This window comes from Tenrec ecaudatus, chromosome 9 (genome assembly GCF_050624435.1).
Source record: "Tenrec ecaudatus isolate mTenEca1 chromosome 9, mTenEca1.hap1, whole genome shotgun sequence".
NCBI lineage: Eukaryota > Metazoa > Chordata > Mammalia > Afrosoricida > Tenrecidae > Tenrec > Tenrec ecaudatus.
In genome coordinates this window covers 72,642,700-72,865,148 of record NC_134538.1, presented here as the reverse complement: position 1 = coordinate 72,865,148, position 222,449 = coordinate 72,642,700, and the positions used below count along the sequence as shown (strand labels likewise).

Below are 222,449 nucleotides of genomic sequence, written 5' to 3'. Positions count from 1 at the left end.
CCATACATTCCCTGCCCCAATCATTCTCAAGGCATTTGCTCTCCACTTAAGCCCCTTGCATCAGGTCCTCTTTTTTTTCTCCTCCTCCCTCCCCCTTCCCCCCTCCCTCATATGCCCTTGGTAATTTATACATCGTTGTTTTGTCATATCTTGCCCTATCCGGAGTCTCCCTTCCCCCCTTCTCTGCTGTCCCTCTCCCAGGGAAGAGGTCACATGTGGATCCTTGTAATCAGTTCCCCCTTTCCAACCCACTCACCCTCCACTCTCCCAGCATCGTCCCTCACACCCTTGGTCCTGAAGGTATCATCCACCCTGGATTCCCTGTACCTCCAACCCTCATATGCACCAGTGTACAGCCTCTGTCCTATCCAGCCCTGCAAGGTAGAATTCGGATCATGGTAGTTGGGGGGAGGAAGCATCCAGGATCCGGGGGAAAGCTGTGTTCTTCATCGATACTACCTCACACCCTAATTAACCCATCTCCTCTCCTAAACCCCTCTATGAGGGGATCTCCATTGGTCGACACTTGGCAGACTGAGTATTTTTGAGTGACAGGTTGCTAAAACTTCCCTTGTCCAGAGCATAAGATCTAAGACAAAGAGTTTTGAGAAGGTGGTGGTTAGAAACGGGGGATTCTGTAGTATGCACATTCTTGACCAGATCACAAAGGGAGAAAAAAAAATGATAGAATTGGTTCCTAAGAAGCACACCAGCCTGTGTGATCATGAGGTGTCAATGGGATTAGGCATCAGGCAACAAAGATCCAGAACAAAAACAAAAAAATCATATCATTGTAAATGAGAAGGAGGGTGGAGTGGAGACCCAAAGCCCATCTGTAGACAATTGGACATCCCCTCACAGAAGGGTCACAAGAAAGAGATGAGACAGAGTTCAGTACAGCATCGATGAAACATACAACTTTCCTCTAGTTCTTTAATGCTTCATTCCCCCACTATCATGATCCCTATTCTACCTTACAAATCCAGTTAGATTAGAGCTTGTATATTGGTACAGATAAGAGCTGGAAACACAGGAAATCCAGGACAGATAAACCACTCAGGACCAATAAAGAGAGGACCAGGACACTAAGGAGAAGGTGGGGGATAAAATGGGAACCGATCACAATGATCTACATATAATCCCCTCCCAGGGGGATGGACAACAGAAAAGGGGGTGAAGGGAGACCTCGGTCATTATAAGACATGAAAAAAATTTTTATAAATTATCAAGGGTTCATGAGGGAGGGAGAGGGTGGAAGAAGGAGAAATGAGCTGATACCAAGGGCTCAAATAGAAAATGTTTTAAAAATGATGATGGCAACATATGTACAAATGTGCTTGACACGATGGGTGGATGGATGGATTGTGATAAGAGCTGTAATACCCCCCAATAAAATTATTTTTTAAGATAGAATTGGTTCCTAAACAATAAGTCTTGAGGTTGTATAAAAGGCTATGCTGAGCCTTTAGCTTCAATTGAATGATTTTACTTCAGATAAGATGTCTCTTTTTTATTTTATATCCTACATCAACCTCCAAAAATTTATAACTCCATTTTATCAGCATTGCCATGAAGAACAACTAAAATGATTACCCATTGACCTAAAGACAAACTTCCAATCTGACTATTGGAGTTTCCATTTCTGGGAATCACATAGATGATTCTTCAAAAGATATCATGTCAATAAGGCAAAGTGGTCCTTACTAAATTATGTAGACCGTTGTTTGACTGGAAGGTGACTGTAGAAACCAGTATCGTAATGACTCAAGGTTCAAAATCTCAGAAATCTCAATGCCAGAAAACTTGTAATGATTTTTCAGGTAGTTGAGGGTCAGCAGAAATGAGAGAGAGCCTCAATAGGAAGACTTGGACAATGGATACTACAGTGAGCTCCAACATACTCAGGATTATGAAGATGGTGTAGGAGCTGGAGGTTTTGGTCTTTAACATAGTTCAGAGCCGACTTGACAACAACTAGCAAGTTCAGAAGGATACTGGTCCCTGCTGCCTCGCAGCTAAGACAACTCCATCCCCAACCCTGCCCCAGCCACTCAGAGAGAAAGGTGTCAGGTGTGCTCATTTAAAAGAAAGACCTTGAAAGAGTCAAAGAGGGTTCAGTTCTAAAGAAAGAAGCTCTAATTCTGAAAAGGGTACAGGTAGGAATAAGGAGACCTAGTCTGAGACCCCTTGAATCGTACACTTAAGGAGACCACTTTCTTCACCGTCTCTCTGAGACCATCTAACATGATCTGTTTCTAACAGATCCTGTTGAGCACGATAGGGAAGAAAGGCTGTGAGGGCAGGAAAAGACTTAACATGCTGCACAGGCTGAGTTCTGGAGCTTCAGCAGTGGACACACATTGGGACACAGGAGGCCAGACTACTGGTGAGGGGGCAGAGCCAAAGATTCCCTCAACCACACAAGATTGGCCCTCACCCAGCTCCTGGCCAGGAACTGGGTTCCCAATTCCAGGAACTAGAGAATTCGAAGGCTAAGTTCAGGTCATGAACCACAGGATGGAGTCAACAAGATGGTCCACTATTATGACACCCAGAAGGGACCAGGATGCTGGAAGGGAGCCTAAAGCCATGGAGTGCTAATGAGTCACAGTCTTCACGGGATGGATTGAGGATGGTGATGTTTAGACAGGTTCGTAGGCCTGGAAGCCCCTGTATTCGGTTAAGAAGAAAAGGAGAGTGGGAGGGGCTGGGTTAAGAGTGGTGCATGGAAGAGGAGGACCTTGCGAGAGTTTGGCACACCTGGAATAGAAGTAGTAACCCTAGGTACAGGGCCCTGAGATTTAGAGAGAAAGCAGCTGCCAAGCCCAGGTATTGAGACAAGCATCTCTCTACTACTGGGGAGGGAGTTCAGGGCCAGGAGCTTAGCTGAGAGTAAACTGGATGGAGCCTAGTGGGAGTCCATAGAATATTTGTGGATCATAATCAGGGTATAGCCACAGACCCTAGGTCCAAAGAGAGCAGAGGAAGAAGGGTCATTAGGCCAACGAGCAGGCAGCCCTCACTGCAGGATAAGTGACAAATAAGGGAGACAATTCAGCCTGCTGGAGTCCTGATTCTGAAATACCCAAGGGGAAGTCAGTAGGTAAAATCCCAGTCGCAGAGTGGGACATGCTGACATCCCACAGGGCATGTGTGAGACGAGGAAACCTGGCAGTCGACAGAGAGAAGTCTGCTCATTATCAACAGGTCCTGCCCCATGAAGCAGTTTGCCCAGCTTCCTAACACTGCCTTCCTAAACAAAAAATACCATAAAGTAAGTGGATTTAAAGAATAGAGAATTATTGTGTAGTAGGTGTGGGGACAAGACACCCAAATTCAAGGTGTAAGCAGGGCGATAGTCTTTCTCTGTTGATGCTAGAGAAAGCTTCTTCCGTGTCTCTTCCAGTTTCTGACCACCCCAGTCACTTCTTGGCATTCCTTTCCTTGTAAATGGGGCTCTGGTGGCATAGAGGTTATGAGCTGGGTTGCTAACCACAAGGTCAGCAGTTCAAAACCACCGGCCACTCCATGGGAGAAAGGCAAGGCTGTCTAATCTCATTACTCTTGGAAACTCACAGGGGCAGTTCTAGCCTGTCCTATAGGGTCACTGTGAGTTGGCATCAACTGATAGCAGAGAGTTTGTTTTTCTGGAGTAGATGGCCACGTTCTTCCCCCTGTGTAAGACTTTTTGATAAAACACCACTAAGAAGGGACTTGGGAAACAGATGAGACATCCTACTCCTATAAAGGTTTATAGTCTTAGAAACCCACACGGGCAATTCTGAGTTGGAATCAACTCTATGTCAGTGAGTTGAATTTGAGTGGAAGGGATTGGGGCTAAGATCGGTCCTTCTGCAGCATGAAGGCATTTGATTTAGCTGTTGACAAAAGAAAACTCTTACATCCCAAGCAAATTCACATTTGTTGTTACAAGGCATAAGGCTTCAGCATAAATTTTGAGAGGGACACCATTTAATCCATAATAGAACTGAAATAGATAAAATCATCAGAGACCCTCACAAAGAGAATATCCATGTAGCATTTGTTAGAAAGTGACAAACTCCACATGGAAGAACACACCAGCCTGTGTGATCGAGTGGTCCCAAAGGGATCAGTTACCAGGCATCAAAGAACAAAAAATCATATCATTGACTGCACACCTCCATGATAGGATCGCTGAAGACAAATGGGTGCACAAGCAAATGTGGTGAAGAAAGCTGATGGTGCCCGGCTATCAAAAGAGATAGTGTCTGGGGTCTTAAAGGCTTGAAGGTGAACAAGCGGCCATCTAGCTCAGAAGCAAAGCCCACATGGAAGAAGCACACCGGCCAGTGCGATCACGAGGTGCCCAAGGGACCAGATATAAGGCATCATGCAAAAAAAAAAAAGATATATGTGTGTATGTATGTGTATATATGTGTATATGTATATATGTATGTGTATATATATTATATTAAATGAAGGGGGAAGTGCAGAGTGGAGACCCAAGGCCCAAGTGTCGGCCAATGGAGATCCCCTCATAGAGGGGTTTAGGAGAGGAGATGGGTTAATTAGGGTGTGAGGTAGTATCGATGAAGAACACAGCTTTCCCCCGGATCCTGGATGCTTCCTCCCCCCAACTACCATGATCCGAATTCTACCTTGCAGGGCTGGATAGGACAGAGGCTGTACACTGGTACATATGAGGGTTGGAGGTACAGGGAATCCAGGGTGGATGATACCTTCAGGACCAAGGGTGTGAGGGACGATGCTGGGAGAGTGGAGGGTGAGTGGGTTGGAAAGGGGGAACTGATTACAAGGATCCACATGTGACCTCTTCCCTGGGAGAGGGACAGCAGAGAAGGGGGGAAGGGAGACTCCGGATAGGGCAAGATATGACAAAATAACGAGGTATAAATTACCAAGGGCATATGAGGGAGGGGGGAAGGGGAGGGAGGGGGGGGAAAAGAGGACCTGATGCAAGGGGCTTAAGTGGAGAGCAAATGCCTTGAGAATGATTGGGGCAGGGAATGTATGGATGTGCTTTATACAATTGATGTATGTATATGTATGGATTGTGGTAAGAGTTGTTTGAGTCCCTAATAAAATGTAAAAGAAGAAAAGAGAAAAAAATGATTAGGGCAAAGACTGTACAGATGTGCTTTATACAATTGATGTATGTATATGTATGAACTGTGAAAAGAATTGTATCAGCCCCAATAAATTGTTAAAATAAAAAAATAATAATAATAATTAAAAAAAACAAATGAAAAAAAAAAAGAAGAAAGTGACAAACTGATGTGGGGATTGTGACAGGTAAGCTCAGTGTCAAGTTGACTGGGTCAGGATGCTCAGTTTGGCAATGAGGATTCCTCCATAATGTTATCTAAAATAATATAATCAACAATGGGATTGGCTCTGAGAGACTGAGGTAGTTTATTGTGCCAACCTAGCCGATAAACACATATGGGTTTGTTGAAGGACGGAGGGATAAATGGCTCTGTGAGCCTCGCCTTTCTAGTTTCTTGGGTCTCTTGCTTTCTGATGGTTGGACCAGGGTGCAGCTGCCTTAGGCAGTTCCTTGCTTTAGCTGGCAAGGCTGATTTCCTGCAAGAGTCTGAGGAGAAGCCACATGGACCTACCCCGAGGCAACCCTGGGTACTGGAGCAGCTGTGTAGAGACCCCTGACAGTGCTGAGATGCTTACATGCTCACTGACTCGGCTTTCCTCCTGCAGTCTGCTCATTGTGCATGTTTTGTGAGATGGAGGAAGACTTTGTGGATTGGTGTCAGACATATGAGTTAATGTTGGGCTTGTGGGCTTGGGCAGCACTGGGTTGGGATGTTTTCTTGATGTGCACTTAATCTTTATATAAAACTCTCTCTTATACACGAGTTTCTGTGGATTTGTTTCTCTAAAGTACCCAGACTAACACAGAGGCCAAGAAGTGGTGGGGAGTTTAAGGTGGTATGCCACCTTTACTCAGGTCAGTCCTGATGGCGTTTCCTCCTGGGCATGATCTGCTGTGTGCATTGTAGGTGCCGTAGAGAGTTTCTTCACATATTTCTGGAGTGGGTCTTCCCTCTGGCTCATCAACCGCTGGCTCTTTGGACTTGAGATAATGGCCTGCCATATTGCCTGCCACTCCTGGGAGATGTCAGAATTTGTCATTGAACCTGCTACTAGACCTACTGACCTTGGATTCATTAACCTCTGCATCGACCAGCTATGGTATTCTTGCTTCTTCTTCCTGCTTCCTGATTAGTCTTCCTGCTTCCTCAGGCCCCCAACACGTGAGGAAACCCCCCTAGCTTAACCTCTGACCCATGGACTGAAACCAGATTGGATTTATGTACTTTTACAATTACATGAGCAAATTTCTTGATATGTTTTCTTCACATATTTTGATTCCATTTTTGCTTCTCTAAAAACGTCAGCTTAACTCGGGGTTAGAATATGATGATTTATAAAATAAGTCCACACATGCCTTCTTTTAGTACATAAAGGGCGACCCAAGCACTACTCTGTTTTAATACACTTTCTCTTCTTTCCCGGGAGCCCTGTAGGAGGCTTATTCCATGTGCTGCCCTCAACAAAGAGCCTGAGGAATGCACAGCTTACACCATGGTGCTTCAGGTAGTCCTGTGGTCACACCATCTCAAACTGCTCACGGTGTCCCCAAAACACCCAGTCTCCACAAATGGATCGCAGTCAGTTGGGCTATGTCAGAAAATCCTGGGGAAGTCTCAAAAAATACAGTTGGAAAACAGGAATTCTGATACAATGTGTGTGGGAGAGATCCTAGGGAGTCACAATTAGGTTTAAACACCCTAGGACAGTGGTTCTCAGCCTTCCCAATGCTGCGACCCTTTCGTACACTTCCTCATGTGGTGGTGACCCCCAACCATAACATTATTTTCATTGCTACTTTCTAACTGTCATTTTGCTACTGTTGTGAATCGGACAACCCCTGTGAAAAGGTCATTTGACACACACTCCCCCCCCCCCAATAAAACCACTGTCTTAGGTGATTATGAAGCACAATCAACTTGGAAAGCACCAATTTATGCAAAATTTTACAACTGTCCAGCCAATAAACATGATATTATCAAAAGGCCTATAATGACAATATTAAAAATAGCATACTTCCAATTTTGGAAATAATTTCTATACCTATCTTACGAGAGAGAGAGAGAGAGAGAGAGAGACTGTGATAGGGTGCCCTAAGTTGTACTCCCTAGGTGTACAACCACCTGAGTGCTAGCTAAAGGATTGGTGGTAATTGTCTTCTCTGAGACATACATTTTTTTAAGCTATTCAAACCACTATTTGGGTTTGAGGAATATGCAGGGATTTGGGGGTTTTGTTTTGTTTTTTTTTAAAAGCCTACTATACATCTATATCTATAGATAGATAGATAGATAGATAGATAGATAGATAGATAATCAGCCTATCTCAAGAAATGAAATCAACAACATCCTGTTAAAACACTCACCCCCCATCTTGAGTTGAATTTCCAGGAGCCCTGGTGGTGTAGTGGTTACGCATTGGGCTGCTAACTACGAGACCAATAGTTCAAATCCATCAGCCACTGCTCAGAAACTCACAGGGGCAGTTTGACAGTGTCCTGTAAGGTCACTGTGAGTCCACATCCACTCACTGACAGTGAGTTTGTGTTTGGTGTTCTTAGCACAGTGTCATATGGCTGCAGAATGGGCTTCTCGCCCTTCCCCCTTTTAAGAAACTGACCTTAGTCTTCCAAGTGTTTCTACAATGTAGATCTAAAGGGAGTGGTAGGGGGGAGGGAGTATTAGAACTGATTGTGATAATGTATATATAACTCTTTTAAAAGGCTATTTGACTATGGACGTGCATGATATATTACTATTCTATCAAGAAAACTACTAAAAATAAAAAGAAAAGAAACTTGACCAGTGGTTACCATGGGTGAAGAAGGAATAGTTTTTGCTTAGGGGGCATTGAGTTTATATCAATGGTGGTGGAATCATTTGGAAAAGGCTATCAATAAGGACTGTACAACATGACGAGTATGATCAGTGGCACTGAATTGTGCACGCTGAATTGGAAAATGTTTTCTTGTGTATATTTTTGGCATCATTATAGAAAATAAGTACATGAATAACAAGAGTACAAGGAAGAAGAAAGTGTTCTACATCTGATCATGGTGACAAATGAACAACTCTTCTTGATATGAGTGAATTATTGAATTGTATCATATGTGGATGAAGTACCAGTAAAACAGTTTTAAAAAGTAATAAAGGGGGTGAAATACGGCTCATAGGCACTAGGAAGGCTCTCTACCTGGTTACTTGGGAGACCAGATTAGAAGATTATGTGACCTGAGAGCAGAAGCCAACCTTCTTCTTGGTGTTTAACATTAGAGTAGTGGACTCACACAATATTTGTCCTTTCGTGAATGACTAACTTCACTAACTTCCAGGTTAGTCCATACCAGGAGGTATGTCATGGTTTCATCATTCTGTTTGAGTATTCCATAGACTGCCAAAGTATAACCCAATCTGACTTGGAAGAAGTATGAGTGCTCCTTACAGGCAAGGATGGGAAGACTTCATCTTACATCCTTTGGCATGTTGTCAGGAGACCAGTCCCTGGAGAAGGACACCATGCTTGGTAAATTGGAGGAGCAGCCAAACATAAAAAGGTGGGGGGGGGAGGGCCTTGAAGGAGATGAATTGACACAGTGGCTGCAATGATGGGCTCAAGCACAGGCACAAGTGTGCACAGGACTGGGTCCTGCTGTGTTATAGAGTGGCTATGGGTCAGAACCAACTCAATGGTACCGAACAAGAGCAGCAAGGATTCCATTGTGTGTAAGTCCAGAGATTCTTTATCCATTATTCTTCTGATGGACATGTGGCTCTTTCCAGATTCTTGCTATTGCGAACTGTCTTGTGATGAGCATGGGAAAGCGTGCATTTGAGTTCTGTCTCATTTCTTTGGGGCATGCATATTCCCAGCAAAGGTATAGCTGGGCCAATATGGTATGTCTATTCACAGGTGTTTTAGGTAGTGCCACAACACCTTCCATGATGATAGTGAACATTTACAAGACCATCAGCGGGGTATACAAGTTCCAATCTCTCTACACCCTCTCCGACATTTATTGTGTTCTCTCTCTCTCTCTCTCTCTCTCTCTCTCTCTCTCTCTCTCTCTCTCTCTCTCTCTCTCTCTCTCTCTCTCCCGCTCTCCTTTTTTTTAAACTGGGCTATCCTTGTGGGTATGAGGTAATATCGCATCATTGTTTTGATTTGCATCTCCCAGGTGACCAGCGATCATGAGCATTTCCTCATGGGTTTAGCCATTTGAGTGCCATCCTTTGATATGAATTGTCAATTAATTTCAGGGTCACATTTAAACATTACAGGAGTGCATCGGAAGGACATGATGCAAGATGATATCAAGGGCTTCCTGATCCACAAACAAGCTGATACCCACAGTGTCTTGGAAAGGGAGGTGTCCTAAGGTAGTCCACGGGGAAATCACTTAAGAGAGGAGGACTTGAACTAATATAAGACCATTTTAAATTGGTCTTTCATGGCTTGTCTACTTCTATTTATTCCTGTCTCGTTACACAAAATATTTGAGGTGGAACAGCCTGTCAGTTAATCAGTACATCTCATCCTTGTGACACCATTTGCTCCTAATCAACCTGTGTCACAAGCTAGGTGAGGACCCCATGCCACCCGATGTGCATCTCAACAAGATTCTTTTCTCTGTGAAGCTGTGCATCTCCAAGCAGGAGTCCGGCAATGGATGCTTCCCAACGAATGCCAGAAACCAGGCTGTGGACCCTTGAGGAGACCAGAAGGAGGGGCCATGGTTCCGGGGGGTGGATGTACTTGGGCCGGATCTAGAATAATGTTGGAAAGTTGCATAAGCAGAAGGGAGAGAGCCATTGATGGACAATAAATGAAAGGAACAATATGAGTCTAAGTCCCAATATAATATCGCCTTGGAGGATCTGCTGAGACTATGAGGATACAGGCTTGGAAAAGTTTGATTCTTTCTGAGACATAGATAAATAAAATCTATTAGGATATCTCTGTCCATTCCAATGCATTCATCATATGAATGATAATGAGGTAATGGGTATTTCCTGCTCAAAAAACCCCTCCTACAGGTATGGTAGAACCCTGTAACAGATGAAAGGGGAAGAATCCAAGAAGAACCAAATCTAAGCTGGAGACCATCTTGACGAACGGCTAAGTGTACACACATACGCTTCCCTGCGTTGTCAGCTAGCGGCTCTAAACGCAACAGTGCCCCAGTAACAAGAAACACGTCTAGTGCCCAGCTCTCAGCTTCTAATTCCACTTTCCAGCGAAAGCGCCAGGGCTCTTTGAAGAAATGCAGGGTGCTCGGACTGAGGGAGAAAATCCAGAGTGCTCCTGGAGCATTCTCAGGGTTATCAGGTAAAGAAGCCCCCAAGCCAAAAGAAGCCAGTTTACAATGATAGGTAAAGGTAAAAAAGTCCATGGCCAAAGCTGGGACCATCCGATCAATTAAATAAATAGCATAGTATTGGGTTACCACCCAAGGTATTGAATACTCATCCAAGGCCCCATACTCATATCAATAAGCATGAATGAGAGATCAATAAACAGGGAAGAATCGAATCAACTATTCTGTGCAAGATGATTACAGATCATTTCACCTCCAAGGAGATGGATCATAACACCTCATTCCTTAAACACTGGCTGTGTTTAGTGACTTTCTTCCAAATACCCTGGTACAAAAGTGAAAATAAAAGATTTCTAAAATGAGGAGCTGATGCCAAGGGCTCAAGTAGAAAGCAAATGTTTTGAGAATGATGATGGCAACAAATGTACAAATGTGCTTGACACACAATGGATGGATGTATGGATTGTGATAAGAGTTGTCCGAGCCCGCAATAAAATGATTAAATAAGTTAATTAGCTAAAAAAAAAAGATTAACTTCACCATGAAGGCAGGTGGTAAACACTGCCTCAGCCAGATTGTCAGAGTCAGCATCTACCGACAGTGGTAAGCCTGATTGGTCGTACCTAGCCCTGATAGGTTGTGAGAAGCTCGGCCTTTACCCCTGTTGTCTTGTCTCACTCTCCAAACTCTTAGTCCCCTTCTAGTCATTCAAAAGGTGTCAGACAAATCCCAATAAAAGAACGTTTTACAAAGAACACAGCCGGTGGTACTCCTCCAAGCTCTCAAGATCATCAAAGACAAGGCAATCTGAGGAATTGCCACATCTAAAAGGGGCTTAAACACATGATGACGGAATGCAGAGGAATGTGCTAGTGAGGTGCTACCCAGGAAAAAGAGTGAATAAGTTGAAAACTAAAGAAATGTTTTTGTTTTTTTTTAAAAGAAAGCCTACGAGGCAATTGAAAATACTATAGCTTAGATCAGGTGCACCTGTGTGCTTAAAGGGACAGCCTTGCTCTGCAGCACTTTAGAGCAGTCCATGAGGCAGATTTGTTCGTGCAGTGCATCGCTTGATCTCTTGACTGCTGCTTCTATGAGCATTGACCGTGGATCCAAACAAGAAGAAATCCTTCACAATGTTAGTCAATAGTAATGTATCAGAGGTGGTCCATTAATTGTGGCAAACGTACCAAACTAGTATTACGTTTATAATAGGAAAAACTGGATGCAGTTTATGGGGATGCTCTTTACTATCTTTGCAGGTTTTCCCAAAATTTGAAGCTGTTGCCAAACAAAAAGTTTCTAAAAGACACAAATGCTTAGGGTGATCATATGAGGCAGGGTTCTCTAGAGAAAGGGACCAGAACACTATGTATGTGTATATATATATATATATATATATATATATATATATATATATATATATATATATATATATATATATTAAAAATCAAATATATGTATACAAAGGGTTAAGTTCAACTCACTTCTGTGGAACAGTTAACTTACTGGTAGTCCTTCAACTCATGTGGGCTGCGGGGTCCAAGGTCAAGGAAGCAGACAGCAGAGTCCTCCCTGGGGCAGGACCAGCAGAGACTGCCCACAGACAACAAGCAGCGGGGTGGGTCACCGACAGTCAGTAGCTCAGGAGCTTAGTGAAGCAGGCCCGGATGAGATGTCCAACGCAAGCAAAGCAAGATGACCGAATCTACCAGCCACGAGCTCAGCGAGGTACGCACAAGCAGCATGGAGAAGCAGGTCCCAAGCGAAGCTCGGGCTCTAGCGACCAGATCCCCAGGCTGGCCTAGTCCACAGGTGGTATCGCTCACAGGTTGAGGCAGAGGACTTAGCTACGGTAGCAGTTCGAACGCTCCAGCACATACCAATCACCAGAGAGCAAGGGAGAGAGGGGTGAGCCTTGCAGAGCCATTTATCTCTTTGCCCTCCCATCAAATTGCAACCTGATTAATCCCACCTGTTCCTACTGGCCAGGTTGACACAATAAACCTAACTACCACAGTGATAGTTCTAGATGGCAACAAAGTCTCTTATACTGACTTTTGCTGGGTACACCGTACCTACTCAGTGCCCAGCCCAAGGTTTGACTTGAATATAGATACTGTCTCGGTGACGTGGTGAAGGAACTCTGGTGGTATAGTGGTTGTAGTGGTTACCCATTAAGCTGTTAGCCACAAGATCAGCAGTTCAAAACCACCAGCCACTCTATGGAAGAAAGAGGAGGCTGTCTACTCCCATAAAGAGTTACAGTCTCCGAAACCCACAGGGGCAGTTTTACCCTGTCCTGTAGGGTAGCCATGAGTCAGCAATAATTCAAGGGCAGTGAGTTTAGTTTTCTGGTTTTTACTACTGAGTCTAACCAGTGGCACTACACAGAAGAAATGCCTAGTGGTCTGCTTCCTGCTAGGTGACTTCAAATTGATAATAGCTTCATGCTCATTATGGCCTCGTGTGTCCTAGAACTGCCTCATAGGATTTTCTATGCTGCAACCTTTACAGGCGCATGTGTTCATGTCATTCTCCATGTGTGCTTATTTACTTATGTGTGTATATGCATACATACACATGTATATATAAATATAGATACTGTATATCGAGACACATAAAATATTGTGTTGCATATATACAGTGTATGTATACATATACATATATATGTGCATACACAGTTATCCCTTGGTATCCGCAGGTGGCATTGGTTCCAGGACCCTTAGCAGATACCAAAATTCATTCATTCAAGTCCTTATAAAAATGTTGCCTCCTTTATACTATAAATGATTTCTAAACTATTTCTAAAACCTAATGCAATGTAACTGTTTTTTAAATATCATTTTCTGTTCCCTTGTAGCCTATGAGAGATTCCTTTGATCAGCTCATAGCGTTTGAGGATCCTTTTTATAAAAATATATTCCATCAGTGTTTGGTTGGGCTGTCAGTGCATACAGAGGAGTCCATTCTCGCATTCACAATTGTTATCATCAATAAAGCCTCTGCACACTAGTGAATATTACCATTATTCAGGAATAAACACAGGACCGTGGATTCGGTTTCTGAGAGCCTCTAATCACGACACTTTGGCCAACCAATCAATACTTGCCTGGCGTTATGTGTGCTTTAGTGTCAATACATCTTCTGCAATATACATCACTGATTCAGTGACATTGAACACAGAGCCATCGTGTTGTCACTGATGCCTGAACAAAGCTTACCTAGTTTCTTGTTTCTCTATAAGGCACATCACACCACAGAAACAAGAGACAACAAACACTTCCACACTGCACTTCAGGGTCACCATAGACAGCAAAACTACCACCAGAACATGGAAAAGGCAGGAATCCAAACTAGAATTCCAAAAGGACGCTGTGTCTAAAACAGGAAGTGCCCAGGTCCAAAGAGATATGTTGCTAAGTGTGTCTTTGAGTCAGATGTGTAGGGAAGTCAGAAAATATGTGTATAGTTCTTTAAAAAGAAAACAACAACAACAATTCCGCACCATCGAGTCAAGGCTGACTCATAGCAACCACCTGTGGGTTTCCGTGACTGGAACTGTTTACAGGTGTCCAACGCCCAGGCTTTCTCCCTTGGAGCTGGTGATGGTTTCACACTGTCAACCATGTGTTTGCAACTCAACCTGTAACTGCCACACCACTGAGGCCCCTGCAAGGTTCTTAATTGGCATTATTTTAGTGCCTTCTCAGTGATTTAAAAGCTGTGTGTGCGGCAAGGGAAGGTGATTGTAATGAAAAATCCGTCGTGAGCAGATTTACTCATTTCCAAGTGAGGGCACACCTGCGTAACATTAGCGGCAAGTGTGGGATGTCCATAGTCACGAGAACGGAACTGTTTAAGGCAGTGCTGCTTCGTCCCACCTCAGCTGGGCACTTACACACCTACCAGTGCCAAATCCTCATGCCAGTGCACCCCATTGGGAAAGTATAATCAAAACCAAAAATTGCCTGTCAAACCCAGACCTGCTGTCCACAACAGTTGAAGAGAAAGAAATCCATTTAATTATGAAATAAGCACTAAACCAGACTGTGATGTGCATCACAGACAATCCACTAAAGAGATTGCAAAGATAGAAAAAAGAATTTTATCTTCTCATCCGGCCAAGCGGATGAAACTCATTTCAACATCATCTCGAGGTAAATGATAACTAGGCCTGAAATCAGTGAGCTGGGCAGCACAACAACCTTTGTCATGCACAACTCACCCCGCTAGCCACCAGGGAGCTGGGGTGGCTAATTGCCTTTCCCCGAAGAAAATAACTGTCTCATTTCCTTAGGGCCAGAACGGGGGCTGCAACTCCAAGTGCCAGCCGAATTCCACTTCCGGGCCTCCCGGAAAAATGGAAAACGGACGTTCTTCAAAGGGATAGCTCCTGGGTCCTGGGCTGTAAAATTGCCAAGAGGTTTACTGAACCTCTAAAAGCAAGATTTACTTGCATTTCAAAGAGGCAGGGAGGAAATTTAAAATTAAAAGACTTCTAAAGTGACCGGCTCTGAGGGAAACAAGGGGATCTCATGCCCACCCCCTTACCTTTTTCACCTTCAGAGAGACTTAAGCTCCTCTCCCTCTCTGTATGCTCCGTATCTCTGTGTATCTGTCCTTACTGTGCGTCCGAGAATGACCTCACAAGTACCGTGAATATTAATTTCTGCCTTATGAATCAATTTTAGCGAGGAGGTTAACTCACAGATCCAGTCTGTAGATCATTAGAATCAACCCTGTGTGTATCTATAGGGATACTTATTTCTACAGGTGTGCGCCATCGAAACCTCTGTGTCTACGTCTTGATGTATGTGGGCTGCAGTAATATATGGCTATAGGTGAAGATGCTAACGATGGTAGCTGAGAGCCAGAGTCTAGGCTTCAGGAAAGGAAGCAGTGGGGACATAAGCTCGCGCAGGGTCTCTCAAGGAAAGGAGGGAGCCAAAGGCCGGGGCTCTAGGTCATGGGCGGTGTGAGCTTATTCGCTAAGCTCACCAAATGCCAATGCGATTGTGTTTCCTGTGGAAACCTGATGGGGTTCGGTTCTGCAGGCTGACAGGGCACATTAGCAGTTCAGAAGAACGGCCACCAGGGAAGGGCTCCGGATGCTCCAAGGTCAAAGGATTGGAAGAAAGGACACTGAAGTCTCAAAGAGGCCGGAGGGCATTGGTAGATACCTGCTTTCCCCACATATTTCACGCCACCGCCCCGAGAGGGGATACAGAGGCTTTCTCTAGGCAAGGACCCCAAAGGGAATGCTCAAGGGACACAGTCGTCCTCCTTCGGAGTCGGTGCTGCCCGGGGGTAGAAGGATAGGTAGCTTTGTCCACATCTGAAGCGGTGGCCCAAATTGGCTCCCCTCAGTTCCTCACAGAGAACCTTAATACATTTTTGAGGAGATGACTCCTGAGAAGCGCTGCTCGCAGAATCAAAGTAACCAAGCAGCACAAGAGTGACTGGAGACATTCTGACCCTGATGTTGTCACTGGTAAATCTAAGGAGTCTTGAATCTCACAAGGTGGGGAGTGGAGCGCAAGCCGTTGAAACACCACTGGCTGTCAGTAACAAGGAGTTCCCCACTTTCTCTGCCACTCGCTCTCCAAGACTGCAATGTGTTTAAGATGAACACACGCCTCTTTAACCACACCAGGGGGTACCCAGAGCAAAGCCGGATTGTTTTTCATAGCTATTTATTTAAAGTTTTGGTTTTTTAAAAAATAAACAACCTTCTCACCTTCTAAGTACTCTCCACATGCTTAATCCATCTGTCAAATCTGCAATTCTATTCTTGCTTGCCTAGCAGAGCTTTCTCCCATTTGGGGTATTTTTTTTTGGTGGGGGGTTACCACCTCGTATAAACAGCATCATTTTTTTATTTAAACATTAATTTTATTTAATATATTTATAAAACTAAAATTATTCTTTTTTAAATTTTTTAAATAAATCTTTATTGGGGCTCATACAACTCATCACAATCCATACATACATCAATTGAGCAAAGCACCTTTATACATTCATTGCACTCGTCATTCTCAAAATTCGCCTTCCACTTGGGTTCCTGGAATCAGCTCGGTTTCCTTTTTTTTCCCTCCCCCTCCCTTCCTGCTCCCCCCTTCCCCCTGGTCCCTTAATAGTTTATAAATAATTATTTTATCTTATCTTACACTGCCCGGCGTCTCCCCTCACCAACCTTCCCATTGCCCATCTCCCAGAGAGGAGGTTACTCATAGATCTCCAAGATCGGTTCTCCCTTTCTATACCCCCTTCCCTCCCGGTGTCACCACTCCCACCACTGGTGTTGAGGGTTCATCCATCCTCGATTCCCTGTGTTTCCAGATCCCTACTGCACCGCTGTACATCCTCTGGTATAACCAGGTCCGCAAGGTAGAATTGGGGTGATGATAATTGGAAGGGGAGGAAGCGTGCAAGAACTAGAGGAAGGGTTTGAGTTTCGTTGTTGCTACACTGAACCCTGAGTGACTCATCTCCTCCCCACTACCCCTCTGCAAGGGATGTCCAGCTGTCTACAGATGGGCATTGGGTCCCCATCACGCACTCCCCCCTCATTCATGGTGGGTCCCCATCACGCACTCCCCCGCTCCCCTTTACCCCCCCCCACCTTTGTTGTTTGATACCTGGTCTCCTCTGCCCTTCACGATCACCCATGTTGGTGTGCTGCTTCTGTGTGGGCTTTGTTGCTTCTGGGCTAGATGGCCGCTTGTTTGCTTTCAAGCCTTCAAGTCCCCAGACGCTATATCTCTCAGTGCCGGGCACCATGAGCTCACCACACTTGCTTATGCACACCTTCGTCTTCAGCGTTTATGTGAGGAAGGTGATCACACAATGATTGTTTTTGTTCCTTGGTGTCTGCTACCTGGTCCATTCAACACCTTGTATTCGCTTAGGCTGTGTGCTTCGTCTCTGAGGGCTTTGTTGCTTCCGAGCTAGATGGCCACTTGTTTGCCTTCAAGCCTTTAAGACCCCAGATGCTATATCTTTTTGATAGCCGGGCACCATCAGCTTTCTTCACCACATTTGCTTACACACACGTCTGCCTTCAGTGATCATGTAGGGAAGGTGGGTATCATACAATGACTGTTTAGCTGGGCGAGGTGCTATTGTATTGAGGAAGTGTGCGTGAGGAGGCCCAGTGTCCATCTGCTACCCTACTACTGAACCTATAAATATATGCACATAAGTCTATTGCCCCCATAATCACAGATATATTTACATATGTACATATCTGTATTTAGGCTTCTCTGTATGCACTTTGCCTCCTACTCCTTTCCTCTATTTCCTTTCGCTTTCCTCCCGACCCATTACCATGTTCAGCCTTCATTCTGGTTTCAGTAATTCCTCTCAGTTACCTTTCCCTTGGTCACTCCCTACCAGTCCTCCCATCCCCTCCCTCCTCTGGTTTTGAACCACTCACTGTTCCCTTGTCCCTGTGTTGGGTGACACCTCCTCCCTTCCCCTACCTCCCACGCTCCCATGTCCCTCCAGGACCGCTGGTCCCGTTATTTTCTTCTCTCATTGTTTGTCCAGCCTATCTTGTCTAGGTGGACCTGCTGATATAGTAATATGTGCATACAAATGCAGATGACTTTGACAGCGCCCAAGTGGCACATATGAACATGGCTTCGACAGCAGCAACACCAACACGCTGATAAGCAGAAAAGCCACTAACATACAAAATTTACAAGGTTAAAAAAAATTTTTTTTTAAGACAAAACAAAAAGATAGCAAAAGACAATTGCTAGTAGTTCAAGGTCTGTTTGTTGGCCTTTAGGAGTGTTTTCCAGATGAAACTTATGTGGTGCCACGTCCTGGCCCCAAAGTCCATCCTTTATACTCCCTCAGGATCTCTTTGCTCTGCTTCCCCCGCTGCTCCATTGCATGCCCCCAGTGTTTTGCCTCAGTGTGGCGGGGTCAGCTCAGTCGCACATCCCCCCACTGTGTCTCAGGTGCTGTCCCCTGTAGGGCCATGGGTTGGTGCAGGATGTCGCATCTCTCAGTGTGGCCAGCTGTATGGTCCTCTCTGCACGATGGGCCCTTCAAGCTGGGCTATCGTTCTGTGGCTTGGTGGGCCCCGGTGTACTCCACTACGTCCTTTCTCCTTCCTTTGTTTCAGCTTCCTTCTGGATGTGGTGTGGTGGGTCAGTTCCTTTCCCACACCAGACTATTTTCATTTTCTGTGGTATTCCCTTCGAATGTGGGGGTCGGGCTAATTCTGGTTTCGGCCAATGTATGGTCCACCCTCTTTGTGTAGTCCTCCGTACTTTACATTGCCCTCCTTGTTTGGTGTGTCATGGTGGGGTCTGTCTGCATGTTCCAGTTCTGTGGGGACACAACCGATACTCTCTCCCGGGTGGGTTAGTACCCTGTTCGCCCCCCATACCATCCACTCGGATTCTCCCCCTCCCGGTTCTCCCTCCCCCTGCCCCACTTCTCCTTCTTTGTGCTGGGCTCTCATGTACCTCCCTAAGTGTGGCCTGCCTTCCCTCCAACTATCTATGCTTACCCCCGTTTATTGTGGGATGGATGTTTATTTTTCTATTTCTGTCATGCTGATTGTACTTACCTCAGGGGACTCATGTTGTACCTGTCCCTTTGGGTCTGGCTTACCTCGCTTAACATAATTCCTTCCAGCTCTTCCCATGAAATAATGTTTCGTGTGCTCATCCGTGCTTTTCAGTGCTGCATAGTACTCCATTGTGTGTATGTGCCAAAGTTTACTAATCCACTCGTCTCTCGATGGAAACTTAGGCTGTTTCCAAGTCTTTGCGATTGTGAATTGTGCCGCAATAAACATTGGAGCGCATATGACTGGTCGTGTTTTATTTGCTGCTTCAACCAGGTATATGCCCAGTAGAGGGATGGCTGGGTCATAAGGTAGATCAATTTCCATTTTCTTTCAGTATCTCCAGATTGCTTTCCACAGTGGCTGTACAAATCAACACGACCACCAGCAGTGGAGGAGGGTTCCTATTTCACCACAGCCTCTCCAACACGTGTTGCTCTCTGATTTGCTGATCTGGGCTAGCCTCAGGGGTGTTAGGTGGTATCTCATGGTTCTTTTGATTTGCATTTCTCTTATGGCTAGGGACTTTGAGCACTTTCTCATGTGCTTATTGGCCATATGGGTCTCCTCTCCAGTGAAAGTTCTTTTCAGTTCTTTTGCCCACTTCCTTAGGGGGTTAACTGTTTTCCTCTCTTTGTAGGTCACAATGGTAAACAGCATCTTAATATCATAGCATGTTAGTCCTATTTTTTAAGTCTTTGGGTAACACATATTGCAATCTTTTGGAATAACATGATACAAAGGCCAGGAGCCCTGGTGGCACGGCGGTTAAAGCACTCTGCTGCACACAGAAAAGTCCAAGTTTTGAACCCACCAGCCCCTCAGAGGAAGGATGTGGTCATCTGCTTCCGTAAAGATCAGGGCTTGGAAACCGGCGTGGGGCGGGGGAGTGGGGGGGACGCAATTCCACACCGTCCTTACGCGGTCACTATAAACTGGAATCAACTTGACAACAGCCAGTGTGGTTCGGTGTAGTAAGATTCCATTCATATAAACGGTAACAGCCAATCAGAGGGGTCCGTACCACTCAGGTGGAGGGGAGGAGTCATAGTAGTCACCAGGGGCGGGGCGGGGTGCAGGGGGAGTGACTGAGAGAGGAGACAAGGCCAAGGTCTTGGAATTTGGTCGTAATCTCTTTGTCTGAGTGCTAGTGACATCGGTGTTTTATAAAATTCTCTGAGCCTTTTATATTAAATAGCGCTCTCTCTCTCTCTCTCTCTCTCTCTCTCTCTCTCTCTCTCTCTCTCTCTCTCTCTCTCTGTGTGTGTGTGTGTGTGTGTGTGTGTGTGTGTGTGTGATACTTGAGAAAGCATTTTGAAATGAGAGTGTGGGAGGGGGACTAAAGTGGGGCAGACGGACTAGAGATGCATGTTTTCAGTGTGGGAGCTGTAGCATCGCTCGGCAGTTCGCTATTCTCTCCCTCCTTTGTGAATGTGTGGACATATTCCTGGAAGGCTTAAGTCTCGTTTATTCTTAAATGTTAATTTAAACAAAACCTCACAAGATGTAAAGCCCTCGTGGCTCACTCCACGTGCTGGACCACACAGCAACCAGGCACTTTCACAAAAGCTGTTTCTTGTGCACGTGGTGCAGTCACGTCAAACCGTTTAAAAGAAAAAGCACAGAGATTCTAATATATGCCTGCTTATTAGCACTATGGACGATTACTTTTAATTTTTACAACTGCACACCTACACTCGCATTATGGACATTATAATGCACGTAGTAAGGGAATTTTTAGAGGAAGAGATAGAATCTATAAATGGGTATTCCGATGTGTTCTTTCTGCCGGCCAATGAATATTCTTGGGGACAGGGACAAATCTAAGTCACCACAACCAAAACAACTACGTTCTACAAGGAGGATTATCTTCTATGAGCCAGACATGGGGTTTGCCCTGTGCATATAAATGTCCTCCGTTTGAAAGGCTAATGGTCTAATGAGGAAAAAACAAACAAAAGCCCGCACTGCCATCAAGTCCATTCCAATGCACGGGGACGCTGTAAGATAGCGCTTAACTGCCCCTTAGCATTTCCCAGGCGGAAAAGCTTCACCAAGCCACATAGCTGCATCTTTTCTGCACAGAGTGGCTGGTGGGTCTGGACCATAAATCTTGCCCTTATCAGCCAGCACTTCAGTCTGTGCCCATAGGGCTCCAATGTGGGGAAAGATACACACACACACACACACACGCACACAGATGGAACTTCAGGGTAATATGGCTGAGCTGCCAATGTGGTAATCGTCACAGGCCTCTTGGGACTTCTGAGAGTAAAGAGAGCCGGAGAGGAGTTCTGAAGCTGAACAAAGCAAGTCAGTGTGAGAAGACAAGGTCAGGGAATAACAGGGTGTGGTGGAAATTCCAAGTCATTAAGTACCACTGGAGCACGGAGAATAAACTAGGGTTAGTCTGTAGATACCTTCCTGGGCCGACCCCAGCAAGAAGTGGAGAGAGGCCAACTGGGCAGAGGTCTGTGGGAGTGGTGGCTCAGTAGTAGAGATCTCATCTTCCACGAGGAAGACCCCGGTTCAAATCCCAGCCAACGGTCCTCATACACAGTCACCCTCCTGTGTCCGTGGTGCTTTACTGTTGCTGTGAGGTGAACAAGTATCAGCCTTCCATGGACTAGGGGGAAAATTGCCTGGTGACCTATGTCCCAGGCACTGAAAACTCTGTGAATCACAGTGGTCGTGGGGATGGCACAGGACCAGGTAGTTTTTTGTTCCATTGTGTATCCCACGAGTAGGGGCCAATGAGATGTCAGCAAGCAATGACAGAAACAGCAGTGGACCCAGGCACAGGCAACAGACCTGACCAGAACCAGAGAAATAGGGTAGGGATGAAGGATCCAAGAAATACGAGAGAGTCAAAGGTGGCAAGACTTGAAGTTATATTACACGTTTTCCTGTTTTTCAGTATATGAAGCCCAGGATTGATGAACCTATAGCGATAGCAAAGTAGAATAAGGGTTTGGGGTGGGGGTAATGAAAGGGAGGTGATGTTAAGGAATCCGAGAAGAAAAATAATGCTTGGAAACGGTGGTAACAATTATACAATACTACTTGACGTGACTGAACTATGCAATGATAGTTCATGATACATGTATTAACTCCAAATTAATAATAAATTTATTACAAGGTGGCAAGATGTGCTGATCGGTTGAATGTGGGGGAACAAAAGACAGGGCTGATGGTGATTAGGCCACCAAGATGAGGAGTAGGAGCCAGTTCTGTAACTGGCCTGATGTGAGATGGTGAATTCTTGTCTGGCATGTTCATTTAGGGGGGCTTATGAGGGAGCCCTGGTGGTACAGTGGTCATGCATGGGCTGCTAACCGTAAGGTCAGTAGTTCGAAACTACCAGTGGATCCTCCGGAGAAAGATGGGGTTTTCTACTCCTGTAAAGAATGATAGTCTTGGAAACTCACGGGGAAAGTTCTACACTGTCCTAAAGGGTCACTGAGAGTCACACTTGACTTGATGACCGTGAGTTTGGTTTGGTTTATGGACACAAAAGGGCTCCTTAAACGTCTCATGAAAAGTGATCATTGTGAAAAGTGTGTGTGGATTTTGGATGTTCTTTACACCAAAATAAATTCGTGATAGCTTGTGATCACATCTGTGAACAGGATCCAGCTCAGGGCACTCAGAAAAATGAGGAGTTTGAACAGTGCCCCTTTCAGAGCGACGTCGAAGCAAGAGCGAACGTCTAACTTAGGGTGACGCTTGGGTAGACGCTGAATGCCACATGAAGAGCTTAGGGGACAATGCCCCCAAGGGGGCAGCAGTCTGCAAATGGATCACTCATGGGAAAAAGGGCTGCTAAGCCAGCGAGAGAACGCCCAGAGCACCCACCATCCACATCGATTTCTGAGGAACCCATTTCTGTCCATTCTCTAACTGACGAGAATCGACATTGTCACAGACCTCACAACGGATTCCCCTCACACAATGCTGACTGAAAATTAAACTTGACCCACTTTCTCCTGGACGGGTGGGTAAACTGTTGAGCCCAGAAGGCTGCAGACAAGAGCTGTGGAAATTTCCATTTCTGTGGAAATTTTCAACCAGTACGATCCAGGTCCTGAAGCACTTCTTCGAAGAACCGCTCCAGTAAATGAAGCAGGGCTTTAAGATCCTGAGGAACAGCACAATCAAAGGCAGGCTCAGGGCTGGAAGTGGTCCCCTCAACGTGAAAACAGATCAACAGAGCAAAGGTCCAGGCGGCAGGTTTTCTAGGAAGCTTGCTCCAGGCCTTTTGCTCCTTGACTTCCTGGAGGATCAAAGAGTGGTGGCCTCCCTTTGCTAGGAGAGCGTCTGGAGCAAGTGGGCCAGCGCTTGCTTCCGCAGAAAACACCTGGGAACACACAGTGCAAGACATGAAAAAAAATTATAAATTATCCAGGATTCATGAGGTAGGGAGGGGATGGGAGGGGTGAAATGAGGAGCTGATACCAAGGGCTCAAGCAGAAAGAAAATGCTTTGAAAATGATGATGGCAACATATGTACAAATGTGCTTGACACAATGATGGATACATGAATTGTGATAAGAGTTGTACGAGCCCCCAATAAAATTATTTTTTAAAAAACACCTGGGAAAACGTCAGCAGAGAATCTTCCTCAACCACGACAGTGCGCCTGCATCTTTCCACAGCCACCTTACAGTATTGATGACAGTCCTTCCTGTCTCTTTTTATTTCCTAAATTTAGAGCATGTACATTTAAAGGGCACCCATTTTTCTTCAGTTAATAGTATAAAAAAGACTACATTGACATGATTAAATTCTCAGGACCCTCCGTTCATTCGAGACGGGCTAAATGGCTGCAATTATTGCTTACAACGGTGTCTTGGTCTTGCTGGAGCTTATGTTGAGAAATAAAATTTTTTATTTTTTATCTTGTAAGTCCATATTGCCACAAACCTTTTAAAGTCTTCTTGTATAAAGATATTCAGTGGGCAGTTGGACACATAATCCTAAAGGTCAGCAGAGATACAATAAAGACTGATAAATATTTGGGAGTCCAAAATATGTCAAATGCTCCCTGACATCCAGTCTATCCTGACTCATGGAGACCCTGGAGGGCAGAGCAGAACTGCCCCTGTGAGTTCCCAAGTCTTGATGGGAGTAAAAGCCTCATCTTTCTCCTATGGAGCGGCTGGTGGTTTCGAATTGCTGACCTCGCTATTAGCAGCTCAACTCATAACCACCAGGCCAGAGGGGGCCATTAAAACGAGGGAGAGCAGGCAACGAGTGGAAAAATAAAGGGCCACAGGAGCAGGGCCTTGGCCATACCATGAATCTAGAGTTCTGTCCCCCCAAACCATAAGTCAATGCATTTCTGTTTGGATCTGCCAGCCAGGTTCCAGCCCCAGGAAAGGAATGGATTGTACTGCTGTAGGCACGTAGGAGAAGAAGCGTGAGTTAGCTTATTGTGCCAACCTGGCCGATAAACACATGTGGGGTTAATTAAAGGGCAGAAGGATAAATGACTCGGTGAGCCTCGCCTTTCTAGTTCTTGGGTCTCTGGCTTTCTGATGGTTGGACCAGGGTGCAGCTGCCTTAGCCAGTTCCTGCAAGACATCCCTGAGAAGACACATGGACCTACCCCGAGGCAACCCTGGGTGCTGGAGCAGCCATGTGGAGACCCCTGCTAGCCCTGAGATGCTTACATGCTCACTGACTCGGCCTTCCTTCTGCAGTTGGCATCATTTAATGTGTTTTGTGAGATGGAGGACTTTGTGGATTGGTGTTGGACATCTGGGTTAATGTTGGACTTGTGGGCTTGGGCAGCACTGGGTTGGGATGTTTTCTTGATGCACACTCACCCTTTATATAAAACTCTCTCTTATATGTTTGAGTTTCTGTGGATTCATTTCTCTAAAGTACCCAGACTAACACAAAGAGGATTAAAGCTTTTGTGGGTTATTGGTCTCCAATTGGGAAGACCTCCTGGTCTTCTGTACCAGGAGGAAGGGTTTAGAGGCAGATGAATTTGTACCAGCAGCTGAGGAGCTCATTCCATAAACCAGCGGTTCTCAACCTGTGGGTCCCGACCCCTTTGGGGGTCAAATGACCCTTTCACAGGGGTCGCCTGATTCATAACAGTAGCAAAATTACAGTGATGAAGTAGCAATGAAAATCATTTTATGGTTGGGGGGTCACCACACCATGAGGAACTGTATGAAAGGGTCTCAGCATTAGGAAGGTTGAGAACCACAGCCAACAAAGCAGCCTTCACTTTTCTTTCCTCCCTTGCCTTTCTGCTTTGGTCGGCAAGTGAGCGATGTATTAGGAAGGGCCAAAACCAAACCAAACTCACTGCGTTCGAGTTGATCTGACTCACAGTGTCCCTGGATCGCAGGGGTTCACGCATCGCACTGCCACCTGCCTGGTCATCCATTTGAAACCACCAGCTGCTGACGAAAGACCAGGCTTTCTCCTCGGGTTACAGAGTTACAGGCTGGGAAGCCCACGGTGGCAGCTCTACCCTGCGCCACGGGATCACTATGAGTTAAGAAAGACATAATTCAGCTCACTGCCTTGAGTCGATTCCAACTCATAACGACCCTGTCGGCCAGGGCCGAACTGTCCCTGCAGACCTCTGAGACTGACTCTCCACAGGAGTAGGAAGGCTGCTCTTTCCCCTGAAGAGCCGCCGGTGGTTTCAAACTGCTGGCCTTTGCTTAACACTCCAGGGTGTAACCCAGGGCCCAGAATCCATTTGCAGCATCGATGTGTGGATTATGCCTCTGGAGAATCCCCTCTGACCACTGACCAGGGATGTGATAGCGTGGCTAGCCGACCAAGTGCATTGGGAAGCGGATTGATGGTGACATAGTTAGAGTGACACCGTATCAGCTGTTCTCCCTTCTGACCCATTGTAAATTGGTTCTAGTCTTTATTATTTTCTGCTTTCTTTTTGATTGAGCACTTTCTCAGTTTTATTTTGTTATCGGTCTTTGGGGGTTATCTATTTTTCTTTATATGAAATAAAGGATTCATAAAGCTATACAGGCAATAAACGGATTTCTAGTTTTTAAGGTTGTAGCATGGGAAGTTGGGGAAAATGGAAAGCTAATATCAATAAGTACACAAGCCAAACTCACTGCCATCAAGTCAATGCTGGCTCATAGGGACCCCTGGGGGCTTCCAAGACTGTAACTGTTGATGGGAGTAGAAAGTCCAGTCTTTCTCCTGAGGAGCTGCTTGCTGGTGGTTCGAACTGCTGACCATGTGGATCGCAGCCCAACCCCTAACCAACAAACCACCAGGGCTCTGATAATACATACAAGTATGAAAAAAATTTAAAATTGAGAGTGGTGATGATTGCATCGCTTTTTAAAAATATGTGTAAACCATTGAATTTTATGATACGTGAATTATATGTTACTAAAACTTAAAATTAAATTTAAAAAAGATAGAGGTGGCAAATAATTTTACACCCCAACAAAACAAAAAACCTGACCCAACCCAACCCACTGGTGTGGAGTCATTTCAGACTGGTGGCAAACCCCTATAGGGTTTCAGAGACTATGAATCTTTATGGGAGCACACAGCCTCATCTGTCGTCGAGACAGTAGCTGGTGGGTTCTGAACAGCTGACCTTGTGGTTAGCAGCCCAATGCTTAACCCACAATGCCAACAGGGCCCCCTGTGCCCATCAAGGTTTAAAAGGTAAGGTTAGAGTCCAGTGAGCCCGTTGAAGTCCCAAGCCTTGCCTCTTCACTACCCCCTGACCTGCCTTGCCTTGTCCTGAGGAGGGTGCTGGGGAGCCTGCCCTCTTCTCAACTCATTGGATAAACAGAGAGACCTTAGCATGGGTCCTCACTCTTTTCAAACAGGGGGGCCAGTTCATTGTCCCTGAGACCTGTTGGAGGGCCAGGCTATAGTTTTTAAAAAAGAAAACTATGAACAAATTCCTATGCACACTGCACATATCTTATTTTGAAGCAAAAAAACAAAACGAGGTGAAAACACCCGTAGGGCCGGATGGATGTCCTCTGTGGGCCACATGTGGCCCGCGGGGCCGTAGTTTGAGGACACCTGCCTTGGAGGGTGAGGAGAATGGGCGGCTGACTGCAGGGTGACAGGAAAGCCACAGGAAGGCAGCACACTAGGACAGCATCCAGCAAGAACCCCCTAGCTCCCTCCTCCAAACTGCAACTGGCATCCCAGGCATTTGCAAATTGAAGGTGAAGCAGTTGGAGGCCTCTGGCCATCAGCAGCCCCCTGGCCTCCATTTTGAGTGTCCCATTACCTTAACAAAAGCAATTTCCAGGCTGCCTCCCCACAGAGCATTGGACAGGCTGCGCTCTTTGGCATTGCAATTCTGACTCTTTCATTTGAAGCATGTGCCCAGTACGGGTCTTCTTTCAAGTGAATCACATAAGCAGAGTATGTCTCTGGGCTTGCCTGGCACCCAGCGACGACACCCACAGCCCAGCCCCTGCTAAGCGAAGAGTCCAGCCGTCAAGCCAGGCGAGCACCTGGAATGGTAGCTCTGTTGCTAAGGTGACGATCCCTCCTTCCCAGGAATGTGGACACTAGAATCAGATTCTACTCCGAACTGAAAAGTGGGCATGTGAGACTCGCGCGGCGGTGGCACGGAAGAAAGCCCTGGTGAACTGCTTCCAGAATGATGACAGCCAAGAAACTCTGAGCAGGTCTGCTTCTAACGCCTGGGCTCTCCATGAGTTGGCAGCGACCGACAACAATGGGCTTGCCTGGGTGACATGAATGGTTTGCTCTTGGCTACTAACCCGAAGGTTGATCAGTGGTTTGAATGCATCGAGGAGAAGGTCAGAGCAATTACAGCCAGCCCCAGCAGGGCAGTTCCACTCTGTCCCTCACGGGCTTTCCATGGCTTGGAATCGACTGGCCAGCGATGGGTTTGGCTGTTTTGTGTTATGAACAGCAGGCAGGGGCAGGCATTATACCCCCTACAGACCCTGGAAAGCCATGGTCCCAGGCAATGGGAGCTCACACGGAACAAAAATCGTCTGGGGTCCAACTCCCCGCCTCTCTCCACTCCACCACCCAGTCGGCATTCCTGCTGGGAACCCCAATCCTTCTCTTGGCCCCAAACTCACTGCATGGGGTTGATACCAACTCATAGGAATCCTACAGGATGAGGTAGAATGGACCCTTTGAACCTCGGAGCCTGTACCTGTTCACAGGAGTAGAAACCCCTGTCTTTCTCATACACGGCAGCTCGTGGTTTCGACCGGAGGACCTTTCAGATCATAGTATAACTCATAATCACTACACCCTCCGGGCTCCTTTCTGGGCCCAGACCCCTCAAAGCCCAACAAGCCTCCTAAGGGTAAATGCAGCTCTCCAATAAGACTCTGTACACACACACACCTAAAACATAGTTGTCTATATGATCCGAAACAAAGAGGAAATGACTTTCCATCTGTCAGAGCACAGGGTCTTCGCCTGGCTACCTTGTGATGGTGGGCAGGGTGGCAGTACTCTGACACACAATCTCTCATGCACATCCTGCTTCCAGGGGCAATCACCCCTGAGAAAGGACTCTCTCCGCCCCCTGCTAGGGCTGGTCCACCCAGGACTCTCTCCTTCCTCTGTCTTTTTCACCTCTACCTAACTGCATGGGGAGTTTAGGTTGTTGTGCTAAATAGTCAGGGACTGTCCTCTAGTTCTTTAATGTTTCCTCTCCCCCCTATCCCTGCACCCCCAACTATCATGACTTCAATTCTATCTTACAAATCTGGCTAGACCAGAGTGTGTACACTGGTACAGATCAGAGCTGGCAACATAGGGAATCTAGGACAGGTTAAACCCCTCAGGACCAATGATGAGAACAGAGATTCCAGGAGGGTAAGGAGAAGGTGGGAGGAGAAAGGGGAACCAATCACAATGGTCTATATATAACCCCTTCTGGACAACAGAAAAGTGGTTGAAGGGAGACAGCGGTCAGTGTAAGACTAGGAGAAAAAATGATAAATTATCAAAGGGTTCATGAGGGAGGGCATGAGGAGGGGGGAAATGAAGAGCTGATATCAGGACTCAAGTAGAAGAAAATGTTTTGAAAATGATGATGGCAACATATGTACAAATGTGCTTGACACAATGATTGATGGATGGATTATAAGAGCTATAAGTGCTCCCAATGAAATGAATTACATATTAAAAATAAAAAACTCACTGTGACCATAGAGAACCTTCCCAGGTGAGGCCACTGGGTGCACTAACTCAGAGAGTTGCTCGATGCTCACCTAGCAGGAAAAAAAGCATACTACCAAAGTTTCCACCTACCGCAATTCCAGTTTTTGAGGAGAACTCCCTCATATCAAAGTTTATAGATGCAGTGTACCATTATCATGAAATACCTCCTCTTCAGGCTCACAAAACACATGCAATGTCGCCAAATGCAGAAAGATCACAGGCCAGTGGGTGGAAAGTCTTCTCGAGCCAGTGGCAGTGTAAGCATCTCAGCGCCAGCAGAGGTCTCCATGTGGCTCCTCCAGCTCCAGGGCTCTGACTTTATCGGCTTAGCTCCATGTGGCTTGTGAACAGGAAAGTCTTGCAGGGAGTGAGTATGTGTCCTGCCCCCAGCAAGCTGTTTATCTCCTTAGCACCTCCAAGTGAGGTCATCATGCTGCGACCTGATTGACAGGCTAGACTCCACCCCTTCACACGTTGACACTAGATTATGTAACTACTACACCAGCCTAACCCACTGATAATACTGACATGAGCTGCCTCCAGAAGCTGGAGGAGGCAAGGAAACAGATCCTCCCTTAGAGTCTCCAGAAGGAAGGTAGTGTTGCCGACACCCTTGATTCCAGACTGAGGGATTCTGGAACTCTTAAGATAACAAATGTGTTATTTTAAGTTAATTTAGAGTAAAATAGAGACCTCAAATCGCAAATATGATTTAAGGACACTTACTACATCTCACAGGAGTAGAACGCTTAATTTTTCTTCCCCAGAGATGGACTGGTGGTTTTGAACTGCTGACCTTGCAGTTAGCAACCCAATGCATAACCCATGACACTATCAGGGCTCCTCTGTATCAGAGTGAATTCAATGTTTATTGCTGTTGTTTTTGTTGTTATGTGCCATCTGTGGGGGACCAGCCATCCCACAACCGAATGGGTCCAAAGGGGCTGTTGTGTAATTGAGGGGTAAATTAAAGAGACAACAAACAAGATAAAGCATGCAAAGGTTCACCTCCTCAGTCATGACTTCAGGAGCCAGATCCGAGCAGAGAGAGAGAGAAATGTAATCTCACAAGTTTATATAATCTCGGACACGCAGGCCATGGTGCGCACATATGGAAGGGGTTGTATGTGTAGCAGGAGGGGGATGAGCTAGGGGTGTGTATGTGATAGGAAGGGGTTGGAATAGGGGCACACATGTGACAGTCTAACCTGGGTCAGCTGAGTTGGCTCTATCTTAGATGTCTTTGAGCTCTCCTCCAGGGGAACAATCTATGATCCTTATCAGAAGGGAGTGGGTCCTACTTGGGGTGGGATAGACAATAGGTCTGACTGCCTTAGATGGCCAACAACCTTCAGGCAGATAACCTTCAAGCAGTGGACCCTCAAGCACATAGTGAGATGTTAGCAAACAACACCTTAAATTTGGCATTATTATTAGGAGGTGGGGTGGACATTGAAGGGAATGACTTACTTAAGAGAATGTGAGTGGGATGCATCTCCCCACATGAACATGAAAGTTTCCTCCACGGGAGCCTTGGCCTCCCAGACTCCTGAGCGTGTGAATGTTGAGAGTTTGTCCGCATACACTCTCTTCCCAGTTCTGTTTCCCCACACCATTGAGTTCGTTCAGACCCATGGTGACTTTAAGCAAAACAGAAGGAAACACTGCATGGTCCTGAACCATCTCACAATTGTTCCTATACCTGAACCCATTTTTGAAGACATGGTGTCCATCCCTCTGCTTGAGGGCCTTCCTCGTTTTTGCTCTCCCTCTACGTTACCAAACATAATGTTCTCCAGGGACTGGGCTCTCCTGACAACTTGTCCAAAGTATGTAAATCAAAGTCTTGCCATCCTTGCGGACGGGCCACTGATCCAAAATCATGGATGGAGGCAGATCAGTGCATCACAGTTACAGATGGGACTACGGAAGTGGGGATGGAACTGTGATTGGGACACTATGTTGGAAAAGCTCACAAATTGGTTCAGGGCTTTCTAACTAAGGCAGTCAGGAAATGGCTTGGACCATGTCAGCCTACGATCTGTTTCCATGAAAGGCACACCCAGGCAAGTCTTTGAAGACCTATGCAGCGTCTCCCTGGAGGAGCTAGGGGAGCGAGGACAACCCATTTTCTAATGCGCTTTGCCTGAGGCCCAGGCGATTCCTATTGCTGATTAATGGTCAACAGGAATTCAGTGGAGGCCGCATTTATGTGCAGAAACATAAACAAATATTGGGTTTCAACCATGAACCCTAGCCTTCTGAAAACATGATGCTCAGAAATTTAAGCTTGAAAGACCATTATGTTTGTATAATTTGTTAAAGCGGCTATAAAAATGTAGTACACTCTAACCCTGGGTTTCTCAACTTCAGCAAGATAGAAATTTGGGACTCTATAATTCCTTGTTTGGGGTGACTGTGCTGGTAATTTTAGAAGTTTCAGCAGCTTTCCTTTCCTGGATCACAATGCCACTTGCCTTGTTACCAGGAAGCAACTCACGGTTTCAGCCTGCCTGGCGGATTGCAAGAATGAATTCAGACAAGGGCCAGCATTCACTCCAGACTCAGAAATGGTTTGAATGTAACGAGTGAGTTTATTGAGAAAGTATTTGGCATGGAATACCTCAGATGAGCTGGGGCCCTGTAAAACCACCAAACCAAAAAAGCCAAATTCATTGCCATTGAGTTCATATTAATTCACAGCAGCTCTGAGACTGGAAATCTTTATGGAAGAAGAAAGCCCTGTCTTGCTCCTGAGAAGCAGCTGGTGGTTTCGAACTGCTGACCTGCAGATTGCAGCCCAACATATAACTGTTAAGCCACCAGGGCTCTTCCTATAGAATGAAGACTAAGTTGTTATCCTGCCAATGGTGGATATCCTTCCACAATTGACTTTCGACAGCACACCTCCCCTTTCCAGGTACATGCACCCCTGCATCTCAGAGTTCATGCTGTGTCCTTCGGACCAGGCCCCCGAGCTGAAGATCAAGTCAGCCAATATGAGTGTAGTGTGAGCATCGTGCCTCCCCACCCACCACCGCCCTCTGTCCCTATTGCCTTCTCTTACATTGATAAGGAAATGGTTCTTACCTGCCTTCCATCTTTCCCTGCAGTGGGGAGGCACTAGGGAAGTCTGCCTCCATCCATTTCTGTTAGAATTCCTTTCTTTTTAAATGATTTTTTAAAATAGTTTTATTGAGAACTATTTTTAAAAAGGTTTATTTATAATCCAGGTAGCATACAATTGTATCGCTCCATCATATCTAGAAGTGTTGTACAATCATTACCATAATCAAGTTTAGAACATTTTCTTCCTTCTTTTAAAAATTATGATTTTTTTAAAAAATTATGATTATTTTTTAGAATTCCTTTGTCAACCTATGGCGTGTCTACCAGGGTTTGTCTGGCTAACAGCCCACATACCTATTTCCAAGTAGAAGCAGTTTAAAATGTGTCCTGACAGAGAACCACTGCTCTCACATCTCCAGTTATCGATGTTAATAAGTGCCGGCTCTCACACACACAGGATTCTGGTCACTAATCCCTTATAAGTGGATGCTTATGGACAGGGAAGTTGGCCCTTCGGTGCCTGCAAAGGCCCCCATAAAGGAAGTCGGAAAGAAATCAGGCAACTGCCAAACACCTATGCAGACCCCACCTTAGATACATCACACAGATGGGGCTAAATCAGCCAGGGGTCAACCAATACTGTGAACCATGCCTCCCCAGCCAGAGGTTTGAACGAGCCTGCCTGTGGGAAGGCCTCTCTCCTTTACCCTGCGCCTGGGCAGCGGCAGGTGGAGGGTGAGGGTGTCCCTCCCCTGCACAGGTGCACATGCGCCCGCTCCAGGAAAGCTCAGGGCCCACTGCCTCTGGGACCACATGCTCTTAGCCTCTAAGGGTCTTAGGCGTCTTGCCTCCCAGGATTTCCCCAAGTTCCGCACGTGTGTGTGTGTGTGTGTTTCCCACGTGGTTGCTCCTGCCCAGTTGTGAAGGCCAGCGCGGCGTCCACGCGGGGTGACAGGTTTCCCAGGAAGAGGGTGTCCCCTTCGAGAGGGTCACACATGAAACTGTGTTGTCCTTCACAGAAACGCACTGGGATCACGCAGCTTGCTTCCTCGGTGTGAATCCTTTCGGCATGGACAACCAGCCCACTCCAGAGACCTAACACCCTGGCCTAGACCTTGGGTGTCCCCTGCCAAGGAAAGTGCCTGGGGATGTGACATGGGAAGCTATTCTCCGTCCTTTATGCGTCCACGTGAGGGCTCAGCGCGTGGACTGGGGGGAGAGAAAAGAATGGGGTGCTGGGATTGAAGCGGGACCAGAATGACGGGCAGAGTCCTGCCTGCCCTCGGGGCTGGAGCAGGCCTGCTGTAAGACGTGGTCTCGGCCTTGAAGGACCCGCGCACTGTCCTCTAGAGAGAACTGAATACATTGAAACAACGAATCCAGTAGGAATGAGCAAGGTTACTAGCACACATTGGTCCTGCTCTCTAAATTTAGACTCTAAGGCCTGGCCGCAAGCTGGGAGAAAGTAAAACAAGGAGCCCCAGTAATTGAAATCAAGGCAGTCTCCCTTAAAACGCGCTGTGCTGCCTTTGAGAGGCGCATGCAAACTGCTTAACTAGGAGCTGGCATGTGCACCGGTGAAGTGACAAATAGCACGGCTGAAAATTCATCAGCAGCTCCAGAGCAGTGTGAGTACGTGAACTCCACGCATGCATTTTAAACTTCCACACCAATAGACCCAGCGGCGGGGGCGGGGTGGAGGGTGAATTCTTTTTAAAATCGTACTCTTGGCCGACAGTCTTCACACTTAGCAGGATGCACCCTTGAGTCCTGTCCAACCACCCGCAGGACACCCTGGTGAAGGTGCTTGTCCGTGCCTGCGAAGCGGACACCATCCTGTCCAGCTGCAGGCCGAGTGGGCTCAGCAGAGTGCCCGCAGCACAGCGCGTGCTTTGTAACTGCTCCCGCTAATATTTTGGAAAGTCGTATTATTAACCAGTTGCTGTGGCCTTGACCACCACGTACGGCTGCCCTACGTGTGCCCAAGGAGAGCTGTGCTCCACTGTCGAGTACGTAGGAGATCCCGAGCCGTACGTGTAATTGAAGGAGAACATTTATTAAGTCTCAAACAGGAAAAGACACCACAGCAACTGGCTGAGCGCGGCCGATCGCATCCACGGGTTTGCAGACTCACAGGCTTACGAAGGACACAGGAGGGCAGAGGAAACTGTCACAGGAGAATGACTGGCAGCAGATCAGGACCTCACAGTTACAAGTGGGACTACAGGAGTGAGAGAGGGACCACAGCTGGGACACATACATTGTTAGACAGAACATCAATGGTTGGTACAGGGCCTTCCAACCAAGGCAGCAAGGATGAGCCTCAGGACCATACAGCCCTGCACTCCGATTTCCCGAAGGGCCCACGGAGGCCAGGTTTCCAGGTGTGTGTCGCTGCTCCCTGTGCCAGCTAGGGGAGTGACAGCAATCCCCTTTCTTTTCTTCTTTTTTTAAAAAAAATAGTTTTATTAGGGACTCATACAACTCTTATCACAGGCCATACATACATCAATTGTATAAAGCACATTTGTACATTCATTGCCCTCATCATTCTCAAAACATCTGCTCTCCACTCAAGCCCCTGGTATCAGGTCCTCATTTTTCCCCCTCCCTCCCTGCTCCCCCTCCCCCCATGAACCCTTGATAACTTATAAATTATTATTTTGTCATATCTTGCCCTGTCCGACATCTCCCTTCACCCTCTTTTCTGTTGTCCATCCCCCAGGGAGGAGGTCACATGTGGACCCTTGTAATCGGTTCCCCCTTTCCAACCCACTCACCCTATACTTTCCCAGTATCGCCACTCACACCCCTGGTCTTGAAGGGATCATCTGTCCTGGATTCCCTGTGTTTCTGGTTCCTATCTGTACCAGTGTACATCCTCTGGTCTAGCCAGACTTGCAAGGTAGAATTGGGATCATGATAGTGGGGGGTGGGGGGTGGAAGCATTTAGGAACTAGAGGAAAGTTGTATTTTTCCAATTCATAGTGATCCTATGAGAGGGGCTCTTGATTTCGGACCGCTGACCTTGCAGTGAGCATCCCAACTTGTAACCCACTATGCCGTCGATCCCTAGGTCAATACGAAAGTTGTATTTTTCATCGTTGCTACATCAAACCCTGTCTGGTTCATCTCTTCCCTGAGACCCCTCTGCAAGGGGATCTCCAGTGGCCGACAAATGGGCTTTAGGTCTCCACTCCTCACTCCCCACCCCCCCATTCACTATGGCAAGAGTTTTTGTTCTGATGATGCCTGATACCTTATCCCTTCAACACCTCGTGATCCCACAGGCTGGTGTGCTTCTTCCACGTGGGCTTTGTTGCTTCTGAGTTAAATGGCCACTTGTTTACCTTCAAGCCTTTAAGACCCCAGACACTATATCTTTTGATAGCTGGGCACCATCAGCTTTCTTCACCACATTTGCTTATGTACCCATTTGTCTTCAGTGGTCGTATCATGAAGGTGAGCACACAATGATATGATTTTTTTTCCCTTTGATGCCTGATAACTGATCCCTTCAGCACCTTGTGATCACACAGGCTGGTGTGATTCTTCCATGTGGGCTTTGTTGCTTCTGAGCTAGATGGCTGCTTGTTTACCTTCAAGCCTTTAAGACTGCAGACGCTATATCTTTTGATAGCCAGGCACCATCAGCTTTCTTCACCACATTTGTTTGTTCACCTGCTTTGTCTTCAGTGGTCGTGTCGGGAGCGTGAGCATCATAGAATGCCAATTTAATAGAAGAAAGTATTCTTGCATTGAGGGAGTACTTGAGTGGAGGCCCAATGTCCTTCTGCTACCCTAATACTAAACCTATAAATATATGCACATAGATCTATTTCTCCATCCTCAAATATATATATTTGCATGTGTACATGCCTTTATTTAGACTTCTATAAATGCTCTTTGCCTCCTAGATTTTTCCTCTATTTCCTTTGACTTTCCTCTTGTCCCACTATCATGCTCAGTCTTCACTTGGGTTTCAGTAATTCCTCTTTGTTACATTACCCTTGGCCATACCCTACCAGGTCTCCTACACCCTCCTCACACTGATTTGGATCACTTGCTGTTCCCTTGTCCCTGGGTTTATTAACACCACTACCTTTCCCCCCACCTCGCCCTCTCCCATGTCCTCCCGGAACTCTCAGTACCATTGTTTTCTCCAGATTGTTCATCCAGCCTATCTTATTTAGACAGGCCTGCGGAGATAATAACATGCACAAAAACAAGACAGAGCAAAACCAAGCAACAATATACAACAAAACAACAACAAACCACTGACAAAGAACAAACCACAATAAGAAAGAAAATCTTGTAGTTAGTTCAAGAATCATTTGTTGACCTTTAGGAGTGTTTTCCAGTCCAGTCTGTTGGGGTACCATGCCCTGGCCCCAAAGTTCACCATCAGCATTCCCTGGGGACCTCGCTGCTCCATTCCCTTGCTGTTTAGTTGCACCCCTTTAGTGTATTGCCTCAGTGTGGCAGGATCAGATCAGGTGCAATTTCCACAATGTCTCTGGTGTTGTCCCCTGCAGAGCTATGGGTCAGTGAGGGGTGTCATGTCTCATAGTGGGGCTGGCCATGTGGTGCTCTCTGTGGACTGGCTGCTCTAATTGCGGTCATCGTCCTCAAGGACTGGTGGGCCAGGATGTGCTCCACTCTCTCCTCCTCCCGCTTCATCAGCACCAGTGTGCTCTAATCAGATATGTCCCTCTCCTGGAGCTGCAGATTCAATGCTGCCTTTTGAAATAAATTCTTCTGGGGGGAGAGGCAGGTGTCCATTTAGTAGTTGGGATTGGGCCTGCCCCCCAGACCTCTCCACTGGTTCTCTACTCCATGGTGGCATGTTGCATTCACATCTTGGAGCACTGGGTTGAAGTCTGGATTGAAGTCTGGTCCCTCTTTCCCTGTGGAGATAGAAACAATACCCTCCCCTTTGGTGGGTTAGTGCCCTGTGCCCCCGCACTCTAAGTGAGGCACACTAGCAAAAAAAACTCCATTTTGGTTAACTGCTAAGTGATGTGCCCGTTTCTCCCTCCCATCTCCGAAAGCTGACTAGTGGTTGACCTGCCACTCTCCCTCCCCTTATGGAAAAGTCTCTGCCAGTGACGAATTTTAGAATGTACTCTCATGTTTCCAGGTTCAGGATACTATAATTAGTTTCGACTATTTTTCAATACATCGTTTGTTTTGATTATCTTTCAGTATTGTTCCTTTGGATGTTGCAATCTGAATGGTGTAGTTCATCTTGTCACGATAAGCCAGGATGTTCTAATCAGTGTTCGTATTGTTTCTGTTGTGATCATCTTGTTATGGTTACCAGGATGTGCTAATCAATTTTGGTAATGTTTCTTTTATGATAACAAATGCACATTGTAATGCATGCTTGCTCTTCTTGAAGTTACCATTCACCCATTGATTTTGCTTTCTGCTTCTGTCCAGGCTTGCTTCAGTCCTAGACAGTTGATATATAAGCTTGGGGTCTTTAAAGATGGACTGAAACATCCACTCGGGCCTGAAATCAAAGAATCACTTTTAGATTCTTGCAATCCGGTTATAACTGAATAAAGACTCCTAAATTATCAAGACATGATAGTGGCTGTCATTAATGTAGCCCACAACGTAAGGGCAAAGCCAGTCACGCTGCTGGTTAAAGGCCAGAAGGAATTCAACGGAGGCTGAGCACATATGTAGACAAGTGCGTACACGGGCTTCTACAATGAAATGTAGCGTTCCAGAAACTCAGAGCTCAAAAATGTATGCTCTAATAGAGAGCTGTGGGGTTTTCGATGTCTGTTTTTAAAAGAATTCAATAGCCAGTTCTTTCTTCCAAGGTGCCTCTGGGTAGACTCAAACTACCAACTGTTCAATTAGCAGCTGTGGATTAACTGTCTGGACTCCATCACCCAAGGACTCCAATCTTATTATTACTTATAGTATTTAAACACTATAGTAAGCCTTCTAAACACCCTCACATCCGCTGGTGATTGGGGTTCGATTCCACAAAGACAGAGGCATGGCGTAGGGACAGTGAGCTGTGAGCTGCGGAGCACTGTGGAGACCTCCCTGACAAAATCCAAACTTCGTCAGCAATCTGGTTGTGTGCTATGACCTTGCCTGTCCACGTGAGGTAGCAGACGGAGAAGTCCCTGCACTTACTATGCAAGAGCTCTCATGGGCATTGTTGTTGTCAGGTGCCATCGAGTTGGCTCTGACCCATAGCAACCCCATGTACGGCAGCACGTGACACTGCCCTACTATAGGGCAGTGATGGAGGATTTCTCAATCTGGGGCAGAGCTGGGCATGATAGACTGCTGGGGGCTTGCTAAAGTAGTGTTATCCATGCACCTGTCACACGAGTCTGGCAACCCATCTCACTGTTTAAGAGAACCTGGACATCAAACATGTTGTAGGCCATTTCCCACTTTGTCATTCCCATGGTGCACAACAAATTCATGGGATTCACAGCACACTCACAAGACGTCTGCCGAGTGCTCTTGTAAGACTCGGATGGGCCTCAGAGGAAGAAATTGTTTCTGCCTTTTCTCTGTACAAATCTATATGTCGATAAAAAGGGAGTTACTACCACTCAATCATGCTGAGGTTTGTGCTTAAGGCCCAGGCTCTGGAAGGCCAGGAATCGGTCCTCCACCTCACCCTCATAGCCCACCCCTGGCCGAGCCCAAGAGAATCAAGCACCTCAGTGGCTCATACTTTTTGTCCCACCCACTGGTGTTTCTACCCACGCCATTCTCTCTCTGCATCCTTCTCGTTGCTTCTTAGCAAGTCCTCACCCCTCTGACCAGTCAGACCCGCCAGCATACCCCACTTACCAAGTCACTCGCCAAAGTACACTTGGGGTAAGATCGGGTCACGGCACTGCTCAGAACCACTCAAAGAGTCCCTGTGGCAGACAGGTCAAAATCTACGCTCTTCAGTGCAACACCCATGTGATACTTGGGTTTTCCGTCAACTTGGCTGGCCCAAGATTCTTAGTGGCTCAGCAGTTGGGACCTGAGAATCCCCCAGGAATTGACCTAAGGGTAATCAATTCCCTGATGGGCTCTGCTGACAAAGCAGACAAAGCAGTTGTAAGAGGATGAGGTCTCTGTCTCTGGTCACCGCCCTGCTACAACTGACGGGCCATTTCCTCAGGGTAGGGTACAGTGGGCGTAGCCTGCTCCTATTTAGGCACACTCTGGGGAAGGCTGGTCTCTTCTTGTTGGTCTGGATCCTGCATCTGTCTCACTGACCTCTGGTACTTTGGACTTGAGCCAATGGCCCCCATATTGCCTGCTGACCTTCAATTCATTCGCCTCTGCAGTCAGGAGCCTAGCTGGTTGCCGTTGGACTCAGCCACCTCTGCCTCCACCAGCATGTAAGCCTTCCTACATGCTGGATCATCTTCCTGTTTCCTGGTTTGTCAGCCCCAGCAGCTACACGAGTCAGGAAAACCTCCACCTTAGTATCCGATCCACTGGCTTGAACTGGATGAACTTACCCATTTCTATGACTGTTTGAGTCCCTGCTTTTGCTTCTCTAGAGAACCCCGTCTAACACTATTCATACCTGGGGAATGGGGAATATTTGTGTGCCTGTAGTCTTGAGGGGAAATAGAGGCCAAGAACATCAGGCAGAGGCTATATTGTGAAGAACCTTGAACGCCATGCTCAGGAGTTAGAGCTTAGCTCATCGGCCACAGGGAGCCAGGGGGAAGTTTGAAGACTCTTGACTGTGCTAGATCATGTAAACCTCAGTGTTCTAGTTGCTTCCTTCTTAGTACTTTGTAATTTTTTCATGGCCTTCTTTGCTTAATTATTTTCTGTCTCTCTCATTAAACAGCCAAGGACACGATGGGGCAGTTCCACTCTGTAACACATGGAGTCAACAGGGATCAAAATAACTGGACAACAGTGGGTGCAGGTGTTGGTTTTTAGTCGAACCCACCTCTCACCATTCCTGTTTATAGATGGGATTCTTCCTGGGGACATCAAGATAAAACCATAGATGGTCGAGAGGGTGTGAAACAGCAGGGTGCAGCAGCAATAACTGGACTTTAATGTTGTGCATCTTCTCAACAAAATACAATGCAGAGCACCCACTGCCACTACTTGTAAGAAAAAAGACCTTGAAGAGTGCATACCTGCCATAATTAATTGAAAAATCTGATCACTGCTGCTGGGTGCATAAATGCCAAGATTTGATATTCACCGTGGTTCATAAGTGCGAAAGATCAAGAGAATTAACAGCAGTCTTTATGCAAGTAGGCCTTCTTTTTAACTGAAATCAATCAGGTTCTTTAGCAGTGTGGACATGTGCTGAAATGTAATCAGTGGTCCCTTTGAGTAATGCAGTGTTTTTGATTTTCCAAATTTTCAGTAAGAAGCATGCTTGATTGAAAAAAGTAGACAGTCAAGCCCTAAGAAATGAATTCTAAGAAGGGAATCGATGGATTATGTGTTATCTGAAATTGTATCACTGATATTTCTCTAAACCTTTTAATACACTTTGGCCCCTAGAACCATACATGTTTAGCACAGGTAGAGATTTTACCAGATCGTTTGGTATAGGGCCCTCGGGTTTCCAAGGCAAATATTTTACTACCCTGTGTTCCTTCTTCACTGGGAGTCAGTCAGGGAGCACAGGGGAGGGAGGAGAGGCTACAAAACTAGACCCAAATGAAGCAATAAGCATAACAAAGAGGTCATTCTTCTGGAAACTGCCCTTGACCCTGATGTGGTCACATGACTCAAAGGCCAATTAGACAGGTTCTGCTGAAGGAAAGGCTTGTTCCCTTTATCTTGGTCCTTACTTCAAAGGAAGATGCTCGTTTGGCATCGTCATTCAAATCCTGAAGGACAGATGTGCCAACCCCCCGAACTTTGCAGAGAAGTTGAAAGCCAAGCAATGAGGCATTTTGCTGTAATTCTGAATTAATTTTCTATCACAGAGGAAGAAACTTGTACCAGCTAACTACCCAGGACAAATGCCATCTGTTGAGCCACCCATGAAGAGCGCTGAACAGTGCCCTTGATTCTTCCACCTCAGTGATCGTTCTCTGAATGGTGAGGCTGCAGAAATCGCCCCTTATATTTCACTTAAACTTCCATCTGTAACTTTAAGCGGAGAACTTCTGCTTCTACCTAAAATCGAGTTGCAGAGACAGGATTTATTTTCCTTTCTGAAATATCCAAAGAAAGAAAAAGCAAACAAACAAAACAGATAAACAGAAGGATTTTTAGTTAGTAACTATAACCATGCTTACTCCATTTATATTCCAAAACATTATCTAAATTACCAGAATGTATGAAGAAAAATGCAGCACTAGGATTAGAGAGAACGTCATTAGCAAGCTATAGTAAGATATAATGTTGTTTGATGAAAGTTAAGACGACTGAAGCACTTACTGATGAAGATCAAAAACTAAAGCCTTCAGCATGGATTGCACCACAACATAAAGCAAAAATCAGCACAATGGACCAATAGCAATCCATGATCAATAGAGAAAAACTGAAGATGTCAAGGATTTCTTTTTAGTTGTACCCACAAACACTGCCACTGAAAGCAACAGTCATGGAACCAAAGGATTTACTGCATCTTCAAAATCTGATGGGAGGACTACCAGGAGGCACATCCCACAAAGAACTGATTGACTTTCAACCATTTCTAGAGGTAGCATATGATCAAGAACTCATGGTTCTAAAGGAAGAAGTCCAAGCTGCACTGAAAGCATCAGCAAAAGACAAGGCTCCGGGAATTGACGGGATACCAACGGAAATATTTCAACAAGTTGATGGAGCATCGGAAGCACTCACTAATACATGGCAAAAAATTCAGAAGACAGCTACCTTCAAGAGGCTAGCCACCTGGAAGAGATTCATATATGCACCCATTCCAAAGAAAGGTGACTCACCTGAGTGTGGAACCTATCAAACAAGAGTATTAATATCACAGGCAAGTTCGTTTTTTCTGAGGTCATTCAGCAATAATTTCAGCAGGATAGTGACAGGGAACTTCCAGAAGTTTAAGCCAGATTCAGAGTAGGATGCAGCAAAAGGGCTATCCTTACTGATATCAACTGGATCTGAGCTGAAAGCAGAGGATACCCCAACAATGTTTTCTTGTGTTTTACTGATTATGCCAAAGCATTGGACTGTGTGCATCACCCCAGGAAGAACGGGAATTCCAGACCACTCTGTTGTGGCCATGTGGAGCATGAATTGAGAGGCAGTAATATGAATAGAACAAGGGAACACTTTGGGTTTAAAATCAGGAAAGGTATGTATTAGGCTAGTGTCTTTTCACCATACTTATTCCATCTGTATGCTGGGCAAATAATCTGAGAAGTTAGACTATGTGAAGAAGGGATCAGAAGAAGGCTTATTAAGAATGTAATATGCGGATGATAAACCTCGATGATAGTGCAGAGGGCTTGAAGCACTTACTGATAAAGATAAAAGACTACAGCGTCCCGTGTGGATTACACCTCAACATAAAGAAATTCTCACAACTAGATCCGTAGACAATGTCGTCATAAGTGGACGAAAGGTTGACGTTGTCAAGGATTTCATTTTGCTTCGATCCACGGACAATGTTCACGGGAGCAGCAGTCAAGAAATGAAGCGAGATACTGTATCGGGCAACTCTGGTGCTCAAGACCCCTTCGAAATGTTGAAGAGCAAGGATGTCACTCTGAGAACGAAGGTGCGCCGCGCCTGAACCGAGCAGTGACGGTATCTTTCACTTGCCTCAAGTGCATGTGAAAGTCGGGCACTAAGTAAGGACAACTGTCGAGGAATTGATGCATTTTAATTAAGGTACAGATGACGAATGGTGAAAGTATAATGAATTTCCAGAAGAACAAACAAATCTTTCTTGGAAATACAGCCAGAATTCTCCTTAGAATCAAGGGCGGCGAGACTATTCCTCATGTACTTTGGGTATGTCATCTGGTGAGTCTAGTCCCTAGAAAAGAGCACCAATCTTGCTAAATTGGAGGGTCAGAGAAAAAGAAGAAAACTTTCCACAAAGATTGACACCTGGCTGCCACCATGGGCTCAAACATAGCCACAACTGTGCAGGTGGCACAGGACCAGACAGTGTTTCATTTTGTTGCATACAGGATACCTATGAATCAGCAGTAGACAGCACCCAACCATAGTACCACCAACAAAACTCCAGGCCACGCCGAGCTGAGAAACTAATTATACGAGCCCAATAATTGCCCCAGATTACTGGGCCCAGGAAAAGTCAATGGTTCAGAGTCTGGGGAAAGCAAGACCTCCAGAGTTTTCTGAACACAGGACCAAAGAGAAGAGAATGTGAAATGTGAAGAGGGTCCTTCTTGAGCGGTTAGCAGAGTAGAGAACAGTGCACACAGGTGCTTAAGAAAACTACACAAAGTCAGAGGGATTACCAGACAACAGGGCTCCCATCGGGCTGTGAATCATGAAAAACACACGATTCACAGCATACTGGGTAAAGTACTCAGGAGTAGCTGAGAATATTGGAGAATAAATAACTCTAGATTGTATAGTGCTCAGATCTACCTAAAATAAAAAGATCATCGAAGCAAAATTCAAAAGGATCAAAACATTTTGAATTCCCTCACATAATACCGCAGAAGAGTAGTCACAGAAATGCAAAAATATTTTAAAAAATTAAATGCAAAAAATCATCAATGCTATCCCAAACCACTGCTATCAAGTCAATTCCGACTCACTGCAACCTGATAGGGCAGAGTAGAACTGCCTCTTTGGGGTCCGGAGGCTGTACATCTTTATAGAAGCAAGGAGCCTCATCTATCTCCCTGGGAGCGGCTGGTGGGTTTAAACTGCTGACCTCACAGCACACCAAGGCTCCTCGATAAATGCCAACCATCAAACAGGGTACAAATTCACGAAGTCCGGCATGCAACCAGAGACAATCTTCTGTGCAAAGAAGCAGGAATGCATGGCCTATAACGAGGAAATCAATAAATCAATAGAAACCTACCGAGAACTTACCCAGATGGAGGAATAAGCAGAGAGGGAGTGTACAGCACTTACTACAGCTGTGTTCCATATGTTCAAAAGTTAAACAGAGACATCAAGATACACAAAAGATCCAAATGGAACTTTAGGAATAAAAACTATCATGTCTAAGATGAAAAATATACTCAAGAGCAGACACAGCAGATTGGACATTCCGGGGGGCGGGGGAGATAGTGAAAATAGTGAACTTGAAGGCATACCAACAGAAACTGTGCAAAATGAAACTCGCCGAGAGAAGACTCGATCCCCCAAAGCAGAAGAGCCTAGCGTGCCGCTGAACAGTTATCATTTTAAGTAACCAGGTAAACATGTGAGAGCTTGTAATTGGAGACGCCAAAGGAAATTAGAAGGGAGCGTGAACAGAAAATATCATTTTAAAGAAATAATGTCCGAAAAATCTATAAATTTGGTGAGAACTATAAACCCACAAATAAGTTATAAGAGTTGGACATTGAACAAGAAGACAGAAGAGACTGGAAGTACTTACATCACAGTGCTGACAAGGAATACTGAGAGCGCCATGGACTGCCAAAAGAGCAAACACATCAGTCCTGGGAGAAGAACAGCACTTAGAAAGCTTTTCAGAGGTAAGGATTGCAGATGAGGCCAGGTTGACTAAAACAAATTCAGAGACACTCATATGTATAAGAAGGAGCTTTATATCAAAAAGCAATCGTCTATCAAGAAAACATCCCAGTCCAACTGAAGTCCATAAGTCTGATTTTAGCCTGTAAGTCCAATACTAGTCCATAAATCTCTCTTCAGACTCACACAGCCACATGCAATGATGCAGAATGCAGGAAGAACACAGGATGGTGGATCCAGGGCTGGCACAGGGCTCTGCCACATGGCTAGCTCAGGTCACAGTGTGGCTCCACCTGGCTTGTCAATAAGAAGGTGAAGCAGAGAGAGAGAGAGAGTGTGTGCGTGTGTGTGTGTGTGTGGCCCGCCTCCTGGAGAAAGAGAGGAAGTTCCCAGAATCCTCATGAGAAGGCCACACCCATGAGGAGGCGCCGTCAGCCTGATGGACAGGCTAGACTCCACCCCTGCACTTATGCATCAAGTTGGCATGAAATGATGGGACCGCCACAGACGGTGGGATTTTGTCGCATGCATTTGGATATGTTTTTAAGAGAACAGTCTCTGGAGACGCATATCGTGTTTGGTAATGTATCGGGATAGCAAAAAAGAGGAAGGCCCTCAAGTAGCCACGACAATGGGCTCAAACATAAGAACAATTATGAGGATGGTAAAAGACCAGCTGGTGTTTTGTCCCGTTGTACTTGGGTTGTCAGACTCGGAACCGACTTGAGAGCACCTAGCACCACCACCACCACCACCACCACCACCACCAGACAAAACAAACTCATTGAAACCCAAGTATAAGTAATATAAAGAAAGCTCCCTCAAAGTATATCATAATTACATTTCTTAAAGCCAATTAAATTGAGGGGAATCTTAATAGTAGCCAGGGAATAACAGTACATTACAAAGGAATAAGATCACCGTGAGAGCAGACTCCCTGGTAACAGTGGAAGCATTAAAGAACTGAAAAACAAAACAAAAACTGCCCCATGTAATTATATACCCAGCAAAAGTATCTTTCAAAACATGGGCAAAGGAAGCTATTCTCAAATATACAAAAGCTAAAAAATTCACACTACAAGAAATGCCAAAGGGAGTCCATCAGATAGAATGAAAATCATGTAGCAATCTAGAGCTACACAAAAGAACTAGTCACCGAAAATGGTGATGTCACGGGTACATATCCCAGATTCTTGTCTTAAATTTCAAGTTCTTTTTTCTTCCCTTGGTCTTGCATGGCCTCCACTTTTTCATTAAGTCCTTTATTGAGTTGGAGGTCAGTCAAACTATCTTTACTCATTTCTTCTTCCAATTTCACATCTGCATTCCCATTGGTATTTTTTTTCCCAGAAGCCTCACTTTCTATATCTTCAGTGTTTGTGCTGCTCTTCTTCCAACTCCCTCACTTCTGCTTGCTTAAACGGAGTCACTAAACGCCCTGATTTGGCACTGTTATTGCCAACAAAGCCAGTATTCATTTGCACAACCCCTGCCGCACTCTGGTTAGTCTTTGATTGCTTAGACTTGAACTTCACCCCTGCCCTGGATAGTGGCTGAGGGTACTCACGTATTTAACATGTTGAGAAGCTCATCACCAGGGTGTTCTGTTTAATGTCATTTACCCCAGCACTTGCCCAACGCATGTGAAAATCATTGAGCCTCCTTCCGGTCCCTCTCTTGACAGGAGAGACAGCAAAAGTCCCGAGAAGGAAAGCAATTGGTCTAAGGATGTTAGTGGTACAGCAAAGACTCATGTTTCCGTCTTCTCGAGGAAGTTACATCTTTCCTCAGCATTCACCCAGAAAACTCTCCTGGCCTTTTGGACCTAGAGCGTGAGCTCATTGTGGAAGTGCCTTCTGAGGAAATAGACATGTGTATTCTCAGCACAGGGTCATTCTGCGTAGTTGGCAGCCCCTTCTCTGTCATCACTTAGTCAGGTCTCTGTTCAGCTCAGAAAGCAGCCTGGAATGACAGACCCTCTCCACCCACGCAGGGCCCCCGCCCATTTCACTCAGTCACCCCCCCCCCCCGCCTTGATGCAGAGGCTGAATGAAGGGAGCAGATGTGAAGCCCAGACTATTTTGACAGGATTCACCCCTCAGCCCCCACCCCACTCCCTAAAAAAGCCTTTTTAATCTCCATGTGTTTGGTTGAATTATTCCTATTCTCAAGAAGCGCACGAAGAAGAGCAAGGCGTGATTGCTGGAGGGGCGGGCAGGCGCCTGGGAAGAGGGGCACAGAGGGAGGCCTCAGAGGTTTTCCATGTTAATAATGGTTAGTAATAAGATCCACCAAGTCCTGGTGTGCTCCTCTGTGCCTGGCTGAGATTAAGGAAAAGAGGCATTATTTAAGTCTGCCTGCAACTTACGCTTGCTGATCCGAGAATTCATCTTAAAAAGACTTCTATTCCTCTGGTTGGGAGGGAAAAACCTAATTGACACATTTGAATACGCCATGCCGCTCCCTGGGAATGGACAGCCTGGATGAGGCGACGCTTGGACACAGAGGGGATCAACCACTCTGCATACTGAAGCATGGGCAAGTTAGTAGCCAGCCAGCCAACGGTGGCGCTCCCAGTGGCTGGACGACTGTGGACAGGAAAGAATGGGAACAAGCTGGACAAGGGACAGGGCCCAGCAACATGGCCCTGGCCACGGTAGGAAGCTCAGCCAGAGAGAAACTGTCCACAGTAGAAATGGCCACTTGATGGCAATTCCATGATATGTCTCTCCTTTCTTCCCCAAAGGGAGAAATGTGCGGCAATCTCTTTCCATTAATATCGCAGCATTGGAAACCATCGCTTTAGGTCAGGAGTGACCCAATCACAATAGGTAGGGTGGAAGTGGAAGGTTGTCATTTGCTAGGAGTTTGTGCTCTAAGTGTTTGGGGGATGCTGGTGTGACCAAAAGACAAAAGACCAAGTAAGGTCAGAGTGGTCCATGGGACACAGTCCCTAGACCAATTAATCTTTATTCACCAAAACTAAACTTAATGCCATTCAGTCAATACTGACTCCTAGCAACCCTGAATGATCGGGTAGCATTGTCCCTGTCAATTCCAGAGACTGTAACTGTTCACAGGAATAGAAAAGCCATCTTTCTCCTGCAGAACTGCTAATGGTTTTGAACTGCCAACCTTGTGGACGGCAGCCCAATGCATAATCACTATGCCACCAGGGATCCTGTGTTTATATTTTATATTAAGTGGAATATTAAGCACTGAGAGCTGATAGTAACTTGGTTATAAGAATATAGTCTCATTTGACTCATACTTGGACTATGAAGAAAAGACTCTCATTCCTATTATGCAACATGGGAACAGGGATTTTCAAAGGTTATTGAGCCGCTTAAGACCACCTCGCCTTTACCAAATGGTACGGACTCTCGTCAGCGCCTATGTTCTTATTTAATCATTCTGCTTTCAAGAAGGCCTCCCTGAACTGAAACGGCAAGAATTTGCTGGTAAGCACTATATTTATTTAACAATGCTTGCCTCGTTCCTGGCATACTGCTTAAGGTCAGCAGTTCAAACCCACCAACTACTCCGAAAGAGAAAGGCGAAGCTGTTTGCTCCCATAAAGATTTATTCTCATAAACGGAATGGGAATAAACTCCATGGCAGTGGTGTGGTTTGGATGGTTAATTTGCAAGAAGAAAATGAAATAAGATCCTACACATCTTATTGTTGGGAATATTCCCCAGATAGATCAAAGCAGCGCATCAATTTGCTATAGCTCAAAGAGCTAGAACACGATATTCTACATGCGAGCCTGCTCTGGTTCAACTGAACATGTACTGAGAAGCTACTGTGTGCCAGGAGGAGGAAGCCAGGCCGACACCTGTGTGGCAAAGGCAGTGACTGAGGGAAGCACACGGGGGGGGGGGGGGGCTGTCCAACTGAGGACTTGGGAAAGTGGGAGTAGGGGGGGAGGGGAGTAAGAACTAGCATCTGAGAAGGTAGCACTTGGCACCCATTGAATGAGTGGGAGGTGGCCAGGCCCCAGGTTCTCATCAAAGGCCAAGGTTAAAGCAGGAAGCCATGGAAACCAGTGATGCTTCTCATTCATTTGGCCTTGGGCCAGGTCTCTGCTTGGACAGAGAGAGAAGCGCAGAATCCCTTCTCCTGTGGCCCCAGGCTGGTCCTTCTCAGCAGGAGTCTCTGGAACTGTTGACTGTTAACTACCAAGTTAAGAGTCCCCTGCCCTGGCCAGCTCTGGGCAGCCAGATTGTCTGGAACCATGCTGCCCACTATGATCATCACTGGCCACACAGGGCTACTGAAACTTAATGTTCAATTCCCCAGTCGCACAGCCACATTCTAAATGTCTGAGAGCAACATGTGGCTGGAAGCCACCCTATTGCCCTTACTGCCATTGAGCCAATGCTGACTCATAGCGACCCTCTGTAGGTTTCCAAGACTATAACTGTTTATGGGAGTAGGAAACCCAGTCTTCCTCCTGAGGAGCTGCTGGTGGTTTTGAACTGCCGACCATGCAGATCACAGACCAGTACATAACCAGTATGCCATCAGGGTTCCATTCCATATTGGGCACATAAGATATTTCCTTCATTGTAGATTTGATTGGATGTGTGGGACCAGCCCACAACCGAATGGGTCCTAAGGAGCAATTGTAATATATATATATGTGTGTGTATATACACACACACATATACACACACACACACACAGAGCGCAAATCTACTTAACAGTGAGCTTAAATAGTCTCAGGACACGCAGACCTCATCAATCACATGTGTAACACGGTGGCAGTATCTTACATCGAGGTCCCTGAGCTCATTGGAGAAATGGAATACTAGCATTGGCGGCAGGCAGAGGGGAATCGGCTGCTCTTTAGGCACGGGGAATACAAGGAACATGCCTGCTCCTGTAGATAAAGCCTCCAACCAGAGTAATCAGCCTTGTACTTGTAAGAGGGATCGTTAAGGGAGCACTATTATGGGAGGACATTGTGGGATGATTTTTAGACAGGAGAATGTGACTAGGACTCATCTCCAGCGCACAAATGTGAAGGCCTCCTTTCACATTTTTTTTTCATTTTATTTCATCCCAGGCTTTTTTTCTCCCAGCCTTCTTAATTATGAGCACAGAGTTTGTCTGCGTACTCTCTTCCCAGTCCTCAGTTTTCCACATGGACAGGGCCCTTCTAGGGTCTCTGCCTTCCAAGAATGACATTGAGCATTGTGTTAGAAATCAGAAGCATTAATTTCAAATACGCAGGAGGCCGAGCCATCTACCTATAAGGAATTCAGGAACTAGAATCCCAGAGCTCCCGGCTCCAAAGACCTACCCCTACCATACTCATTCATTCAAACTAACTTTCTAACGTTAACGCTTCCGAGGAATTTGCTCTGCTTTCTAGAATGCATCGTAATTCTCTTCCAGTGGTGGTCTTTGGATGGGCCCCAAACCAAAGAACAAACTCACTGCTATCAAGGTGATTCTGACCCACGGCAACCCTATGCAGGGTTTCCAAGTCCCTGTCTTTGGGAGAGCAAACAGCCTTTTCTGTTTGAGTGCTTGGGGCATTTGAACCAATGATGTTGTGCTTCACAGCTCAATGCCGAATGCACCGAACTCTCGGGGCTTCTTTTTTTCCTGAGCAACGGGAGTTACATTTCTGGATCCCAAACATCCAATGGCCCCTGTGGACACCACAGAGACCCAGCCTCCCAGCCCTCTTCTTTGGGCCAAGGAACAAGAGCCAGACAGTTACAGAAAGTGGTCCCTGCCCAGAAAGAAGGCAGTGGGCGACCTGCCAGTTCTTTCCCACCAACGGTACGATCCCAAGGCCACGAGAAAATAGCAGGCAATCAGAGGCCGGCCGGGTGGAAGGAGAAATCAATAATGGAGTCAGTCGTGTTTGCAAAAACAGTGAAAATACTTTGTGCACAGACCACGAGTGATAAAGCCCGTCATCCGGGAAATTGATTCCGGGCAGGGATCTTTGTTCCGTTAGATTCTTTAGGTTCCCACAGGGCGCACGTGGTGACGACCAAAGTGCTGTGTGTGTAGAGTGTACAGGGAACCTCAATCAGTATTTGCACAAATGCAAAATGACTGCCTAGTCATCTGCAACCGGGAGCGAATTCAGTATGTCGTAAAAAAGAACAGCAAGGGACATAAAGCATTTAGCTTGACACACCTGATGTGCTCGTGTGTTCAAGCGCACCCTGAGAAGGCGGGAACTGTTCTCTCACTGGGGTGGGCTGCAAGCCTCAGTCTGGGGGGTGCTGGCGGAGGATGTCCGTAACAGGTCAGCCAGTCCTCCCCACCCACCAAGGACACCACCAAGGACAACTAGCCCTCAGGACACTGACCACACAACTTTCTTTTCTTTTTAAATCATTTTATTAGGGGCTCATATAACTCTTATCACAGTCCATACTTACATCAATTGTAGAAAGTACATTTGTACATTCATTGCCCTCATCGTTCTCAAAACATTTGCCTCCACTTAAGCCCCTGGCATCAGGTGCTCATTTTTTCTCCTCCCTCCCCACTCCCCCCTCCCTCATGAACCCTTGGTAATTTATACATTGTGTCATATCTTGCCCTGTCTGACATCTCCCTTCACCCACTTTTCTGCTGTCCGTCCCCCAGGGAGGTCATATGTATATCCTTGTAGTTGGTTCCCTCTTTCCAACCCACCCTCCCTGCACCCTCCCAGTATCGCCACTCACACCACTGGCCCTGAATGGATCATCCGCCTGGATTCCATGTTTCCAGTTCTTATCTGTACCAGTGCACATCCTCTGGTCTAGCCAGACTTGCAAGGTAGAATTGGGATCATGATAGTGGGCGGGGGAGAAGCATTTAAGAACTAGAGGAAAGTTGTATGTTTCATCGTTGCGACATCGCACTCTGACTGGCTGGTCTCCCTGAGACCCTTCTGTAAGGGGATGTCCAGGACCACACAACTTTCAAGGAGCCCTGGTTGCCCCATGATTACAGCTGCTATCCAGTGGCTAACAGTTCAAACCCACCAGCCACTTGCTAGGAGAAAGATGCAGCAGTCTGATTCTGTAAAGATTTATAGCCTTAGAAATCTGACAGGGCATTTCCACGTTGTCCTGTTGGATCACTGAGTTGCAATTAACTTCATGGCAATGGAGTATAACCTTTCCAAAGACGCATGCAATTTATGAACGGCCACATGAAAGTAAAATGTATTTCCTAATAACCCTGTTTTGTCAGCTTCTGCAATTCTGGCCCCTAACGCAGGGTAAACCCACGTACAGAGAATGAAATGTGGCCCAGCCCTGGCCCATCTCCATGAGCAGTTGCAGACTGGCCCATCGTAATCCATGGGGTGTTGACTGGCCAATTATGAGAAGTAGCAGACTTTGACTCTCTTCCTACCCACAAAAGTCCACTGCCAGTGAGCGGATTCTGACTCAGAGAGCCTGTAGGGGACAATACAACTACCCCATTGCTCCCAAGGCTGCACATCTATATGGAAGCAAACCTCTTTTCCCCAAGCAGTGGGGGGTGGATGGGACCGGATGACCTTTCCGTTAGCTATTGCTTTAACCCACTGCACCACTACACTAGGACTCTGCTTTCTTCCTAGTTCATTTTATTTTGGAAGCTCCACTGAAGTTTGTTCAGCCTGAAACATGAAAGACACCAGTGAGATTTAGGTGGTGGTCACATCTGAGTGTAGCCCTCATTTTACCCAGGAGGGTCTGAGAACGTACTAGCATACAGCAAGGTATCAGAACCTGGATTCCAAGCGAATTTAGGAGACTCGAAAGCTCCTATTCTTTCTACCACACTGTAATGGACGGAATGCCTGGAACTTGGAGCCAGGCACCAAGCTTCGTATTTCAACTCTTGACTCAGTGCTCGGGTGAGCTAGAGCAAACCATTGCCCTTCCCAGATCCTCCGTTTCTTCACTTGTATAGGTTTCTATTTTAATCTTGTCTTCAGGATTTTCTAGTTGTTTCTGGTCTATGTAGTCATGGCTGGCCTTTTGAACCAAACATCTCTCTTCATTTACTGACCCCCTTCACATTAAATGGGGGTCCATCCCTGCCAAGAACCTATGGAAATATTACTTAAAATTAAAGTAGGAGAACTTAAGGATCCCCATTCCAATTCCTGCCACCTGTTGCGGCTTCTCATTTTTCAGGCACTGGATAGTTATTTACTCCTTTATCTTTTCAATGTTGCAGCGATGCTGGAGCACATTTATAAAGTATGGGTAAGTTGTAAATGAGTTTGATAAAATCTACACACCCATGACCTAATGACAAGCAAAAATAGAACCTCACCTTTGATGGCTCCTGTTTCCCTACCCAATTCAATCTGCAGAGAAACATTCATCTAATTAGATATTTATCATTTTCCTTCATATATATAAATGTATATGTGTGTGTATATATGTGTATAGGCTCATATTACATGTTTCTGAATGTTTAAGGTGAAATATTAACTGAAATGGGGGTGGTACGAGCCCAGCTACCACTACCAATCATTCTGAGCAGGGACTCAATCGATAGTTGCAGGCAGAAGGGGAGAGAAATGAGAAATGAGTTGTGGGGAGGAGAGGACCAGTCAGGGTGCAGGGTAACAACAATGAAACATAACTTTCCTCTGGTTCTTAAATGCTCACCCCCGCCCCCTATCATGATTCAATTCTACCTTACAAATCTGGCTAGACCAGAGGATGTACATAGGTACAGAGAGCAACTGGAAACGGAATCCAGGACAGATGACTCCTTCGGGACCAGTGGTGAGAGTGACGATGCCTGGAGGGTGGAGAGAACGTGGGGTAGAAAGGGGGAACTGATTACAAGAATCTACGTATAGCCTCCTCCCTGGGGGAGGGACAGCAGAGAAGAAGGTGGGGGGAGATATCGGACAGTGCAATATATGACAAAATAATTTATGAATTATGAAGGGTTCATGAGGTAGCGGGCAGTGGGGAGGGAGGGAAAAAATGAGCAGCCGATATTAAGGGCTCAAGTAGAAGGCAAGTGTTTTGAGGATGATGATGGCAACAAATGTACAAATGTGCTTGATACAATGGATGTATGTATGGATAGTGATAAGAATTGTATGAGCCCCCAATAAAATGATTAAAAAATTAAAAATATATATTCATCTTCACCTGAAAAATTTTTAGATTCAGCTTGTGGCATTCCTTAAGAATTTTAATATTCTTATTGGGATTTTGATTCAAACCCTAGATTAATTGGGCTAGAACTGATACTTCAAAATCTTATGTTGAAGCTGTTCCCTGTACTTGTTTGTATCTTTGTTCGTGAGTATACTAGACCTCTAACTCTCCTTTACTGACTCTTTTCTGTTTAGTGTGGGTGGCAGTGGCATAAAAATACATAACAAAAAACCCCTTAGTTCTCTTAAAAAATAGAAACAATCAGTATCTTGAATGTTTAGTTGAACAAGCTTACAAAACTATGTGTCTGAAAGGAAGTTGTGTGTGTAATGTTTCGCTAAATTATCAATTCAAGTTCTTTACTGGTGAGAAGACAGTTCTTAATTTTAATTTCTTCTTGGTTCGATTCTTTTAAACTACATTTTTTAGAAATCAGCCATTTCGTCTGGTGTGAAAATGTATTGACAAAGTTGTTTTCAATATTCTTACACTTACTTGGTACAGCTTTTGTAATTTGCCTTTCCTAATTTTATACGTTCTTCATTAAAAATTATTTAAAGTAACCTTGTGGCTTTATTGATTTCTCATTGCATATTTGGTTTCTATTTCATCATTAACTATTAATTATTCCCATCAAAGTTGGAGTGGCATCAATTTATCTGCTGTTCATGTTTACCTACTGTATGCACTTTAGGCTACTTTCATGACGCCCCTTGAGGTATCTGTGGAACATTATTCTATTTTTTCCATCAATTTTCATTAATTTTTGCTGCTTGACTTATTTAAAGTTTATTTTAATGATTTATGACTTAGGTGCTTTTTTTGTTTAAACTAAGAATTGGCCCTATCATTGCTTCATTCAACAAAGATTAAGCATCCATATAATCTATAAACACTCTTTTTAGTGTTACGTCATTGAACAAAATAGACCAAAATTCCTATCTTCATGGAGTTCGTGTTTTACTATAAATTCATGCTCGAAAATATAGACTATATTTGTTGTGATGTAAATGGGCAAGATCAACTGTACCACTTTATTAATAATTAAAGCCTTTATTAAACAGGTAGGCCTTGAGTAGGATAACACCTGGTAACCTCTCGATCGAGAAAAAAGAAATTCCAGGATTATCTTTCAAGAGCGTGGGCTGGCTCAAGGGGAGTGATTTTCTAGCTGTTACATTTTTATCAGGTTGGCAGGGTACAGGGTAGGGGAAACAGCACAGCTACGGTATTAATTCAAGGTCTTACAAGACAGCATACAGTTCCTGCTAATTAGCTGGGGAGGCAGAATTCAGAGACGTCAAGGTCTTGTCTGGAGAGCCGGAGAGGGAGGAGGTGAACAGGGGATAACTTCTACCAGGGGGTTAAAGGCTGTTGGAAACAAAATGGAGTTCTTCATGTGAAGCTAGATGACTACAGTTGGGTGCAGTGTTCTATAGATGGCCACTAAGATTGCTTTTTTTTTATTATTCAAATCACATAGAGCAGTGGTTCTCAACCTGTGGGTCGCGATCCCTTTGGCGGGGGGGGTCAAACGACTCTTTCACAGGGGTCGCCCACTCTTAACAGTAGCAAAATTACATTTATGAAAATAATTTTATGGTTGGGAGTCACAACATGAACTCTATTAAAGGGTCGTGGCATTCGGAAGGTTGAGAACTAATGCTATATAGCGTTGGTTTCTTATTTTTGTCTGATTATATCAACTTCAGAGAGAGGTGTTAAAATTTCCCACTGTGCTGGTAGGTAAATCTCTCCTGTTTCTAATTACCACCCTACAGAGCACACCCTTCGAAAAGGAATAAAACTCTGAGAATGAAGAAACATGATCCATTTCATAAAGTTTTAGTTTGGATCCAAGATTCCAATGTAGTAGCCTCTATGATGGCAATATTAATGGTATGATTGCTGTCACTGATGCTGTCTAGCCTTGCCATCTCATAGCGGCATCTCTCCCCATTCTGAGAAGCCCTTCCTCCCCGACTTGAGCGTAGAATTCGGGAGGGATTACCCATCCAAATCCCGGCCTCCTGGCCATTAGTATCCTGTTCTGTGGTCACTATACAATTTCACGTCAACTTGTAAGTCTAGCGATGGAGTTTAGCCTGTTAATTAGGTCAGACTGATGACTTATTTGGAGGTGGAACTGAGACATACAGCTCTCTGGAGGCTGGCCTCTCTCTTTGCCTTGACATGGCTGCTTGCTGGCCACCCTGAGAGCTGCCAGATCCCTACAATGTTTCCACCGCCATTGGATCCACAAGACTTTGCAACCGCCACCGGCCAGTGATCTCCCTGCATTCGGCATCATTGCCTGTGGCTGTGTGAGTCTGAGGGATTTACGGACTAAGATTGGATGTCTGGACTGGAGTTGGACTCGGCTGGGATGGTTTCTTGATACACAATTACTCTTTGAGATAAAGCTCCCTCTTATACATGTATGAGTGTCTCTGAATTTGTTTCGCTAGTTAACCCAACCTAATACATGTTCTCTGGGCCACACAATGCAAACCTGAGAACCCTCCCCTTTTCTAGTAAAGTTATATGGTCACTAGCCATGACTAAATGTATCTAGCCAGGATATGTGATAAAGTCAATTTGTGTTTAACTGTTAAGAGACCTTTTCCTTTCTGTGACATTACTCTCACTTGAGGATGCTGTTTTCCCATATTATTTCTTATGTAGCTAGACTACATACAGTTGCATTTCTTCTAAAAATGATTTTTAGGGTAATCTGAAATTCCCCTATTGTTCTATAGAGTATCTTTTATTTGAAAAATATGTACTATTCTCACATATCAGAAGCCGTGCTAGGCACAAGAGATTCATAGGTACAAGAATCAGATGTATGGTCCCCAAAGTCATGTTAATAAAAGTACACAACGCAGGAGCAAGTGTAATGAACAGTGGACGTCACTTCATTTAGCCTAGGGGTAGGCGGTCCAGGAATATTTCAAAGACGTGCCATTCAAACTGGACCTTAGAAGTCGATACTGACCAAGTAAAGCATATTCCAAGGACAAGAAACCAGAATAGGTTAAAAGGAAACTTTACTCTTGTCCACACAATATTCAATAATCCGTAATTTACATATCCCTTCCCTCTTTATTCCTCTTTGTTCCTCTAGCTGATGCATCCTTCAGTGATATTCTAATCAAGGTTCTACATTGATTCCTTGTTCTTTCTGCTCCATATAGGGACTACACAAAGCTGCTCTGCTTCTGGAATAGTAAGTTCTGAGGTGACCCGAAATACTCCCTCTTGTTCTCCAGAGAATCGCACTCCCACCCCTTTCAGGGCAGGTATCAGCAGCTGGACACAGAATTCATTTTTACAAGAATTAGAGGCCATAGGTTCTGGAATTAATAGTCAACTATTAACAGAAAGCAGCATGTACGAAAAGAAACATGTGGCCATTTCTACTTCGACTGGGTCGAGAGACTTAGAAAGGAAGGTAGAGCAGAGGACAGGTTCTAAAATGTTAGCCCAACGGGCTTAGGATCAACTAGGGCTTTTGGTTTGGATTCATTCTCAGGGAATACCCAAGATTGATTCAATCCCATACTCTATAGAGGGTGAGGAACAGGATCTAATAATTTTTGTGAAGGTTCTCCAGAGGTCCCACTGTGCTCACAGATTGAGAGGGCCTGCGTAGGGGGTCTTTGTTTGAAGTGCCAGATGCACTCCGATCTGAAAATGCTGGAGGAAGGTTCAAACTGCACCTCGGGGATGAAAGTTTCCCAATGCAAGAGGGAGGCCTCCTCTCTGAACTGCAGCCTGGGCCACAAGCAACGCCAGCAGCGAAGACCTGAAAGCCTGGGCATAAACCAGACCAGAGCCGTCCCAATGTAGCTGAGCTGAGAGTTGCCCTCAGGCATTCTTTGACCTCATGCCAAATCTATTTAGACATGTGGTAGCTACATAATCTGGTGTCAATTTGAGACTTGAATGAAGGAGTGGAGTTAGCCTGTCAATCTGGTTGCCGTTTGATGGCCTCATTTTCAGGTTGCTAGGGAGATGTGTAGCACGTTGGAAGCGAGGCACAGCCTCACTCCCTGGGAGACATGCTTGCTGACAAGACCCATGGAGCTACACTAGAGCCCTGGAGCTGAAGGAGCCACATGGAGACCTCAGCCAGCTATGAGATGCCTCCACTGCCACTGGATCCACAAGACTTTCCACCCACTGGCCTGTGATCTTCCTGCATTCGGTGTCATAGCATTTGTTTTCATGAGTCTGAAAAGGAATTTACAGATTGGTATTGGATAGATGGGCTAATATTGGATTTACGGATTTGATCTAGACTGAGGTGGGATGTTTTCTCAATATTCGATTGTTCTTTCTTATACATCTATGAGTGTCTATGAATTTGTTTCTCTAGTCTACCCAGACTAATACAAGACATGATCATTCATTTCTACTTTTTTGAGAAATAGAAAGGATAAAGCTTTTGAGGTAGGCGGTGTTAACTGGATGAGCTTACTTTTGCTAAAGTCAACTCTTTCATGGCATTACATGAAAATGCAATTTCTTTTGCATACATTAAAAAAAAACCCAGGTACTTAAAAATCAATGAACAGCTATTATGCTGTATTTAAATGAACAAGCCTGGGCTCACAGAACACTGGGTAGCATGACTATTTATGTGAAAGCCAATTCAACAACACTACGCTTAAAGTAATTAGAGTTTGGGGTTAGAAGTAATTGAACACAGAAAACATTGCTTTGAAAGCAGTGCCAATATCAATACTATCCTATTCTCTGTAAAAAAAAAGAGAGAGAGAAGAAAAGAGGAAAAAAATCTTGATTACACTGTAATGGCTCAAAATCTTAAGAGGAAAAAAGCCTTCAGCTATTAACTTTCCTTCTAAATTTGAAAAGCTTTCTCATGGGAAGAAATATAAAAGGAAAAATATTTCCAACGTCTTTCTCTACCTGAATTGGCCCGTTCAACCTCCAATGTAAAAATGCATTTGTGCTGACACAGAACAGTGAAATGAAGTAGCATTCAGGAATATAATGAAGTCTAAAGCAGTTCCTTCTTCTCCTGCAGCGGGAACAATTTTACTGATTTAAATTAGAATCTTCTACTTGGGGAAGGCAGAAGGGAAAGCAGAAGACAGAGAAGCGATCCCTGGCCTCATGCTGGTCTCTAGCTGCCCCCTGAGACAGAGCAGACTCGGGATTTCTGGGGCTAACATTAAAGTAATAAAGTAGAAAAGAAATTTTAGAAATCCAAACACATCACCGAATTTACCTATTTTCTTCTAGACAAAATAGTTTCGCTATAGGATGTTCCATTTCAAAGAACTCGGATTCATTCTCCAACTCTGAACAGAAAAGAAACAGGTCCAACCCAGATCCAGTTTATAGCTTCTGAATATCCAAGTAATCCAAACACAATCTGCACAAGTTGCACCAATGCACTGGTGGAAAATGGCCTCGGCCGTGTAGGCTGGTCCTTGCAGTTCAGTTGAATCAATGCTCCCCCCAGTGACAAAGGAACTGGGAAAATCAGTTCCTAATATAAAGGCCGGTTTAACCAGCATTCTGCCTGGTGGGTAAAGTGCTAGCCGACACAGGGTCTCAGCTTTTCCCGTGTTTTAACAGTATTCCCTAGTGTAGGCCCCACACCAATGGCATCAACATCACCTAAAGTACTGGTTCCGAAATGCAAATTCCCAGGTCCCATGCTAGCCCTACTGAATTGAATACCCTGGGCGTGAGTTTAGCAACCTGCCTCTGAACAAGGTACCCAGGTGATTCTACTGCACACTAAAATCGCAGTGATGTCAGAGAATTAAGGTGCCACGGTGCTGAAACACTAATTCCACACGTAGGAACCACGCTAAGCTCGCTTTTGTTCCCCAAACAGCCAAAATGGTGAGTTAATGTTTGTATTAAACAAACCCATGGAGTTGTAATTTAGGAAATATGACACTATAATTGTCTGTAGCTCTGCACCTGTCCCCCCGGATGTGGTTTCACTGCCTCTGTGTCCCTGAAGGTAATGAAGCAGCCCTGGTCGCACAGTGCCTAAAGCACCCTGCTGCCAAGCAACACGCACGTGCTCAAGCCCGCTTGTTCACGAGACGCGGCAGTCTGCGTCTGGAAAGACTTACAGCCTTGAAAACCGCCTGGACCACGTCTAGACTACCCCGCGGGGCTCTGTGACGTGGGTTTGCAGGCAACGGCAGAGGCAAGTACCCACGTGGTGCTCCAGCAGTCAACGGGGAACCAGGGGCCCTGAGAGCGGGAGGTCTACACTTGGCCTGCTCCACCAGCGGCCCTGCAGGAGGAAGTCAAGGTGTTCTGCTGCTGTAAAGCGTTCCGGTCTGGGAAGACTCACAGGGTCACTTCTCCCTGTCCTACAGGGCTGCCATGAGAAGGCATCAACTGGACGGCTCTGGGGTTTCTGGAGCTGAGGGGCAAACCCAAAACTACACCACCAGAGATGAGGGGCCGAAGCAGGTTCAAGGGGCCCACTGTCCCGTGGCTCCCAGGCCAGTTCTTCAGGACGGCAACCAGCCATAAACCAGTTCAAGCTGTTGAGCACAGATGATGTGAACACGTGTGCACACTCATAGTCAAGATGGGGATAAAGGGTAACAAGAAATTTAAAACAAAAACATTTTCCATCTATTTCCATGATCTTTTTTATTTAACATATTTATTTATTTAACATGTAAACAACTGGCATAAAATCCATAAAAATACAATCCTCCTATGCAGTGACGCTCACCCCGAGACATCCTTTCATCCCCCTTTCACATCACTGGCCTGCTTTAACACTACATCTCTCTATAGAGGCTAACCCTTTACAGAAATTCTGCCCCGAGTTTCTTTTTTAACCATCAGGGCAATAAGCTATTTCTATCACCTCCGTACCCATCCTCACATTCTTCACCTCAAAGCAAAAGTCTTATTAAATGCTAAAATTACATAAAACACCAAGGCTCAATACTGGTTTGTCATGTCTACAAAGCCAAATACGATCTCCTGTTGCCATAAAATATATTTATAGCCCACAGCGCCGGCTGCCTCCGGATCAGGTCCAGTTTACCCACAGGAGCCTCGGCGCTGAACAGAATTTCTGAAAATATCAGCAGAGCTTGCTGGTGGAGTTGCCCCAACAGTCTTACAGAAGAAACTCCTCAAAAACAAACAAAAAAATAAAACCCCCAGCCCCACGGCATCTACCTTTGCCGGCATATGAACCGTTGTAACAGGAACTTAATGTTTTTGCCCTGTATAGATTTTCCTCTGTTTCATATGTGAACTTAAGGAAGAGGAGATTATTTGGCGGTAGGAAGAATGGAGAATAACTTTAAAAGTATGATCAAAACAGGAAAATCCTAAATGCTGGGTGGACTCGATCAGCCTACACTGTGTGTGAGAAACCGTTCCCGATAAAAAGGCGAGCGCGCACAGCCTCCTCTCTCTGCCAGCGCTCTGCGGGCGCATGGTGGCCTGTCCTCCTCAGCCTCAAGGCCCTCGTGCCTTGCCGGCGGGTTGCTACGCTGCTGCTCTTGGAAGAAGGAGAGCCAGCATGTTTCTGCCTTTTTTCGGACAGGAGCGAGCAGTGCTTGAGACAGACATCGTGCTTGGTAAAGTAGAAGGTCAGCCAAACCAGGAAGACCGTCCTCGAGACGGGCGGACAGGCGGCTGCAGCAGAGGGCTCCCACACAGGACGGTGCAGGACCGGGTAGGGTTTGTGAACCTACAATAACAGACAGCTGCTCAACACACGTTCTCCTACTCCACAACCCCCTAGCTGCTTCCCATTTCCCAAACACTGGCAAGCGCCTAATCCAACAGCGGGCCAGCAAAAGAGGAAGGGTGACAGGGACTCTGGAGAGCAAAGGCGGCATCGCCTGACCGAGTCCAGGGAAAGAGACCTGGCTCTACCAACAGGGCTGCTCTCATGCGGGGCACACCCCTCCGACGGACTTGCTGCCGCTGCAGCTTCCTAATGTAAGCAAGCTAATGCGTCCCCCAGCAGGCTCATTCTAAGACTCCTAGGAGTGGGTACCAGAAACCAGTCCAGAGGACCCAGGGCTCAAGGACAATCCACAGTGAGGTTAATCTGCCTGTGGTTAATAGAGAGAACACTGTGTAATTACATGTGCAGTCAGCCACAGGCATGGCTGGGTTAGAACTGAAAATCTTAAAACCACCTCTCAGAACTATTAGGCTTTAACTACTTTGAACAATCTCACTTCAGACAAATAAGCTTCTAAGAAATAAAAATTCATATAAGGAACTCAAAGCTGTTTTTGACTCTTATTTTTTTTTCAAAATAAAGAAGCACAAACATAAACATTTCTCGTGCTCAAATGGTTTTCAATCGAAGGTATTTGGTTTTTGTCTCATTAAAGATGAGAATTTTATTTAAAAGATGCAAAAACTTAATTTATCATTATTCATTTACTTTTAGTTTGAGAGAAAAATTAGTCTTTTTTAATTGTATCTTAGTAGCAAAAGAAAAATGACCATGTCCTACACTGTAAATTATAGCTCTAGCAAATACACACTCAGTTTCTAAATGTGTTATATTGGCAGATGTCCACAATTGGTTTTCTGAAAATTACAATTAAAATTTTAAAAATGATTTCGAAGCGTTAAAATATAAAAATTCAAATAATGCTAAAAATGAGAAAGAACAGCTTACATTAAAAAAAAGTTTTTAACCAGAACTCAGTCCTTGCTAATTAACTAAATGAGCGACTAGCACTGATTTGAGGAAGACTGCAGGAGGAAGGCAGTGTTAGAGAAGACACACAAACTCGGCACAGCTACTAGTCAGAGGAATTGGTCCAAATGGCGAAACTGAACGCCTGGATTCAGCAATGGGAAGAATGCTTCAGTAACAAGGGCAAGAGAGAACAGGAAGAAAATCAAGATGGAAATAAACAGGTAATTCCACAGAGACCAGACCAATGGCTGTACCCCATCTACTGTGCAAGCCGACGACTGGCGGACATGACGGACAAGTTTACAGTAATCACTGAAACTTCCAGAAGACAATAGCAAGAGGCAGCAACAGCAGCAGAGAGGGGTGGTCAACAGTCCACGAAGTATCAAACAGAACCCACGTAGTTCAGAATGGACTGCATTCTCATACCATCCTTGGCAAATTTCTCTCACACGGCTAGCTTTGCTCAGTTAAGCACACATATTTAAGTTGTACAAGCACATACTCATTTGCATAGCAAATTTTAAGGGATGCATTGAAATAAAAACCAATTGATAAAGGTTTAAGTACTTTTAACAATCAGAATGGTATTCCAGTTCACCAAATAAAACGTTTTCTATTTGAAAACAGTTGCCTATAAAAGTTTTGTTTTTTTGAGAATTGAATTAAAAACAATGTATGACGTGTTAGCAAAACGTTAAAACCATTACTGATGGCGTTCTGTGTAGGCAGCAGTTCAGGCAGCAGTCATTCTTTTATAACTTCCAACACTTTGTAAACATTGTTCTGGAACACAGTGGTGAAGTGAGGCTTCGACTCCTTCACCAAGAGGTTACATAAGGGGGTTTTCCCAGCATTGGCAGGATCTTCCACATCCCAAATTTCCGGCATACTGCAGCCAGGCCTAGAAAAATCAATGTACAGATCACAAATCAACATACATTATATGACCCTATTTCTGATATAAATTCATTTGTCTTTTGTGGATGGAAACACAAAAATGCTATGATAATTCTATTTTGTAAAACGTCATAAACCCTCTGTGAAGAGAAAGGCCCGCCCTGTACCCTACAAGGTCACAGGCACTGGCGCCAGAGATCTGGGTGCAATCCTGCCTCTGGAGCTTTGCGACACTGGTGGTGACGAGCTCACTTCATTCAGTCTGTTTCCACACGTGTCAAATGTGGAGACCCACCACGGAGGTGTGCTGTAAGCTGTAAGAGATATGACATATCTACCACGGTGCCCAACACATATTAAGAGAACACACAGACTGTCATCATTGTAACTGGGAAGTATGTCTGGTTTACAGTGAAGTTGCATTAATTCTCTTCAAGAATGAATCAACTCAAAGAAAACCTAAGCTCACCATGTTGCTAAGTGCATAAGTCTTTTTTTGTGTGTGTGTGCATAAATCTTAAAAGCAATACTGGCACAAAGATGAAATTGGGATCATGGAACATCTGCCTAGTAAATCCTTCAAAGGTAGCATTTATTTTAAATCAAGTACAGTTTTGAATAGAACTCTGAAGAGTTCACATTTTATTTGCTTTTGGAAAAACTGAAAAACATACACATAAAATAGTGAGAATCAACAACTGCTGTTTTCTCATAGTTGCTTTACTTTTTTGTTAAATAAAGAGAAACATTTCCAACAAGTCTCTTTCCTCCATAGCCACAGTCCCATGTCTCCACCCTCCACCAACAGAAACAGACATGCTTTTTGAAAAATAACACATTCAACTTCAAAGTAATCGATCACTGTAAAGGACTCAAAATACATATCTACACTGAGTAAAAACAGTCACCCTTAGCTCCAATAGCTTCCCTTGTTGGTGATATCTGTAACCATGCATTTCCAGGGTAGACCTACTTTTCCCACCCTCAGACGGACATGCAAACGAACACGTGTATACAAAATGTTGTGTGTGTCTGAGTTGCCTCTCTAAAGCTGGGATTGTTCTGGGGTTCTATTTAACCACACATGTGGCTGGCTATCTCTTCTACCTCAGTGCATAAAGGCCTTCATGTCCTATTTAGTAGCTGGTGGCATTCCTAAAAGGACGCCGCCTCCTGGGGCAAAGCAGGTCCAGGGTTGGGAGGCCAGCTAAGCTTCGTGATTCCAATCACCAGGGACTCCATGGGACAAACAGCAGCATTCAATTACTCTTGTAAAAGCTTTCTTACACACAGATCTATGAACTTGTTTCCCTAGTCTACCCGCACTAGCACAGATGGGTACTTTGCATCATATTTGGTCATTAGAGAGCAACCTAGATATAAACAGCCCTGGGCCCACAGCCTTGCAGCAAGCCACCGTCCTGTCGTTTCTCACTGTGCCTCCCCAGCGCTGTCATAAAAAGGTTCTGCCGCCTGTGCCCACCCCAGAGAGTTTAAGGATCGTTTTTGTACACCCGCCCCAACATAAGATTCTACCCACATTGAATGCGAAAGACTATCGGACTGGACTCTTTTTTAAAAAATCATTTTATTGGAGGCTCATACAACTCTTTATCACAAGCCATACATTCATCCATTGTGTCAAGCACATTTGCACACACTCAGCCATCATTTTCAAAGCAGTCTCTTCCCACTTGAGCCCCTGATATCAGCTCCCCATTTCTTGCCCCTTACCCCCTCATGAGTCCTTGCTAGGTTATACATCATTATTTGCATATCTTCTATTGTCCTCCTTCACCCCTCACCTACTTTTCCATTGTTCAGTCCCCTGGGAGGAAGTTATAGGCTGATCCTTGTAATCGATTCCTCCTTTCTCCCTCCACCCTCCCCTGATCCTCCTGGTAACTCTACTCTCTTTGCTGGCCCTGAGGGGTTTATGTACCCCGGATTCCTGCATTTGGGGCTCTTGTCTGTAGCCAGGTGCATGTTCTGCTCCAATCCGATTTGTGAGGTAGAAGTGAGGTCATGAGAATGGGGGGAAGGAAGCACCAATGAACTAGAGGAAAGCTGTGTTTCATTGGTACTATTCTGCACCCTGACTGGCTCATCTCTTTCCTGTGATCCCTCTGTGAGGGGATGTCCAATTGTCTACAGATGGCCATTGGGTCTCCAACTCCATATCCCCCCTGCCCAATTCACATTGGGTATGATTTTGTTCTGGGTCTTAGATGCCTGACAGCTGAGACTGGACTCATTTTGTCACAAAGGGCAAAGTCTAATAACAACTCTGGCCCGTGGCTAAGGAGCGGGGAGGGAGAGTGAGACAGTGAGTAGTGGGATAGGATGCAGTTCCTACATGCGGTCACTTTTAGGCAAAGGAGGACAAATCGCTGCTCTATGCCCTTTCTCTGCTGAAAGGCAAACCAAAAACACCAACTCACTGCCACTGAGCTAATTCAGACTCAGAGCGGCCCCAGGCAAGGTCTTCCCAGGCTATAACTCTTCAATGGAGCCAAGAGCTTCAGTGTTCTTCCAAGCAGTAGTTGGTGAGTTTGAACACAACCTTGTGGGTAGCAACTCACGTTTACCTGACAGACCAGCATCTTCTACTAAGACCTTATCTGAGTTTACTATGGCGTCTCAGCCAGCTAGCTGCATCTTTAAACAGCTACAACGAAATGTGAATCATTTTCCTCTGTATTTGAATTTTATGTCAATGCTATTATTGGAACTAATGAAAGAAAGCAGAGAACTGAGACTAAACAGAGTTAATAAACAATCTGTCTCTAATCTGCATCCGCGTGCATTTAGTGCTTGCATTTGAACACAGGGAATCACATTTTCAAGGACTAATTAGACCACACAATGAAGGAAGGCACTAGTCAATGAGATCACAGAACAGTGCTTACCACTCTGCCCGGTACACATTAAGCACTAGATAAACATTAGTTCCCTTTCTCTTCTGTCACCTGACTTCCCCATTTGTCTCCTTGACAGTACAGGACGCACAGAAGTAGTTTGTTTCCAGGTTTAAGCAGAGGGGACCTGCCTAACAGTTCCCGAGATTCATCACTTTGTAGAAGTAGGTGGGAGAACAGAGAAAACAGATGGGAGAAAGCTGCTTTCTTATCGTCCTCTAGCTCAACTCCTGCTGGACAGAAACAGCAGTGGTAGGCAGGGCCAGGTGGCAGAAAGGAGCACACCGCCCACCCACTCAACGCTCCGGTTAAGTACCCAAGAGTCAGGTCGACATGGAGACCATCGAAAGCCAGCTGGCTGCTGACTGTTTACTCTGCACAATGGCATCGCCATCCATCCTGAATTTACATCCCCTCTTGTGTTATCCCTGTCAACAACTGCGATGAAGCCAGTTATCAAATACAAGGAGCTCTGCAAACAACACAGAAAACAAAGCAACCAAACCTTTGCAATTTTCAAATATCCAAAATATTATGTGGGATTGGGGTGTGGTGGCGAATGAACAGTCTTGAATTCATTGTTATCTTGGAGAGAAAAAAGATCATGGAACGTATTTGTTTTGGATCAGTAATCTACACGTGTCTTAACATACTGGAGCCCAAAGCAAGAAAATGAGAAAACCCCATAGCTGACAGGTAGATAGCATTTCTTATAAATCTTATGCACTATTAAAATATATGTGATTGAGTATGACTAAATCACAGATACATCAATCTACTAAAGTCTTCTGTTTGTTATCGCTGCCGCCATCACTGTTCAGTACTATGGACTCATAGCTACCCTTTGTGCAAAACAATGAAGCCCTGCCGGTCCCCCAGCACCCTCATGTTGCTATAAAGTGTGAGTCCATTGTGGCAGCCACTGTCTCTGTTGCTGGACAGTCTCCTCCTTTTCATTATTTCCTACCAACCATGATGCTCTTCTCTGAGGACCAATCTCTCCTGATAACATGTCGAAAGTAGACAAAGTCTCACCATTCTCACTTCTAAGGAGAATCCTGGAGGAGATTCTTCCAAGATATACTTGTCTATTCTTCTGGGAGTTCATAGTACTTTCAATACTCTTTTTCAACACCTTAATTCAGGGGCATCAATTCTTCCCAAGTCCTCGTTATTCACGGTCCAGCTTTCATATGCATGTGACTGAAAATACCATGGCTTTGGTCAGACACACACGAGTCGATGTGATCTTTGCTTTTAAAACAATTTGACAAAGGTCTTCTGCGGCAGTTCTGCTCCATCCAATACTTCACTTGGTTTCCTGACTGCTGATTTCATGGGAATGTGAAGTTACAGAATGAGAACTTTAAAGGTAATAGTATTCCATAAACCATCCATTATTTCTGATGAAACTGCTTCTACTCTTTACCAAGTGAATGCCTTGGCCCTTGAACAGGTGTTCATTGGACGAATGCCACAGCAGGTGAGGCAGGTAGATTTTATGACAACTTGAATTGGTATGAAAGTGTAAGGATGATATCCAACCTGTCAACCAGGTCACAGCCTGATGATGCTTACTTGAGGGGGATGAACTTCTAATAAGAGAAAAACTGGGAACTTCCCCCTCCCACTGCCAGCTTCCAGAGGCAGCCCTATGCGGGCCACCCAACCCTATGATTCCATCAACCTCGGATCCGAAGTACTATGTATCTACCAGCCTGGGGTCTTCTTGAAGAAGTATCTAGCTAGCATCAGACCCATGGGCCGGGCTGGGATGTTTTCTCAATACAAAGTTCCTTCTTATAAATAAATTATTGTCACTCAGCTTTTCTTTTTCTAGACAACTCAGCCTAACACAAGAGGCTACTGTCACCCAGCCACCCACATCTATTTCTAAATAGGCAACATTAGAATTCATATTTGTTCTTAAGATCTTATTGTTGCTTATAAGTTATAACCTGGCTTAATCAACTTCTTTGAGGAAGTAGCTTTATTTTAAAATATAACTGTGGCAGATGCATAATCTCCTGTCAACTTGAGTGAAGGGGTGGAGTCTAGCCTGTGAATCAGGTCAAAGCCAATCATGCCTCACCATGTGGGTATGGCCTTCTCCTGCGGATTTTAGGAACTTCGTCTTCCTCCCTGGAGGCAGGACAAACACTCTCTCTGCTTCACATTCTTTTTGATAAGCCACATGGAGTTACTCTGATGCAGCCAGAGCCCTGGAGCTGGAGGACCCATGTGGAGACCAGTGCCCGCATTGAGATGCCCTCACTGCCACTGGATCCACAAGACTGTCTATCCGCTAGCCTGTGATCTTCCTGTATTTATTGCATGTGCTGAGTGAGTCTAAAGAGAGATTTATGGACTAGTATTGGACATGTGGGCTAATATCGGACTTATGGACTTGATCTGGACTGGGCTGGGATGTTTTCTCAATATATAATTCTTCTTTTATATAAAATTCTTTCTTATACACAGATGAGTGGCAATGAATTTGTATTTCTCTAGTCTACCTGGACTAACACAATAACCAATACAATTTGCATCACAATTAAGTTAATTGTTTTCCAACTCAAATCATATGAAAGATAGCAAGGAAAAAAAGTTTCATTTCAAGTTGACCCGAGAGGGGTCACATGTACGCAAAGGGACATGGTGTAGATAGAAATCAGTGTGGACAGTAGAGACTGGCCTCTTCATTACAATGAGATAATTACCTTATCTTTTTTGAGACAGTGGAAGCCTTGTAAAATAAAACATATCTTCCTCCAGACAACACTTTAAAAAAATATACCAAGGCTAAATATGACTAATTTGGAAGATTATCATACCAATATAATCTCTTTACTGTAGCATATAACTCTATATAAAAGAAACATTTATAAATGAAGAGGACAAAACCCAATCTGAATATTGATCAACAATATTTTCTATTCATCTTTGAAAACATTTTACACATGCCAGTACTCCAAACTCTCCTGCTTCATGTTCTGTAAATGTAAAAGGCCGTGTTGAATACTCACTTGGATCTTCTTATGCACCACGACTCTTCTAAGATATAATAATTGACTTTTAACTTGATCAATTGCTGCTTGACCTCGTCAGCTGCTTTCCGACTATACATGGAATATACTATTTTCGTTCTGGCCCTTTAAGGAAAAATAGGGCGGAAGAGTGTTAAGATTAAAGAAAACAGAAAAAACTAGACACGACTAGAAAATAGACAGAAAAAGCAAGTCAAGATATAGGAAGATAAGTTCAAAAGCACCGCTACTGGAGGGATGTACTTGCAGGCACGGCATGGTTCATTCTACAGAAAACATGCTTAAACACGTCTTTGTACCCAGTGAGTGGCTGCAGACACGTTCTCTCACTGATGCATTTGTCTTAGCATACTCAGAGGTGCTTTTCAAAAAGAACGGTACAAACAAAACAAGAGCTTTTAAAGGTATCGCAGGGCCAGTGACAGTCCATGCAGAGAGATCAAAGAATGACAGAATTTAAGTAGGTTCTTGAAAAATGAAAAGCTGCATTGGTGAGGAAGCCTAGGTGAGCTCTGTCAATGAACTTCTCCATCATGACAACACACTTTTGAGGTCTTCTTTGAGGGCAGCCAAGGCTGTCACGTTAGAATTTCACTGGAAATCTTCCCCAGCCCCCTCCAACACTGCTCCTCCGGACTTCTTGTTGTTCCCAGACAGCATGTCAAGGGAGAATCAGGTGAGTCCCTCAAGGAAGCCAAGATGGCCATGTGGAGGTGGTGAGGATGGAAGGGTGCAGAGAGATTAACACCAGCTTTAAAAGAGTGTAAGCCCAGCGAGAGGCCTTGTAGAAAAACAATAGCTTCACATTTTGATATTTGTGTTTAATACAATTTTTAAATGATTTTGTAGCAATACTTGTACAATTATTTTACCAAAGGATTTGGTCTCGCTTCTGGTCTCCAGTGAGATAACCTCTAAACTTGTGGAATTTTCTTTTGTGTCTTTGTTCTCTGAACACCTGTCAGGTTAGGCTATGATCTGACTCCTGCATGAGGACTGGTCAGCCCAGAAAGATCCATCAGATGTCAGCCCAGCCTTAGGGAGTGAGGGGACAGGAGTCACATTCAATCTATCATGCCTAGGTAATGAAACTCTAATAAAAACAGTGGACTGATGCCCAGTAAGCTTTCTGGTTGGCAAAGGGCATCAATGCTTTAGAGAGGGTTTGGTCCCTTTGTGAGAAATGGAACCTCTGTATTGGAAACCCCTCCATCCAGGCCTCCCACCCCATCCCCATCATGTCCTATATAGCTCTTCATTTGTATCCTTTTTGTGAGAATTAAACCACAATTTTAAGTAGAGCATTTTCCTGAGTCCTGTGAATCTTCCTAGAAAACTATTGAACCCAAGGGGGCAATTGGCAGCCAACAGGTCTTAACTAAGAAGGGCCTGGGGACCCCCAAGCTTACGGCTGGCACCTGCAGTCTTGGGAAAAGTGAACTGTCTGGAGAGCAGCGTCCTTTAAGCTGTGAGGAAGAAGTCCAGGTGCAGTGGAGCCGGAGGATGTTTTGATTTAGAGCTCGAGCCGGCCTCGGAAGGCAGACGCACAACAGGGAGGCATCAGTGAGGTCGAAAGACAGAGAGAGATGCAGGACAAGGAATCTCAGGAACAGAGGGATGTTTTTAAATGCTTCCCAAACTAGTCTCCTTTGTTTGTAAGTTCTTCCCCTCGACCACAAGTAAGAGCAGACTAGCCTGGGTGAAGCGGGCTGAGCCGCTCGAGCCTAAGCACAGACGAGTCTGACTGCAGGGCCAGGGCTTTTGTCCCAACCATAATTAGCATTAAATGGCCCTTTTATTTCTAGATTTAAAAAACTAAACATTTTAACAAATTTGCTCCAGAAAATGAGTTTTCGAACATTGACATTTTATTTCTTAAATGAGAAAGCTAAATCTTATTTATTTATAAAATGTAGATCCTACAGTTCTATAAAAGAATGTTACTAGGATTCACCCAATTATTTGGCAAATGGATAATGAATAGCTTGAACTAACTTAGGAATTGCATGAAATTTAAATCAATTCCCTCTCATACTAGGAGGTGAGGCAGTAAGTCACAAAAAAATAGCAATTCTCAAGCTTGAGGAACAGAGACAAAGTCTTGGGGGGTGGGGGCCATCTAGGTCACCTGGTGTAAAAAAGTCACAAAGACAAAGTTCTACAGCCTCTTTGGGGAGTACCAATAGGGGTACTGAAAACTTGCTTTCTGTCGAGAGCAAAGAAGAGTGAAGGAAACCAAAGGTGCGAAGTCTAACGGACCGCACGAACCACAGACGGAAACCAGATGAGCCAGATGACTGGTCCAGCTACCACTGCCACCAATTGCTCTGACAAGTATCACAACAGCCAGTACCAGAGAGAAAAGCGTTGAACAAAAAACTCAAATCCCTATAAAACACCTGACTTACTGTTCTGATAGAGACTGGTGGAGCTCCTGAGACAAGGTCCTGTACCACCCTTCTTTGATGTTCATGGAAATTACCTTTCAGCCGCGCAGACGACAGGGAGGAAGGATGCCCAGAAGGAACACGCTCCTCATAACAACCAACCAGAAGAAAAACATTTGCCCCAAAGCAAGGTTAGGAAGGTGGGAAGGGGCTGGAAAATTGGACAAGTGGAAAGGGGGAACTCAATATAGAAATAGGAAGAATGCTGACATACTGGGGGGACTTAGACCCAAGTCTCTGAAAAAAATCTCCATATAAATTGCGGAATGGAAAACTAATTTGTAAACTTTCACCTCAAAACAATGAAATACCAAGAACAAACAAAAATATTCTCAAAATAAAACAGGGTATATATTTAAAATAAGGTAGAGATTTATAGCTGCTTGCTTAAAAAAATGCTATGAACACATTAAAAAACTGTGACAGTCATATCTAATAACAACTGACACAAATAGAAGCGGGCTTCAAAAAGTCTGTGAAAAGATGGAATTAAAGAGTAAGATGTCTTTCAACAGTTTTCGAAATTTAACATTCTCCTCCCAGCATTCTCAATCACACCTGTTATTTTGTGGGTCCGCTCACAGGCGATCTAATGAATGGAAATCGTGGACTCACCTCAATCCTGCATCCTCGTAATGCGGGTGATTCACCACAGGCCGGAGGGCGGAGAGTTTCACACTCGCCATCGTGGGCATGGCTCCAGCAAACACGGCATCTAGAAGACCAGACAGAAGTTCGCCGGGAAACAAACACGCTCAACTCAACTACTTCAGAGACAGCAGCTGGGGCCCAGAGCGGTGAAGGGCTCAAACGGTGCAAACCCACTGCTGTGAGTCCACAGGGCAGAAGACTGCCCTACAGCCCACCAGCCAGGGCATTTGACGGAGCAGATTGCCACACTGTTTCCCCAGGATCGCCGCTCGTTCCTCCCACTGCCCTCCAGGTTAACCGCTCAGCACTGGAACCACGCATGAACGCAGAGCAGAAAGAGAATTGCGTTAAGGGGTGATAGAGTGGCAGCGAGTTATTTTTCTTGGGAAATAAAATGTCCTTGTTGAGGGCTACTTTTCTTTCTTATACTTTTCTCACACACACACACACACACACACACACACCCCACCCCATTAGAAATCTGTCCTGATTCTAGGAAAGAAATACGAAGTTGACTAGAAAAGCTCTTTTAGCGTCATGAAATTCTGGAAGATGACCCACCAGTGAATCATTTGGTTGGTATTCTGATAAAGCAAGGAGGCTTTTTCTGTAAACAAGTGAGACACTGTATCCCATGGGTTCACTTCAAGAAGGAAAGAGAAGGAAACTAAAAACTCATCAGGAAAAGAGCGAAATAAAGATTATTGTAAACTGAATGTATGAATGGGGGTAAACTTTTTAAAACACTAGAACTTGTGTTGAAAGTATGGGTATATTTCCCCCAGAAACCCATTGAGTAAGACTGAGTCCCCGCTTTAGAAGCGCACTGCTTCAGAAGCTGAACGTAACCTGGGTTTCGGATGTTTTGATGGTCACACGAGGGGCCTTCAAAAAGTTCATGAAAAAATTGAAATGAAAAGTAATGGAATTTTTCCATGAGTTTTTGAAGCCCCCTCATACACTTGTGGGGAAAACATTAGTTTTAAAATCGAATAACTATATATACACACGTATGTCTCTATATATTTACCTGGTTTCGTACTGTACTTGATCCATTCTATAAGCTCTTCTTGTGGCAAGTTGCTGAACTCCCCAACGATGTTCCACTGGGTTTGCAGGTTGGCTGACCCTTGTACGGACATTGCTGCTAACACAGCAAAGGCGACAGCCCCAGGATGAACTTTGCCAAAGAGCCACCCAAACAGCTGAAACCAAATTAAGAATGCATCGGAGACTGCCGCCGCCGCCGCAGCATGCATCCAACAAGCTGTCAACCCTCTTCCCAGGGAAGAACCTGGTCTCTGCTACCCTCCCTGAGAAGAAATTAATTACCTTCAGATAATTATCCAGAAACAAGGTCCTTTTGACCCTGAGGACCAAAAGATGCCCATGGTCAGCCACAACGAGGCGAGCCAGATTTTAACAGGCTCTTTCTCCACCGGCTTGCTCCATCCTAGTCTCGGAAAAGGCTAGACCATCTCTATCACTTGAAGTGTCCAATGAATGCAAAATGAAAATGCAGAGCTTCTTGTTTATAAATCACTAAAGCATTTTAAAAATATAACAGGAGAGTGTTAAACCAAGTGTGGGACCCTTCTGAGTGTAGGCCTGGGGGGCCGGTGAGGCCACAAGTCCAGGAAGCCAGCCCTGGGTAACATTAGCTGTCAGCGGTCACACTGTGGGATGGAGTTTAAGATGAGGGGCTTCCAACCAGATTCTTTCCATGGCCCAGCCCGAAGACTCAGGAACACTGGCCCCGGCCCAGGCCATAGCTACATACTTACTGGGAATCCTGAGGCTGGCAAGCTGCTTCTACTCTCAAGTAGCCGTATTCAATGACAACGCAGTCCCCCTATTTCCCCCTGCCTGTTTTCTAGACACAGCTATAGAGCTAGAATTCAAACTCTTGGAAGACAAACTCCCTTTAGTTGTTTGTCTGTTTTCTATCCACCACTGCACTCCCATGTTTTCTATGCTGAAAACAAGTCCGACTGTTGCACTCTGGCTGTCTGCTGACGAGAAGGTGACTGTCGAGAATCATCCATCTGTGAGTGCAGGGCAAGGTGGTAGTTACCCAGGAAAAGACAAGCAGCAAACAAACACAGAAGGCTGTAACCAAATTTTTTAAAAGTCAGGAATATTGACGTAAATATACATTCAAATAAATTAAATACACTCTTAGTTCACAAAGCTTGATACTGAAAAAGGAACATTTCATTTGAAAGGATTTATAACTTGAAACTTGATCGTTGGAAGTTCTTTGCAATAAAAGTGTCAAACAAAATAACGATGTATAAATTACTAAGGGCACATGAGGGAGGGGGGAAGTGAGGGAGGGGAAAAAAAAGAGGACCTGATGCAAAGGGCTTAAGTGGAGAGCAAATGCTTTGAAAATGATTAGGGCAGGGAATGTATGGATGTGCTTTACATTGATGTATGTATATGTATGGATTGTGATAAGAGTTGTATGAGTCCCTAATAAAATGTAAAAAAAGAAAAGAGGGGGAGAAAAAGATGATTAGGGCAAAGACTGTACAGATGTGCTTTATACAATTGATGTATGTATATGTATGAACTATGATAAGAGTTGTATGAGCCCCTAATAAATTGTTAAAAATAAAAATGTCAAAACACAATAAAAAACCTTGCCTAGAATTAAGCCCAGCTTTCTGTTATCACCTCTAGCAAAGCAGCCAACCACTCAAGAACTCAGTTTGCACTGAGTTGATGGTAGGAGCATGCCAAACTCTCTTTCACCCTGTTCCCTTAGGTGAATCTAGATCAAAGCCAGGAAGATCTTATTTGCCTAAAGCAGCAGTTCTCAACCTGTGGGTCACCACCCCTTTGGGAGTTGAAGGACCCTTTCACAGGGTCACCCAATTCATAAAAGTTGCAAAATTACAGTTCTGAAGTAGCAACAAAAATAATTTTATGGTTGGGGGTCACCACAACATGAGGAACTATATTAAACAGTCACGGTATTAGGAAGGTTGAGCACCACTGGCCTAGAGGGATTCAGAAATCTTTTGCTAAGTCAGTATTATTTTACGGCCACTCAGTATTAAAGGCTGAAATAAAATCAACACCTGAGTCATAACGCTAAAGTAGCCAATGCCTTACCTGTCTCGAGCAGATCAAGGACGCCATAACACACATGTGAGGAGTCAGGAAGAGCTTCAGCCTCATAATTAAAATACCCAGCGCTGCATATGCAATCAGTTGCAGTGCATGATAAACCAGCTGAAAGACAGACAGACAGACACACACACGGAGAAAATCTTTTTTACACAATTTGTAAAGCTTAAGAAAATACTGTCAAACGCAAATATCAAGAAAAGGGCACTTCTCTCTTAGCAACAAAAATTACTATTACTCTAGTGGCTGACATTTCTAAAGCAACATTAAAAACATCACTATCAAGCCATTCTATTTTAACAGATGGCTAAAATTATAAAGTAAGCTAAGGTAAGCGTGTCTGTAATTCTGCTGTAGTTTACAAAACCCACAATTCTGAGTCTGCCTAGGAGCAAGGAAATGGCAAACAAGAAGTGATGCTGCTTCCAGACCCCGAGGCACCACCTTGAAACTGCCATGAAGATTCGGGTTGATGTAGTCGGAGCTGGGAGAAACTGGTCCCGTCTTCCAAGCACCAGGACACTGCGAGGGGCTGGGTGTGGGGAGCAGTTTCACAGCCCATAAAACCCTCCTCACACGTGGGTATGCAGGGTCCAGAAACAAGCTGCTGTGCTGTGGGGGAGACCAAAGCAGAGCAGATGCATTCCCACTGAGCTGCTCTGGCAAAGAATGGTCAGTGAATCCGCACAGGGTACCCTAAAATATTTTTTTTCTTTTTTGCAGAAATAGGTTGAAGATGATGAATAAACGATTATCAATAAACTTAGAAGCTAGAACTAAGCATGGCCCAAATATATTAACATTAAACTTAATAGAATTGCCTAGTGAAGTGTTTACCTCTCCATGATCAAACTGGTGTTTCCTGAAATGGAAACAAAAGAAAAACATACTATTGAATCATCTTTGAAAAATTTGTTTAGAACATTATTTAAGTCCATTTCGTTACATAGTACCTCAAGACACGTATATGTAAATCAAAATAACTACCAGCACAGGCCAAAATCGGTGTTATAATTATTTAAGACAGCTTATTTTCCCCCCAAAGATTGTGGGATATAAAAAGACTTTTCCCCAGCTTTGTCTCCCCCAAAGATATACCAAGCCTTGGAGCCTATTTGCCAGCACATGGTGGGAGGTCAGATGCTTAGAGATATTCTCCCTGGAGGCATTCAGCCATCAGACTACTGTCTGGTCCACGCTAAGTGGGGCTCACACCCTACTTTACGGATAAGGATAATAATTATTTCCATGGAAAGCCAGAGAAGTGGTGAAACCTGCTCAGTGACATCCAAAATTAGGCTACCATCCTGAATCTAGGATCCGCCCATCTTGTCACATATGTACTCCCAATCCCTCTCCTTCTTATTGCATACATACCCCTAGATTGTCCCCCTCCCATTACTGTATTACCTACTGTACAAGCCCTTCCTGTGATTTCTTTACCTATAATCAGGGGGCTTGCATGCCCCCAAAAGATATATAAGCCTTGGTTAGTAATAAATCTATCAATCCCTCTCTCTGTCTCTCTCTCCCATCCTCCTTACCCGCTCCCTCTCCCCTGCCATTCCCACTTTCCATATCCCCACATAGACCACCAAGAAGGACTGAGGTAAGCATGCTATCATGAAATGTGTCTGACTCCTTCATTAATGGCTAAGACTTTACTGTAATGTTTACATATTACTGCTGAGCAATTGCGCCTGCCGGGCCTGTTGTGATTTGTTAGGGGCTGCCCCCCTGACAAAAGATCAGTGTTGTATTACATCGTAAGGTTTTACCAACTTGGACATTTACGAAGCCAAGAGAAGACACAGCACCTATCGGCTACCTGACTGGTGAGATTCTAGTACAGCAGGGACTGGGGAGAAATCTCAAGAGCCTACAACTAATTCATGGCGTCATATCCAGGCTATCCATTCCCCGTGTGCCTCTGCTTTCCCAGAACTTTTGCGTGCAATAGAGACCATTTAGGACGGAAGTTCACATGTTAAGAGTTTTCAGCATGGACTCTATAATGTACCAACAGTCACAGCATTCCAATTTAGACTCCAGGAAGAAGTGACAGAGCCACTAAGTAGCACAGGCCGGGCACCGCTTCTCTCATCCAGGAATTTATAAACAATGTGCCATCTGATCCCTATCTTTCTCCTTCTACTGACAAGTCGTGGTATTCTGCTGGCCTCGTGTGCCTGACGAGTGCCGGACAATGAAAGCAGTAGACCGTTTGATTGTGGCGTTGGTGAAGAATAGGGGAAATCTCACATGCTGCCAGAAGAACAAACAAGCCTGTGCTGGAAGAAGTGCAGTCAGAAAGCTTCTTTGAAGTGTGGATGGCAAGACTTGGTGTCACATATTTTGGACATGGTATCGGGGAACACCAGTCCCTGGAAAAGGACATCCAGCTTGGTGCAGGATCCGTGAAAAAGAGAAAGACTCAGGACAAGAGGGACTGCCAGTGGCTGCAGCAATGCGGCCAAGCGCAACACGCGTGAGGACACCACAGGACCAGGACCACAGAACAAATTCTGTGGTATGTCATACATGCGGCCACTCGGAGCAGAAGCCTACTTAATGGCACGGAACCATAACACAAACATGACTTTGGTGCTTCTGTGAAATATGTAAATGTGTTGCTCCTCTTTTTAAAAAGCAGCTCTTATCCTATCTGAATGAACTGCAAGAAGCTCCTTAGTTTTCTATAATTATCTCTATAGCTGAGTTATTATTGTTGCTATAAAAAAGTCAACCTTTGACATACTGAGATGCACACTAAACACTCTACACTTTTCTACTTCCTTCCCAAGGTCTTCAAAAATATTTTTGCCTCATCTGAAGAGAAATTTTGGCAGTATATGCCAGAACCTTTTCTTTGTCCCTGGACCTCAACTCAAGTGCTGCTGGCATGAGCAAGGGCACAACCACAGAAAATTGTTTTCAATTAAAAATAAATACATTTCCAGAAAACGTGTGAGACATCATTCTTGGTCTGGCACAGATTACAATGTGAGAAAACATTCCATGACACAAAGCACAGACTCTCATCAATGTAACAAGAACCACCCGCCCCCAAATCCTGGGAAAGAAGTAAATGTCTTTCTTTTCAACCTCTAATGTGACACTCTTAGTAGTCCAGGGTTTTACCCCATGCCTGTGTATACAATATATAAATGCATACTTGTATAATACAAACACACACGTTTTCATGTTTTAAACAGTGGTATGATTACATACATGAAATGCTTTGTGATCTTTTAAAAATCCAATCACGCGTGCTGGGAATCTTTCCAAAAGATGGTCTAGCGTCTCACTCCCTATTGGGTCACTTACTAGTGTGTATTTTGCTTGTTTCCATCTTTCCGTGGACCAGCAATGCTACAGCGACCCCCTTCACGATACCCCAGCCTCGGCATTCCCGTGAGCATTCCTATCCAGTACATTTCCACTGGTGGGACTTCAGGCTGAAAGGGCAGAACTACTGTACGTTCTGCTAGGTCTCACAACACGCCAGCCCCACTCCAAGCACTGGAGAGATAGCATCTTCACAAACATGCTAAGGAAAAAGAGCTTTGTCCTCTTCGAGGCTTCCTCACCCCCACTATCACGACCCCAGTCCTGCTTTTTCAGTTCGGGCTAAGCTAGAGCATGTACACTGGTACAGATAAGAGCTCACGACACACAGAATCCAGGTGGATAAGCCCTCTGGAAGAGAAATGGGAGTAGCGATACCAAGACGGTAAGGGAAAGGTGGGGGAGGAGGGGAGGACGGGGGAACAGATTGCAATGATCAATGCAGAAAAAAGAGGAGCTGATACCAAGGGAGCAAATAGAAAGTAAATGCTTAGAAAATGATAGCAACGTATGTACAAATATACTTAATACAATTGCTGTATAGAATGTTATAAGAGCTGTAAGAGCCCCTAATAAAATTACTAAAACAAAAAATAAGTTTTGGCCTGATAGGAATTTCCCTATTGCCAAATCAATACCCTTTCCAGTACCTAGTCGTCACACGTCTGTCTTCACTGTTTCTTTACTACGTGTCTGGCCCTGGCTACAGTGTTGGAGGGAACAGAAATTGTCTGGTCCTTCCTTCAGGAGACACAGGCAACGCATCAGATATGCAAATGAGGAAAACTGCCGAGAGGGAAAGGTACTGGCTGAAAGGGCGGAGAACAGCAGGAAGCAGAGAGGAAGCCACTCTGAGATGGTGGGACCATGCTGCCTGAGGTGATCTGTGAGGCCAGGAGGATGCAACCATGGGTGCAGGGGACCACCCCAGCCTAGCCCCACAGCAAGGCGCAAGCTTCCCAGATTAAAGGGCAGAGGGAAAGGGTGAGCTTCTTGTCTGATAACAGATGGGTAGATTTTTATCTTACTAATTTGGAGATTTTTGTATCTCAGTGGCATTGAGTCCACTGACCTGTAGCCACAGTAGAGCTGCCTCTGTATGTTTCCAGGATTGCAAATCTTTAGGTAGAAAGCCTCATCTTGCTCCTTCAGAGCAGCTGGTGGCCCTGAACTAGTAACCTTGCAGTTAGCAGCCTACTATGTAACCCACTATACCAAACCAAACTCACTGCCATCTTATCAATACTGCCCTCTAGGGTAGGGTGGACTGGTCCCTTTGAGTTTCAGAGACTGTAAGTGTTTAAGGCAATAGAAAGTCCTGTCATTTTCCTGAGGAGCTGCTGGTGGTTTCGAACTGCCAATCTTGCAGAACCCAGCCCAACACATGCACAATCACTAAGCCACCAAGGCTCCTATGTCACACACTGCAAATCTTTCCCCTTTCTCCAATGTGAATTTGCATCACCCACTCCCCAAATACACTAACTAGACCTTTTACCAAGCAAAATGTCTGTCCGCTCAAGTTTATCAGTCTTTCCTTACATGGGGAGTATGTCATTCTGGTGGCACTGTTGAGTACATGTGGGACTGCTAACCTCAAGGCTGGCCACTCCAATACACCAGCGGCTGAGCAGGAGAAGAGTGAGACTATCTGTTCCAGTAAGACTTGTAGCCTCAGAGACCCGATAGTGATTGGGCCGCTATGAAAATCAACTCAATGGCAATTAGTTTGGTTTAGAAAACTTAAAATAAGATCATAAAAATATACTCGGGTTTGTTTTCATAATTATTAAATATTTGCTCTATCTGGAATTTATTTTGTAGAAAAAGGTCTGGATCCAGCTTTGTATTTCTTGCCCTTCTCTTAAAAAGGCAATCAGGGTCCTTCAACCAGTCAAAGAATAATGTATTGTCCCTGCTTAACTGAAACGATGCTGTGTCCTTCAAGTGTAGCTACCCAGAGGGTTACTCTCAGACTGTACTCGATGAGGCTGAGTAAGGGTACATTTTGCTCTGTAGAGATAGAGAATAATGAGAAAAGTAAAGGTGGGGAGTGATGACCAAAAATACCAACTTATTAAATTCGGAGTGCACAACAGGTAAATTCTTATATAATAAATAAAGACTAGAAACAGAAATATTTACCTTATATGGGCTTGTTGTTTAGCTAAGGCACCCCACATATCACTAATCATCTGCAAGTAGATTGTAAAGCATTTTAAAATAGCAGCTTTGAGAAACATAAAGTCTTAATTAATGAAAACAAGCTTTAAAACTTATCAAAAACATGAAAAGGAAATATGAGATAATTAAAAAAATACAATAACGTAACCTTGTATTTTATACAGTATTTGATCATATCTAAATACCCAATAACCCTACAAGGTAGGTTAAAAAAAATCTCTGCAAACAGGCTCAAGTGGATCCGGTGGTCTCCCTTACGATAAATAGCTACTAACTAAGAAGCATTGTTGGGTCCCCAAACCAGGTCTCCAGCTTCATACTCTCTCTTATTCAGCCTCCTGACGCCAGGCCAATCACACACACACACACACACACAAACTGGATAACCGGTTCAGAGCCCAACAATCACAGCTGTTAAGTATCTGAAACACAACACTCCCACTCCATCGTCCGATTCAGTCGGAACTGAGGGGTCTTCTAACCTGAAACGCCATCTACGGTGCAGGCCTTCTCTACAATACCTCTGATAGGCTTACAACATCTAGCCACCAATTAAATCTCTACAGCTTTCCCAGTTATCCCTTCCCAATTTTGGACGGTTTGGTTCAAAAGCCCTGTCTCTTAGGCTTTACCATATTTCTACTTAAGGAGTCAGAATAAGGGCAATCTTATTTTTAAGCAACAAGCAATACTTGAAGGCAATTATCTTCTTTCCATAGGAATATTTATTCTTTAAACAACAACACCAACAAAATCCACCTTCTTGAATCTGATCATCTGTCACCCATTAGACCAGTGGTTCTCAATCTGTGGGTCGTGACCCCTGTGGGAGTCAAAAGACCCTTTCACAGGGGTCACCCGATTCATAACAGTAGCAATGTTACAGTTACGAAGTAGCAACGAAAATAATTGTAGGTTGGGGAGTCACCACAACATGAGGAACTGTATTAGAGGGTGGCGGCATTAGGAAGGTTGAGCTTATTCGTCTGCATGTAGTCTAGATTGTCTAGTGTTTGAGTACCTACTAGGTACACACCCAGATAAAAGAAGCGAAAGTGCAAAGAAAATACAGGGTCCGGTGTTCCAAAAGAACTAATTGTGCTCAGCAGTATTAAAAGAGCTACGGGAACACAAAGCAAATACATACAATGCCCAACATGGTGGGTTAAGTGCCAACATTGGCGCATGCCCAACCATCTCCCCCTTTTCAGGAATTCAGTGTTGTTACTCAGGAGCTTGCACAGTAGAATCCTCTTGTTTCATGCACAAAATGTGAGGCTGCCAACTACCTTTCAGTTCTGCATCTAACAAAAAGGGGTGATAATCTCGGTCTACCCTGAAGGGCTCTGTTGAATAACCAGATGAAATAACAGGTGAAAGCGTTTTGTACAAAGTACAAAGCACAGTAGGAATACATAACATGAATGAAAATTATACTACTGAAAGTTGTTCAAACATAAAAACCATTAACTACAAATTAGAAAACTTAGATACTAACGTTTATTATTTGATCACAGAAAAATCGTGATCCACTACTTTAAAAAACAGAAAATTACAACTGATTTTTCTCATTAAAAGCTGGGGATTCTCTGGTTGATGTACACCTACACCTGACCTTAGAATTCCATTATCAAATGAAGTTGGGTATCTAAATTTTTGACTTTATCAATTTTCAGTACATCTTTAGCAATATATTTTCCCTTTTGTTAAATACTATCCAGGAGTTAGTTGGCACTGTATGACTCATTTAGAAAGGCATATTATTATTTTAAATAAATAGCAATAAAAACCTTTAATTTTTAATAAGAAATATTTATCTAAATGCATTATGAAATAGTATATAAAAGTTAAAAGCAAGTCAATAATGAATTACATAGGCAAAGCAGGCTGTATGTGAGATATCATGGTCTCTTTAATTGTATATATTTCAAAATAACATTACCATCAAACCCAGGTCATCCTTTTTCTTGTATATATTTTATACTAGCCAATAACAGAATACTTTAAGGGCTTGTAACTAGATTTAAAAATGAGAGTAAGAAAATAGTGTCTCATTAAATCCATGCAAGAGATTAACTTAGATTAATATTTAGCTGAGTATAAGTACATCCAATTATGGGGAAGCAAGAGCATGGCTTACCCCAAGGAAGAGCTCCTAAGTGAGAGACATACCTTTCTAACAATTGCAATAAACACTATAAGAACCACAGGAAGCAGGAATGTCTTCGTATACCTCAGTGGAGTCTGAAATTCAGAGATATATCGTTAGAGGAAAATATTATTCCAGATGAACTAAATTGCATTCAAAATAATGAGTCAAGTGAAATTTTTAAAAGTCCAAGTGTGGGAATAGGAGCATGTGTTCACCCAAGAGTTCATTCTATCCATTGTTTCCAACCACAGACGTTACGGTACTCCCCTGGGAACAAACTTCCCTACAACAGTGAGCTGAAAATATGGTGGGAAGAAAAATCTGACCCACCATGAACACAGCACACACACACACTCACACACAAAGAATTTACAAGGTAACAAGAGATATGTCTTTTCCCCAACATCTCCCTGCACAAAAATACTTATTTTGTCTAGCCAAATACTGTGTCTTTCTAAATACTTTTAAAGCTTAACCTAGTCTCAACCACATTAAAAATAATGGTACTTCTTAAGAAACCCAATGGGGCTCTGTAGCAAAAGTGTTTGGCTGACAACCCAAACTACTGGCACTTTGAAATTCTACAAAGTATGGTAATAAGATTTCCTGACTTTCCCATTCCCATTTCTAAGTTTGATATTGTTGGTGGGGTTGTGGAGTCCACGGCGGCTCAGAGCAGCGACATGGGTCTGCTCCAGTTTCCTTCACGGCAGTCTTTCCTGGAGCAGTCACGGGGCTTTCTCCAGCCGAGTCAACTGAGGGGCTTGAACCACCCCATCTTCCACCAGCAGCCCAAGACTTACTTATCAGTTCTTCCTTCCTACTATTCTTCCCTAAGCTCTGTGGTTGTTGTTTGGTTAAAACAACATGAAAGAAAGAAAACATCAAAATGGAAGTCGGAAGAGATTTGAAACGTGTTCTTGAACATAGAGTAGCTATAAAGCTAAGTGACAACGATGAGGAGTAAAGGAGTTGAATAGAAGATTCCAAAGGGTTCCTTGAGAAGACAAGTATTACAATGAGATGTGCGAAGACCTGGAGTTAGAGAGCCACACGGAGTCAATATGCTTAGCACAACTCAAGTTAAAAGAATTGAAGAAAAAATTCCAAGCTCAAGTTTCTGTACTGAAGGATTCTATTGGCAAATTTTTGAATGGCCCAGGAAGCATTAAAAGAAGATAGAAGGAATATAGTCACTGTACCAAAAAGAGGAGGCCAGCATCCAAGAACCAATGGCATTTAAGGAAGAACTCTAAGTTACACAGTGGCAAAAAACAAGGCTGTCAGTTTGTCATTCTATGGTGGCTTGTGTGTGGCTCCGATGCAGGAAGCTGGTCGTTGAGGTTCCAGACTGAGAGACCACAAAGACAGACCAGGCTGTTAACTTCTGAGGGATCAGCCACTGAAAACGTCATGGACAGCAGTGGAGCAGGGCCAGATCCAGAGCCAGAAGAGGAGCCCCTGAGGTTAGAAAAAACTCAAAATACAACGGGTGAAGAGTTGCCTTTGCAAAGTAGAGTCAACCACAGTGACATGGATGGAGTAGAGTCTTTGCTAATGGGGTCCAGCTCAAGATGAAAAGAACCAGTTGCAAGCATCTGTTAATAACTGTAATTTCTGAGTGTGAGAAGTGTGAAGTCCTCGAAAATGAACTGGGATGCACAGAGATTGATATCGTAAGCATTAGTGAGCTGAAATGAACTGGTGGTGGCCATGCTGAACCATGAGAATGATACACTGCAGCGCAATCGCACCAAACCCATTGTCGAGAAGACATGTGCTGTGCATGCTAAGCCAATAAGTGGGCTGTGTGACGAGCGGACTGGAGAAGGCTCCTGAGCAGCCTTCAGTCTGCACACAACATCACTGTTCTCAAAGTGAAGAGGGCTGAGTGCTTCCCCATTGCGACTACACCTCCACCTACAGAATCCAAAACCTTACGACTAGAATAAGCAACGCAACAGTGAAAGGGAAAAATACTGAAGCTGCCAGGGGTTTCACTTTACTGGGATGCACAATCTGTTCACGGGAGGAGCAGTCAAGAAATCAAAGTATCTATTAACATCGGGCAAATCTGCTGCGAAAGGCTTACTCATTAAAGTGTTAAAAAGCAAAGGTGTCCCCTAGTGGACTGGGGTGTGGGTACAATACCCACAAACGGTGGTGTTCTTAACCACTTCACGTGCATGCACGGGGTGGACAACGAACAAAGGAAGACAGCAAACGAACGGTCCATTTGCATCGTGGCACTGTTGAAGAATATCTAGAAGAAGAACGACTCCGTCTTGGAAGCAGTACAATCAGAATGAGAAGTAAAGATGGTGAGATTATGTCCTCACATACTGGGGACCTGTTGGAGGTCATGCTGGGGGAGGGTCAGATGGTCTGATACAGGACAACAAGGGGTTCAAACAGCAACGATTGGGGAGATGGCTCAGGGCTGGGCAGTGTTTCATTTTGCTGTGCACTGGCTGCTAAGAGGTGAAACAAACTCTGTTGTTGGGAGCCGTCAATTCGGTTTGACCTCTGGTGGCAAAGCAGCACTCCTGGTGGCGCTGCTGAGTAAACACTGGGTGCTGACTGGAAAGGGTGAGGCAAGCCCACCAGCCACTCCACGTGCCAAAGACCAGGCTCTCTTTCTCCTGGGAAGATGTCGGCCGTGGAAACCCTACACAGTGTCTCTGAGTCATAACTAGCACGGTGGCAGCGGGGCTGGTTCGGTGGCAGCGTAGAAGTGACCCATAGAACTTTCTAGGCTGTCATCTTTAGGCATCGGAGAGCCAGGACTTTCTCTCACGTCTGGTAGGGTCAAACCACCAGGCTTGCAGTCAACAGTTGTGTTACTAGGACACCTTACTCCAAACTGGATGAGTAATTTTGCTAAATAATTACATAAAACTGCATATTTCATGCAGTTAGAAATCCCATTAAAAGGAGGTTTTTACACTTTCATTTGACTATTTACTTTTATAAACACTTACATGGTATTCAACATTAAATATATAACCCTTTCTATTTTTATAAAATTTAAATTATGATAGACTCTAAGCAAAAAAAAAACCCAGCTTTGTATCAATGTAAACATATACTATTTTATCATCTATGCAATCAAACATTTTTCTAGTAACAAACATCAGTAAGTCTAAGAACATAAGACAGGTGGTGTGCCGTAGACTTCACTATGTCAAAATTGTGTGAAAGAAGTGAGTACAATTTTTTAAAGCTTATGTTCAGAAAACATTTTAAAATTCATTTTAGTATTGGTGTTTGATAAATAAGATGCGCATCAGACTTTGCCAGGGACATCTTAGGCCAGAAGACAACAGAGTAACACACTGAAGATACTCAAGGACAGAAACATGATACATTTCTATCTCACCAACATGACCTTGATTTATAAAAACCCTGGGTGAGGTATTATGAATGTGTGAAAATGTAGAAATTTCTTCCCTGGCCCCTTTCTGAGGAATCCACTGGAGAACAAGCTTCACACTCGTAGAAATGGCAGGGGGGCTTCAACTCAGAACTCTTAGCAGTGAGTGTTAACAACAGCAATCATTTCTTACTGTATGAATGAAATGTGAAGCACGGCTTAATGATGGGGCAGACATGACGAGCAGCGTGCGTGGCAATGTGCTGGCCATGAAGACACAACAGAACTTTTAAACATCTGGAAACAGGGCCAGAGTGTACAGGAAGCCCAATCATCTCAATCACTAATAAAAACACAGTTGCTGTTGAGTAGACAGGGACCTTCGTGTGGGACAGAGTAGAGCTATGTTCCATTGGGCTTTTGGCGGCTGATTGATTTTAGAAGCAGATTAAGAATCCTTTCCTTCAGAGCCTGGACTCCAACTTGCAACCCTTCAGTGAAGGTTCAATTGCAAGAGGCTCCCTCACTGATACAGTATCCTAATAAATGAGGAGGAGGAAGAAAGCAGGGAAGGGAATAGAAGTTACAAAGTAATTTCAGCATGACTCTCAGTAGAAAGATGAGTAGAAGAGGCAAGGGATATTTTATATATATACATAGAGAACCTTATATTCCTCATATAAACATGCAACAGAAGAAACACACCCACACATACCCATGCTGAGATGGCGGGAAAGAGTGAATGTGTCTATGGAGTACCATGGCCAATACAATACAATACCTATGAATGAATGTTTTAGAAATAATGTAATGGCATTAAGAAACCAGTGCAGAGAGGACAACATGGCTGGCCCCACTATGAGACATGATGCCCCTCAGTGACTAAGGGCGATACAGGGGACAGCACCGGAGACACAGTGTGGGAATTGCACCTGACCTGATCCCACCACACCGAGGCAAATCACTGGGGGACTGCAGCGGAACAGCAAGGGAATGGAGTGGCAAGGTCCCCAAGGAATGCTGAAAGTGGACTTTGGGGCCAGGGCGTGGTGCCCCAACAGACTGGACTGGAAAACGCTCCTAAGGGCCAGCAAACGATCCCTGAACTAACTACAAGCTTTTCTCTTGGGAACTGTTTTGTTCTGTTCCTTCTCAGTGGTTTGTTGTTGTTTTGTTGTCTGGTTGTATACTGTTGCTTTGTTTTCCTCTGTCTAGTTTTCGTGCATGTTAGTGTCTCCACAGGTCTGTCTGAATAGGACAGGCTGGATGAACTATCTGGAGGAAAAACCACGGGACTGACAGTTCCAGGGGGACTTGGGGTGGGGGGGTAAGGAAGTGGTGTTAACAAACACAGGGACAAGGGAACGACATGGGACCCCGAATGGTAGAGAGAGGGGAGTGGCAGGCCTGGTGGGGAATGATCAAGGGTAAGGTTGCGTAGAGAAGAGGTATACACTAGCCCAGGTGGCGACGAAGCACGGTAGTAGGACAGGAGGAAAGTCAAGGGAGATGGAGGAAAGAGCTAGGAGTCAAAGGGCATTTATGGAGGTTTAGACAAAGACATGTACATGCAAATATATATAGGAGGATGGGGAAATAGATCGATGTGTCTATATTTATAGGTTGAGTATTAAGGTGGCGGAAGGACCTTGGGCCTCCTCTACTCAAACACTCCCTCAATGCATGAATACTTTCTTTTATTAAATTGGAACTCTATGATGCTCACGCTCCCGACACAACTGCTGAAGCCAAAGTGGGTGAACAAGTAAATGTGGTGAAGAAAGCTGATGGTGCCCGGCTATCAAAAGAGATAGTGACTGGGGTCTTAAAGGCTTGAAGATAAACAAGCGGCCATCTAGCTCAGAAGCAAAAAAGCCCACATGGAAGAAGCACACCGGCCAGTGCGATCACGAGGTGCCAAAGGGACCAGGTATAAAGGCATCATGCAAAAAAAAAAAAGATATATGTGTGTATATGTATATATTTGTGTGTGTATATATGTATACATATGTGTGTATGTATGTGTGTGTATATATGTATATATATATATATATATATATATATATATATATACATATATACACACACCATATTGAATGAAGGGGGAAGTGCAGAGTGGAGACCCAAGGCCCAAGTGTCGGCCACTGGAGATCCCCTCACAGAGGGGATCAGGAGAGATGGGTCAATGAGGGTGCGAGGTAGTACCGATGAAGAACACAGCTTTCCCCCAGATCCTGGATGCTTCCTCCCCCCAACTACCATGATCCGAATTCTACCTTGCAGGGCTGTATAGGGCAGAGGTTGTACACTGGTACATATGAGGGCTGGAGGCACAGGGAATCCAGGGTGGACGATACCTTCAGGACCAAGGATGTGAGGGGCGATGCTGGGAGAGTGGAGGGCGAGTGGGTTGGAACGGGGGAACTGATTACAATGATCCACATGTGACCTCCTCCCTGGGAGATGGACGGCAGAGAAGGGGGGGAGGGAGACTCCAGATAGGGCAAGATATGACAAAATAACGATGTATAAATTACCAAGGGCACATGAGGGAGGGGGAGCGGGGAGGGAGGGAAAAAAAAAAAGAGGACCTGATGCAAAGGGCTTAAGTGGAGAGCAAATGCTTTGAGAATGATGGGGGCAGGGAATGGATGGATGTGCTTTATACAATTGATGTATGTGTATGTATGGATTGTGATAAGAGTTGTGTGAGTCTCGAATAAAATGTAAAAAAAAGAAAAGAGGAGGAAAAAAAAAGAAAATGATTAGGGCAAAGAATGTACAGATGTGCTTTATACAATTGATGTATGTATATGTATGGACTGTGATAAGAGCTGTATGAGCCCCTAATAAATTGTTTAAAAAAAAAAAAAAAAAGAAACCAGTGCTGCATGGGTAATACTAAAAATGCCAAATATTAAGTTTCGGTGGGTGTTTTTGTTTGTTTGTTTGTTTGTTTGAACCAAACTAGCTTACACAGTCTGGTAAAATACTCTTATGTTATATAAACTACCAAAGCACGTTGCTGTGCATCATCTCATTCTGTCTGGATGATGTCTGCAGCCCACTACTGGACCCCAGGCAACAACTGCACAAAGAATAAGCATCACATGGTTCAAGAGCATCAAGCAATATTCCAGACTTCTACCCACTAAACTACTCCCTAGTTTCCCTCTAAAATTCTGAGTACAGTTTCAAGAAGAAAAATGCTAGAATGAAAAAGTTATACTCTATCATATTTTTAAAATGATGAGATCACTCAATCGAGCAACAACAAAATGAGAGGCGATGTAAGAGCTGGAGAGGTTGGTGAAAATTAATGGTTGTGTTTGAAAAGATACAACTTCCTCTGTGTCTACTCATCCAAGAAGTGCTGGTAGCCTCAAAGCATGCTGCTAAGTTACCAAATGAGAAAATGCCATACATTTCAGAGAACTGTACTAATGCAAATAGGAACATTTCCCTTAAGCTGCCAGACTGTCCTTTTCCTTCAAAGCAAAATAAAGGACCAGAGGAAGGAGTCTGAAATCACTGCAGTACTCTTTGAACAATGAATAGGCCTCAAAACATAAGAGAACTAGAAATCACAGCTTACCTCCTTTTCCATAAAGTCAAACTCTGCTGCACAGGTGTACAATAAAGTATCAAAATCCTTGTAACTGAAGAATTTTGATGTTAACAAGTTGCCGATGTGCGCCTAGTAAGAAATTGAATGAGGTACCATTACAGTCAGTCATACATTGTAATAATGCATATGTAAATCTTAATGTGATCTAAAAATCGTTCACTCTAAATAGGGTCCATTGCTGGCATATGGAGCAGGTGTGCTTTTGTAAAGAACACAGTGCCTTCTAAGCGGCGCCCCTCCCCTCAGTGCCGACTCCCTACTCCACTGTTCCCCCTTTCTCTGCTGATAGGTGACGCCCCGCCGTGCTCATCAGCCTCCCAAAGGCTTCATTACTCTTGGGCTTTCCTGCTGACTGTACTACATCTGATGACACACACTGTAAAACACCTTTGCAGGAAAGGTTTGGTTTTGGTTTTAGCTAGAGGTTGTCTGCCAGGAGGAGCCTGGTGGCACAGTGGTTCAGAGTTGGGTTGCTAACCTCAAAGGTCAGCAGTTTGAAACCATCAGCTGTTCCATGGGAGAATGACAGGGCTTTCTATTCCCATTAAGAAAGACAGTCTAGGAAACACAGGGGCAGCTCTACGCTGTCCTATAGGGTTGCTATGAGTCAGCATTGGCTCGATGATGGCACTGAGTTTGGTTTTGTCTACCAGAGACACACTTCAGATTCAGTAACACACTGTAACTTGAAAGTAGAAGGATGGAAATATATATATCAAGCAGTAGCCATAAACAGAGATAGGTCTCTGTCTCTCTCTCTATACACACACCCACCCAACCCTTTCTATGTGTGTGTGTGCACGTGTGCTGTAGTTAGGTGCCATAAAGTTGGCACCACCCCATGGAGGCTCTTTGCACAACTGGAGGAAAACTGCCTGGTCTTGAGCCATCCTCACCATTGCTCCTAAGCCTGAGTCCATGCGCCCACTGTTGTGACCACTGTGTCAATCCATCCGGTTGAGGGCCTTCCTCTCTTTGGCTGCCCCTCCCTCCACTCCACCAGGCAAACCAGAGCTAGGAAACTTCATAGTGATAAAGAGTCCATTCATGGAGAGGTTAACAATGATAAATGTAGTAAAAAATACAATTAATACCAGGGTTCTGCAACACATGAAGTAAATACTGACAGAACCGAAAGAGATAATTCAACAACTAGAGTTTTATAGCGCTTATATTTCATGCTCTATAATTGACAAGACTATGGAAAATTCAGTAGGGGTAAAGAAGCCTTAAAAAACACATCAACCAATCTTATCTGACAACATGTTACATTGTAACACAGAACACACTTTCCCCCCTTCCAGCACACATGAAATACTAGGACGGTGTTTATAGTACGGAATGACTAACGCAATACATGTGACAAATGGAAGTGTGTTTTATAAACACAATGCAATTAAAGATTTAAAAAACACATCTGGAAAAAACACACAAATATTTGTGAACTGGGAAGCACACAACTACACATCAAAAAAACAAGCAAATGAATAAATGAAAACCAAAACTCACTGCCACAGAGTCGATGCCAACCCATAAAGACCCTAGAGGATGGGGAAGAACTGCCACTGTGAGTTGCTGAGACTGTAAGCCGTGTACGGGAGTAGAAAGCCCTGTCGTTCTCCGGAGGAGCACCTGTTGGTTTCAAACTGCTGACCTGGCAGTAAGCAGCCCAACTCGCAACCACTATGCCGCCAGGGCTCCTTACAACTAAATAACATGGGTCAAAAAAGAACTAGAATTAGAAAATATTTTGAAGAGTCCAAACTAAAAGTATAAATAAAATGGTTAAAATGAAGCCAGAGCTGAGGGGGGAATGTAAAAACCTAACAACGTAATGTTTCACCTGAAGAACTAGAAAAAGATGAGTCTACGATCTTTAAAGCAGTTTTCCAAGCGACCCGCCCCCCACCCCCCCAAGCCATCAGAATTCAATCTGCCAAATGGAACTATTTTAGCCATTAAAGAAGATTATTTAAAGGGGGCACCCAGGCAAAAAACCCAAAACACTCCCCAAATGTTCATTTTCACTCATAGTGACCCTACAGCGGGTTTCCAGAGCTGTACATCTCTAAGGCAGCAGAGAATCTCAGTCTTGGTCCCCTCGCTGCAGCTCGTGGATTTGAACAACTGATCGTGTGGTTAAGAGTCCAATGTTGGTAGGCAGGGTACATTCTGAGAAGGGGTCTAATTTCCCCAATGGAAACTCCTTTTTGGCCCTGGGTGGTCCTGTCGCTCTCTTCCTTTGACTAATGTGAAAATGAAGCGTTGATGAGTTAATGTCCTTGGCTCGTGTTACAGCGACAATCAAATCCCTTCTGATCTGGATGTTAACTGTTTCTACAGCACTTCAGATGGCCCTGGTATCACATGAGACTATCACAAGAATGACAGGGGTCACTTAAACCTAAGGGAAACTGTTACCTGGTTTGGTGAGGAAACAGGTTCCACAAACCTGGAAGTTGGGCTCCTTCACTTTCCTTCCTGCTGGCTCTCTACATCCTGGATGACCCAATTGCCTTTCAGCCCTGATCTTAACCGTGACTTCCAGAAGCCTCAGATGCCTCTCACGTGTATTCCGAGGGCACGTATTCTTATCAAAGCCCTCACTTAGAAGTGTTCCTATTTCCCACACGCATATTCCATTGCCAAGGGACACACAGCGTGTGCACATGGACGAATAAACAGAAACGTTGTAGAATTGTCACAATACTTTTAAAATCTCTACAGAGGTTGTAGACCACCTACATACTGGCCCAGTTGTTTTCTATCATATTTTAAGCAAATATTTCCCCTGTTCCTATGTAAGTGGTCCCACAGACAAATCATAAAAGTCTTACGACTTTTCAGGATCGTTTCAAAACCACAGCTTTAATCTATTGCAGCAGGATGAAAATTTCCATGAAAATGCAATGCAGAGAGAAAAACAAACAAACGTGGTTTGCTTTACTACTTTTCTCACGTTGATTGATGCACTGCTTTGTGTTTTTGTTTAATCTCTGACAGGCTCCTGATTTAGGATGTACTGACTGATTAAAATAAAATACGCAAAACTACTATTAATCGGAAGAATCTTTAAAGGTTACAAAGCAAAATTCTTTTTACTGTATTACCTCTCATAACTAACTACCAAAAAAGATCTCTGGATCAGCCTGGGATTCGACTGGATTAAGATTGAAGCCTTTTTGAACAAACCCCACGCACGCATTAAACAGAAAACTGGGGCGATAATGCGATTACAATAACATTCTCTAGTTTAAGATAAGGCTCCTAAATGGCATCATTGCCATTTTCAAAGCTGAATGATCAAGACACCAAAAACCAAATCCACTGTCATCAAGGAGATTCTGATTCATGGCTGCAATCCTTTACAGGACCAGATAGCCTCGCTTCTTCCTGAGGAGCAGCTGATGGGTTTGAAGCACCAACCTTCTGGTTAGCAGTCCAACACGTGACCAACAGCATCACCAGCCAGATAAAAATTATTGTACAGCCTTTAAAATTGGGGCTTAAATCTCTAGCATTTTCTTCCTTTTAATTTTTAAAAATTTTATAATATAGAGACGTCAATAGAAGGAATGCTATAAGAAATTAGTTTCAAAATACCTATAGTTCTATTCCCTTTATAGTATGTTAAATAGATAAAGGAAAAGGTACACAGACTTTATCCTGGAAGTCACTTTAAACAGTGGTACTTCAATGACTCCAGGAATTCATTCTCAGCCTGCTTAATTCCTTATCAGGCTTTGAAGTAGGAGAAAAATGTACTCACATCATCTGCAATGCCAAAGATTTTAGATGTTAAATATTTGAGAATGACAGTTCCAAATAACCAAAAACATCCTTGGATAATCTACGAAAGAAAAAGAGGCATAACAAAAATAACTTGGTATTTCCATTGTTTGAGCCATTCACAGACATAGCCTAGGAGGAAAAAAATATACGCTTTATCATACATAAAATAAAGATCTCTATAGTTAAGCAAAAGCACTAACAATGCATCTTAAAATTTTTTAAAATTTTGCTCCCAAACTAAGCATACATACATATAATCTAATTCTCATACTAATGTATTAGAAGATTTATACAGCAATTAGTTAAATTCCTCTTTTCCTAATAGTTTTTTTTAACCATACACTACTCCTCAGAAGAAACATGAATAATAAAATTAATAAAACTGGAAATTTTAAACTATCTATGGAATGTTAATCTTAACTTGTTTCATGAAAAGGACAATTTGACACATTAAAATTGAGCCTTACTCTAAGACTCTGAAATTCCCTGTAGTTCACAGGTCATTTTCTTAAGCATAGCCCATTAAGATCACTGGTATGTTTTAGAGAAGGAACACCTATGTGTTAAACAGATTGAGTCTTACCCATAAACTAAGCTCAGATAGATTCATTTTCAGCAGATGCGGTTTCACTGCCAGCACAGCCTGCATAAAGGACAGAACAGTTAACACCTGCAGACATAAATTCAAGAACCAATAAAAACTTGGAATGATAAGACTCTCAAGAATACAAACTTCACAATGTTGGTTTGCCATGCAGAATCAATGCTGACGTCTATGTTTCCTGACATAAGGAAATAGACCTACTAATCCAGAGCAGAAGAGGCCTGTGAGTGGTTTTTAAGAGTTGAAAATAGTATCACCATATAGAAATTTCTATGACTAATTTTAAGTATCTGATTTTTAGCTAAGAAATCGGCTGGATAGGTTTCAATTAGGCTTAAGATTTCCCTGAAGCTAATAATCCTGACCCCATTGGAAGAATAAAACCACCATTGGAAGAAGAGGCCTACCCATGGGATTTTGATGGATCAATCAGACTTCTCTCTGTCAAGTGCACAGCCTTGCAAAGAGTATTACTAACAAGAACCCAAGTCTCTTCTTATAAGAGTTGGCAAGATTATGGATGGAGATAACTCATAAATACTTGATCCCAAATAGAATATTTGCATAAGTTTCTGAACATCTGAGAACATAAAATAAGCTATAATTCAGGTTTCAACATAACCACAAATATACACAAATGTATACACATACAACTAAATTACAAATAAGTACGCTATCTTCTGTTAACTCTTGACATCATTTATTTTTATACATCATGGCACAGTGGGTTATGGGTTGGGCTGCTAACCACAAGGTCAGTCAGCAGTCCAAAACCACCAGCTGCTCCATGGAGGAAAGAGGAGGTTTTCTACTCTCAAGTGTTACAGTTTCAGTAAGTCCCAAGGGCAGTTCTACCCTCTCTTATAGAGTCTTTATGAGTTCAAAACCACTTGATGACAGTGTGTTTTTGCTTATACATAAAGATGTTCAATTCATAATGAACATACACCAGATTTTAAGTGCCTGACACACTACAGGTGATGGACTAAGCTGAAGAGAAATCTCCTAGAAAATATACATAGGAAAGACTTTATTCATATGCAGTATTCAAGTCAATGGATTTCCTCTACACAGGCAGTACCGGTGCCAAGGCCATCCCTCAGGTAACAGTAGTAGTACGTCCCATGCGCACATGTACAACACAGCAGTGGTTGTACTGCGATATTTCCCAGCTAAGAACGGAGTCTGTTGACTTCAAGAACTATATTTATTAATTCCAAAGCAAGTCAGGTAGTATTTTCTTAAACAGTTTTTCTTCATGGCTAATTCTTGTGACTGTATGTGAGCCACCTATCTGAAAAGTGTGGTGGCCCAGAGTAGAAAAAGGAGAGAGCCACCTTATAAAAGTTATACTCATAGGGAATATTAACTACAATTGTCAGAGGAATGTTCTTTAAGAGAAAACAACTATTTTTAACAGAACTTAATCAGCATATTCCCTTACTAAAAAAATGCAACAAAGTATTCTACCTTTCAAACTGATGCTTACTTTATAAAGGCTAGTGTAGCAGGGAGTCAGATGAACTTTCACCATTTGCCCATCCTATAAAACAGCTTCCCCATAATCTCACTCTGTTGTGGGGAGTGATTTAGCAAAACACTGAATTCATCACCTGATGTAACCACACAAGTATGGGGACAGGGTGGACAGACAGCTCCACGGGCCTCTGATCACAGCAAAGGGGCCACTGTGGGATGGCAAAGTGGATAGGAGTTGGAGAGTGGGGCAGGAATGAGATGGAAAAGGAGAGAATGGAGAGAGGATGTAGGCGTGTGTAAGCGAACGCTGGGGCCAAAACTGAGGGGACTGAAAGGTGACAGAAGAAAACAATAGGACAAAGATGAGGAATGGTGCTATGTTTTTGGGTCAGGGCCCCGGCCCCTCCTTTGTAAAGGAGCTATTTAAATACGCCATCACACATGGAAGTACTCAGGAAGACACTTGAGAGGGTGCCCACAGCACATCCCCCTGGACCAGGAATCCCAGACTAGCAAAGTGTTTAAGGAATACTTACCCAGATAATTACCAAAGAGGAGGCATAGTAAGACGTTAATAACATTGAGTTTCCAAACATCAAAACAAAACAAAGCGCGAGAGAAATCTGGAAAAAGGTCAAGAAATTAATAATTAATATGCATTAAAATGCAACAAAATTCACACTGATATTATGAAAACGTCCCATGCTCAATATAAAGAAAATTTCAATGGTACAAAAGGAACAAAATAATGAAAAGCGAGCTCACTTCCACCCAACACTGGAAACATCAACACGTTGGAGCGTCTCCCTGCGAGCCACGTGCACATGTTCTACTCTTAAGTATTTCTAAAAGCATCAACAGAAACAGCCACACATGTAACACTATTGACTTTCTTCTTAGTAACTTCTCAGAGAACCCATCTAGCTCCCACTAACCAATTACTGCCTAGTGCTAAACCGCTGAGTGGTTTCCAGTTTTGCTTTTGGACATGTTTTAGTTATGAGAAAGATAATATATACATCTAAGTATAGTCCAAACTGCCTCGGTGGTGCCAACAGTTAGTTAATAGTGGGGGTGTTACATGGAGGGTTGGAGGTTTGAGTTCCCCCATGGGAAAGAAAGCCTGGTGATCTACTCCTTAACACAAGTCACTGAAAACCCTGAGTGCAGCTACGGGCTGACGCACATCGTGTCACCACGATTCGAACTCCATTCACTTAGTTTCAGGTACATGTCATCACATTTATGACAGAAATTACAAGCAGTGGAATGAAAGGATGAAACGCTACCAACATTTTAAAATTTGAAAAACTAATGACAAATTAATTATTCTACAAAAAAACTGGACCAATTTACTCTCCCAACAAAAGGGTGTGAATATTCCTGTTGGCGCATATGATTATGTATTATTCTTTTAAGGAGTTGAAATTTAATAGGATAAAAGTGTTATCTCATTGTTTTACTTTTCCATTCTTTTAACAATAAGTGAGTTTTAGATTCTTTTTTTTTCTCCATTTTCTCACATTGCTATTTTGTGTAGTCTCCATTGCTCATTCCTGTGATTGGTAATTTTCTATTGGGTTTGTTATTATACAAGAGTAAGTAAAGTATTATCACAAAATCATAGAAACATTTATTACACAGAAATATCAAAATGTGAGGCTACACTTTCTAACCCTTTCCAAAAGAATGCTTCATTCTTGGACTTACACTAAGTCAAAGCCACAGTTTTCACATCTTCAGGGACTCAAATCATCTTCCTTTAAAACAGTCTTTAAGTTTTAGGAACAAAAAAAATCTGTAAGGGCAGCATCAAAGGGTGGCCAGAACAAGGCTCCTCTCTGAAACTCTTACCGGAAAGCCCGTGCCACTCTCAAAGAATGGAAAGGCGCGTTGTCATAATGGGAAAAAGACCCCTTGCAGCACCATTCCCGGCCGCTGCTCACCAGTGCACTTGGGTATTTCCTTAAAAGCTTTTCAAGTTCAGTCCCCATGACTGTCCTCCATGCTTTGAGAACAATCTACCAAGATGACCCCTTCGGAATCCCCACAGCAGGTGCCATAACCTTCGGAGCGCCCTCCCTGCCGTGAATTTAGCTAGCCCAGCAAATCTCCTCAGAGGCCATAGTTTGATTGGCTATTTTCCTGGAAGGCGCCCTAATGAGACTAAGAAAAAAATGCTATTCCTGAGAGAACTTGGCTGCAGCTATTCACTGATCAGTGCCATGTCCAAGCATGTTTTGTTTAGGATAAACCCATGAGGCTTAAACTGGAACCCTAATAGTAATACTTTCTGATTTGGCCTTATATCTACAAGTAACTGAACTTCTAGGGAACAGTCATTGCAATCTTACACAAGATTTGACACAAAACAGAAAAAGTAGGCATTCACTACAATTAATTCTAGACAGGCAGAATAAATTTGCTATCAAAACAATCCAAGTGTAAAGAAAGATAAACTGTTATCCCCAACCCCACTATATGAGTAGAATTATAAAAATCCTAATAAAATAGTAATAAACTGAATCCAGCAATGCATAAAAATTGTGTTTAGCCCAGAAAAGCAAATTCTCTTAATGTTGCAAAGGCAATGAGTGTAAATGACCACAGAGATAGACCAAAGGAGGAAAAGATCATCTAAACAGAAGCAGAAGTATGCGATTAAATTTTAACACTTATTCATTTAAAAAATACTCAAAGCATGACAAAGACATGTCAGTTTCAATAGTTGGTCAAATCTTAAATAATGTGAGCATCAAAGTTAATAATGAAAATAATGGATTACACCACACTGAATGAATTATAAGCTATGTATCCATACAGATGGATACACAGATAGTCAATATCAGATGAAAAATGGGATATTTATATAGACTCAAAGTAATTCCCCACAAAGTATTACAAATCATCAACAACAACAAAAAAGAAGAAGAAGAAAGAAAATAATCACTTCACAGTGAAGACACAAGGCAGGCACCACCTCAAATTAAGTGATCGAAGTTACATTATCAAAAAGTGGACAATTAAAAAAGTTACAGGCTGCCTGATACAATACAATGAGAAGCATGCACACAAAATCACAGATACCTCTACCAAAGATGGACAAGTGGAATCTCATCAAAAGAAAACATCAGACAGATCCAAGCTGGGAGGCATTCTACAAAATGGCCTGCAATCTTGAGCAGTATCATGGGGTTCAAAGTCAAGGGAAAACTGGGAAGTACTTCTAGATTAAAAAGACAAAGAATGACAGCAGCCCTCAAAAGGCTGGCCTCTGGGCTGGCTCCTCCGCTGTGCAGGGCATTCTGGAGACAATTACTGAAATGTGAACACTGGAGGGTAGTTTTGATCAATGTCAATGTTTTAATTCTGATGATGGTCTCAGTTACATTTGTAAAAAATATACTTTATTCAGGAGTGATGTATCAGGTCAGCAACTTATTCACAGATGCTTTCATGGGAAAAACAGCTCTTTGCAAATTGATTATAAATATGAAATTATGTGCAAACAAAAAAACTGCAGGCAGCCACCTAAGGTGCAAATCTTTCAGCAATGGTGCAAAGAGTGAATAAAATCAGAGAATAAAAAGAGAAGTCAATTCATGTAAAGTGCTAAAGGCCCTAAATCTCGTTACTAGACGCTGATGGCCCTTAGACATTCTTTAGACCTGCAACTGAATTCTCTTTTAGTGGCTCAGCTTTCAGACAGGTCTGTGGGAGATGTACCAGGGAGGTACCCCCTCCTTACAACAACCAACCAAACGAGATAAAAAACGGCAACAGCTGCCCTGGGATACAGCTCAGAAAGCAGGGAGGGACAGTCAAGAAGGCCCACAGCAGCGGCAAACACAGGGGAAAGCGGGAATAGAGATGTTGCTCGGTGGGGAATTCAATCAGTATCACAAAGCAAAGTGTGGTCTGCATTCTGCATGGACAATCAGTTTGCTTGGTGAACTTTAACATCCTTTTTCAGGATTCCTAGACAGCAAGTAGAGTAGGGGTGTAAGTACTGGGGGGAAAAACAGTGCCGAGTATGCAAACATGGAATTACTAATCAGAAAAAAACAAACAAACAGAATCTATAAAGTATTAGAACAAGAGTTTAGCAAGTTTGCTAGAAATTAGACCACTAGTCAAAAATCAACTATATTTCTATATAACACAACAACATGAAATTCATCAAAAATACCATTTGTGAAATCAAGGGAAAAAATGGAAATAAAATTAAACTGGAAAAAAAACCAAGTCAACACAACTTAAAAAACTGTAAAATTTTATTTCAAAATTAACCCTTTTATATTTTAGGAGACCATCATAGAGACTATCTTTGTGGATTCTTAGTAGGACTGAAATGGACGAAACAGGATGAGGATTATACGGTTTCCTACATCCCCATTAGTGCCTTTTCATTAAAAGAAAGTGAAAAGCCAGTCAACCTTGGGTATTTATAATACATAATTGACAAAACCATTTCTAAAATATGTAACACATTAAAAATCAGTTTAAACAAGACAGCAGAAAAATATGTAAAAATTGTGCATAAGCATGCCACAAAAAGAGGAGTCACAAGGGCCCATGGATATATCAAAAGATGCTCAGCTTTATTTAGAATTACCAAAATACAAAACCTAACTCACTGACATCTGGTTGATTCTGACTCACAGCAGCCCTGTATGACTTGGCCCTATGAGTTTCCAAGTGGTAAATCTTTATGGAAGTAAAAAGACTCATCTTTCCGCCTTATTGAGAAAAAGGGACATGCAAGTTAAAATCACAAGCTAGCACATCTGAGATGTAGTCATTCAATATGGTCCTTCTGGCCATAATCCCTTATGTGATGTTTTATATTCTGCACGCTCTGCCTATGGTGATCGTCCCATTTGGGAGGGTGTTTTCTGCTATGATAATGGGGGCAGAAGGAAGGTGAGAGAGATTATGTCTATAACTTAGTGGAGTGTGTGAACCAAGTCATTCCCTTTGTTTCCTTGGGGATATGGTCTGCTGAAGGGCCAAAGCCAGACCTCAACACCAGTCTTCTGTGTATAGGGACATATCAGACCCAGAGAGGGATCCCAGGACCCCTGGAAGAGCAACGTGCACGATCTCTGTGGTGGAAGCTGAGACGAGAGGCAGCAGAGACTCAGAGAAACAGTGCTAAGACTATGAGGTACTTTCTCCTCCTTTGAAGCGAGACTACAGGACTAGATAGAACGACAGGTGGGCTTCTTGGTCCACAGAGGTCAAGGCCAAGGGACTGCATGGCTGAAAGGCTCAGCATCAGAGATGAGGCTACAGGTTGAACAGAGGTGTTGCTGTGGACTGGATCCATACTTTTACTGATCCTGGCTTGTGGTAACCTGCTAACTCCCTTAATAAATTCCCTTAATTGTGAGTATTGTCTATGTAGTTCTGTGTAGCCACTGCAATGAATGATCAAGCCCAGCATAGAGGCAGAACACGGTAGAAAGAATAGTCAGTGTCAGAACAGGGCTAAGAAGGATGGAGGGGAAGGCCTGTCTGATCCCTGCCTTCTGGCAATAAGGGAGCTAGAGGAGGTCAGATGTGACCTCCCTCCCCCCACGGCATTTGCAGCAACGCCACACTCACCAGACAGAAACCAATTTTAAATGTTGTAGAATAATGTGAACTATTACACAGTGCTATTTGAAGTGGTCCAAACGTTTTAGAAAAACAATATGGTATTCAATTATGAAGTTGGACATGAACATTTTTCACCCAGCAATTCGACTACTAGATAAACACTCTTAAGAAACTCTTAATATATGTGCCTCAGGAGATAACTGTAACAATATACAACATCATTCATAACAGACAAAAGAGGAAATAACCTAAATGTCCTTCGATGAGAAATGTATAAATTGTGTTGCACTCACACAGTGGAAAATAGAAACACAGCGAGATTGCCTCAACCCCATCAACAAGCAAATCTCAGAAGCTTGGGTGAAAACAGAAGTCACACAAATAGGATGCCCTTCACAAAGCTTAAAGACAATACCAATATTTAATACTAAAATATGTATTACTTAGGAGTACATATCTAGTAAAGTTATAAATAAAAGCAAATTCGTTGTGATAAGAAATAATCAGGACAGTATTACTTCTCGAAATGAGAGAGGTGTGGTTGTGGAACACAGGATTTCAAAAGAATAAGGTTCTAGCTTGCAGCTGGAGGTTGGGCTCATGATATTCATTTTTCAACCTTGTTCATAGTTTTCCTATATATTGTAAATGTGCTTTTATATGTAACAATTATTATACAATGAGACAATGGTAATATTATAAAAATCATAGAAAAAAAAGCAAATACACAAATTGTAATACCCAGTGATGAGAAGGCAAACGTATTCAAGTAGCAGTTCTCAACCTGGGGGATGCAACTCCTTTGAGAGGTCACCGATTCTTGACAGTAGCAAAAATATAGTTGTGAAGTAGCAACGAAAATAATGTTATGGTTGGGGGGTCGTCACACATGAGGGTCACTTGGCATTAGGAAGGTTGAGACCCGCTGCATTAAAGGATGTTGATTTGGTTCATCAACATCAACCAAAGTGGTCCCAGCAATTGAAGGTTTTCTTTTCCAAGACAGCTGCTTAACAGCTTTTCCTCCTTTCAACTAACTCTGCTTCAAAGACCGGATCTGATCTCCTCGAATGCCTTTTGTCTGCTGACCTCTGAAGCCTTAGTGGCCCGTAGCCTTAGTGGATTTAGACTCTTTGATCTTGCATGACTCATTTTTGGCCCGCCCCCTGCTCTCGTGGTCTTCTAATCATCTAGCATACCATACACAGAACTTGCCCTTCCTATGTTTACTGTTCGTCATCCTTTGTCTTCCCTCCCCACTCCTCTAGAATATGAACTCTAGGATTTCTGTAGCTCTCCTCACTGATAAAAGCCCACTTCTCCAGAAAGCCAGAGCTCAGTGACAGAACTTTCCACTTCATTCTAATAAAAGGCTCCAGGATAATAAGCCATTCTATTTTCCCTCTCACTATCTCTTTTACTGATAATGTACATTCAATTCACAATTGCAAATTTAATAGGACCAAGATTAAAATTATCTGGGTGGCCTATTTAATATAGGGTCTGTTGACTATCTCCATTGGTGAATAATACTTGAGTTATAAAATCATGTTACAATCAGCTTCACCTATGTATCACATATTAATTATGAGTCTTATATCATAAAATAATAGTAAAGGGAGCTAATCTTGCTACCATCTTGCTAAATACCAGATACCATGTTAAGTGTCTTAAATACATTACCACATCTAAAACGAAAGAAGTAAAAGATCATTACCATGTGTATATAAATAATCTTCCGTAATTTGCATATATCAATGTATCCCACAACATATACTGCAAACAACGATGCAATCTGAAATTTAAAAAGAAATGAAGTTAAAAATGAAAATTACATATAAAACCAGTAAGCTAAACAATGAAGAAGATATTATCTTAAGGGTTGTGTCGAATTGATTTTTTATTATATAGACAGTGAGCAGCTTTCATTTCATTTGCCACTTTACTAGTGGAGATACTCTATCAACATAAAAAATATTAGTTGATTTTTCTCTCAATGACCTATGTGAACTTTTCTCCTTTGTGAGCTATCTAAAATAACAGTCAATTTAAACCACAATGCTGTGCCTGTCCAAAAACTCCAAACTTAATTATAAGGAGGGTATAATTAACTCCCAAATAATTATGTAATATCTATGTGACTTAAAATACATTAATTTCATCCTGTTAGGTACTCTTTGAAAGAAGATCCTACTCTCATTCATTAATACAGATGTTCAAACACTGATTAGTCAAATCCATCAAACCTCAAATGAGAAGAAGCATTTTCACTACAATATTTATTTTTTAACCTCAGGATTGAAAAAAATGTACTACATATTTAGCAAGAATTCTAATAATATTAGAGTAAGATAAATAAAGTGATAAAACTATAGCAATGTACTACTTTGGGTAAAATATAAAGCAATGTGCTAAACATTAGCTCTCTGTTCTTTTCAAAGAACAAAGAAATTCTAACTGAAGTCCACATCTCTCTTACAACACCATACTTTAAGCGAACTGTGAAAGAGTTGAATACTTCATACAAGTAAAGTTCATTCATCAAATTTTAACCCCAAGCAACATACAACAAACATTTCCATTACTAAGGAAAACAACAAGACTTTCCTTTATCCAGGATGACCCAGGGGAAGAGCACTGCATTGCCTAACAGTGACAGAAATTATGCAGCAATACAGAGGAAGTGTATGTACCCATGATTCAATTACCCCCCAAAGACCACAACTCATTGCCGTTGAGTGGATGCCGAATGAGCGTGACCTTATAAGACGGGGTAGAACTGCCCCTCTGAGTTTTTAAGACTAACTCTTCAATGGGAGTAAGACGCTCCTGCATTCTCCCAAGTAGCACCTGGTGGCTGTGAACCACAGACCTTGCAGATCAGATCGCAGCCCAATTCAAAACCACAAAGCCACCAGGGCTCTTCAAAGATAAGCCTAATACATCCTCCTCCTCCTTCCACCAAGCAGAAAAAACAAGCCCAATGTTTCTAGTTGATTTCAACTCATTGCAATCCCATCACCACTCCCCTCCCCCCAAAACCAAACAAAACCAAAATGGGCCATCCCCCTAACTGGAAGCACAGGAAACTCTCCCTTGTCACCCCAGGGGCTAAGTAATTCACAGCACACCAGCCAAGACAGCAAAATGTTAGGGAGAAGATAAGAGATACTTTTAATCAGAAACTGTAGTGTCATCAGCCAAAGGAAGACCAAGGAGTCTAAGTTAGGATCAAAGTTAGAGGTAATGAAATGGAGTCCATTTGTAAAATTAAAAAAACAGACAGTAATAAAAGCAGTTAACCTTACAGACATCTTGCTACTAGACACCATGTTAAGAAACTGCTATACATTACCACGTCTAACCCTAACCATAACCCAGTAAAATATTTCTTTTAGCTTCGCTGTGCCCGGAATGAAGGAGCCCTGATAGTGGAGGGGTTTCACATTGGACTGCAATCCCCAAGGTTGTCAGTTGAAAGACCCCAGCTGCTCCTCCTGAGAAAGACATGCGGTTTCTGCTCCCGGTCACAGTTACAGTCTAGGAAATTCAGTCACTTCTACCCTGTCCTCTGGGGTCGCTATGAGTCCGCATAGGCTAGATGAGATCATTGTCTTTTTGTCTTTGTTTTTTTTTGATGTCCTAAACAAAACATCTGAAGCTATGGGAAGGTATTTTGTACAGGTCAGGAAGCCAGACAACAGAGTTAGGACTCAATTTTAGATCTGAGTCCACAGCCCAAGAAAGTCATTTCAAATAATATTCTATAGCAGCGCAGATGGAGTTACATGGTGATGATCCACATAAAAAGGAAAGCAGTGAGCTAGAGGGGGTGGGGTGGGGTGAACACCTCCATTTACTCTCTTGCAATAAGCTATCTGCCTTATCATTAAACGGCTTCAAAAACTTCGTGGGAAAATTCCATGCTCTAATTCCATTTTCCACCAACTTTTTGAAGCTCCCTTGTACAGTCTTATTTGAAAAGTGTCAAAAACAGACATAGAAAAGAGAGAGAAAAAAATAGATTGGAGTTATATAAAAAACACAGCATTTAGCTTTCTACCCAGTTATCTAGTTTATTTAAGAGAAGCACTTACATTTTTAGTACTAGTTCTCTCTTAAGCACACTAACAAATTCTGAATATCAGAGATAAGCATTTTTACAAACTTGAATTCAATAAATGTGTTCTGCTAGTAAGTAAATATACTTATTAATAAATAAATCTTATACATTTCCTGCCTCTGAATGTTCCCTAAAAGTGTAAACACAAAACATTTTACAACTTAAGAGTCATACTGCCCCTCAGTTATATAATTTTATACAAATGAGTTCACATAACCAAATCACTTTTAAAAATACAGAATCAAATTACCTGAGTCAGAAGTACAAACTGAGCAAACTGCCAAGGAAGTATGAAAAATACATTGGAAACACAGAGAGCAATCAAGCTTGCTCTATAAAGTTTCGTAGCCCTTGAAAAGATAAAATAAATATTAGTACGCTTAACCACATAGTTTACGACGGCTGAATATTAGGATCTCAAAACATGATCTGATAACAACATAAGGTGCCCATAAAAAGAACCAATGGAGTAGAACATACACCCCTTGATACCCAGTTATGACGCTCCTCTATGACCGATGAATACCCATCATTACCACTACACCAACACAGCGCCTTCAGGGAGAAGGAAGCCAGTCAGGTCAGGAAATGCACTGGATTTATTTCAAACTCTATTTTGGCAAATTCATAATCTAACATTTCTGTATGTGGCACCCAAAGAATTCACATTTGTGGGTGAGCAAAGTATGTTTATAAAAATCATAAGAAATGGCAGATTATAAGTACTGAATATTGTAGCCCTGATGGGCTGCTAACCACAGGGTCGCCAGTTCAAACCCATCATCCAGATAGGCAAGCAATGCAAGCATTCAGAGTAAGGGCTGGGCAGTGAGGCCGACTCTGGAGGGTATGCGATTAAAGTTGGCTGTGGAAGAGGTAGGGTACAGAAGGGTAAGAGGGAAGCAAGGACAGCCTTTCTTTAGTGCATCTGCTTAGTCCTGACTTGTACCTCGGGCATTTTAAGGAAAGCGGGGTAATTTTATCTTCCATGCTAACTCCAGAGAATACTTTCCTCCTAAATCCAGGAGCCAAAGCAAATCCCCCTAATATTCCTGAAATCTTCACAGAGGTGGCATCAAGGATTCTGAATCTTCAAGTAATCTATTAAGGAGCCAAGTATTTTGAAACAGAAAATATATGACTGCATCCTAAATAATTGCTTCTGTTCCATAAGCAGTTGTTTCACGTGCACATTTGTGGGTACACATGTGTTTACTGGGTCACCATCACAAATTGACTTGTTGTAAGTCAGTGGGAAAGTTCGAAATCCACTGTCCAAAATAAAGCAGGTTTTATCCCGCTGTTAAACAGCCCTCGTAGCACACTGGATGTGAGCTGAACTGCTCACCAAAGTCAGCCGTCCAAACGCACCCACCACCTGCGGCTCCACAGGAGAAAAACGAGGCTCTCTGCTCCAGGAAAGATTCAGAGTCTTGAAACCCTCTAACAGTTCTCCCGTGGCCCACAATGGGAACACATTCCATAGCTGTGGGTCTTCTATTCCTTTTAAGACGTCTTGGAGGAGCAGTCACTTAAGGAATTGGGTTGCTAATCACAAGGTTGGCAGTTTAAACCCACTAGCCCCTCCACAGAAGACAGATGAGATTGCCTGCACCTAGAAAGATTTACAGTCTTGGAAACCCTTAGGGGCAGTTTTCTTTCATCTGACAGAGTTGCTATTAGTCAGAATGGACATGAAGGCAGTGATTTTGGGCTTTCTTGGTGTTTCAGTGTGGCAGTGGCAGGGGGTTCAGTCTTGGGTGGCAGTGGCACAAAAAGACTCAAGCAAGTGGAGATGGCAGAAGAAGGGACGCAGACTGACAGCTCCTCGAATAGTCACTGCGGACTGCCGGGAGAATTCGAAGGTTTTGCTACTAGAGGTATCCTTACTAATGAAATCCAGCAACAGGATCATCTAGTTAATTTTTTTTACTGCATTGAGAGATATATAGATATAGATATGTATATAGATATAAGCTCAGAAAGTTCTTGTGGAAGTCATGTCATGCGGAAAGAAAAGGTCACAGTTAGTCACCTGAGAATATGAGTCACAAGCAACATCTGCAGGACGAGGAATGGGTACGAGAAGCTTTCCCGGAGAGGCGGCGTCCACATCACACGGGTGCACTGAAACAGAGGCACAGCATACGGCACACTTGTTACATTCCTAAGTAAGACAGCGCCAGTAAAAGCTGCTCTGCATACATACAAATAGAAGCACTTTTCACACCTAATTCAGACAGTGTTGGGAAACAAGAAGCCACTGGATTTTTCATAAACACCAAAACTGAGAAAGAAAAAAGATTTAGAGTACAGGAAGCACATTGCTCAGGATAGTGTGGCATGTTGAAACAACCAACTGTCCACAAGAGAGTACCAAAACACTTCAACTGCAGGCAAGAAGCGCAGGGGAAGGCCCGGATCAGCAAGAACATGCTATGCCAAAATGCACAGCACTTCACTTGAATTGGTGGTCTAACTGTGCACTGCCTCTTTTTACACAGATTAAATACATTAAAAAAAAAAAAAAAAGCAACCATGGCCAATTCTTCAAAATTTGTTAGTCATCAGTATTACCATTTGTAATGATTTTCACATTTTTATTCATAATCCTACTAAAAAGAACAGTTCATTTTGCTTTTTACTTGTTCTTTACTCCAGGACATAAACAATTTTTTAAGTGGGTAAGGGAGAGGGCTGGATATCAAAGCTAACAAAAATATCTTAAAATATATAAGCATCCACTTTTTGCTTTATTCATCTTGAGCATAATAAAACATTAAACTATCTCAATTCTCAATTATGCTTCTAGAGAGAGATAAGGCCATCTTTCAATATAAGGAAACCACAGTGGAGTATAAACACGCTAATATCATTAGCACTAAGCTAGTCATGCTAGGAGAAATCAGAAACAAGTAAGGCTACTTTAAAAGACTGCTCAGAATTTACAAAGACGGCAGTGGAAATATAAGACTGCAAAAAGTTCATGGGGAAATTCCATTATCTTTTCACTCCACTTTGCCACCAACTGTTTTGAAGCGCCCTTGTAAGCCTTTATTTTAGCTCTGCACAATTTAGGTATTCCTGCTACTGCTATAGAAAGGTCTGCGTCAACTTACCTTTTTTTTAATTCTCCTAAAGTTAATGCCTTCTATAAACTTACATAGCTATCTACCTATAAATGCACTCTTGTGCATAAGAGAATTATGCAAAGATTGAACAAGGCTTTCAAAAACTCATGTTTGTTATGAGAATGCAATTTAAATAAAAATTGCTGTTTATTTGATCAACTAAAGAATTCTGTATGATTGATCGTAGATATAACCAACATTTATAAACCTATCAATCTCTGTAAAAAAACCAGTAAGAAAGTATTCAAACTATATAATGCACAAATTGAGAATAATCTTCATATTTCAAATGTGGCTGTTCACCAACATTACGTTATCCAAATTCAACTATGCTGTCATCTTTTAAAGATTCATTTCTCTTCTAGCTAAAGTCTCTCAAAATTCTTTAAAACTCATTTATAACCTCCACAAAGCAGGGATGAAAATGCACAACTTAAAGAATTAATAAAGAGCAAGGTCTTCTCGCTCTGAAATGTTATGAATCCAAATGTCTATGGAAGCAATTCTTATTGGTTTTTCATCACATAGTGTGTTTTACTAGATCTGGTACCCAAATAATTGTGGGTCCAGCGTAACCCATATAATTTGCTTGAATCATGCTTTAACCTTAACAAATACTTTTTCCTAAAATTGTAATTTTAAATAGAATATAATAATCTCCTAGTCCCCTACATAGGTTGCCAGTTTAAATGTTAATGCATTCTATGGCATTAATTTTAAATGTAAGAATGAAGGGAAAAAATACAGTTGACCCATGAAAAATGCCAATTATCCGTGCATTCAAATACTTGCATTGCATTTAGAGTTGATCCTGAACAACAAGAGTGGGTGGGCCCACTTATACACCATTCTTCCCCCGGTGCTGCCTCACGCAGTGCAAGACCAGGCTTGAAGCACCATGTGACACGAATCAACTCCATGTGAGCCGTTCCTAACACCACCACCTCAGTCTCTCTCCAGGAGAGACTACGTAAACACTTCTGTTCCGTAGGTAATTTTTAGCACATTTCATGGCAATGAATAATACTGCAGCATAACACTGCCCAGAAGTGATGTTGTTCTTAGCTGGCTGACTCACAGCGACCTTACACCCTGTGGAAAGGAATGCTGCCTTGCCTCTCTGAGCCCATCACGAAGGCACGGTCCTTCTCACCTTTCCCTCGGCTTCTCTGGCCCCTGCTGCACCAAGTGCGCTGCCCTCTTCTAGCAGTTCGTGTGTCCTGATGATGCGCTCACAGCAAATGAGCCGGACAACACTCTTTTGTTAAAGGGTTTTCACTGGCTAATTTTCGGGAGGAACAAGCCTTTCTTTTTTCCTAAGCTGTCTTAGTCTGGAGGTTCCACTGAAACGTGTCCACCACGGTGATCCTGCTGGGATCAGAAACACGGGTACCATAGCTTTGTGATGACAGCAACACACAAGCCAACACAGCGCAGCAAATGACAGATGGGAGTGGCTACCTGGAAGTTCTTGATAACAGGCTTAGTTTATTTTCAGCTTAGCAAAGAAATTCAAAATTCAAAAACTAAACAAGTTCAACAAAACCTTCAAACCAAACTCACTGCCTTTGAGTCAATACTGACTCATAGCAAGCCTGGGTTTCCGAGGCAATAACTCTTTAAGAGACTAGAGAAAGCCCCATCTTTCTCCTGAAGAACACCTGGTGGTTTCAAACCGTGGACCTTGTGGTTAGCTGTCCAACATGTAACCACTACGCCAGGAATTTCAACAAGTTTCATCTTCCAACCTCTACTTTCAAATAGTTTACTTATGACTTGGAGATTCAGCATAACAGATCCCACTTTCTCCATAACTTAGCAAGAACCAGGAGTATAATCCACTACCAAAATCAAACCCGCTGAGTCAACTCTGACCTACAGGGCAGAGCAGGTCTGCCCCATGTGGGTTCCAAGGCTACACTAATCTTTACTGAAGCAGGCTGCCATCTCTCTCCTGGAGAGCCACTGGAGGTTTGCCGGCTGAGCGCTTCACCACTCTGCAACCAGCTTGCTCTGATGAACAAATTGCAGTTAGGAACAAACTGATCACATCGGTGCTGTACTCCAAGACTGTTGACTGAAGTTGGTATTTCTGGGGTCAATCATAACATGTCGGTGTAACACTTCAGTTTAAAAGAAATTACTATAGCCCTGACTGCTGACCTGCAGAATAACTTAGCTATAACATTGCTGTAGACACCGCATTTCTCAGTGTTTCCCAAGATTTCTGCCACTGTGGGTTTGACTACTATTCGTTAGAGAATAGTTTAAGATCCTATTACCAGGGTAAAGAAACACTGGTGACACAGTGGCAGCTGCTAGCCTCTCAGGAGAAAGGTGGTAATGTTTCTAATAAAGACTATAGTCTTGGAAGCCCTGTGAGGCAGGTCTGCTCATGGCAGATTTCATCTTAACAGGGAACACATTGGCTGTGACTACACCCGATTACAAATGTTATCATCATGCCCTGTGTTGCAATCTGCCAACCATACACGCGCCAAACTACTGAGAAGCATGGTCTACCCAAGCTGACGTAAAGCCTGAACTATCGTAAGGAAAGATTAAAAAAAAAAATCAGGACATATAAAGGACTAACTATAAAAGAATGATAAATAACACTTCATCAAAATTAAGAATTTTTATCAATTAAAAAAAACACCCCCAAACCAAAGATAAAACCAAACAAAAATTCACTGCTAAATGAGTTTCCAACTCATAGCTACCCTATAGGACAGAACAGGAACTGTCCCTGTGGGTTTCTGAGACTATAAATCTTTGTGCTCACTACCACTAGGTCAATTCAGATTCAAAGTGACCCTGTAAGACAGGGCAGAACTGCCCCCCCCCCCCCCCGGGGGTTGCCGAGACAGTAAATCTCTATGGAAGTAGTCAGCCTCATCTTTCTCCCTGAGAGCGGTTCAAACTGCTGGCCGTGCCATTAGAAGCCCCACTTGTAACTCACTATGCCACCAAGACTCCTTGAAACCCTTACCCTACATATACACTTCAGAGACACATGCCCTGTCAAGAACTTGCATGCAGAATTGACAAGAAAGTTCAAATACCAACTAAAAAATGATACCAAAAAAACTCACTGCTATCGAGTCAATTCTGATTCCTGTGGACCCTATGTAAGGGTTACCAAGAATGGAAGTTTTAGGACACTACCAGACAGTTCCATCTTGAACATCATTACTCACTAGGAAAAGGCGTAATAGAACCATAAGGAAATAGAGAAAGATGTGAAACTACATTTCTAATAGCTGTAACAATGGATACAGGCACTTTAGGAAACCACTTAAACAATTAAACAAACATCTGTACACGCCACAACCGAGCAACTCCACATCTCAGGGTAAGTACCTAGGTCCAGCAAATGAAAAACTGCCCTAACCTGCACAATGGGCCAACACAATCAAGGTAGAAGAGGAAATTGAAAATGTCAATGAATTCATCCTAATTGGATCAAAAATCAATTTCCAAGGAAGCAGTAGCTCAGAAAACAAAATACATAGTTACACTGACACAGTGTGCTACAAAAATTTCAAAAAGCAATGATGTCACTTTGATAACAGGTGTGTCTCACCCAAGCCCGCCATGGTCTTTGAAATCACCTCATGCACCTGTGAGAGCTGGACAGTGAAAAAGAAAGGCAGGAGGAGAGGACTGATGCTTTAAAACTGTGGGGTTATCAAATAATAGTAAATACAGTGGACTGCCAAGAGAAAACACACATCTATCTCAGCAGAAATGCAAACAGAACGCTCCTTGGAAGGATAGCAAGGCTTCAGCTCACTTCCCGGGAACCCGTCCAATCCTAGAGAAGGACATCGTGTTTAGTCAAACAGAGGGTCAGCAAAAACAAGGGAAACCCTCAGTGAGTGGAACTGACTCAGTAACTACAAGAATCCACTGAAAGATATAACAATCATAGAGATGGCAAAGGCCTGGGGATTACTTCCTTCTGTTACACATAGAGTCACTAGAAGATGATGTTCTCCAACAAGCCAGAAGCTGCAAGCAACCTAAGTGACAATGAATGGTAGAATAAATAAATTGTAATATGTGCGCATGGTGGAATACTATTCTGCGGTGAAAAAGAAGAGTAATTCCAAACAACAACATGAATATGTTGAGAGAAAGAAGTGAGACCTGAATGATTCGATTATGAGATGCCCAAATCCTTGGAAAAGCAATCAGTATTGACAGATGTCTGATGGTGGTTATCTTCAATAGAGATTGGGAGAAGTAGAGAGTGTGGGAAGGCAGAAAGGGGCTTAAGGACTGAGAATGTTCTGTATCTTGATCTTTGATCATGATTACATGGATGTGCAGTAATGCAAAAATTTGTTAAATTGCACACTTAGTGTGTGCTCATCAATGTGATGTATAAACTATGTAATTTTTTTAAAAAGAGGCTACAGCAATCAAAATTTGCAGCAATTTGAACAGCGAGAATAACAACGGATTATAAAGCACCAATTTTTTTAAATCATTTTATTGGGGGCTCATACAACTCTTATCACAATCCATACATACATCAATTGTGTAAAGCACATTTGTACATTCCTTGCCCTCATCATTCTCAAAATATTTGCTCTCCACATAAGCCCTTGGCATCAGCTCATTTTCCCTCTCCCTCCCCGTCCCCCACTCCCTCATGAACCCTTGATAATGTATAAATTATCGTTATTTTGTCATATCTTATAATACCTGACGTCTCCCTTCACCCACTTTTCAGTTGTCCATACCCCACCAAGGATGAGATTATATGTAGATCCTTGTAATTGGTTCCCTTTCCATCCCACCCTCCTTCCACCCTCCTGGTATTGACACTCTCAGCGCTGATCTGGAAGGGATCATCTGTCCTGGATTTCCTGTGTTTCCAGTTCCTATCTGTACCAGTGTACATCCTCTGGTCTAGCCGGATTTGTAAGGTAGAATTGGGATCATGACAGTGGGGGTGGGGGGGAGGAATAATTTAAAAATTAGAGGGGAGTTATATGTTTCATTGTTGCTATATGGCACCCTGACTGGCTTGTCTCTTCCCCCACGGCCCTTCTGTAAAGGAGTGTCCTGTTACCTACAGAGAGACTTTGAGTCTCCACTCTGCACTCCCCCTCATTTACAATGATATGATTTTTTTATTCTTTGATGCCTGATAGCTGATCCCTTCGACACCTCGTGATCGCACAGGCTGGTGTGCTTCTTCCATTGGGCTTTGTTGCTTCTGAGCTAGATGGTCGCTTGTTTACCTTCAACCCATTAAGACCCCAGACGCTCTATCTTTTGATAGCCAGCCACCATCAGCTTTCTTCACATTTGCTTATGTGCACATTTGTCTTCAGCAATCATAGCAGGAAGATGGGCACACAATGATATGATTTTTTGTTCTTTGATGCCTCATACCTGATCCCTTCAATACCTTGTGGTCACACAGTTGGAAAAGCGCCAATTTTTTTTTAAAGAAATCTATGCATAAATAGCTAAGAATGTGAGAAGAGGGGATATCTTCATAATACAATAAAAAGGAGTATCTTTAAAACAGAGCAAGGTGACAGATCTCACCGTAACTGCATGATGAATGAACTGGCTTTACACGCTAAGAGAAGGACACAACGTCTTCTATGGAGTACTTTTAACAAAAAAGTGCATAATTTATTATGCACTGAATATATTAATGAGGAAATCATCAGGGAAATGCAGACTGTGGCAACTTCTACAAAATAGTAACCCCTGAAAGTGTCTAGAATGTGTCAGAAAAAAGAGGGAAGAAAAGGGCCTGGAGCTGTGCAGGATTAAAGGACACTGAGAGGAAGCGCAGGCGTGATAGTCAACACGTGCCTGGATCCGAACCACGAGCAGAAGGACGCCAGGGGAACAGCGGTGAACGTGCGGCTAGAGATGCATTAAGATGTTATTGTTTCATCAATTATTAGAGCTCAGTTTCCTGAGTATGGGAACACCACTGTGATCCCGTAGGAGGGCGGGCTTGCTTTCCACAATATCCGCTCAACCTTATAAAAGGAAGATGTCACCAGGTCTGCTTTCAAATGGTTAGAAAAATGTCTGCAGGTGAATATGCACAAGAGGCAGAAAATGAAAGTGGAAAATTATTAAAACTGGTAAATTCAGATGAACCTAGGACTATTCTATGTAGCTATAATCCTTCAACATACAGTTTTTATTTTTTAAGTATATGCATTTTTCATGTACAATGTTTTTGGTTCAAAACTGGCAGTGAAATTTGCTGTAGCTGGAATTAGCTGTAGCCTGACTGAAGATATAGAAGACCTGCTGGTTTCACCTTCATTATCTGGGACCAACTGCTTAATTTATAAACAGGCCTGCGTGGGCTGAGAGAGCTTTGGCTGGAGTCAGTAGAAAACGGACATACATATAGCCACATAGCTGGAATCTACAAAAGCAACACCACCAAAATAACCCTTTCTGCCCAGCCTCTCTCTCTCTCTCTCTCACGCACACACACGCACACACACACAGTGAGAGCACCTGGCAGAGCGAGGAGCAGTGAGGGAGAGACCTCACCGTTTCACACGGTGGACCAGGCAGTGGGTAAATCCAGAAAGGAGCTGAAACTAAAAAGCTGTAATTAACTCCTTCTGAACTCAAATACTGGAAAATCAAAGGAATCACATCTTGGGCTGAACAAATGGGAAATTGGTGACTGAGCCAAAGGTCAAAAAAGATCCCCTAAATGCTTTTGAAACCAGTGAGTGATACACTGGAACAAATTAAACTGCAGCCCTGGCCAGCTCAACTGCATTCACGATGGAGTCTAATGCTCTGTCCTTTATCCCAGGTGTCAGACAGAGGGAAGGGTGGACTTCTGTGGGAGAGAAAAACCAAGCAAATAAAATAATGATTATTGAGTTTAGTCTTCATCATTCTTTGGAAGGTGGGGTAGAAAGGGGAAACCGATCACAAGGATCTACATGTAACCCCCTCCCTGGGAGACGGACAACAGAAAAGTGGGTGAAGGGAGACGTCAGACAGTGTAAGACATGACAAAATAATAATAATTTATAAATTATCAAGAGTTCGCGAGGGAGGAGGGGATGGGAAGGGAGGGGGAAAAATGAGCAGCTGGTGCCAAGGGCTCAAGTAGAAGAAAACGTTTTGAGAATGATGATGCCAACAAATGTATAAAGGTGCTTGACACAATGGATGTATGGATGGATTGTGATCAGAGCTGTACGGCCCCCAATAAAATGATTTTTTAAAGGCTATGAAACATGAAAATTACTGGGAAAATACGACTCACAATCAAAAGCAAAGGGAGCCCTGGTTATGCAATGGTTAAGTGCCTGGCTGCTAACCTAATGTTAGTGGTTCAAACCCCCCAGCAGGGAGAACGACTTGGCAATCTGCTTCCATCAAGGCTGCAGCCAGGAAAACCTTCTAGGGCAGTTCTGCTCTGTCCTATGAGACTGCCTGATTCAGAATCAGCTCACCCAACAATCACTACCACCAAGACAAAAGAAATAATCAATACAATCAGATTTGTTGATAACCTAGAATTTGGAAAGGAGCTCTGGTGTCCTAGTGATGATACAGTGGGCTGTTAATTGCAAGGTCAGCAGTTTGAGACCCCAGCCCCTCCTCAGGAAAAAGACAGACAGGGTTCTCTACTCCCCTAAAGAGTTATAGTCCTGGAAACTCACAAAGACCCTGTCTTGTAGGGTCTCAAAGAGTTGGAATCAACTTAATAGCAGTGAGTCTGCTTTGTGGTTTTAGAAGTTGGGATTAGTAGACAAGGACTTCAAAATAATTATAATAATCACATTAAGAGCTTGCAGAGAAATATAAACAGAACGGGTAAATAGAAAATGGCATGCAGGTACATCACAACCAAACCAATAGAAACCAAATATAAAAAGAAAACCTTAAAACGCCACAGGAAAGATATGCTAAATTCACTTGGGAAACAGAAATCACAATGGTGGCTGCCTTATCATCAAACAATGGAAGCCAGAGGACAATAGAATGACATCTTTTAAAGGCTCAAAGATAAAACTATCAACCTAGAATTCTAATCTACCAAAAATAGACTGCAATAACTGAAGGCCAAGTAACAACAATTTCAGACAGACAAAAGAGAACTCAATGTCAGCATATCTTCAGCACAATGCTAGAGTTCTTAAGATTGAAGAGAAATCACACCAGGCAGGAAACTCGGATCTGTAGAGAGATGCGGAGAGCACCAGTGAAAGGCAACCTGAAATTCCCATTGTTATGGGTGACGGGAGTCCATCGGGCACTGGTGAGGAGATGGGGGTGGGAAGAAGGGGCACGAGGTATGCAAAGCACAGGATATGGGTTGTGCAAAGACCCTGAGGAAAATAAAGGAATGGTGCTTTCTGGGCAGAGCAAAGCAGACAGCCTGGAGAGTGATGTCTGGCACCAACGACCTAGTAGAAGTCAAATCAGAAAGGAAATGGTCGAGGCTAGTTTTCTACTGCCTCAGAGAGTAATTTCTTAGTCAGCCATCAGCCTACTTACGCCCACCTAAGTAAGTACGTTCTCTTTTCTATGGTTCTCAAAGCACTTTGAGTACCTTTGGGCCTTTCAGAGAGACTCTGGAGTTAATAGGGAGCCCTGGCAGCATAGTGGTTACACATTGCACAGCGATTCGCAGGCTCGGCAGTTTGAAACCGCCAGCAGCTCCTGGGGGAAAGAATGGGCTTTTCTACTCTCATAAAGTTACAGTCTCAGACACCCACAAAGGGGAACTAGAAGCTAGAATTGACTTGATGGCAGTGAGTTTGGCTTTTGGTTGGAGTTAATGTAAGTTCAATTTAAATTCACATATCAATGCGCATTCTATGTACACATGATTTCATAAACTAATGTAAAAATAGTTGTGTCACCCTTATGCTGATAAGCCTTTCATCTGCTCCAATTAAACTTTAGGAAGACCTTACAAGGACTGCAGGATCAGTGCTTTCCCCAGAGCTACGCTTAATATTAGTACAGTTATCTCTGTAACAGTCAGTACAACTGCAATTCCAATTCTAGTCACATTTACATAACTTTTTCTTAGAGAGATGATGTCTAAGCATCTTTAAATGCACCAAGTCATTGAACCAAAAGCCTGCCCCATCTAGTCCATTCCAACTCGCCAAGACCCTACTCAAGAGTTTCTGAGACTATAATTCTTTCCTGGAGCAAGCGACCTCACCTCTCACCAAGGAGTGGTGAGTGGGTTGGATCGCAGCCCTTGCAGTTGGCCATCCAAGGCTTGACCCCACAGTGCCATCAGGGCTTCAAGCAGTTGAACCAACCCAAACTCACTGCCATCCAGTCAACTCTCTCTCCTGGTGACCCTACAGGGAGAGAACTGCCCTTGGGTTTCGGAGGCTATTAACTCTGCAGGAACAGAAAGCCTCATTATTCTCTGAGGAGCAGATGGTGATATGGAACTGGTAACCTCAAGGCCAACATGTAACCCAGTGTGCGACCAGGGTTCCTGCAAGTAGCTGAAAGGGAACCTGTAAGTTCATCAATGTAGTATTGTTGTCAGGTGCCACCAACTCACAGTGACTCCACATACGACAGAATGAAGCACTGCCTGGTCTGCGCCATACCCACAACTGTTGGTAGGCCCGAGCCCACTGTTGCAGCCACTGTGTCAATCCAGCTTGTCAAGGGCCCTCTTCTCTTTCACTGCTCCTCCACTTTACCAAGCACCGCGCTCTTCCCCAGGGACTGGTCGCACCGCACAACAGGTGCAAAGTACAGGAAACAAAGTCTTGGCATCCCAGCCTCCAAGAGCATGCCTCCTCACGCTCCATGAGCAAGGCTGTGCCATCTGCACACCGCAGGTTGCAAGTAAGCTTTCCTCCTTCTTCATACAATGCAGTTTCTCTGACAGACAAGTGCTGGCATCAGCCTAAGATTATCCTGATGTTATCCTTTTCTCACGCAGCATTAACATCATTCCTTACAGTCTTTTTAAGCCTTAGCAAAGGCATTCCATTTATTTTTCAGGCGAAATCCTGGTGGCATAGTGGTTAAGCAAAAGGCTGACGTCGGAACCCCACCCCCATCCCCACCCCAGCAGCTCAGTGGGCGAACGACACAAACATTACAGCCTGGAAACCCTGAGAGGGAAGTTCTACTAGGTCACAGGAAGTCGCTGTGATTTGAAATCAACTCCAAGCCAACCAACACCACCACAGAGGGCATCGCAAAAGGCCTTTCTGGTCACAGAGAGCAATCTTTATACTGTCACATGGCTTCTTCACATTTCTCAATACTCCCCTTTTCCCTTCCTTAACCTCCACTGCTCCTTCCTTCCAGTATGCAGCCGCTATTTTCCACTCCAGAGGCCGGTCTCTCAGAATCTATGCTTCACAGTGTTGTAGGCTCACCCTGCGGCAACGTGCAGCATCCACAGTCACGAAAGCCAAGCAACTCTTCCCTGTGCTCAGAACTCAACCGCCTCCAGTGACTGGTGTCCTGCTGCAACCGTCTGTCAGACGCTCTAGTCCACCCGGCCGCTCCAGCTTCCAACGACTAAGGACATACTAGTGCAATACCAACTCGTAGCGCACTGAAACGTACTTTTAAAACTTCAACCTTGACTCTGCACCCCCATTTGGGTATGCCTACTCTTGAAGCTTTATAATGTGCATATTCAAAATATTGCATCTGCTTAATGCATAAAGACATGAAAGGATTAAGTCACTTTACACCAAGCAAGCTGACCTTATTTTCTTCTCCTTTCATACAAAATGTATCACCAAAGAAATCAAGACAGATAGATTGCAAGAAGTTCATATAAGACTATGAATAACTTAGTGGGAGGAGTTAATTAGCACCACTAAGATTTTAATCTGAACTAAGTCAATTAGCACATAGCAGTTGCTATGTGACATTGTTCCAGTCACTTTGACACATACAAACTCCTTCTGAGAGGGCTAGCCCTGTTATGACGATGTGCAAAGAGGAAACTAAACCTTGGACAGAAGAAATGGCTTGCTCACATCACAAAGGCCCTGACTGGCAGGGCTCAGCTGTGAACCAAGCTAGAGTAGCACCCAGCAGCCCTAGTGGTGAGGTGATTACAAGTTGGGCTGCTAGCCACAAGTTCAGAGTTCAAACCTCATGCTGATCCACAGGAGAAAGACAAGGCCTTCTACTCCTGTACAGTGTCACAGCACTGGAGACCCCCAGGGCACTTCTGCTCTGTCCTACACGGTGGCTATGACTAGACGGCAGTGAGAGTGGCACCCCAGAAAAAGACGGGGCTCTCCATTTCTAAAAAGAGTGACTCTCGGAAACCCACAGGGACAGCATCACTGTGAATTGGAATCAAATCGTGGCAGTGAGCATCATTTTGAGAGACTGGAATTTGCTAGTTTACTGACCTACATGGTGGCAATTCTAGCCCATCTGGCAATATTCTGGAAGAAGGGGCCTGTCAATGTGTTTGCATGAAGATTACAACCAAGAAACCCATATGGAGCAGGTCTACCATATTAACAGATGGGATAGCCAAGAGTTGGAATCACTTCAGTGGCAACACATTTTTTAAAAGTCTGCTGTCAAGAGTCTACGTTTTTTATAACATTGTTCTATACAAAAGGTCCTTAGAACCTTGAATACATATAACTATAATAAAATATAAAGGATATTTTAAAAGTATATAAAAATAGATACATTAAAATAGGAACATACTGGGTAGCTCCTACAATACAAGATTCTCTCCACACAAAGAAATTAACCATATCTACAGCTGGCTTATTTCTATTGCTCCTAAAATGTTAGGAGCAATAGTTCTAAATGGTTCTAAAATGACATACAGAATTGGCACCACACTGTACTTCTTCAAATCGCTAAGAGTTGCATCACAGAAAAGATTAAATGGCCATGAGCACTTACCTTAAAATAAATGCTAGTCTTCTGGACTTGAGTCAAAATAAGAACATCAAACATTTAAAAGGTACTATAAGGGATTAAATTTAAAGAAGAACTTTAGACCTCTACATGTAATATCTTCCCCAACTTTTACAAAGTATCTTTGGACTATCCAAACTAGAAACCTGCACTTGAACAAGGAAAATCTCCTAGACAGTTGGAAATTAGATTTTGACGACCTACCTCTCCATGATTGAAAAAGAAGCATAACACGGTAACCAGGCCTCCTAATCGGCTGCCACTGGAAGAGAGGGCAAGAAAATGTAATTCAAAAGAGAAACTCAGGTCAATACTAATAAAGCACTGAGACAGTATCACATGACAAGCCTCCAGTACTACAAAAGATATTAGCCACACTAGAATTTGACTGTTCTTATTGACAAAATTGCTTCTCCCCCCACCCTCCACCAAAGTATCCTTAGTCAAAATAAGCTTCATTTTTAAGAGTCATTTTCCATCTTCAAAGCGTATGGGCTCAGAGATACACACTAACACAGACTAAACGCATCTTGAATTATCATTTTACTTGTACATATATAGACTCATGTATAAGCCAAGTTTTTCAGCACATTTTTAATGCAGTTTTTGTGGTAAAAATTAGGTGCCTTGGCTGATATTCTGGTCGGTTTATACTCGAGGATATATGATCATTTGTTTTATCTTTTTTTTTTCTTCATTAAGTTTACGAATTTTCAAACTACTTCCCTTGGGACATAATGATAGACACTAGGCAAAGGATGGCGAGGAAGTGCAGAAAAGGGTCCTAAGTTGGTTCTAAGTTCTAATTCTATACTGTCACCTGCAAACGTGTATCAACAATCAACACTTGAAAAGTCTGAATTAGAGTCAGTATTCCTTAGCCTTATCTGCCTCTGGGTCACCTTGCAGGCATCTTTGCTAACGTATGGTAGAGAATCTTACCAGTCATCTCCATAGAGCTTAAGGACCTTCTGTTTTTAGTGTCACTAGTTAGCTCTTGGTACTAATTTTAGGACACTACTGAGAAAGAGAGGTTGAACGAGTGTAGGTCAACTATGTATCACAATACATGGATTATTCACTTACACAGAATAAATCCTTACGTGACTGGATGCTATTTTCACAGTAACTGACCATATCAGACACAGGTCTGCCAGAATAATATCTTAATAGAGTAAGGAGGGCACTGTAGTAGTATGTAAATAGGAAGTCTGCCTGCCTGCTGACAGTCCAGAATTCAGAACGCTTGGTATAGCTGTCTTCTGCTTCTTCATGCACTCTGTAGTTTCGGATGTAAGTACTCAGGTTACAGGTGATTTGAGGTACAGTTCACCTAGTGGTGGTTCCACATCGCATCCCGCTGGTATGGTCTCTGCAGCGTGCAGTGCGCCTTGAAGGTGTGGGGTTCAATGTCCCAGGGTTTTATGGCACCTGGTCTAGGTCCCCAGGGGTTTACAGAAACTCGGGTCAATGTGGCTTATTGGGATGATAGTACCTGGCACACTCCCCCTCTTAGGGTCCTTAAAAGTGTATCACTTTCCCTCCCACTAAGAAGTTGGTCCTCTATGTATATGTATGAACTGTGATAAGAGTTGTATGAGCCCCTAATAAATTGTTTTAAAAAATGATTAGGGCAAAGAATGTACAGATGTGCTTTACACAATTGATGTATGTATGGATTGTGTTAAGAGTTGTACGAGTCCTTAATAAAATGTTTATAAATAAATAAATAAAATATATTAAAAAAAAGAAAAAGAAGTTGGTCCTCCCCCCTTTTCCACCAACAGACATGGGCTGGTCTTCTCAGACATGTATGCTCCCTTTCCCCTCACCTGACTTGATTTCCCCATCACATCCATCCGTCACTCTACTAGGAATGTCTGCCAGTCTGCCTTTAGTATATTTTAATATGTGATGAACAAGTCTCCCTCCTCCAAATACTTTCACTTTCAACATTTTTAAAATAAATCACTTTCTTGGGGGCTCTTACGGCAGCTCTTATAACAATCCATACATCAATTATATCAAGCTCATTTGTGCATACGTTGTCATCATCAGTTTCAAAACATTTTCTTTCTACATGAGCCCTTGGTATCAGCTCCTCCCTTCCCCCCTCATGAACCCCTGATAATTTATAAAGTATTTTTATCTTCTTATTTTCAACCGTCCACTGTCTCCCTTCACCTATGTTTCTGTTGTTCATCCCCCTGGGGAGGAGGGGGAGGCTGTACATTGATCACAGTGATCAGTTCCCTCTTTCTCCCCCTTCTCCTCCCAACTTTCCCCTATCCTCGTGGATTCATGTGTCAAGAGCTCTTATCTGTACCAGTGTACATGCTCTGGTCTAGCTGGATTTGTAAGATAGAACTGGGGTCATGATGTGGGGGAGGGACCATAAAGAACTAGAGCAGTGGTTCCCAACCTTCCTAATGCCACAACCCTTTAATACAGTTCCTCATGTTGTGGTGACCCCCCCAACCATAAAATTATTTTCGTTGCTACTTCTTAACTGCAATTTTGCTACTGTTATGAATAGGGCGACCCTTGTGAAAGGGTCATTTGACCCCCTAAGAGGTCGTGACCCACAGGTTGAGAACAGCTGAACTAGAGGAATGTTCTGAGTTTCCTATGTGCTATACTGCCCTCTGGCTGGCTGGTCCCTTCCTTGAGACCCGTCTGTGAGGACATGTCCAATTGTCTACAGATGGGCTTTAGGTCCATTCCCCACCCCTCGTTCGCTTCAAAATGGTCTTTGTTTGGGGTCTTCTGATGCCTGACACCTGATCCCATCAACACCTTGTGATCACATAGGTTCAACATCTTTTAGATTAACCTTCACCAACTTATATTTATACACAAGAGCATCTTAACCAGCCATGCCCAGTTTGGGAGAGGAAGACGGCTCTGGTTACTTTTCATACACACAGAGCTTGAGAAGGACTGAAATCTGTATGATGCAAAGCCTACCTTTCTGGTTGCACTGTGTATCCGTCTCTTTATTTAGTTCTATATAAAAATTTTATGGACAAACAACATAGCAGTCACCTACCAAAAACATTAAGACTTCTAGAAATACATAGCAAATATCACAAAATCTGATCGTAGTGGAATACTTCAATACTTTCAGAATGTGACAGGTAACCTAAGTAAGAAATCACCAAGGATTTTAATGAGACAGTCAGCTAACCAAAAGGTTGCTGATGCAAGCCCACTCAGGCTCCTTGGAAAAAAGACTCCACATCTACTTCCCAAAGGTCACAGAGCTGGGGGTCCTAGGAAGTGCAGTTTTCTGAAACACAGGGCGCTGTCAGAGTCAAAACCACCGTGATAGCCGAGGAGCACTGGTGGGGGCGTAGGTTATGTGTTGGGCTGCTAACTGCCAGGTCAGCACTTTGACCCCACCAGCAATTCCACGGGAGAAAGATGTGACCGGCTTCTCCAGGAAAGGTTGAGTCTCAGAAACTCAAAGGGTTTCTACGGCAGCTATGAGGCGGAATCGTTTGGTTGTTGTTATATGTTTTGTGACACAGTGGGTTATACACTGGGCCCCTAACTGCAATGCCAGTCGCTCGAACCACCAGCTTTGGAGAAGGGTGAGGCTTTCTGCTGCTGCAAAGACTGACAGCCTGGGAAACTCAAAGGGGCAGTTCTACACTATCCTATAATCTCTCTGCCTCAAGGTTGGTGAACTGCTAATCACAAGGTTGGCCGTTAATACCCAGCAGCTACACTGCAGAAAAGATGAGATGGTGAAGATCTACTGCTCCTTATAGGAGATGGAAATCAACTCAATGGCAGTGGGCTTGTTTTTTTGTTCTTAAGAATGGAAAACAAGACTTACCCTATCCACTGACCATACTCCAAGTTACAACCACCATGCCCATCAGTAAATCGGAGTGTCCAACCCCTACCTGCACGCTTCACAGACTATCACACAGATCCTGTTCTATGCAGGCACACTACGTTAATCAGTACACTTGACACTGTTTCAGTATCTTTCCATTACAGTTCATCAAATGATGCACTTCAGCATTCCCTATGGTGTGAAAATAAAGTCTCATCTGCAATATTACTACCAAGTATAATATCAAAGCTCCTCTTTTGTAAATTTTACAACATTCAAAAATTGTTAACCATTTACCACATTTACTTATACATGCCATCCACCTTTTAATTCCTTAGATTTAAAATACAAGGGTAAAAATTTTAAAGATCTTACAATTATTCTCATCTTTGAAGTTTAATAATTTGGCAATTCTCTTCTTTCCTACCTTCTTTAAGTTATACAGATTCGACTGTCAAATTTTGTGATCTTCATTAATCACTGAGACGTTCATCTATATTTATAAGAGAATGATGACACGTGCAAAGTTGAACACATTAAGTAATGTCTACTTTCAGATGCTGACGGAGCTCTGCTGGCATAGTGGTTACACACTGGGCTGCTAACATTTTGATAGCCTCAACCACTCCATGAGAAAAAGATGAGGCTTACCACTCTTGTAAAGAGTTAGTCTCAGAACTCAAAGGGCAATCTACCCTGTTCTATAGGGTTGTTATGAGTTGGAATCAACTCAATGACATCGAGTTTAGGGTTTTGTTTGGGTTTTTGGGGGGGGAGTGGAGGGAGGTATTGCTATTAAAATCACTGGTTCCAACCCACCAGATATTCCAAGGGTGAAAGATAAGGTTTTCTGCTCCTATAGAGAGTTACAGTCTTAAAAAAAAAAAAAAAAAGATTTACAGTCTTGGAAAAAAAGATATACATTGTCTTATTTGATCACTATGATTTGGACACAGCTCAGTGGGAGTGGATTTAGGTTACGGTTTGATCGCAAAGGATGGAGCTTTGAGGACTGAGGTGCGCCTGATCCAAGTCATGGTATTTTCCATCGCCTCACACGCAAGTGAGAGCTGGATAATATGTAGAACGGATGCATTTGCTTTATGGTTTGGGGAAGAATACGGAAAGTACCAGGGACTGCCAGAAGGAAAAATAAATCTGTTGTTCCTTAAAACAAAGCTCCCCAGACCAGGATGGCAAGATCTCATGTCTCACTGATGTTAGACATGGTGTGTTCCTCCATCCTCTCCACCTACTAACATCGCTGTTGAAATGCACCGTCTCGGTTGGTTTTCTTATTATAGTGTAAATGCTTTAGAAAGAAAATGAGGATATGGAAATGCCTGAATGATCTCGTCCACTCAGCAGTTTGTGCACTTCCAGATTCATCTTTGTGTGTGCCATGTGGCCTGATAATGTGTTTGACCATGGCAAAGAGCAAAATAATATGAGACGTGGAAATGGATCAAAACCACATATACATTCACTTATTGGGGACCTGGTGTCAAACATACCACTCTTCCTATCTTTGTTGCCCTTGGCCACCAGCTAAGACATGGGTCCCACAAACCTTCAGTCCCTTGTACAGTGGCGTCTCTGCTCTGACCCAGCTGCTACATGGCTTGACTTGCCACTGTGTCCTTGGGAACCTTCCTCCATGGTAACCACTACCTCTCCTCTACCCTGGACCTTCCATTAAGCCCTGCTCCTGGAAGCTCATGTCTCTGTTTCCACCTCACAGCTGTCAACACTGAGCATTCCAGCTCGCTCCTCCTATTCACACCTGTTCTCCATACTCAAAGGCACTTCAAGTATCTTGACTCTGCTCTGCTGAGCACTGCGGGAGAAAATTACACCATTATGCAAGCCAGTGCTGCTATAAAATTAAAGAACCCAAACACAAAAATGCCCATCAGTCACAAAGTCCTGGAATTCAGCCTCTCAAACATCTTGGAAGCTGCCCGCCTGTCTGTGCATCCCCACACCCACAGTTCTAGCAGAGGCTGCCATCCTCTTCCACCCAGACAACTGGACCAGTCTTCACAGGACATGAATGCAATCAGGTCAAGCCAGCAAACAGCTATCGTTTGCATTGGTCTTAGGCTTCCATTGTTCTGAGGATCAAATCCAAACACTGAAGGAGCGTTCGTGCTGGTTATGTGCCGGGATGCTAATCACAAGGCAGGCAGCTGAAAGCCACCAGCCACTTTCGACTCCCACAAGAGGTGCAGTTTCCAGAAACCACAGAGACAGTTCTACAGTCCCGTAGGGTCACTAAGTCGGCTTTGACTCGAGGGCAGTGATGGTTGTGAAATACATCTCAACTTAGTGTAGCCCCAGACTCTTGTCTCACCACTCTCCTGCCAGGCCCACACTCTGTGCTCCAGCTATGTATCTTCTCCTCCGAGTTCCTCAACTTCAACGTGCACACCAACAGCAGTGTGGTGTGCAAAATTGTCGGGGGTGGGCTGGGGGTGGGAGAGCATTACTTGTGGCAGAGCTGGGACAATACTATAGGAGATATTATGAGAGAAGAGAGGAGTGGAAAAATGACAGAAATCAATACATGTGTAAATCCTAACCTCAATGCCAATGGTTTATAATCTCCTGGGAGAATGGATTGTCTTTGTTATGCTAATGAGTGAAGATTTGTATTGGGTGTATACTGAGTCACTATCTTTTATAAATTTAAGAGATTAGGCAAGAAAGCAGAGAAGATAGCTGGAGAAAAATGCCAACCCAGGTAAGGATCATCCAGGAATAGAATCCCATTAAAGACAAGGAACTTCCTCCAGGCCCGACAGAGAATGCCTAGAGCTAGATCCATGAATTCAAATTGTTACAGCCCTAAACATAATAAATAAATTGGTTTCTTTTTTTTTTTTAATTATACATATTTTTTATTGGGGCTGATACAATTCTTTTCACAGTTCATACATATACATACATCAATTGTATAAAGCACATCTGTACAGTCTTTGCCCTAATCATTTTTTTCTCTTTTCTTCTTTTACATTTTATTAGGGACTCAAACAACTTTTACCACAATCCATACATATACATACATCAATTGTATAAAGCACATCCATACATTCCCTGCCCCAATCATTCTCAAGGCATTTGCTCTCCACTTATGCCCCTTGCATCAGGTCCTCTTTTTTTTCCCCCCCTCCCTCACCCTTCCCCCTCCCTCATATGCCCTTGGTAATTTATACATCGTTATTTTGTCATATCTTGCCCTATCTGGAGTCTCCCTTCCCCCCTTCTCTGCTGTCCCTCTCCCAGGGAAGAGGTCACATGTGGATCCTTGTAATCAGTTCCCCCTTTCCAACCCACTCACCCTCCACTCTCCCAGCATCGTCCCTCACACCCTTGGTCCTGAAGGTATCATCCACCCTGGATTCCCTGTACCTCCAACCCTCATATGTACCAGTGTACAGCCTCTGTCCTATCCAGCCCTGCAAGGTAGAATTCGGATCATGGTAGTTGGGGGGAGGAAGCATCCAGGATCTGGGGGAAAGCTGTGTTCTTCATCGATACTACCTCACACCCTAATTAACCCATCTCCTCTCCTAAACCCCTCTATGAGGGGATCTCCATTGGCCGACACTTGGGCCTTGGGTCTCCACTCTGCACTTCCCCCTTCATTTAATATGATATATATATACATATATACACATACATATATACATATACACATATATACACATACATACACACACATATCTTTTTTTTTTTGCATGATGCCTTATACCTGGTCTAAATTGGTTTCTTAAAGCCATCTTTTTTTTTTTTTTAAGCCATCCTTTTGTGGTATTTCTGTGAGAGCAGCCCCAGGTAACTAAAGCCGTGACCAAGTAGATTTCGGAGGTAGGAAAGAGTTAAGCCAGGGAATCTCCCAGGGGTAAGGCATGAGCAACAAGCGTGAGAGAAGAAAGTGGAGATGTGAAAAGGGGCAACTGTTGGAGAGGCAGTGCTAATATACTCGACCAAGAATGCTCATCAGTTCATTCACACTGAAGAAAAATACTTACCTTTTAAATATTCATACACAACTGTTAGACCAAATGGGTCTGATGAGAGATGTGCAAGTGGGCCAAGTTAATAGAATATTCAAAAAATGATGTAGCTGGGAAAGTTTAGAGCTGGTGTAATCCACAGCCTATTTAAGCCATGCTTTTAGTCAAAAATCCATCATGTATAAACAGTAAATGCTTGACTTAAAAAAAAATAAAGAACAAGAAAGCACCACATAAAATAATGGAAGCAGAATCAGCAAAAGAAATTTGCCCTTTCCTTAAAATGGGTGGAGAAGTAGAGGTTAGTAAAGAACCGATCACCATGCCTGGGGGGATACTGCCATACTTGGCACGTAATTTGGGTTGGTTCACAGAGAAAGCAGGTTACATTCACAATAAAATATCCAGTTCATGGAGAGGAGGGCATTAAACAAAATGAAAAGGTAGCTTTGACATACAGATTCATCTTCCAGGCCTTGGGGGACAGATCTAAAAAGAATGTAGCTTTAACAAAAATGCTCTCTGGTATCAAAGAAGCCACTTTGAAACCCCAAAGACTAAAAAAAGAAGAAGAGTCAAAACCCAGGAAAACTCTATTGTCCTGTTTGACTGCTTGGTTCATTATGAGGAAGAGCAGCTATCCTCAGTCTGCCTCGCTGGGTCTGTGAAAGGATGGCCAGGCTGTTAACCCCAGAAGCTGAGAAGCAGCAGGACTGGCAATGCAGAGAGAAGCGGAGGATGTGGAAGGGAAGGGCCAGGGCAGAAGCGGAGCAGTGATCACTGGGATACTGAGCAACAGGCAGTGGGTCATGAGCAGGAATACAGAAAAGTTTTACATTTAGGAGGAAACTGTTCATCAGAGAAACCTCAGAGAAAGGGGGTGGGGACGAGGGGCAGGGAGTACTAACCCTTCACTCAGCGAGTATACTCACATCACGAGAGCAGAAGCTTGGGTGATGGTGAACTGTCCCCCATCCTGCATTGAACTAGTTTAGAACAGAATGTACCTCGACTCTCTCACCTATCTGCTGGATACTGAAATGACTAAGTGAGAGAACTACAAGATGGCAGGAGGCTAGATGTCCCCACCAAACGCTAGCTTACAATGTGATCAGTTCATAATAGAACCTGCTGATCAGTAAGTCTCACCCACCTTACAGTGGTGCAAGTAAAGGATTACCAGGTTTTGAGCAAGCTTTTGATGTAAAAAACAGAAACCAAGCCAAATCCAAACAGGATAATAGGGGTACACTGATGGACAGCCCAGTGGTTAAGCACTTAGCTGCTAACCAGAAATTCAGTGGTAGAAAGATGTAGAAGGATGTGGCAGTCTGCTTCTGTAAAGATTACAGTCTAAATAAACTTAAAAAGAGTTTTCATACCAAAAGACACAGACTTTGCTGGGGATCAGGGTGGACAGAGAAGGGAGGGAAGGGGAAGTAACAGGCTAAGCTCGAGGACAGACAGGAGTCAAGTGAAGTGAAAGCAAAAATGATGATCCAGTCTGTAACACTCCACCTCTTCACAATAAGGAGTTTAAGTAGTCTTGCCAGCCCTGTAGAGGCCAGCTACTCTGTCCCATAGTGTCCCTATGAGTCCGGAGCCACCTGCCAGCAGTGGTCAGACGCAGTACTGGAGGCAGAAGGAAACTACAAACTCAGAATTCTGTCAGAGGCTTGGAACTTAGTATAGACATTCAGGGAAACAAAATCTTAGGCCATTGTTAATCCTGGGAAGAATTCAAAGTTGTCAATAAACCACTATTTGTTCCCCTTCACTGAGCAGGGAGCGCTATCTAGAGAGCCACAAGAAACCAAATCCACTGAGGAGGAGACACACACATTTAGGGCAGACCACAGTCAAGAGCGCATCAGCAGGACACAAAGTTGTTCAGGAAACTGTGTGAGAATGTGCTTGTTCCAGATAAGATTACATAGGGTTTCTGATCCACCACTAGTAAAATAAAACTGCATAACTTTGGTTAGAAAACCACTGGAAGAAAAATGGCTAAGAAAAACAGACCGAAATAATCACAAATCCCCATGCCTACGGAGCTCTGGGACGAAGAGAAGGAGATGTGCAGGTCTATGAGCCGCAAGTACCCACGTGCTCCTTTCCTTACGAAGGTGTAAGGTGTCAGGGAAAAGCACACCTAACTGATGAGCAAGCCATTAAAATGGTTACACAATCACCTGCATGAAAGCTGAGGACGAGGAAAAGCCAGATCCTGTTAAGTAGTGCCATTCCAAAGTACAATTCATAGTATTTAGATACTACACATATAAAGGAAAGAAAGCACTCAGCAGCTCAAGAGAAAGGGCCAGGAAAACTGCTCCCATAAACACATCCACCCAGGAAACCCCTTAAGGCAATTCTACCCTCTGCTATAGGATTGCTGAGAGTTAAAATCAGGTCAATGGCACAGAGCACCCTAACAGCAGCAATAAAAACAACAAAACCTGCTAACCCCACAACCCTTATAAAATGAACTACACTTCAGAAGAGAATGGAAAATGTAGATCCTTCCTACTGCCATTTTTCTTAGCAATATTTTAGATGAAACTATTGAATATAAATGCTAAGCTTTGGAAATGAAATAAACAATTACATTTTTCATTATTCAAGGTCTTTAAATACACATTAACTAAAGCTGACGATAATTTAGTTACTATTGAAAAGAACACAACATTTCCATACAGCTAGACACAGCATGGTCGGGGGGAGGGGGGCTAGCACAAACTCTGAAGCCTTGTTTGGGTTCAGATCTCTACACTGAAAGGAACTAGCTGTGGGGTCTGGGGAAAGGTAGTTCACTCCTTGTTCCTCAGTGTCCTCGCTGAATAAAAGGGCTTCCCATAGGGCTCTCATGAGAACTAAATGCATTGATGATGTTAGACTAGAGCCTGGCACAGAAATGTCATGCCTCTATGTATTTAATATGCAAAAAGTCTAAGGCACAGTATGGAACCTGAGAGGGAAAGCTTGACAACTCATCTACTGAAAAGGTATTTGTGATATGGGCAAATGCCAAGAAAGCTCACAGTAACTGGCAGTGCGCTATTGTTAGCCAGTGTCAAGTTGGGTCCCAGTCCATCTGTGGCGACCCCCAAGCACAAAGACACAAAGGCTGCCCAGTTGTCCTGGGCCATCCACAGGATCGGGGCAGATCGGACCATCCAGTTCTCACGGTCTGGTTTTCAGAAGTGCCTTGCCAGGCTTGCCCTTCATGCCTGTCTTCCTCCGGAAGCTCTACTAACACCTGTTCAAAACACCCAGCTGAAAGGGCCTGCTTCCGACTTGTCCTGTGAGGGGGCAGGGACAACACAAACATGGAGGCAGATGAAAAAGAACCAAGCGGGGAGGAGAATCAGTGACTCACAGAGGATAACTGGCAGGAACACCAACAGAGGAATGAATGGGCCTTAAGAGCGCATCTTCCAATAGGACGTCTCTCTTTTTTAACCTTCTGTTGTAAATTGATTTTCCGTTAATAAGGATGTTTATGCTTGCAAGACAGGGCTAGTTTTGTCTTCCTTTCAATTCCAAACCCAGGCTATGTGGGAAGATTAAAATAACAGACATTTAATACTACAACACACATACATCTCTGTCAGAAATGGGAAACAACGAAATAGGAGGCAGGGAGGTGACAGATGACGCCAAAGGACAGGCCGCCTTCAATAACTACGTTATGCCGGCTGCCCTTGGGTAGACGCTGACCCATGGCAACTCCACACACGACAGTATCAAACTGTGCTGCACAGGCTTTCAAAGGGTGGCTTCTGGGGAAGTAGACCCCTCTAGGTGAACTCAACGCCCCGCCCACTCAGCTAGCAGTGCGTGTGCACCACCCAGAAACGCCCCTTCAACAGTAAAGACGTCCAAATTCTCAGCGTAGACTTCCACTGGCCCTAGCAACAGCTTCCTGCCCTTGGCTGCCGTGAGGCATCGGACCTGAGTACGACACTCTTCTATTTAAACTGGTTTGAAGTATTTGTGTGATGACCCCCTCAAGCCACCCTATTCAGAGATGCTATCATTGTTTGTGCACATGCTTTCCAATCAGGATGGTTTCTACTTTTCAGAAGACAGTTAAACAATCATCATCGGGCCACTGCACATGCTCATCAATAATGCACACTGACGTAACCAGAGACAACGCCAGATTCCAGGATAAATCTGAATTCAAACTAAATTGCACAGAAAGAAAGGTTTCGTACTTACTATCTGCTTCGTATTTGTCCCTGGGGTCCAATAAAAAAACGCTTTAAGCATTTATCAGTAAGAGACCTTCATTACCCAGGCATTTCTGAATTTCCCCCCCAATCAGGGAAATCCCTAACTGCCTGCTCATGACTCTCTTAGGTGCCCTCCTCAACAGAGAACAGAAACTACGGGTCGTAAGACACAGCTCTCCAGAAACTGTCTGTCTGTGCCTTAGGCACATCAGGGTATGTGATGAAATGCATAGCTGTAACTATGAATTAACAATACTGCTTTAAAAAGAACTGCCGGCAGGTATTTTCATGAAATACTACGACGCGGAGGAGAATTCCAGAGAAAGAGACACAGCTTGAGTAGGTGGTATTTGTGGGGGAAAAAAAAAGACAAAATAACAATCTAACTTCATCTCAAGTTGGAGCTTGGCTGCCTGAGCCCATTTCACCAGTTGGCTGGTTTCTCTTTTCCTTAAAAGTCCACTCTGACGAAAAGGCCTGGCTTACCTGGTGCATTAACTGGCGTGCCCACCTTGTTTTAAAACAAACAGCCTTCTAAACTGAGACGCACGTTTCATCGGCCTGCACTTAGACAAGGTTCTTTTCTCAATGCAACATCACTTAAAGAAAGACTCTAAACACCATTTCAGATACCCTCCTGCTTCACTTGTAATCCACATTTTAAGATGTCTGACACTTTATCCACGCTTATAAAATTAGAAGGGTGACTAATCCACCCCTCGAGGAAGAAAACATTAAAAACTAACCAGCAATTTGAGTCCTCTAAAAATATTGCATGTGAAGAACATTTAAAATTAAGAATAAGAAGGAAAAAAGTGATGTGAGAGAATTCTTTATTCAAAATAATAAAAGTCAGGAATACAATTAAACTAAAACACATGTACCCACAAGGAATAATAAAAAAATGAATAATAAATAAATAGTCAAGGTTGCCTGAGAATATAACAAAAACTTTAAGCTCATTTGGGGATGGGTGGTGTTGGAAAGAACCCTGGGTTTAGCGTGCCTTTAGAGGTCGTTAGAATAAAAAGAGAAGCCCTCGTGACACAATGGGTTTTAGTTTGGGCCGCTAACCAAAAGGTTGGCAGTTCAAATCCCCAGCAGCACTCTGCAGGAGCATGATGAGGCTGTCTAGTCCTACCAAGAGTCATAGTCTCAGAACTCAAGAGAGCAATCCTACTCTGTCCTATAGGATCACTATGAATAGAATCGGAATCAAAGGCACTGGGTTTGTGCAGTGCAGTGCAGTGCATTATTTACATGATATGGTGCTTCTAGCCACAGTCTTTGTTAACTCCTACCAAACCATTTTTCCTGATGGTCTGTGTAAGAGGAAGTGAGGGAGGATATTAGCAGGTGGGAGGATAGAGCAGACCCAGCTGTGAGATAGTTAAGAGGTTGCCAACACTGAGAAATCGGAACAAGGAGACTGCCATCCTGCTGGGTTTAAAATGAGCCATCTCAGAAACAGGAAGGAGGATCTCACTACCATCAATGGAGACAAGCCAGGAGGGGAGTGTGTCTTTTGGAGCCCAAGATACCTGTGCACTGAATCTGACCCAGGGGCAGAAGGCTGTGGCACCAGAGCCAGAGCGCTGGTCAGAGTGGAGTGGGGGCTTTCTGGCCAGTGGAGCAAGTAACGGTAAGCCCCTCTAGGGCAGTGGTTCTCAAACTTCCTAATGCTGCGACCCCCCCAACCATAAAATTATTTTTGTTGCTATTTCATAACTGTAATTTTGCTACTGTTATGAATCTCAGCAACCCCTGGGAAAGAACGGGTCGTTTGACCCCCAAAGGGGTCGTGACCCACAGGTTGAGAACCCCTGCTCTAGGGTCTTGGGAGAGCTAGGTTTCCTGACTCCTGGAGCTTATGGTTGAATGGAGGGCTCTCTGTGCCTTTCTCGGGAGAGTGAAAGGAGCTGTGTAACACTGGTTGAGCAGGACATAGCCCAGGGCATCATGTGGCTGGGGGACCAAGAGCCAGAGAGAAGACTTCTATGAACACGGTTGAGAAGAGGCTGCTCTTGCCAAATTAAATGTATCTTGAGCATTTTTATCCTAAATTGTAATCTGCTAAATGCCCTAACTAATCCCAAATGTGAGCACGTTCAGTGTGTTAGATCTATGTTGCTTCTGCCAGGACGTATTAAATGCGGCTGAGAAGATGAGCGCTGTGGGGACAACCACTGGTGTCAGAGTTGGCGAGAAGGCCGGGAGGTGGAGGTATGTGTGACTCCTAGGGTTTGGCCTTGGGCAGCGGATGATGGGTTCCCTTCCCTCCAGCCAGATGATATTTTTGTTTTCTTTTTAGTTGACCGGAGAAGCAGGGCTCACTAGATGGCTCCGTCTCAGGGAAGGGTGGGGCTTTGTGAGAAGGACGAATAGGCATAAGGAGTAAAACTCTTGATTCGTAGATAACTGCTTTGGTTGTTACTGGTTATAGCTAAATGGGATGTAAGAAATTATATGCGATTGTGGAGGAGAGAAAAGATCCTTCTGAACTGGCCTGGGACAAAAGCAAGGCTAGTTAAGCAATGGATGATTGATTGGGGCCTTGGCCTCCTGGATCAACCCTGCCAGGGGACCAAGACCACATGCATATAAATGGAGTCAGTCCAGGGGTTGAGAACAGACATTCAACTTGAGTGGTTTCTACAGTGCAAAATGTCATGGGCGCATGTTCATGTTCTGTGGGTTCTGGGTGGTGACTACAACAGCTGGTGTCAGAATTGGTTAAGGTTGGAGGCATGTCTGCCCTCTCTGCCTCACAGAAAACTGGCCTTGGACAGCTGATGCTGACATCACTAATTGGGTTTGGTTTTAAAGAGATCGTTCAAAGTAAAGGAACAGTCCAAAGGCACAGCAAAGGGGAAGTTAGAGAACTAAAAATGTGCCATTCTGAGTTTCTGAACAGTCCTGGTAGCACACGGATTAAGCACTCGGCTGCTAACCAAAAGGCTGGCAGCCTGAACCCACCCACAGCTCTCTGGGAGAAACAGCAATGTGCTCAAGTAAAGATTACAACTAGAAACCTCCACCAGCCCCCTTTCTGATGCCTATGGGGCAGTCTCACCTCCGTCACAAAGTCAAGAATTCACATTGGAATTGGGCTGCATCAAAAGGCACAAAGCACGGGGTAGTAAAGTGGGCAGAACTGGGACAAGCTGCATCCCTTGGAGTTTAGAGAATCAGAAACAGCTATGTGAAAAGACTTGAATACTCTGAGCAAAGCTGGTCCCTCATAATACTCTACAACAGGTGTCCTCAAGCTACGGCCGCGGGCCACATTTATCCAGCCGAGGACATTTATCTAGCCCGCTGGGTGTTTTTGCCCCACTTGTTTTTTTACTTCAAAATAAGATATGTGCCGTGTGCATAAGAATTTGTTTACATAGTTGTTTTTTTAAACTATAGTCCGGCCCTCCTACGGGTCTGAGAGACAGTGAACTTGCCCCCTGTTTAAAAAGTTTGAGGACCCCTGCTCTACACAGTAACTTACGATTGTTTTTAATCAGAGCACAGTAAAAAAATGGCATTTACCCTTCAACTTGGCACACATTCATGTATACAAATATATACAATAAACCAGAAGTTTCTCTACATAATGCCTGTCCTTATTAAGTGCAGTGCACTCTATTACCACCTTCTGATTTGCACCCTATTAAGAAAAACGCTGGACCCAAACAACTTGATTTTGAACCCCCTAATGCATCACATTTGAGAGTTCCCGTAGGTCATAGCTCAGCTCAACTCCTGACTCACCAGACACAGTTCTGATCTCACTCACTTGTTTCAGAATAGGGTTCAAATCAGCCTGGCATGAGTCTTTAATCATATCCACCTTAATGTGGATTTTTAACCTTAATGTTCCTCTGAATACCTCCTCAAAGCCTACATCCCAGTAAAACTGCTCTGCTGGTTGCCCCTTGTTTACAGTTTTACCGGGCTGTTGTTATGTTTCTGTCCAGTCGGTTCTTACTCAGAGTGACCCTGTGTGCAACAGAGGGAAACACGGCCTAGCCCTGCCCCATCCTCACAGTTGTTATGCTTGAGCCGCTTGCTGTAGCTAGCCACTGGGTCAATCCATCCCATTGAAGGTGGTCTTCTTTTTTGCCGACCCTCTACTAAGTGTGAAGTCCTTCTCCAGGGTCTAGGTGATCCAGATAGCACGTCCAAAGTATACCAAGCAAGGATCACCTTTTCCACCAATCAAACAATTCCATAATAGAACAATTTTCTTTAGCCTCTAGAAACCTAATCCCTTTTTTTGAAATCTAAGCACTCTGGTGCTGCTCTCTAGCACACACTGCCACCATTGCTCCGTCTCTCACACTGTCCAACTCTTAGAACCAAGCACAAAGCTTTACAAGGGAAATCACATTATGCGTTGACTGAGAATGTATCTTCCATGCGGCACAGTAAGAGTCATCTTACCCAAACCAGAACCTCACAGTCTCTTCGGCAGATATTCTTATCTTTTAGCCTCTGAAGAAATGGTTATATAGCAGCCGTAGAAGAAAACATTATAGAACAGTTTAATAGATTTTTTCAATTGAATTCTTTCCATTACAAAAGTGGACTAAATGTAGATAGAAAATTAGCAATAAAGCCATGTTTCCTATTTTAACTTCTCTTAAAACTCTATTCTCTCAAATCAGATAAAGCTATGCATAAACCAGGGAGGCAATACTCAGAAAAGGGAATCTATCCCACCAAGCTTCTCGATCTTTGATCACATCAGGAGTAACACTGGGTCCCTGGCTGCTTTCTCTCCAGTCACATTTCTTTCCTGAGGACCACAAGCCTTTGGTGAAGTGATTAGCACGTGTCTTGTTTCCAAGAGAAAACCTTGAAGTTCATCTTTTAATCACGAATTTTCATTTCAACCTCCTCCAATTAGATAGCTCTATGACAGTTCTTTTATTTTAACTAAGTCAAGAGAAAGACTATTAACATCAAAAAGCCTTAAATCTATACGCAAATATAATTTAGATCAACCTTTTGACAACCTCCTCAGCTGATAAACATTTATCACACACCTGCTCTGTAGTCAAACACTGAGCTAGGAACTCAACTGGACTTTGAGGCCCTAAATGAAAAATACTACACTTGCAAAGCACCGAAAACAATTAAGTAATAACAGAGGCAAACTCTTTATATGAAATGGAAAATTGAACACATATGCTCAGAATACTGTACCACAAAAAAAATCAGCAGTAAAGAAGAAAAGGTAAAATATCCCAAAAAGTATACAGTGTAAAAAACTCCAAGGAGGAGGATGAAAAAGAGACACAAACCATTAGTTAATTTGCTGGTCCTTTTGCTAATGTTGCTCAGCAGTGAGCTACATCAACCAGATATCAAGTATCTGTGTAGAATACACAGTCATTCCTCAGTACCTATGGGGGATTACTTTCTTGACCCCCGGGGGTACCAAAATCCATGGATGCTCAAGTCCCTTATCTACAATGGTATATTTGCATATAACCTAAGCACATCCTCCTGTAAATTTTAAATTATCTCTGGATTACTTATCATACCTAATGTAAATGCTATGCAAATAGCACTGTAAGCTCTCTTGCGCTCCCACTCTCAGCTTCTGCGGGACAGCTTTGACCATCTCATTGCTCTGTAGGTGCCATTTTTCACAGAAACAAAGGATGCACCTACACCAGGAGGGGGTGAACTAGAAGGGAGGGAAGCAAGCAATGCCCAGAGGAGGGGTGCTGGAGAGAGAAACTGCACCTAGAGCCTCAGAGCCTCTTCAGCACATATTCTACCTTTTGGCTTCTGAGGAAAAGGTTACATAGCAGCATTGCAGGAAACTATCGCTGAATACTGCAATAGATTTTTAAAAATCAAATTCTTTCAATTACAAAAGTCATTGACGGAAAAGGGGGCCTACAGTAGGGTCTGCCTACACATCTCTTTGTTCCCTGAGCTCAGTGCTGGGTAAATTCAAGTTTTACTTTTGGGAATTAAAAGAAAAAATTTCAACTCGCAGTTAGATGATTCCATGAATGCAAAACCCAGGGACACAGAGATCTGCTTGTCATTTTAACATTTGGAAAGCAAAAGCTATTAGCACTGCTTTATAATGGATGGACTGTTCCTTCATATTTTATGTAAACAGTACAGATTGCTTATGCTCAAATATCTATGATTCTTTAAAATTTATGAAGTCGCTTTACCATGCTCTATCTAAGCTTTTCAATTATTTTTAGGTCTGGTTGGCAATGCCAATGATGAAATTATTCAAGTAGGTAATAATTTTATACCTATAAGCAGCTAATTTTAGGAATGACTGCTATAAAACAAAACAACTATATCTATGATTATCTCACTACTTTTACTAGTGCCACCCGGTAACTGTAAACCCAGGCTAATGTCTTACCTTAAGTATGTGCCATATATGAAGAATAATGCCATCATTAGTCCATTTAAAATAAAAATTACAGCCACATAAAAGCAAGCAGGATCTCCTAATCCTTTAAAAATAAACAAAACATAAATTACCAACAATAAAGTCATTTGTGTCTAGCGATCTTTATTAAAATGTGTCTATTTTGAAAAAGAATTTGCAACGCTACTTGCAGAACATAGATAAGATACTTGCTTTGAAAACAAAGCTACAAGTTAAATGGCTCTAAGCCTAGGTCCTAAAAGGCCATGCAGTTTCCAGCTTGGTCACCGGCATAGGCACTCTTACAGACCTAAGCTGCTATGTGAGAAGCCTGAGTATCCTTAGGTACCATGTTATGAAAGTGCAAGTCACAGAAGAAGGTCACCTGTAGGGAAACCTTAAAGTCATCATGCCAGCTCAGAAGCCAGATGTGAGTGAAGAGATCCAAGTTCATTTCACTCGGCCCTGATACTCAAGCTTAAACAGCAGAGACCCTCGTCTCACTCAGGAAAGGAGAAGAGAGACTATTACATCGCTGCGTCCTATCTAAATTCCTGACTCGGGAAACCCATGGACATAAAATCACTACTGTCTGTATCATAATTGGGTTTTTATCTCACGAAGATGCCGCAATGGGTAACAGAGTAGGCGCGCAGAAAGGACCTTGCCTTCACAGCTTTCGATAGGACTGAGTCCTTCCCCTCGTGTGACCGTCCAGCAGATCTTGCTTTGCACACCCATCCAGTCCATTACTTTTGTATATATCCGGTACCAGCTGGCTAAGATTACCTAGTCAAAAAAGATAGTATAAAGACATGATGCTTAAACTTCTGTTACAAAAATATGTCTTAAATGTTTCCCTTCCTGAACCACAGACCTGACTGTCTGTAAATCCAGTAAAAGAACCCTCAAACTCCCCTACCCAGATTCTGGCCATTCTTGACTGGTCAGTCTCCAACTGGTCAGAAACAAGGACTATTAAGGTTTTTTTTAAAGCTATGGAATGCTTATGACGGGACATACAGTAAGATTTAAGCAGGTAAGTGTGTTTTGAATGAAACAAAACACAAACTCACAGCCCTCAAGTCCACGACAATCATAGCAACCCTGTGTGTTACGAAAGAGACTCCTCCACAGGGTCCTCCACTGGCTGTGATCTTTATGAAAGGAGATCATCAGGCCTTTCTTCCCCTGCCCCACAGGACGGATTAAAACTGCCAGCCTTTTGGAGTCTTCCTACTGTTCTTGTTACCAAAGAATTGCTGCTGACTCACCATGAACCTATGTGACAAAGCAGAACTGTCCCAAAGGGTTCCCCAGGGTATCATCTTTATGGGAACAAATTGCCAGGCCTTTAGGGGCTATTAAACCCAAAATACACAAATATCAAACTGATACAGGCTCGGTGACCCTCTGCAGTATATTTCCAGGGACTGTAAATGTTTATAGGAGCAGATAGCCTCAACTTTCTCAGACCTTGCTCTTAGTAATCTAACCCTTTTGGAGCTACTCAAAAGAACTTTCAATCTCACTGCTATCGAGTGGATTCTGATTCAGAGCAATTCTACAGAACAGAGACTAAGTGCCCTGTGGGTTTCTGAGAGCAGGACTGTTGACAGGAACAGAAAGCCTCCTGTCTTTGTCCCTTGGAGGGACTAGTGGTCTAGAACGGACCACCCAGAGACTATATCCTTTGAAGTGAATTCTCCCTCAAATACTTTCTAATCATAAAACAATTTCAATAAAAATCCCAAGTGTCTAGAATTTAGAAGAATAAAGAAAGGGCTAACAATTGAAGGGAATCCCTGACAAGAACTAAAATGTCTCTCTTATGTTCATCGGAACAATCTTATCCTAAGGGGACACAGGGATTGACAGGCAGATCAGCATCACTGTAGTGGAGGGGAAGGTGTGACACTCGGACCCCTCTTCAGGAGGAGACACTAATTCCAACCCCAGAATGCTTACTGTCTGACAGGTTTGGGCTGAGTCCCTCTCTGGAAAATGGTGTGACCACATTCATGGTTATATGTCATACGCCCTACCCAAGGTGGGTATCAAACAGGAGAACCTCCTCTATGAAGTCAAATTGACAGTCACTTCTAAGCTACCTTTACCAGGTGCCATGTCGATTCCAACCCCTGGCAGCCCCGTGTGTGAGGCCCTAGAAAACGCAGAGGAGTGAGTCGAATGGAGGGATGATAGGTAACATCTAATGCTGTCTTAGTGGGTCCACCTCCAATCCTCCTGCAACCAGCTTCAAGAAAGGGAACTCAATCAACTGATGTGTCCCAGGTAGGTATTTGGCAAATCCTATGTAAAAATCATCGGTGCTTCCCTATTATAATTCCTAAATGCTCACTAATTCTAGACAGTTTTCATCATTTCTCAAATCACAGCAATAGCTCCAGAGTCAAAATCTCTAAAATCAACGATTCTTCTCCCTTTCCTTTCCCATGAAAAGATATATATTTTCTTTTAAAAAGAGATAACAATAAAATCTGGCATCTTAAGTGATATCTCAGATTTAAAATAAATGTAATGGATTATATGTACATTTAAAAAAAAGTGAAAAGGTAACTTACTCACTTGAAAAAGCAACTCACCTCGGGATAAAGATTGAACCGTTTTAATGTGTTAATGACAAGGGGGTATTCAGTAAGCTTATCGTTCATAATCATCCAGACACCATTCAAAAACGAGGGCGCCTCCACAATAGTCTTGAAGTAGGAATAATACAGTCCCTGAAATAAGCATATAATATAGTTATAATAAAAAGTATAGCATCACTCCCTAGCTTACAAAATAAAACTTAAAATACACAGTTGTAGAAAAATAAAGCAATCATGTAAATAATAGCTATAATTAATTTCACAGGCTTCTGATCACTGACAAATTCTTAGGGTGTATAAAAAACCTACACATTTGAGTATAATCTTGTTTTAAATGAAACAAACTCAAAACTGCTTTAAAACACATTTTAGTCATTAAAATAAGGAAGCAAGTTTCATCTGGGAGAATCCTATAACCCATACGAACATAAGTATTTAGATGTGGCTAACTTCTGAACAGGATGTGTAAGTGTAAAATTAATATGGAATTTAAATTTGACATGGCAAAGGTACACTTCCTTACTTGAACTATCAGCCCAAACAGTACCATCAGTCATCTATGCTCCAGACGTACAGGCTAAAAAGAACCTACCGGCACGTTGGGGTATGTTGGGAAGGCTACATGATGATGAATTATATGTCGGTTCCATTGAGAAACCAATGAATTTTACAGTTCATTTTACCTCCTGTCATTTTAGCTACAGTTAAGAATCCTCTGGGATGGAGACTATAGGGGTCGGGAATGGGAAACAGTGGTGGTGGTCCTGTTTTGTGCGAAACATGTCACTTGTTATTTGACTTGCTACTGTGAAAAGGTAGCAGAAGACGAAAAACAAGTAAGTACTGGAAACCTTGGAGAGTATAATTGGCCATAATGGGGGTGGGGGTGGGGCATGAGGAGGACAGCCAAGGAAAACACACACTGGGCATGAGCTCCACCTTCTCCTAAATTTACCTACAGCTGCTCAGTAAGGGTCACACGGGGAGGTCTATGATTTGTCTACCCTGACGTGTATTAAAAGTGAAAAACAGTTCTCAAAGCACTATTTTAAAAGTAGATTCCCTATCTTGTTTTGCAGGTTTGACTTCAAAATTATATTTCACTTTATTATACAGCAGAGTTTTAAATGCTCGAATGTCTAAAGAAAGATTGAATAAAGAAATCTAACTATGTATCAACTTGGGAATTTATCCACATGAAGGTTTCAGTTAACTTGAAGATCAATGGCATTACTGTATAGGCCTAGGGGAATATGCCTTATAGTCCAAAAGAACTTCAGGAATTTCTGAGAGTGTTTTCAATAATCTTATTTATTTCTAATATACCTTGGGTACTAAAGTTCCTAGCAAATACTTAATTTGAAACCAAGATTTTCAGGCTAAGAGAAAAAGAGACAAAAATGTAATGTTAATTTTAATTATATATAATTCCTAAGCATTACATCAACGTATAAGCCAAATTTAAATTTTAAAGTATGACTATAAATTCATAATTTACATTCAATTTTTTAAAAAATTGTGTGTTCCATAAGTCTGTTCCCTAAAAAGTCTAGAAAACAATGGCCAATCCAGTAACAATGAGCATCTCTAACACCAACCTTCCAATCTCTAAATAACAGCTGCCCTGAAAGGAATCAACCTCCTAAGAAAACTAGCTGATCCCAAGTCTGGGAAGGACGTGCACAAGCCTTGGGGTGCCAGAAAGAAAGCATGGCATGGAATACCAGAGAGGCCACATCAAATGAATCAACTGGTAAAGATGAGAATGTCCACAAGACAAGTACAGTTCATGACGATACTCAAAGAGGAAATTGTCCATTTATCACCACTGGAAGAGGCTCCATTTCCCTGAAAACAGGTAAATTAAACAATCAAGCATCTCCCTGCCTCACTCAGTGAAGCGTGCCGCGGCGACACAAATGGGCATTGTGGGAAAGCTCTTCTTTACAGAAGAATGTTGGTTGATTTAAGGGATGGGAGGAGGAGAATGAAGACTAGGCGATCTATCTGATTGAGTGGCGATCCTAATGCTCTAGTCTGATGACCAGGCTGTAATGTGGGGAGTCAGCATTTGGACACTGAAAGCTACTGATCACATCTAAATAGCAATAAAAGAATGAGACAGCTAGTGCCCAGCATAAGCTCAAACCTGCAGCTTATCGTTAATTAATTTCCAAGACACATGGAACAGAGGCACACGCTGAACATCACAACAGGGGTGCAGTCAGCCCAGTGGAGACTGTGGTCACTGTGCCGGATAAATGGCCTCAATTCTTCAACAAATGCATGGCAAGGAAAACAAGGCAACTTTTAAAAAGCGGGAGGAAAAGGCACTTGTAGATTAAAAGAATTGAAATATACATCAATCAATGCAGTGTGCAAATGTTTTTTGGACGTCAGTTCAAGCATACCAAAAGTATTCTCCCCAAAAGTCAATCAATCATTTAAACACTGATTGTGATGTTAATGAGAAATTGCTAATTATTTTAAGTGGGGCAATGGTACTACGGTTGAGAGAGAGAGAGAGAGAGAGATAGCTATGTCTTTTCAGATTCACAGGAAGTATTTACAGATGAAATGTTGGGAGGTCTGAAGTTCCCTTTACTGTGCAGATGAAAGAAAAATGGCCACATGCTGTCAAGGATAAAATGTGGATATCTGTGATATTCGGGGGAGGGGAGGTATCTACTATTTTTACTTCGGAGTATCTAAAATTTTTCCGTTGAAAATGTTTAAAATTCCAAAGTACCACCAGAAAACTAACCATCTCAGTGCGAAAGGCCATCTCCCTTTCCAATGTTGAGAGGTGAGAAAAATGACGATCATTTTCAAAGAGGTGTGTTATGTGGCTCCTGCAGAAACAAAACAGTAAAGCAACAGTGTTGAAGTTACACTGTAATGTTACTAAAAGAAGTGTCAAAAGCAAAACTAAAATGATAATTTTGGAGGTCATTTTTAATAATATTCAAATACAATGGTATCCATCTTTGTTTTCTATTCACTCTTCTACTTTTCCTAAGATTTCTCTCTATAAGAAAGCACATTTAAATTAGATTTTAAAATTAAAATGAACTGGAATGATGATATTCTAAGTAAAGTATGTGCAATAAAATTGTATATGAAGCTGTAAATGTCAGAGCTACCATTTCAGAAATGTCTGATTAATGAAATTCATATTTCTCCCTATCCAGAAGATTAAAAAAATTAATCTTCTCAACATGAAGACTGTATTAATGTTAAATGAAGTACCACCTCAAAAATAGCCTCTTTAATAATGAATCTCTTTTTTATTAAAAAGTTATATATTATTCTGACCCTGACTTATCAATTAAATTATTCTTGCAGGCTATTGTTGTGTCACATGTAATACACACATGCATTCATCATTAGCATACTGAAATCATTCCTTTAAATACATAGGAAATAGTTTTAGTCGGTTATAAGCATCTGAATAAAAAGCAACCATGAGGAAAAATACTTACCAGTGCAACACTGCTGCAAAAGTCGCTGAAAGACAAAAGAAACTTCTATCACTCTTTTAGCATAAAGACATATTTTCACCTCATAGAAGAGCATTTCACAGGTAAACATGTCAAATCCTATGATGTATAAATGATGGACTCGTAGGGATTTGGGGGGAAGAACACTGACTTCAAAAGTAGCGCCAAGGCCATGTTTTAAAGCTAAGCTTCAAAATACTAATAGGCTGGATCACATGAGGATTAGGAACATATTCACAATTTTCATCCACTCACTCATTCAACAAAAAATATCAGGACCTATAGGAAATATCAAACGGAAACTACCTCAAGTGGAAGCAAGAGAGTGCAATGCAGGCTCAGTCCACAGAGGACGTGAAACGGAAACAGAGTGGCCCCAGGGAACATGGGTGGGGTGGAAAAAAGAGAACTTTTTTATTTTTACTACATGTGAAGTGTCTGAATCTTTACAATATCAATAAATTTAAAATGAAAGTAGTAAGGGTTGGGGGAGAAAGCAGTAAGAAAAGGGAAGAGCCAGATAAACAAGCGAACAAGAAAACCAGTCTCAGAGGAAAATCAACAGTTTGCTCTCAGACCAAGTACAGATATATTAAGATGAATCCATGAAATACCACTCAATCTTAAGATCCCAGTATCAATATCTAATCTGAAGGCCCACCAACTGTCCCTCCGTCTGCTGTACTGAAAGCTCGGTCACCAGGTTTCCAATGACAGCAGGACCAATCACCCAAAGTGAACAGGTTTCATCTGAGCTTCCAGACGCAGACAGACAATGAAGAAGGAATCAGCTGCCCGCCTGCGATGAACCAACCTCCGAAACACTTATGCACAACTTCCAAGTATTGTCACATACGGAAGACCTCATGAATAGAAGCAGGGCATTGTGAGAGACAGTGCCAGGAGGGACCCCCTCGGGTCTGAGGGCACACTCAAACGGTGACTTCAAAGGCGATGCCTTCTTGGAGAGGGGTCCTCCATGGTGATGGGAGGCTGGAAAAGCCCCTGAAAGTGGAGCCATCGGATCATCATTTGCTGATGGGGATGACCCAAGGATAGGAGAAACAGCTGCAAAAATCTGCTAATGAGCAAAACACTGAGTGAACCTAGGAAAACTGGAAGTGATCAAATGAAATATAAGGCATAAAGATCAATATACTGAGCACTAGTAAGCTAAAATGGACTGATACTCGCCATTTTGAATCAGAAAATCATGATTTACTATGCCAGGAATAACACAAACAAGTAAAATCGAACTGTATTCACTGCCAAAACAGACACTGTAAAATCCATCAGGAAATAAGTACAATGATGCCTGTGAGCCAAGCTATTCACCTTCAAGAAAATCCGATCAATATGACTATTATTAAAATTTATGCACCAACCACAAAAGCTAGTGATGAATAAATTGGAGAATTCTAATTACTTCAGTTTGAAATTGATCAAACACAATTAAGATCCATTGGTGGTAAGTATTGGTGATTGGAATGCAAATGTTAGAAACAAAGAGGGAGGAATAGTAGTTGAAAAATATGGACTTGGTCATGGAAATTAAACTGGAGATCACATGACAGAATTTTGCAAAACCAACCATATTCTCATAGCAAATACTTTTCTTCAACAACACAAAAGGCATCTCCAAATGGAATACACAGAAATCAAGTTGATTACGTCTGTGAAAAGAAATGATGGCACAGCTAAGCCCAGGGAAAGGGCTGACTATGGAACACACCATCAATTGCTCCTGTCTAAGTTCAGGGTAAAGCAAAAGAAAATTAAACCAAGTCCATGAAAGTCAAATAAGACTGAGTTCATCCCACCTGAATTTCGAGAACAACTCAAGAATTGATCAGACGTCTTGTATACTCATGACAGAAGACCTGATGAGCAGTCGAACACCAAGACTATCATTCATAAAGAAAGCAAAAGGTCATTTAAAAGACAGGAAAGAAAGAAAAGATCCAAACGATTGTCAGAACAGACTCTGAAACTTGTTCTTAATCACAGAGTAGCTAATGCAAATGGAAGAAAAGATAAAGTCAATGAGCTAAATAGAAAATTTCAAAGGGCAGCTAGAGAAGACGGTGGTAAATATTAGAGTGAAATGTGCAAAGATCTAGGATTAGAAAAATGCACTACAGAGGACAGCACTGCTGAAAACAGCTCAGGGAGAGGGGTGGGTCTGCTCAGAACACTCTGGAGCAACTAAGAATGAGAGGGGGTGGGGGGACCACATTCTGGCTCACCAAGCCCCTAGGATGATATTCCTACTCGAAAAAGACAATGCACAGCCCCACGAGACACCTTGCTTGTGGGAACTGTGCCCAGTCTGACCCCCCACACACCAGGGTAAAACACGAAGGGAGAGAAGCAAGGGGTGCAAAGCAATGAAGTCCCCAACGAATCCCAAAAATAGATTTTGAGAGCAGTTTGGGCACCTCATCAGACTCACTGGAAAACAGTCATAAAGGTCAACAGACAAGACCTGGAACTATTTACAGGGTATTATTTTTTTAATGCCTATCTATATAAGATAGGCAGGATAAACAATCCCAAGGAAATCCCAAGGAGAACACAATAGGACTGATGGTTGGGGGTGGGACAGGATGGGAGATGAGATGGAAGAGGGGAAGGTGGAGGAGCCAAGAAACCCAGGGACAAGGGAACAACAGTGATCTAAAATCAATGTCAGAAAGGGCGTAGAATGCCTGGTGGAGCTTGATCAAATGCACTGCAGCCAAGTACAATTACTGAAAGCCTAATGATGGTCAAACTGATAGTGGGACAAGAGGAAAGTAAAATAGGAAATAGAGAAAAGAACTAGGAGGTAAAGGACATTTATAGAGGTATAAATATAGGCAGGTACATATGTAAATATACTTATATATAATGATAGGGACATAGATTTATGTACAAATATTTATAGGTTAAGTATTAAGGTAGCAGACGGACAATGAGCCTCTACTCAAGTCCTCCCTCAATGCAAGAACACTTTGTTCTAATAACCTGGCATTCTGTGATGCTCACCTTCCCGACTGGATGACTGAGGACAAAATGGGTGCATAAGGAAATGTGGTGAAGGAAGCTGATGGTGCTGGGCCATTAAAAGATAAAGCGTCTGGGGTCTTAAAGGCTTGAAGATAAACAAGCGGCCATCTAGCTGGGAAGCAACAAAGCCCACATGGAAGAAGTACAGCAGTCTGTGTGATCCGGTATCAAGCATCAGAAGATCCAAAACAAACGATCATATTGATGTGAACGGGGGGTAGGGGGGCATAGTGGAGACCCAACACCCATCTGTAAACAATTGGACATCCCGTCACAGAAGGGTCACAAGGAAGGGACCAGCCAGTCAGAGGGCAGTGTAGCTCATGACCCCGGTTCTATATTACAAATCCTGCTAGACCAGAGTATGTACAGAAGACACACAGAATCCAGGACAGATAAACCCCTCAGGAACAATAATGGGAATAGCAATACCATGAGGGTAGGGGTAAGGTGGAGGGACAAAGTGGGAACCAATTGCAATGATCGAAGTAGTAGCACACCTTCCCCCCAGCCCAGGATGACAAACAACATAAACATGAGTGAAGGGAGACAGCATACAGTATGTCATGAAAATAATAATAATTTATAATTTATCAAGGGTTCATGAAGGTGGGAGGGTAGAAAAAATGAGGAACTGATACCAAGGGCTCAAGTAGAAAGAAAATGTTTTGCAAAGATTGATGGCAACATATATACAAATGTGCTTGACAGCATGGATGTATGGATTTCTAACAGCTGTAAGAGCCCCCAATAAAATTTTTAAAGAAGAAGAAAACCAAAAGGGAAGAACACTCTCAGCATGTCCTAAATTGAAAGAACTCAAGAAAACCTAAAGCCTCGAATTTCAACACTGAAAGAGTTGAAAGATTCACTGGGAAACTTTTGAACATTGCAAGCAGCACCAAAAGAAGATAGAAAGGCTACAGGCACGCTACAAAAAAGAACTAGTCAACGCCCCACCATTTTAGGAGGCAGCATATGAGCAATAATCAATGGTGCTGAAGGAGTAAAGGCAAGCTGCCCTTAAAGCAAGAGCCAAAATCAAAGCTCCAGGAGTGATGGACTGCCCGCTGAAATATTCCAACAAGCTCAGTGAAGCTCTGGAAGCAGTTACTTGTCTGTGCCTAGAAAATTGGAAGATTGCTACTTGGCCAATGTGTTAGTCTGGGCAGACTAGAGAAACAAATCCATGGACACATATATGTATATAAGAAAGAGATTTACATACAAGAGCAAATGATCATTGAGAAAACATCCCAGCCCAGTCCAGATCAAGTCCATAAATCTGATATTAGCCCATATGTCTGATACCAATCTATAGTCCTCTTCAGATTCACGAAAACGCCATGTACCGATGCCGAATGTAGAAAATCACAGGCCAGTGGGTAGAAAGTCTTTGGATCCAGTGTCATTGGAAACATCTCAGGGCTGGCAGGGAGTCTCTACATCAGGGTGGGTCCATGTGTCTTGTCAGCTGCTCTGTCTCCCAGGGTGTGAGCAGAGCATCTCTCTTACCTCCAAGGAGGAAATACCAGATTTCCCAGAATTCTCAGGAGGCCATGCCCACACAGAAGTCTCATTGGCTATGATCCAACTGACAGACTAGACTCCACCCCTTCACTTATAATCCTCTCAAATCGGCAATTATATAACTACCACAGCCAACTAGCTAGAAGAGTTCCATATTTGTACCCATTCCAAAGAAAAGTGATTCAACAGAATGCTCAAATTATACAACAATGTCACTGATAGCACATGCAAGTAAAGTTTTGCTGAAGATCATCCAAGAACAGTTGCAGCAGTACATTGACTAGGGAGCTGCCAGAGGTTCAGGACAGATTCAGAAGAGGACATGGAACAAAGGATATCATTGCTGATGTCAGATGGATCTTGGCTGAGAGCAGAAAATACCAGAAAGATGTTTACTTGTATTTTTATTGACCATGCAAAGGCATTTGACTGTGTGAATCACAACAAACTATGGATAGCCTTGAGAATGGGAATTCTAGAACACTTCATCGTGCTCCTGTGAAACTTGTACATGAATCAAGAGGCAATTGTGCAAACAGAACAAGGTCCTGGGAATAATGCATAGTTTAAGAGAAAATCATCAGATAAACTGCATTATATGCAGCAGAATGTGGCATCAGGATTGGAGGAAGACTTATTAACCTGTGATCTGAATATAACACAACATTGCTTGCTCAGAGTGATGAGGACCCATGCAGTGCTCGCTGATGAAAATCATGGATTGCAACCTTCAATATGCATTATTACTCTATTAAAGAAAACAGAAATCCTCACAACTGGACCAATAAAGCACACCATGATAAATGGAGGAAAGGTTGAAAGTGTCGAGGATTCCCTCTTGCTTGGATCCACAATCAATGCTGTTGGAAGGAGCAGTCAAGTATTCTTCAGAAGAAGAGCTGTATTGGGTACATCTGCTACACAAGACCTCTTTTGCGTATGGAAAAGTAAAGATGTTTCTTTGAGACCTAATGTGCACCTGGCCCGAGCCATGGTTGTCTCATATGTATGTAAAAGTTGGATACTGAATAAAGAAGCCCAAAGAAGAAATGGCACATTTGAACTGTGGTGCTGGAGAACTTAAAAGTACCACAGGCTGCTAAAGGGGCAAACTTTATCTTGGAAGAAGTACAGCCAGTGTCCCATAGAGGCAAGGATGGTGAGACTTTGGGCATGTTGTCAGGAGAGACCAGTCCCTGGAGAAGGACATCATGTGTGGTAACGAGGAGGGGCAGCGAACAAGAGGAAGGCCCTCAGGAGATGGGAGTGATACCGTGGCTGCAACAATGGTCTCAGACACAGGGACAATTGTGAGGATGAAGTAGCACCAGGCAGTGATTTGTTCTCTTGTGTAAAAGGTAAGCGGGGGTCAGAACTGACGAGACGGCACCTAACAAAAATCTGGAGGTCGACTTTAGATAAAATCGCTACTCGCCTTGGTGGTGCTGTCAAGTAAGCATTGAACTGCTAAGCCAAGGTTGGAGATTCGAGCCTACCTGCCTCTCTGCAGGCAAAAGAGGAGGCTAATTGCTCCCAGAAAGATTTACAATCTCGGAGACGCTACATGAGGATCCTTATGAGTCTTAGGATTGACTCAACGGTAGTGGGAACTACTCAGTTGAACTGTGAAATTCTTAGAAATGAAGCCAAATACTAGCTCAGATCCTGTTTCCTTATTCTTAAAGATAGTTTTATACATTGAAAATAGCTTTTGCCTAGCTCTTAATCGTTATAAAAGATAAAAGTCTGACATGTTCTTGGTCATTGAGACTACAAGGATTTAACTCTGTTTGAATGTTTATGTTTACATATGACACTTTAACTTTTAATTTTTTTCTTATTGAAAAATCTTATCATTCACTTCCTTGTTTTTGGTTTCTTTGCCTAAAAAGAAGTTCCACATCTACTTTTGGTTTCATTTTCTTAATAAATCATCCATCTCTCAGTAGAAATAAATGCCACCTTTATCAGACTAAATAACTGGAATACACATGCACAAAAACGGCACCCCAGAATTGTCAGATATACTATGGTAATACCTTTCAGAGGATAACTGGAATCTCATTTGGAATTTAAGAAGACGATACATGTTTACAACTAGAATATTCACATGCATAAAACTGATATATACCTTCAATTACATTACCCTAGAGAAAAATCTTATTATTCTGTGTAGCTTATATTTATCTAGTTTTTACCTGACACTTAACATTTTTCTGTTAATATACCTGAAATGTATTCCTGTTATACTTCCTAGAATGTGTTCAGGTATTTATTTTGGGGATGTATTTATTTTGTAATTTATTGGCTTTGGCCCACTTACTGAACTATTTTTCTAACAAGTTTTTAATTTATCATCTTTAATTAATTAGAAACATAATTTATCACTTTTTTCTGTTTTATAATTTTATTGCTAGCTTTTTTTCTCATTTGGCAATAACAATAAACTTCCACAGTAATAGTATAGAATTATGCTGCAAGGAGGCAAACGTGTCTTGTTCTGACTTTAACAACAATAAATTTCATATTATGCCATTAAGTTATAGTCCTGACCTTCACAATATTTGAGTGATAAATAGGATTTGTCAAGGTCGTCATCACTCTACTTCCAAAAATACCCTTCCATATTAGATCTAGTTCATGGTATGAGAATGGTAGCCTTTTATATATAGTCTCAAAGGCCAATTCATAGTCTGCCCAGTTTCTTTGTATTCCTTTGTTCTTTGCAATACAATAACAATACATAGCAGGCATAAACGGTTTGTAACTGTACTAGATCAATATGCCCTCAGTTATGCACAGTGACAGGCACTAATATTTCCTCAGTATATGGGTGGGAAATTGAGGCACAGAGGAGTGTAGTAACTTGTCAAAGGGCACACAGCTGATCAGTAGAGAAACTAAGGCAGGACACAGAAAGTCTCACCTGAAAGCTATTCATTAAACTCACCATGAGTGAAAATGAAGGAGACGAGACAAAGACCCAGGCAGCTTTGTCCTCAAACATTCTTACCTGCCTCTCTCTTATTTTAAAAAGATTTCCAAATGCTGTAATTCATCTGTTTTTAGGTGTATTGTGCTTCATCTTCTTAGCTACTACCAAGTTAGTCCTAGATTCAAAGTGATACCAGGTACAACAGAACAGAACACAGTCTGATCTGCAACTTCCCTAAGGATCAGGTGGGGTTCAGACCACCATGATCTATCTTCAGCAGGATGAGGACCATCTGGCCCATCTAAGGCCCACAAAATCATTGATATGTAGCACACCTCACCAAAGAGGGGCAGTTCCCGTCACCACAATACCAAACTCAAACTCACTGCCATCGAGCAGATGCCGACTCATGGGGACCTTGGAGGGCAGGGTAGAACTGCCCCAGTGAGTTTCCAAGACTCTTAACTCTTTATGAGAGTAGAAAGTCCCGCCCCCTTTCTCTCCTTACATTAGGAATGCGTTAATCAAATTTTTGACAAAATACAGGTTAATTTTTAAGATGATAATTTTGTATGGCCCACAAATGATGTTATAAATATCCTTAGCAGAAGAGATTCTCCAATGCTGATCTACAGAGTTTTCTCTGGATTGTTTTCATGAGCCCATCACCAGGGCTTTCTTCCTAGTCTGTCTATAAGCTGCACTAAACCTTCTTGAAGAACACGTAAGCCTCCACTGACAAGTGGTGGCTGTACATAAGGTGTAGAGACAGGGAACTGAACACAGATCTCCCACATGGAAGGCAGGAATTCTACCAATGCCATCATCGTTTATAGTGACTATTAATTTTATAGAGAATTTTAGAGCTATACTTTAATATAGTAAAAAACTAAAATAAATTTTATTTACATATGCCCTTTGAAATGAAAAGCCCATTAAAGCAAATACTGCCTTGTGAGCAATTAATTTAAGCACAGAAAATCATAAAATCACAAAAGCTCCTGAAAGCAGCTCTAGAGTTTTCTCCTATAGGAAAACATATTCTAAATGATTATTCCAATGATTACCAACCGGGTATATTCTTTTGATGGTTACTGCAGAATCGATCATTCATTTTTCCTTCACTTTAACACATAAGCCTCTTTTTGGCATTCTAAAGGATTGAAATAGATATACCCCTTTTATTTTTTCAAACCAAAATGTTATCAAGCAAAAATTTAAACCTATTCTATACGAAAAGTATGTTCAAGGAAAGAAGGTGTACTTTATAGTCTAATTCAGGAGTGTGGTCTTTACCTGAGAATTTTTAATGTTCTTCTAGTTAGCTGGGAGCACATAATTACCTGCACCTTGAGAGGAAATACATGTTCCGGAATATACTGCAATAGCTCTTAATAAAGAAGTTACACCAGATTTCACGCCACATATCAATTTCAGTCACACAAGGTTTTAGAGACCTTGTTACTGAAAAGTCTTCTCATTAAAGTTTTAATTAGTTCTACAAATTAGACTGTAACTCCCTGTAGGCAGGGACAGTGTTTTTCCAAACTTTCCCACACTGCTATACCAAGAGCCAAACCCACTGCCATCAAGCACATTCCGACTCTGAGCAACACCATATTGGGGTTCCAGCCTACAAATCGTTCCTGATGCAGGCAGCCTCCGACACTGTGGTGAGCAGCCCGAACCCGAGCCCACAGAGCCACTAGGCCACTCTACACAGTGTTTCGGAGACTGCAAATCTGTAGGGAGCAGTCTCCTCTTTCGCCAATAAAATAGTTGGTGGCTTGAACCTCCGACCCCGCAGTTAGTCCAGCCATGGCGCAGTACTTACTAGCACATACAGCCCAAACACAAATGTCTGCTGAATGAATGCGCACAACTTACAGTAATTATGGGGGAAATGAAATTATCCTAACTCGTGTCCACGTAACATGCTTATACTTTGATCATAATATAGGTAAACATTATACACATTTTTGTTTTCTTTTCTTTGTTCAAAAATAGAATTAGACACCATCATTCAAGTTCATGTTTGAGCTTGTCGCCCAGCAGTGAGCTCCCTTCCTGTCCCTCCAGCTCTGCATGTCCACGCAGAGGTCAGCACACCCCTCCACGAGGTCCCTGCGGGTTCCCTCCAAGTCCACCCCCATCACAGAAGTCTGGCCCTCAGCTAGCAGCAGCAATAAAGGGCCAGGGAAAACTAAACCCTGTGTCAACAGGAGATTCCAACTCACAGCAGCCCTACTGGACAGAAGAGCAGTCTCTCCGTTTCCAAGGTTGTACATTTTCACAGACCCAGACTACTCCATCTCCCTCCCACGGAGGGACTGGTGGGTTCTAACTGCCCAGGAACCAAGCCCTCAGTGCCACCAGGACTCTTGCAGAAAGGAGAAAGAAATGCTCCGCCACAGCTGCTCTGCTCAGCCTTCAAGGCTCTCTTGGCCCAACCTTCTAGCCCCCCATGCTCCCCCCACTCCTGGCTCCTTTCCTCTCCCTCAAATTGCAGATGGGTGCAGAGAAGCTGAGAATACCCCCCCCCCTTTGTAGACTACCTCCATCTAGAGAAGGGACAAGCAGGACCCTGGGCTCTGCATTTTAAGATTCCAGCTGAGTCCTCTGCCTTAGAGCTTGGGCCCCAAGGGCTTTGCTCCTTTCTTCCCTCAATCACCTGTGAGAGCAAGCAGGTCCCAGGAAGCCCTTGAGATGTATTCCTGCCTGAGAATAAATTCACCCACCCAGGTTCCATTCCCTTACACGTATATTTAATTTGTATTTGATTTTAAATTGAGGATGTACCTTCCCATGCCCTCTCATTTAATTTTCTCAGCATTTTTCAAATGAAGACACTTGTGCTCAAAGCAGGCATGTCACAAAGGCTGGTGAGTGGCAAGGCCGCAATGGGCCTAGGTATTCTAACTCCAACTCTGAGTTTCTTTCCATTGTCCAGAGCTGCCCCACAGCTGTGGGCATTTAATGACCTCATCTTACCATAGTATGTCATGAGAAGTGCATTCTAAGTGCAAACTGATTTGCAGAATTTAAAGAGAAAGCTTATTCATAAATTGAAGCTAGCCCATCTTTATAGCATCTACAAGAGCTGTAGCCTCTCTGAATCCTAAGTGCCAAAAATGACAAGGAGAGTTTGAAAGGCTCTTCTTATATCTAGCAGGATAAAGTTTTCAAATCAACGTCCGCAAGTTCTGTACTCAACCCCATCCCACCCCGACTCCCCCAAGTCCTAAGCCTTTCTGATTATCCCCAGGGGTCCAGTTGGAGTTTGTGTCTTTCTGGAAGGAAGCTGAGGTCATGAGTAAATGGTGACACCAACAAGGCCTCCGTGTGATGAGATCAGGGTGCTTTCTGAAGGCGTAGTTCTGAGAAGCTCGTCCCCTGGCCGGCACAGGCCCCCATGACCCCCTTCCGCTGCTCATACGGTGGAGTCCACACTGGCCTGAGGGCAACAACCCCCCACAACACCAAGTGCCTCAATGGCTCCATTCCTTTGCTCCTGCCTAAAAAAAAAGGGGGCGGGGGAAGGAACAGACACCCCCAAAAAAACCGTACCTTGTCCTTTGAAGTCAAGGGAATTCTACAGTGGCTTTTTCTGCCACTCCAGCTATGATACTTCTATTAGAGCAGTAAGGCTCTAATTATGCATACATCATTGCTTCCTGTGCTGGACAGCAAGAGCCTCGAGGCTGAGCTTGTGTTTAATCCATACCTATGCCCAGCACCGTGCATGGCACCTACCTGGCACACACTGTTCACTGGGTAGAATTACTAAACGACTACCGTCTCATACCGCCCCCCCCCCACCATCCAAGAACTACTGACACAATGTCAGATCTACATGTTAACAAGAACCCCCAGGGGCAATTTAGAAACACTTTCAGAAGCAAAGGATCTCAACACAGACTGCCCATCTGAAATCCCTGAGAGTTCCAGGCATTCCCAACAGCCTCCCTCCCACCCCGGGGAGTGTGTTCTTGGCTCCTGCACTGGAGTTTGTGCACTCACAGGGTGAGTCCAATGTCCAACCAGGGTTGGAAACACTGATGCAGGAAGAGAATGGTGATGGTGAGAAGGCACTGGTGGGCCTCCAGCTCAGGGATTCTAATTGAAAAGAACTCCCCTGGTGCTTGGGAATGTACATTTTTCATCATACCTAAGGAGATTAGAAAGCAAGAACCCTGGTAGCATAGTGGTGAACACACTGGGCTGCTAACTGAAAGATCTGCAGTTTGAAGCCATCAACAGCTCTAAGGAAGAACGCTGAGGCTTTCTACTTCCATAAAAACGCACAGGGGCCCTTCTACCCTGGCGTGTAGGCTCTGCGAGTAGGAATAGACTCAATGGCAGTCCGAGTTTTGAGAAGGAGACTAATAAAAACCAAACGAACTGGAAAACGCTGACCTTATGTAAACAAGGCCAGCAAGGAGGGACTATGAAAATAATTAAGGCATTGGAATGAAGCAACATGGACAACTGTCCTAAAGTGGGCTTTATTAGGAACAGGCAGAGATTAATGTAACAGGTCATCTTAAACCTGGTAGATGAAAACTTGATGGCTGAAAATGAAACGCGCTGCCATCCAGCCACTGAGCCCTGGTGCCTCAGTGGGTTTCACTTCTGGGTGCTAAACACAAGATAGGAGTTTGCAAGCCCAGGGGCCCCGAGGGAGACAGAGGAGACTTTCTATTCCCATAAACAGTCTCAGAAACCTGAAAGCAGGAGCAGTGTTAGCCTGGCCATCGGGTAACTGAGTGAAATCACCTGGCAGCAGAGTTTAGCGTGCAGTCCATGCTGACTCAGTGGCCTTCGAGAACAAAGTAGAACTGCTCCAGAGCTTGCGAGGCCATAGATCCTCACAGAAGCAGACTGCTGCACCTTTGCTTCCTCAGTGACTGGGAGCTGAGCTACTGGCCTTTCGATTAGCACCCAAATGCTTATCTGACTGTGCCACCAGGACAACGTTAGCCGAGAATAAGAATTTACAAAAGGGGAAAAAGAAACCTTAAAAGTGAGTTTTCACTTCCTCTGATAAGAAAGTCATTCTAAAGAGAAACATATTCTTGACATACCCTATAACTTAGAAGTCACTGAGCTTCACAGCAAAGCCCACATGGAAGAAGCACATCAACCTGTGCAATCACAAGGTGTCAAGGGATCAGGTATCAGGCATGATCAGAACAAAAATCTTACCATAGTGAATGAGCCAGGGAGTGCGGAGTAGAGACCCAAAGCCCATTTGTAGGCCAATGGACATGCCCTTACAGAAGGGTCTTGGGGAGGAGACGAGACAGTCAGGGTGCAACGTAGCAATGATCAAAAATACAACTTTCCTCTAGTTCCTAAATGCTTCCTCCCCCCGCCCTCCCACTGTCATGATCCGAATCCTACCTTGCAAGCCTGACTAGACCAAAGGAGGTACACTGGTACAGATGAAAACTGGAAACACAGGGAAGCCAGGGCAGATGATTCCCTCAGGACCAATGGAGTGAGTGGTGATACTAGGAGGGTATAGGAAGGGTGGGTTAGAAAGGGGGAACCGATTTCAAGGATCTACATGCGCTCTCCTCCCTGGGGGGCATACAACAGAAAAGTGGGGGAAGGGAGACGTGGGACAGTGCAAGGTATGACAAAATAATAATTTATAAATTATCAGGGGTTCATGAGGGAGGGGGGAGGGGAGAGGGAGGAAAAAAGTGAGGACCTGATGCCAGGGGCTTGGGTGGAGAGCAAATGTTTTGAGAATGATGAGGGCAACGAATGTACAAATATGCTTTCACAATTGATGTATGTATGTATTGTGATGGGAGGTGTATGAGTCCCTAACTAAAAAATAAATAAATAAATAGCGCTTCTCTGGGTTTCCACTTTCAGCAAGGGTAAGCTGAGGGGTTTCCACTTGGTTCTCTCCAGTCCTACTACTGAATGACCTGGAATAAACCAAACTAGCGGCTGTCCAACGGACTCTGGCCCTTGGCAAACCCAAGTCTTACAGCAAAACTGCATGCCACAGATTTGCAATAGCTGGCTTTGGGGGAATTAATCTTCCCCAGGCACCTCGGGATGGACCCCAACCTCCAGTCTTTCGGATAGCACCTTAATCTGCGCTGCCACCAAGGGCCTCAAGTCACCTTGAGCAGACACTGCTATTAACACTAAATCCCTCTGCTTTACTCTCTCCGTCCGGGTGTCTCCATGGCTATTCCGATCAGCTCCTTTCCACCTACAGGAAAAACCTAGTCATCTGCCTTCTTAAGAGTAAACAAACCCACTTCTGTAGCACCGATTCTGACACAAGGCAAGCCAATCGGGCAGGGCAGAACTACTCCCCAGGGTTTCCAAGGCTGTACAACTTTACAGAAACAGACTGCCTCATCCTTCTCCCACGCAGCGGTTCCTAAGTTTGAATCACAGACTTTGTGGTTAGAGGCTGAGTGCTGTAACCACTGCATCACCAAGGGGCTTCCCATTAAAACTACAGCCAAGAAAACTGTATGGAACAGTTCAATTTCTATCCCGTGGGGCTGCACTGAGTGGGAACCACCTCGACAGCACACAGCAACAATTAGGATAATGTCTAACACCTGTTTGTCATTTGCAGTTTACAAAGCACTTTCACATATGCATATAAATAATCTGGGGATCTCTCTGAGACAGGTATGGCTCTGATTTTCCCCCTTTTTATCATTTTATTGGGGGCTCGTACAGCTCTTATCACAATCCATACATACATCCATTGTGGCAAGCACATTTGTACATATGCTGCCATCATTTTCAAAACACTTTCTTTCTCCTTAAGCCTTTGGTATCAGCTGATAAGGTTCTAGATCACAAGACCAGACAAAGCAGAACCTGGAGACGACCCTGGGTTCCACAACTACATTCCCTGGTCCAGACTCCCAGACCCAGCCATGACAGTATTAGTGAGCACATTCAAGTAAAGGGATGTGCTGGAAAAATGCTTACAACCAAAAAAAAAAAAAGAGTAAAATAGCTAGTTTTAATGTAAATGTATGAAACCTGCAGGGCCCAGAAATTATACACCACCATTCCCAAACAGAATATAACTAGGCTTCTAAACCAAAAATATAGACAAAGTAAATTGTCACATTTTTTAAATATTCAAGAATATGCATAGTAAATATGCTATCAAATTTTTCTTAATCGTATACTTACTACAACCACCACCTAACATATGTGCTTTAAGCACCAAAAAATACTAACTTCCTTTTAAAAAAATTATCCTCACATAATATGAATCCAAATATTTTTGAAATGCAAGTCATCTATATAATTTTCATAATAATTCCTTTGGGGGAAACCCCACATTTTAAGTACATTTTAAAATATTTAGATAAAATATGCAATCAAATCATAAGTATTTTAACAATCAGTTTGAGCCTCATTCAGTGCTTCTGGGCAAGCACAGCAAAGCTACAAATCTCTAAAGTAAACTGAGTGGTGTAAGTAGAAGCTTATTTGTTCTGAGAAAAAGGAGGAAGCACCCACATACAACATTCACTCTAGCCCATCATATTAAGCAAGAGATTTTACCAACTCTCCAACGAATAAACCCTTCCAATCATAAGGTTACCAAATCAAACTCCTAGCAGCCTTACAGCACCAGGTAGAACTGCCCCTGTGAGTTTCCAAGACTACCTGTTAACAGGTGCAGAAAGTCCTGTCTTTCTCCAGAAGGGCAGCTGATGGTTTCAAGCTGTTGACCTGTGACTAGCCGCCCAACTCATGGCCACTACGCCATCAAGACAGAATTCTTAAGGTTACAGAGAGCCCCCAACCCCACCCCAAATTTCACAGCACCCTAGGATACCTCAGTATCTGGCTTATCTTCTAATTTATATGATTACGAAATCTGGGAACACTTTTACTCTATTACTCTATCTTCACCTCGTACCAAACCACCAACCAATACAATCAGCACCAACTCAGAATTGAATCGAATTTCAAAAAATAAGCATGCAGAAACAACATGGAAGCTGACAGAGCATACAAATAATATCTAGAAATCAGAGTGATTCCCCAAATGAGAAGTGAGCCAAGGAGCGCGATCACTAATGAGAGACCCTGGGTCTCAGGACCTAGGAATTCATCTGTTTTGAAAGCTGCCTTAGACTTAGATCTGAAATCGACAATTTGACCGATGTGATTAGCAAAGCCAGGAGACCGCGGATCCCCAACATCACCCAGCAGACTCACTAATGATGCTGGGCCACTCGGCTGGCCTACTTTAGCTTCCTCGGCTGTGAAATTCCAAGAGGTAACCTTTAACGTCCAGATTTTTATGCAACATCCAGAGATCAAAGATTATAAAAGAGTGAGAAATAAGGCACTACTACAGAAAAATCTCCAGGTCCTTGGAAACAGTAGCACTGTGTCAGTTACATAAGTATTTTATGATTAGTATTAAAACCTGGAGGAAAGGATCCTGTGGCTTGACAACTGCAGTTATGCATATTACAAAAAGCAGTGATTATGTTAGGAATTAAACAGGAAAACGCAGTGCCAAGCAGCAGCATGTCAGACAAATTTTAATTGGTATAAAAATAAGAATAAAGTCTCACTCTCCTCAATTATGACAATCTACCCAAATTAAAAATTTGTCAGGAAGAGCATGTTTTCAAAATTAATTTGTCAAATGATTTACAAGCCGTGTTTAAGTATCTTTGGTGCTACTGTACACTAGTAAATAAAATCACTCCCGTGCTTCCTCAGTATGTGTGAACTCAAGTCTGTGGTAGGATCTGGACAGCGGAATTGTGTTTAAAATTTGCCAGTGGTTCAGGGAACAGCAGGAGCCCCGGTGGCATGGGGCTATGAGATGGTCTGCTCACAAGAAGGCCAGCGGCACTTGGAGAGCACCAGTGGAAAAGTTCCCTGGGGAGAAAGATGAGGCTTTCTGCTCTCATAGTGTTACGGTCTTGGAAAGCACAGGAGAGGTTCGACCGTCCTGTGGGGTCACTAAGGGTTGGAATGGACTTGATGGGAGTGAGTGTGGTTTCCTTTTCGAGTGAATAGCTAAGATGGAGACCCCACGGTCCTGCCCCCGCTTCTCATTTTGCAGCTGCATACACCGAGGCTCAGAAACACTAATTGCTTTGCTCCGGCACGGGTCTTGTTTGCAAGAGTAGAATCAGAACATGGACCTTCTAAGGCTGCAATTTCCAACTGTGGTCATGACACTGGACGAGGAACTCAATTTTGTGGTTTATAAGCAGCATTTTAAAAGCAATACAGATCATCACAGCGCACTACATCGTGCAAGGATATCAGAAGCCCTGGTGGTGCAAGCAAGCTGCTAACAGCAAGCTTGACAGTGAGTTCTACCTCACGCAGTGGCTTCTCGGATGAGACCTGGTGTTCTGCTTCTGGAAAGATTCCAGCCAAGAAAACACTCCTAGTTCTTCTTTGTCCGATACTTCACTGTCATGTAGTCCACGCTGACTCATGGCGACCCAACAGGGCAGGGAGAACTGGCCCTTCTGAGTTTCCAAAACTGTAACTGTTTACAGAAGTAGAAAGCCCCATCTTTCTCCCAGGATGTGGCTGGTGGTTTTGATCTGCTGACTTTGTGGACTGCAGCCCAATGCATAACCTTTACGCCACCAGGGCTCCTCTACTCTGTCACATGGGCCTCGTTAAGGAGTTGACATCCACTTGATATCATCTTTACATGAAACTTCTTAGTGAGATATGTGCTGATCAGTCTCCATTGGCCTCTCCAGATACTTCCCCGTCCTACCCCCAGCCCTTCTCTGCCTTGTGCCAGGCCCCAGGAGGGAGGCTCTAGGGAATGCTTAAGCTGAGCCCCTTACCTCTGATCGGGCTCAGCTGGTGGCTCAGCCAGTGAGAAGCACCGGCCTGAGTATCCACAGATGATTGTGAGGAAGAAGTTTGGGGTTGCCCCTTGGCTGGGCCTGCCCCTACAGCACAGCTCGGGCTGGAGGCACCTCCTGAGAAAAAGCTCCCTGCCCTTCAGACTTACAGAGCTGGTAGCAGCTTCCCATGGTTGGCAGTCCCTGCATGTTTCACCTGCTCACACTTCAGAAAATCCTCTGCTTATTAAATCTGTTTCCTGCCAGAACACTGGCATGCATGACAGATAGACACACACACATGCAGATGTTTATTGTTGCTGTTGTTCAATTGTCATCGAGTCAGATCTTACTGGGTTGCATTTTCACAAGTGTGAGCAGGTTTAATGAAAATTGCATTGTTTACTGTAGATCACGGTTCAAAAAGTTTGAGCAACATTGCCCTAAGGTGCAGTCTCATTGCCATGGTTCTTACTACACCTCTGCCCCGGGCTGATCCAGGGGGCTTTCGGGTGGAAACATTTTTAACCCTCTTTTACAATTGTTACCATTAAGTTAATAGTAAATGATAACACACTCACTGCCATCATGTCCATTCAGACTCACAGTGACCCTATGGGACAGGGCACATCTGCCTCTGAGATTTTGAGACAGTACCTCTTTACAGCCCCATCTTTCCCTGGGGAGCGGCTGGTGATTTCGAACTGGTCATTTCTGCTCAATGCAGCATGAGCACAACTAAACCAATCAATGCGTAATCACTATGCCACCAGAGCTCCTCCAAGAGGTAACATTTGCTATCTTTGAACCTTAAAAAGCCCCAAATTAGGGAAACACATTAAAACAGATTCTTTAGCAATGTTTAATTCCACCCAACAGTAGAAAGAACCACCACTGCAGAGAATGCGTTCCGTGTCAAAGAAGTTGATCAAGAATTTGTCCCCCAATCCCCTAGTTGTTGTATAACTGAAAAATTGTGATGCTATCATGGTATTTCAAATTGGAAAGTATCTTCCTAAATATAAGTGAAGCCACTTGTATCCTAGCTTAATATTTAGCTGATGTGTTTTGTTTTTCCAAATCAGCTGTAAATTGTCTCTTGATGAACAAAAGACAAGGCAATGTCTTGCACTGTGGCAAACAGTTATTTTAAAACCATCTACTAAAAAAAAAAAAAAACCCGTTATTTTGTCAGTTCAACTTTCACTCACTTAAAGGAGGCCGGGAAAGAGTAAAACTCTCTCCGCCTCTCTTTGCTGGATCTGAGTGGCCTCTTGCTGTTTGGCAAGGAGGGGTTAGCGGACATGGCTGTCATAGGTCTATGATGGTACAAGGCCAGAGAAGGAACCAAGCACCCAAGACCTGGTCATTTTCCAGAACAATTTCTCATTCTGACTCATGGCCTCATGCGGTTGGTGAGCAAAGACACCAAATCTGTACATCGTGATCTGTGTCAGCCTGTGGTCCAGGTAAGGGTGATGGCTCCTTTACGGTGTCCACTTCCAAAGTCTGAAGGGGGAGACTCAAGCAAAGTGGCACACTGGTACATCAATATGAAGGATGGGTATTACTCTAAATGCAAATGCAAGCGCCCGGGTGGCGGCATAATAGTTACACATTGATTGGGCTGCTAACCTCAAGTCTAGCTTCACTCCTCTGGAGAAAGCTGAGGCTTTCTGCTCCCGTGAAGAGTTAAGTCTTAGAAACCCACAGGGGTGGGTCTACCTGGTCTTACAGGTTTCACTATGTGAGAATCAACTAGATGGCAGTGAGTCAGAGGAAAACACCATCACCAAATATAAAGAAAGCAGGCAAGGGGTGGCAGCCGGCAGTACTTCATCTGTCTCAAGATTACACTGTTGCAGCGGTATTCTGTACTATTACTACAAAGCACTCAACGTTTATAAATCATCACTCAAGAAAAATACAACTTCGGAGGTCTGTCACTAGATCTCACAACAGCATTATGTAATTTGCTTTGTACAGTAACGACTGTTGACTGCTTTTGACACAAAGCACCCACCCTTGTAGCACCCATTTCTTGTCATTTTTCTCCTCATCCCCACAGGGTAAGTGGGGCGGGGCACAGCTCACAGAAGAAACAACTTGGAACTTACAGCAAACTCAACCACTGGGAACAAGAGAAGCCTCTGTCTTATCCACTGTACCATGCTGCCTCCCCAAGGTGAACTTCTTGAACCTGCACATTGGCCGTGTTTTTCATGCTCACTCCACAAAGAGAGGACGGGCTGCAAATCCAAAATTTTTCACGGCCTGAATTCACATGAAAAAACATCTAGTAACATCATTAACCTGTCTGAGCCCATTAAAACAATGATGACTCTTGAGGGTCTTCAAGCCAGTGGCTGTGATCGTGATCGTGGTAGCCTATAGCGAGCGACCCTTTAACTCTTGGCCCGGGAGACTTTAGGTCACTAAAGAATTTGCAAAGATACTTTGGGATAAAACAACCAGTAATTAAGTAATTCAATAGCCAAGGGCTATTAATGGCATTAAATAGTGAAGGGACCTCCTGTCATTTTCCCGGCTTAGAAAAATTAGGTCTACTATCTCAATTGCCATAACTTGCTTTATCGGAATACACACAAAGTAACAAAGATACACAACGTGACTGCTGTAACACCCGCGCCGCCACCCCCCCCCACCCGCCCCCCAGCACTTCCTTACACACCATCCATTTTGTGCACCGCAGAGGGAGGGCGGGGTACCTGCTCTCCTCACTAAATGTTTCCAGGCCAGCAGGGAGGGTTTTAGGCTCTCTCGGGGTGCACAGAACACAACACAGCGTGTAAAAGTGACGTGCCGTGGAGAATCACAAAGTGCCACATGCGGTGCTTGCGAGCACGACAGAAAATGGGGGAAATGGGCTGAAATTTAATTATAAGTTTAGCAACTTTCTCGGACGGGGAACGGTGGCTTTGCTTCGAGCTCAAGTGAATTACTGCCACCCCAAAGCCAGCCGTCGCCCCGCTCGGGGGCCAAGATAACGGGAAGGCAGAGGACCGCACCAAGCAGCCGTGCCCAAGTCTCGCTCGCGCAGCCCTTGCCAGTTCGCAGCCAGGCCGGGCAGCTGTTGATCTCGGGGCCATTTTCCTTAAAGCCGAAAGAGCGGGTGAGAAGGATACCAAGAAGGTGGAGAACCGGGCCGGGAGAGGGAGGGAGGAATGTCCCAGGCGGAAAAAGTCCGAGAGGGCTGGTTGCAAACTGGCGGGGATCGGCCACCGGGGCTCCGCGCCCCGGAGGCGGGAGGGGAGGGGAGGGGTCCGCGCCCCAAAGTTCCGCGTCCCGGCGGCGGGTCGCCCGCGCGCCCGGAGCAGCTCACCGAGCAGGAGCGTGGTCCAGGTCCGGCCGCGCCCCGCGCGCCGCAGGCCCAGCGCCCCGCGCAGCCCGCTCGCCAGGCGCCCCCCGAGGCCGCCCCCGGCCGGCGGCGCGGCGGGCTCGGCGCGGGGCCCCTTCCTGCCCGCGGCGCCCTTGCGTCCGGGGGACGGGGACGCGCGCTCGGGGCCCGGCTCCCCGGCGCCGACGTCCGACGCCCCCCTCAGCGGCGACGGCGCGGCGCGGGGCGGCTGGGGCGCCTTGGGGGCCGCCTCCCGGTGCTTGTTCCGCGCCTGCAGGACCATCTTGGCATAGTCGCGCCCGCTCGCTGCGCGCGCCCGGACGGCGGCCAAGGAGCGGAAGACTGGAGGGGCGGCCCGGGCGCCGCTCACTCTCCGGCGGGCGGGCGGGCGGGCGGGCGGCCCCTCCCCGCGGGCCGGGAGGCGGGGAAAGCAGGAAGGCCGGGCGGCGGCTGCTTCCCTGGCTGTGCGGCCGGGAGGCGGCGCCGGACTCGCGCGCCCGCCGTTGCCGCCGCTCTGGTTGTCACGGCGACCGCAGAACGCCGGGGGGCGGGGGGGCGCCTCGGGGGCGGGGACTCTCTGCGAGCGGCTGCGGCCCCGCCCCCGCCGCCCCTCCGCGCCGGACGCGCGCTGGGAGCCAGCCGGCGCGCACGCGCACATCGCCGGCGCGGGAGGGCACTCGACCTCGTGGCAGGCTAACGGCTCGTGCTCCGCTGTGCGGGCCAGGCCGATAACGAAGAGCCGACGGACGGCCTTTCGGACCCAGGGACGCCGTCCTTCACGGCGCGTCTCTGCCCAAGGGAGAGTTTTCTCAGGGGGGGGGGCGCTTTTCAAAGTTTCAGACACAGTTCTGGCTGCGAGTTTGCACGGGAGGGAGGCAAGGGTGAGAGTCGGCCCGCGCGACCCGGCGCAGGCAGCGGCTGGCCTGTCCGCCGAGAGCCTCTGTGCCTGCGCTCCGAGCGCCTCGCCTGCTCCGCGCGCCCTGCGTGCAGGGAATGCAGCCGTGGTCTCCCGTGCAGTCCCCAGTGGGTGACCTCAGCTCAGGACGCGGCCGCCTGCAGGTCCCCGGGGCACTGATGCGAAGAACGGGCACAACTCCCCCTGAATATAGCTGCAAAGTCGCTCTAATGTGCAGCTGATAAGGGTCGGGGCACGAATGTGCGCCTGTCATTCAAACTGTACAGTGACGATCGGGACCGAAACCCCGGCTCAAGGTGAAAAAATAGAGCAGCCGAGAAGGAAGGATAATCAAGAATAGTCGGCTAGTTACATATTCTGTAACCTTGTCGCTTACTAGCAGAAAAACGTCCCTGGCTGGTAAAATACAAGATTAGAGTTGGAACGACTTTTATTTCACGTGGTAGCCGAGTGTGAACGTCAGTGAAGCCCCCTAGTCTTCACTCTGCACAAAGCCCCAGGCCCTTGGGAATGAAAACTAAGAGATGACTTGTGTCCTGTGTGTTTTTTCCAAGAAGTTGACTTCAAGTCCCATCTTTGTAAATGAAGCCACCGAGTTCTAATTATCAAGGTGTAATGCCAGGGCCCAGCCCTAGCATTTTCTTTACTAACACCAGCATTCCTATGGTGTTAGGCTTTTTTAAGGGATAGTAACCTCTTTTGTAAAGGGGGTGGGGGTGGGAGGTCCAGGTTAATTAATCCCTCATACTTTGTATATTTTGTAAATTGGATTTTTCAGATGTTGTCTTTATATGGAGCAGGGAACAACTATTTTTAGACGCTGGTTTTTAAGGAAATGATTGAAAGTGAGATCACAGAATGCCTGGATTCTGAAAGATGTGTCAGATGATTCTTACCCTCTGGGATTAGTGTTGAAATCACAAGGAGGCTTCCAAAAGATTCGTAGGAAGATCTTAATATCTTTTCATTCCATTTCTCAAGAATATTTGTATTAGGACACCTTGTATTAGGACACCAAATTCTCTTTAAAGGTAATGCAAATCATTTGTCAACTGATGTTTTGTAGTGGTTGAGATAAGTGAAGAAAAGACACATGGACTATCAAAGAGTCTCTAATGAGCTATGAGGAGCCCTGGTGGCAGTGGGTTGTTTTGAGCTGCTAACCAAAAGGTCCGCAGTGCGAACCTGTCAGCTGTTCTGCAGGGAAAGATGAAGCTATCTACTCCCAGAAAGATGTGCAGCCTTCGAACCTCACAGAGGCAGGCCTCCTGCCCCAGGGGGAACGGAGAGAGAGCTCTTGGATTGCTTACCCTGGCCTGAGAAGCTGCACCTCTCCACTTGGTACTGTGTCAGAGCCCCAGCAGAGCCAGCTGTTAGCAGCAGAGGCTTATTGAGAGATACAGACAGTCCGGACCCTGTATAAGTTTACAGAAATATATAAATTCACAGAGTGGAAAAGACTGCTCCACTTGACAATTTTTTTTAATTTCACACAGTGAAGTACAAACTGAAAGTTACAAAAATGAGAATTATTTTAAAAGATAGAGAATTCAAAGGCAGGATAGCTTCAAGTGGGATCATTGTTCGGTGGCGTTGAGCCCTGTTCTGAATCATGGCAACCTTATGTATGGCAGAAAGAACACAGCCTGGTCTGTGTTACCTTTACAAATGGTCTTACGTTTGAGCCCATTGTTGCAGCCCCTATGTCAATTCATCTTGTTGGGGATATTCCCTTTTTTTACTTCTCTACTTTATCAAGCATGATGTCCTTTTTCAGAACCTGGTCTCTCTTGATAACTTGTCCAACCAAAATAAAATAAAGTCTCACCCTCCCCACTTCTAAGGGGCATTCTGGCTGTACTTCTTCCAAGACATTTTTGTTTGTTCTTTGGCATTCCGTGGTACTTTCATTATTCTTTGCCAGCACTGTCAGGGTCAGCTAGAGGTCTGGATGACCTATCCCAAATCGCCTCACTTGATCCCTTCCACTGGTCATGTCCCAATAACTCATCGCAACACAGAGCAAGGTAAGGACTGGGGTGAGCCAATGGGGTCCTGCCACTTGACCCCTTTAAAGTCCAGCGTCATACTCTTAGACGACATTGGCTTCCTCGAATTCTGAGATGACCAGCTTTGGGCTTGATGCGTACTTTGCTTATTAAATCTTGGCTTCTACTGTCTTGTCTTGATGTCTGCCGAGGTGGCAATGCACTTGAGAATACAAGGATGAAAAGTCAGGCGACATCAACTTTGGACACATAAGAAACACCATAATTCAAATGCATGGATTCTCCTTCGGTCCTCCTCAGGCAATGTCCAACCTTCATATCACATGAGGCAATTGAAAGTACCATGGCCTAGGTCAGGCATAGCTTAGTCCTCAAAGTCATCCTTGCTTTTCAACACTTTAAAGCACTCTTGTGCAGCAGATTGGGACAGATAAAATCTGCGAGGGTAAATCAAACAGTCTGCACTAGGACCCATGCACTCACACTGCCATCGAGTCAACCTTGACTCACAGTGACCCCTAGTGGGTTTCTGAGAATGTAACTTCTCGGAAGTAGAAAGCCCCGTCTTTCTCCCATGGAATTGCTGGTGGTTTTGAAATGCTGACCACGGGGCCCAACTCTTAACCACTCCACCACCAGGGCACCATATACATGTACTAGTTTACTCCAAGCAAAACATGTTTAAATATGGTATGTCTCTGATAAGTGAATGGCTGTCCACAACGTCCTCGTCTTTAAAAAAAAAAAGTCAAGTCAAAACAGTGGCCCCAAAGGTATCTGCTGGGTCAGTTCAATTCAAGGCAAGCAAGGTCATGGCCAGCTTTCTGAGACTTTAAGAGATCATCTTGAGAGTTTCTTAGAGGACACCGATGATCATGGAGGCCTATTATGAAGAAGTTTTCAGAAGGTTGAAAAACACATCACTAAGAAAAAGGCGGGGGTAATTTGTACTAAGGACTCCATCACAATGTAGCTGCTCATGCTTCCAGGGCAGCCCTACCAGAATTTCATTGGGAAGCCTTACTCCATGCACCCTACAGCTCTGATCTTGCCCCTCAGACTCTGGTGCCCAAAACTCAACAGTTAAAAGGTGCACTGCTTGAATTTCTCCAGCATGTCGAAACATTTACTTTCTGGCACTGAATGATAGTAGCATTTGTTGAATTGGTGAATGTTATGTTGCGTATGTTGTTGCCAGAATTGGGGAAAAAAACCAACAAACATAACTAGCAATGAGGGGTGGGAGTAATGTTCTAATATTGATTGTGGTAAGGATTGTACAACTCTTCTTGATGTGATTGAACTACTGTATGATACGTGGATGAGGTGCCAATAAAACCTTACAAAAAAAACCAGTTCCTTTGACATGGAGTAATCAAAGAATGTATAATTCTTCTGGAAAGAATGGGAGAGAGGAAAACACCTAGGGATAGCAACGAATACTAACTTCACGTTTTTATATTTTTGTTCAGTAAAAATTCTGTGATTTTGTAGTAATGGTTTCTTATTTACTCTTGTGAGATGACATAATTGGTTTCATTGAGTACATGATCACAGGACAATGACAGCACAGGTTTGGGGGTAGGGGTGCAGGGTACCCGCACAAAAATTACCCTCAGCCATATTTGAGGAATCCATTATAAAGACTTGCCCATAATTCTGTGCATTGAGACCCTTCGTGCCTAAGCAATCATCTCGTTCACTTGTTTGTCCACAGAGGAAAGATCCTCTCCGAAGAGACAGTGTTATCTTGCACCTGCCAGCCCTCAGGGAAGAGGAGTATCTGGGATATAGGATGAGGCCAGCTGCGTCAAGGTCAGAGGGACTGCAATTAGAAAAGGCAGCTTTCCCTCTTGATCTTTCAAAGGCAGCTAATTGCTCCCAAACTGACCTCTTTCACCTTGTTTCTTTGTTAACATTTTTGGAGGAGCTGAGCCTCAGCCTCCCCCTGAGTAGATTTCATTTAGTTTGCTTGGGTTCTCAGTCTCAGAAAGCTCCTGATTGTTTTTTTGTGTTTTCAATAAAAAGCAAGTTGACCCTAAGAGTTATGCTTTTCACAAAAAAAACCTAGTATGTATTTTTTTAACTGTTTTGTTTCCTAGGTGTTTGAAGTGAGTTGAGGAGGAGGTGGGGGTGACCATACCCACGGGGTAGAACATGATCAGCAGTGACCCCTAGTTTCCACTCAATTGCAGAGAGCTGGGATTGTTTAGGGACAGGCAGAGAGGATTGCTGTTCACTTTCAATATACATTTACAAAAAGGAAAAGCGGAGCATTAAAAAGAATTGTTTTAAACCAAGCCCATCACTTCTTTCCATGTCTAAATATATTTTTAGAAGTGGACAGAATTATGAATTTCTGGTGCAGGACCTTATTATAAACATGTCAGAATAGCCTCCTCCAGACTTCTCTAATGGGTTGTTTTTTATGGTTTGTTTTGTTTTCCTTGCTTTTTTCTAATGTTGGGTGAAGAAAGTAGGTTGTATGTTTTTTAGATCCTCTCTTTCCTATAGAGCTCAAGTTCTTTATTTGGGGGTGGGGGAGGTGGCGAGTGGAAAGCAACAAGCATTCTAGACTCAGGCCCAGGCTTTAAAATAGAGTGCAGTCCCTGCTTCCACATTGCTCTCTCTAAGCTCTCATGCAGCACCATCTGCGTGAAGAAGACATTTGTTGAATGAATAAATGAGTGATTGGGTGAATGAATGAAAGACTGAATCCAAGGATCACTGCTAATACTCTCCCCATAATATTAGCCCATTAAGAAGCCTTGGTGGTATAGCAGTTCAATGCCCCGATGCTGTCATGGATTGAATTGTGTCCCTGCCTCCCACATTTATGGCCGCTTGTCTGGGCCAGGAGTTTTGGGTTTGATGCCTGCGTAATGATGGAACGTGGCAGTTATCAAATGATCGTCCATGATGAGATCACTCCTTCACTGCGCTTACACAACCAGGAAGAAGAGCCAGGAGCAAAACACATCCTTGGGGCCCTAGGCCTTGTGCTGAGAACTGAACTCAATCTGAGGGGAGAGTGATGCCAAGACACAGGATGAGTACCAGGCCTACAGATGTCAACAGGGGATAAGGACCAGTCTGCTTCCTTAAAGATTGCAAACACTGCTGTGTGTCTATACAGAAGTGGACAGCTTCATCTTCAGGGGGTTAGGGGACTGAAGGCCTGTGGCCCCAGAATCTTGAGGTCAATCAACACCCTGACAGCATTCCAGCCAAGCCCCTCCCCCTTTTGTTTCTGGCTTAAAGTTTCTAGAACATGTTAGATCAGGTGAGAATCTGATCTGTGAGTTTCCAAGACTATATCTCTTTGTGGGGGTAGAAAGGCCCTTATTTCCCCCGTGGAGTGGCTGGTAGTTTTGAACTGCTGACCTTGCCAATCACAGCCCAACTCATAACTGCTATCACCAGGGCTTCTTCCCCTTCAATATTACAGCGTTAGGAAGCCTATGGGGTAGATTTACTCTGTCCTGCAGGGTCCCGATGAATCAGAATCAGCTCAATGCCATTGGGGTTTTGGTAGTGTACATGGAAGTCAATTCTTTCCAGCCTACCTTTCCCCTGGATCCCAAATCTCTGGAAGACAAGGACTCAGTCCTATCACCTTCATTTTGACTCACAGAACCTCAGCCAGGTCCATGAACTGGCTAGCGGAATAGAGGGAGGATGTGGGAAGTTTGGGTGAGACGATTTAATAAACTTTTATCATGGGTTCTTATCAGACAGTTTAATAAACTTTTATCGTGGGTTCTTATCCATTCCACAAGTGCTGGCTCAGTTTTCTTAACTTGGCAGCCATGTAGGAAGTCCTAGAAAGGGATACTTGAAGGTTTTGGTTAAAAAATGATCATTTTGGATGCAGATTTAGTCCTTTCTCTGACTCAGCCCACTGACCTAGGTCAGTTTCTTTACTCCTAATACAGGCACAGTTACCTCAAAACTCAAAGCCAAACTCACTGCCATGGACTCAAAACTTTCTCAAAGGTTTAGAAAAATTGAGTAAGATACACAGCGTTTCGAGTTAGTACTGCAGTCACAGTAAGTGCTCAATAAATTTCAAAGCCATCACACACATACAAAGGATGGCAAGCCAACTGTCCTCCCAGAGGCTGGAGGCTGACATCCAGGCTGGCCCATGAGCAAGCGAAGATGCTGTGGAACAGAAGGCAGGGGAGCGAGGCCAGTCGGGTGATCTTGAGACAATTAAGACAGATGTTCATGCTCCTCATGCTTCCAGCTTACAAACGTTCTGCTCAATAGTTGAGCCCCTGATGGATCCCTGCTTCCTGTGTGTTTAACAAGTGAGGCCCATGTGGTGGGCCATGGTTCCTGTGAAGCACCATGGAGTCAGCTTCCACTCAGAGCGGCCCTGTGCACAAGAGAAGGAAACACTGCCTGGTCCTGCGCCATCCTCCCCATCGTTCTTACATTTGACTCATTGTTGCAACCGCTGTGTCAACCCACCTCACTGAGGGTCTTCCACTTTGCCGACCCTCTACCAAGCATGTGGTCCTTCTCCAAGGATTGGTCCCTCCTGATAACAAGTCCAAAGTACAAGCGACAACCTCTCGACACCCTTGTTTGCTGTCTACCTCCAGCACAGGTGTGTCCTTAAGATTGGATAAAATAGTAAGCAACTCTTGATGTTCACCCCAAAAAGGGAGATTCTTTCACACAGAGAGGGTGGTGGAACAGAAACTAGCTTGGTCATGGAAGGTTACATGTCAGGTTTCATTTTATCTTAACGTCTGGGAATGTGCTATATTCATATCTCTAGCTGTAGGCCACTGCCTGCCACATTATTGTGGTGGATGTCATAAGATTTTGACAAACTGGCATTTTAAAAAAATGTGTTGCACGTGAATGGTCTTATGAATTAATTGAGGGTTATAATGAATTTAGATTAAGCATTACAATCACTCATTATCTTTAATGTGCCTTTCTTTCTAGGAGTTCCACATGCATCAGGAATGTACTTCCTTGTGAGACACTTCTGAAATACTGGGCCAAAGCAGACGATCCTCCGGACAGGGCCTCAGAGGAGGAGCTACTCAGGCAGAACTCTTGATGTTGGCCCCGGGGGCGCACCCTCAATCCTTTGACCCCTAACATTATGCTTTGCGCATTGAAATAAAAATATTTTATTTAACTTTTTAAAATTACTAGTAAGGGACAAGGAGGAAGGAGATTACAAGAAGGAAATGAGCATTATTTACAGGAAAATAGAGAAGTGCAGAAAAAAACCCAATCACACTCGGGGATAGTCAGGTTTCCGGGCCGAGTAGGCACTGTTAGCAGGGCAATGAAAAGCTCAATCCGGTCCAGAGACAGCGGTTGGCGCCAGTTTCCTGGAGTCCCTGCATTGTCGTTGGAAAGGTCCATTTTCTCCCTCTGGAGCCCTGGTGGCATTAGTGGTTAGGTGTTGAGCCCCTAACTGCAAGTTTAGCAGTTCTAAACCACCAGCCGCTCCTCCAGAAAAAAGCAGACTTTCTACTCCCATAAGGAGTGAGACTTTGGGAAACTCACAAGGCCAGTTGTACTCTGTCCTATAGGGTCGATATGAATCAGCATCAACTCGATGGCCGAGTTTTGCTGGGTTTTTTCGCCCACCTGTTCTGAGACCCACCAGGTGAACAGCTAGAGACGAATTTGACTCTAACAAATATTTCCTTGGGCAGAGCTGCGCTCCGTTGGCTGTTCAATGGCTGGTTTTTCCAAAGTAGATTGCCAGTCCTTTCTTCTAAGGCACCTCTGGGTAGACTCAAGACTTCGGGGAGCAGCCAGAAGTCACCCAATCGTTGGTGACAGGAGAGGACCTTGCCTATGCCCCACTCACCACCTGGAAACCTAAACTGGGCCCAATAAAGCGTCTGTGTGTAAGAGTCAACTTCCCACCAAGCTCCAACATTAACTTGTCACTGCATTGTAAAGCATTCCTCTAGTCTCTAGTGAGAACAAATGTAAATTGCTACTTTATTGCTTTTCAGATTTTATCTTCTGTCTTTCTTGCTGCTGACCTTGTAATTTAAACTGTTCATGCTCCAATGACTGTGCCCGAGGCACTCGGAGAGACCATTATTAGCCCTCTTGCTAGTGCACCGCCAAGACCCACTCTGTTGTACAGGGCCCCGTCTCTTAAAATAATGTCGCTTGTGTTACTGAGGGTTCCCTGTGTCCTTAGGGCCGCAGTCTGTATGAGTGACATTAGAAATGCCATTGAATCAATTCCGACTCATAACAACCTAATAGGACAGGGCCAAACTGTCCCTTTGGGTTACACTGAATCTCTATGGGAGTAGAAAATCTTTCTTCCTTGGAGTAGTTGGTGGTTTTGAACTGCTAACCTTGTGGTTAATAGCCCAACATGTAACCAATCCACTATGCCATTAAGGCTCCTGTAGAGAAGAAAGAGATGTGGGAAATGGGCTGACACACTATCCTAGCTATGCCTGTCAGTCCAAAGAAGAATATGGGACCAATGCATATAGTAAAAGAAGAATAAGCGGATGAAACATGAAAAATACCCAGAGTTCTACCTGGATCGTGGCTTTCAGAGCCTTCCTATCCCCACCCCCACCCCACCCCCAACCAGTCCACATCTAAGTAGACTCCCCTGAAGGGTATTGAGCGCCCCATCGTACTGCAGGTGACCTCAGGACTGCTGGGAACCAATGAATTCCCTTCTAGCCTCCTGCCCAGGCCATGGCTCGCTTGCGTCCAGTAAGCTGCTGCTGACTCAGGAGGCTGTGCGTTCCTCTAATCTATGCACTGCACCCCCACCCCCAGTTCTGGGGGGAGGTTGGTCGATGCTCGGATACCACATGCTCAGTGCCTGTTAGTTGGCATACGTTCCTGGGTGCGTGACACAGTAATTCTTCTCAGCCTCGGCACTCCTTGGAACCACTAATCCTTGATACGTTCCTGATTCACTCTGCTCTTCCTGGCTTTGGCCAGAGGACCCTTATGTGGAGACAGGTTTAGTTCTCCTCAGTCCCCTCCTTCACAGAGCCCCTTTCTGCCTCCTGGAACACTCCCTTTTTTCTGTCTCTCCTTCACAGACTGCCCACCGCCCCCACATCCCATTTACTCCAGTTCTATCCCCAGTTCCTACCAATATGAGAAACGACTTCAGCATCTTTCTTAAACTGGCCTTCTCAGCTCTGTGACATCCTCCTCTCTGGGGACCTGCATCCCTCTTCGATGTCAGCTGTCCACTCTTACCTTACGGTGTCACCCTGGACTTGACATCACTCCGATCTGACTATGCATTTTAAAACTCAAAAATTCTGTCCCCAACCCGAGCCAGTCCTGGGGCTTTGGGGCTTGGCTCAAGGGGAGTCCCTCTGGGACATGGGGGCACAGTGAATGGTATGACTCTTTACTGGGAATGCCTACACAGTAGGGTATGCTGGGCCCCCCTAGGGTTTCCCGTATGGGCTCCAATAAATTCCTTCCCTTTTGCTTAAAAACAAACAAATTCAAAAATCCTGCTCTTTACTTTGACCCCCCCAATGGCCCCAGGTCTCTTGGTATACTACCTCAAGGAGTTGTCAGGTCTCTGGTCGCCTCAAATTCTCACCCAAATGCCAGAACCCATCACTGTCACCCTCTCTTGTCAAGATCCTCGATTGTTTGCCCTGTACTCATTGGACTACTAACTGCAGTGAGCAGTTGAGACCAACCATCATTCTGAGGGAGAAAGCCAGGGCTTTCCACTTAAAGGGTTACAGACTCAGAAATTCACAGGCACGGTTCTAACTTGTTCTATGGCCAAGGGCCCTATGGTAGGTATGAGGGGTCGGTGTCGACTTGACGGCAGTGAACTTGGTTTTGGTAGTCTATGGGTCTCCTTTGTTGAGCCACTTAGCGAGATGCCACTGTCTAGACACATCCCTGCTACTGAGAAGCAAAGCCCCAAATATTAGAAGGCGGGATTTTTCTGTGGATTTTTCATTTCCGAGCCCTGGTGATTAATTGTGGTGGTTACTGCTTGCTAGCGGCAAGGTTCGAATCCCCCAGTCACTCTGCAGGAGAACGATGAGGCTGGCTGCTCCCACAAAGATTTCCCATCCCCAAAACCCAACAGCCGTTCTGCTCCATCCTCACGGGGGGCTGTGAGTTGGAATCAACTGGATGGACAGTAAACAGTGTTCGTTTTTTTTTGTTTGTTTGTTTCTTAAATTTATCAGCAAGTGGACCCTCAAACTGCCTTGAAACACTGATACGGTCCTACCTTCCCTGGTCCACTTTCCCATTCTCCAGAGCAGGTAGGGCAGATGTGTACAAGCTCTCAAACCGGTCACTGTCCCACCTCCCATGCTCCTGGTAGAGAGCCTTTCCTCCTATTCCACAGGGAAGCTGGACACCCCCGGACCGGCCACCCAATGTGCATCCATAAACCCACCCAGGAGCCTTCCCCCATCATGAGGCGGGGCTTTCTGTCATTCAGTCAACTGCTTCTAGCAGGGTTGACCGTTCCAACCAGAGTGCTTCCCTTCACTCTCTGCCCTGTCTTCTCTTTCATGCTGTTGGCTGCCTCCCTACGGCCTTCAGCTTGACCAAGCGACTATCACCATCACCAAGCGACTAACCCCTTTCCCAAACTGACGTCGCCAGCTCGCCCCTCAACGCACAGACAGGACTTCACAGAAACCGCTATCTCCGCGTGCTTATTTCCTAGCCACTGTCTAGTCCAGTGAAAAGCTGTGGTGGCAGATTGGTTTGCTAATGCAAGGTCAGCAGTTCGAAACCAGCAGCCTCTCCAAGGAAGAAAGATGAAGCGTTCTGCTCCTAGGCAGTTCTACCCTCTTTCAGGGTTCCTGTGAGTCAGAGTTGACTGTATGGCAGTGAGTTTGTTTTGGTTTTTGTTTGTTTGCTTGTTTGTTTGAGGGGACAGGGAAAGATGATCAAATTCAGTAGGAATTCTGTGGTGTAGTGGGTTATGGTTGGGTTGCTAACTGCAAGGTCAGCAGTTCAAACTCACCAGATGCTCTGAGGGACAAAGATGAGGCTAGCTGCTCTTCTGAAGATGTACAGCCTCAGAAGTTCTATCTGGGTCACTATGAGTCAGAGTTGACTTGATGCAGTGGGTTTGGGATTATCTTATCTATGACTTGATGAAAGAATTGTGGGACAAAAAAAGTGTGCCTGACTTTTCATAATCTGTCCCAAAGGGCATATGAAAATGAGGCTCATATCTGTTCCCAAGTAGCTGATTTACTTGGTAAAGCAGACAAACGAGTAGGTGTGGCACTGACAGCATGTATCGCTCAAAACACCTTCCTTGGTCCCATGACAGCAAATCCCAGGGACTCCCACCCTTATTGGGGGATGACTGGGGTGGGAGTGCAATGATCTGGACGCTGCTTCAGGCCAGTGTTTTCCTTGGCATCTATCTCAGCACTCAGTTACTCCAGAGGGGAACGTCGCAGAGTTAAGTTGGAGCTCCACATCCTCCCTCCACGCAGATGCCTCAGCAAGCCAGCCCAGCGATGGGCCTAAAGGCCATGTCTTGCTTTGTGCGTCCAGTTTAGTCCAACTGGGGTCTCAGAGAGCACTGGCCAACTTTTATATCCAAAACTCATCTTAGCGCATGCAATTCACACACAAACTTGACTTATGTTCTCCTTCCCTCCTCTCCCAGCATGACATACAGACAACATAATTAAATATGTATGTGTGTGTATAACACATCCCCTTCAAAGCTTTCATCTTCAATCTTATTTCCTTAACACGTAGGAAAAAGAAATCTCCATGCCTTGAAGACAGAATCACATGGTCGGAGAGCCAGCCCTCGGTGGCAGCCCTGCAGAGCCAGAGCCAGGCGGCGGCCACCTCCCAGCCCACTCCAGCCAGAGTGAATATTCATTGACTGGAAGGTAGATGTGAGGAAGTTACAGTTCTACAAGTCATTGAGCTAAAGACTCATTTAAAAAAATTAGTTTGTCTTAATGTAATCTTAAAACACACACACACACACACACACACACACGCACACACCCCTCACCGCCATCCAGTCCATTCCAACGCCTAGCTGCTCTGTAAGACAGGGTGGAACTGCCTCTGTGGGTTTCTGAGGCGGTAAGCTTTCTGGGAGTAGAAAGCTTCATCTTTCTTGTGATTAGCAGTCCAGAGTGCAACCTGGTATTCTGCCCAGACTCCTAATGCATTCAGTGCTCTGAAATTCTCTTCTACAACTAATTTGAAGTAAGTGGGTGATTGAAGGGGGAGAAGCGGGGTGAAACAAGATGACCAGGGGTCTTTACAAGGACTGCTAAGGGAACGGAGAGGGGGAGGCGGGAGGCGAGCTGGAAGGGAACAAGTCCAGTAGGGAAACTTGCTTGAACTGAAAGGAAAGGAGGGAATGAGGGGAGGAGTCTTTCTTGCACTTAGGCCTTCTTGCTTCAAGGAAGCTTCTCAGAACCCCAAGACTGGCCACCTACTCAACCCCAGTTCTCCTCGTTGCTGCTTTTCCTTAATAGAGGACATGCTAGACACATGTCTAGTTTGTTTACTGAGATTCCAGGTACAGTTGTGTTTTAGACATGGCCTTACTACTTAAAAAAATAAAATCAACATGCCTGAGAAACTCACTTAAAATATAGAGTTTGGCCCCCTACCCCCCGAAGAGATTCTGATCAAGGGTCTGAAGGAAGGCCTTGGATGTGCTTCCTAAGCCCGGGCACTCTGGTGTAAGTGGTCCCTGAGGACACCTTGAGAAAGGCTGTCCTGGGTGGTGGCTCAAGGTTCATTTACCCCAAAGCAATCAGCCCGTATGTGTAAACCAGCAAGTTAGCATTCCATCTTTGGCTTCTGTTTTGCATCTTAAGAGACAAACAAATGTTTTCTTGAATTCTCCCATTACATATTTAATAATCTGTGCATTTGTGAAGGACAAATTCATGAAAAGCTAACAATTTTGTCTGTAGATACCTCTTCGCAAAGTGTATACTTCGTCTCTTTGCAGTCATGTTTGCGGGGCATAGCTATTGAATATCGCTAATAATTCTTCCTTAGCAGTCCAAGCTGGATCTTGGAAAGAGGGTTTGAAAATACTGCCAAGAATATGAGAAGTTAACAATAGGCCATGTACTATTTATAAAACTTTTTAAAGGGTTACATCGTATACCCTGGGGCTCAGTGGAGTTGGGAGAGTTCCGAGCTGGAAAGGCCTGTGGTGTCACCTGTTCCTTTCCTTGGAACTTGAAAGAGGGGGACTCCAGCTGCTTAGTGAATCCCACCCAGACTTCCGGATTTTACCCTGGGGAGGGGGGTCACCCTCACCACCATGCAGTCAGTGCCAATTCATAAGGCCCCTGTAGAACAGGGCAGAACTGCCCCTGTAGGTTTCTGAGACTGTCGCTCTTTACTGGAGTAGAAAGCCTCATCTTTCTCCCTGTTGAGCTCTGGAGCCATTTAAAATCTCCAGACGCTGCTAGTCACACACTAATGCCTTGACTGCGCTCCGAAGGCACATTGGCGGCACAGTGGTTAGGAGCTGGGCTGCCAAGGTCAGCAGTTCAAAAACCACCAGCCGCTCCGAGGGGGGAAGATGGGCCCTTCTACTCTTGTAAAGAGTCCCAGAAACTCACGGGGAGCAGTTGTCCCCTGTCCTGTAAGCTCACCGTGCATCAGCAGCACCTCGACAGCAGTGAGCTTGCTTTCAGAGACCTCGCTCCAAAGCAGAGAGGAAAGGGTGGGAACACATCAGTACCCCCGGTAGAAGGTGACCTGGTGGTTTGGCCACATGCACAGACTGAGCCCCACAGCTTTAGGGAGGGGAGAAAAGACTGGGCTGTGTAGGCCTTGGCGATGTCACAGAGTTGTTAAAGCAGACAGTCATTTTTCTTTCTACAGAGTCTGTACAATGTATTCAACTGTGGCGCCCGCCAAGAACATTGGCTATGACAGAAATTGCCAGAAGAATGAACGAATCAGCCTCAGGAAAAAAATACCATCAGCGTGTTCCTTGGAAGTGAGGATGTTGGGACTTTTTGAACATGTCATCGGGAAAGATCAGTTGCTGGGAAAGGATGTCTTGTTTGGGAAATTCGCGGGTCCGTGAAAGGAAGGAAAAATTCAGCCGGGTGGGCTGACACGGTGGGCACAGGAGTGGATGCCAGCGTGGCAGCAACAATGGGACTCATGCAGGCTGGGCGATGTCTCACTGCTACCCATGAGGGGAACGGGGATCAGAGCCGGCAAACAGCAGTAGCAGCAACCACATGCAGGGGCTTCAAAGAGTGCGTGGAAAAATGCAATGGAAAGATAATGGGATTTTCCCACACACTTTTTGAAGCTCCCTCACATAACATGATTTTAAAAACCCCAATGAAGTCCAAAGGAATGCAGGATGCACTTCTGGTTGCAAAACCAAAACCCAGAAGAGAGCCTCTGGGATCCCAAACAGACCTCTGCCCTGGCACCGGTCTCCATTTGAGTCCTTTTCTAGCCCCTCCATCGTCTAGATCAGGGCACAGATGCTGGTTTCAGGCATGGTGCACAGCTGGCCCCCAGATTTGCTTAGAAAATGTCTAGGGCTTCAACTTGGGACACCAAGAAAGCACTTTCCAGACAAGGCTCCTACAGCTGTGGCGGCTGGAGCAGGGACCCTCGAAGAGCCTGAAGTTGATGGTTGTCAGGAAGGAGACATGAATCAAGGTGCAAACACGTGGAACCAGTGAAGAGAGCCATGGAATCTTTGGGAGCAAAGCGCCTCCTTCCTGCCAAATCGCATTTTCTCCGGAGGAAGCCAAGCACAAGACGCGCAGCAGCCGTCCAAGGAAGAGGCCTGTGGAATTTTAAGTATCGCGAAAACAAAAGAAATCCAGTCTTGTGTGGCCTATCTATTTATGTACCGGCACAATTCAACGCGGCGATCATGCGGTTGTTCTTTGTGCCCAAAGACAGACTAAACTGATAAAATCCCCGGCAAAGGAAAGAAGCCACGCGGTAACAAATAATAAACGAGCACCTCCTACATTCTGGGGAGTTAGTTTTTCACATCGTCGGCTTATTTAACTGTCACAACAGCCTGTATCATACGTCCATAGCTCGATGACCACACATTTGCAAAGGAGGAAACACCTGCTAAGGAACGTGCTCAAGAGAGTGGTTAAACCAGGCCTAGGGACCCAGACAGGGTCCCTGTGACTGATCTTTGGCCCCCGCTGTCTCATGAAGTGGACAATGCATGAAAGATACCATGAATTGTGGTTCCCTTAAGAGCTAAAAATCACCGAGATGGGCCTTCGCCAGAGAAGCACACACGGTGTGAGCATGGCCTGTCTCCAGGATTCGCTCGAAACTCCCTTTAATGTCTGTGGAAGCCATTTGCAGGACTTTGGAGCTCTCTTCTTAGCGACAGTGACTCATCCCCCGGCGGACAGCCCATTGCAACACCCTCGTGGGTTGTGACACCGCTGGTGCTGGGAGCCACTGGCCGGAACAACGGGCCTCAGGGGAAAGATATTCATGCAGCTAGGTTGGGAAAGAAAGCTGGGAGGCACACAAAACTAGTTATCAACAGTATGTGTCAAGCCTCCCAGAGCTTTTCTGGAAAAGTGGGCAGAAATAGCATCTATCTAGCACAGAAGCCAACACATCCCAGTGAGCCATTGAACTGGCATAGATAAGCCCAGGGCATCCCACTGTCTGTCTGAGGTAGTTGTTTTATTGTGCTAACCTGGCCGATAAACACATGTGGGGTTAATTGAAGGGCAGAGGGATAAATGGTTCCGTGAGTCTCGCCTTTTGATTTATTGGGTCTCTTGCTTTCTGATGGTCGGACCGGACCGGGGTGCAGCTGCCTTAGCCAGTTGTCTGCTTCAGCTGGCAAGGCTCACTTCCTGCAAGACAACCCTGAGGAGAAGCCACATGGATCTACCCCGATGCAGCCCTGGGTGCTGGAGCACCCATGTGAAGACTTCTGCCAACATTGAGATGCTTACACGCTCACTGATATGGCATTCCTCCTGCAGCCGGCATCATTACGCCTATTTTGTGAGATGGAGGAGGATTTTGTGAATTGGTGTTGGACATATGAGTTAATGGGTTAATGCTGGACTTGTGGGCTTGGGCAGCACTGGGTTAGGATGTTTTCTTGGTGTGCACTTGACCTTTATATAAAACTCTCCCTTACACATGAGTTTCTGTGGATTTATTTCTCCAGAGAACCCTGTCTAATACACGGCCAGACTCGCAGGTATGGACAGATTATAGGGGGTCCTCAAACTTTTCAAACAGGGGGCCAATTCACTGTCCCTCAGACCCGTTGGAGGGCCAGACTATAGTTTAAAAAAAAACTATGAACAAATTCCTATGCACACTGCACATATCTTATTGTGAAGTAAAAAAACAAACAGGGCAAAAACACCCAGTGAGCTGGATAAATGTCCTCAGTAGCCGCATGTGGCCCGCGGGCCGCAGTTTGAGGATGCCTGGATTACACCATAAACAAGGAAAGACATGCCCAGAGCCTCAACAAAACAGGGGCACCAGTTGTCCAAGGAAAGACTTGACAATACCAAGCAGACAAGACCCAGGGAAAGTGAGAATTGCAGGGGAAAGGACCCGGCAGTGCACAGATGAAATGGGTACCAATTCCAGGGGGTGAAAACGTGCAGACCAGAAATAAAGCTCACACAAGGTCGCAAGGCTGTTTAAGCTCCGAGAACCCTACTACGTCATCGCCTTCGTTGCTGTCTGTCTTCTACGGCCTCCTGTGTAGCTGAAATACCATATCTACCTTGGGTCTCTGGGGAAAGAATATATTATTCCTTGCTGATACACAACAGGTAGGGGTGGGTGGTTGCATCTACATTCACACAGTATGCAACGGGATCCAATGTGCACAATAACTGAGGGGCGAGAACAGGTAAGGGTCTCTGATCCATGTTGAGAGAAACGCCTTGTCCATCCACTGTCTGCTGATCCTGCAAGGATGCTCTCTGCCCTGAGGCAAATGCAAGGGGATGCTCTTGCACATGTTCCAGTTCCAGGAAATGAGAACTCCAGGCGCAGAGTAGCATGGGACGATGAGGGAGCACAACTGTACCAGCCACTACAATCAATTTAGTCGATTTACTTTTTAATAGTACAGTATCTATGAGTAGTATTTATTTCCAGTTCAAAGCAAAATTTTGGTGAAGGTTGTGTGTCAATGTGTGGCAGTTACGTAACGATGTGATTGGGTGGTTCTAAAATGAAGGTGTCGCCCTCCATGATGTGATCTGGTAGGGTCCTCCTCCACTTTCACATAGCTCCAACGTCACACAATGACCTGGTGATCTGGTCTTTGGGGGCTCACAATACTGGGGCAAGAAGAGTGATTGGGGAGGATAAGGGGTCACCTCACTGCATTTGGAAACTTGAGCAACCACTGGAGGATGGGCCAGCAGCTCTCTAATGACATGACTCAGGATAGGTCTGGTTCTGTCTTACTCAAAGCAACCGACACGCACCTTCAGATTGAGCAGACCCTTGGTCTGTGTCATGCTCTGTGGTCACTTCCACCCACCCCAGGCTTTAGCAGTTGGGACGCGGCATCAAAGGATGGGAAATGTGTGTACAGGATTTGGTGTACCAAGAAGATAAACACGTCTGTTCTGCCAAGGGCCTGCCGCAAGCATCGGACAGCAAACTAATGACGTCATTCCCAACTGCTTTATGAGCCCTATTTTGTTTCAGTGTCTCAGACCTGAAAAACAAAGCTACATTTTAAAAATTCATTTCTACTTGCTAATTTTCCAATATAAATGTTTGTGTTAGCATCCAAACTGAAATGTAAATTACACTTGATAACTTTTACTTGCCTTATATTTTTATTTATTTGGCAACTCTTCAAATTGATTTGGTATGGTAGAACCACATTTGAAAAGGTGATAAGGGGAAACTGATTACAAGGATCTACATATAACCTCCTCCCTGGGGGACGGACAACAGAAAAGTGGGTGAAGGGAGAGGCTGGGCAGTGTAAGATAAGATAAAATAATAATTTATAAATTACCAAGGGTTCATGAGGGAGGAGCTAGTGGGGAGGGAGGGGGAAAATGAGGAGCTTACACCAAGGGCTCAAGCAAAAAGCAAATGTCTTGAGACTGACGAGGGCAACAAATGTACAAATGTGCTGGACACAATAGCTGTATGTATGAATTGTGATAAGAATTGTACAAGCCTCTGATAAAATGACTTTTTTAAAGGTGATATCATTTCAGACCTTAGTAAAATGAAACAGCAGCAGCTAAGTGGAGTGCCAAAGCAAAGCCTTGCGGAAGCTCAAAGGAAAAGGCTCTGCGAATCCTTGAAGACAACAACAAAGTGAACTTAAAAATAAAGGCAATGAGTCAGAAGAGCTTTCTTTCACTGAAGGCTCAAGTTTAGTGGGAGCAAATTGTCGTCTTAGTACAGCTAGTGCTGAAATTACCAATAGCAATACAAATATAACAGATTTTCTTCCAAAATTCATCTATCACTTGTAGTATAAAAACAATGGAATGATTTTAGCATCTGATATGATCACATACATCTGCAGACTCCATCAATAAAAGAAATTCCAATCCTGATATGTGAAATCATTTTTTTTAACTAAGGAAAATTACGTGGAATTTGAAAATGCGTGTTAAAATTTCTGGATGGTAAACAATAAGGTTCAGCCAACAAAGCTAATGCTAAAAGTGAAAAATATGTAAGGGTCAGACTACTGAATTCTCTGCCGGTTACCTCTGTATATTGTCTTGTTCACAAACTATTAAGTTTTAAATCATTTAATTCTTAGTTTGCTATAAATGAATTGGCATGCTAGAACATGATTGCCAAATATAAGAACAGTTCAATCCACAGAGACCGTGTGTTGTGACATTTCATCTGAAGACATGGTATTGTCCGAACTCATTGGCTGCAATGTCAGTTTTGAAAATGGTCTGACCACACCCTGTTGTCCATGTAATCATCATTGAATGTGTACTCTCTTTTCAAGGAAGGAGTGAAGGTTTGGGTTCCCACCCAGTGGACTTGGTAAACTTGCTCAGTTTGGTCCATTTTTATCAGGTCACATCTCAAAATCTGGACCCACAAGAAAGGACAATCCACCATACATTTCTAAAACAGTATGTGAAGAATTCATAAACTTTATAAGTGATCAGGTTTGATCAACTATTTTAAATGAAGTAAGTATAGCTTGATAATCCCTTTGGTCTTTGGCGTCTACTTCCAACCTTTCACATACAGATTAGCTAAATATTGTGTAAAGATAGGCATCTCCAACAGATGGAAAACCTCTCGAGTGGCTAGCCTGTTCACTAGCTTAACAAAATCATAGTAGTACAGAAATAACCAATCAAGTATTGCATTCTTTATGTGGCATTTGTAAGTTGAATTTTCTAAGTACAGAGGCTGGTTCTATGGCAATACTGCCAATGCCATCGAAAGGCAAGCAACAAGAAAAGTATCACATGATGAACATGCTGTTTTTGTACCGTGTGTTGGAGACCTTGGCTTACTTTTGTAGTACGGTAGATTGCTCTCCAGAAGTGGTTAATATTTGGGGTACTGTTTTAAGTACTCTACACAACTTTTCCTCCCCTATTCATGCTTTGGACTGCTAACCACAAGGTCTGACGTTCGAAACCAGCCACTCCAAGGGAGAAAGACAAGACTTTCTATTTCCATAAAGAATTACGGTCTTGGAAACCCACCAGGCCTCTTTGTCCCAGACTCTAGGGTTGTGAAGTCAGCAACAAGTCGATGCTTTCACTGATGGAAAGTTCTTGAGGTACAGTTAGGCAGTGAGTGAGCCTTAAAATGCCTTTCTAATATCTGTTGGGAAGCCCGTGCAGAGCAACAAGTACAGTCCTGGAATCATACACTCAGATTCTCGATGCCTTAGAAATGTCGCTGAAAGCCAGATATGAAGAAGAGATGCCCAAAGTGCCGGAAACCTCGCCAACGAAACACAAACACTAGAGCACATTTCGATGCTGGTTATGTGGGAAACGTACCGCAGCATTTTCATCAGAGGAGCCAAGCCCTCCCCCATGCGGGGGTCTATGTAAGGACAGGCACAGACCCCTGCCAGGCAATGACAGGGTATTGACAACATTTGAGAGACGACTTTGAAACCAACGAAACAAATACCAATCATCAGATAGCTTCCCATCACAAATGTGATGGAGAGAGTATGGAGTGCCAGATTGGAATTCTGCACATGCTCCATCATCAGGGACTCACTTGCATCTTGCATGAGAAGGACCGAGTGCAGGACGTTCTTCCATGTATAGTGAGTGGAACAGTGTGATGAAGAATGTCTGGGCGAGCCAGGAAATTCGTGCCAGCTTATACCGATGAGTTAAATATAAACTTTTATGGAGAAGTGTGACCATTTCCTTCTTACATAAGAACTACACTCACAGATTTAGGAAAGACGTATTTTATTCATGTATGCATGCATGATTTCATCATAGACAATAAAATACAACGTGTACTCCTGATGTTGAAAATGCATGTTCCTAACCTTAGTGATCTCACACTGCGCAGTAGAATGCTCACCCCGTGACTCCCTCAGTGACAGCAACAATGGTTCAAGAAAACCCTCATCCATTATCCTTATTATGTATGGAAGTAGCTCTTGTTGGGCAGCCTTACTGTTAAAAATCATTGATAAAATTATAAGAGCACAGAATAGAAAGAAATGTTAGTAATTATAACACATGAGTATTGAAAGATCGATCTACAGATAAAATATAGTAATTAGTTTCTGATTATTTCTGGTATTAAATTTTCTTTCATGACATTTTTTCATTTGTTCATGTGTAATTACAGCATTTGTTATGAAACAGGCATCAACATTGCAGCACGAGCTAGGCCAAGCAAACTGGGTAAAAGTCCACTTGGGGGGTGGGGTGAGCGTTCAACAGAATTGTACAACTTAGCCAGAAACAACTAAGCTGACTGCCTCATTTTCTTTGTTGTAAAAGATTGGAATATTCTTTGTAGAAAATGCAGGATGACCTCAAAGTATTAATGCCCTATATCCACTAAAATTGTTGTCAGCCAGTTTGCATGCTTCTCGACAATGGATGCATCATGCGTCACTTCAGGGCTGAAACCCTGACATTATGGCCCTGTCACCAAGTGGATTCTGCCTCTCAGTGGCTTTAACGACAGAGGAAGGCTGTTCCACTGGGTCTCCAAAGCTGTGAATCTTCATGAAAGCAGTCTGTCTCATCTTTTTCTTGTGGAGCGACTGGTGGGTTTCAATCGCTGGCTTTTCACTTTGCACCCCAATGCTTCACCCACTGCACCACCAGACCTTTCTCACAATTACCGTAGTCTTTTTATTAAAGTGACACCATGGATATGTAAGACATATGCATATGTGTATAACTCACACAGTTGGATGCTTAAGTAAGCAGAGGAGTGGGGCACTACAGGTTATCAGTGTTAAGGCCCTCATGTGTCCCTAATGTCACAACATTTATTGCAAAAGATTAAATCACTCCTCGATGAAAAGCTCTCCTTTGAAATGTGTGATAGGTAGGTTTATTAGGAACATGTGGGATTAATAAGGTCACAGTTTGATGGGAGAGCAAAGAGATAAATGGCTCAGCAAGCCTCTCCTGTCTCTCGCTTGCTCTCTGCTGATCAGACCAGTGTGCAGTTGCCGTGGTTAGTTCTGTCTTAACTTGTGAGCTACACTACTGGTGGGACACCAAACCCAAGGGCTGTATCACTAGAGCTTGAAGTTCCTTCGAGAACTGCTTTGCCACACTGCTGATGTGTACATAGCTTGATCTTGAGACTGTCAGATCCTGTCGTCCGGCTGACTGTTGGTGACCTGCCTTGCTGTTTGCTGCCTGTGGTCAGACTGCCTGCATTGCTCTATGGAAGGAAGCCTCAGCTGTCTGCTCCCTTGACCTTGGACCCAGCAACCCTCGTGAGTTGAAGGACTACCAGGATATTAGCTGTTCCCCAGAAGTGAGTCTAACTGAGCCCTCTGTACTGCTGTGTGGACTAATTAGCTGTTATATTCCTTTGTGCTGTATATACCTTCTATAGCATCTATTATCCCATATATACTCGAGTATAAGCCTACCCCAATAGCAGTCGAGGCACCTAACTTTACCACAAAACTGCATTAACAATGTGCTAAAAACTCAGCTTATATACGAGTATATAAATAAAACCCTAAGTGTCCTGGTTTTGTTTCTCCCGAGAACCCTGTCTAACACAGAAGGGTAAGGCAGCACTAGCAGGCTGGCAGGTAGGGGGTGGGAGTGAGTGTTTGCAGGGAACACATGCATGCTCACACTTGGGTACCCAGGAACCTGGAGCGTCCCAGGCGGTTGTGTGAGTATGGTCATGTGACTCAGTGCTATTGTGAGTGGATGAAGGATATCATTCCCACCATTCCTTCCAGGTTTTTTTTTAAATCTATGATCTTTCTATTAAAATGAGACAGGGATTGCCTTTTGATTCTCCCTGAGAAAGGATAATTCTGATTGGGAGATTTTTCCTTGCACATTTTCCTCCTGCTTGTAACCGTCTCCTAAGAATCCACCCCTAAACCTTTTTGTTTTTTCCTTTCGAGTGAATTTTAACATTAAATAATCAAACGAGTTGATTCTAACTCACAGCTACCCTATATGTAGAGTTTCTAAAACTAGAACTCGTTATAGGAAGAGACCTCATCCTGCTCCGAGGCTGTAGTTGCTGGGTTGGACCCACTGACCTAATTGTTAGCAACCCAGCACTTAACCCATAGTGCTACCAGGGCTGCTGCTGCTGCTGCTTCTTCTTGTGAACATTTTATTGGGAGCTCTTACAGATATTATTACAATTCATGGTTCCCATAGAGCAAGCATAATTGTACAATTGCTGTCATCATTTCCAATACATTTTCTTTTCTTCTTGAACTACTTGATATCAGCTCCCCTCTATCCCCTCTCACCCCACTCTACCACCCTCTGAACCCTCAGTATATGATCTATTGTTATTGCTTTTTTGCCTTAATGTACACCGTCCCATGAATCCATTCTCCTTAAGTTCTGATGTCCGTTCCCTGCGAGTGGGGTCGTTCAGCCATCATAGCATTCTGTTCCTCTTTCCCCTCCCCCGCCCCTCTTCCCGTATTCTCGGGAAGTCAATACTCCCCTTACTAAGTTTCTAGGGGATACTCTTACTTGAATTCCATGTATTGAAAGATCTTGGTTGTGTCCATGTACATATGCAGGACTGGCACGATTATTGAGGTAAAACCAGGGTCAAAATAATGGGAGGAGGAAAGTTTGAAGAACTCGAGGATCGTGGTGCGTCTCCTCGGTGCTATACTGCACCCTGGTTACACCATCCTTCCTGTGGCCCGTCTGGGAGGGACCATCCACTTGCCTCACAGGTGGGCTCTGGGTCTCCCCCTTGCCTGCGTTCCTTCACGGCAGCTCGATAGCTTGTCTTTGAACTTCTGATGCCTTTTCTCGTCGACACCTCTTCAAAGGGATTCTTATGAAGAAAAGCTTTTCAAGCTCTAGTGTGTCTCTGTTCCACAGACTCTAAAGCAATGGTTCTCAACCTGTGGGTCACGACCCCTTTGGGGGGTCGAACGACCCTTTCACAGGGGTAGCCAGTTCATAACAGTGGCAAAATGACAGTAATGAAGTAACAACAAAAATAATTTTATGATGGGGGGGGGTCACTACCACATGAGGAATGGTATGAAAGGGCCGCAGCCTTAGGAAGCTTGAGAACCACTGCTCTATAGCAAGCATCGTTTTCATTGGACCCGAATCTAAACCATATGTATACACCCCAGACCCACATCCTTAGACTCCCTGTTATTAAGATGCACTTGTTCTGCATTTGTTCTGAACAATTAGAATCCCACTTAAAATTCATTTGGTGACACTTAATTAAGGAAAAGAAATTACTTTGGACAACTGTATTTTGGGTTACTCATGTGCCTTTCGGTTGTATTTCCAACTGTCTAGATAGACCTGCAAACATCCTCAACTTCCTTTCACTGCCAGCGACTCGATTCCAACTCGCAGCGGCCCACGAGGACAAAGCAGAACTGCCCCTGGGTGGGGCGGGGGGGTGGTCAGGGGGGTTTCCAAGACTGTAACTCTTTCTGGGAGGGGAAAGCCTCATCTTTCTCTGGAGCAGAGGCTGATGATGGTTTCGAATGGCTGGCCCGAGTTCAGCCGCCCAATATGTAACTCACTGCACCACCAGGGCTCCTGCCAAGTCAACCTCGCTGCTGTAGCAGAAACAACACAAAGGGAACTTAACAAATACAGGTTTTAGTCTCATATTTCAGGAGGCCAGATGTGAAAATCCAGGGCCCCAGCTTTTGCTCCATGTTGGCTCTGGGAGAGTGTCTTCGATTCCTTTCAAAACTGGTGGGCACAGCATTCCTTGGAGATCCCCATGTGTCTTAGCTTCAACATCCCCTGGGTCTATGAGGGTCTCAGCACAAGGATCCCAGGACACCCTCTGCTCCTGGCTCTTCTTTCTGGGTGGGATGGAGTTCCCTCTTTTTCTGCTCTCTTCTTTTCCTTTGATCTAAGATAAAAGTAATCCAGTTCACACCCTAGAGAAATTCTCCATACACCGGATCAGGGCTGTGACTAAGGATGCTCCATCCCATCCTAGTCCAGGCTGATCACATCAGATTACATCAAGGAGGATGATCACTGTATTACATCACTGCCAAATTCCATCATGATGTAACGACCAGCCCACGGAGAATCATGGCCCAGCCAAGTTGACACATATTTGGGGTGGGGGGGATGGACAATTCTACCCATGACACCCCATAAAGCAAGGAAACATGTGCATAAATGAGTTGGAGCTGCCACTTTCTACAGCGCTTCTCTAGCTAAACAAGAAGCCTCCTCCCTCTTCCCCTTTGCCCTTTCCTTCCCCCTTTCTCCTCTTCCCCGCCTTCTTCCTGGATGGACAGACTCTGCAGTAGAGCTGTGTCACAAGACTTGACCTTTATCCCCTGTGAGGGGGGTTGGGCACAGGCAGGGTCAAAGACCTAATTAATCCAGGCATGCCAACTGGATGTGAGAGTCAGAATAGACTGCTTGTCATGTTGATGGCGAGATCTTAAGTCAGTCTGCAGAAAGAGCCCAAGGCAGCAGACACAGTGAGGAGAGAGTGTTGGATTGTGGAGAATTCTGGTGTCCCAACAGTGATTGTGTCAGCCCCTTTCGTGGGTCCAGCCACCTTCCAGTCTGTGGCACCTGCCTCAGGCACCTGTGTCTCTCTTTTCTGCTTAAGCTTACTCGTGGCAGTCTTTTAAAATATTCACAACCAAGATTTCTAACTAATACAGGAGTGCAGTGAATTGTCATAATTACAGCAATAGGAGTAGGGGTCAGGACCCATTTTGCCTCTTGCTCTCAGGCACTTCTACCTGTCTCATTCATTCAAACAGACTAAAAGCCACGACTGCATTTAATGGTACACAGGTAATTTATCTTTAATGTTCTTAAATCATTTCCATTTAAAACATTCGTGTGCAGCAACTACTTAGAAGACACTAAACTTGGCAGTGGGGACAGTAAGATGCCTAACAATGATGGGTGAGCTTCTGTCAATGAAAGAGGAATTCAGGAAAAGACAAGAGTTCTTATAGGATTTAAGACTTATTCAGAACCACTTAATTATTGTTCTTTATAGAAAAAATTATATTCTGACAACTCAAAATTTGAAACCAAAGCCACTGCCATGGAGCTGATTCTGATGCAAAGTGGTTCTACAGAAGGTTTCAGAGTCTGTCTTGATGGGAGCAAACAGCCTCATTTTTCTCTTGGGGAGCATCTGGTAGGTTCAAACCAACAACCTGGCGGTTTGCAGTCAAATTGTCTAGCCCTTGGTCCTATCAGAGCAGGTGATCTATTCATTGAAGAGAAGAACCGCCACGAGGAAACCACCTGTTCTTCAGCCAGTGATAGTTGATGCGAGGGCCAAGTGTGAGAATTATCGACACTGGGACGCTCTGTCTAACTGACGGTGTCTCATGTTTGGACCTCACTTTAGCGTCCTCTCCTGGGCTCATCTATGTTGCGGGTGGTGGCTGAGTCAGCTCCAGCACACGATAGCCCCATGCCTGGCGAGAAGAACCGCCCCATCAGGGCTTCAAGACTGGGACTTTTTCTTCTTTGCCTTACACACATTTAGAATTTAATTGATAGGTAATATTTTATGCTATAATAGATCCATGGCAAACTGTACTCTGATCAGGTTCTTAAATCAGCCTGCGATAAAAGACATTTACATTATTTCTGTGTTTTTCCCAACAGTTTTATTGGCATGTAGCTTACACATCATATAATTCAATAGTTCAGTCCTTCCGTCATAGTCCTTCCGTCATAAGCTCATTACCACATCAGTTAGAGCACCCACCCCACAGTTACATCACCTTTAAAATGAGTGATGCAGGCGGTTCTCAATTTGTGAGTTGTGACCCCTGTGGGGGTTGAATGACCCTTTCACAGGGGTCACCCAATTCATAACAGGAGCAAAATGACAGTTTATGAAGTAGCAGCGAAAATTATTTTATGGTTGGGGGTCACCACAGCAGGAGGAACTGGATTAAAGGGTGGCGGCATTAGGAAGGCTGAGAACCACTGGATTATGCAATCACACTCTGTTCTAGTGCTCCCTCCCCCTCCTTCATTACTTCCTCCAGAAATCACCCCCCATGACCCCCCACTGTATTCCCTCTATCCCCTTGTATCAGCGACTATCATTATGTACCCACTCTCCTGTGCTTCACAGCTGGGGGACCCAACAGAAATAATAAAATAAAACAAAGTCGCAGTAAGGTGATAAGGTTAAAATCATAATAGTACAAAGACCAAAATACAAATCATCCGTAAGAAGGCAAAGAACCCCCAACAACATTCAAAAAGCCATGGAAGAAATCTCTGTCCAGGCACCAGTAAGAGACCCTTGCACCCAGAACAAATTCAGGTCACGTCTAGAGTGGTCGTCCAATGCCACGACCTTTTAGAGACAGATTGCCAGGTTTGCCTCTGCATGCGTTTAAGCTATCAACCTTTCCATTAGCAGTATGGCCCTTACCCAGAGCCCCATAGATCTTTTCAGCGTGTCTCCTCCCAAAAAGCTCTCCCGGAAGATGTGCCTCTCTCCTGTTAACACAGGGACAAACTGACGCTCCAGAGAACAGCCGTCATTCACTAACACTTGCCCTGGGAAGAGGAGGAATCTACATTCCTTCCCTGGGACACAGGAAGGGCTTTGTGACTGCTTCTGTGCATGTACTGTGGAGGGAGGGGCCCCGGGGACTTGGGAAACTGGGTCACAGATGGCCATGCATGTCCGCCTGCCTATCTCATGGGACATATGCCTTTGGAGGCTGGGCCTTCATGAATGGTGTCCAGGCACCCTGCAGCTGCCCGGCAGGAGAGCCTGTTTGTTTAGACTACACTGTGATAGGTGCCCAAGGGCCAGTGCTCTAGGACCCAGCTGAGTAGGTCTTTCCCTGTGTGGATGAAGAAGTCTGTAAGATAACTGTCCCCGCGATCATCTGTAACTGTACGATGATTCTGAGCAAGAACTTCCTGGCTGACCCAGTCAATCCCCAAAGAGTGAGAGATCACAATTGCACAGGTTTTTTGTTGGTCTCTGTCACTGATCTTGGACACAAGCTCACAGCAGGGAAGTAATCCTGTAAGGTCACTCAGCAATCGGTGCAGCCCATTCGAGAAGTAGCAACCAGGTCAATGGTCTGGGGACCCGAGAAGGACAAGGGGCTGCTCACGTCGCCTGCCAGGCTGGGTCTCCTTCTCCCACCATCCTCTCTCTGCTGGGGGTGAGCAGGGTGGACGGGGCCCACCACTGTTGGTTTCCAGAAGGCATGGGTTCTGCTGCATGCTGGCTCTTCTTCTGCGCCAGGCTGTGTGCAGGTGGCTCCTGGCACTGAGAGGTGCCAAGCCTGCTGCCAGCCTTGGCTGTCCCCCGAGTCCCTGTCTGATGAGCTGGTGGACTCTGCTTGGAATGGAGCACAGGCAGTCTGTGAAAGATGGGTGGGTGCCACCGGGCCTGCCTGCAGTGTGTTGCTTGGCGCCGATGAAGTCTGCCCAGCCCCTAGTTGGAGCCTCAGGAAAAATCAGCATGTTCCAGGTGTCAGCTAATCTTTTAATCTAGCTTCTGTCCTAAGGTACACATTATAATTTTAAATTCTAAAGATTCATCTACTTCCTCCAAAGATTTTTTTATTTTTTTGAGGCATGCAATGGATAAAAATCTGTTTTTGTTTGTTCCTTAGTTGTGATGAATTCAGAGCTGCTGGGTAGCAGTAGTTCACCCAGCATCCTCCAGTTGTGTGGACAGGAGAGTGGGCCTGGTTGGGGGAGGATGTGTATGTGCAGGGGCGGGTGGGAGGGTGGGGGAAGGGTAGGCAGAATGTCATTTGCATAGACTATCATGTGAATTGGTGCCCCCTGGAGGACAGCATGAAGCAGTGGTCCTTCTCTATTCGAAAAATTAGTCATCTTAATTCCTGGAATATGTATGATGTATTTTCAACCAATGTTTCCAAGGATTCCTTTTAGTCAATAAACTTTTGGGAAAAGGAGAACCAGTTCATCTTGGCTTGTGATGGCATCAAAGACCAATTAAAAGAATCATTGTCAATTTTACATCTCTCTAGGCTTCCTTTAAGCCAGGCAAGCCTATGCTGTGCAGGAAAACAAGAGGGCGAGGGTGTGTGTGTGTGAACTGGTGAACCCGGGGTATTATGTTGTCATGGTTTAAAGAATACAGTTGTAGCACAGTAGGTGATGTACTGTCGTGGAGCATGCAGAGATACCTGGAGCAGATTCTTCTAAACCCAGTTTCACAGGTCGCCAACTCACTTTGATACAGTGTTTGCCAACGAAAGATTTTCATTTTTTCAAGTAAGTTTACAAAGAGTTGCATCTCCCCGGCTTCTGGTTAGTCCCAACTCATTTAAATTTATTAAAGTGCGCTAAGTCCCAGGGTGAAAGCAGAGCAAGATAACAATAAAAAGCTCATTTCGTACTGTGAATCCTGCATTCCCCAATTACAACTCACTCCCTAGGGACTGATTCCAAGTCACAGCGAGCCTATAGGATGCAGTAAAACTGCGCTTTTGTTTCCAAACCTTTAAATCTTCACAGAAGCAGACAGCTTCATCTTCCCTCAAGGAGTGACTGGTGGGCTTGAACCTCTGGCCTTGTAGTTGGCAACACAATGTATAACCCCTTATTGCTACCAGAGTTCCTTTAAAAATTCCCAACTATGGATCCTTTTTAAAAAAATAATAATTGTATTGAGGGCTCTTATAACAATCCATACATCAATTGTATCAAGCACATTTGTACATATGTTGCCATCATCATTTCCAAAACATTTTCTTTCTACTTGGTATCAGCTCCTCTCTCCCCCCTCCTCCCTCCCACTCTTGTGAACCCTTGATAATTTATAAATTATTTTTATATCTTACATAGTCCGCTGTCTCCCTTCACGCATTTTTCTGTTGTTCATCCCCCTGGGGGTAGGGTGGGTTATATGTCAATCATTGTGATTGGTTCCCCCTTTCTCCCTCCACCTTCCCTTTCCACTCCTGGTATCACTACCCTCATTATTGGTCCTGAGGGCTTTATCTGTCCTGGATTCCCTGTGGTTCCAGCTCTTATCTGTGCCCATTTACATGCTCTGGTCTAGTCAGATTGTAAGGCAGAGTTAAGGTAGGGATAGTGTGTGGGGGGAAGCATTAAAAAACTAGAGTGGAGAGCAAATGCTTTGAGAATGATTGGGGCGGGGAATGTATGGATGTGCTTTATACAATTGATGTATGTATATGTATGGATGGTGATAAGAGTTGTATGAGTCCCTAGTAAAATGTTAAAAAAAAAAAACCAAAAAAAACTAGAGGAATGTTGTGTGTTTTGTCGGTGCTATACTGCACCCTGACTGGCTCATCTCTTCCTTGTGACCTTTCTGTGAGGTGATATCCAATTGTCTACAGATGGGCTTTGGGTCTCTACTCCGCCCTCCCTCTCATTCACATCAATATGATTTTTTGTTCTAGGTCTTAGATGCCTGATACCTGATCCCATCAACGCCTCATGATCACACAGTCTGGTGTGCTTCTTCGATGTGGGCTTGGTTGCTTCTCAGCTAGATGGCGGATTGTATATCTTCAAGCCTTTAAGACCCCAGCCGCTAAATCTTTTGATAGCCAGGTACCATCAGCTGTCTTTTTTAAAAAACAATTTATTAGGGGCTCATACAACTCTTATCACAGTCCATACATATACATACATCAATTGTATAAAGCACATCTGTACATTCTTCTTCACCACATTTGCTTATGTACCTATTTTGTCTTCAGCAATCATGTCAGAAAGGTGAGCATATGATCAAGTTTTATGGCAACTTGGCTAGGCCAGAATTCTCAGTGGTTTGGCAGTTAAGACCTAATAATCCTCTGTCAGATATGCTCCACATTGAGAACTGCTTCCAATGTAAGTGAGTGCTTTGGAAAAGCTTGCTTGAGTTTTGCTGGGTCAGAATCTTGCATTTGATATATTAACCTCTAATTCTTTAGACTTGAAGCAACGACCTGCCATATTGCCTGTCGATTTGGGGGATTGTAAGGGGTCCACCATCTTACCTACCTTGGATTCATTTCCCTCTTCAGCCAGCAATCTGTCATCTCCTTGTTCATCTTAGTTTCATTGGCCCCTGTAGCTCTGAGCCTAACATCTTACCCATGGACTGGGAACTTCCCTGCTTCTACCACCATGTAGCCATTTCCTTGATTTAAACTTCTCCCCACCCACCTCTATTATCTCTATCTATATATGGTTTTGGTTTTCTAAAGAAAGCCCAGACAAAGACACCATGGAACACAGTTTGGGGAAGCCTCACACGGAGATTAGTGGTCTCAGGTAGATGAAATGCCGGTATGTGTCCATCTCTGCTGCTGCCCGCTCCGTCAGGTCAGAGAGTTGTGAGCTTCTGATCTGCCATGTACCTCTCATGCACTTGGTTCCCCGGTATATCCATCTTACCATCCCAAGATATAAATGACGAGGATCTATTTAAATCCCCTGGCTTAGTGGCCTCACTCCCATCGACAGACCTTCTATAGCCTTCTCCACGAATAAATTCCATGCTAGTATTTCTGGGACTCTCTGGAGGGTGTCTGGCAGGGCTGCGCCTGTCAGCGCTCCACATGGCACAGCAGTCCCAGCCACGGCTTGGGAAGGCATGGCTGACGTGCTGGTTACGGTCTCTCTCTCATCTGCTTGCTATGACTCCCCAGGTTCACAGCTGCTCTGCTGTCTGTGGGGAGAGAGGGTTCACCTCTATGCACCCTTTGTCAGAGGGCTGCGAGGAGGGATCCTTGACACCATCTGGGTCAGAATCTCCTAAGAGGGGGGGAGGGGTCTTTCCTCTCTCTAGGGGACAAAAAGGCACCAACCGCTGCCGAGTTGGGAACCCGCTGAGGAGCATCTCCACTTTCTCCTGCAATAAAGCCTTTGCTACCAGGGGACTTCAAAACGTTCATGGGGTGGGGTGGGGGAGGGGGGGAATGCCATGAAAAGATAATGGAATTTTTTCACAAACCTTTGAGGCTCTATGTCTCATTCTCACTGCCGGCAAGCCGGTTCTGATTCACAGCGACCGCACAGCCCGAGCAGAACTGCTCCGGGGAGTCTCTAACATGGGTGGCTGAGGGATGAGTTGACCTTGTGGTTAGCCAACCAATGTGAACCCGCTGTGCCACTGGGCTGTATCCTCTTATCCTTGGGTCCAGGTGATTGCCTTCAAAGCTTCTTCTCTCAGGAAGTGCACTCCCGTGGTGCGTTGCCCAGGTGAGTCCAGCCAGAGGCCCCTTCCCAGCAGCAGTGTCTTCTTCCCCGGGCATGCGGAGAGGCTGCCAGCAGACCCACTCTGAGTCCAAGAAAGCATTCTACCTTGTTGCTCTGTGGAAGCAACCCCTCCCACATCTCCACCTCAGTGACGGCCAGGCCGCAGGGGCTCCCACAGCCTCCCCAGAGCTGCCGGCCCCCCTCGTCATGGCAGCATTGTCAAAAGACCCGCCTATGGCTACATCAGTTGCTGCTGCCTGTCCTTGCGAAGATGCATTTGAGTTGGCGCTAATTCAGCGTGACTCTGTGCATCAGGATGGAACACTGGGCAGGCCTGACCACCCCACAACCGCTGTATTGAAACACCCACTCGATCCTCCAGGTTGCCTTTTCCAAGAAGCCCCGGTGATGGAGTGGGTGACAAGGTGCGCTACTCCCCACGGGCAGTAGTTTAAACCCACCAGCCACTTGGCTGGAGAAAGGTCAGACTTTCTGCCAACATAAATATCTATAGCCTTGGGAATTCTGTGGGGGAAGTTCTACCCTGTCCTATAGAATCACCGGAAGTCAGAATGGATTTGTCAGCCTTGAAAAAGAAAACAAGTAACCATGTGGGTCTGGCTCTCTTTCTGTCCTCTGCTTCATTCGGCTGCCTGGCGTGTCTATCCCGGGGCAACAGCACAGTGACGCTAACTCTGTTGTCTTGAAGCCGAGTAGCATCACTTCTCCTTACTCTTTGTAAAAACTGGTTTTACCCTTTCCGTTATTTAGCCTTTCCTAAGCATTCTGGTGTCCACTTGTCAATTCATATAAGCAACCCTGCTTGGATTTTGAATATAACTGAGTTGATTTTTTTAAACATTTTATTAGGGGCTCATACAACTCTTATCACAATCCATACATATACATACATCAATTGTATAAAGCACATCCATACATTCTTTGCCCTAATCATTTTCAAAGCATTTGCTCTCCACTTAAGCCCTTTGCATCAGGTCCTCTTTTTTTCCCCTCCCTCCCCGCTGAGTTGATTTTATAGATAATTTTAGAGAGAATTAACAACGTACCACTTAATGTCTCCCCGTTCATGAGTAGTGAACGCTCCCATTTATTCAGGCCTTGGCTGCTTTTGTAATCTTTGACTTTCAGCCACTGTTTTGCTGTTTCTCACATGTAGAATTTACTCACATGTGGTTACACTTATTCTAACTATTTTATTTTGTGGGCTAACATAAGTGGTGTGCTTTAACAGTTTTCAATATTAAACCACTGAATGGCAATACAGAGGAATCGCACGGATATTTACATATTGACCTTTTAGACAACATTACTAAATGTAATGATTAGTTCTGGGAGCTTTGCTAGGAGTTTCTAGGTAGACAGTCATGCGGTGTATAGACGAAGGGAGTTTCATTTCTTCATTTCTTATTGTATAGTCCTTTGCCTGGGCTTTGTGCTTCCTTGCAGTGGATGGATTCCCAGGGCAGTGTTGACTAAGAGCAATGAGGGCTGAAGTGCTTGCCTTATCTCTTAGCTGAAGGGAAATGAGCCAGTCTTTCTCCATTAAGTATGATATTCAGGCTAGATTAAGACCAGGTGCCTTTGATCAGTTAAACAAGTTCCCTCTATTACTAAGTTGCTCAGGGTTGTTCTGATGAATAGATAAAGAAATTTTTGAATGCTTTACATAACTATTGAGATTAATATGTGGATCCTCTTAGTCTCCTAAGATGATGAATTAGTTTTCAAATATTGAACCAGTTTTGCATTCGCAAGGTAAAACTCACCTGGTTGTAGTAGTTTATCTTTTTTACATATTGTTGAAATGGATTTGCTAAAATTATGTTTAGAATTTTTGCATCTGTGTTCACGAGACATATTAGTCTGCTTTCGGTGTCAGGGTAATTCTCGTCTGATAAGCAGAGCTGTGGAATGCTTTTCTCCCTTCTCTATCTTCTAGAAGGGATGACGTGGAATTGTCATTGTTTGTTTGTTTGTTTTCATGAATAAAGCTTTATTGGAACCCCCCCTCTGTGTTTCAAATGTTTGAGAGAATTAGCTAGTGGGCCTGGTGTTTCCTGTATTGGAAGCTTAAATTTTCTCCAGGAATTTTTAACAAAACCCAGAGTTTCTCAAGAAAATATTCAAATTGTCCAGAAAACAATTAAAGCTGATGCGACATATGCAACTAGCAGAGAAATGTGACCAATTTTCAAGGGAAAAGGCAATCAACATAAGGCAACCCAGGCTAAAAGAGCAAAAGGCAGACTTTGCCTGAGTGTTCATAGAGACACGTCTGAGTTTTAACAAATTTGACAGCATTTAAATGATAGCCTGCTTATTGACCCTAACAAATATCCATGATCACAATGGGATGAAACAAGAAAGGGCTATCTGGAAAACACCCAAACACTCGGAAGTTCAATCATCTTAAATGATCCTCTGGCCAGAAAAGACATTTCAAGCAATATAAGAACATATTTTAAATGAATAAAGGTGAAAATCCAATTTATAAAAAAATCATAGGATGCAGGCCAGATTAGTGCTTAGAGGAAAATTTATAAAGTATAAATTCATAGGTTGCTAAATGCTCATGTTTAACAAAAACAACAAAAAGATCCTAAATCAATCATCTAATCTCCCACACTAGGAAACCAGGAAAGAACACTAACGGCTGGAGATACTCAAAGGGAAATGCATGTCTTTGTAAACACGCACACAGGCACACACACACAAGTGTTAAGATTAAGAATGGACTTTCTCACAGTGCCGGAGACTTGCTGTTATTACCACTCACAGCAGCCCCCCCAGGAGGCAGAGCAGAACCGCTCCTGCAGACCTTGAAACCTAGAACCTGGAACCTCCTGGTGATACTATGGGTTAGACTACGGTTAGACGTTGAACTGTTTACTACATGGTGTGAGGTTCAAACCCACTAGCCACTCTGTGGGAGAAAGATGAAGCTATCTACGCCCCCCCCCCCCCAAATCTCACTCACTGCCATCAAGTCATACAGGCTCATAGCGACCTTCTAGGACAGGGAAGAATGGCCGTGTGAGTTTCTGAGACTGTCACTGTGTGCGGGAGCAGAAAGCCCCATCGTTCTCCCACCGGGTGTCTGGTGGCTTCAAAATGCCAACCTTGCAGATGGCCGTACAACACGTAACCACTGCACCAGCAGGGCCATGAGGAATTACACACTGTGAAGTCGTGAGGCCATTGGGAGTGGAGACAGACTCAGTGTCAGTGTCAGTGTCAGTGTCCGCTTGGTTTTCTATGTATGGGAGCTCGTTGCCAGGCCTTTCTCCCGTGGTGCTGCTGCGTGGGTTTGAATGACCAGCGCTTCGATTAGCAGCTGAAACCATTGTACTTAACGATTGCACAACAGGCTCCTGTTCTGGAGGCCAAAGGCCCAAACTGGGGTCTCATCCTGATCTATGCCACCTGTGGGCCGAGCTTCTGGAGTCTGCCAGCAATCCTTTACAGTTCTTTCTACGTCCATAAAGAGTTGCAGTCTTGGACACCCACCGGCAGTTCTACTCTGTCCTTCAGGGTGGCTATGATTCAGAATCCACTCGATGGCAATGACTTTGGGTTTGCTTTTAGGCCAGCAATCCTGTACAGTCCTTTGTGAACGATCCGAACAGGTTGCCAGTCTTCCCTTGTGTGTGTGCCTGCTTCCAGTCTGCTCGTCTTATGAGACACACTCGGGCTATGACCCAACATACTCTGCTATGGCCTCATTAACATTACACAAGAAAGCTGCTAGACCACCCTCATGCCCACCCCCCAAAAAACAAAAAAAAAAACCCAAAATGACCACTGCCATCCATTTTATTCTGACTCCTAGTGACCTTATTTAGGGTTTCTGAGACCATACATCTTTACAGGAGTAGACAGCCTCATCTCCTGCCTGCTGGAGCTGTTCGTGGGTTTCAACCACCAACCTTGTGATTAGCAGCCCAATAGCTATTTCCAAACTGGGTCCTAGTTACAGGTACAGAGGCCAGGACTTCCACGTCCTTTTCAAATACACAATTCAATCTTTAACAAGCAAGAGAGAAAACAATAATGAGGTTGTCTACCATATTCCTTGCATTACAGGGACCTCTTTTGCCAGATCCCGAGATGATTAAGGTAAAACTTTATCTAAGGTGCTGGTGGCCTAGTGGTTAAGTGTTAGGCTGCTAACTACAACATCTGCAGTTCAAAACCACCAGCCACTCCTCAGGAGAAAGACAGGGCTTTCTACTCCCCTAAAGAGTTACAGTCGTGAAAAATGCACAGGGGCAGTTCTACAGAATCGCCTCGAGGGCGCTGTGCCGTGTGCTTGCACGATGCTAGCAGGCAGCTAGCTCTCCATAATGGTTGCCCTGGTATGGTCGCCTTAGTAGGACAAGAAACCCCGTGGTGGTGGTGGTGGTGCAGCAAAACTGGGAGTGTCCCAGGCTTCCTTCCTGGGTTGGATCAGAAAGAGGTGGTGTCTCTTAAAATGTAGACACCTGTGCACAGTTCCAGCCCTGGGGGCATCATTGTATCCAAGCTGTGAGATAAAAGACAAATAACCCAGGATCCTAACCTCGAACTGGTTTTTCTTTAAGCGTGGACTTTCCTCTCCTCACTTCTTTTGTGGATTTGTCTAAATCTTTGGGCTGTTGCCTTTTGTATTTGTTTTTAGCTATAATTAGTGAGAGACGTGTAAACTGTTTACTTCATCCTAGTCAGCAATGGCCAAAACATTTCCGCTGCCATTGGGTCGATGTAGAAGCATAGCAACCCTGTACAGGGATTCCCAAACTGTCAGTCTTTTTGTAGTAGACAGCCTCATCTTACTCCCATAGATCAGCTGATGGGTCTGAACCACAGATCTTTTCCTTTGAGCCTTCTAACTAAAAGGCCACCGGGGCTCCTGGGCCGGCAAAGGCAGGTTTAAGAGATTTGTTGCTGCTCATTGCTGGGAAGTCAGTGCCAACTTATGGTGACCCCATGTACTGTAGGTCCAAATCTTCTCCGTCCTCAGGCACCATCCCCGGCATGCTGAGTCCACTGCTGCCTTCCATTCTAAGAGGATCATTTTCCAGAATCCCATTGACGACCAACTCGGTTGTCCAGTCTTTCTTTCAAGTCTGCCTTGGTCTGGAGTCCCTCTAAAACGTGTTCACTGTTGGTGGCACTGCTGGCATTTAATACTGGTGGCACAGCACCCAGCATCATAAAATTCTCACTGCCATCAAGTGGATCCTGACTCACAGCAACTCTATAGGACAGAATAGAACCACCCCTTTGGGTTTCCAAGACTGACTTGTTCTGGGAGCAGAAAGCCTCGTCTTTCTTCTATGGAGGGGCGGGTGGGTTTGAACTGCTGCATTAGCAGCTCAATGCACAACCGCTCCTTGCAAACCAACACAGTGTGACAAACTGATAGGCAAGTGGTGGCAGTAATTTTCACACCTAGTAATTATGAATTATATAGCTAATGTCTATATTCCTATCCTATCCTTTAGGTGTTGGGTTGCTAACTACAAGGTCAGCAGTTCAAATCTACCAGTTGCTCCTTAGGAAAAAGAAGAGTCTATCTGTTCCCATGAAGATTCAAAGACCCAGAAAACCTGCATAAGATCCCCTATGAGTCAGAATTGATTCAATGGCATTGACTCTGATTTCAAGGGTTTCTTCTCTTCCCTCTCAGGAAAGGTTTTTAAGAATGTTGGGTATGCAGGAATCTTGGAAAGGCTGTGGGGGGTTGACTTGTGATTTTACTGGAAGAGAAGGTGGTAACAGGGACATGTTGTCTGTTAGTCCACATGAGACTCATGCGAATACTGGTGAGTTCATTCTCCCAGGAGGCAGGAGGATCCAGCATCTCATTTTCACGTCCACACTCTACTTTGCTAGGAATCTACCATGCTAGGACTACCACCATTATCTGTAATACTTAGTGCACCCACTTGTTTAAATGTCTATTCCTCCCTGAGGTACCACAGGGTCAAGAACTCATCTCTGCCTCCTAGGATCCTACATCACTTCTAGAACATAGCAGTAACAGGATGGTCATATACATACGCCCTGGTGGCGTAGTGGTTACATGTTAGGCTGCTAACTGCAAGGTTAGCAGTTCAAAACCACCAGCTTGCTCTTTGTGAGAAAAATAGGGCTTTCTACTCCTGTGAAGAGTTACAGTCTTGGGGAACTGATAGTAATGATGGCAAAATAACACCCTCGAGAGGGATGAATACCAGGATTGTAGGAGAAGGAACAGAAGGGGTGGATAAGATATGGAAACATAACAATACCTAATATATTAAGGGTTCGTGAGGGTGGCACACCAGGGAGGGAGGGAGGGAGGGGAAAAAGAGAAACTGATATCAAGGGGCTCAAGAAGAAAGGTCACGTTTTGAAATTGTGGATGGCTATGTTGTACATATCCACTTAAGATCACGGATGTATGGACTGTTATGTACAAGAGCTCCCACTAAAAGGATTTATTAATAAAAATGTAAAACAAAAAAATGAAAGCACAAAATAAAAGAGTTACAGTCTTAAAACCCACAGGGGCCATTCTACCCCGTCCTACAGGGCCGTTAGGAGTCACTGTTATCAACTCGGCAGTGAGTTATTTACATATTTATTTGAATGACCTGACCTTGCCTTGAAATGGACTGGGAGATGAAGGACAGCATTTCTCACGTCTTATTAAGCGTGTCTGATCCATCACACACAGACTAACCCTGGTAACTCTCCTAGAATCAGCCCTCTCATCCCTCAGAGGATTGGTACCTTGCAAATATGAGCCGGCAGGAATGGGGATGTCAAACCTTTTCCATTTCAGAAACTGGTCAACTAAAGCCTGAGAAAGTCAGGTGTCTTTCTGGACCATTTTAAATGATCCATCGCCACGTAGGAACTTAAGTGGAGCACCCGAGTCAAGCCCAACCCCTGGTGGCAGCTATTTCCTCGGCCCCACAACAGGCAAAGGAGCATGCATTTGCAGACCACTCACTTTTCCATTTGCCTTCAGACATCAATTCAGAGTTGGCGCTAGTTCTTTGACGCTTCTGCTCCCCTTCACCCCACTATCATGACCTCAATTCTACCGTACAAATCCGGCTAGACTAGAGCATGTACACCGGTATAAATAAGAGCTGGAAACACAGGGAATCTAGGACAGATAAATCCCTCAGGACCAATAATGGGGGAGAAAGGGGGAACTGATCACAATGATCTACATATAACCCCTTCCCAATAGGAGAGACAACAGAAAAGTGGGTGAAGGGAGACACTGGACAGTGTAAGACATGAAAAAAATTTATAAATTATCAAGGGTCCATGGGGGGGGGTGTCAATGAGGAGCTGATACCAAGGGCTCAAGTAGAAAGAAAATGTTTTGAAAATGACAGCAACAAATGTACAAATGTGCTCGACAAAATGGATGGATGGATGGAGTGTGTAAGAGTTGTATGAGCCCACAATAAAATGATTTTATTTTTAATCAGAGAACCAGGAAGTGCTTTGAAGTGCTGGTATTGCAGCCTTCTGCTCAGCACGGGTCCTGTGTGTGAGCCAACCTCAAAGGAATTCGAGTAGACTGGGCAGCAGAAACATCAGCTAGTTTAAGAGGAAGCGGTGTCCCCATAGGGGATTCTGCTATGGGACTTAATGAGTCTTCTCACCGCTTAGTTTCCTAGAGAGAGAGAACAGAAAGAACATGTCGTGAGAACAGAAAGAACATGTCGCTGAGCCCAGGATCTTGTTCCTAGGATTTCACGACCTATTTGCCTGTGCCTCTTCCTTTCTCCAACCCAGGCACCAGCGGGGACCGGCTCTTCCACTCCCGACTCACCGTCCTCCTGGACACTCAGGTCTATGGCATGCCTGAGGTCTGGGATGGGGATAGCTGAGGGGCTGGCATGGTCAGCAATTCTTGAAACAATTCTTAAGAGGCACTTTGCTAGGCCAGTTCTTCAATGATAGGAAAACCTAGCTTACCTTTCTTTTGTATACACATCAATACTTTATCCTTTTCCTTCACTTCCTCTACCATCTGTTTTCAAAAAGACAAAATTATAACTCCCAGAACTTATTTCTGATATTTCCAGTTCTGGCTTCCCATACAGAAATGACTTTCATCTAGAGCTGTTTGGATTTGCTTTATTGTATCCTAGCTTTGCCCGTCTCTATTTGAGAGACTTTCAGAAAGGCATTTGACATCTCTAAGAAACTAGTTTTCTCATCGTTCCAACTTCATTAAGTTTTACTAAAGATAAGTTAGATAAGGAACATAAGGTACTTAGACACACAGTTGACCTAGAAATGATGGTTTTACATTATTATTCTTTTTAGTAGTATCTGCTTGTTCATGAGAGACATGCTTGGTGGAGTGAAAGAGAGGAAGCCTTCACTAAGATGGACTGACACCGTGGCTGCAACCATGGGACCAATCAATCATAGGGACAATTGTGACGATGGTGCAGGACTGGGCAGGGCATCCTTCTGTTGTGCAGTCTCTATGGGTCCGAGCCAACCCGGTAACACTTAGCAGCAGCAGCCTGTCCACGTCCTCTATCACTGTTGGCCTGATTTTCAAGGTTCTTCAGACTCACCTTTCTTTGATCACACATCACTGACGTCAAGCCTGCAAGAGTCCATCGTTGGTCTCCTGTTCAGATTTACTCTATGCCTTTACTGGAACCCAGGGGTCGTTTACGGCTTTCTGCTCCTGCTGGACTGGCTTTGCCTGTGCCCAAGCACCTGTTTTATTCGTGAGCGAGAGTGAAATTGTGCGATTAGAACTGAGGGCAACTTCCCTCATACATTCTAATGTCTTAGAACATTAAATATGTGACTTGTAATATTAAGTGTGTCATGGCTATGTACATCATCTCCTAAAATAGTAGACTGCGTGGTTGAGACACTCTAGAAAAAGAGTTCTAATTTCCTCTCTGCTGGACGGATGATCTTTTTGTATTAGAATAACTGTCCACAATATTAAGCCCATGGTAGATAGATTTATAGTTATAACAAATGATAGAGCCTTTGGTTATGAGTAGGTTCACATTTACTTTCTGAAATGGAAAGGCCTTTAAAGGTACTATCACCTGAAGCATTAGACAGAGGCGAACTTTACAATGAGTCTCAAGTGGAAGACTCTTTACCTGGGCACTGGAATGATGCTTGTATTAGTAGAATGGAATCATTTACTTATGAAGGCTCTTCAACTTAGAACTTTATGAAGCTAATGAAGTTGTTGTTGAGAATGATGAGACATGCATCATAGTGGGGTAATGATATATACACAGGGCATGACAGTGTTTACTTGAGCAACATTATCTGTAACCAACCATAGGGTTTAGGAGGGTAGTAATAGTCCGGTGGTAGAGTTCTCATCTTCCAAGAGGCAGACTTCGATTTGGCTACCAGTCAATGTACCGCACGCGGAGGCAGCTGATGCCGCACAGGGTTCAGTGGAGCTTCAAGACTAAGACGGACTAAGAAGAAAGGGGTGGAGATCTATTTCCAAAAATCAACCGACAAAAACTCAATGGATGGCAACTGTCCTGTCACAGTGAGCATGGGATCAGTAAGCTAGGGGCTGATGAGAACAGTTCACAAAACAGGCTTGTGCCCCCGCCTCCTCCCCCAATGGTCTCTTTTTAGGTTATAACTGCCTCCTCCCATTCCCTTTCATGTCATTCATGCCACGAACAGATTTAAGCTGGATGCCATTTCTTTTCATGCCAGGGACATATTCGGTTATTGCTAGAATTATCAAACTTTAAATGTTAAAGAAAAAAAATTCTCTCATGTGTATGGTTACATATTCCCAAGAGGCAGCAGTTTCAGTGGTTCACGTTCCGGTCCATAGTTTCTGTCATCGTCCTTTGTGGGGAAGCAGATCCTTACTGACCAAGAGCACAGACAGTATAAGAACCTGCTATGACCTCGTGTCTTTGAAGGTTTAGTGCCTCTGGTAAAAGGATGAATAGAGAGTCAGTATAAAATATATAGTAAATGGGGTCTGTGTGTGTAGCAAGAAATGTACTAATAGTTCAGGGGGGAGTTCATAGTGGTGGTCACGAATGGCTTTGAAGTGGGAAGATTTGAGCTAAACCTGGAAACGTGGGTAGCATTTTGATCACGGAGAAATTGGGCAAAATAGAAGAGTAGTGTGAGGCCAATATGGATGTGTTCAAATGACAGAGCAAACGGCATTCCGAATAAGTTTGTTGTGGTCAAAGACCAGAATAGACCAAGAGTCCATTGTGGAAGGTCCCAAGCACCAGGCCAAGAAATTGGCCCTGTGCACAGTGGGAGCTCTTGAACAGAGCAGGAGAGTGGCCTGGCGTGCGAGAATGCTTGTTGAAGAAGAGCAATTTGTGGGATGAAGGATGGTATGAAGGAAGAGCTGGAGCCCTGGGTACAAGGTAAGACGTCCCTCACATTGTCCTGGTAGGAAGTAACAGGACGTCTGAATGAGGGCTGGGTGTGTCTCTGAGAGAGAAGGGCTAATTCAAGAAACATTATGGAAGGACTCAGCAGGAGTTGGCTGTCAAAAAGCATGGAGAAGGAGGTGAATGAACGTTCTTGTCCTTATTAAAATTAACATGGGTGATTTGCATTTCCATTTTATTGATAGAAACTCCAAGGCACAGTAGATGGACTTAAGGATGCACCTTGGAAATCTAGAGGAGGAACTTTCCTGCGTTTCAAGTGAGTTCGAAACTGCGACACAGTCTGTTTCTCAACCCAGGTAGCTTTCATTTTTCCACAATAAGTATTTTCGTTATTTTATCTAGCTTTCCCGTGGAGAGAGACTTCTCTAGAACACCACAGGTCAGTCACCTATTTCCTGGCTGAAACGAAGAGCTTCAGCCAGGTTTACCTTTGCTTTGTTTTCAACTGCTCTTCTGTTCTTGTGCTGAAATAAAATATCGATACTGGTGCCTCAGACACAAACCAGGGCCTTGCAGAGCTAAAATGCACTTCCCTACCTAAACCCACTGCCGTCACGCTGATGCTGACTCACAGAGACCCTGGAGAGCAGGGTAGAGCTGCCCATGACTGTCGAAGACTGCAACTCTTTGCAGGAGTAGAAGGTCCCATTTGTCTCTGGGAGAGCAGCTGGTGGTTTTAAACTACAGAATTTGCAGATCACAGCCCCACTCATAACTTCGATGTCACCAGTGTTCCCTCTCCTTAAAGGCTACAGCCTTGGCAACCCCGTGGGGGCAGTTTTACTCTGTCCTGTAGGGCTCCTATGAAGCAGAATCAACTCAATGCTATTGGAGTTTTGGTAGTGCACATGAAACTCAATTCTTTCCAGCCTATCTTTCCCCGTTGAGTTGGCAAAAAGTTGTTTTGTACATTGGGTATACTCTCACAATGATTTCTGATGTCACCTTGGAATGTTAAGGGTCACACTATAACCCTAAATGACTTGCCTCTGTTGAATGTATTCATTTTTCTGAATGAGTCTCCTCGTAGAGGGCTTTGCTTCTAGTTCGGGAGGGCGGTGGACACACTATGAGTGTGGAGTCTGTGTGTGAAGGAATTGAGAAGCATGAGGATATTCATCAAGGAATATTATTTCACAAGAGTGTATATGTGTGCACAAATGCACCTTGATAAATTACTTACAATGAGAAAATTCTCTGAAATACGATGGGATTTGAATTTTAGTCTTCCTCGTGTGGTGGAGGTAGTGGCGGTGGTGAAAATCACCCAGGATGGTAAATAAGAGCCCTGGTTGATACAGGGAACAGAGCATAGAAACGGTGTTCTCGGTCGCCGTGGAGTCACTCTGATGATCACCACGTGTGTCACCGAGCAGAGCTGTGCTCCTTGGGGCTCCCTTGGCTGTAAGCTTAGCAACAGCTCATCTCTAGGCCTGGTCTTCCCTCTGGTGAGTTCGAACCGCCAACCTTTAGGATAGCAATGGAATGTAAACCCTCGACGGTGACACCTCAGACCTTAGAATAAGGTGGTGATGTGGGGTCAGTCCCCACCTTGCAGGATGTGCTGAGAGCCTGGGCTCATAACCCACATTTCCTAGTGTTGATGTCCGCGTCATGGCTCTGCCCATCTGCAGTTATGAGGTCTGTCGTGCTATCCCAAGATGGGGCAGTTCTGTCATCTACCCCAAATCATCTCTTCCTTCCCGTTCTCACCCACATGCTCACTCTCTCACACTTGCTCTTATCCTGCTCAGCATCCTTCTGGTAGGATGTTTACTTTTTGGTGTCTGATACTTAGGGTGAAATCGTCTTCTATAAAAACAGGAACATGGAGTAGGTAACCTCTGCAAATTCCCTCTGAAAGCTAACAGAACCCCTATCCTTCCCCACCTTGCACCCAACAAGCCTCTGTCATTAGGTGAAATGTGTCCCCAGCACATCGGCCCCTTTGATGGTGTCTGGACTCATTCTGGTTGAGAAGCAGCGATTCACCATGATCAATTTGCTTTTATTGTGATGAGCTCGTCAGAAATCAAGATTCTTTGAAAGTCTGGAGTTGCTGGGTTTCTTATTTTGTATCTATGGTAAGTACACCCTAGTCATGTCAAAATTATTTGAAAATAGAAAACCATATGATACCGATACTCTACAGCAACCAGCTATTGTGCAGGATAAAGTGAATATTCGCATGTGTAGGTTGCATGCATTTTCTATTTCCACTGTAATGGCTCTTTAAAAATTAAAGAGGTGAATTAGCCATCATCAGATAAAAACAAAGGAGTAAAACTTTCCCAAATTGGCATCACAAAATATTGATAATAGACTTGAAAGAGGAGAGAAGGTCCCTAAAGGATAGCGAACTATTGAGTAGAGAACAGAAATTCCACTCAGTCAGCAACGGCGCTCTGCTGATCCGCAAACAATCAGCTCCTGGACTTTGGTGATAACAACAATTACAAGCACACAAATAACAATTATTGAGCTGTGATTATATCTACATAATAGCATAGACATGAAGTAATATATGTAATATTTATGTGTGCTATAAATATATTCCATGTTTTAGTACTTCATTTCCCTTTGCAAAATATCATTTGAGGTTATCCTTGTGTGTTGCTGCAGCCCAGTCACTTTTGGTTCATGGTGAACATAACGGAACACTGCCAAGGCCCACGCCACCCTCACAATCACTGTTATGCCTGTGTCTGGTGGCAGCACAGTGTCGATCCATGTTGTTGAGGTCTTACTCTTCACCGCTGGCCCTCTACTTCACTGAGCAGGACACCCTTCTCCAGGGCTGGTCATTCCTCGTATTATGTCCACAGTATGAAACCTTGTCATGCGTCCTTATTTTTAGGACGTATTCCAGCTATACTTTTTTCAAGACAGATTTGCTCATCATTCTTCTAGCAACGCATGTATATGTTCAACCTGGCACATTCAAATGGTTGGCTAGCACCATTGTCCAAGGGCATCGATTCTTCTTCAGGCATCCTTATTCACAGTCCGGCTTTTGCACGCATATGAGGTGGCTGAAAGTATCATGGCTCAAGCCAGGCACATTCTAGTCTTCAAAGTGATCTAGGTGTCTCTGCCTTTCAACTCTTTAAAGAGGGATGGCACAGCAGAGTTCTCCAGGGTCGGGCGTCGATGACTTGACTGCTGCATCTGTGGGTGCTGATTGTAAATCCAAGTAAAAGTAAAATGAAATCCTTGACAATGAGCATCTTTTCTCCAATGATCATGTCTGGTAGTAGTCCAATTGTGAGGATTTTCCCCCTTTATTTTCATGTGTAATCTATACTTAGGACTGTAGTCCCTGAACTATATTACTAAGTGCTCTAAGCCTTCTTCACCTTTAGCAAATAAAACTGTGTCATCGTAAGTCTTCCTCTGATCCCTGGTGTCTTTCTCATTCACGCAGTTCAGCTTCTCCGATTATTTGCTTCGCATACAGACAGTATGGTGAAGGAGGAATACAGCCTGGACATGCACCTTTCCTGATCTTAGACTATGGCGCATCCCTTGTTCCGTTAAAACCATTTCCTCTTCATCTATGTATCGGTTTAACATGAACACAATTAAGAGCTCTGAAATTTTCATCTTCTCAATGTTATTGATAATTTATTATGATCCACATAGTCAAATGCCTCGGCATACTCAATAAAACACAGGTAAACATCCCTATGGTAATTCTCTGGCATTATCAGTCAAGATACATCTGATAAAAGCCTGGATATTTTTCATTCCACATTCTCTTTTGACTCTAACTTGAATTTCTGGAAGTTTTTATTAATGTACAGCTGCAATCATTTTTTAATTGCCTTCATAAAAATATGTGTGTAGTATTTTTTAATCATTTATTTGGGGACTCATACAGCTCTTATCATAATCCATCTATCCATTGTGTCAAGCACTTTTGTACATATGTTGCCATCATCATTTTCAAAACATTTTCTTTCACTTGAGCCCTTGGTATCAGCTCATTTCCCCTCTCCCTCCTTCCCTCATGAACCCTTGATAATTTATATATATTTTTTCAAGTCTTACACCAGTGGTTCTCAACCTTCCTATTGCCGCAACCCTTTAATAAGTTCCTCATGTTGTGGTGACCCAACAATAAAATTATTTTCGTTGCTACTTCATAACTATAATTTTGCTACTGTTATGAATCGGGCAACCCCTGTGAAAGGGTCATTCGACCCCCAAAGGGGTCACAACCTACAGGTTGAGAGCCACTGTCTTACACTGACCGCTGTCTCCCTTCACCCACATTTCTGTTGTCTGGGACGGGGCAGGAGGTTATATGTAGATCATTGTGATTGCTTCCCCCTTTCCCCTCCCATCTTTCCCTCACCCTCCTGGTATCATCACTCGCAGTATTGGTCCTGAGGGGTTTATCTGTCCTGGATTCCATATATTATGAGCTCTTATCTGTACCAGTGTGCATGCTCTGGTCTACCTGGGTTTCTAAAGTAGAATTGAGGTCATGATGGGACATGGGGTGGGGAAGAGGAAGCATTAAAGAACTAGAGTTAGGTCGTATGTTTCCTCAGTGCTACACTGCACCCGACTGGCTCATCTCTTCCTTGTGACCCTTCTGTGAAGGGACGTTCAGTTGTCTCTCGGTGGGCGCTGGGTGTGCAGCATGAATGCAATTGTTGGGGGTCATTGAGTGGGCTCTCACTCACAGTGAACCTGTGCACAACGGAATGAAACACTGCCTGGTCCTGCTCTGTGCTCACTACTGCTCCCACGCCCACGCTTGCAGGCGCTGTGTCAATGCATCTCATTGAGGGCCTTCCTCTTTTTCGCTGTCCCTCCACGTTAGCAAACATGATGTCCCTCCCAGGGACTGGTCTCTACCAACAACATGTCTCAAGTACGGAAGACCAAGTCATGCCATCCGTGCCTCCAAGGGACGATCTGGCCATATTTCTCCCAAGACACACAGGCTTGTCCTTAGAGCAGTCCTCCAGCATTCTTTACATGATTTCTTAATTCAGGTAGGATACACTTAAGGTCTTTTGGATTTGTGTTTTCTCCATCTTCAACTTGAGCTTGCATATGAGCAATTGGTATTTTATACCACAGGTGGCCCTGGCCTTGTTCTGACTGAAAGATACTTAGCTCCGCTATGCTGGCTTTCACCAGTGTAGTCTACTAGATTTTTGTATACTTCATCTGGCAAGGTATGTGTGTGTAGTTTCTGGTTGTGCTGCTGAAACAAAGGGCATTTGCAATGAATACATTGTTGGTGTCAGCAACGTATTTCCATGCTATCTCCAGCAGCATTTCTATCACCAGGGCCATATTTTCCTATGGCTGATCTTTCTGCTTTGTTTCCAAAGCTGTTTTCAATCAGCAGCAATTAATTGCCAATGCATCTTGATTGTATGCGTGATACAGTCCAGACTGCAGAAGTTAGTGAGAATGTTTATAATTTTCCCACTTTTAGTGATCATGCTTGCTGTATGAAATTGAATAGCAGTTTTAGTAACTGGTCTTCCTTGTAGGTATATGAATATTATATTATCCTATCATAGACAGCACTAGACTTCAAGACAGATCTTGAAATGCTTTTTTTTGGACAATGAACAAGACTCCAGGCTTTTCAATGGATCATTTCCAACATAGTAGACCACGTGATGGTCTGATTCAAAATGGCAATGCCAGTCCATCTCTGTTGACTAATGCGTAGGATGTCTCTCTTTAGGTGTTCCATTGCAGTTTTGACAGCCTCCAAGTTTCCTAGGTTCATACTTCATGCACATTCCCTGTCCTGATCTTAAAGGATGATTGCAGCTGTTCCTTCTCATGTTGAGCAGCACCACATCAGCAGGTCAAAGTTTTTTCCACCCAAATCAGTAAAGTGAGCGCTCCTTGAGGAGGCAGCTCTTCCCCGTATCTGGAGTGCTTTCCAATCTTGGCAGTTCACCTTCAGGCACTGTCTCCAGCAGGGCTGTACTGCTATTCATAATGTTTCCAAAGGCCGAGTCTGGGAGATATATACTTTCATCATCTCCATTTTGTAGATGAAGACATTTCAAAATTTTAGATAAAGTGTCCACCTAATCAGTGGTAAAGCACTTATTCAGGTCTATCCTTCATTTATATACTACTTTAAATGTGCTCCCCAAACATCCAATAGTTCCCCCTTCTTTTTGAATACTTAAAAAGATTAATTAACTAAAGAAAATCAAAACAAGTCCAAAAGCTTCCAAGTATGTCCTGGAGTATATCCCATCTGAATTGTGAGACTAGATCAAGAATAGATTTGATACATTGAACGTTAATGACTGAAGATCAGGATATCATGTAAAAAGCTAGGTAAAGGTCATTTTGATCCATTTTTGCGATAACCCAACCGTATTATATGAACAGTAAAACTTAAGTCATATGGACCAGAAACCACCCTCTCTGAAAAGAACTACCCCGCCTCACCCCATAGTTTACCGGTTATTTTCCATGCTGTTTCTTCATACATCCTTTACCAAGTGTTTACCCTGTGCTGGGTGAAAACAGACACATCAGCAAGACCACTCCCGTGTTCGGGTGAACACAGTGGTGCAGGGGGTGAGCGCTCCGCTGGTGATGGAAAGCCAGCGGCTGGCACCCAGCAGCCTCTCCTTGTGAGAAAGCTGTGGCAATCCGCTAACCTAAAGATGACAGCCGCAAAACTAAAGATGACAGCAGGCAGGATAAACAACTATGCCTAAAATTGCCCACAGGGCACCAGGTGGAATGGCGCTAGGGGATCCCGGAGCCAAGGTCAGGACAGCCTGGGGGTAGGGTGGGGGGCTCCGAGCAGAGATGCGCAGTATGAGGAGGAGGAAGCAGGCAGGCAGAAGTAGCAGGGGGGTGGGGTGAGACCTTCGTACACTTAGGGGAGAGTGTGAGCACCCAACAGCAGCAACAAGAACAACAAACTTACTGCCACCGAGTTGATTCTGGCTCCTATGGCCCAAGAGATCAGGGTACAACTGGCCCTGTGGGTTTGAGATGGAAACTCTCTATGGGTGCAGAAAGCCTCATTTTCTCTGATGGAGAGGCTGGTTTCCAACTGTTGACCTTGCAATTAGCTGTTCAGCGCTTAACCCACGATGCCACCAAGGCACCAGAAAGGTGCTGGGAAATGTAAGCATCCTCTTTGCTGGAGGCCCAGTGAGGTGTAGGGAGTGGCAGGAATCTCAGCGAGGAAGGCAGGACCGCAGCCCGGGAAAGCCCTTCCTGTCCTGGAGGGCCAGCTTGAAGGAATAGGAATGAGTTGGCCGGCAGGAGGTCATGCAGGGATAGTCCTATGTCTGAAAAAACAAAATGACAACTACAAAGACATGCATGCCCTTGAGCTCTCTCAGCCTCTTATTTTTTATTAAAATACTTGCCAACCAATACCTGAGATTTTTTGGAGGTATGTGGGTACTTCAGGGAGCCCCTAGGCAGTATACCCATTAATGCATCCAGCTGCTGAAAGGTTGCAAGTTCAAGTGCACCTAGAAGTGCATCAGATAAAGGACTGTTGAATGACTCCCCAAGCATCAGTCACTGAAATTCTGTAGATAACTCACCCACTCAAACAAACTGCCCTTGAGCTCTCATAGCAGCCCTCCAAGAGAGGGTCAAGCTGTCCCTTTGCGTTTCTGAATTTCTTCTGCTGATGGATTCAAACCGCAGACTTGGCAGATCACAGCCCAACTCATAACCACACCACCACCAGAGCTCCTCTGGAGTACAGACAACACTTCTCAGAGTCTACTTCCTGGCGTGGCATCCACGTACAGCCAGTGAAGCGCTTCCAGCTTGAGAGTGTGCCTCCATAGGGCAAGGTAGAGCTGCGCTCTGGGGTCTCTGAGACTGGAGACTTGGACAGGAGCAGACAGCCTCAGCTTTGAATGGCTGGACTGTGGTTCCGGAATGCTTCATCAGATAACCAAAGCTCCTGTAGTTCTTCGACAAAGGCTATCATATGTTGTGACCAGCAGGTGGCACTAAGTCTACATAAAATCAACATTTTGCATATTTTGACCTTTTAAAGTATTTTACCCCTGGTTATTTCAAAAGCTTTCACCCAGATTTTGAGAAAAGCCAAAACTACATTTCAGATTAATATTTTCGTTTTCAAATAGTAGTCAAGGGTCTAATATATCCAGGGTTCCTTTAAAACAGTGGTTCTTAACCTTTCCAATGCTGCGACCTCATTCATGTGGTGACCATAAAATTATTTTCGTTGCTACTTCATAACTGTAATTTTGCTACTGTTATGAATCGTCATGTCAATATCTGATATGCAGGATGTATTTTCATTGTTACAAATTGAACATCAGTAAAGCACAGTGATTCATCACAAAAACAATGTCATTATATATGGTGAAATCTTTATTTCTAATGACAAATAAATGAAAGTTTGTCTTGAAGCATGGGTAACAGTCATCACTCTGGGTACTCGTATGTAGATGTATGTGCATGTGGGCGGACCCGCCTGGAGACGGATAGAGGAGCGGTGTCTCGGTTCCTAAGACAATTGGAAATATGTGTTTTCTGATGGTCTTCGGTGACCCCTGTGAAAGGGTCGTTTGACCCCCAATGGAGTTGGGACCCACAGGTGAGAGCTGGTGCCTTAAGAGAACCTGGCTCAGCTAGAGGAATTTTGTGGCAATTCCCAGTGTTTAACACGTGAGCGAAGATGCAGGGCATCCCAGACTGCGCTCGAGGTTGGTTTTCCTCATTCCAGGAGGTCTCGGGGGTCTCATAAGCAGACTGGGTGTTGCGCCCCAGTCACTTGCTCAGTCCTCGACTCCTGGACCCTCAGGAAGATTCTAGAGAGAGGAATATCGTGGGTAGCATCTCTGTGAGGTCAGGGCAATTCCCGGACAACTAGGAGGAAGATGTGGAACTCAGCTTTCCTGTAGCCAGTCCGTTTTAAAATCATAAAAATGACAGACTGAAAGGAAACGGGCTCTCCACTTTGGTTTGGAGCGGCCATCTGCCTGGTCGCCCAGTCAGCCCCGCGGACACAGATGCTCAGATGGGGGCAGGAGGGCGCGAGGTTTATGGAAGGTGAACCAGGAACCATTGGCTGTGGTTCCCCCGCAGGCGGGTCAGGGGCGAGCCATTTTCCAAGGCTGCCAGACCTTCTTTCCAAGGTGCCTCGGGGTGGACTCAAACTTCCAACTTGTCTGTTAGCATTGAGTGTGTGTGTTCACCATTTGCACCACCCAGGGACGGTTATGGGCAGAGGAGGCGGAAGGCCCTCTGACCACGGGGGAAATTGGACACCTTTGAGAGGAGAATTAAGCCTGGAACTTCAACCTGCAAAGGAGATGTAGCCAGTCTGGGCTCCAGCGGCTGCACCGCTCTCACTCACTCCCGCCACAGCCCTTATCTGATGGCAGGAGAGTCATCCTGGGGTGTGGCCGGCATCCCTCCTACTCTCAGAGCCAAGGAAAGGTTCATGCCAAGACAAATGGGGATTTTCAAGAGACCCTGGGCCCACAGTGGTGAAAGGAGACAAACACCTTCCCTCAGAGAGGCTGCCTTTCCCTAGTGCTGCCCTGCATTCAGACTCCAAGACTCCTGAACTGGGAGAGAATGCGTTTCTCCTTGTTAAAGCCACCCACAGGTTAGAGCAGCACTAGACAACTCACCATGCAGTGATGGATCGGAACCGCGCTGCTGAAGCTTAGCGCCCCGCCTGGATTGCATTCGCTCCTCAAGGAGTCCACCATCTGGCACTGTGAGTATTGTGCTTAGGCATTCAGTGTTTGGCACATACATCTATCTTAGAACAAGCACAGCCAGAATGCTCCTTAGACATGAGGATCGTGAGCCTTTGTCTCACGTTCTTTGGACCTATTATCAGAAAGGACCAGTCCCTGGAGAAGGATGGCACCCTGAGTAAAATACAAGACCTGGACAAAAAAACTGTCAAGGAGATGGATTGACACAGTGGCTGCAACAATGGGCTCAAACTTAACAATTGTGAGGATGACAGAGGACCAGGAAACACTTCATTGTACTATATGCTATGACTCAAGACTTGGCTTAAGGGCACCTCGGGGCACAGTGGTTCCATGTTGGGTTGCTAACTGAAAAGTTGGCAGTTTGAGAAAAGAAGGTAAGGCTGTCTGCTCTACAATGACTTCCAGTCTCGGAAACCCTAGAGGGGAATTCTCTCTAGGAATGGACTCAACGGCAGTGAGTGACAACTGCAAGCTTACATACTCTCACACACACAGACACACACACACACCCCTCCCCCCTTCATGGATGCTTTGCTTTTTTTCCCTCAACATTATATTTGAATGCCAATCCTACTGATGCAGGTGAGTAGAAATAATTTTCACTGCTCAACAGTTGTCTGTTGTATGAAAAATGTTCAATTTATCTGTTCAATTGGTGGGCATTGGGTGTTTGTTATTTTTTGCCAAGTACAAATAATACACACATGATGAACATTCTTACTATTGTTTTCACTGAAAAATTTGAACAGACATTTCCTTAGTAATAATAAATAGCAAAACCACTAAAATGCAGCATGGTTTCTCAGGTAGTCTCTAGCCTCTATTCTTACTTGCAGGGATTAATAGCATGCCTGGAATTTTATTAGATAATGACTAATCACCTTTTGCAAGGTGATCATTCCAATTTATACACTTACTTTAATGTCTTGAGCTTTCTTCTTGCTCCTGTTCTCCCATTCTTATTGTTAAAATGATAAACTTGGACAATAGGGTGGGTGTGAAATGGAATCATGTGGTCTTAATTTGCATATCCTTGCTTTCTTCTACAAGTGTGAGATATTTTTGCCTTTCTAGTTAAAGTCCCTAGTCCATCTTACTTAGATTTTTGTGCATGAGGGTTTAAAAAAATATTTTTTTCTTACTTTTCTCTAGTTTAAAAAGAATTTCTAAAGAATTATTCCTCTTCTCTCTCTTTTCTATCCCCATCCCTTTTTGAAGAGACTCGGTGGATTTATCAAAGAATATCCCCACCCCACCCCCCACCCCAAAGAATAAGAATCCTGGATAAGGACGCAGTTGGTTTGCATGTATGCGGCCTCGGTGGTATGGCTCATGAAGGGTGGTATAGTTCACCACCTACTGGGAAAAGGGAGGAAGGTGAGCTTTTCTGCCACTGTAAGATTTGCAGCCTTGGAAATCCCATAGACTGTCATCCTGAGTTAGACTCGACTCTAAGGCAGTGGGTTTGGGTTTGGGACATATGTGACCAAACCCTCTGGAAATGTAATAATTTGGCTCTTCATGTCTTATAAAAAGCAATTAGATTTAGATCTATAACTACAGTTTAAGATTCATCTTATATAAACATAGTTCACAAAGTAGATAGTTTTACAGTCATGACATTACGGTCACTGGCTCATTCTTACATAAGCAGCTGAAATGTTATTTTAAATTCATGGCATTGACTATTAAATATCACATACTGAATACAAGGCAAATGATAAATAATTTCACACAGCCTGAAACTTAATCTCAAGTGTATAATTTTATTTCTACTTTCCTATCAGGACTTCAGTTTTAAAGTGTAAGCTTAGTAAATAATGAGGAAAAGCAGAGAGTACACCGAGGATCTCCAAGGACTTTCAAAATCACTCAACATACAGAGTACATGAAAAGATCAAAAATCCTAAAAGCACACTCTGTTTGGAACATTTTATTAGCTAATCTTCCCCTTTTTTGTAGACTTCTACCAGCTTTTTAAGAATGCTTCCAATAAAACATCATCCAAAATGTGAGCTTACATTTTATGAATGTTAGATGCTACATCTCTCTTCCTCTTCCACCCCAGACTTACACTACAGCACATTACTGGAACATGGGAAAATAAAATGTAGAGTGCCTTCTTAGGCATTCGTTATCTTGTATGACAAGATTTTACAACCATACAGGTTGAAAATAATTTTGTTGGTTTTTCTGTACCTAAACAATATAAATATATCTTCACTGAACATTTTATTGATAAGTTGTCTGTTTTTTGGTTGAATTCTACCAACTGAAAAAATATTTCCTATAAAAACATCATCCAAAATATGTTAATTTAATTCTTACAAATGCTAGGTTTTATGTAGCTTTTCCATCTGTGCCCCACTTTTACACCAAAATGAATTATTGGAAAGTGGAAACATAAATAAAATATGGAATGCACTCTTAGATGTTCTGCAGTCTACATGAAAATATTTTATAACTATGAAAGTTGAAAAGTAATTTACTTGCTCTGTATGTAGTCTTCTACCTATTACAGATGAATTAATCTATGGCATTAAGTCATTTGCCATCTCAGTATAAGAAGGGGATGGTTACAACGCTGAGATGATTGATTTAAAATAAGTACACATTAAAATACTATAAATGTGGTATATTTACTATTTATAAAACAAAAATGTTTCTCTTTCCATTTGGCAATAATTTCTTTTTTTTAAATCATTTCATTGGGGCTCATACAACTCTAATAATTTCTTATAGAACACATTTTCCACTTTTAAAGCCTTATTACTGGGTAAATTTTATAAAGATTTTTACAAAATATGCTCTTTCTCATCCAAAATCAAAAATAAATAATGAGTTTAAAATAGTCATCTTATAAACACTGGTGGCCACAAAGCAAGACTAGATGCAGCAAGGGACAGCGCTCTCGGGATGAAAATACTGCTGCACCGACCACGGACCGAGAGCCTCATTTGA

The 222,449-nt window shown here is 44.0% G+C and overlaps 1 protein-coding gene across 2 annotated transcripts; it reads right to left on the bottom strand.

The window, feature by feature from the left end:
• Nucleotides 1–60,673: 60,673 nt before the first annotated feature.
• DPY19L1 (dpy-19 like C-mannosyltransferase 1) lies at nt 60,674–166,893 on the bottom strand. 2 transcript variants are annotated; one of them, XM_075558198.1, is made up of 23 exons: nt 166,479–166,893; nt 145,760–145,784; nt 145,042–145,129; nt 142,272–142,409; nt 140,334–140,454; nt 139,657–139,750; nt 121,366–121,423; nt 108,144–108,235; nt 106,359–106,458; nt 103,703–103,780; nt 96,921–97,007; nt 94,885–94,944; nt 94,279–94,359; nt 90,477–90,578; nt 83,529–83,600; nt 81,318–81,367; nt 76,662–76,686; nt 75,810–75,929; nt 73,720–73,894; nt 72,654–72,753; nt 69,571–69,696; nt 63,437–63,630; nt 60,674–61,751 (listed from the first exon to the last, which is right to left on the bottom strand). In XM_075558198.1, exons 1-22 carry the CDS (start codon nt 166,774–166,776, stop codon nt 63,474–63,476), a joined length of 2,247 nt encoding a protein of 748 aa, XP_075414313.1. In that variant the 5' UTR covers nt 166,777–166,893; the 3' UTR covers nt 60,674–61,751; nt 63,437–63,473. The 2 variants fall into 2 exon arrangements, with proteins under 2 accessions (XP_075414313.1, XP_075414314.1); XM_075558199.1 differs by lacking the exons at nt 106,359–106,458; nt 108,144–108,235 and having other exon boundaries at nt 60,674–63,630.
• Between the last annotated feature and the right edge of the window lie 55,556 nt (nt 166,894–222,449).

What these genes read in the sequence shown, in the direction of transcription:
- DPY19L1 (XM_075558198.1), bottom strand. Translation starts at nt 166,776, where the DNA reads ATGGTCCTGCAGGCGCGGAACAAGCACCGGGAGGCGGCCCCCAAGGCG. An exon ending in GGTTCAATCTTTATCCCGAG is followed by an intron (nt 140,455 to 142,271) that starts GTGAGTTGCTTT and finishes TTTTTTGACTAG; the next exon opens with GTAATCTTAGCCAGCTGGTA. An exon ending in TTATTGCAATTGTTAGAAAG is followed by an intron (nt 81,368 to 83,528) that starts GTATGTCTCTCA and finishes ATCTACTTGCAG; the next exon opens with ATGATTAGTGATATGTGGGG.